Below are 288,358 nucleotides of genomic sequence, written 5' to 3' on the forward strand. Positions count from 1 at the left end.
TAAGTACCTAGTTCTTGGTGATCAGTAATATCTAAATAGTTTGGCTAAATTATGAAACTAAAATTTTAATTTTAGAAATATTTTTATAGAGAAATAAGTTTAGACAATGGCGCCTAAGAACCGATCAAGCAACGCCAGGGTAGTTCTCGATTTTTTTTTGTGTACATGTTACGCTAATTCTGAATACGTTGTTTTTTTTTTTCTAATCGATAGTTTACTCCTATAAAAATACACTATTATAAAAATGTATACAACCCTTAGGTGATGATTTTCCAAAATTGTCTCTCTTAGTTGCATTGCTTCAACATATAAGTTTTAATACAAAATTTTAAGTATACTGGGATTTTCAAAAATATCGGGCCTTCTATATAATTTTTTTTCCATGATTTCAATCTTTTAAAATATTTGACTAAATTATGAAATTATGAAATTGAGACTGAAATTAGGATTTTTTTATGACAAATATTATTAAATAAGCTGACGGTCCACATGTAGACATGGCCGACGTCTAAAGACATGAATAAAACCATGGAGATGGTAGAATACGCGATGGCGCCCATATTACTCGGCAAGGGATTTCCTTTCTAAAGAGTAAAATTTTACGCCTCTGTAAATTGCAATTTTAGTGTCATGTATTTTATTCATTAATAAATTCAAACTTTAATACACAGTGAATCTATGTACATATGGCGGACTTAACACCAGACGGTGTTCTCTATCAGTCAACCATTGGACAAACCGAGAAATAATTAGGCGATACATTATTGAATTGAAGAAATATAAAAAGTAATATAAAATAAATTCATATATTATAAATATATAATTAGACTAATATAAATAAGCACATAATATGTTAAATAAATAAATATATACATACATAATTTATTTATAAATAATTAAACATAATTATTAGATTATATTAAAATATTATAAATACATAAATATTACTATAACAACCAATTAAATGTATTAGAAGAGCAAATGAATCAATCTATGAACGGAGTAACCAACATTAATTCGCGAGAAACAAATAAAAGAGAATATATATATATATATATATATATATATATATATATATATATATATATATATATATATATATATATATATATATATATATATATATATATATATATATATATATATATATATATATATATATATCATATATGAAATATTTTTCATAAACATCATTATAAAATATACATAATAAAATAACAATGCATAGGTACGGAGAAGTATTACAAGTACAATACATTCGTACATATAACATGCACGGAACACGTACATACCTAATATAAAAAGTGGAAGACAACATTCCCGCCGAGTGCGGCAGCGACTGCACGCACATAATACATATTATATTTGTGTTATAAATTTCACGGGCCACGACAAGTGTTTGCGCAGCCAGGAATTTTTTGAGAGTACAATTCTAATACTTATCTCACCTACGCCTGATAAGTATACAGATGTGTAGGTATTTATCCTTTTTTTACTAATATCATGTTAGTTATCAATAAACTTGGCAAATAATTATATTTGCCAAGTTTATTGATAACTAACATGATAATCCAATTAATAAAGACATTTAAGTTTACGTATGAGTAGGTATACTAGCGATGCGCGAATCCAAATAATTTATTTATTCGAATAATTAGTAATAACTAATTTTATAATTCGCCTACTAAATTATTAATATACTAATTTCCGTATTCGTTTTATTTTACTAATTAGTAACTAATTATAACAAAGTCCTTTCTCTGCATGTGATTACTACTAAGTTCATTCCACAATATGTATCCATTACTACTAGATTACCAAAAAAACAACGCCACAAAATAATGAAATATCAGTTGTATAATACGTATAATACTTTTGCAATTTTCTATAAAAATGTACTTACTTTTTTGGAAACTTATATATTAGATATTATTAGTCGAATGATATTACTAGTCGTACGACATTAGTAGTCGGCTGACATTGAAATTAGTAATCGTATGAATAAAATTAGGAGTCGAAGATTTGAAAATTATTCGAATAATCTAAATGATTTGCAGTCGTATAATTAGTAGTCGAATTAGTGAAGTCACGCATCGCTAGAGTATACCCATCTATAGTAGAAACATTAAGCAAATCAATCGAATCGTTAAAATTCGTTTAGGCATTTTTTCCATGATGACGTAAGTTACAAACTTATTTGGAATTTGAGTTCTAGGTATTCTAGGTATTCTTTTTTATGTATTATTTTATTTATTTATTTAATACATAAAATGATACTGTTTGACATACCTATTTATTTCTAATAAACTATAAGGGGAATCCCCGTTTGGCTCGCACATAAGGAAGTCCATAATTACCGTATCGTAGTTTAGTTTAGATACCTATATTAGAATCTTTTTCAGTCCCGCAAATCCCTTATGTGCTGCTGTGCAGAATCATGAGGTCTGGCATGAATTTGCAGAATTAGATTTACTATTTTGGCCTTTTTAATAAATTACCGAGAAAGTCGACTGTTGGTCTTTTAAACAAAAGTTTCAAATTTGTTAATGATTTCGACTCAGGTTCCTCAGAGAAAGTAGTTCAGTTTCACGAATATATCGTATAAGCGTTGGATTTTATATTGTTAATATCCGCTCTCTCAATATGTGAACAAGAAGAGAAGATAATGATCCGTTTAAGTGAAGCTATGAGGAAATAGATAGCAATGTGTGATTAAAATTTTATATTATTTTAGTCCGTTTAGCACACCTTTTGTAAATTGGTATTGGATAAAACCCCCAATGATTTTAAAAAAGTCCACTCTCTCTAGGAAGATGTAAAAAATAAAAAATGCTCTGAGATATCGGTACCTAAAAAGTAGAATAATCACTGCTAAAAGCCAGCGAAACCACCCCCAACAACAATTAACCGTGGGAGCGTTCGCGGTGGTATTCACTAATGGAGCCTCCAAATCATCTTATTACATTCGTATTATTGTTAATATTTTTTGTATTATACAGGACAATGAGACTGACCGCGTTGCATAATGGTGCAGGGGACAGCTCTTGTGCAGTACGAGTATCTATTAGTGCGCTTTTTGCGACATCGGAATTTAGAGCAGAAGCGTACAAGAGATGGAATTATATCACATACCTATTTTTAGTTACAGTTAGATATCAAGGATTTCCATTATATATTATAGAAATAAAAAAATATATATGTAAATAAAAAACTTAAATGGTAGAGCCGTTTAAACTAGTTAGTCAATGGAAACTATAAAAATCTAATAGCCATAAAATTATAACGTTTTGTGATAGTTTTTCTATTAATATTTTTTCTTTCCATGATTTATTATAAAAAATATTGCATACCTATTACGCGTGCTCAATATTCTGTCTCTATGGCACTTATGTTGATGAAAAAGGCCCCTTGGGCGCCGGTGCCGCCTAGACATGGCACCAGGGTAAGGGCAGGCCCACATCAGGAATGCAAGTTCGCCAACTCTCACACGCCCAGGATGAGTTGATCTTTTTTAAAGGGCGCGTTTCTTGGAAGTATCTGCCGAGCGGTCGGAGGCTGGCGCTCGCCGACCATTGTGGCGCGCGGCTAGTTTTGATCTTATTGTTAATGGGACGCCAAGTTTTTTTAACGCTGCTTGGAAAAAAGGTATCATCGGACCCCAGCGGAAACGTTACGGACCCTTGTGAAGTAAAATGGATATACGTTCTACGAAGGAGGTGTTATTTTAATCGTAGGACGGCTTTGTTGTTCAGGAATGTAGATGGCCTGTCATAATTTTAATGGGCAGTTTCTCAGACGCTCTCTGATCCTGATGGCACACATGACCTGAATATTCAACAGGCCGTAGGTTCGCGGCTGTCTCCATAACATCCTACGAGTTCATGAAGACGTGTATTTATTGAATATATTTAGAAAAAAAAATCGATCATAATATCGAAATTGTAAAATTCTTCCTATAATATGCTATATAGACAGTTATTGTAAATTTATTGTTATATAGCTGTACTATACGCGTTATTATCTAAAGTAACTGTTTTTACTTTAACTTTTAAAATACAACAATAAGGATTCTCTCACAAATAAAATCCAGAATCCATGCATAGAAGCGTAAAAAAATATACATATGTAGATTACGTATACTACCTACCCGTACTATTGATTGATCTTTCTATTATTCTGAATAGATCTTCACATTGAGACGAAAATAAAAGCATAATTCAGTTCAAAGAACCACACACGATGTTCTTTTAATGATGAAATGAGATAACCGACAGAGTACAAGTACTTATTTACAATAAATATATTGGCCAATACATACGAGACCGAAACCAAATAATATAATTATTACTCGTTTTATTCACGAACCAAAAAGAAAATGATAAACAATTTTGAAAAATCTAGCATTGGCAAGGTATTTATTACATACACACGATAATGTTATAAAGCTTATATCACTTTAGCAATCATAAAGAGGCCGCAAATTGGTGCCTTTTTTACTCGAGTCCCTCCGGGCTTCCCATCTCGCTCTCTGGCAAAGCAAGTATAATGAGAGGTTGTTAAAATTATGAATGGAACATCTTCCAAAGCCATTCGTTGCCTGTGTGCGTAAGCCATTCTTGTTTAACGAACTAATGTTTGATGTCATTTAAAGTAGGAACAAACATATGTTTTAAGGCTAACACATTCTGTTCTTTAAGGAATGTACTTACATAAATAAGTATGTATTTCCAAATAAAAATCTTATAACCGTTATAAAATCACACGGTATAGGTATTTGTAGTTTGAAGGAATGACGAAAAAATATGTACGGACCATATGAAAAATTTACTAAAGTGTGAATAAGTATTAGTTGAAGAAGAGGCAATTATATTGCGCCGAATCTAAATGATAGAATAAATACAAATATGATGTGCTAACTTTTCAAACACCTATAATAGTGTGTAATATAATTTATTTCTCTACGTTACTATTTTATAGGTACTGCATTAATATATACTCCTATGTTGTACCAATCTAGGATAGTCGCCTGTGGGCACTAGATTAATATTTACTACGTACGCCTGAGGACTCTACAAGGTTTTTGTAATAGTATAATATAATATATCGCTTGTACTTTGTATTAGAGATGTCAGTGAAAAACGTATTAAGAATAAAAATGTAAAAGTAATAGGTAATCTAGTATAATAATCTGTGTATATTAATAAAATAATTAGTAATATTGATTGAAGACTTGTGGTGTTTCAATTTGACTTATCAGCTGTTTTATTTACGTGTTGATTAATACCTACCTAGGTATATTTTTTTTATTACACTGTATCCAGTACAAAATTTAGATTAATTTCACTTCAGAACAATACATACACATAGTTATTTAGACGTATTCCACCTCATAAATTTTTTTAGCAATATTAGTACGTTTTTTATTGCATGTTAGTCATACATTTTCGGAATACTTACGTGAGGCCAAACACCGCTATTTACTTCCATTACTATATTATACCTACCAATCCTTGGTTGTTTTCGTCAAAAGATACCCACACCTACTTTACCACTACTACTTCTGTATTAAGAATTGTATATATATATACATATCTGTCATATTTTTTTATACAACTTAGAATGGCAAACAAGCTGACGGCCCACCTGATGGAAAGTGGTGACCGTCGCAATATAGACATGAGCAGTACCATGTACATAACAGAGTATACTGTTTCGCCCATGATACCCCCCCATACGTTGCCATTTCTGAGGATTCAGGTGTTATTCCTCTGTACCCTGTAAATTCACACATATATATATAAGTAAAGAACATTATAATCAGTTCACATAGCATACTGATCTTGGACGTAAGCATACAATCATATCTAGAAGCCTATACTGACTATACCTATATCTTAGGTTTCATGATTTGAAAGAAGCAGCGTTTGTGTGAGTTCATTGTAAGAATTTAAAGGTCCAATTACTAGCGAGCCGCCATCCATTAACAACTTTATTTATAGTGAGATGAATAACTTGCGGCTTTTAATCAATCATGTGGGCTACCAGCCAACATCCGGTCCGGACGACAAATTGTCCAATGACTGCTGATCATTCCGCAATAAACCGAATGTTTTTATAGCCCTATCTAAAGTATTAATTTAAATATAAATACGTACTCGTATACTATTCTTTCAATTTCGTAATTCGTTATGATAGCATCGTAGTTATCTCAAATTGTGATGAAACTAATGTAAACAAGGATTATATTATATGTGACAATTGATGGATGGAGCTTCTCTTCACAATTTTATGGTCTGAATGTGAACTTAAATTATAAATCAACACACAGGATAGGCCTCGATAATCAAAATGTACTACATGACCAATCAAAACCCCACTAAGTTGATTGAATGTCAACTCATTTGTAAAGTGGGTTTTTATTTTGAATTATTTTGACACAAAAAAATTTGCGTTTGTCTTCTATAATTACAGGCAAAGTTTTATTTCGTGTTCTTAGTTTACAGGTTAGTTTCGAGAATATTTTACGTTTGGTTAGACAATAAAATATTTTTCTTAAAGTGCACTAGGTATAATTTGCAGTTTGTAAAAGATTTGTTTAAAAACCTTCGCTTTGTTTAAGAATTCTGCAGAAGAGATTTCCAGAGGTACAAATATATATGTAAATTCAGAAATTTCATTTTGCTATGGTAAGTGTTGTGTGTTTAAACTTATACCTACATGTTTAAATTTATACCTACTATTTCGACCAGTGTATTAATAATCAAGATAAATAGTAGCTTCTTCCCAAATGCTATGTTATGTACAGGTGTATTAAATTTCATGACGACTGGTTGAGCTATTAAGACGTCAAGAGCTAAAACAAACAAACACACTTTCACCTTTTTAATATTAGCAAGGAAGTAAAGATTATTTTTTAATATTATTTTCGTCTAGGCTTACCAAATGAAACACTCGAATGGATTGAATTTGTTTGATACGCCAAAAAATTATAAAATCACTTTAAGAACTTGATATGCGCTACATCCTCTAAGATTGCAAAGACATTGCGAATTCTTAGAAAAACAAGAACAATAAGGGCATTTAGCGTACTAAATGAGATGTGCAACTATCTTCTTTCACGTGGCGGCTAAATCCGCCCCGTTAAGCGGACTCGAGTAGCCAAAGGCGGCCGACCACCGCCGCTGCATGTACTCGCCCAAAAAACACCCCGAGATGTAACATAATATTTCCCAGGCAGCCTTTTATTTATTGGCTGAACAGCCAACAGTGTGCCGGCTGAGCGGACGGCGGCGCCGCGACAACTTTACTTCCCAGAATTGTACATCAACTCGCGTCTGCTCGAAGCCGTTACATCTATGAAAAAACAATATTTATGTCGATGAAAAAATACGGCTCGTAAGTTGTATTTATTCGAACACGGAGAGTTATGCGCTTTTTGTTTAGACCGTATTTGCAGGAATCCGCAGGTACCGCCTAGCGTGTAGAAATATTAATTTGTTAATTTGACGGTCAATGGGCGTTTCCGTGACTGTTCATTTAACATTCTTGGTCAGCATTACATATACGATCCTTTCTTAGGTTGCGGATGTATTCGTATTCCTAATGTTATTTGGTACTCAACAATCGTCATGCTGTGAGGGTTCTTACTAATTCAATTCTTAGTAATCAGAACGTAGCCAATTTATTAAAAATGCAACAAAAGATGAAAGAAATAGAAATGTAGCATTACCTATTGTGAATATGGAATTGAATGTATATTTTAATCAAGTTTTCTAAACACTTTAAACAGAGGGACACTTTGTACTAAAGTCGTTTGTTTGGACACCTCTGTCCCATTCGTGTTTCTACCGTGAAGTAGTTATGTTTGCACGGCTGTGTTTTGGTTTGAAGGGTTGGATTATGGTAGTGAATTTACAGGGTACAGAGGAATAACACCTGAGTCCTCAGGAATAGCAACGCATGGGGGGTATCATAGGAGAGACAGTACACTCTGTTATGTTCATGGTACTGGTTTATAGGCGACGGTTACCACTTTCCACCAGGTTGGACGTAAGCTTGTTTGCCATTCTAAGTTGCATAAAAAAAACTAAATTTATACAATTTGATTTATATATAATATCGTCGCTCAGTTATCTGTATTATACCTGCTTTTGAAACTGACCAAAGCAATGTCGTTATTACTAATTTTCCAATCAATTAATTTGAGCCTTACAAGAGCAGGTATGAGTTTTTCTTTAAATTCTTTAAAAAGATTGATCATTATACTGGGAAGAGCCAAGAAATTATTTACCTAAATTATCTACATATTATACTAACGCAGTATAGATTTTTTTTTTATAATTAGTAATTTTCGCAATTTAGTGAGTTAGTACGTCTTCACATTATTATGAAATTATACTGTTTAAGTTTTTACCCGCAACTTTATCTATTTGATCAAGTAATAATTACCCAAAATTTTGGCCGAGAATGTAGAAATCCTATATTCTATATCTTAGATTAATACAAAACATGTTTTAATCTGGGATATGGTCACACAATTCGAATACATTATACTCATATCATTGAAATTCTTCCACACATAACATTGTTAGTATCTAAATAAGTAACTGAAAGATACGGAAACGGTAACAGTATCAACACCAATTCCCTATTCTTATGGTATCGCCTTGTGTATCGGGCATCCAACTAAACAAGAAAGCGCCGCGTAAAGTCGCTCCATGAATGCACTTGACACCATAATAAATGGAAGTCTACGGACACAAAGGCGTATCGTAGGAATTTCGGCGCTTCCACTATGCCCGCGCCCCGCCAATTGTCACACCGCTCAACTAGTCATGCTTTTTAGGTTGATATTAATCTCTTTAACGCACAATATGCGGATTATTTTTTTTTTTTTACATCGAGATGATTGCTTTCTGAATTGAGTCGACAAATGCAAGTCAGTCAAGTTTGTAATATTAATAATTCTACAAAAAAAAAGACAATTAATCCCGATAATATGTATGTGAACAATATGTGACAAAAAAAAGTAAAAACAAGTCAACAAGCCTTAGATAAATAACTAGGTATAACAATAACCTCGAATTTCATGATTTTTCACTGTTTATAGTCGTGATACTATATTGTTGCCAACACCAGCCAACAATGTTTTAATTGTTAAATTGGCAATGCTTTGCATTAGATGTTGTGTGTACTGTTCGTTCAACCTCTAATAAAAATAATAACTGCATTATTGAAGAGTTTTAGTATCACCATCTAGCCCACCTAACTACCAACGATCAACTTCTATATTTTGCCCCTACATTTTATTACTTCGACATATTGTTAGCTATTTATAGAAATCCATTAACCATTATTACTATTTAGCCATTAAGATCTTTTCTTTGTAAAAGATAGCTCAGCTAGCTATGTTTCGCAAAGAAACGATCATACATGTACCTGACAAACACTACTTTTTTTTTCGGCAGTCGGGTAAAAATAATCAACAAAATGGGCAAACAAAATTAAAAAAGATATCGCGTAAGAGAGGAAGCTCAAGATAGTTTTTTACATCACTTAAAAATTTCTCTTATGCACTCTTCTTATACAAGTATGTAGCGATTTATCTATTATCTCAATGGAAACAGTGTAGAAAAACATACATTTTTATACAAAATTAATAAGATATCGTAACGATATTATCGTTACAGACCCACCATATGCATACTTATTTTTTTATTCCAAATATTGTTCATTCAATCGTTACGATAATACGAGTAATCACGTCATGTATCTGGGGTTTTAATATCTTTCATACTCATCTTTAAGCATCTAAATTATTCACTTCATTTTCTAAATTTCTTTGCTATATTTGAAATAAATGAATTAAGAAATTTAATTGTAATAAAGAAAATCTGCAATCCTATTAAAGTTAAGGTGTTTCGATGATAGGCTTATATAGGCTATACTAACAATTAAAAAAGAAAAACAAAATTCCCGACTCTTTTCAGCAGTAAAATAAATTTTACTAATTTTAGATAGCCTGCTCTAGTCTTTATCATAGCACCAATTTTTATTTAGTTCCAACAACTGTTTCCTTCACATGTTTGTTTGGCATGTTCGTTTTACATGCATAGCGTTCTCTGAAATATCTTTATGGTATTTATTACAAGACGTTGAAAATAAAATTACAGATTATACAAGTCTTCTTTATTATTTACAAATATGATTATCCTCATGTATATAATTATATACAGTACAGATTTAAAATCACTCAACTATGAATCACTGTCACTGCCCGAATAGTTTGCCAGAAGCGACAGACCCGTCGGTACCGGTGCCATTGGCGCTGATGTACCACCACTGCTCTCACTTTTACTGCTAGCAACCTCTGACTCTGTGACTGTTTGGATGTTATTAACTACAGTACTCTTCCCATCACTTACTGCTTCTGTTTTCTTAGTTCTAACAAGATTAGTTAATGGTTGCTTTGATAAAACTCCTATACTTCTGTTCCACGTCGCCTCTTTTTTTAATTCTGTCTTTTTAGGTGGAATTACTTCTATTTTTGAAGTTTTTGCTGGAGGTTCACCTTCATCTACATCCTCTATTATTTCTTCAGCGACTACTTTATTTGATGATGAATTATTAAATTTTATGGATCTGTAATAAAAGATAAAATTACATGCCAGTTATTTATACAACCAGTACACTTTTTGAATTAAATATATTAGACAGACTGTAGGTTTAAATTTAGAATATAGGAAACCATCGTGGACATGCAACTCAGCAAAAATTCTGCTCACTTAAACTTAATGCTTCATAGAGTACATAAGAACTTGAAATATAAAATGGTTTCTTTTTAGAATTTAGGCATCTACTAACAAAGATTTTTTTTTTTACAGAACTTACAAAGAAAAACAAAGGAATCATAGTATGCATATTATGTAGAAAAAAAATGCGTATGTCACTACAACACAAAAACAACGATTGTACCACCACTCACATTCACTTCTATGTTAGTTTTATTATGTTAGTTGAACACTCAACGGTGTACAAAAAAATATTTATGCTACCGCATGTTCGTTTGCCCCGTGTTATAAAAAAAAAATTAAAAATAAGTTACTGTTTTTCTTAAAACTTTTTTCTAAGATGTTTGTGTTCTTTTGTTATAATAACAATTCATAATATTTAATTAGATCCTTTACTAAAATCCTTCGTTTCAAACTCGCATATTTGCTAATAATAGTTTCTCAGTGATTTATTGCTACAAAATCACGTATGTAACTTTACTCAGAATCTCAAAAAATTATAAATTTCTAACCTGAGATAACCTTATTTTCTCATAAATTAGACCACAAAGGAATAGTTGTAATGCTCATTCGATAAAATATATATAAATGACTAAGATATTAAGCTTTTTCTTCCTTCTGTAAAATTGTAAAAACGCAGATATGCGGTATTTACAAACTGCTGTTCGACAGATTTGCACGCGTAACGACAATATATTTTTATTATCTTATTTAAAAATACCTTCCAACACACCATTCGACGGAGCTCGAACCCACATCTTACTGCTACCTGTGCTAAATGTGTTCCCAGTTACACTATGGAATAAATTCTATCAATTTGATAAAGCTTTAATCCCTTTTTTCAAATGTCACTATGATACTATCTGTTTTATATTACAAATAAAAAATAATATTTATAAAATGGAAAGGATACCTGATTTCTATCTATTCTGTTTTAACTAAAAGGGTATTTTAGTTTGCTCTGGATACAATCATAGCGCCATCTAGTGGCGAACACAACAAAGTAGATAGCATACAAACTTCCATGAAAGAATACATATAACTGCCAACTTTGACGGAAATTGATGAAATAGATCATTCGTCTCCCTTTGACTTAGTGCAACAATGAACTATGAGAATTGTCGATGATCCCAGGTTTACTCTGCGTGTTTTACCATTTGTACAATAGACTGTACTTAGAGGACTTGTTCGATATGATACCCACGGCCACTTTCTACCATCGAACAGCTCGCCATCGATAGGGAGTACAGACCCATACCCTAAAGCCTAGATGGTCGCATACAGCGCCGTTTCGAGATGTTTCCTCCCATGAACGCTCAGGCTATAGAATGATTAAGTTCATAAAACCTTAAGGTTTTTCTGAGAAACTACGAGGTATTGCAGATATTCATATCCTACGGTAACTGCTTACCATCAGGTGAGCCATACGCTTATTTGCCATCTCAGTGGCATAAAAAAACAATCATGATCCATTTTTAAACATAATTTACATATTGATTAGATAAATTACTTACTTTATAAACTCATCATCTTCTTTCTGTTCCCTCACTTTTCGCTCTTCGGCAGTCTCTGGTTGGTATTGTTTGAGCATGCTCTCATAGTCTACAGCGCGCTGCCGCCGGTTCAACTCCTTCAGTTCTTCCAAACTTTCTAAAAGCTCAATCTCTTGTCTTGACTGTTCTGTTCTATACTCTGTAAATATTTTTTAGAGAAATGTTAGAATTATTATTAGTCTTCATTCAGATTATTACAATTACATTTTAGCATTATAATATGTCGAATAATTCTCGGATGTTATTTATTTTTTTATTAGCAAAAGCCTCCTCCAACCAAAAGGTATATAATATAAATAATAGTACATAATCATATAAATATACTAAATAGACCAAAGTAAATCACACGTAATAAATATCAAGGCAAATTACAGTGATAGGTAATGAGATTTTACCTGCCTCTTGAACAAGGCAAGAGATTGTACTGACCTAAGGGAAGAGTATAGAGTTCTAGAGAAGAGTAGCTTGGATGGAGAAAGAATAGGAATAGAATTTGGAAAAATTAAACGAAGGGATCTTACACTGTGCAATGTACAACTCTGACAATCTACATGAAACTCAAAACACATCTTGAATTAATCAGGAATTGAAGCATAAAAGAGAATAAATAGTGTAAAGAAGAGATAGATATGCCAGTTCCTGCAAAGGTGAATTGAAAGCCACTTGAGTTGATTGCAGAATTCAGTGATGTGGTCATATTTGTGAAAAACATTGACTAAACGACTATCAAAATGTCATTTACATCTAAACATAAAAAAACCTTAAACAATGATAGGGAGAATAACAAACATTTATACACAATAGGAGCCACAGACAGCGCTCTATGTCGAGACTGTTTTGACGCCAAAGAAATGACTGTTCACGTGATCCTGTGGCCTATCAACATTTAGAAATCTTCGGAACAGTGAGGTTGCACTGTGAGGCCTGTGAAGATTCCAAGAAGTTTCTGTGCTTCTGGGCGGAGCTGGGCTGGCTGGCTGTACTAGCCATGACTCATATACATAATAGCTCAAATGAGAGGCTTAGCATAAAAAATAGAGTCCAATTTACTGGTTTTGTATGTCAGTAGATCTTTGACGAATCCATATTTGAAATTGCAAGAACGGAAGAGAAAGAAGTAGATATGGGCCTACTACCCTCATTCTAGAGCCCCTTCTAGCTAGCTCATCTGCGGCATTGTTACCATAAGATCACTATGCCCTCTTATACACTGAAGAATAACTCAGTTATTGGAAGATATCTTATCGAGTGAATGGTAGCATTCAATTATTAATTTGTTATTTGTCTTATTGTGTCATAGTGCTTTTAGTACCACTGCACTATCAGATAAGAAGCTAATGCCAATACCATTTATTCCTAGGTTATGTACAGCTGCAGCAGCCTCAGTTATTGCTACAAATTAGCATTGGAATATTGTTGTTCAAGTTTATTGATTTTCTCTAAAAATAATATCAGAAATGGCATAATCTAGAATAGAAAGTGATAGAGGATGTGCCAATGCAGTTTTAGTACCAAACTGGTAGAAAGTTTAGCAACTGATTGAAACTACCTATAGATGCAAATATTTATAAGCCATATTATCCAGAATATTTTTAAAATTACCTAATAATTTCATAGGGTTGTTTGCTTCCTCTTCCTTTTGCTCTTCTTCTTCCCGTTTCGCTTGTTCCTCAGCTAACTTTAATGCCATGAAGTTTCGGGTCGCCCCTGCCTCAATTTCATAGTCCGTATTTTTTGGATCTGTCTTGAAAGATATTTCTTGAAGACATCGAGTACACTGGAAATTTAAAATAATAGTTATAAGTATGTGTAGAATGTTATAACTTGAAAAGAATATATAAGACAGAATAAAAATCTCTAGACCAAATCTTTTAGGGGATAGGCAGGTATATATAAATATAAATGCAATCCCAAAACTTCAAATTGACCATATCTGGAAGAACAGTTGTGAACTGCTTTATTAGTTCTTTTTTTATTCAATTGTTTCGTTATTATTGTTTGTTTTATAAGAATTTTTATTTAAACAGTTAATGTAACCTATTAATGCTTTAACTATAGCTATTGAACTATAGTTGATACAACAATAAAATATTTGATTGTTTTATGGGATTAAATTTTATATTTATGATGATTATATATAGTCTTAGGTGGTTCTGTAATATATAATCGATGAAAGGCACATATTCACTTTATCAAATTATTAACAAAAATAAAATATCGAGCATCATGATTTACTTACTTTTATATAAAACCTGTAAATCCTTATGCCGAGATAATCCTCATTCTCAACATCTTCTTTCCTAGCATTAAATTTCTTTCCCTTGTAGATGTACTCACCGCAAGTAGCACAACGCATGTTGAATGGAGCCATTAAACGTACTGTGTATTGACGATTTTTCGCCAATTTCATACGAGGGATCTTCGAAGGATCGAAGTCCGGTGGATAGTATTTCTGGAATCAGACAAATTATACATGGCATTTAGCACTAAAAACAAGAATAAAAATTTTAAGATTTAAATTTAATGTTTACATCACTTAATACTCACATTTAACACTTTTCTTTCCGACATTTTAAACCAAAATTTATTATCAGAATCAAAGTGATAAAATAACAAACAGATACTATGAAAAATTGGATAAAAATAATACTTTAATGTAAAGAAAAATAAAATATCTGAAATTCTGTAGGATAACAGAAGAAAACACAGAGCAATTAGTACATTTTTTTTTTTTTTTTTAGTACGTTTGTTCCGTTTGGAACAGGCTAAGGTCGGAGACCATGCTGCCTAGTCTTCAAAAAGATAATTTGTCTGGAATTTTATTTTTCTAATGTCGCTTCAATTATTGTCATAATCTTCAATATTTCATTTGTCAAATCCGGTAAGTACATTTTCATAAATATCTTTTCTTGAGTTTTCTTAAACCAGTGGATTTATCAAATTAAAAATAAATAATTATAAAAAATCATTGTCTTGCAATTCAATAAAAGTATTCTTATAGCTCCTTGAATGTTGTAGTAATATAAGTGAAAATAGCTTTGAAACAAGAAGGAAATCTTAAGAGAAGCGGGATTGAGTGCGGGATATTTTCGGGTTTTTTGAAGATAATCCTAAGTTCGTCAAACATAATGTGTCTTTGAATGACAAATTCAGAGCAATCAAAAAAAAGGTGATGTAGAGATTGGGCTGTATTTGAGTTACACCATGTGCATGATGGGGAAGCGATCATGCCCATTCGGTGCAGGTGTTCGTTGAAAAGTCCGTGGCCGATTCGTAATCTACAAATATTGGTGTAAAATTTTCTGTTTGTGTCCTTTCCTTTGCAGAACCACGGTTTTCCAATACGCCAATTAATTTTGCGGTACCATTTGCCTTTAGTCTGTAATATTTGAGTCCAATGCTCCTCCCATTTAGTTGTAACGATTTTATGTATTCCAATACTACAATCTGAGTAACAAAGGGGTAAATCTTGAACACGAGCAGCACTTGAATTAATAATTTTAGCCAAAGTGTCTACTTGTTCATTCCCAAACACTCCAATATGTGAAGGGGTCCAGATGAAGATAATATCTTTTCCATATATAGTACAGAGATGATAATATTTATTACGAATTTCTTGAATTAAGTAGTTTGATGATGAAATGAATGTGTTATTTTTTAATGCCATAAGAACACTCATACTATCTGTAATTATAATCCATTTCGAATATAGTACCTGTTTTTCTATGTATTCTAATGCTAAAAATATAGCTTTTGCTTCTGCTGTGTAAATACTAGCCAAAGTTGAAATTTTATAACCGTGACCAAATCTATTTGACAAATCGTAAAAAGCCACTGAAGTGCTAAGTGCATTTTTGGAACCATCTGTATATATCTGCCTGTAGTCAATAAATTCTGATAAAGTCTCATACATATCGTGCTTTTCTTTTATGTCTTTACGTATAACAATTTTGATCTTACAGAACTTACTCTCATAAAGGCCATTATAACAAGGAAGTATCTTACTACTATAGATGTTATATTCATCTCGTAAATTCAAATCATTGACAATAGTTTTATTCAAAAACATAGAAATGGGGCAATTTAATAATTTGAGTATGAGTGGGTTATTGGAAACTGAAAAAACTTTGAAGAGAAATTTGAGTTTTAGGTATTCGAAACGAAGAAGGATAGGAGGCAAATTACATTCTACTTGCATTGAGATAATTGGAGAAGTATACATAGCACCTAAAATAAGTCTTAAATTCATATTTTGAATTTTTTCGAGTTTTTCTACTAATTTATGTTCTGAGGCATAACAAAAGAAAGCGTAATCAAAATTACTTCTAACAAGAGATTTGTAAAGTAAAAGGATAATTTTAGGATCAGCTCCCCAGTTACGACCAATTACAGATCTTATTATATTAGTGGCTCTTAAAGCACGATCTACTAAGCAATCAACGTATAGATCCCATTTTAAATTTTGATGAAAAATTACCCCCAGAAATTTAACGCTACAGTCTGTTGGAAGAGTTTGATTATTATATATAATATTCATTAATGGAACATATTTATGAACTTGATGAAAAACAACTACTTTACTTTTGGTTAAACTAATATCGAGGGAAAGAAGAGAAAAATATTTCTCAAGTCTTTTTAATGACTCATTTAACACTAATTGCATATCAATAATATTCTTTCCTTTTATATAAATTAATAAATCATCGGCAAATTGCAAGTTGTTCACACTGTTTCCTAAAATTGAATTAAGTTTATAGATATATAAAATATATAGTAGCGGGCTTAGAATACCACCTTGACATACTCCTTTAGAGCTTAACCTAGGTCCTATTAATTTACTATTTACTTTAACATACACTTCTCTATTACTAAGAAAATTATAAATCCATTCGATAAGTTTCATTGGAAGAAATGAGGATAAAATCGAAGATAGAACTGTTAAATTTACATTGTTAAAAGCTCCTACGACATCTAAAAAAACAGATAGAACATATTCATCGTTATTCAAAGCAGTATTAAGGTCGACATAGAAGTTCGCTAAACTTTCGCGCGCTGAATATCCACGGCGAAAACCAAATTGATTCGATGGTAATATACTATTACTTTCAATAAAGAACTCTAAACGCTGTTTAATTAATTGTTCGAATAATTTGCCTGCACAGGACGTCAATGTTATAGGTCTATAGGAGTCGAAATTTGTAGGATCTTTACCGGGTTTAATTACTGGAATCAAACAATCCATTTTCCATTCTGGTGGGATAATACAGTCCTTCCATAAATCGTTAAAAATTTGTAAGAGTTTAGTAAGGTTTATTTTATTCAGCAATCGAAACATATTGTATGTTAAGCGATCAAGGCCACTAGCTGTATCTTTTCTAGATTTTACTGCACTGGATATTTCATCAATTGAGAATGGGTCAGTGAGAAATTTTGGGCATGAATTAACAGAATTAAACTGTTTGTCATCAAAAGATGAGTGTACAAAATCAGGAGTATATTTGCGTAAAAAATCATTGACCCATGATATATCTTTAAAATGATTTTGACGATGTTTTGAATTTAGTTTTCTCATATTTTGCCAAACAGTGGAAATTGGTGTTAATCTATTAAATTTGGAACAAAATTCCTGCCACCCCTGTTGTCTTACTTGCTTAATTACTAACTTTTTAACAGCTTGAACTCTTTTAAAATTTATGTAATTATCGAGAGTTGGATTTTGTTTAAACCTAAGGTAAGCCGCTTTACTATCATTGACAGCTGTCGCACACCTGTTATTCCACCAAGGTACTGCAATATGTTTGTGCCTCTTTGAAGTATTTGCACCGCTATTTGATAAGTTCCTACGTGGAACGGAACGTTCCACAGCTGTCAAAATAATTTTACAGAACCTATTGTAATTGTTTAAGGGTTCATTGACATCATACTCGAAATCCAAAAGTAATTGATTAACAGTTTCAGAATAAAGATCCCAATTAACGAGACGTAGGTTTATACGATTTAACAAAAGTTTATTAACTTCATCTATAGGAGCATGTTGTTCACCTGACGGAGTTGATGAAGAGTTCTTTGTGTTTATTTTAGTAAAAGTCGGCAGGTGATAACTTCCTAACGGATCATCATGAACCGACCACTCGCATTTTAATGATATGGATGGGGATACCATAGTTAAATCAAGGCCATTGGGTCTCCAAATATGAGAGCCAACAGTAGTAACTTGCTTATCATTTAATAGTACCAAATTACATTCATCTAAACAATCAAGAATGTCTTTACCTCTTGTATTAGTGGAGGTACAACCCCACATAGTATGATGTGCATTTAAATCTCCAGATATGATAGTGGGTTTAGGAAGAGACTCCAAAAAGAACTTAAATTTGGCTTTAGTAAAACTAGGTGTACTATTGGTAGGACAGTAAATACTGGCAACTGAATACCAAGAATTATTAACTTCAATACTAATAGCTATAGTTTGCAAAGAATTGTCGAAAAAAGAGTGAAGTTTTTTATATCTAATACTATTATGTATAATAATCGCTACTCCATTGTGGTTATTACCACAATCATTTCGTTCTATACAATAATCTTTAATTTTTAATTTGTAATGTGGTTTTAGCCAAGTTTCTGAGATGAGAGCAATGTGAATATGATGTTCATTTAAAAATTGTGTAAAAATAAGTCGATTGCTCAGTAGGCTCTGAGTGTTCCACTGTATAATAGTTAATTGGTCTCGATTGAATTTTGTGAAATAGGTGTATTACCAAAAGTATCATATAACACATTCAAAACACTTTTAGTGTTAATAGATGTGTTCTTTGTGTTATGTAGTGAAATAAGTTTGATTATGCTTTCTATTAAAAGTGATAAACTCTTGTTATCAGAATTTAGAATTGAAATTAGGTCTACATTTTTTTTAGGTTTGTTACCCAGTTTAGGAAATATTTCAGTGCTAAGTATATCTCCAAAAGAAACAGGTCTGAATTTAGATCTATTTTCAGCAATTTTCTTTTGTTTAACAGGGCATTGCGGTGATACACTTGTGTGATTTCCATTGCAGTGTACACAAATAGCGTTTTCCATTCCAGTTGTACAAGTTTTATAATTATGCTCACCTTTGCAGATGCTGCAACGCTCAGAATTCTTACAGAATTTAGCTAAATGTCCATACCTCAAGCACCGGTAGCATTGTTTAACTGGTGGTATATATGGAGTGACATTGTGGCGCCAACCTCCAATATCCAGATATTCAGGTAATACAGATGCAGCAAAAGTAATTGTCACGGTTAGAGTTGGCTGTAACACATATCCATGAGTCAAGGTATTTTTTCTTAAAATTCTTTTAATAGCAATAATTTTCTTAGAACTCGATATCATAGTATATATTTTTTTATTAGATATATTTGTAGGTACATTTCTAATAACGCCTGTAACTTCTGTTGAAGAAGCAGGAATACTGGCCTTAAAATGGTAGTCATTTAAAAAAGTTTTATTATTTAAAAAAGCATTGGCTAAGTCTGGCTTTTGAAAGTATACTCCGATTTTGAATTTATTTATAGATCTAAGATAAGTTACCCCTTTATTAAATCGTTTTAAACAGGAGGAGAGTGAGAGCAAGTCTCTGGATCCAATGGTTTTCTGACTATCTGAGGATTCTACAAAGACAACAAATTCTGTCCCAGGGGATTCCTCGGGATATCTTCTAATATAATCTGTGACGTAGTAAGGTTTATACTTATCGGCCTTATCAATTTCAGATTCTGAGTCAGTAGAAGTATCTTCCGAATATATATCCTTGTCATTACAAGGTTCATGGTCTACATCACCTGAATCGTCATCTTTTTTTTTCCTTTTTCTACAACTGCGCTTCCCCATGAATGCTAATTATATTACTGTCGCTGAATTTAGTGAAAATATAATATTTTATTCAATAATAAGAATTGATAGAGATAGTTTTAATAAATTAATAAAAAAAAATTTAAAAAACCCGCTTGTTCTTATTTGAGTTTCCCGCCTTTTTTTTCGCAATTAGTACAAAGCAAACCTATGTATTTAAATCTGTCGACTTGACAAATTAATCTTCCATAGAGCAGTAATCAAAGTATTCTTTCTGTCACTGTCATGTTGTCGAATTTATATTGCAAACAAATAATTAGTCTTTAGCCTAAGATATTGGAAAAAAAGCATATATACAACACAAAAATCATACACTTCACTGTGTTTACAAGTTATTAATATATTAGAAAGATATAATCTTATCCGTTTCTGGAAGTCAAACCGTGATTTTTTCTTTCTTAGGCATTACAATTATAAAATCGAGAGTTTCTCTACCAACTTTTTTACAAAATATTTATTATTGTTTCAGGATATTGCGTTTAAATGTGTATTTACAGAATAATTACATGAAAAATGTGCAATTTTATCATTTATTTTCCTGATTTATGTTATATTCATGTACAGTACACTTAATTCCAACAAACTACATTCTTTTGAAACTAAATCCACTTGTAAATGTAAAAAATAATTTTATATACATTTTCGCAAAATCAGCTCCGAGCATATATTGTGAAAATTATTGTCCTGTTGTTATCTCGCTCTAACATATAGGTTACTACTTTTTATATTATCAATCTATATACTTCATAATCTAGTAGTAGTACTTTCAATTTATTCGCCATAGTCTAAGTAGGTTCATATTCTAAATCAAGCAAGACCGCACAGTTACTATTCTTAATCTAGAGGCGAGGGTGATAGCTACAAACGATTACCACACACTAGCAAAGTCAAAGCTAATATTTAAATAAAATTCAGATTGAGTTATTTTTTTATTTAAACAATTTTTTATTAAAACAGGCACAAAACAAATTTACTTTCAATTCTAATTATGAATTTTTGAAATCATTATCACTGTTCAGGTGCTTTAGAAAAAAAGGAATTTTCTGAAACAATAAAAAATTAAACGTTTATGATTAGTAAATTTTGTAATATATCTAATTAATATATATACCCAACCAGGTCGACCTCCTCGCGGTTCCCCCTGGAAACTATCATGGTTAATTCCTGATGAATTCATCATGATGTGCTAACTGGTCTGTTATCATTCTCATCTATCACCCTTCACTGGTGCTCCGCCGGCGTATCTCGTTAGCGCTGGCGGGGTTACCATACCATTTTCACTCATCAAAAAAAAATTAATATATATGTATAACAAATTGTTATAGAAATTTATCACGCTAGTTCCAGTACTGCGAAAACAATGTTTTAATATACAACAAATAGAGACATCAATAAATACACATACAATTGCATACAATTTGCAAACTAAATGGTCATCGCAGTCAATAAATATTTGTAACATCAGTGATCATCATTGACAATGGCCTGTTACCATTTTTTTTAAATAGATCATAATGGAATGGTACGGTCTATTTTAATATAACTTCATGAAAATTTTAACAAATTCCACAAATAAAAAATCAAAATAATAGATTGAATGTTTTCATTTGCTACTAATTTTATTTAAAAAGTCTTTCTGTGATAATGTTAACTTCTGTTGAAATAAAGTCTACCAGTGCCACCGGTAAACGCTAGCCGGGCACCAATGAGCGAAGACAGGTAAGGCGGACGAAAGTAGTTAAATTGGCCCATTGTGACGATTTCGTCTAATTCAAATATTATGAAAGTGTTTTTAGTGGTAAACAAGAAAAATGTAATATCAAAAATTGTAACACCTACTAACCGTTCTCGTCTATTACCACCCGCTGCGAGTTCATGTTCTAGCGCAGCAATTTTTTCTTCGTGTCGTGTACGCTGCGCCTGCGCTCGACGCTGTTGCTCCTCCAGCGCCAGCACAATCTTCTCGAGTCGGTGTATTTGCTGTTGCTTATTTTCTAAAGTAGTGAACAATTCCTGGATCTCATCTGCCTTTGCTGCTATCTGCTTGTTTACCTTTAAATGACAAGATAAATTTTGTAATATCTAATTATCTGGATAGATATGTAAATACTCTATAGATACTTAAATCAAACTTTAATGATTTTTTTTCTGATAGTATTAATAAATTGATTAGCATGTCATTTAATAAATAAATTCATTGGTTGGTCAAGAAAAAAAATACTAGACGCTCATTTAAAAAAGGAATTTTCGTTGTACATATTATATATAAGTAGGTGTATATTATGTATAAATAGGTGTAGAAAACATCGATACGGCTACGGCTACGACGTACCAATTTAAGATACTTTTTAATAATGTTAAGATATCATACAATATGGCCCATACAATTTAGACCTAATAGATTTAAAATAAAAAATAAATAAAATGAAAAAACTGTATCTCACTTCATCTACAATTTTCATACGATGTTCAAGATCTTGTTGTAAAGCGGCAAGTTCTCGGCTCTGCTCCGTTTCTTTGTTCTTTAACATGTTGATCAATTCTTCACGCACCTATATTACTTAGTTGTTATAATATGTCGGACATAAGTATATAGTACCTCGAGAAAAGAAAACTACATGGATATTAAGGAAATGCCATTTCGTTTTGAAGGATGAAAGCAATAAGGAAGGACCTTTATGACTCTTGCCTGGGCACGTGATGTCTTGTCTTGTTGCTCAAGTTGTTGTTCCTTTTGCATTAATATCTCTGATAACTCTTCATTACGATGTACTGTTTCAAGTAGTCCCATTCTGAGGTTCATGATCTGAAATATATTGTTAGTATCTACAATTATATATGTATATATTAAAAAGTGAAAATGTTTTAAACATTAGAATTCTTTTGTAAAATTAATTTTCCTCTGTGTATTGTCTGTTAGTCTATTTAGACTAAGAGACAACACACAAAGAAGACAAGACAAGAGAAAACAATGTTTTGCATGAGCAATGTAATTTAGATATAATAAGAAGCAACATTTTATAGAATCTACGATTATAAATATCAACCTCTTGCTGCAAATCTTCATAGCTGATACCGTTAGGTGCTTCTTGACAGTTGGCAACAGTGCGGTTGTATGCCTGTAGATCACGTACGTATTGCTCATATTGTATAACTTTCTGTTCACTACAATGACAAACAATATTATTTCTCCAACATTTTAACTCATAAATAATATGTTGAGATAGGGTATAATACTAACTTTAATTTAATATTTTTTGTTAATTCTCTAATTTGCATTTGCATCTTGCCTATAATTTCCTCTTTACTTAGGAGCTCAGCTGCTAGTTTTTGTTGCAATCCTACTTTGTTCTCAGATTCCTAAAAATAAATATAATTTTTTAGATATTTTACTGAACTTGCTATTATTTTGCGGAAATCCATGTCACTGGTTATTTGATTAGAAATATTTTATTTGGTTCCGCTACCATTAGTATGTGTGCGATTGCGAATGGAAAACTGTAGAACTTCTGGTATGAATAATAATAATAGTGGTCAATCTTCGAATGTTTGCACTAATTGTTACTTATACGAAAGAACCACTCCATCTTGTTCCTTTCGTGTTTCATACATATGTATAATACTTGGTGTATTACACAATCCAATATAAAACAATTTCAAAAGTATTTTTTGAGCAATCTATAGTATATCATTTCATTCCATGTAATTGCATAAACAATAATTTGAATTCGAATGTCATGGCAAGTACAAAATAAGCAAACTGTCATTCCAGACAAGTCTCTGTGGTTTTTGATATACCTGTTTGTTATTTTTGGTTTTATAGCGAAAATAAATAAATAAATACCTAATTTCATTCCCACCTCATAGTTTTCCACCAGCTTAAACCAATTGCGGGATGGGATTGCTATTCATATTTTATTAATTAAAAAATCCCATTTCTTGATATACTACATTTTTAAAATTCATTATATTTTATTTTTTAATTCAGAAACTCAATACCTATTGTATTTCTCATCTATTAGTTAATTTCATGTCTAAATTCTACACTCCAAGACTTACTGGCAAACTCTTAAAACTTCAAAGTGTAAATATATAAAGAGAAATATTATATAAAGATAGGTGTGTATTTTAATGAATAGTTTATTTTCATGAACCATTCAAGGGATTCTTACAGGCAGTTTGCAGAACACACTCAATCAACTACATTTTTTTGTTTAATAATATAGGACAATATATTAAAACTGAAGACACCAGGACCCCTAGTTCACTTCTTTAACATTTCAGCTCTATTTTGAATTCTTTTGTATATTTGTAAGAATATTTATTTTTCTAAGAGATATTGAAAACTATTTTAGTATATGTACTTAGTTATTTAAATCAGTCGATAAATTATTTGTATATTATATAAACGTAACATAGTCGTTTTAGATTTAATCACCTCAGTGATGAAGCATAAAAAGTGTCAGGTACATACGACTGAAAAAAATAAAGCATGTGGCGTTATTTTAGACAACATATTCAAAATTTTCAGTACTGCTATTTTATTATTATATTATTTTTTAGTAAATGCATATTTGATATTCTTACCGCTATTTTTGTGAGTGTTTCTAAAAAGTGAACTTTTTCTCGTTTACATGCAGTTACTTCCTCTTCTGTAATGCGTAATGTTTCTTTGGTAGCTTGTAAATCAGCCCATAAGTCCATCTCTCTTTCCGTTGGTAACTCTAGAACATAAAATTTTAATTGCTATTTACTTAAGGTTCACGTTAAATGTTTAGTATTTATGCATACTTTGAAGGAAGGAAACTATTGGTCCTATTACTAGCAATATACCTTGACAGTTTAATCTCCACACGAACCTCTCTGTAAATCATTATGGCTAATTAAAAATCATATTGCGCAAATTGATCCGGCCTAATCATCCTCGCCCATCTGCCCTCATTGGTACTCCATCAGCGTATGTATATCGATAAAACACAGGTGATGTGATCAATTGATTATTACCATTATTATAAAAAGTGTACCGCTCTTACTTATATATATATATATATATATATATATATATATATATATATATATATATATATATATATATATATATATATATATATATATATATATATATATATATATATATATATATATATATATATATATAGATTACCTGGATTTGGCCTACTTTTTTCAATTTCCACAATTTTGGCCTTTAATTCCTCGATTGTATTATTACTCTTAATTAATGAAGCTTCCGCAGCCTGTTTCAGTTCAGTTTCTTTCTGTATTATTTTTTTATGTTCTTCCAAGCTATTTTTTAATTCTTTTAATTGATTTGTTAAATCTTCTACAGCATTTTTGTGTTGGGCTGTCATTGTTTCGATTTGTTCTTTCAACTCTAATACCCTTAAGAAACAATATCATCTAATTAATAAACCAAAGCATAAACGAGAACTAACAATCAATATTTACTTTGTATATTTACATTGAACAAAAAGCATAATTAATTATTAAAATATTTATAACTTTTTCACAATATTCAGTGTATTTCGTTAAAATACTGTCAACATTATTTCAGATATTTAGATTAGTGAAAATCATTAATTAGTTTTAATAGCTAAAAGAGTTAATTTTTTTATAGTTAGGGATGAAAGATAATAAAATAGATCTCGTCCCATGTACTAGTTATGTCCATGTCAAAAGGAAGTGACGAATTTGGGTGGGTAGTGAATGTGAATTCATGTTATTTGTTACAATGGATGAACGACTGAGACTAAACTCACTCTGACTGAAGCGCATTACGTTGCTGAGCAATTTGACCGCTGGCTACTTCTCCGGTCTTTAAGGATTCTTTTAATTTTCTCGCGCGAGCTTCTAATTGTACTTCACGCTGTCGACTCTACATTTAGAATTCAATATTAGTTAAAGATGTAATTTTATATGACTTGAGTGGAATAGCAGAAAACTGATGATAAATCATAAGAAGAATATGTAAAGTGGAAACCAATAATGGTATAGTACAACCAAATATATGTGTAAAACGAAAGTAACTTTATACAAAGTTTTACTTGTAATATGTCTATCTATATCTAATATTTATCCGTATCACGTTTAAAATATTTTATTAATTATAAATATAATATACGAGGGCGGTCGCACGGAAACAACTTTGTACCATTAGCGCTCGCGTAAATAACTGTTATGGTGAGCGTATGGCTGACTATCTAGTTCCTCGACTTATTAACGAACTACCCACCGATGTACGGAATAATATTACTATTAGCAACATCAAGTGTAAATTAAAACGATACTTTTTGCATGATTTTAATACAAATTAAATAGTTTAAATGTATTTAGTATTACTGTAAACCTACGTGGTTTCTGAATGCTATTGTAACATAATTTCTGTAATTCTGTATTTTTGTGATAAAAAATAAAAAAAAAATATATAGAACATGAATAATAAAATACCTGATCCTCTAAAGTCTTCACCGTGCCGGTAAGACTAGAAATACTGGCTTCAGCCTCACGTAATTGCCGATCCATTTTTGTAATACGTATACGTGCTTGGCGAAGCTGTGATTCTGTGATGGAGAGCTTCTCTTTTGCCGCTGTTTTTGCAACCTTTTCGTCTTCTAATTCACGACGTATTTCCTAATAATTAAATTTACCGTTACGTGACGGAAATATTTGTACAACCAGTTGAAGTGAGCATATTAATATTATATATAAAGCAAAATATTAATAGAGATAGTAACCATGTTTGAAGATTTAAAAAATAAAACATTTTTAAAAACAAAATCTCAAAAAATCAATAATACACTTGATTATACAATATTATAATAATATGCAAACCTCGAGTTGTTTAGTAGTTTCTGTTTCAACATGAAGTTCACGCATTTCATTTACTATACTCGTCCGTGATTCGATATCTTGACGAAGCCGTGCTGTTTCCCGTACCAGTGACTCTCCAACAGCTAGAAGAGCACTCCGCTCGCGACATGCTCTCCTGTAAACATTATTAAATTCTAACGACCCGCAGATGAAGATATGCAAATCTATTCTTGTTTTCGACAATAAATTTTTACTTAAAATATTATAACTGTTACAATAATTTACTTTGAAATCTGCGTCACGGTATCCACAACATCGTCCGCACAAGACTTTAGTTCGCGTAATGCCTCACAGAGCTCTAGGCCTTGCGCGTTGTAGCGTGCAATACGCTCAATAGACTCGCCGCTTCCATTTTCCTATTTTGTCAGTGATATATAAATTATTATAATGATGACTACAAACATATTATCCAAATTATATCAAACAACGGTAAACTACAACATACATTTTTCTCGACCAATTCCTTAACCCAGTCTATAAGCTCTTGACGTGCTGTGAACGCCTGGAGACATAAATCGGCAAATTTAGCTGGTACGTTTGATGCTTTTGCATCTAATTCGGCAAGAGCACATTCATCTAAATAGAAATAGAAATATTATTCAATTTTAAAATTTATAGATTTAAACAATTAGATAATAGAATACTAATCACCAATAGAAGCGCTTGTGGTGATAAGTTCAGCAGCTCCATCTATAGTGCGCGAGGCAACAGCATCGCGGCATAATTGTGTAATCTCATCTGTCGCCCAATCCGCAACATTAAACACTACTAACTCCTGCTGATAAAGACTTTCTTCCTCGCCAGATACACCTTCCTGTGACATACGTTCTCGTAAACTACGTAGACTGTCGAAAACTTCTAGTACTTCTTGCTAAAACAAATTAAATAGACACTCAGTAGCCTAAACAGAAATTACAAATATGGATATAGTTTATAGTAACTACTATGGATTATATATGAACTACAAATATACCAAATAAGAGCTTACTTGTTTCAAATCTAATTCCTTTTTCATATGATGAAACTGTCGTTGTTTCATAAAATAAGCTGTTTTTAGATCTTCATCGTCCAAAAAAGAGCATGTTTGAATTTGCAAAACTGGTGTTAATCCTTTTGGAATTGGAGATGGGAGAGATGATGGGGTTTTGGGTCTATTAGGATTGGATAATTGTGGCGTATTAGGGCGGCTGACGGGAGTGCAGTGACGTGGTACAGAATGAGCAGGAGTAGTTGGTCGACTAGATGGGCGAGGAGTTTGAGGCCTGCTGGATTGTAAGCTCTTGGGTGTCTGCGGTCGACTTATTCCAGGTGTATGAGGTCGACTAGTAGCAATACAATCTAAGGGACACAAATAAGGTTGTATACATTATAATTCTGAAACTGCTATACGTATTTATAAATTTTTCCTGCTTATTTTGCATATATATATATATATATATATATATATATATATATATATATATATATATATATATATATATATATATATATATATATATATATATATATATATATATATATATATATATATATATGCACCTATTTCCATAATATTCCCGCCCTCAGACATTGCGACCGCAATGTAGATTAGCAAGACCATTCTCGAAGCTACAGTTATTCCATTCAGGCCCTTACGCAATGTCAATAAAAATTTACAAAAAAATACCAATTAACTTAAAAGGTGAGGATGATTCTAAAAAGTTTAAAATAGCTCTAAAAAAATATTTAATTACAAAAAGTTATTATACACTACAGGAATTTTTCAATGAAAAAATTTAATTGTATTTGTACCTATTTGTTTCAATGTAATAATGTTTTATTTATTTTATGTTAATCGACAATACATATATATAATGTAAAAATTTATTTATATACTTTATGAAATATTTTTTAATGTGATTGCTGTGCCCTTCCAGGGTTCATGTTGATTCTATACTTTTAATAACTTAAGACCTATATTGTTACAACTTGTAATAGCAATAAATGATTGAATTGAATTGAATTGAATACTTCAGTAATACCACAGTTTAAATAACAGTACTAAAATAATAATAGTAAAGTATGGATAGTATCTTCTGTCATTTGCGATTAGAACTCACCCCTTCTTAAATATGCATCAGCGCCCATATGTAATGGATGACTCTAGTCAACGCTTCAGTTGCCGCCAAAGTCAGAAAAGAATAGAAGATACAATATTTACGAGTAAAAAAATAAATAGCTAGTCGCAACTAGTTTTAATTTTTGTCGAATTCCAGAGGTATTTAAAATTGACTATCGTTGGGCTGCAAGCAACAATTAACTTAGAAAATACCCATCTATCATATCCCATTCTATATCGGGACCTACACGGCTAAAGTTCAATGTGATTCGACTTGACCAAGTAGCTGAACTACTTTTTATAATATAATAATAATAAAATCCAACCAACTATTTCACAATTCAAAACTAATAATATATGCGTTAACCTTTGGCAGGTACCGAACGAATATATGACACTTCGGTACATAACTGCAGAACTACAATAATTCGATATGTATATATAGTATTAACGTTAAGACAAAAATATAAAGTATAACTCACTTGATATTTGATGTAGATCTGTAATTTCATCAGAATTTGCTTCTTTTTGCTCTAATTCTGTAAAAATATTATTACTTTAATAGATATGACATCTTTTATGACAATAAAACGAAGGAATAATTAAATATTTTTACCACATGCATCGAGTTGATGATCCTTTTCTTTATTCTTATGACCATCGTGATTATCAGATACTTCTTCTATTATGACGTCAGAAGAGTTATCAATGATATATGTATCAGTATCTTCTTTAGATGGAACCTGCATATATTATACAGGGAAATGTATTAAACCGAATTAAGTACAATTACTATAGCCTATTAATTTTGTTTTGTCTCATACATCATAACTTACAGTAAATGTGTCAAAAGCCGGAGTTTCATCATCGAGATTTCTATTTATCTGCAAAAGATTACATATTCAATTTCACTGAATTGCATTATACCTGTATCTATTATTCTGTATTTTATAGATTGACTGAAATTAATTAAAATAATTTTTGCGAAATTTTCTTCTATATTCAATTCAATTTACCTTAATATCAGTCTTGGAATCAGATTTTTGAGTATTTCGCTGTACGGGACTTTTACCCTGTAAATTCAATGGCTGTCATTACATTTTTATAATACTAGGAATAATGATTATTATAGCACAACATATGGCCGCACCATCCTGGGCGAACACAGTGACAATTTGATTTATGCATACCAATCAACTGAAAAAAGATGTTCTCAATAGTTGACCACACTATGCCGATGTGCTAAGTATTTTTCATGCTATGTTTGAAAGATCCGAGATTATAGGACGAAGGAACGTACGGTTCACGTAAGAGTTTGTAAACATTATGTGTGCAGGGGTAGACTATCGTGTATATCGTGCACTCGCTGGACCATTCTCGTGGCACGATATTGGAAAAAGGAAAGTGTAATAAAGACAACGAAGTTCTCCTGAGCACTCCCCACGAATTTTTTAGCAAACTTACTATCTTTGTCATTTTCGACAATTCAGTGCGAGATGAGAAATTGTGATGTCGTACGCCCCCCTCTGAAGAAGACTACCGGATGAAGTCAAAATAATTAACGGAAACATATAATTCTTGTAATACATAGGCATGTTTAAAAGTGGACATAAGTTTTAAAAAATATTGAACTATTATATGAAAAACAAAATCAATCAATACATTAAATTGTTATTTCGAATAATGAGAGCCACACAATTACACTAATTGCCTTGTCTCCAAGCTTGAATACCCTCTGTTGTATTTTCTAAATTTGCCAGACCGAGAATCAATCTCAAGTCCTGATTTACGCAAAGTAACGTACCACCCACTACACCATGGAGTACCACTACACCGAATTTGGTTTTGGTTTATTATGTTAGGAATTACCTAATTAATAATAAACTTTCTTTATTTTCTTGACACCTTGGTTTTAGATTGAAAATTTAAATGCATGCGATAGATGTGCTTTTGCTCGGATCAATATTTAGTTACAAAACCGGACAATATCTAAAAATATCGTAGTAACCTTTAAGGAGTTTGGCGAAGGGGATGCCCTTGTAGGGGATTGTTTCTGGGAGAGTGGTTGGTTGAAGTTGCGGTTGGTTGCATTCCGGGCAGCGCGCGCAGCCGACGCGGCAGTCGGCCGGGGCGTCAAACGAGGGGCTGCATTATCTACAGATATCATTGCGATAATTGTACTCCGAATATATGTCAGGCATTATTAAAATAAACGTTTTTTATCTTACATAAGTACATTCATTATACCAAGATATGTATTTAAACTTAGATACATCTATATTATCAAGACGTCGTTTTTCTGTATCATATTATTCATATATACCAGCTGAGTGATTACTCACTAGGTGACCACACTCTTATTTATTATTAACTATTTCTTTTTTTACTTTTTACCGTAAATTAATAAATTATATATTTGCCTCCAAATTAGTTTTAACACTTAATGTATGTCTATAAAATACATTTTAATTGGAGAGAACTGGTGCCTAAGCTAGGTAGGAATGAACCAACCTGTGATACAAGTCACCAAGACAAGCCACAGTGGCTTACTCGAATTAGTAAAATAATATTGTTAATTACAAAGATACTTACAAGGTTTGTCCTTCTGCGCTTTTACCGTAGTCATTATGCTAATTGATCATCAAAGAGTTCTTATTGATAAATGTTACAGATGGTATAAAAGATGGTGAAAAAGAAAACGTTTGCAATTTTGATTTCGTATTTAATATTTGGTGCATTTGTAAGATAAGTCTAAATGAAATTCCAAATTCAAAGTTTTATATTATTTTTAATTTGTTTTATGACCATTCTAGTTGCCATTATTTTTATAGTAACTGATTAATTTTTTTAATGTCTATGCATGTAATTAATTAAGAAGTAAGCTATCAATTAGTTTTATAAATATATAATAGCAGATTAAATTATATCTGTATTTTTATCTGATTAAATTATGTCTGTATATATACAATTTAATAAAATCTCAGCGGTAACAGAATACTGGTTATTTATCTTCTTCAAATTATATCAACTGTCAAATAGGTATCCATGTGTAGAGTCTATCAAAGAATTCAATAGGTACTTAATTGAAATTTTGGTGAGTTTAATAAATTTGGACTTTGTGATGACTGAAAAGATTTAACCAATTACAATTTAACTTTACAGTTACATTTAATTAAATTACCAAATTTTTAAATTTTGAGTAATAAATAATGTCACTTACTGAACCTGGTGAACCAAGAATTCAAGGTACCCGAACCATATCTATAACATCTTAAAAGTTTGCTATAGAAGTAACACAACCAGTACTTTTTTCTTAATAATATAGTAAAGAGGTATGAATAATATACATATATATAAAGGCAGCCGTGTAGTCTCGACATAGAATGGGCCACTCCTTTCTTTCCCATAAGTGTCATAACAAGCGAATAAGGAAACTTGGTCAAAGGATAGGTAGTAGCATCCCTTTTAAATATCACCAAAGCTTAACTGCGATTGACAGTCTACCTGATAGCTACTAACAAAACCGCCAATAGAGGGAGGCCTGTGTTCAGCAGTGGACAGTTAACGACTGATATGATTATAAAGTATAGATAGATATATTCCTACTTTCTCCTTAATTTTTCCTAATTACTTACAGAGATTATTGATGCAGCACGAGCACCGACTAAATGTCGTATACCGCAAAGATTGCTCCCAAGAAGTGTCAAGGCCACTTTAAATAGGCCCAAATCGATCAATAACTCCGAATTGGTGGTATATATTTTTAGAATTATTTTGTACTGTTATGAAACTTAGGGACACTGTATAAAGTCGTATCCAAGGGTAATTCTTATTTTTGCTTCTATGTAGCTAAGCCTGCATTCTGTGTTCTGGTTTGAAGGGTAAGATTAGTGCAATTAAATTACTTCAGAGTATATCCTAACGCAAGATATACTTGTCGCATCACAAGTATGGGCTAAAGCAGTGTTTCCCAACCTTTTTTTGTGCCATGCCCCACTTGAACATTTCTAAAATTTTTATGCTCCGTACATACATACATACATAACATACATAATTTTTCCCGACAAAGTTTACTTGACGACTCTGATTGATTCAAATCAATGAAGAGAAATCGAAGTTAAAATGCGGTTATGCTTTGACGTGGATTGCTCTTTGTGTACGACTGACAATTTCATTAAACCAGGACTGAATACTTCTACGAAGTTAAATATTTATTCGCTACTTTCAGCAACATAGACCCAAGTCAGCAGGTCGAAATAAAGAGGAGCAAAATGGAAATAAAGAAATGCACTATATACGGTCAGCCCGCCCAAAAAGAGACAAATTGTTGCCTGCTCCTAAGGCAAGCCGAACCTCATGACTTGTACTGTTTTAAATTAAAAATTAATTTTCTAAACAATATATATTTTGTTACTCAGAGGCCTTCAATAATACCTAAAAGGACTAATGCTATATTGTTGCCGAATAAAGCCCTAAGACCATTAATAGTGGTGCCAGTGACACAGGTAAAGCATTTTATCATCTAGTAATTTACAAATCAAATTTTTCAAAACTACAATAGATATTTACAGGAATCTATACTCAGAATATTCTTGTACGCAGTCTCATTATGCATAATTGTGAATTGCTGCGTATCCTTACTAGTTCTTACTTTAAATGTGCTTGTTTATGTGTTTGTTACCTTATAAAGCCTATTTAAAAAAAATATTCAAGCATCCCGTCCTCGCTATTTAATAGTGGTGGCAGGATGCCTGCTCTATTGGACACATTGGGCACAGGATCTAAATTTGGTATAGTATATAAACCTTATACAGCCTTATCGGCTTAACCAATCACTATAAAACTTTCATACACATATTATATAGAACGGAGACGGATATAGGCTCAAATACCAATCAATAATAAAAAAAAAAAAAAAAAAAAACTACTAATTGTTATTTTTTCTTTCAGAAACAGCCGGGTAGATGTTCGTATATGAACAAAAATATCTCAGAACTCCCTGATCAGGTATTTATAATTTTTTTTATACGACTTAGAATGGCAAACAAGCTGACGGCCCACCTGATGGAAAGTGGTAATCGTCGCCTATAGACATGAGCAGTACCATGGACAAAACAGTATGCGTTGCCATTCCTGAGGACTCAGGTGTTATTCCTCTGTACCCTGTCAATTCACACCATATCCCACCCTTCAAACCGAATCACAATCATGCAAACACAACTGCTTCACGATAGAAACACGAATGGGACAGAGGCATCCTTTACCACCACCTATCATTTTTTCTTATCGGAATAAAAACTATCCTCTCAAATGGGTGCAAACAGTAGATACACAGTTAAAAAAGATTTGAAATCGGTTGTGCGATTCCGGAAGTTAGTGTGAACGAACATGTGTGAACGCAGGGTGGAGAACAGTCTGCAAAGGTAAATTAGAAGTAGATAATGTTTGATTTTTATTGCGTAGTAGTAACTCAAATAGCATGTTTAATGTGTATTAGAAATTTTATTATGCATATAAACATATTTGAATGAAATATAAACAATGTTGTTAAAATTAGGAAAGAATACAGAAAAGAGAGGAACTAGAACTACAACAAAGCGAAATGTTCAATACATCACATGCATTTGGAGATTTAACGGAGAGAGGTATGTATAATTTGTTATAATATTTGTACGAATATTTTTTTTACATTGTTCAATAAAAATTCCTTTAATTTAAAATATAGTCCATCAGTGTACCAAACATAATTTAAATTTGTTTAGTCGTTAAAACGTGATTAATTAACAAATACTGAAATTGTTTTATGTAAAAACCACCTATATATTTTATTACACTGATGGGTATGATTAATAATAATGATTCGTTATTAGTATTATCATAAGGGAACCACTTTACGAATTGTAACATTAAACATGCTAATTTAAAAAAAAAAATATATTATTCTGTAGAATCGATTACTTCACGAAGCGACAATGTAAAGCAGCTCAAAATAAGTTGGCAGGAAAAAAATGTTCAATTTGAGAAAATGAAGAATGATCTTAAAGATCGACAGGTATGAAATAATATTTTACAATAATACGAGGGCTACACTGAAAATTTTTAGAACTGGCTACTTGAAAGCAATATAATAAAAAAGAAATTGATAAAATTTTGAAAATGGAACTCTTTACGAATAATACTGAGTATATAATTTATTCGTGAAAAAAAGCGCGGGAAACGTTTAAAAAAGCGGGAGTGTTTTTTGATCTTCTTTAAATTAATTTTATATTTAATTATATAAGGATTAGTCTTTTTTATATATTGTGTATTAGATTGTATATTTAATTGTATATTTTGTAGTAATAGTGTTTGTTGCTGTAAATATTGGTAAGTAAATTACCTATATTAACATTATGGATCCACCTATAGACCCTGGGTGGACAACCCCCCAGGTGTCTGCAAATATAACTATTCCATTCAATAATAGTTTTGATATATTGGGTGAATCTAGTATGGACACAGATGGTTCTAGCGTTGCAAGTTCTAAACGTAAGCGAGTACGTGGTGAACGTCGCATTTGCAAACATTGCAATAAAAAACGAAGGAGGCACACCAAGGGTCTTGAATCTAAAATTAAAGATAGTGATTGTCAATGTATTGAAGATGAGAATCAAACTCAAGTATCAATACCAGTTGTAAACAATACCGAGTCTGTTAAACCTGCTTCTCCACCCAGTACTTTAAGCAGAACTTTGTACAATGCCGAGGATATAGCACCTTATGTCGTTCATGTACAAAAAAATGAAACACATCCTAATGATAACACTACATTACATCCTATTGCATTTGGTCGCTTTTTACACACTAATAAGATAAATAATATAGTGAATGGTAGCCTCAAAAGAATAGGAAGAAACCGTTTATCGCTTTCTTTCTCAAATTTTGAAAATGCAAATGCATTTTTAAATAATAGTAACTTAGAGACACATAATTTTAAGGCATTTATACCTTCTTTCCATGTAACCCGTATGGGAATTGTGAGGGGTATTCCTAAAGATTGGACAGAAGAGGAAGTAATCCAAAATATATCAGTACCGATAGGTTGTGGGAAAATTCTAAAAACCAGAAGAATAAAGAAAAAGACAATTAATGAAGGACAACCAAGTTTTATTAATACTGAAACCATTGTTATCACTTTTGATGGACAAATATTGCCAAAAAGAGTATTTATGTTTTACACATCATTAACTGTAGATTTGTACATTTACCCTACTATCCAATGCTATAACTGCTGTAGGTTCGGACATGTCAAGATGCAGTGTCGTTCAAATCCTCGGTGAGAGCAAAATCATACAGGTGATAAATGTGAAGTAGATGAGGAAAATGTTTCTTGTATCTTGTGTAATGGTTCTCATTCAGCAATTAGTAAAAAATGTCCTGAATATGCACGTCAGAAAGCCATTAAAGAAACAATGGCCCATAGTTGTGTTTCTTATGCTGAAGCATCAAAATTTCATCCTCCAACTTCTAAACTATATTCAGATGTATTAACATCATCATCTCCTTCCAATAAATCTCATTTTCAATCTTCTTTCCTTAAAGAGAAATCATCATTACCACATATACAATCATCATATAAAAAAACAGTTACACTTAAACCACGCTCTCCTCAAAAAATACAACAAGGATATGATCGTTCTGCCCATGAAGCCATAGTTAAGGAATATAATATTCCTGCTCCCTCTAATGGTTGTGCATTATCATCAAATAATATTGACAATAATCAATCCATCATTGATATTATTCTCATGCTTATTAAAGTGTTATCGCAATCAAAAATGATACAAACAACTTTACCACCGTCCAACGATGCCATGTACAATGTATTTTCTCAATTATTAACTTCTCACAATGGATTACAAAGTCCAAATAATTCAGTGGAACTGTCGTAGCATAACAAATAAGAAATCAGACTTATTTTATTTGATTAATAAATATAATCCTTTTATAATAGCTCTACAAGAGACTTGGTTAAAGCCAGGATATCCTTTTAGGATTTCAGGCTTTACAAGTCTCCGTGATGATAGAGCTGACGGATATGGCGGTGTTGCCATATTGGTCAAAAACTCCCTTCTTTTTTCTTCTTTTTCGCTTCCTGTATATAGCGGCATTAATGCAGCTGCTATAATTATAAATGGTATCTGTTTTGTTACTTTATATATTCCTGATCCTACATGCCAAATATATTCACAACTAGAACAATTATTTTCAATTTTACCTAAACCTTTTCTCGTAATGGGCGATTTTAATGCTCAGCACCAATCGTGGGGCAGTTCTACTTCTAATTTTTATGGTGGAAAACTCCTGACGATAATTGACACTTACAACTTATGTATTATTAACTCAGATGTACCGACACGTAGAACTGCACCGAATGAAGGGTTTAGTGCTCCTGATATTTCAATATGTTCTTCTGATTTAGCTTCTTCACTGTCGTGGTATCCTCATTCCTCTACCTTCGGAAGCGATCACTTTCCCCTCATTCTTTCTTTTCCAATTTCCATTCCCTCAAGTCGAAAGAGTGGTCCTCGACTTAAATATAATTTATCAAATGTAGACTGGAATATTTACAAACAATATTTAGATAATAAAATATCGGAGTTACCTATTGTTTATCATGGAAATGAACATCAATGTTGTAATGACTTGATAATTAATATGAAGGAGGTTGCTGATTTATTATTTCCTGTTAAAAATAGTGCTTCAGGGAAAATTCCCTCCCCACCTTGGTGGGACAATGATTGTACGGAAGCAATTAAAAATCGTAAAGAGGCTGAAAAAAATTATAATAATTACATGACATCAGAAAATTTTGAAATTTACACCGCAGTTTCACGTTCTACTCGAAAACTACTGAAAAAAAAGAAATTGGAAGGTTGGAGAAGATTTTGTTCTTCTATCTGTCCAGAAGTTAATTCATCAGTCGTTTGGAATAATATTAAAAGATTCAGATCTGCCTTTAGTGATCATACATCACGTTCTGCACTCGATTTAACTTTAGCAAATAAATTTTTAGATCGCCTTGCTCCTAGTTATGTGCCGGAATGCCTTTACAATATTTCTCTATCCGTCTCTGACGAATTATCCGAACTTGAGTCTCCTTTTACTCTTGTAGAACTTAAAGGTGTTCTAGCTTGTATTAAAGACTCTGCACCGGGAGAAGACGGTATACCGTATTCCTTTTTTAAAAATGCTAGCGATGCGACATTAATTTACTTTTTAAATATAATTAATTCCATAATTATTTCGGGAAATATACCTACTTCATGGAAGTCTCAGATTATTATACCATTTCTAAAGCCTCATAAACCACCTTCTGAACCATCTTCATACCGTCCTGTTGCACTTTCCTCTGTCTTACTAAAGCTAGCTGAACATTTAGTGAAGAACCGTCTAGAATGGTTTTTAGAAAGCAATAACTTACTATCCCCGAACCAGTTTGGTTTTAGGAAAGGTAAGAGCACCTTAGATAATGTGAGCATTCTTATTTCAGATATTCATATAGCTTTCTCACAAAATTTGTCAATCCTCTCAGCCTTTTTAGATATAAATTCTGCCTATGATAATGTAATAATTTCTATTTTAAAAACTAAATTACAAGCTTTAAATGTACCGGTAATGCTTTCTAATTTCATTATTAATATTTTATCAGAAAGAACAATACATATGGATCTAGATGAAGATACCAAATTATCTAGAACAGTATGGAAAGGCCTTCCACAAGGATCTGTTCTCAGTCCAATTTTATTCAACATATACACATACGATCTAGAATCATTCCTTGATAAATCCGTAAAAATTTTACAATATGCTGATGATCTTTTATTATATTTTATTGCGAAGTCCATAGAATCTGCTTCTGCCAAATTATCTGATTCATTAGTTTTGTTAAAAACGTGGTTAGATGCAAATGGTCTTAATCTTTCTGTAACCAAGAGTAGTGTAGTTTTGTTTTCAAGAATGAGATCACCGCAACAAATTAAGGTGCTTTATGATAACTCATACATTCCTATAAAGACTGAAATTAAATTTTTAGGTATCGTGCTAGATAATAAATTAACAGGTCTGTCCCACTGTAATTATATTTCCACGAAATGTGAGCGTAACCTCAACATTCTTAGGTGCCTTGCTGGAGTTTGGTGGGGAGCACATCCCGTTTCACTAAAACTTGCTTATAATGGTCTTATAAGGAGTGTCATTGATTATGGAACTTTTTTGTTAGCTCCAGGAAGTTCATTTGCTTTTAAGAAATTGGATTTAATTCAATCAAAGGCCTTGAGGATTATCTCTGGAGCAATGAAATCAAGTCCAATCAATGCTTTACAACTCGAAGTCGGTGATCCACCTTTGGTTTTAAGAAGGCAATATCTATCTGATCGCTTCTTTTTTCGTTGTTTACAATTATCTGATCATCCGCTTATTCAAAAGTTATCTCAACTACATATCTTTATTTCGTCTTCATCTTATTGGAAACATAAAAAACCTCCATGTTTAATACAAAGTTATGAAAAATATAAATCCATAGAATCTCCCACTTTTACATCGTCCTGTTTTCCCATTTATAAATGCTCATATCAATCTTTAGTTTTATCTCCTAATATTAAATATGATTTTGGGTTATCAAAAAATGATTCAGAATTGAATGCCAAATTTATGTTTATAACTGACATTGAATGGAATGAATGGCACTACATCTTTACTGATGCATCAAAACCAGACAATAGCGGTTGTGTAGGTGTGGGTGTGTTTCATTCACAATTTAATATCGTTCAAAAAATTAAACTTCCACCGGAATCTTCAGTTTTTACCGGGGAATGCTATGGTATTTTAAAAGCTGTAGAATATATACTTTTAATGAAATTACATAAGGCAATAGTTTTCACTGACTCTATGAGCTCTTTGCAAGCTCTAGCCAAATATCCGTTTAAATCAAAACCAGTTTATCCCATTATTTGTGACATAAGACAAAGTCTTTATCTTTGCATGTTGAGAGGGTATTCCGTTTCTTTTGCCTGGTTACCAGGACACAGTGGTATTAGCGGCAATGACAAAGCTGACCTGATTGCAAGAGAGGCTGTAACTTGTGGTGATATGTATCCGTATCATAATTACTGTAGTGACCTAGCTTGTCTCCCAAAAATATATTTAAGGTATGCCTGGAAGGAATATTGGGAAAAAACAAGTACAATAAAAGGAAGATTTTATCGCCTTATACAACCCGATATTCCTTTCAAACCATGGTTTTGTAAATTAAAGCTTGGAAAGACCGCAACAACTATTATAACTCGTATGCGTCTAGGTCACGTATGCACACCTTCTCATTTATACAAGCTTGGTATTTATTGTACAAAGTTCGTCGTGTAATTGCGGTGCTGAAGTGGCGGACTTGAATCATATATTCTTCTCATGTTCTAAATTTGACCACACCTCCCTTTTTAATCATCTCCGATCCATCCGTGTTCCATTCCCAACTTCTATTCTTACTCTACTTTTTTCCAATGATCCTATTATCTATAAAATACTATCTTCATATATATATGATAACAATATTAAGATTTAGTTATATTACATGAATACATTTATAGTTGCATCAATTGCTTTTCCTATATATTTATAAGTATATTCTCATATGTACAAGTATATCCTTCATATCCTATAAATATCCTAGACCTAATCCTTATCCTTTCTAAATTCGTTTGTGTTAGGTATTTTTATTACTATTATCGTTTCCCCGTTTTGTTCTTGGCAAAATACCCTAATATCGGGGTGAACGCCACAAAAGAAGAAAAAAAAAAAAAATTTATTCGTTTGTCATTTGTTTTACGATTTGGCGGCAAATTGAAAATAATAATAATAATGAAAAACTATCAAAATATACAGACTTAGCAATAGAGATAAAGAAGCAATGGAAAACGCACACCATCCACATAATACCCATAGTACTATCGTCTACAGGAATCGTACCCAAAAATCTTCACAAGCATTTAGATGTGTTACAAATTCCTACCTATACAATAGATTTGCTACAGAAAGCGGTCATCCTCAATACCTGCCGCATAGTCAGAAAATTTCTTTCCTCATCATTGTCATCATCCTCATATATAATTTAAAGTCAACCATTGCTTGGCTAAGGCCCGCATGGTTGAACATTTACCCCCATAAAAAGGGAGATGTTAAATACAATATATATTTAAACAATAATAATAATAATAATTTTTATTTCAGACTTTTTGGTCCATTAAATATTTATTAGTAACAATATTCTTAAAAACTAATGTTAGTAAATTTACATACACAATACACACACATACACACATACAATATATTAAGCAGTATACAGATAATACAAAATAATCTGTGGAACGTTATCATGAACTTAACACGAGAAAATTTTCGTGCGATAATTTTTTATGACTTTCGATGTCATCTAAGTCAACAAGAAAGTTATGATAGACTACGATTGACCTTTCACGATGAAGGCCCGTCTCGTGCCACTGTTTACAACTGGTTTAATGAGTTTAAACGTGGTCGCACTAATCTCACCGATGATGTGCGTGAGGGACGGCCTACGGCGACGACTGAAGATAACATCAGTGTTGTGCGGCGTATAATAGAGACTGACAAAAGAGTGACCTATCAGCAGATCCGGGCAAGCTTAGGGATTGGTACAAGTCAAGTGCAAAAAATCCTCCATGAACATTTGGCGGTCAGGAAGCTTTATGCCCGGTGGATACCTCATAATTTGACCGAGGCTCAAAAACTCCGTCGTGTTGATTGGTGTTGTGAAATGCATGAAAGATTTAACGGAGGTAACTCAAATTCTGTGTTTGACATAGTTACAGGAGACGAAAGCTAAATTTACTGTTATGATCCCGGAACTAAAAAACAGTCAGCTCAGTGGGTGTTTCCTTCCGAGGAGTTGCCAACTAAAGTGAAGAGAGGTCGAAGCGTGGGAAAAAAGATGGTGGTCTCGTTCTTTGGAAGGACAGGTCGCGACAATTGTTTTAGAGGATCGAAAAACTTTACTGCAGAGTGGTACAGTAACAATTGTTTACCACGTGTTTTAGAAAAAGTGCATGAGAAACGACCTCGCACTAGGATCCTCTTTCTCCATGACAATGCTTCGTCGCACATCGTTAGGCAAACGATCGATTATTTGGCGACCTCAGACGTAAAACTAGTGTGTCATTCGCCTTATAATCCCGATCTCGCACCTGGCGATTTTTATTTATACCAAAAAATAAAAGAAAAACTTCGAGGAAAATGTTTTATGGACTCCGAGGAAGCTGTGGCTTCGTTTCAGAAGGTCGTCGAAGAGCTCCCTAAGGAAGAGTGGTCAAAGTCCTTTTCTCAGTGGTTTTATCGGATGCAACGATGTATTAACGTGAATGGACACTATTTTGAAAAGATAAAATAAAAGTAAAATCTTGCTAATTTAATCAGTTTTTGATCTTCTAAGGACTTTCAGTTTAACCCTCGTAGGAACAGTAGGTATTTATTGAAATGATATTTAATAGTGGCAAAACTGCATCAAGTATACATAACATAAGCCACTGTGACAGCTACATCTATATTCCAAAAGTCAACTAGACCTTATTTTATTATTAATTAAGTAAATTATCCATAGTTTCCATTCGAAATTTTATCATATGTCACAAATGTGGACCTAAATCTACTTGCCGGTCATTATCTGTCTGATTATGATAATTATTTTCATATGACTCTCCTGGGAAGCTATAATCGTATTTATTTCTGTTATAAAAAAAATAATACGTATATTGTAAGCCTTTTAGTTTGAAACGTAGACTTGTTCATTATAAAATCTAATATTAAAATTTGTAGTAGTAATTTTTTTATACTCCATAAAAATTATATTAAAATAAAATATTTTTTTCGACCATAAGTATAAGCTATTTTGTTATTATCTTTACAGAGGTTAATAATGGAACTTTACGCTACGATGCGGTCAACCCAACAGAAAATGTCTGCATTGGGTCAAAAAGCTATCTTACCGTCCGCCGACGACTTAAAGATCATGAATGTTGCCAAATTGACGCCAGAACAACTCCTACAATTATGTGCCACCACAAAGCAACACGGGGACAAGTCTCAGCATGATGGTAAAAAAGTTTTATGTATATCATCATCATAACTATTAATATCCCACCGTTGGGTATGGGCTCTTTCTATGAATTAAACAGTTCTGTAACAATATCTTATACTTTCTAAACGACTTAATATAAGGTCTTATTTCATATTTCTTTTCTTATTTTTATATATTATTATGTATTTCTTATCTTCTGTTTTAATATATTTAATAAAAAAACTTAATAACATAAAATTATTTTCTTTCAGATTCTCGTATATTTCCTAAAAGTTGTTTAACTATTGATATGAATAAATTACTTAATATGCCATCAAAATTAATAACAACATGTGAACAAACTTTAGCTAAAAGAAAAGAAATAATTGATTGGTTTGAATCATTGAAAACTCTAGAGAAGGCAAGTGTTATTTGATTATTTATAGATACGTATTTTTAGTTTTGACAAAATATGCAAACTATACATATGTCGCCCATATAGTTATACTATATGGGCGACACAGTATACTCTGTTTTGTCCATGGTACTGTTTATGTCTATAGGCGACGGTTACTACTTTCCATCAAGTGGATCGTCAGCTTGTTTGCCATTCTAACTAGCATAATAACATAAATTAATAAGTTAACGACTCCAAGCAAAGCCCAGCTCTTGTACTGCTGTTAATTGTTCCAATATTATAATAATATATAGTATTTTTCAGGGCATAAGTATGCATAAACTATCGAAAAAAATAAACGAGTTTTATGCTGAAAATGAAATGCTTGCTTGTTCTCTTGATACAGTCAAAGCAGATATTTACACGGAATTGAATGAAATCATCGATTTTTTAAGGTACATATTCTTATTATTACAATATACTTGATTGATTTGGTCAGTTGAGTCGCAACAAAATACCTAAATGTATGAAGTAGTTTAATTTCAATGCCATATTGTTGTTATTATCAGAAAAGGTATCAACGAAACAATAGCACTTCAACTGCGTACAGAAGAATTAACATATGAATTGTCTGAACTGAATTCCCAGAACGTTGATCTCCGGAAACAAATTTACAACGCAGACCATCTGAAGTCACAAACCAATAGGGGCAAGATAGAGGTATCACTATTAGTATTTTACAAAAAAAAAGTAAATTTTATCGATTCTTTTATAATAGAACGAACTACGAGTAGTTAAGAGTAATGTAATAAACTGCCGTGTGGTCCCGGCATAAAATGGGCTACCCCTTCCTTTCCCATAAGTGTCATAAAAGGCAACTAAGGGAACTTAATTGTTGAAGGATAGGGGCAGCGTCCCTCTTATAACATCACCAAAAGCCTAACTGCGGTTGCCAATCTACCTGCCAAACGTGGCAACTACTGGCAAATCTCCCCCTTATGGGGATGGCTTATGTTCAACAGTGGACAGTTAAGGGTTGATGTTGACGAATGTAATAAAAAAATGAAATTCGGTTACGTTTAATTTCTTTACACAGTACATCTTACAGTTCATTACATATTCTTAGAATCGAACAATAATTTCTGTCTGTACCATCATAATTTATATCATATTTCCTGATTTTTTTATCTTCTTTGCAATGAACTGATAAAAAGGTCCTGGAACGAGTTACGGGCGCTGACCCTAAAACGCAATTGTATTCTTTAATTCCAATTCATTTGCATACCTTTTGTCTTATTCTTAACCAGCATCTATTAATTATAAAACATATAAAATCATAAAATCAAGAGTTTTTACCTATATATTGAGGTTTTTTCTGATGAAAATTGACTAAGCAACCTAGAATGAAGGATTTGTTATTTAAATCAACGAGAAAATGGCTCATGTACTTACTATTACAACATAATTTTAAACTCAAGTGGAACAAACTGGAGTAGATACCATGTTTTATCAGCATCAGTTACTCGAATTATGAGACACTTACCTAATTGGGCAGCAATGTTTATGATATTACTAATAGCTTTACTATTAGTTCATGTCTTTATTCGCATTACAAGGATTGATCAGGCTAAAAACATTTGTACATTAAATTTGTGCTAAAAAAAAACAAATAAAAAACTTACTTTTATATTACGATGCGTATTAAATATAAACACTACTATTAAATAAATACATAGTCTTTTGCAACCTAATGAAGACTTTTACATTATAACTTTAGCAACTTGAAAAAGACCTCAAAGAAGAAAAATGCAAGAAAATTATGATTAGAGATCGATTAACGCGCGCAGAAAGGCAAATTAAGATAGGAACCGAACGTGCGTCACAATTAGAGGCTGCATTGGAACAGGCTCGCACCCAAACATGGACACTAGAACGCTCTGTCCAACAGTTACAAGATCAAGTAATTTTCTAATCATTATGTATCTACTAGTTATTGCTAGAAATTTTATATTTGATGTTGCTATGATAACTACCTATTACACACACATCTAGCTAGTTGTGAGTTCAGTTATATATATTTTATCTTTTAGTCATTAAAAAGAAATGTAATTTTGAATACCATTATTGCAAATTATTGATACAAATAAGTACAATAATGTAAGATCGGTTTCATAAGGATGTAGTAACTAAACACAATATTACTTACATGACTACTTGCTCTAACCTAGTATATTTTAAAATCACAGAATCAAAAATTACAAATAGATTTCGACAAGGAACTCAATAAATTAACACAATCAATTAGAGAGAATACAGCCCATTTAGAGGAAATAGCTGATGCACGAGAAAAATTGCAAACAGAGTAAGTATTAGATCTTAATAGTTATTTTTATTCTATGTGATTCATCTAACAAATTAAAGTATAATTTTAAACCTTTAAATGACAAATAGGAAAGAGGATTTGGAGAAACGGCTCAAAGAAGAGTCTGAACATTACAATGAATCACTGAAAAGTATGAAACATGAAATAAATATGAATGGAGTTAAAGTTATCGAAACTGATAAGAAATATAAAGAAGAAATAGAAGAAAGAAAAAAATTACAAGAGAAACTTGAAACCTTACATGCACAGCTACTCGAGTCTGAATTACGAAATAATGAGTTAAATAATGAACTAAAAGATAAAGAAATTAAATTGGGTTAGTTTTGTTTAACACAGTAACAAATATTTTGTATTGTAGGAACTTTTGTATTGTTTATTGATTCATTTTTATAACTTTTGTTGTTAAAAAAAAAACATTATAATATAATGCGTGTTTCGTAAACACGCTTTATATTTTATTGTAAATACTACCGGTTTAACTTATGTGTTGTTTTTTTGTATTGTTTTATGTATTGTTTTTTTTTTTATTTTTGTCTATTTACTCATTCTTTTTATATAATTTGCTTTTTTAAGACATATACATGAATTATCAAACAGAATTGGAGAAGACTAAATGTGAACTAAGTGATGTTAATATTCAAGTAGAAAAGTATAAAAATCAGCTAACACAACAAAATGAAGCAATTAAAGAAGTAGAGGTAACATGATTTGGCAAAATTACTTTACATCTTATGCAAATAAAAGTCTTAAATTTAACTAAGTTTTTTTTATAATAGCATAATTTTGAAGAAAACTTGAAGCGTCATTTAAGTATTAAAGATGATTATATATCTGAACTGGACAAAAAACAATCTCTGTTAGAACAACAATTACAAGAAAGGTTGAGTGCATACAAAATTATATTTTTTTTATATTATTATTTTGGAATTACATTTTAATATGAATTAAAATTTTGTAGCGAGATGAAAATGTATTCATATGAAGAGCAACTTATGTTGCTAAAAGGACACATAGCACAGCTCAAAGCAGACTTCGGCGAATTCGAAAATCTTACTGAACTCAATGAAATGGTAAAATATTTGGATAACCTTTTTAAGTTTTTTCAGTAAAACTTTATCGTACTGAAATATTTTTTATACTTTAAAGAGTTACAAACTGATTCACCAGATAGAAAGGTTTCACTGCTGGAGAAAAATCATAGATATAGTGTCTTATACTAAAACAAACTAAAACATTATTCCACATATATACAACATCTGAAGGTGTTTTTTTTTTTTTTTCAATTGAATGGTTAATCCACCTACGCTAACGGTATACATTGGTGGGGCACCAGTGAGGGGTGATAGGTGAGAACAAAAAGGCCAGTTAGCTCATCGTGATGAATACACCAGGAATTTAGCACGATGGTTTCCAGGACGGACCACGTGGAGGTCGACTTTATAGGACATATTGCTAGCAATGGAACTGATAGTCCACATTACTAACAATCCCTTCCCCTCCCTCTGAAAAGTGTTATATCTTGTTATATTTTGACACTTGTGTCAAAAATTACACTGACTACCACAGTTTACAAACCGAAACAAGAATACATTGCCGCTATGCAGTAGCAGACAAGATGATAGTATCTACCTAGATGTTTTTCTAATAAGTTGTGTTATTTTATCGATAGCAGTTATTAACAAACTATCAAAACATTGGTGTTAAAGTGATGTGTCAGCTCTACATCATTATAATTTTAACACATAAGACTATACCCTCTACTCTATCACAATTTAATGTCATATTATGTACTTACAAAAGATAAATCAACAACGAAATAAGCTACTAGAAGTTACTCGTCAAAACGGAGAATTGGTGGAAGCGTTGCAGAACAAAGATACAGAATTAGAACGTCAGTTAGAAAATCTTACAGAACATGAGCAGCTTCTATACGATAGAGACAATGTTATAAAAATGTTATCCAAGAAAGATGATGAACAGACAAATATTATTAAATTGCTACGTAATAATTTGGAAATGAGAGTTCAAGCAGATACCGATGTAAGTTATTTTTAGATTAATACGTATATATACATAGAAAAATAAGTTAAATGGGAGTTGAACTCGCATGCTGAGGTACTTAAAATAATCCGTAAATAGGCGTCAGTTTTTTTTTAGATAAATAAAAATAAGATAGTTTGTTTTTGGAGTATTTTTCTTCTATTTTTCCTGCTTATACTTTTATAAATTAAAATTGCTTGAAAGTAAAAATATAAAAAAGCTTTTGTAGAATATGCAAGTTTTAAATAAAACCTCGCTAGTCGGCCCATTCTGTTTTATGTATGGGTTAACAATATTTAAAATAATTACAAATTATAAATCGACAATATTACGGAGGCAAAGTCGCACCATAAGAAATACTTAAAAATGAGAAAATACTAAGATAGTAGTATTTCTAGTATATATAAGATATAAGAAAGGTAATATAATATTTGTCGTTTATATACTTTAGAATCAGAATACGTTACCCTTTTGTTTTTTTTTACCCCTGAAAACTAAATTCCGAGTGCAATCCACATAACTTTTTATAAATAAAACTAAATTAAAATTTTTTTACTTATTAATTTCTAGCTCAACCAGCAAATTCTTGAAAAAAAGTCTCAAATAGAATCGCTTGTTAATAATTTAGAAGAAAATAAACATGAAATATCTCAATTAGAAACTATAATTTTAACTTTGAAAGATCAAAGACTAAATGATCAAGACAAAATAACGACACTTGAAAACAAAATTCGACAATATGAATCAATGCATCTGGAAACTAAACACGGCACAGAAATTCCGACTAATAATCTGGACGACTTAATTAAAATTCTTGAAAACGAATTAGGAATGCCTTTAGAATCTGAATTTAATGATGAAAAGCAAGAGTATCCAACAAATAGGAAATTTGGTGAAGATCATAAGCACGATAAACTTATCAATTTTGACTATTTGTATCATTCAAAATCAGAATCTGTACCAACAAAAATTGTAATGAGTAATTTTATTAAAAAAACTTATATACCAGCAAAAGATGAAGTATTCAAGAGCGATAATCTTGATCGCAAGAAAGCTATTGCAAATATAGATATGCAAAAGTGGGTTTCAGCACCTGATCCCAAAATCAACACGTTCGACACGATTCCTATTAATAAATCAAATTTCCCACGTTTAAGAGAGGTAACGCCAAGACATTATACCGATATTAATAATTCATCAAATTTGCGCTGTTTAGATTTTAATCATCTTCGAGAGGGCAAAAAATGTAAAATGTTTAAGTTGGCTGGTCATAGACTGTAAGTGTTCATGTCGCTTGTGCTATTTATTTGTATTTGTAAAAATTTACTTAATATTCTTGTTGGAAATTAAAGATATATATAACTTTAACTGTTTTTATTGACAATCATTTGTAATAATACTTTTTGTTGCTGTCACTTTCGTCTATTTATTCCAAAGAATGTCCTGAATCTGAAAAGATAAATAAAGAGATTAAGAAACTACTGTGATCCAATCAAAGTTTATTCTTAAAAAATTACTATATATAAGGATGACCGCTTTTTGGCACCCAGTTTTTCACGCCATGTGACTGAAAATTCCCATATAACAATTATCAAAAATATTGTGACGTCAATCAAAGTTTTGTTCATAGAAAGTTACTATAAATAAGGATGACCGTACAATGGCGTCCAGTTTTTCACTCCAAATGACTTAAAATTTCCCGTATAACATAAAATAATCATCAAAAATATTGTAACGTCATTACATACTACTACTAAATAGTAATTATTCGACACTTCCATTAATATATTTTATTTTGCTCAAAATCTTAGCAGTTTTATATGGGAATTACAGTGGCATATAATACCTATACGTGGTTGATGATTGTTGTTTGTGGTCATCCTATAAGATATATATAAATACCAAACTTGGATTCTTGCTCATAACCCAGTGCTCCATAGATGCTGAATGGCGCGCTCGTAGCATTTCTCGCTCAAGTATAGCTCGGCGCCATTCAAGTTGTGTACGCACACGTCCCTCACGCTCCAACTGTAAACTCTGCTCCAGCACCGCGCTCTCAAGTCTTAGTACTCGTGCTCTTTCAGCCCTTAACGCTGTCCATGTATCCGCCGAGGTGGCACACACAGACGACAATGAACGCGACACCTAAACCGATAAAAATACAATCAAAATAATACCAGATATTAATAAAATCTAAGATGATTTTAGAAGACTATAATTCTAAAATTTCTAAAAATGTCAGTAATTTGTAAAATAATTATTTATTTGGCTTTTCCAGAATATCGCACTGTATTTCTTAATATTATATTAGTTAGCGGAGGTAATTGAAAAAAAAAAATTAAATAGATTGTAATATATTATGCTGTTCACATTTGGTCATTTTTTATTTGACTTAATTTTGTATCAGTTTGAATTACAAAAACCGTGATTAACGCAAATGAATTCCTCACTACATTTTAATACATTTTAGATCAAAAATTGCAACACATTACGAATATTATAGGCGTTTCATATGCGTCGCGCGTAGATTCTGTGACATCTATAGAATGTGATTAGCATTTTTCTTCAGCTAGGCCATCCGCTTATCTGGCATGACTTGGAGTCATATTAAAAAATATATATTTTTTACTTTATATGAAATAATAATCGGTACCATAATATTTTTATTACACATTATTTACCTCTGCATGAGCAAACTGATCCAATGATGACGGTTCGTTATTCCCACCAAGAGCGGCTACGAGATCTCTACGTGCCCGTACCATTCGGGCGAATAGGTCAGCGGCTCGCTCGTGTCGTTCAAGCATTAGAGCTCTTGATGCGGCTGCCGTTACCAAAGCTGTTTTTTCACGTGAAAGTGTTTCCACTTGTATATGCAATGCCAATAACTGAAAGAAATTATGTCATCATCATCATTTTAGCCATTATCACTACTAGATATAGACCTCTCCCCTGTAAACTACGAAGCCATTCTAATCTTTCTACATTTAACGAATACATTTGAAATCTTTGCTCTATTTAATGGAGAACTACCACAACCTCGTTTTTCTCTTTTTCTTTCCGACATAAAAATAACTATATTGTAACTATATTTGTTTTTTCTTTCGTGTATATGTTGTTTTGTTCTATACAATATAGGACTTAGGGCGGATTCAACCAAACGAGAATAAATTTTATTCTTAAAGTGCTAGTTATTCAAGAATAAATTAATTGTATGTTTTACCATTTACAATTCTAAGAGTAACGATCTTATTTCTTCTTATTTGCGTGGTATAACAGAGATATTACAAGAATAGTAAAATAAAATGGCGTCCCAGGACCATATGATCTAAGATTCGTAAGCTGTCAAATGCGTGTGGTGATTTCTATACGTAGGTACAATTAAATACTGGTAATCTCGGTTTGGTTTTGATTTTCGTATAAAATAAATAAAATATTATATATAAAATATTATAGTGGGCCTCCACTAAACTTAACAATAACTCTCTCTCCGATTGTAGCTAATTTGAACTACGTTTTCGTTTATCTTCAGCCATTTTCTTGCAAAATATTTAGAAAAAGCATATTCTACAGAACAATGACTAACAAAATGCAACAAATGTATATATACCACGTTGTTGTCAGTTGACATTGACAAAATGACAGCAATTTTTTTTCATTCACTACAATACAACAAAAGTAAGTTGATATAAGTTTTTATGTCGTCTCCTTGTAAAACAAAGTTAATTTGTCGGGTATCATTTTCGATCACGAAAAGAGTTTAAGATCATGGAATAGACTATCGGCGGTATAATTATTCGTGTATAAATTAGTTTGGTCGAATCCACCTGTAGTGATGTAAATATACCTGCGTTTGCAGTTCTTGAAAAGGAATTTCTTTAGCATAACAGTCGTAATTTCGTAATCTCTTCACTTCCAGTCTTAATGATGCTAATTGATTCTCATATTGAGTCATACTTTGCTCCCTGTTGATAAAAAATATTTTAGTGAATATACTTATTTAACTTCGTAACTTTTCAATTCGGAGTCAACTCTGAACTTAATCTTTGAAAAGTAATTATACCTGTTCACTATGATAATATAAAATAATATATAGTATAAATAGTAAAATACAATGTACAAATTTTAACACAAAGAGCGTTGCAGAACGAGAACTCGGTATATATTCCTGCTCGGAACGAGCAGGAATATATATAGAGTGCTAAAATGGGACAGAGTATTATGTTATGTAAGCAAGTCGTCTATTTATTAGGCATTTTGAAAAAGAATATACATACTAGCAACCCGCTTCGGTTTTGCAGGATTTTTTAAAATACAATACAATAAATAAAATACATGCATGTTCAGCGAGTGCTGATAATGTAAACTTTCTGGTGGAGGGATTTTTTAAATTGTTTACGCATTTTTTAGTTTATTTATTGTAAACAAAAAATCAAATATTGTCACTATATAATATTAATTTAAATAAAAGAAAGTTTTATATTATAAAAAAACTACATACATTTGTTTTTCATTTTCTTTTTGTTCTTCAATAACTTGCTTTAGTTTTATTATTTTTTGCTCTCTATCTAATAACTCTGTTGCCATTTTATCTTGTATATTATCTGCTCCTTCGCGTTGCTATAAATAAAATATTGAGGTAGTAATTAAACAGATATCAAGAACCATAATTATTGCAATCTATCTATATGGTATATAGTATAAAGATTAATATGTAAGAATCTACTCAGAAATATCGGACTATTTTTGCTATTTTTTTTTTCAAATATTCATTGAAGTCTGAGAAAGGTGAAGAAGATGAAAAACTTAAAAATCTAATTTTTCTTTATCTCACAAACTGTTTCTAGCTACTAATTCAAACATTTCAATCGATATTGATGTCAAACACATCAATCAAAAACAAACTTAAGAGAATAACGTTTATCTACAACTAATTACTTTTTAAACTACTTACTGCAATCTGAGATAATGAATTTAGAAATGTATCTTTATCTGCTCGGCTTTGCCGTAATTCTTCCTCGGCACGAGATAGCGCTACCCTAGTAGCTTGTAACTCTTTCCAGATTTCAGTTTCTCTGTCTGATGGTTCATTTTCTACAAATATATATATACATATACATATATATATACATATATATATATATATATATATATATATAACATAATTTATATATTGTAATGTATACAAGCGTAGATAGTGATATTTAGTGTACTTACGGATATATTTCAGTAATAAGTATTATCTTACTTCTTATCTTACTAATATAATAAAATTATAAATAGACGATATCTGTACATGGGAGATATTTAAGGAAAATTAATATGAATAAAAGCTAAAACAATAATATTAAAAAAAAATTATCTGTTTGTTTCGGCGTTATGCAAAACTACTGCACAAAATTGAACAGTTTACAATTTTCTGTTCCTGTAAGTCTAACTAAAAACCCAGTGTACGTTTCATCTTAATTCGACATCTAAAAATTGTATAATTTTTTGGTTATCCTATTTTTGAAATTCATGCGCATCCTGTATGCGCATGAATTGTTGCATGAAATGATTTTTCTAATAAAAATTATAATATATAATTATTTAAACATTATAATTAGCAACCTTTTGAAGGCAAGTATTCAAGACAACGCCTGCGTTCCATGTCAACTAGTTTAACTGAACGTTCACGTAATGATTGTATTTGTTCCTCTAATTCCTTGACTCGTTCGCTCAATTCTACGACTCGAGCTTCTGCTGCAGCTCTGTTTTTTTCCTACAACCAATTTCAGCGTTCTAAATTTACAACAAATATTTGTTTGAAAGGCTGGATATAATAATATCTTAAATTAATTTAAATAATATTTGAGACAATAGCATGGCACCTGTTCTGCTACCTTCGCCTGAAGTGAGTCACCACGGGCACGTTGCTCAGCTTCTCGTATTTCGGCTGCACGTTCAGCCATCTCTGCTTGTTCACGTAACTCTTTCACTCTGGTGACATCAAAAAAATAAAATCGATTTCATCATCATGGTCATCAATTCAGTAAACATTGACTACGCTATAACAGACAACCGCAGCAGCATAGTAATAATGTTGTGTTATCTATATCACACTCGAAGTCGTTACTTCATCTCAAATCTAATTAAAATTTTTACAAATTAGAACAACACCACAAAAGCAACCACGTATCTATATGGTTATTTGTCATCAAAATGCAATTATTTGAAAGGTGAAAAAAAATAAAATCAAAAATTTTCATTTCCATGGATTCTATGAGAAAATTTTAACATGGTATAAGTGGGGGAAAGGGATTGTTAGTAATGGAGACTGAGAATCCCATTGCTAGCAATATACCCAACCAGGTCGACCTCCTCGCGGTTCTCCCTGGAAACTATCATGGTTAATTACTGATGAATTTATCATGATGGGCTAACTGACCTATTTTCATTGTCATCTGTCACCCTTCACTGGTGCTCCGCCAGCGTATCCCGTTAGCGCAGGCAGGGTTACCATACCATTTTCACCCATAAAAAAAAAACATGGTATAAGTTGACAACCCCTGAATAAGTCTCAAAAAAGTTTTTTTTCTATCGAGAAATTAAGATTAATTGTCGAATACCTTGTGACTTGTAATAGATTAAAAATAATTCATTAAGATTTTTCTACCTAAGTTCAAGAGCATCACGTTGGCGAGATAGTGCTTCAATTGTCATTTCCCCAGTTTTTGACACTTCAATTAATTTCTTTGATCTTGCGTCATAACTCGTCTCTCGATGACGATACTGCAAAAGAAAGTTGGCTTTAGTGAATGTCAACATTCAAAAACAAGACATGACATTGACGATGCAAACTCAATGATTGTCAACTCAAACATCTGAATGTTATTATATTCTTTCGTTCTTTACTAATATTTCTATAAAATTTATAGTATTTACATAACATAGTACATAACATAGTACAGGACTTATGTTATCTATTATAGGAGAAAATAATCAACATTCTATCGAACTGATTAACCTAACGCCAAAGGGGTTATTGTAGTTTATTTTTATAGGGGATATCATCCGAGTTATCGGATTGTAATGTAGAGTATCACAACTTCACTGTCTTCTGGGAATGTTCGAGTGCAAGTCTGTTTACGAGTTGCTCGAGGTCTTTGTGCTTGCGACACGCCGTCTCGAGCTCTGCGCTGGTTTCTTTTAATTGCCGCTCCAGAGTGGCGATCCTCGCTCGCGCTACTCGGAGCATACTTTCAGCAGCTGACACCACTTCTTTTAATGCTTCGCGGGCTGCACGCTCCTTAGACAACTCTTCAGACAAGGTCTAAAATATATATTTTACATATTTTTTAACTCATACGAGTACATATTATGAGTAATATGCACTCGTATGAGTTAATGTCTCAACATGCATTGAAAATCATAATATATATATATATATATATATATATATATATATATATATATATATATATATATATATATATATATATATATATATATATATATATATATATATATATATATATATATATATATATTTACACTTTTGTGTTAGGGTAAAATTGTAATCCATCACAATAAGTGATTACAAAAATATAGCTGCACTCATCTAGTTTATAAAAAATGCCTTAATCTAATTTATAAAAATCCCTTGTTAAATCATTACTAATCGTTCTCCTTTTACCTGATACGTAAGTGTAGCATTTAAAACTTCGGTTTCTTTACACTCCTCGTTCTCTTTTTTCGTAATTTCTTCTATTTTATTTTGTAGAATAAGATTTTCTTTTTGTAAACGATCTATCTTTTTCACCATAGTATCACGATCTATCCATGGAATCCTAAAGAACAATGTTTTTTGTCTCATAAAAAAATATTTTTAAAATTTAATTTGTTATTTTGTTAATAAATACAATCCTAAAATATATATTACTTAGCCAGCTCCAACGAGTAATTGATTTTAGCTTTTAGATTTTCTGCAAGCCCTGCTACCATACTGTGCAATTTTTCCGTATCGTGGTCAAATTCTGTATTCTTTGTTTTCCATTCCAAATTCTGCAAATTAACCGTTTTATGTTAATTTCATTTATATACAGGTTACTCGTAACATATTTCTCATAACATAGACACTAACAGTAAGGTAGGTAGAGCGATCATTGCGAAGCTTGCAACGTAAGAGGTTTAAAAGGTCAATACGACGCGCCATAATTTCAGCACCTACTCCAAGTACTTCGTCAGGAATACTATTTAACTGTGCATGTAATTGCTGCATTATTTGAGGTCCTGAATAAACAAATGTAATTATTAACTTAAACTTATTTAATGAGTAACTTTAGTAACTTTAATGATAGACTTGAATTATAAACAAGATAAAAGACAATAAGATAACAAAATTTTATTCATGTTAGTTTTTTTTTTTTATACTATGGCAATTAAACGAACAGTCTGCCAGCTAAAGAATAAAAACAGTCACTATATATAGTGTATATGGATATAGCGAGTTATCCATAGCCCTAATGTTTCATTGCTTATAGGGCCAAAAGAATTGTACTTTTTGATTCTATGTACTTCTGTAAAAATTATACTACATTTCTTATTTATCTGATAAAAAAAAATCAGGCAGTTTACATTTTTTGACAATGACATTTTCAAGCAGCTATCGAAAATGCAATAAAAAATTAAAAAGGTAGTATGAAATAGGTACAAAACATTTAAAAACTGATTAAAAGGAAACAATAACGAGATCATACCAAAAAGACCATTTATATCCGAGGTCAACGGCAGTTGAAGGTCGTCACGTACTAGCAGCAACAAATCGTGAGCTGGCCATCCGGTCACTGACAGCACCCGCACCTCGCCCAACGATTCTTCATTACTGGCACCAGCACGATACTCCATTTCTTTTAGAGATGCATAGTGCTCTAACAAAGCATTCTATAAAATGTATACAAATTCTCATAAATTTTATAGAAAAGTATTTGTAATATAAAAAAAAGGCAAGATGTAAAAAAGGCAATTTCTAATCATATTTTAGCATTTATTTCAGCCGTTAATTGTCCACTGCTGAACATTAGCCTTCCCCATTAGGGGAGTTTTGCCAATAGTTGCCACGCTTGGCATGCGGGTTGGCAACTGCAGTTAGATTTTACATATATTTCAAGAGGGACGCTGCTGCCCATCCCTCCACCATACGCTCCCTTAGTCGCCTCTTACAACACGGCGATATTTTAGCATATCAATACTAATAAAACTAATATATTAAAACTCTTTCAGTTTATTTGAAGACGCTGAACAGTCGAATTTGAAACATACTTTTTACATTTTGATAACTCATTTTTGAGGAAGGTTTTAGGCTATTTATTCGACATCATAAAGCGATCAGGGGTGAAATCTTCTAAATTCAATCATTCATCCAAATTTGACACATTAGGAATAAATACTTACGATTGCAAAAGAATCATCAAAATTTATGCAAAAATGGCAAAGATTTGTTTTAATACTATGCAATTGAGAACTTTATCTTCCTAAAGTTGTTTGATAAAAAAATTTATATAATTGTTATACCTGTTGTGACAAGACAGATTTCCGTAATTTGACGAACTCCCTTTTTTTAGTGGCCAAGATCCTCATCATTTTATTTAAGACACATTGAGGCAACACAGGTTCTTTGTCTAAAATTTAGAAAACTTCTAATTAGAACACATGCAGACAGAGACAACATCGGCATACAAAATGCATTTTATATAATGTTTTTTTCTCAAGAATTGGACTGCCTGCAATTCTTTATGATAAACTTACAACCAAATAAAATACAGTCAAATGCGTTATCCTTAAAGTTGTCCTAGAAGATGGAAAATTAAGTTATACAGGGATGGACGAGGTTATAATAATAGATAGCATTTAGTTCAGTTAGATACTTGGCTTTTAAGTAGGTAAGAGTACTAATACATATAATAATATAAAAAATACAAGTTCAAATCTTAAATGCGTTGAAATTTGTCAATAATCAATTATTTCTTTCGTATTTTAATATATTTTTCTATTCATTTAAAAAGATTGCTAGAAATTTTCGCGATAATTAAGGATTCGCAACATGACTCTGATGCCATTAGTGCTTTTACCATACTAGTCGTTTACTTGCATATAATTTTTACTTCTTCAGTAACAAAAAATCTAAAGGTGTTATGTGTTGTATTTTGTTTAATAATTGTCACATTTTACTCAAGAATTCATTGATTCAATATACTGTTTACCTTGTTCAGGATCTGGTTGAATATTGTGACATTTTTGTATATTTGTTGATCCGGGAGCAGAAGCTGGCGAGATTTTTTGTTTGTCCAAAAGTTTTCTCGGAGTTTCCTTTAAGTTTAAACCATTATGTTAAAATCCTTAACAAAATTTAGAAAGTAGAGTACTGTGGTATTTAATTATTTGTTACAAGTTACAATAACAGTTTGCAAATATAAATGAACCATTAAAAAGAAAACAATACAAAAATTTATCAATACGCAGTTTGCAACCTCACATTGTAAACATCATTTAACAGTAAGTTAGAAGTAAACGTTATAACATTTTTATAGATGTACATTACATTACTGATTACAGTTATGATCCAAACTTATTCTATCTCAAAACCATACAACGACCTCTTAAACCTAATAGTACTCTGATGAAAGATATCGAATTTTTTGCTAATTTTGTTATAAGACTCCGATGAATTGGATTATTTTGTGAGACATTGTTATTGGTAAATGAAATACTGAATAGCCGAGGGTGTCTAAAAGAGTGAATTTGAAGCACAGATGCTTTTATAGGATGATTGTTACACCTATGTATTACTATATATAAATACATTTACTATAAGTTCTAAAGGCTGATTTGCTATGTTTTAAAGATTATAAACATGTTTAATACTTACAAATAAGTTTTAATATAGGTAGTGTGCTTACCCGTGATGGTGACAAACTTTGACATCTCCTTTCTAAAGCAGCTTTATTTGGGTATATTGATCCCTGTTAATAAAAAACTCTCGATGTGAATAAATTGGAATAATATTCAATGATATACGACATATTCAAACGTTTTTAAAACAAAAGGCCAGTCAAAGGCAATAATTTTATTGCTTTTATTCACGCATACCAAACTGCCAAAAGCAGAAAATAAAAATAGGAATTCTTTTAATCCTTATGTTATCAAGATTCTCAGAAATCGATCTCATCGCTTGAAATTGTGCTTATTCATAAATACTTGTACAACTACTACTTATACTCTTTCGACTCTTTACTAAACTGGGGTTTTGCCAGTAGTTGCCACGCTTGGCAGATGGACGTACAACCGCAGTTAGGCTTTTGAGATGTTTTAAAAGAAAACCTGCTGCTCATCCCTCGCCCTCCCTTAGTCGACTCTAAAACACTTATAGAGAAAGGAATGGGTGGCCTATTCTACGCCTAAACCATGTGGGAAAAAAACTGCTTACTAGTTACAAATATTTATTTTATTTATTTATTCATTAGTACTCGTACATATCTATATGTGCACATGGCGGACTTAATGCTGAAATCATTACCTTCCAGTCGACCTAGGGAAGTGTCAGAATACTCGAATGCAGTAATAGGTACAAAATACTGTTTTCACATGACATACCTATATAATAAACAATCATGACAAGTTAAAGTTGTTAAAAACAAGTTGAGTGACGACATCTTAATATTACAAATTATAAATTTGAAAGTTTGTAAAGATATTAAGATGTTTGTTACTCGATGACGCTTAAAGAACTGAATGGATGTAAATAAAATTTAGAACACAGGTGGGTTTTATCTTAACATATAGAATAATTAATATACTAGTTTACACGGGCAAAGCCACGAGAAGCAGCTAGTTAGAAATACTGACTCGTCCATTAAACTTCTAGTAATTTGGTTATTTACATTCTAAACCCATGCTTTACAATTAAATTGCCAAATTACTAGAAGTTTAATGGAAGACTAAAGACTGTACTTTAGTTACCAACTGTATATTCTATTCCAGCTAAATAATATTACTTAAATACACGTATATAGTTAAATACAGGTATATGTAATAAACATACTCGAAGACGAGCACCAATTGGACTGATGGAGTGTCCTCGCTTGTTGCCAGGCGTATGTAGTCCCCGTTTCTTTATTCCCGTCTCCGTATCTATTACACATTATCTTTAATTGAATTATCAATATTTGCTTCGATGTACGAGTAAATATCGAACACATAATTCACAAACGTACTCATACTTACAATAGAGCTATTTAAATATATTTTTAACATAAAGAAATTCTTATAATTTAAGCTTAAAAGGGAAACTGTATGAAAGTCGTCTACATGAATACGTCTGTCTAGGGTTACCAACATTTTTTTAGTTGTTTATGGTATTTTTTCAAAATAAACCGTAAAACAATAAGACATGTAAATATTATGTAGGATTTTTTGGAAAGTTTTAAAAAAGATGATTGTATGTGTGTCACCTATTTGTTTCTATAAAACCATCTATAAAAAAAATCTATTACCTTCATTTATTTATTAAAAGACCTGACAAAATTATAAATAAATTTTGACTATAAATTTTCATTATCGATTTCTTTTATTACTTTCTTTCATTAATATAAATTATAATAATGATGACAATATTTGTATATAATATTTTAATAATATTTTTTAGATTGGTGAAATTGAGCGAAAAAGGCTTGTTAATAATATCTAATAAAAATATGGTGCAGTTAAAAAAAACCGTTAGACTATCAAATTTGGAAATATTTTTATCATCAAGATCATTACAGAAGGGCAAATTGAAGGTGACGATCGATTCGATAGGTACTGATAACATATTTATCTATAACAAACATGACAATAACTAGCTAAAATCCTTTGAGAACTGTTTGAAACTTTATAACATGTATTAAGGTATTGTTCCATAAAAAGTAAGTTACATCAAACGTAGTACAACTGAAAAAAAATTAACACGACAATAAATTTTATCAAATGTAAAAAAAGCATTATTATGAAATTATTATTTATCATTTATTTGTGTTATTATTATGCAGTACTTTTTTTAAAATTGGTTTAAATCTGATGAATGTATTGCGTAACACACAGCTAAAACTAATTCATTCTGTGCTAAGTTCTAATATTTTACAACACATAGAATTTATTTACCTCTACGCGGCGAAAGTGCTGGTTGTGCAGTTTTCAACATAATGTAGTATTTTTTGTAATTTTTATAATATTTTATTAAAAATACTAATAAAATTTTAATTTTAATCAACCTTGTCAGGTGTGAGACATTTTGATTCTAATGTCACATCAGATAATTTTCTGAAATATTTGTAGATGAAAGAAGTTTTCAACCTAATGAATGACAGCCTAAATATGTTTAAAAACTATAAGTGAGAAATCTCTTATCGCAGACACTATCCTTAATCTATAGGTACATTGTTTCAAACTATTTGTACAAATTCAAGTTCAATGTTTGTATGTTTGTTACTCAATGACGCTTAAACGTACAAACGGTTTTAAATTAAATTTAATATGTAAATAGACTACAATCTATGAAAAAAAAAACAAGTGCGAGTTAAACTCTCGTAAAGAGGGATCCGTACGTTGATCAGGTATCTATGTACGGTATAGTATTTAAATCTAACCCAAATTTGTTTGTAGTGACAAAAAAAATATGTGTGCAGTTGTAACGCCACTACTGCAAATGAAATCATACCCACAAATATGGAGAAATTTACTTCTTATATATTTTCCGATAGTTTATAGGTAAATTTTAGGCCTAGTAATTTAGTTGATAAGGAGAGCGGGATGGTCAATTATCACCTGTTTTCTTATATAATTTCATTATATATATATATGTCACACAATACCTACCAATACCTACCAATAGTACCTATACTAAATTTCGACTCAGTCCGTCTAGTAATTTCGGAGTGGATTGACTGTAACAAACAGGCCAATACACTGACACGCAGATGATTCTATAAAAATGCGTTTTTTCCTAATTATTATTCCTAAATAATGTTGCATGTTTTGATTGTCAATTTATTGTGTGTGTGTCAATTTATTAGCATAAATACATCAAATTTTTAAATTATTGCAAAACGGGTACATGCTACTAATTGTTCTAAGAACAATATTTTACTTAATTACTCAAATTATATAAAAAAATACAATACTACTAAAAATTAATAGCAGTAATTATCGATAACAAATTGATAAGATACTTTTAAGGTTAGTTTCAACAGACTTTTAGGGGATTAGATTACGTACATTTCACCCTTGACATAATTATTTAAAACAATTATATGATTTAAAGTAATCTGACAGACAATATAATTGATAATAAACGAGACAACGTAAAAAGTGCAATAGTAAAATTTATTATTATTTATTTATTATTATTACTACTCTAAGCACATCTTTATCATATTAGTCGTTAACTGTCCACATCAACATAACATAACATAAGCCTCTCCGTATTAAGAAGTTTTACCATTAGTTGTCCGCTTGAGGTAGATTGGTAACCTCAGTTAGGCTTTGGTGATGATTTTTAAAAAGACGCTGCTGACCACTCCTCGAATATTAAGTTCCCTTAGTCGCCTCTTATGATATCCACGGAAAAGAAAGGATTTTGGACCGGCTTAGAATGGGTCCCTTAGCTGGGTTATACCAAACAAAAAATGTATAGGTGTGGAATAAACATTCATTCACAGATGGTATAAGTCTAGATCTTTCCTGTTTCTGTTGTGATAAGATGCAAAATATGTATTGTGTTACCTACTTGTTGATTATTTTGGCTCTTTTATAGATAAACTCACATTCTATATGTAGTAGCTTCGACATACGCCAGAAACTCCATAAAAACCCTTATAGCTAGTAGTGAGGTGAGTAAATAGAGAATTGAATATCCTGAAATCGGAATATACAAGATATTATAATATACAAGATATAAGAAGTTTGTAAGCATACAAAACTTGTGCATCATAATCATGATGAAACTAATCGTCATACCCTATGAAATAAATATACCTGCATAAAGTATCCACTTAATAATTATAATCTCGATGGAATACCTTCTTACTTTTTTATGTTCTAATTTACATTCCTTAAAAATAAAATACATTTCTTTTTATACCACTGAGGTAGCAAACAAGCATACGGCCCACCTAATGGTAAGCGGTTACCGTAGCCTATGAACGCCTGCAATACCAGAGGTATTACGCGCGCGTTGCCGACCCTGAAGAAACCTCTTTACCCCCTTTTGAAGAACCCCATGCTGTAGTCTCTCGGGAAAACCTCGGCAGGGAGCTCATTCCATAACCTGAGTGTTCGTGGGAGAAAGCATCTCTGAAACCGCGTTGTACGCGACCATTTAGGCTGTAAGGTATGAGGGTGAACTCCCTGTCGATGGCGAGCCGTACGATGATAGAAAGTGGTCGTAGGCATCATATTGAATAATTCCTCTGAGCACAATCCGTTGTATAAGCGGTAGAACACGCAGAGTGAGGCAAAATCTCTCCTAAAACTTAAAGGTTCGATACCGCTTGCAAGCATGGGATCATCGACAATTCTCATAGCTCGTCGTTGCACTGAGTCGAAGGGTTCAAGCTGGTATCTAGGTGCTCCCGCCCATAAGTGACAGCAATACTCCATATGGGGCCGGATTTGCGATTTGTAAAGCATTAATCGCTGATCCGGCGTGAAGTAATGCTTCGCTCTATTGAGCACACCGAGTTTTTTGGATGCCAGCTTCACCTTATCTTCGAGGTGGCCACGGAACTGTACGTTACATTATAAAAAGGTACAACCAGATCAAAATATATACTCGTAATAATATCTTATTACTTTGTAGGTAAACCGTTTGCCCTTATAATCTATTGAAAAGACAATAGGTAAGTAAGTAAGTATGTACAGTCATTAGGTACATTATCACTCGAGTGTCTCAATATAAGAGTATAACATAATGACAGGATTATTAACACACTACTCCTTGTTTCAATAACACATTAGTTATCTGTGTCCTAAATACAAAAGCCGTACTTGAAATAATATCACTCGTTTAGAAGTTAAACAATCGGACGTCTTTTGCCCAATAATGCGTGAAATTTATGACTATATTTTATCTATAACAAATAGTTGTTATCTATATACATAATAATTGTGTTTACGTATAGTTATAAAGGTAACAAACAAAATGTATTGACATTAACTGTTAAGTAAAGCTCATTGAAATCAATCCTCTATCTCCGTAGATATGTCGACTGAGGAAACTAGAAATAGGTAATATATAGCAACATCTATGTATATATTGTACTCGAAATATTTATATATTAACCCAATAACGAATATATTAAATGGCAGTTATCTATACAAAAAAGACGCATTATGTACTCTCAGACTTGTCTTTACCTAAAGCTGAAAACTTTGCTCTTTATTCTTGGGTGGACATGACTCACTCAGCCCCCTTTTAAATACGTCTATGGTTATCCAATATATAGAACTTTATAATGATGAAGCCGATCGAAATTAATATATTAACAACATCAAAATGGGTGCTGACATTATTTCCGCCCTTTCTGGACATTTCAGAGGAACTCAATATATAAATTTCGAAGCAATGCTGATATTACCCGTGCTTATCTGAAATGACTAGGTACTTTTCAAGGACATCGTAAGAGAGTAGGCGAAAATGTGTGTTGATACGCGAGTGAAAAACTCGAAATAAAATACTAGCCAAATTCTCTGTCAGCACTTGACTAAAATACTTTTACTTATACTGTGCTAATATCTGCCTCTTATGGATAGAAAACTGAGCCTAGTAATGGAACATTCATAGGTCGTTAAATGACAGGAAGACGATTGATAAATTTTAATTTTATATTTAATTTTTGAGTACGGTTGCGGTGAGAATGTGAGACGCAGTATCTGGAAGAGGACTATGAAATTATAACGTTTTTGTTAATTAAAAATATTAATTGTAATACTATATATATACGGTACTTATTAAGTGAACCTTAATACTTACTTTCAATGTTTTTTTTATAACGTAATCTAAATTTAACGCTCATATTAATCGCTTACATCAAAAGTTTCCTAATATAATAATAATTATTATTTTTAGGAATAGCATCAGAACAAGAGCGTGCAATATTTACTTGTTTCGCTCTATAGCCACAAGTAATTCTTTTCGTCTCAGATAATAACCGTCCAAAAAACGCAACGCAATTGGTACAAAGTGGGAAGTTTCAACCTTAAATGCCGTGATGATTAGCCCCTTTATTTCTTATAAATATTGTTTCAAACAAGCACAGTACAGAATTATTAATTATTATAAAATAAGATTAAATAGATAAGAAGAAGATTGTATGTTAGGTGCTATTTTTAAGATAACTACTTAAATAATCTCATAAAATTTAACTAGAATTTAAAACGTTCTTATTTTACATGGGTTATATTTTTTCTTTACTATTTTTTGTTTTTATGCAACGATGCTAGTGATCAGATATATGATTTATATGGGAAGCAATTACCATAGTCAATGGATGTCTATGGTACCAACGTAATCACGTGCATATTATTTAACTTTGAAGAAAAATTTAACGGCCTTCTTTTTTAATTTTATGCTGTAAATAAATAAAAAACACTTTTAAAAACTAGGATTAGTTCTCATCCCTTAACCTAAACTTTTGTGGGATAAACTTCTCAGAAATGTATGCGATCTTTTAGGTTTTGCGCTATTAAATATATCGAGATTTTTGGATGCCAACTAGGCCGTATTATTTAGATTGCTTCTGAAGTGGACTTTGCTAGAGCTAAAAAAATCGTCATCTATAAAATGAGGCAATTATGAAACATTCAAGTTACGAATTTTATAATTAAAAACTTTGTCATAAACTATTGTAAATTACATTTCACAGTTGTTTTCTGATCAGACTCGCTTGAATACCATACCAAATTATTAAGGAATCCTTATTGTTTCCTAGTTCATTTAGACAGACACCTGACAAATAACATACAATTGCTACGAAACATATATACTTTTGTCATCTTATTCACCTGAAACAATAAAGTTGTTTATTATAATACGAGTATGTATCTATTTGAATAAAATTATAAATATTATGTTCAGTATTATTGCTTGTTTCTATAAAATATGAGTACTTATCTATCATGGATTTTTATATATTTACGTATTTATTTTTTATTTATTTAATCTAAATAACTTCATTGACCACAGGAAAATCATTTTATTTATCTGATTGCCTGATGTTGATGACGCGGTATGTAGAGAATAAAGTCAATATACTAACTTCTATCTATAAATACTGGTCGTCGTACTCCTCCGAAACGAGTCGACCAATTTTTATGAATTTTCCTATTTATATTTGAAAGGTTTGAGAATAAGTCTTAAATGATATTTCATATTGCTTAGTGATTAGGATACCCCTATTCAGAAAAAAAATTATATGACAGAACAACGTTTATCAGATTAGCTAGTCTCTACATAAATATCTACATGTATATAGTTCTGACATTCCACTTATTTACAAAACATTTCATATAATTATTTTTAAGAGGTCGAAATATTATTTCAAAAATATTATTTTAAGGTAATGCTTTAAAGTATTATTCGTTAGATGTTCGTTTTTCGTAATTTCCGTGATAATAACTACGAGTACATTAAGAGATAAGAGATCCATACTAATTTCCAAAATCAAACATGAACAAAATAGCTATTGGCATCGCTGCCTGAACTGTTTACAGTAAAAACACATGTACTTATACAAAATATGAGTGAAAACAAATGTTGATCAGGTACAAACACAGAGGCATTATATCTTTATTTTTAAATAAGTATAATTATTGTTAGTAAGTTTCCTATCTCAGCAAATTATTCAAACTTATAACGGTAGTTCGACTAAAGTTGTTATAAATAGTACTATTTGAAAGCTAGGGTGCTTGGAATAAAGAATTTATGTCACATAATTTGCAAGCATACGAAAATAGTTTACAGCCAACGACTCTATCTCTACTTGTTTTCATTTAGCCGCCGTCCGCAAATCAGCGAGTCGTAGGAGAAATGAAAGGTATTTCGGGACACTCATTCCGTAAATATCGACGTCTGACCATGACCCTGGTTATTATTTATCTAACGCCCTGACCTCAATTAAAATAAAGAATACCTACATCACTTGCAAACTTTTGTCATTCTTACGCTTTTGTCAAACTCATATTTCGTATTAAATTATGTAAATTAGAACGTTTACGGTCATAGAGTTTCACCGATGTTGATTAAGGAAAGTGTTTTTGAAATATAACATAAACCAAATACATAATTAATGAATAGTCTTTACTTATTTGTTAATTTTGATTTGATTAATAAAGTTATTCTGGTGACTATTTACAGCAAATTCCATGGTCATTAGTATGTGAATTAAATTACCATTGTTGACGTTACCAAGCTCACAGGCAATATCAAGCCCTTAAATTTAAAGCGAGACTTTCTTCTCCTTTGTGTGTTCTACTACTTGTATAACGGATTGTGCTCTGAGGAATTGTTTGAAGTTATGCACACAGCCACCTCTTATCATCTCATCGCTCGCAATCAACAAGGAATATATCCTCACACGCTAGAACCTAAATGATCGCGTACAGTGCGATTTCAGAGGAGTTTCCTCCTGTGAACGCACAAGCTGTGGAATGAGCTCCCTACGAGGTATTCCTTAGAGACTACAGTATGGGGTTTTTCAAAAATAATGTATTAAGGTTTCTTCAGGGTCAGAAACGAGCACATCCTGGTGTCGTAGGCATTTATAGGCTACAGTGACCGTATCAGTAGAGAGGCATTCTGAGACAATTGGTATTGAAACACAAAAATAAAAATTTTATTTTTGTGTCATAAATATTAAGTGGTGTTGCATAATTTAAATATAACTAATACATTACATGGTGACCAGGATATTGGACGGGGGAAGAAGATTAGTATCATTGATTCGTAGGTTTGCTTGCAGCGCCTCAGGCAAATATTTAGTGTTTCAAATATTATTATTTTACTCATATAAGATTATAAAAATGATTGTTAAAAATACTATGTAAAAGATTGTGCAGAATGAAATAATTTATTTTATCGTTTGATGCTGGCGATAATGTTGTGCGCCGTGATGTTCCGAAGATGTAGTAGTGGTTTGGTTCACGACCAACGCTAAACACTTCGTCAGTTCGCTTATCGGCTGAGAGGTTGTCGATAAGGCATCGTGCGCTCGCGCCGCGGGCCAGTGCCGCGGACGACGTCGACCCACCAACTCACCGTCATATGCGCTCCGACGCTCAAACTCTGTATTCGCACACGTTTTGTAACTATAAACAATATTATACAACTGCTATGAACCTAAACCGCGACAACCGGCTTGTGTTTTGTAAACTTCGGTGTTGTGACAAAGGTTGTTTTTACTTTAACTTGTGCTGTTGAAGAGAAGCAAAGAGGAACGCGAGTAAGTTAATAAAGAAAATTTATTGATTAGGTAGATATCATCGCAAAAATAGTAGTCAATCGTAGTGCGCGATTTCACTGAGCCACTGTAACAAAACAAAAATAACACAGGGCAGCGACCGACATTAGTCCAATAGTTTATTGACAAATCATAAGACATCATGAAGCTCGGATGTGGAAGAGAACACGACGGCATCTATAGCATCGAAACGCGCGTGCGGTGCACTCGGTCGGAGCAAACCTCAGTTTATTTACTCTGACCTTTCTAATTTCACTCACCTCGGTTACAATGTGATACCTACCTAATATAACAAACAAGAGAACTATAATCAATTAGATTTCTTTTAAATCTTGTTTTCTTTTTATATATATATTTATGTTATTAATGGATATGTTCGGATAAAATGGAAACGTTTATTTTTTTTAGTTCAGAAGTTTAATAAATTCCTGTCAACTGCTAATATTATATGTAGAAGTGAATTTGTTTGTTTGTCATCTCTTGTTGCTGTAACATCTCAACCAAATAGTCTTGAAATGTAACATTATAACACAGTATTTGGGATGGAGAATGATATAGCCTAGTTATTGTCTGGTTCAATATATCAATAATCCCGGTCACGTGCGTAAAATTATTTAGGTATAAATTAGTTTTTACACGCGACTTTATCCGTTAACTATATATATTTTTATATATAGGTGTAAATTAGATATTTCCATCCCATAACGAAATAATAAATAAAAAATTGTTAAAAAAGGGAAATTGGTTATTTTCTGTACCTCTTAGGTATACATATGAATATAAAATAATTCATTTCTAATATTACGATATCATTATTTTAATTTAACATCTTTTATCCTATATAGGAAATTGGCCTACTTAAAACCAATTAACCTACTTAAAAACCACAGGCGTATTTAAGAGGAAACTAAGTAGTGCCATGCCGTAAAATATCTAGAGCTTATCCCAGAAAACTGCAACAGATATGCACAAAGACACGTCTAAAAGTACATAATACAACTTTTTTTAAAGAGCCAGACCCCCCCCCCCCTTCTTAGAAATAATCTTAAATATGCCAATGTTAAAAAGTGGTGTAAGTTTTATCAAAATTTGTTGAGTATACCATGAGAACATATAGAACGTAAAGATTTTTATTTGCGTCATGCGGACCGTAAAGATTTTTTTAATTAGATTCACATGTTTATGAAAAAATCACTACCGTGTTAGTAACAGATATTTACATCGTGTCTTAAAGAACTAACCATGCTTTAAAATCAATTTTGATTACCAAACAGACGCAGTCGCGGGCACAGCTAGTCAAAAATAATAACATAACTGTTCCTAATTACATTTATTTAATATCACCAAATAATACCTCCACCTATTTACATGTTATGAGACAATAAATGAACATTTGAGTATTACGTAGTCCATGTAAAACAGATAAACTACCTACCTAATGACGTAAAACTTTTGATTTGATAAATAAATATAATGTCCTTATTTTCCATAATAACATCACGGAAAATATCAACATCGCTATTTAGTATTTTTTTATACATGCTCTACAAAGTAACATAATAAATTTTTAAATGGTTTATATGCATGCGTAAATATCTGCTGAATATAATATTATTTATATATATATAGCCTTATTTATCTTGTCGTAAATTGACTATATTATCATTATTTATCATAGATTATTTTAATAGAGTATATTAGATAGTTATTCTGTTCAATCGTTTGATTGTTTATTTTTGTTTAAATTCTATTATTTATTTATTTTATACTTTATTGTACATACTAGTAGTACATAAAAAATATGACAGAGGAAAGCGTATGCACAAAGGCGAGCTAAACTGTAAAAGAGTTCTCTTCCAACAAATCCAAAGTGGAAAGAAGCATCAATGTAGAGCGGTGTACAATATTGTGACAATTTTGGAACAAGAAGACTATTACATATATTCAGATCACATTAATTAAGAAGCGAAACATAATGAAGTAGCAGCAGTAGTAAACTTCAATAGAATTTAATAACAATATACATATATAATAAAATGTATTCGCAAATAAAACATATGTAAAGAATTGAAAGTCTTACCTTTTTTCATCAAGCATGTATGTTAACAATTCGTCTTATAACAACATTTGGTCATGGTCAAGATGATCATTGGATCCATAGACTTAGTATAACGTACTTCATAATCTAAGATCAGAGTGAAGTTATTACTTATATAAAAATTATTGTTGCAAATTGTACTCGCACTTAGATCATCACGTGTCCTAGTTTTTAGTTAAATATAATGCCTTCGCGACGAGAAGCATAATTTACTGAAAGTTTTCTACACAGAGCGCAGCCAAAAAAAAAAAACAGGTCATTGTAAAACTGTTTTGAAATGGTCTTCCTTTATTTTTAAATAGGTACATTTCTTGTAAGCAATAAATAAATAAACTGTGAAATCATACTAATTTATCATTATTCAAATTTTATTTTATCATGTTTTATTATCGTACAGGTTAGGACAACCGACTTATGTACATGAAAAATATCACGTGCGCTTTACCGATGCTTATCACTATAAAAAAACTATTAACCTTACTTATAGCCTGGAATCCAATACAACAAAATTGTACATATTGAATATAAAAAATTCATCATTATCAGAATTGTATGTTCAAATTACCATAAGTATTTTATGGCCATAAAATATTTTCTTTGCAGGATATTATTTAGTTGTATATTTTTTAAATAAATAGCTCTGTAATAGGTATATCTAACAAAAATTATGTTTTATATTAATACAGTATGGGCTATATACTATCTGTGCACCAAATTTCACTCAAATCTGTACATCTAGTTAAGTGTGGCTCAAACCTCTATATACATTCAAACAGCTTTACAAATCTTGACATCTTCCTTAATTCGATAGAAAGGATGTGACGGTTCGCCTATAGTACAATAGGTTTAATACCATAAGTACATAAAAGAAACAGGGGTTCCTATGGGTGACCGCTGCGAAAGCTGAGCTATTTAATATAAACAAACTTTAAAGTCAAGGTTCACAATAGCGTACAGAGAAGACGTTACCATATATGAAATATTGACACAGAAGGGAAACTCCTTTGATGTGTTTCCAAAGTGTAGTGGATGTCACAAGAAAATTAAATAAATTAAACAAAAATATATTATATTTTATATATAACCAAATTATAGTTTACCTTTTTATCATCAGGTGTAAAAAAGATACATACAACACAGTTTAATAAGGTTTATGAGAGCCTTTAAAGTTTTATAAATTCGATAATCAATTTAATATAAAATACCAAAATACGTTAACATATAATTAAATTGAATTTAAAGAAAAGTTCAGTTCGAATAATAGGCTAAATCTGATTATTGAAATATCTACCCTTCGGTGACATAATCGTTACGTTATTAGAGAAAGAATAGAAAAAAAAAGAGAAAAAAGAGAGACGGCAGATCGGCGGGCGCGCGGGGGTCGCTTTTTAGGAATTGCGCAATAAAAGAAAAAAAAGAAAGAAAAAAGGACGGCAAATGGCGCGGGAGTCGTGTTTTAGGGATTGCGCAATAAAATAAAAAAAATAACTGGGATATAGATCGAGGAGGGACTGGTTCGATGAAAGGGTTTGAGATCTTAGTGTATCACTATGATTAAGTGTGTGAAATTAATCAATAGAAGACTGGAGAATCCGGTGAGCTTGTTCCATTTATTACTACGTAGTTAGATTTTTGACTGTGATCACAGGCAAAGTCTATACTTAATATTTTTCCCAACAACTATTAAAATACGTATTTAGTCGAGTCCATATACCTTTAGGTAATGCGTATATCGTTAAATGCAATCACATTTGAACAAAGTTTACATCAATATAATTTACGTACTTACGTTATTCTACTCATATACAAAATCCAATTATATGGTCGTTTGATAGAACTTCATCAATTTGATTCAATGTTCTAATTGTCCAGTTTTGGAAAATACTTATTGAATCAACTATTGAACTATTACAATACTAACTAGTTTCATATCTAATTATTATAAAGTATTTATTTATTGAGAATAATAGACTAAAGTGACTATGGTCTGGTCTCATTGCTGGGGAAACAGCCATTGATGAGAGAGAGGGGTTATTGAGTGGCGACCCTGTAAATGCAAGTGCGGTGTGGGCTGCCTCCATTGTTTGGAGTGACTGTTTTATGTGTATTGTGGGGCCGTTCCTTGTGTCAGTCGGTGGAAATTGCCTGTGTTCAGTCGTGGGTTGGTGATGGTTGAGACGATGATGATGATGAAATATTTGTATTTATTACACTATTACAGTGTTGGTTTGGAATATCTGTTCATACTTAACGCTTCATGGTGAAGTGTTTTTATACCATTACTCGGTCGACCAGATTAATGATTCTTAGTCTATATTTGATTATCCATGACTACATGTGGGGATTTGTTTTACACCAGATGTACAAAGAAACAGCTTAACTGTTGCAAGTGATATTATGTGAATGTAATACTTTTAATACATTATTAATTGTGTTACTAGATAAATTCATGTGACTGTGGGGTGTTTATGGTAAACAAGCCTGTATTGTTTAAATAGATATTTTGTCTTGATTTATTATAAACTTTAATATTGATTTTGTTGTAGTAAGCAAGCTGATAATAACAATTCTGTGTGTATTATTGATTACTAATAATATTTAATTATGTTAATATTATAGGTGTGGATTTAATTCCTAATGGTAATAAAATTATCAAATGATTCTCTGTCAATAATTACTCTTAACTAGGTATGAGGTTCAGTATAAAATTGGTACTGTATGACACTTGTGAAGCTATGTATTTTACTCATATTTAGAAAGGAAGTTGTCCTGGCGATAAGTTTTGTATGTGTGTTGTTTGTTCATGTTATATTGACTAGACAAGTTCAGACAGGGTTAATATTAGTGAATATTTACTGGATTTATATTTAATATACATGTTTTGAATATTTTATGGGAATAGTATGGAGATATACAAGTAGTAAAATATAATATTAGTATTTTATAAATTTAATTATTGAGTTATATGTTTAAGTCGGACTGTATTCAAGGAGATATGAACCTATTAATATCAAGTTAGGACAATTACTTTAAATATTAATAAAGCAAACACTAACACTGATTATTCACTTCTTTAATAAATTTACATTAGAGGTTAGGAATCAAATAGATAGCATATTGGGAAAATCTTCACCACACATGTATTTGAGGAATGTTCTTGATAATTAGTACTGTATGTATATATTATTGCAAATACAATTGCAATAAGAATGTTAAACTTCTAATCTTCTGTTCATTCTTGAATTTGAAAGTAAGCTTGGCTACTGATATGAATATAAAACTGCAGCATTACTGGATACTATTAATTATTTCTGGTGTAAACCATGATTATTTATGTCACTGATAATGTAGTTGTATATTACGGTTGATATATGATGATTTTATATTTAATTATATTAAACAAATACAAATAAACAAACTTGCTAGTATTTGTTACGTTGACAGTTGTGATAGATAATCAAAATTCAATTCAATACATCAATACGTCATTCAATACGTCATTAATGTGACAGATGTCAAACAAAAGGAGATTATACACGTTATGATTCTATATCTAAGTCTATAGAAAATTTATATAATTTTCTGTTATTTTATATTAACTGTAGGGGAAATATTGGAATTATTTATATGAGAAATTTCACTTAAATGATATGATAATTATTTAAAGACCTAATTTCTTAGGGATTTAATCATGATGATTTAAACACTAAAACACTTGTTTATCTGAGAAATCCTCTTAGTAAATAGGTTTACTAAGACACTAAAAGGAAGTAGATATAGTATAACTATAGTACAGCTACAATAATTGTATGGGACTTACTGTCCTTTCTATACAAATATATATTTAATCTATATCTTTCACATTATAATTATGCAATATATTGCCTCTACTACTACAACATACACAAATAGGACTTATTGTCCTTCCTATATACCTATATATAATAATTGACCTGGCACTTTAATGTGTAATTTATCAGTACTTATGACAACAACCAATTAGGACTTATAGTCCTCTCTATAAAGCTACATAATTATTTAATCTGATTATTTCACAATGTGATTAATCAAACCTCTACAAATATTACAAAAGATCTCTATTACTCTCAACACAATAATAGCTTGTTGGACTTAGTGTCCTCAAACTTATAGAAAACCCAACTGGTTATTTCACGAGACGTTGTTAACTTGTGATTAATCAGTGTCTTTTAAAGGACTTATAATTCCTTTAGATATATCTCTCTGAATAAATAATTGGTTAATTCACAATGTGGTTAATCAACAATAATATTATATATAATTGACTGGACTTATAGTTCATTCAATAGCACTCATTACTTTTAGTAGCTCTCGACCTATGGGTTGGACTACTCGTTTTTAGGCTCCGGCCTAATCAACAGATTTAACTTGAACCTTGAGTATTCTTGGTATTAAGTAAATAATATTAAATTGACAATGCTATGTTATGATATAGCAATTATCAACATTATATGGCTTGGCCAATTCCAAGGTGTGGAAGGTATCCCCTATCACACAAATCTTCATCTCTATCGGACTGTCTTCACAGGTGATCTCTAATGTCACATTATAGGGCCGAAGGGTTATGTCCCAACAAAGTAAGTTCTGGTGTCTGGGTGATCTCGCTTCTTGGTCTGATCTCTTGTGGAGCCGAAGGGAAACCCCCATTGAGTAAGCTCATAACAGAGTGACGCTGGGAAACAGTTTCGTACTGTTAGTGGGTGATCTCTATGTCGCCATATAGGACTGAAAGGGTCATCGCCCATGAGTAAGCTCTCGTGTCGGAGTGATCCTGGGATTTCAGTTCCGATCCGTTTGCCTCTGGCAAACACTAATTTATACCGGAAGCATCGTGGGGCTGGTGGAGCCACTGTAATGTTGAAGTAAATGTACTTATGTTTGGTTTGGAACTGAGAATACTCATTCCCTTATTACCATCAGAGTGCATTAATAAATACCCTTCCCTACCTTTTAGGAGGAAGAGTTATAGATAGTTGGAAAGTCTTCCACTGGTCCGGGCGTGTGAGGGGCCCGACCGCTCCCCCATTTTTTTTTTTTATTATTACAGTTATTCTGTAATTTACTATTAAATTAATATATTATATTCTAACTTCCTAGTTACATGAATTATGAGTATAATTCATTAATTATTCTTAATCCTTAAATATTTATCAATCATCTTCATTATTTAACTCCTATCATATACCAATTAAAGAACCTTTTGGTTATTACACACACAACGGGTCCTACATTACTAGACGATCACACATTTATTTATCTGGCCAGATGATTAAGTGTTCTACTATAAGATCTGTTCAATATTAAGTGTTTATTATAAGGGTTTATATGATTCATAGGATGTTTGGGGTGTATAAGGTAATATAGGTATGGGCTATATTGAGGGTGTTAGGCCTTTCTTTAGGGTAGATTTTCATTATATTTTCATAGATTTCATTAGGTAAAGCCTTCGTAGGCTTTTCTTAGGCTTTGTAGGTTTTCCATGTGTAGGTTAGTTTAGAGGGTAGTTTTTATATAGGGGTACAGAAAGGGGGGGACCATCACAATTGGTGCCGTGACCAGGATATAATTGGTTCATGGCTATTTACAGATCAGATCAATAAGAACACTTGGTCACAATTGGAGCTTGTGACTTCAGGGATTGGTTATTAAAATATGAAGGAGTATAAAGTTAAACAGTAATATCTGCTAATAGTATAACTCAAAACCAACTTTGATGATTATGACTAAATAATTATACCGTCATAAATCTAGGATTTGGACCTAATTTCATGATTTCTATGTCTATAGGTAAATAGCCTATTTTACTGTTATCTCATGTTCTTAGGATTTAATTTATCAAATTCATTCAGTGGTTACCTATTGGAGTCAATTATACAACAAATTTACATGATTTGGTTTATATTTTATTTTACTCTATATCAATTGAGTAAATAATATCAAGTATTACACTAATAGGTACATAACAATAGTAGTGAGGATAGCTTACTAGGTTATAATCAGTTCACATTGATCTAATTTTATGCTATAGGACACATTTATTATTCTTTTGCTTCATTAATTCTCAATACTTACTGAACTATTAATTTAACATTATATAAATTTTATAAACAATAATTATGCTATAATGACTTATACATAAAATTTATTAAATTCTTTTTATTGTGAAAGAAATGATTTAAGATGAATTAATGACATTATTTATTTCTGAGGAAATTATTGACTTATATTTCATAAACTTTTATGATGCAGTGACATTGATTATATATAAAAAAAAAAAAAAAAAATTAAATAATTATGATTTGATTTTGATCATCCTAAGATGTTTAAATAGCTTATATAATGTTTTATAGGGGGTTTCAAATTGAAAGTTAGGCGTTTCATAAAATATCATTAAGGTTAGTTAGGGCCTTTAGTTACTTTATTTGATTACCTAAATTTGAAAATTTAATTAGGTGTTTTCATATTGTTAAATTTAATTCCAACAATTTATTAGGATGCTATTATAAATATTTTATTTAGTTCTCTTCACATAATTTCTTTATTTCACTTTACAATTATAGTTCAGATTTTATTTGATTATTTACTTATTTTGACTTAGACACTTTATTATAAAAAAAAAAAAAACCCTTATACTTATATCAGAGGGAGATTTTGTAGGTTATTTATACATGTACACTCTTTACATGCCTAAGCATTTTGCATACTTAGATGTGGCGCACACTTAGTTATTTAGTACTTTGTAGTTACACATAACACAAGACATCTGTATCTTTTGAAATATTAATTTATTGTACAAAATAAATTAATTGATGTATCTAATGTAGTGTTTGTAGTTATGTTAGGTTTGCTGTTGTGATCTTTTGGAGGAGGCGATGGGGGTGTCTATCTACCTATCTAATGGGGTTACATAATATTTTATTATATAAAACTTATTGATCATGTTATTTCTGAGAGTATTAAGAAATAGTCATTGGTAATTTAAGTATATTAAAGGAATTTCTTATAATAAGAGTTTTAAACTATGGGGGCCGTTTGTATTATTTTATGCAACATATTTATAGGAGTCTTAAAATTGGGGGGCCGTGCAAAATTTGTCAGACAGATAAGAGTTTTAAACTATGGGGCCGTTTGTATTATTTTATGCAACATATTTATAGGAGTCTTAAAATTGGGGGGCCGTGCAAAATTTGTCAGACAGGGGGGCCGGTGGTGATAAATTATTATTTATATAAGCTTTACTTCTATGATTAAAATTAATAAATAAAAATTAAATTTATTTGAATTTTGTTAGGGACTATTATATTTTTTATTCAATGAACACTAGGTTATTTCTTAGATGAAATATGTATTTGTTGTTACTTAGACGCTTCATAAAGTTTTATTCGTATTGTTTAAATTTGTTTTAACAAGTTTATTTGAACATCTTCATTTTAATATTTAATTAACTTGGGATTTTATCTAATCATTTATTTACACTTAGACAATTATTTTAGGATTTCTTTTTGCATTTATTACATTTTAATGCTTAAATTATTTCACTTCATTTCGCTTTAGGTTTTTACTTAGGCTCTTTCGCTTGTTGATATGTTATACTCATACATTTAAGCTTTTATTATGAGCTTCCATTTAGATGTTTTAACTCGTATCTTTTAAATAGATACTTTATCTAAATTTACTGATACAAATAACGTATCTATTAGGTTCTTTACTTGAAGCTCTTCACATATTTAGGTTTTATACATTTAGACTCCTCACATACTTAGGCTTTTCATACATTTAGGTTTTATAGACTCCTTTACACACATTTAGGTTTGTATTCATTTATGCTGTTTATGACATTGTAATTACATGCATTGAATTTATTACATATAAATAAACGAGTATAAAAATTTTAATTATAAAATTTAATGGATTCACTCTATCATTACAGCGTATGCAAATTAATTATAAATAATTATTTACAAATCTATTCATAAATAAATATTATGCTTAATTATTAATATATTGAGTAGAAATTTTAAGGCTATTCATACACATAACATTCAATAACACATAACTTCGGGTTTAAAGATCTTTTTAATACTTTTATTGTTTTGAGTCTTAAGAATGTCAGAGTGTTAGGCTAGTATTGATGAATCAATGAAAAATTTAAATGATGATCTTAAGCTCTGTAAAGGTAAATTATATACACATATGTGAAGTACAAATTTAGGGTTGGAAAAAAAAAATTGTAGCAATAAACTTATCTTGTTGTAATTATCAATCCGATAAACTCCTTGATAATTAGGGGGCCGGATGTGACGGTTCGCCTATAGTACAATAGGTTTAATACCATAAGTACATAAAAGAAACAGGGGTTCCTATGGGTGACCGCTGCGAAAGCTGAGCTATTTAATATAAACAAACTTTAAAGTCAAGGTTCACAATAGCGTACAGAGAAGACGTTACCATATATGAAATATTGACACAGAAGGGAAACTCCTTTGATGTGTTTCCAAAGTGTAGTGGATGTCACAAGAAAATTAAATAAATTAAACAAAAATATATTATATTTTATATATAACCAAATTATAGTTTACCTTTTTATCATCAGGTGTAAAAAAGATACATACAACACAGTTTAATAAGGTTTATGAGAGCCTTTAAAGTTTTATAAATTCGATAATCAATTTAATATAAAATACCAAAATACGTTAACATATAATTAAATTGAATTTAAAGAAAAGTTCAGTTCGAATAATAGGCTAAATCTGATTATTGAAATATCTACCCTTCGGTGACATAATCTATGACGTTATTAGAGAAAGTATAGAAAAAGAAAAAAAAAAGAGAAAAAAGAGAGACGGCAGATCGGCGGGCGCGCGGGGGTCGCTTTTTAGGAATTGCGCAATAAAAAAAAAAAAAAAAAAGAAAGAAAAAGGACGGCAAATGGCGCGGGAGTCGTGTTTTAGGGATTGCGCAATAAAATAAAAAAAATAACTGGGATATAGATCGAGGAGGGACTGGTTCGATGAAAGGGTTTGAGATCTTAGTGTATCACTATGATTAAGTGTGTGAAATTAATCAATAGAAGACTGGAGAATCCGGTGAGCTTGTTCCATTTATTACTACGTAGTTAGATTTTTGACTGTGATCACAGGCAAAGTCTATACTTAATATTTTTCCCAACAACTATTAAAATACGTATTTAGTCGAGTCCATATACCTTTAGGTAATGCGTATATCGTTAAATGCAATCACATTTGAACAAAGTTTACATCAATATAATTTACGTACTTACGTTATTCTACTCATATACAAAATCCAATTATATGGTCGTTTGATAGAACTTCATCAATTTGATTCAATGTTCTAATTGTCCAGTTTTGGAAAATACTTATTGAATCAACTATTGAACTATTACAATACTAACTAGTTTCATATCTAATTATTATAAAGTATTTATTTATTGAGAATAATAGACTAAAGTGACTATGGTCTGGTCTCATTGCTTGGGAAACAGCCATTGATGAGAGAGAGGGGTTATTGAGTGGCGACCCTGTAAATGCAAGTGCGGTGTGGGCTGCCTCCATTGTTTGGAGTGACTGTTTTATGTGTATTGTGGGGCCGTTCCTTGTGTCAGTCGGTGGAAATTGCCTGTGTTCAGTCGTGGGTTGGTGATGGTTGAGACGATGATGATGATGAAATATTTGTATTTATTACACTATTACAGTGTTGGTTTGGAATATCTGTTCATACTTAACGCTTCATGGTGAAGTGTTTTTATACCATTACTCGGTCGACCAGATTAATGATTCTTAGTCTATATTTGATTATCCATGACTACATGTGGGGATTTGTTTTACACCAGATGTACAAAGAAACAGCTTAACTGTTGCAAGTGATATTATGTGAATGTAATACTTTTAATACATTATTAATTGTGTTACTAGATAAATTCATGTGACTGTGGGGTGTTTATGGTAAACAAGCCTGTATTGTTTAAATAGATATTTTGTCTTGATTTATTATAAACTTTAATATTGATTTTGTTGTAGTAAGCAAGCTGATAATAACAATTCTGTGTGTATTATTGATTACTAATAATATTTAATTATGTTAATATTATAGGTGTGGATTTAATTCCTAATGGTAATAAAATTATCAAATGATTCTCTGTCAATAATTACTCTTAACTAGGTATGAGGTTCAGTATAAAATTGGTACTGTATGACACTTGTGAAGCTATGTATTTTACTCATATTTAGAAAGGAAGTTGTCCTGGCGATAAGTTTTGTATGTGTGTTGTTTGTTCATGTTATATTGACTAGACAAGTTCAGACAGGGTTAATATTAGTGAATATTTACTGGATTTATATTTAATATACATGTTTTGAATATTTTATGGGAATAGTATGGAGATATACAAGTAGTAAAATATAATATTAGTATTTTATAAATTTAATTATTGAGTTATATGTTTAAGTCGGACTGTATTCAAGGAGATATGAACCTATTAATATCAAGTTAGGACAATTACTTTAAATATTAATAAAGCAAACACTAACACTGATTATTCACTTCTTTAATAAATTTACATTAGAGGTTAGGAATCAAATAGATAGCATATTGGGAAAATCTTCACCACACATGTATTTGAGGAATGTTCTTGATAATTAGTACTGTATGTATATATTATTGCAAATACAATTGCAATAAGAATGTTAAACTTCTAATCTTCTGTTCATTCTTGAATTTGAAAGTAAGCTTGGCTACTGATATGAATATAAAACTGCAGCATTACTGGATACTATTAATTATTTCTGGTGTAAACCATGATTATTTATGTCACTGATAATGTAGTTGTATATTACGGTTGATATATGATGATTTTATATTTAATTATATTAAACAAATACAAATAAACAAACTTGCTAGTATTTGTTACGTTGACAGTTGTGATAGATAATCAAAATTCAATTCAATACATCAATACGTCATTCAATACGTCATTAATGTGACAGATGTCAAACAAAAGGAGATTATACACGTTATGATTCTATATCTAAGTCTATAGAAAATTTATATAATTTTCTGTTATTTTATATTAACTGTAGGGGAAATATTGGAATTATTTATATGAGAAATTTCACTTAAATGATATGATAATTATTTAAAGACCTAATTTCTTAGGGATTTAATCATGATGATTTAAACACTAAAACACTTGTTTATCTGAGAAATCCTCTTAGTAAATAGGTTTACTAAGACACTAAAAGGAAGTAGATATAGTATAACTATAGTACAGCTACAATAATTGTATGGGACTTACTGTCCTTTCTATACAAATATATATTTAATCTATATCTTTCACATTATAATTATGCAATATATTGCCTCTACTACTACAACATACACAAATAGGACTTATTGTCCTTCCTATATACCTATATATAATAATTGACCTGGCACTTTAATGTGTAATTTATCAGTACTTATGACAACAACCAATTAGGACTTATAGTCCTCTCTATAAAGCTACATAATTATTTAATCTGATTATTTCACAATGTGATTAATCAAACCTCTACAAATATTACAAAAGATCTCTATTACTCTCAACACAATAATAGCTTGTTGGACTTAGTGTCCTCAAACTTATAGAAAACCCAACTGGTTATTTCACGAGACGTTGTTAACTTGTGATTAATCAGTGTCTTTTAAAGGACTTATAGTTCCTTTAGATATATCTCTCTGAATAAATAATTGGTTAATTCACAATGTGGTTAATCAACAATAATATTATATATAATTGACTGGACTTATAGTTCATTCAATAGCACTCATTACTTTTAGTAGCTCTCGACCTATGGGTTGGACTACTCGTTTTTAGGCTCCGGCCTAATCAACAGATTTAACTTGAACCTTGAGTATTCTTGGTATTAAGTAAATAATATTAAATTGACAATGCTATGTTATGATATAGCAATTATCAACATTATATGGCTTGGCCAATTCCAAGGTGTGGAAGGTATCCCCTATCACACAAATCTTCATCTCTATCGGACTGTCTTCACAGGTGATCTCTAATGTCACATTATAGGGCCGAAGGGTTATGTCCCAACAAAGTAAGTTCTGGTGTCTGGGTGATCTCGCTTCTTGGTCTGATCTCTTGTGGAGCCGAAGGGAAACCCCCATTGAGTAAGCTCGTAACAGAGTGACGCTGGGAAACAGTTTCGTACTGTTAGTGGGTGATCTCTATGTCGCCATATAGGACTGAAAGGGTCATCGCCCATGAGTAAGCTCTCGTGTCGGAGTGATCCTGGGATTTCAGTTCAGATCCGTTTGCCTCTGGCAAACACTAATTTATACTGGAAGCATCGTGGGGCTGGTGGAGCCACTGTAATGTTGAAGTAAATGTACTTATGTTTGGTTTGGAACTGAGAATACTCATTCCCTTATTACCATCAGAGTGCATTAATAAATACCCTTCCCTACCTTTTAGGAGGAAGAGTTATAGATAGTTGGAAAGTCTTCCACTGGTCCGGGCGTGTGAGGGGCCCGACCGCTCCCCCATTTTTTTTTTTTTATTATTACAGTTATTCTGTAATTTACTATTAAATTAATATATTATATTCTAACTTCCTAGTTACATGAATTATGAGTATAATTCATTAATTATTCTTAATCCTTAAATATTTATCAATCATCTTCATTATTTAACTCCTATCATATACCAATTAAAGAACCTTTTGGTTATTACACACACAACGGGTCCTACATTACTAGACGATCACACATTTATTTATCTGGCCAGATGATTAAGTGTTCTACTATAAGATCTGTTCAATATTAAGTGTTTATTATAAGGGTTTATATGATTCATAGGATGTTTGGGGTGTATAAGGTAATATAGGTATGGGCTATATTGAGGGTGTTAGGCCTTTCTTTAGGGTAGATTTTCATTATATTTTCATAGATTTCATTAGGTAAAGCCTTCGTAGGCTTTTCTTAGGCTTTGTAGGTTTTCCATGTGTAGGTTAGTTTAGAGGGTAGTTTTTATATAGGGGTACAGAAAGGGGGGGACCATCACAAGGAGAAAGAACAAAAATATATTTCGTATCCTATACCCATACCAGAAATAATAATTATAACAATATACAGCTAAGTACCCCTCCTAAACCGATGTGGATCAGCTAGTTGAGCATAAATAAACATCAAATATTTCATCATATGCTTAAAATTTATGAATAAATAAAAAAAAATATACAGTTACTAATTTATACCCCTGACTGCGTTTGTATGAACGGGATGTGTTCATTAACCGAGATGAATAATATATTACAATAAATATATAAATATATATCTGAGCCTAAATTCTTCTCCGCTCCATACAATACATAATATCTTGTGTCACAACAGTTGGTTAAAGTGTTAAAGTGTCAAAATGTAACCAAAATACAAACTTATTTTCCCCTCTAAACTAATGTTATAAAGAAAAAAAAATTTGTTTTATTTGTAATGGATAAATTTAAAAATACTTAACCGATTTTCAATATCAATTTACTCGTAGGAAGTTCATTATCGAATAAAATGAGCTATATTTCATTTTCAAATAAGCTGTTTGAAGCCAGCGTGGGATGATAATTTATAATACTAGTAAGGATTATTAACAAATCTATAAAAAAATATATTCTAGCTTTTAGTTTTCGACATCTACCTACTGAAACTTAACAGAGGGAGACTTTGTACAAAAGTCGTTTGTTTGGGTACCTCTGTACCATTAATGTTTCAACCGTGAAGCAGTTGTGTTTGCATGATTGTGTTTCGGTTTGAAGTGTGGAATATCGCAGTGAAATTACAGGGTACAGGCTAACACCTTAGCTCTCAATAATGGCAACGCATGGGGGTATCATAGCCGATACAGTATACTTTATTATGCCTATGGTACTGATCATGTCTTTTGGCGACGGTTACCACTTTCCATCAAGTGAGACGTCAGCTTGTTTGTCATTCTAAGTTGCATAAAAAAACTTGACTAAAAACAAAAATAAAAAAAATATCAGTACAAATAAATTGAAATTGTATTTTAATTAAAAAAACACAAATAAACATAACAACCTTAAAACAAGACATGCTGTTCTTAAAAGAGCCTCTTGAATCTGAGCTCTGATATTTCAAATATTTTTATTTAATAGGGGGAAAAGGATTATTAATGAGGACTCTGGACTCACTGAAGCCACACTGCATATACCGATAGCGCGGGCTATGTGGCAATTTCATTATCATCTCATAAAAAATAAAATATTAACATCGACATAAACCGTACTATTATGCTTACCTATAATAACTGCACATTTTAAACACTTAATAGAGCACGAAGTTCTACAACAAAAATCAACCTAAACAGTTATTATAAAAAGGTCTGATTCGGACGTCGATTACCGTTATTTAATTCCATCAAAACATTCAACTTTAAAAAGTAATATCAAACCTCGACGTTCTTTCGCTGTAAAAAAATGTAAGATCTTATGTAGAGCCAAGTATGATATTTTATCTCTAATTGTCCATTAAACATATTTTTCGAAAGTTCCCCACTTTAAAATTATTCTATTATTTGAATTTCAAATAATGTTTTCTCATTATATTTTAACTGTCTTAGAAGAGTTTTACAAATCTTGCATTTGTTATTATGTATTTTTCTTCTATTAGGTGAATATCACGGTTGAAAGTTTTGATAACTTGTGAAAAAATTATATAAAAATTAACAGCTTGCCCTAGCTTCACTTCCATCCCATCTTGAGTCCCATAAATAATAAGTAACAGTAAATAATAAGTAACAGTAAAAAAAAAACAAGCAATTGTATTGCGTGTTTTTTTAAGATTCTACTTAGCGCATAAAACTAAACACTTTCGTCCCACAACTTCAAAAAATGCCTGTAATAAAATTTGCTTATGATCGATAAACTAACGAGGGACAATTTTCCAGAAATGCGGAAACGAGGGTTTCTTAGATTTATATTAAACACCTAAATTCAAAGTTATAAATTTTTAAATTTATAATTGACGAGTGAATATCCTTCAATTTTAAACTCATTTGTCTCAAAATTTTCAAAAGAAGGCAGGAAGGCTTTGTTTTTTTTTATTCTAGTGAATCTCATGGTAGATATATCAAATGCTCAAATTTAAAAAATTAATGATTGCCTTCGTCTGAAATTTTATTGAAGAAATTTTCTTGTTTAACAATCGAAAATAAGACTATAGACTAAGAGTGTCCACTGTTAGATGTTGCCTCCAATGTTCTATATATGTATATTTGCTACCGTTCCGTGACCTTTTAAAACGAATGAAAAGTAAATCAAGTTGCTGCCTCAAACTTGAGTGAAAAACGTTAAACTGCATAGAAAAAATGTACTTAGGTATTCATAAAAAGTATGGCATGAATCACGGTTAGTTGTTCTGTGAGATCAACGCAACCATGTTACGTTGTGTGATGGACGGTCGTTTCAATTTAAGCGCCGGAGACAACCTATTATAAGGTTGATCGTCATCTTCCTCGAATAAAGGTGACCTGTATACCTACACAAATCTACATAAACTATCAACATGGCCATCTCATTAATAATTTAAAATTAACGATCACGTTAATAGATGACTATAAATCCAAAACATTTTTATAACAAGTTTACAATTCATCCGGAACACGTTTTATTCTGTATCAAAATTAAATGTATGGTGTTAATTAACAAAACACAGTAATTAATCATTTTCTGTATTGAAAAAAAATCTTAATATCCTTGTGTGTTTGCTTCCTGAACACATAATAAGATCGTCAGAAAAACGAGTATAAAATAAAAAAAAATTGATTACAATACATTTAAAATTATTTATTGATGTCTAGGAGTTGCTATCAAAATGTAACAAAATTGTCACACATATAAATTAGTATATTATTCATTTACCTATTTGTTTACTTCATAAATTCCATAAACGCATCACCATATATGACCTTTGTGTGTGTACATTCATATGTACAAGCATTTAAAAAAAACTATATAATATACAGAACTGTTTATGATATATAAATAGCTAATTATTTGAAATAATTAAATTATCCTATTAATTTGTTACCTATTAAAGGTTTCGTTCCAATTTTAGTCTTTTACGCTTCAATAAAACGAACTATTAAGTAACAAGAAAAGGCTATAAAATATTAAAAATGATAGATATGTATACTACAACAACTTATCTTCTTACTAGACATAGACAGAATCGATCATATATTCATAGGTTTAAACTGGTGAAACAATCCCAACTGCAGTTGTAAGACTTAAACCCCAAAAACCATAGCACATATAATATTGGATTACCCAAGATTTGCAAAAAAAGTATATTATTGCGAATCAATCAATATTCTACATAAAAAAACCCTCAATTTTCTTTTATTTTACTATTTACCCCAGAAATAAAGTTCTGAAATCCCAAAATTGCAATTCTGCTTACAGTGCTATGAGCTGTCTCATCTAGACACTTGGAAAAACCAATCCAAAATTATCTTAGAGATAAGTACATTATAAATACTAGTTAGGTTCAAAAGTACTATTTAACATAATGTTTTATCTAATAAATAAAAAAAAAATAGATTTGGAAACAACGAAAGAAAGAAATATTCAAGTAAACTTAGATTTTAACATTTTTTAATTGTAATTTTTTCATTATTGGCCATTCGGAACGCAATTTCAGCCATGAAATTGAATAATGAAACTTAGCTATTGCTTTTTTTTGCAAAAAGTTTAACCGACAGTTTAAGTTTAACAGATCATAAATTAAGGGGTAAATCCTGAATTAACACTACTAATTAAAACTATTGCTAAAAAGTAATTTCTTGTTTCATGTTCCATTATTTAATATATTAGTAACATGCTTAATAAATTATTTTCCATCACAATCTAAAAGAACTCGCAAATTTTTCCAACATTAATTTTAATAAAATATACAGTTAGATGATTTAATTAATTTGGCATATATTAATTGGTATATTAAAAATATAAATACCTACAGCCCAGAGTTTATATAGTACTATATTTCATTTATATAATTTAGTGTATTTCTTATCACAGACTGCAATATAAAACCGAAACAATATAATTTGTTACGATTGTAACTTCAATTTTAAATACGTGTGGCAAATATTATAAATATACCTATTTGACCTATTTATTTTTATGTCTCTGAAATACTGCTTTGGTCTTGCATTTGTGTCTACAAACAGGTTTGATTGACCATATAGATATTGTTCCCAGAAGTCAACAGTGCAAACGGTTCAAGCTCGAGTAAACCAGTCGAGGCTCCCACACACGGCTCGCCTCCGATTCTGATAGCCGTTAGATGAGACCATAGAGTTAATCTTATCCTACTAATATTATAAATGTGAAAGTTTTTAAAGAAGTTTGTTACCCAATAATACTTAATTGACTATGTGGATTTGTATAAAATTTAGCATATAGATAGACCATGTTACATGTCATAAATTAACACATATTTTAAATGTCTAATTTTTATCACGGCGACGTGATCACTTGGGATAATATAAGTATTATGTATATCTATAATCGAAATAGATAATATTGCCAGTAAAATCTTTATACTCGTACATTTTATTAAAGCCGTACGATATAAAAGCTTTGCCATCTTTTTGCCGCAAAAAAAAATAATTCTTGTTGAACTATGAAAAGCCACTTATGATCTGTGTTATCATGAGAACATTAGGATTGATAACAATAACATTATTCATTTATTAGATGCATGCATAACATAAGAATCATATAAATCTCGTTTTACATAGATGCCTATTTAAATTTATACTAACTTTCAAAATAAACTAAAAACATCTCGACTTTATTCGGATTCATCAATAATAAACCTATTCTCTTCTATTCCGGTATAAAATTATTTCCTTATGATACTTAATGTAAAGGATAGTACCTGCGGCATAGGCCTTACTTTGTATATTTTTTAATAAATTTATTAGTTACATCTTATAGCAAAAACTTACTACAAAATAAATAGAAATTCCAATAAATGTGCAGTAAAGAAACTAATCTTCTCTAATTCAAATTGATTTGGCCGATATCTATTAATACAAACTTTAATTTATTGTGTTTTAATCTAACAGGTTTTTCTAGTGTTTGTCCCATTTAAAGCTCTTTGCATTGTTTTCGTGGATATTACAATACTCACTGTACCAATTCGTGTTAGAGTTTTATTGATTACTTTTTCTTGTTATCAGGTACACAAGAAGTAAACATGGCAATGAAAGAGTGGCTGCAATGGTTGCCGCCACCGCGTTCTCTGCTGGCGCTGCTGCTGGCAGTGGCTGGATTCAGCGGACGACTGTTCGCTTCACACTTCACACACTCGCCGACACTACTTGTCGACACTTGTCACTCACTCTGCAGACTAGTGGGACTGGTGACCACTCTATTAGCATATAAGGTAATTAAATAAAACTGTGATAAAAAATTTATTAAATGTCTCAACCCTCCGTTTACATAAATACAAATAATTTACTAATGTAATCTTTTGGAAGAATCAATAAAGAGAATCAGTTGACACAGAGTATACTGTTTTGATACCCTCCATGACATTTGATTCGGACTGGATAGATATCTTTTGGAAGAATCAATATCCGTCGGATAGATATCTAATCCGTCTGCAATGTCACCATCCTATGAATCCATTAAAATCATATCATAATATAATCAATGTAACAACTTAACTTGTATTACACTTTCGGGATTGCATTTGAGCATACTACCGGACATAGAACTTTAGAATACTCACTGACTCCCTGCGACGTATTTAAGGTTAGCATTCCATGTAGAAAATAAATGTACTGTGTTTGCCTGTACGAAATCACCATTAGGGAACTTTTCTTTCCCATCAATTGTCGATTTCACGACTACGATGTAGCTATATATGACCGGCCCATTGATATTTCAGTTTATTATTTTTCGGTCACTTTCAGTTTTTTTGCAGATATTTTTTCACTTAATTTAACGCTATCTTTAGATTTCTTACAGAGTACCTGCCTCCTGTTAGTAGGAGCATTGAAATATCACATGTCTGTCGCGCAAAAACTTATTAGTCATTTCCTCGTTCTATAATTTTATTATTATGTAAAAGATAACTAGGTAAAGATAAAAATATTAACTTTAGCTAGTTTACAATACTGAGAACACTAACTACCTATATTCATCTGAGCTAAGTATGCACGAGTTTTGTCAACATATGTTACTTATCAAAATTAAAACATAGACAACTTTCATAGATTAAAAACAATAACATAGGGTTCAAAACAAGTTTTTGTTCTAGAACGGTAATATTATTATAAAAAATGGCCTGAATGCGAATTACTTATAATTTTATTGCAATAGATAGCCATTATTTTAAAATAATTTATAAATGTTTCGTTTTATATATGCCTACTAAATATTATTATATAAGACGCAGTATGAGTTACTCTTATTTTTAATCAAATTCAAAGATATGACCTTCGCTGGTACTGTCTAAACTTATGTACAAGTATAAACCATATGGATACAGATCAATATAGACAAAGCAAATAAATTTAGTTTGTATAAAAAATAGACGTAAGTATCTAAACAACAATATGCTTCGATTTGATCAGAAAAGAAACTCCGAATTGATATTTATCTTTTGAGATTTTGTAGGCACGCAATGTACCTACATAAAGATTCACCATCTATTTAAATCTATGTCGAAAATATCAACGCTCATAAAATAATGGTCGTACAACAATAATATATTATCACGATTTCTTTTGTCTTAAACAGTATGAAAGAGCTGATGAAGTAGCAGGAAGGGAAGGTCGTCTCCGTAACACGTTCGGTTGGGCGCGTATCGAGGTGGTCGGCCGTTTGTCTGTCCACGTGCTGTTTGCGTCCTTCGCACTTGCGTTGGTAGTCAACGCGCTGCAACTTGGTGTACACTCGTCGCATGGACAGCCCCCGAGGTACCCGAAGGTTATCGTGGGCTGCGCGGTGATAGGGTTGCTGCTTCACGCTATCAACTATATGCTGCTCGCTGGTTAGTAGTTAGTACTCTGTATTTATGATAATTATATATTTTATCATTGCACCGCTCGCCACCGACAGGGCTCTCTCCTCAATTCATCCTCATACGATATTGTGCAAATTGCACAATGTTTTTAGTAAATGAGAAAAGATTAATAAAAAAATTATTCTATAACATCTACTTTATAAATAACATTTAGCTTTAACTATAAATGTAATAGGCGATTGTTTATGATATCAGTTACAAGCGTGAATGAGGTAAGTTGAAGTTATTTTCAAACAAACCATTCAAGTTTATGAACGTTTAACTGTGCGAAACAAAACATACCACTGCTCTGATTAATTAAGATTTTAGAACATTATGACAATGAATTCCTCTCTCATTTAAATAATGACAAAGCGACATCAAAGGAGGTTCTAATTTTACTTATTTGTATGTATTATGTCCTATATAAATGTTACGCTTATAGTACATTACTGCAGCGGCCAGTAACTGAGGCATTGATGGACGAACGTGCAAATGTGGGCCGAGACGTAGCCGAGCCACACATACGTGAGTCCATCAATGCCTAGTTGTGGCCAAGACCTGTATAGTACTTTTCTCAAACAATGCGCGGAAATCAAAAACACAATTTTACTTTTTAAGTTCAATGACGAACAACGAACAATAATAATTTTTCACGCGCCATAATGTTCCTTTGTTTTTTTTTTCAATAAATAGCTTTCTATTTGCAAGCCAATTCGAAATTTAAATAAAACATTTTATTAGTTATCTCCTTGGTAGCCATGTTTCAAAGTAAAAGTACTTTTTCTCAAACATGCTTGGAAATGTGAGCATTATTTTGACAATCTTCTTCGAGATAAATCAAAATTGCCGTACTGGTCATCTACATGCGGGCAGCGGCCGGCAAAAGTTGTATGAAAATCCATATCTGTCGTGTTTTGCGGCCAGATAAATTACTATGTAAACTCATATCCGTCCTGTAATTTAAAAATGGAACGACCTTTTTTCTTTGCCCTCTAAAGTCGTGTCGATTTTCCGACAAGAAAGGGAGCGAAAGGGGTGTTCTTCTCTAGAAATCTGTCCGATTCTAGAATAAGGGCATACGGGTATGGGACCCCGGCCTCCCAAGCCGCTGCAGTGTCCCGATCCTTTCCGCAATTGCAGTGTCCCCCCTTTCCTTTCCCACATAAGTCCCTTATTCCTCTCATTTACCAATTTCCTTTAAGCATTACCAACGTTCCCTTCCTTTTTTTTTTCAATCCTTTGTTGTTTGTTGGTGGTTTCCGCCACCTACGGTATCGAGATACCGTAGGTGGCGGAAACCACCAACAAATGCATTCCCAAAGAGGGTTGACGTCAGGCAGGCGGTCGATCATAAAACCAAGCCAAATCTTTTTGTAATATAGATAAAAAACATATTACGCCGACTTCATATAATAATTGGGATAAGGGTAGGAAGAAAAAGAAATGGGGGCGAAAGGAGCTACATGATGCTATTTTTTTTACTCAGCGTTAAGATTTTTATTTATATACATTACTAAAAAAGTAATGTAAAACTTGCCTGAAACACTGTTTAATGTATTTTAGGTCGTGAACTCAGTTACAGCCGACGACTTAGCATGACCGAAGGCGGAGGCGTCGTACTGAAGACAGGAACAGGGGAACCTATACTCGCACATGTGCCCACAGATATTGCCAGTGAGTATCATATAATATCTATGTTGGTATTTTATGTTACATACTGTAACATATTACTTTATTTATACTTGCTCGATATATGGCCACACGGTCCTGAGTGAAGCATGAAGACAAAACAGTAAATCGCAGCCACTTTGTTGTATAATTTAATATGTCTTAATGTTCTTTACTGATTGTCTACGAAATTATATATTTACTAAATTTCATCCAATGTTTTTACATAACATAGAAGTTTTTTTTTTTTTTGCATTCTTCAATTAAGATAAAAAATGATAAGATTTATTTATATTCAATACTTTTAACCCAATTACAATTATTTAATAATGCCAGTAATGTATGATGTATATCAAATGAGTATGCATATTTATACGTAATATTCACGTGACTTTAATATTAAACGTATACTTATTGGTTAAGTAACATAAATCTATTAAAATTAATTAATTCTATGTGTACTATAAATTTCAACACACCATCTAAATAATACACGAAATAATGTTTGGGTATATGTATCACATATTTTAAATAAACTGAGTAAATTAAAAAAAAAATATTCAGTACTTCACATTTATCTAAACAAAGTATAAATATATATAGTGTCAATACCCACGATAGCGGCCTCAAAAGTAACTTCCAGTTATGCCCAAGTCTATAATAATAATTACAATACTGATTTCTCTCTGCCTACCCCGCAAGAGACTTGCAATTGTTCAATTACATAATTACATACATAGTATGTATACTAAAAAGTTATCACAAGTATAGTGATTGGATAAGAAAACTTGTCGTTACCTTACTCATTCTCAGGATACTGTAACTTATGTTAATAGTAATGTTATTATGGCAACAAAGAACAAGTGAATAAAGTTTAGTTTTCTCTAATAGTGCGCATATCATTTATTTATGCGAAGAGGCTAATATCTAAATGGCGATATCTATACTTTCAATTAATATTAATAAAATAAATAAATATATTCACGACTATAGTCTCTAATATGGTTGTCAAACGTGAACGTCGACTGCAATTGTGGTGAATATAACACTCAATTTCATTCGCCGACTACTTATTATACGTTTGTATAATTAACATCAATATATATGCACTTAATTAATTGATATGATTCTGTACCAGGTAGCCTATTTGTAATCGGAGCTGGCCTCACATTGGAATGGGAGCCAGAAGCCGCACGCATCGCTGACCCCGCGATTTCGGCACTCGCTGCCATCATTCTCGTCATCTTAAACTACCCTTTCAGTAAGTGACCATAATTAATAACACAAAATATTATTACTTGAATAAAAAATGTTAGCAAAGGAATCAAGTGACTTCATTCCTATAAACATAACCTGTAGATCAACCATCACATGGTCCTTTCTAGGTAGGAACTATCACAATTGTTTAAAAAATAATGAAAGGTGAAAATAATATTATATGCCAACAAAAACGCGCAGCCGGCGCTTCAATTCCATTTTCATCCATTAAAACAGTATTATTTCTTATCTATATGTATAAAAAATAGTATTTATATCTATATGTAAACATATTTTTAATTTAATTGAACATGAAGCTAGCAGTGAATTTAAAACAAAAACATTTTCAACTAGTGTAAAATCAAAGTTTTGTGACTGGGCCACGTTTGGTATTTATAAGTCTAGGGCTAATCTTTACGAACTTTACGAAAAACGAAGCTATATATCCGATCCCTTATTTCATGAACATGTAAAATCTTATTCGAAAATATTTAAAAAGGTTTGTCATACAGCTAAGTCTCTCTATTTAGGTAAAATAATAACTAAATCTAAAGATAAAATAAAAGCCACTTGGAAAGTAATAAATAGCGAAACTGGAAAAGTTAATTTTCAAAATAGCAAAATAGCTTTAAATATTAATAACAAATTGGTAAATTCCGACACAGAGGTCGCGCATACATTCGAATCTTATTTTACTAATATTCCATTAATTACGACACAGGCTCTAAAATCTTCCCCTGCTGTAATTTTTCCAAATGTGCAATTTTTCCCTGCTTCTGCTGCTGAAACTTTACTAACAGACAATGTTAGCAAGTCATCAGCTGTATTTAACTTTAGACATACATCAACAGTAGAAATAATGAAAATATTTAAACAACTTAATAATAAAAAAACAGAGGATCTATGGGGTATATCTGTTAAAATACTGGATAGTATAATGGAAATTATTGCGCCCTCTCTTGCTTTTATTTTCAATAAATGTATAGATGAAGGTAAATTTCCTAATATAATGAAAATTAGTAAAATCATACCGCTTTTTAAATCTGGAGATAGGAGTGACCCAATAAATTATAGACCTATATCCATACTCCCAGCACTCAGTAAAATTTTTGAAAAAATAATCCTTATGCAACTTGTCAGTTATTTCAATTTAAATAATTTAATCCACAATAGTCAATTCGGTTTTTCCAAAGGTCGTTCAACTACAGACGCAGGTGCAGAGTTGCTTAGACACGTATTTGCTGCATGGGAAACTAAAATGGATGTGATAGGTGTTTTTTGTGACCTTTCTAAGGCTTTTGATTGCGTTGATCATAATACATTGCTAAAAAAACTTGCTTTTTATGGCGTCAAAGACAATGCTTTAAATTTAATAAAATCTTATCTATCTGATAGAATACAGAAAGTGAAGATTAGCAACGCTACGTCTGACGGGTCACTTGTGCAAATGGGTGTACCTCAAGGATCTATTCTCGGTCCATTTTTATTCCTAGTTTACATTAATGATCTCCCATATGCCATGCAGGATAGATGCGGCATAGTATTGTTTGCAGACGATACTTCATTGATTTTTAAAGTTAATAGAATGACTAATAATTATGACGATGTAAATAACTGGTTTACAACTAACAATCTTATGTTAAACGCTAAAAAAACAAAATGTGTTAATTTATCTCTATCTAAAAGTTTTAATACTAATTGCAATATTAAATTAAATGACGAATCTCTCGAATTTATAGAATCTACTGTCTTTCTAGGAATCACACTAGATAATAAAACACAATGGGGTGCACAAATTCAAAGCCTTGCAGCGAAACTAAGTTCAGCAGCTTTTGCCGTGCGTAAAGTTAGACAGTACACTGATACTGATACTGCTAGATTAGTCTATTTTAGTTATTTTCATAGTTTACTCTCTTATGGAATATTACTATGGGGAAAAGCGGCAGATATTAAGAATATATTCATATTACAAAAACGTGCCGTTCGAGCGATCTACTGTATGAAGAGTCGTGACTCATTAAGAGAGAAATTCAAAGAGGCAAATATTCTCACCGTTGCTTCTCAATTTATATATTCAAATATTCTATATGTTCATAAAAATCTTGACTTATTTCCAAAAACAGCAATATTCATAATATTAATACTAGATTTAAAGACAAACTTGCTGTCCCCAAGTATCGTTTAGAAAAAGTTAATAGGTCTTTTATGGGAATAGGTATAAAAATTTACAATAAGATACCAAAGGATATGTTGGAATTACCCTTAAATAAATTCAAAACATCTGTTAAATCATATTTACTGAGCAAAGCCTATTACTCACTAAACGATTACTTGAATGACGAGTGTGCATGGCAATAGTTGTTCATGCACTGAATTTTCATTTAATGTTAGACATAAACACCTATATAAATATACATTGTAAATAAACTGGCTTTAAAAAAAAAAGTAATTCAATTGAGTTTCTTGCCAGTTCTTCTCAATTGGATCTATATACCGAACTGGACGGTAGGGTAAATATAAAATTATAATGTAAAAATTTGACGTTCATAAGCGGCTAAAATGTCCTACATGAATAAATGATTTTTGAATTTTGAATTTTGAATTTTATAAATACTCATTGTTATACAAGTGTATATGTAGGAAGGTACAGGTATAGTGTATACCTTATACCTGTACCTTCCTCACAAATACAATATTTTTTTAACCAAAAGTTGTGTAATATACCATCAGGTGAGCCGCATGCTCGTTTGCCCCTGTGTTGTAACAAACAATTATATAATAATTTTTTTTACTATTATTCTAAACTGTCGATATTATCAAGATACTCAGATTTTGAAAAGCTAATTATTATTATAAGTATGATATATTTTAAATAATTGCATCTAGGTATAAATTTCGATATTACATTTCTTCTATTAGAATCTATAGAAATAATACCTGGTAATTTGTTTTTTATCTTTATTTTACGAGTTACTAGGGGAAAACAAATAGCATTGATGATTGATAGTATAGTAATAGTGATAATCATTGCTGGACAGTTATAATATACCTCATAATTTTAGGTGTATTTAGATAATAAGTAATAATATAATAACTTTACGTACGAACTATATAAGTGTATAATATAGATTACTTAAGTACATATATCCATAATAATCTATAAATTGATAAGGTAAATTTATTTGAGAACATTGTCCTTTAAAGTGTTCTGCTTGACAACAAAATTTTTTTGCGAAATAAAAATAATAACTAAATAGTGTATCATGCATACAGTTACATAGCTGATAGAAGCGTCGGCCTGGGGAGGAAAAATTATATTATCGACTGTCGAACTCACTTTAAGTTATTCACTTTTTAATTCACTTTTAGATGAACCTCTCAGCTATTAAATAAAGCTACAACCTCAATTGTTCGACAGGGATTTAATTAAGGGATACCCTTGGATTTAATCAAGACTATTCCTTGTGGACCGTCAAGACCTCCTATGGGTCTATAATCAGAAGATAATATAGGAAACACAACGTAGAAATTATAAGGTCTTTAGACTGTGATGAAATCTTTAAATCATGATGATAACACTTAATTTATTTTTTAATAATCTGTACAAATATAATTCTTTTTAAACATATTTCCTATGGATAGATATAATATATATATTTTTACTTCGACAGTGCGCTCCGCGGGGCTAATACTCTTGCAGACAGTTCCCGAAGGTCTAGGCGCTTGTGAGCTACGTACAGCAGCTCTCCAACTGCCTGGGGTGGTGGCCATTCATGAGCTTCACGTGTGGCAACTGCACCGCGACAAGGTCGTAGCTACCGCTCACGTCGCATACAGCTCGCATAAAGTAAGAATTGATTACCTATTTCTGATATAGCAAGAAGCTGTAAGTTTTATGTGTATGTTTGTGATTTAGTTTGAAATAATTTGGTTTATAGTAAGAACCATGGGTGTAATAATGTTGTCCGTGGTAGATTTCTTCTACATAGGCGACAGTTATCACTTTCCATCATATGAATTCACAGTATCTTTGTCATTATAAGTCAAAATATATGTATGCATAATAAACACCTAAATATGTTCAGCTTAAAGCTATAATTTTATCCAAATTGATTTATTTCAACGTATATCAACGAAAACAATTAAACACCCAAAATTACTATCAAATCAAGTATGTACGCAAATCAAATAAAGATGCATATGTACTATACTCACTTGTCTTAAAAAAGGGCTAGGGACTATATTTTACTAAATAATAATCTTAAATATTATGTCAATGTACGTAAGTGACCCTAAGTCACTTACGTACATTAACTTAATGTACGTAAGTGACTTAAGGTCCGTCATTTCGACTATAGGTTTTTATGTGTGTATTACGCTAAATCTTCATTTATTCTGCAATAATTTTGACTATTATTTTTGCATTTTTGAATAAAAAAAAAAAGAAAATATTTGCGTCTATTATGTCGCAATGTAAAATCATTTAAACAATGCATATGTAACGATTGAACCGTTTATAAATCTAGCCTCGTATCTGTTTCTAATACTAAATGAGTGTTTCAAAATAACACGCATACTCGTACATCAACAACGTAGTGACGACGTTCAATTAAAAATATTAATCAATACAAAAACTGTCTAAACTGTTGCTAAAAAATTTGGTTATACGTATATAAAAAATATTTGTTGTCTTCCACAGGATTTCCAACAGAGTTCGCCATTAGTATGTAAGCTCTTCAAGAATCATGGCATCAATCTAGTCACTTTACAACCAGAATTCGCACTGGATGCCATTACAGGTAAAACGAGTTACTTCTTATTTTCTTTATATCTAACCTGAAGAAAAATAACAATTAAATAAATATACTTACAGTTGATCATAGTCGCAAATTAACTAACTACCTATTGGTTACTAGTTACAATTTTTTATCATGCTCTGCATCTCAGAGATGCTCAATTTTTATTAAGAATTAAGTGTTGCTCGTAGAGTTGCACTATGCCATGTTTCTCTTTTAAGTTAAAATGTTCTAAAATCCTTTCATAGACAATGCTTACGTTATAAATTAAACCTACATTCCAAATTGCAGCTTTTCAGACTTAGTAGTTTTGTCTGTATATTGATAGTCAGAACAAACGATTTTATAAGTAAAAATAAAGCTATAGATATAAATACGGCTTAATTCAATCTTAATGTTTATAAAACTTTTGGCCTGATCATACTGATTAGGTATTTATTATTAAATATATAAGCCTATCTCTGCTTACCTCCCGATTCATACTTATAAACGTACATCATGAATATTACTTTTTTTATAATTATGGATGATAATTGAATGGTAACGGCTGGTGGAACACTAGTGAGAGATGGTAGGTAAGAATTAATAGGAAGGTCAGTTATCCCATCGCGATGAATACACCTGGAATTCAGCACATATTGTCATTGAGTTGCGATGTAACGATTAGATAATCATAGATACTTCAAATTGATACGTTATTTATTATAATACTTTCAAAATAATTTCGACAGGTACAGAAGAAGATAAGAAAGCTTACTTGGAGTTCGCAAACCAGGCATGTGGGAGCCCTTGTGCCAAAGAGTGCACGGCGCGCCGTTGCTGCGAACCACCGCGTAAACTGTCCGTCACCCGCATATAAACTACCTATAGATATTCCACCTTTATGTGTTCTTCGCTTTGGATAATGTACCATAAAGTGCTCGAAATACTCGATGTTGACTCCATTATCTTGATATCCAAAATCGTCTCCCATTTATGGTTTTTTGTATATAAGCTTTTTGTTGTACGTATACATAAATTCATCACTATATGTATCTACAATGTATTTGTATAAAAAAAATAATTACAGTTCAGGGTAAGATAAAAAAAAAATATATAGGTAAAGCTTTCAACTTTCTTAATAAAAAAAATAAGTTCAAGAAAGCTAGCAAGAATGCTTAAGAGGTATTTTTAAAAATTGGTACAAATTTCTTTTTAGATTACGTAGTTATTATTAAAGATGATTACAGCATCTATTACTAGAGATAGATACAACCAAAGATACTAATGTTCGGGTACCGCAACAGTTTTCTAATCCAGCCTGATAACAACAAAGGCAGTAACAAGTGAAAGTGCAATGAATAAAGCATGGTTCGCGTTGCCTCATTATGTCACTTGACTGCACCTCACAATCACGTGGCAGTAAGAGTATGACATCGTAACGATGTGACATTGACGAGGATCCATTGTTGAAATTAAAGACATATTGTTGTAGACAAGCTGATATTTAAACGCTAGAGAAATCCATTGCATATTTTAAAAGAACTAGCATTTTTGTATGTTCCAATAGTATTGTGGGCGTACAGCATTGTCAAATAAGTGCATTTATTTTTCACCAATTATATGGTTTGTCTGTTTTAACTTACCTACCGTGAAGATCATTCGTAAATCATTGTTTTACGATAATTCGTGATTGTTGTTAAAATGTTTGTCAATGACCATTGATACAATTTTTGTAACACGAATATTTACATTTATGCATCCTTTCCAAGACAGCAATATATAGTGCTGATCAGTAACATACTCAAGTTTATTTACTAGGTAAAAAAAATATCGCTAGAGGAAAAATATTATAAAACATAAATATTTTGAATTCAACTAATATTTGTAATATTTTTTTCTATCATATGAGAATCAAACCATACGAGTATTTAGCAAACGGATGCTTTTATAGATATGTTTTTGATAGCATACTCATTATAAAAAATAAAGACGACAAACTTATCTAGTTCTAAGAATAGCTACTTACTTTGTTCAATCAACAATCTTAATTCCAGGTAATACGATATTTTGCTTTTTGTATTAGATAAAACTACATTGAGTACATTTCTCGATACATTTAAATAACAGCGAAATCGTGTTAGATCAAGGCTGAAGATTAGGTGAATGCACCTGCACTATATGCCCATCTCTTATGACTTTCTTATGACGATTGGATAAGTAATCCCGATATTATATTATTTGTTCACGGCATAATAACCCGGTAATATTAATATTTTATACTGTAGTTTAGATTTTATGTGGTATACAAAGCGACTGTGATGTTCCTAGACAGTATTAGGTGTTAGAGGACAGCTAGGTATGCGATTATTCATTTATTATAAGTTAATAACTAATGACAAATATGTAAGAAAGTATAAAATAAGTGTTATTGATACAAAGTTATGTTAATGTTAATAAATGTAATTAATAAATGTAACTTAAATAAAGTATTTAAATAATAATCTAAATACACATTTTTTCTTTAATACCTTTACATATATACAAGTATATTTTTATCTGTGCGCCATATTTCTATGTTCCACGTTGCGTTTTTGATTGATTTTTTATGTTATTGAAGCCTATAAATCAACAGAATAAAAACCAATGTTTATGCATGTTCTGCGATCTCTCACTAATGCCTCGTTGTCCCACAACACACTTTACATCTTTTTTACTTACTTTACATCTTAGCATAAATATTTGTATCTACCACTTACACTGGGTATTCTAATCTGGAGATACAGAACTCGATGGTACTCCTGTATCAATCTGCTCTGAATATCTCGAATGTATGTATTTAGTTCTAACGGTAGAAGAGGACTTAAAAGAAATTGATTGATTGTGTGAAACAATATGGCCAGACACGAATGCATAATAAAATGAATGAAATATAAACACATATATAAACGCTGACCTCATAAATGATATAGGTTAAAGGTGGGGGTTTACCATGAAATGAAATTCTGAATTTTTAGACTCAATTTCGTGTTTTCGTTCATATCGAAATCAACCCAATAAATGGAGTTTACTATCATAAAAGTCCAAAGGAAAGATATTCTAACATTTTTAATATCTTTGAACGGTATATATTATATAATTTTAAGATCAAATTTGCATTTAATTCAGCCCGAAATTTCGAAAACATTTCATGATAGGTCCTCTGATTTCTGAAAATCATATTAAAACAAACACGACAGCGAAAAAAAGTTTAAGTATTATTATGTTTTATTTGAGACACCAACTACATTATGTAAGTGTATATACTGTTAAATATTAATTTTATTAACGGCTTCACAAGCTAATCACTATTAACGTTAATTATTGTCTAATTGTTAAAAGAGACAAATATCTTGAGATCAAATTGCACATAATTATATCCATTTAATTTCATATACCTCTCATACTAAGCTCTCACATTAATTCGGCAACTGGAAGCGCCATGGTAATATAGAAGAAATTTGTTTTATTTTTAGAGAACCTACAAAATGAAGTAACACATTATGTTTCAGAAAGTTAGACCTATTATATATCTATTTCTTGATTGAACTGCTATAACATTAATCATCTTCATAATTCATGTGAGCAGATGTGGAGACGTCGGCGGTGAAGTTAGGTTTTTGACAGTGAGCGGGACGGCACGAGCGACTCTTCACTGTTTTACGACACGCTTTTCCATTTCCTGAAGCCTGGCGCTGGAAACCACACCAATTGACCATTGATATTTATACACCTTTTTTTTTATAATGACAATTATTTATCGAGGGCATTTAGGGATAATCTTATAAAAATGAAAACAGAGGTCACTCATTTCTAATTTTTTTTTAATTATATTTTTTTCGGTGTTTTTGTTAATTTACAAATTTTTCTGCTACTTCTGCATCTAAATACCTCTGTTTTACTGGAAAACGTACATAAAAAAATTAAAACTACTGAAAAGATACTTACGATGCTTAGACAGCATCTACGATTAGCATATTATTATTTTAACCCAGCACTGAGTAAAACGGATTAACTATTATGTATTACATAATTTCCATAATCTGTGGTATACGCAAAGTAAGTGATGCTTTTACTCGTTACAGATATAAGTCTTTCTATTGTATATTACTCTGCATTCTCGTTTAGCTAAAAATGCCTTCAACCTTTCTCTCTACATTATTTTACTGAAGAATACAGCGTTACATTGAAACGAAAAAGTGTCTTTTTTAAACAAACCCACAACATTATCGACTTTTTATTATATGACCATGAGTATACATATTGTACATATGGGCCTTTAATGATAATAATTTGATTAAAGGAATAGAGATATCTAATACATAAAGATATTTCTACTTAACAATTACTCGTAAACTGTTCTAAGTTCCTCTGTGCCACAACCTTAGCACCTATAAGTAGTGTTTAAATCTGGCCCAGCATGCGTTGCATGACTGCACTAATGTATACTGAACTCACCGAAACCAATCGATAGTTGAGTTTGACAGCGAAGTCACACTCCCCGATACAGTCGCTCCAGCCGAGCCACGGGCCCATCTCGCAATTCACGTCCTCTACTTCATGAATAATCGAAAATAAAACATCACATGGAAAATAATACAAAATATTACAAAATGAAGACAGTTAAAAAACTCATCTAAAATATAATCATGCATCAAAATAAATTTTAATGTAATTATATAATAATTCAGACAGGATATAGTTTTCTTTAAGAAGTTAAAAACAGATAATAAGTGTGTGCATATTTAGATACTTATTTGCCAGTAAACATATAGTACATCAATAGATAATAACATGCTATTATCACGAACCTTCTATGGTGGGTACATCGTTCTGTATCACTTCGTTATCGTCACTCGATGGTGTTTTATTCTTCTTTGTGGTCGACTCGATGTGAGAGCTCGCAGCTGTTGGTAAAAATTTTATATACATAGTTGTACGTATAATGAAATTTTGTTTACATTTAAGCATAAGAGAATCTAATGGACTTTCGCCATCTTATTTTATTTTTACATCTTCAGTATTCCGAGAACGTAGTTAATATTTTACTTAATCTTTATAATTATGTTAGTGTCTTTATAATATTCTATCCAACTATTTTTAAGGTTATATTATTATTTAATCTACATTATTTTTTGTATTATTTTTTTTTATTATCACTTTTACACTAAAAAGTGATAACAAAAAAAATAATACATTAAATTTTCCCTCACACTGCAAGTCGTAATAAAAAATATAGATATCATGTAATGATGTCATAATTAGTAGAACTAATTATAAGGGTCGATTCCTCTTAACAATCACATGAACCAGACTAACCAATTTGCTTATTGACATGCAAATTCATTAAAAGCAACTTAAAAATATAATATATACTGTACAATATATATAATATGTTTTAATTCCAGATAGTAATAATCAGAGACATTTTGTTAACTGTTAACAAGCATTAGGAAGGTGGATACGTAGAGGAAAGTACAGTCGATTGCCATTTAATATCACAGTGTCAACTTATATTGCACCAGTAGCCAAAAATTTAATTCGTTAAGGGTATTCACAAGCACTGGATCGATAATATCCTTTATATTAAAAAACAACATTTCTTTATTGGATAGTTGATTGCTTACAAACTGTCTTGTGATTACTGTTTGTGTGACTATTAGTATAGTATTATGTAATCTATGGTTAGTCCTAACGTAACCGATAACAGACTATTAAACAGTACAGTTGGTGTAGTGATACGTACTAGTACTGCTAGAGGATTTGGTAACATTCACGCAGACTTGCAAGCAGTGATCTCTGGTGCGGAAGTTGTTGGCATTGCCCCCACAGCCGCTGTACCCGAACGGTTCGCATATCAAACGCTCAATGTCGTAAAACCAGCGCTCGTCGTAGCCGCGACACGGGCCCACCGACAGCGGCAAATGGCATACTTCTTTATACAAAAAAAATACAATTGAAAGATAAATTAGACATTATTATCAGGAACTGAGGACGTTTTTACAGTTGACCAACAAATAAATTAAATAACAGATCATTACTACTGAGTACTTACACTCATTCAATGTTTATTCAATAAATACAATAATAAAAAAAGTCATTGACAAGAAATAATAACACTAATCGATTGGGAATTACTGGGAACTGCAACATCATTGCTAACTACTATCTAGCGGCGACCTTAGGGGGTGGCGTACAGGGCAATCACCCGGGGCCTCGCTCTTGTAGGGGCCTCGTGTAGAAACCCAAGCAAATTTTAAACAACCAGTGAGTGGGATTTTGTCTAATGGCAAGTTGCAAAAACTCCCCGATTTAAGCATTTTAATCATGAATGAACAAAATTACCAATACTAAAATATACAAGTAAAAAAAACCTGTAAAAAGAAATGTAAAATAAATGTCTTATTCTATTATTATATATAATATTGTTATTCAAGATAGGTCTAATTATTCTTTTAATATTTTATAAACTGTTGTACTAAATACTAAATAATCATACCGGAAGAAACAGCGGGCGGACTACAAGATATGTCGTCTCCATCACAGAGCGCTTCCTGCTGTGTCAACGTGTACTGACATCGTTCTAAATGTTCTTGGACAAGTTTCTCTACCTCGGGATCTTCGACAGTCACATTTTCAGCCGGAATATCCTTTTGAAAGAGAGATATATCGTAAGACATAGTCTCAATGCCTATCTCTTACAAGTCAGAGATGAGAACTCACGTTCTTAATGTCTATCCCATAAAGAGCTTCCTTTGAATATAATCACTTGATTCTATTGGATATACTTACGATATTCTGCAAGGCGGCGAAGGTGCGGTGCCAAGCAGCAAGTAATGTGCGCGTGAGGTGCGGTTGCAAACGCGGCGGCATCAGATACAAACGCGTGCGCAGCCGCCGCCCGCGGCCGCAGCGTGCCGAGCATGGCGACCACTCGCTCCATGGCGACACGCGGCATTCACCGCGCGACTCGTCCTTCGGCGAAAACCGGATTTGTTTACGTTATTTTCAATATTTATATTCCAAAATTAACTACTTGAATTAGTGAGAGATGATAAGTCAATTAAACAATGCTCCAGTACGAATCGAATCTAAACTAAACATCAATATTTTTACATCTATGTCCAACAGAGCTTCAGTTTACACAAGTAACAGTAGATACTCCACTGTCACTCTTTGAAAGTAACTAATTTTAATCTGTTCTTCAATATATAACTCGAATCACAGATTAAATAAAGATAAAAGACCAAGAAGCATCAGTCCAAATTACTGGACAGTCCAGGTAGTAAATGAGAAAAGACGGTGGATTCTTCACTGCTTCTTTTCGTCTATCCACATTGGACAGACAATGAAGCAGTGAAGTATCTGGTCTGAATTACGGTCCTCATGAAGAAAAAAATAAATATAGAGAACTTCAAATAATTACTAATAACTGATCATTTTTTTTCGCTTAGAATTAAAAATCAATTAAATTATCCTATAAAAATTATAATAGTATACTAACTTATATATATTTGTCACGGCGGAAATTTATGGTATATTAATATGTAATAAATTATTTATTATTATTATTTTAGAGATAAGGCCGCTCATTGTTTTCTCATTGTGATAATTTTTTGCAATTGTTTGTATCTGTAATACGTTTACTACTGTAATCTTTTAGAGGAAACAATAAAGAGTACCTATCTATTTATTAAAAGAAAGCTACAAAATGTTATTCTTACCCTGAAAAACCAATCGAGAATAGATGAATTGGCATACGCTCCAGTTGGTCTACAAAAGGTAAATGACATTATATTTATTATTATGAAAAAAAGTATAGGTACTACTACGAAAGAGTGATCGCAATAAAACTTTCTAAAATTGACACAATAAATGTGTTTTCATAATTACATCGCAAAACCAGTTTATTACACACGTAGTTGTGATTATAATCTATACCTGATGAATTAAGATCTAGATCTTTTTATACTGTACTATCAGAAAAGAAAAAAGCTACATTTCAGTTCTGTACACGTATCTATTAAAGACATAACTTATTAGGTAGTTGTACTTACTTATCGCAAGGTCCAGCTTCGCAAGGTATAGCCTGGCTCATAACTGTAGAGGCACGGAAGCCGACATGGCAGCGTTTGTGCGCGCGCGGCAACAAATAGTGACGGGTGCGGGCGCGCACGCCGCAGCCTTCGCACGGCGACCACGCCGACCACGCCGACACTGCACATGGACCCGTCGACTCCGCCGGGTCTGGCTCGTAATCCGACACAGCCCTGAAAAACACAACTATTCTTACCATGATTTTATTATTAAAAAAAAAATAACTAAAATTTATAAAGCGACATCAAAATAGCGGCTCTTCATGTCTCCTGAGGTTGACTTATCTAATAATTGTGGTGTCAGCTTTTAACTGAATATCTTTATCTTCTGATTTTCAACAAACTTCAAAAAAAGAAAATATTCTTAATTCAGTTGTATTTTTTTATGTTTGTTACCTCAGAACTATGTCATTTATAAACCGATTTGGAAAATTCTTTTATATCGAAAAAGATATATTTTCAAATTAGTTCCATGGAAATTGTATCAAAGTTAGTCATCTTGGTTTTTGAATCAAAATAATTGGCTTTTTTACATTTGAAGCTGTTTTTTGTAGAGTAAAATCTACTAAGAAATAAACTATTAAAATACGAATCAAATGTTACTGCTGTCATTCATTATACTATTATAAAGTAACTTGTCTGGCTAATGCCTAGCTTTGTTTAATCTATGGTCTTTGCGCGAAAATATGATTAAGTGGACTATATGTACGACAAGGTTTATAAAGTAATTCAATACGAAAATGCAATAACGACGAACTGTTACAAAAGTCACTATCTAGATTCAAACAATAGTCAAATGAGTTATCCTTTTATTTGCGAAAATTCCTCTGACTATAACATACCTACTCAGTTTACTTATTATGTTAAAGTTACCTGAAATTACGTCGTAAATGTCATAAGTATTAAGTGTTATAATCTTGATAATTCCTATAGTTATTTGAATCTTGAAGTGTCCTTTTAACGACAAACCAGCTAACTAGTTGCGTAATATATATCGACAATAACAGAGGTATTAAATTCTCTTTATGGTTCAAGATTATGGAGCTAAATTCGTTGCCTTTTAATTATTTAAAAACGACAACGATACATTTTTATACTTCTATTTGAAAGAGCAGACACCGATAACCCTTTTTTCTTTCTACCTCCAATTATTGATTTATTGCCACATACGAAAATAAAATGTTCTTATTGACTTTTAAGAGTATTGCCATGCAATTATTACGTTTAAAGTAAACAGTCTTAATTCGGAATTACCTAAATTTAATAATATCTAATAGTATTAACCATATCTAGTTATATCAGTGCCCCTATTCCTGTCTATATTTTGCGCTATAAACACCTTTAATCTTCAGTATGTCATAAAGGTTATATTTTATAATATACTAAACTGGTCTGACTTCTGAGATTACCTACTAATAAAAATATTTATTAAAAAATTGCCTGCAATGCATCCTAGGTCCGTTACAGCGTTTGTAGTCGGTGAGTTGCACGCGGCATGCGTCTGCATAAGCACGTGCGGGCCATACGTAATGGCGCTGACGCGAGGCACGGCCCACGCCGCACGTGACGCTACATGCGCCCCACGCGCCCCACGCATGCGTGCTGCATGCGCCACCACCCGCAGGCGACTCCTGTCCGTGCTCACTGCCTAATTCTGTCATTATTATTGACATTATACGAGTACAATATGAAGTTTTTTTAAAATATAACATGTTGAAATCCATTATATCAATAAACCTCAACCATTTTTCCCGTGAAATAAAATTGGAATATAAATTATTTTTCAACCTTTCATATAAACCACGCAATTACCTACATGAAATGTTTAAAAATTATTTTCAACTGTGTTTCTTTAGGGAAAGTTGTTCAATATTTTCAAACTAACCGGCAGCGTCACAGCTTTTCTCATAAAGCCGGAGTCGAGTAAGACGTAACCTGGCAAAGGGCCGCATTTCATTAGTACTGCTGAAAAATGGTGAGCGCACATCACGTGGCCAGTCTGGCCTGAGTGCTCGTACCGGTGCAGCGGGAACTGTAGGCTGGCGACGTGACTGAATAAGAAAATTAAATCACATAAAATTGAGTATACAGTAAGCAATTTGAAGCCTAACTTAAACAGGCAATAAATATTCTCTCAAATATCAGTCGAATTCTCATATAAAAAAGCTTTTAACATTTAATAAGACGTACTTGAAATGAGTTTAATATGGGAAATATTTCTAAGATTTTATTTTTATATAATTAATAAAAAATGAATTAATATAATTTATTATTTCTTATTTAATAAGAGGAATATCAAAAAGAAGAAACTATATTAGTCATTTCATGTTTCTAATTGATTTAAAATAAGCAATTGGTAAGCAAGAATGACTATTATACTTTACTACAACGGGAACATTCGAGAAATGTTTCTAAGTACCTCATTAGGGATTATAGTCGTCAACATATTTATCTATACAACTATATCTCTTTCATATTTAAGTACCTACATGCTTAATGGAAAATTAATAAATAATTAGTGCCTTTTATTGTTGCATCCTCTTTCTATTTATTGAATTGTTCAATAAAAATGCAATTAAACATTTTAATGCAATCAGAATACAATTCTATGACATTATGAATAATTACGTACCATATAAGTAAGTCCGCTATCAGTGCCCGCATCATAAGGATATAGGGGAAGAGTAGCAGAAGTGCTCCAGGTACAATTAGAATTGCAGAGTTCTAATGCTGATACACCAACTATCCAGTCGGGTGATGGAGCTAATTTTGATGCCAGGGAAATTAAATGGTGTTTAGCGTCCACACGAAATACTGCGAAGGTATTAGGGCTGCCACCACTGGCCACTTGTTGCCAGGATATACCTCGAGCTTTGATTATCGTTCTTATGTGATCGCTCTGCAAAAATATCGTTTGGTCAATAACTTTGAGACAAATGAAATTAATATAAAGTTTACCATATTTTAATCGTGATCCAATATAAACTATAATACCCTGTATGCAGTTTTTTCAATAGAGAATTTGATACGTATTAATAAAATTTTCAGATCTGATCAAAAATATCTGATATATTATTTATCCTTATTAATATTATTAATGTGAAAGTGAGTTAATTTTTTTTTTTTTTTTTGTTTATTTATTACCTATTAGTGCTTTTTTAACCAATCACTTTGAAATTTGATATACTGTATATTATCTTTAACAAAATAGTCGTAAAATAATTACATTAAAATACATTATACCTATAGATACATAAAATGTCCATACCAAAATATTATATATTCTTATTTTAACAGATTATTTAACATAAATACATATATTTAATATTTATTATTAATAATTTTTCTTCCTTTTTCCCTTCTTTTTTTTTCTACTTCATGACGATAGTTAAGGGGTCAGACTTTACTGGGTGATGTAATCTTGCTACGCTAATAGCACTGTCATCGGCATCAAACAGGTCTTTTACAATGTAACAATTAGTACTTAGTAGTAATATCGTTTGAAGTGTATGACTTCGAGTTAAGTCGTTGCTCTATTTCCATTTCCCCATTTCCCTTATACATATACTCGTATTCTATAAATGGCAGTACTTTGATATACACTTGCAATAGCATTTGTCGTTCGTCCACGTCCCTAAAATATTTTATACGATTTCCAATACCTACATACAATATATTGATTACGATCAACAATCCGCACATCGACGTATAACATATTTTATATTATAAGTTCCATATTCCAGTATAATCTTCATTCTATATTTAATATTTCTCACCTCTGCTTTCAATTCTTTCTCTAATGCAGTGGTGACTCCATCATCAGCTAATCTCCGCAGTCCGCTGCTAGCCACTCTACCTTCCTGCCACACTCTGTACTGCCCAGTATGTGAGGCACCGATCATATCTCCGAAATGGGCGTGAGCACTCTCAGGTGGAAAGTCTCGTGGATGTGTGTTACGAGACCACAGACCTTCAAATACTACCTGTGGTACACGTCAATTATCTATGTATATTTAGTTATAGTATAAAATATTTTATAAAACCAGTTATACTATAAATTTTTATATGAAGTGATTCTTAAGAGACAATGCGTACGTAAAAATAAGTACAGAAGTTATATAATGATGTGACATACTTATGTGTTTAATAGTATTGTAGAAGAATATTTTATAACATTTGATCTAAACAGCAGATAGGCAAAACTTTAAAATAAGTAATATAAATACTCCTATGAGTAATTATACTGCTTATTTATATATATATATATATATATATATATATATATATATATATATATATATATATATATATATATATATATATATATATATATATATATATATATATATATATATATATATATATATATATATATATAAATTAATTATATACATATATATATAAGTATATTAAGACTATTTTTAATATACTTAAATACCCGGCAATCTCAGACAAAGTACCTATACATGACTTCGTCGGTGTTGTAACATATGAGCTTAGATTATAAAGTCTTAGGTACTACGTTTATGTATACAAGTATGTGAAGTCAACTAGTCAAGTAACATAGTCATTATTGAATCAAGTTACTGTATGTTATCAATATCTATAAGTTGTAATAACGTTTTATTGAACTTACATTAAACTTTGTTAATACTGATTTGTGATAAAAATTACAGTAAACGTATCTTACTTCATATTTAGCCTCGTCACAAGCACAACAAGGCTCTACGATAGGTGGCTGTCGCGAAAAGCTCGCGGGCGCCGTGGGTGCGGGACATATCTTGCGAGCCAGTACTGCCCAAGATCCCGAACCAACAGCTGGAGTCGCATGGGCACACAACAGTATGCAAGAGTTTGTTGCATTTGACGGTGAACTCCATATTACCTAAAATCAAAAATATCTAACATACGTAAATATATTTGGAACAACTGTGAAAATTCATATTGTTAAAAACTAGAATCAATTTCTTTATAATCGTCGAAGGGATTTAACTAGACATGAAAATACCTATAAAGTATACATATAATCCTTTAATTTTAGTTGTCCAGATACAACATCACGTCCTGATAAATACTTAAGTGACTAAACAAAAGGCTAATTATTATTATCAATTACCGACATCTCACAAATAAATACAAATGTATATAATTACGCATAAATATATATATATATATTTTTTAATGGATGATAATGGAATGGTAACCTCGCCTGCGCTATCGGTATATGCTGGCGGGGCACCAGTGAGGGATGATAGGTGAGGATGAAGCAGGTCAATTATCCCACCGTGACGAATCTAACAATAAATCGCTCATGATGGTTTCTAGGGGAATCACGAGGAGGTCGACCTGACAGGCTATACAGCTAGCAATGGGGCTATTAGTCCCCATTCCTATCAATTTCTTCTCCCCGCCCATGTTGATAGGTAACATGTCAATTTTGTCAACATTGATGTTGTTTTGCGAAATTGTAAATTATTCTTCAATTAAATTAATATTAGTGACTTTCTTAATACGAAATAAATACTGTTGCCAAGTATCAGATTTACTGGTTGATCTACACTTATCTTTCGCAAGTAGCTACCGAATCAACACCGCACCGAAACAACCGCGTGGAGGTCGACCTGATGGGGTACCCATCATATCCTTTACTAACAACCCCCCCCCCCCCCCCGCATAAATATATTGAGATGTAAGTACAAAAAATTGTCGTAAAAAAACCGTAAAATACATAAATAACAAAGAATATATGGATACCTATTGCCAATAGTAAATACATGTTATAGTGGCCACCTAGCCATAGGATTACTATGAGAGTATAATAAAATATACATACGAGTATCTAGTGAAGCCACTTAGATTAAAAAGAAATATCTTTAAAATATTGGACGACCTTGGTGGTGTAGATGTGTAACATATTGATTTACTGAGTTTTTAGAGGAAGGGAATGTTACTAATATGATCTAATGGCCTCATTGCTAACAATATATTTTATCGAGTTGACCTACACGCAATCCTTCTGGAAACCAACTTGATTCAGTCCCGGAGAATTCGTTACAGTAGGCCAACTGAACTGATTTCGTTCTCATCTATCATCACTCACTGATGCTCTGCCAATAAATACCGATAGCACGGGCTGTTTTACCGTCTCATTTTCACCCATTAAACAAGACGACTTATATAGCAAAACACTACATTTAAAGTATCTCTATCAGTTGTATTTGTCTAGAACTTACGCATAATACAAGCTCTTATATTTTGGGACTACTTAGACAGCGCTTTGTGACCTATTCATATCTTTTTATATTAATATTTGTCATACTATAACAAACCTGTATCTCAGTCTTAGGATGTGCAGTAGCATTATTGACTGCTGGCCTACACACTTCATGTTGCTTAGTCTGGGCATCATACGATTGGAAACCACCCAACGGTAAATTCAGAGACTTGTTAGGGTTATCTTCATCACTCGTCTCGGTTTTTACAAACTCGTCAATCTCCACCCATATAGTGAATCCTATAAATGGTGTTGGACCTTGTCCGCTATCTAAGCCTTGCAATGAAACTAAAATTAAAAGCAATTTAAGTTATTAAGTACCGATAAAAAAATAACTTTTTAATAGACATTTTGATTCTAAATAGGTTTAAATTTCCTCAGATGAATTAATTATTTATTAAAATTTGAGAGAAGCTTATATATATGTATTTACTATATATAAGCTTTTTGAAAATTCCTGCAATTACGCAGATAATGTAAATTATAGATTCATCCTAATAGTACGGACAGATTAATGAACCACCTTCTTTTTATCTGAGATTAAACTTATGAGCATATTTTACTTTAAAATTTTCACCTGTGTATAGCTCTCCAGGTAAAAACAAATCTGGTTCGCCAGAAATTCCAATTCGATAATGTGAATCAGCGGGCTGCGCGTGCGCTGGCGCTCGCTCACACTGCTGAACAGGATTACTGGTGACAGTTACAACGTTCACTATCCCCACTGCGATGAGGAGTAACATAGTACCTGATAGACAATATTACTATTTTAAATTACCTCTTAGTGAAAACTAATAAAAAATCATAAATTAGGTGAAAATAAAATTAAGAGCATTCCATAATTACAAAATCACTACATAGTATATAATAATGTCGCGTCCTGTCTGTTTGTCCCTATGCATGCTTAGATCTTTAAAACTACGCAACGAATTTTGATGCGTTTTTTTTTTAATAGAGTGATTCAAGTGGAAGGTTTATATGTATAATAAATGCATAATATAATAGACAAACACTGATAATTTTAGAGGTTTCTAATGTGATGTAATGTAATTTGCACCCTTGTAAAGCCGGGACGGATCGATTGAAGATATATAAAAAAAGATTCGTAGCTTCGAATCACCAACAGGTATTCAATCTTAGATCGCTTAATCAAACCACGAAATTCTAAACCGATTCTATGATATAAAACATGGTTAATAGATTTCTTAATCATAACTACTATATCACAATGAAAAAATGGAATGTATGTAGGTATAATTTCGTCTCATCATGAACACTTCCGTGTAAATACAAGCAAACAGCATTTCGTACAGCTCTTCGGGAAATTTTTTTTGCAACATAAAATAGCAAACAAGCTGACGGCCCGCCTGATGGAAAATGATAACCGTCACCTATAGACATGAACAGCATCATGGTATCCTTTATGCATTGCTATTCTTTAAGACTAAAAGTTATGCCTATGAACTTTAATAAAAGTTGGTTAAATTGTCAAATTTCTGTTCCTCAAAAAAAGTCAATTTCAATTGTAGCCAGATTTTGATTTCTAATGTACTGAGCCGATTTTGATCATTTTTTATGGGTTTAATCTGTAAGCATATTCTTTCAGATAAAAAAATATTTTTTAAATCGATTTAGAACTGACAGAGTTATGAGGTAATAAACATAAAAAAACAATTCAACCGAATTGAGAACCACCTTCTTTTTGAAATTGGTTGAAAACTAATTAATATTTAAAAGTAATTAAGTTAAAATAATTAGTAATTAAGTTAAAAAAGTAACAAAATAATCAAAACTGGGTAAAATGCATGTATGGCATTAAATAAAATACAAATAAAAAAAAACTACTTCATGTACCTATATTTAAAAAATGAAATACAAAATATTATTAAGCCATCTAATTGCAATATGAAATACAAAATACAGTATTTAAACTATTTTTATTTAAAATATAAATTACTAAATACAGTCCGGTACTACCTAATATAAATAGAATTGAACTAATCCAGCCCAGCCTAAAATTCAGTAAAAAAAAAATTTGCCCACTTCTTGATAGAAATTATAGAGCTTACAAATACATCGTATAACACATAATTAACATTTGTCACCGTATAAAGTCATATAGATTTGTAATAAATACGTTTTTAATATAGTTAAAACATATTTTGAACGTAATACCTATAAACATATACATGTATGTATTACATAGACCTAGGTACATAATCAAGAAAAATCCTTTTCACACGAATAATGCTCCTAGCATATAGTGGACTATATTTTACTTTAGCTCGATATTCCAATCAGATTATAAAACTAAAATATTTATCAAGGTATATTATTCTCTACATTATTCTGTTAAATTAATTGAATGCTCTAGCACAGATTTAATAATACCACAAGCTCGATAGCGTAGACAATTTATGAACTGATTGGCAATTTATAAACAAAGGAAAGTCACTGACCTATATTCAGGTCACCGGCAAATGTTATTTGTAAACCAGATATATCAATTTATATCCACGAGATTTATATCTTCTCTGTTAAATTAATAGATCAACATTAAATTTCATAAAAAAAAATCATGAATTTCCATAAGCCGGTGACAAGTATGTGGCAGGCGCCCGCCCTACGCGTTCGAAAGCTACGCGGGCCTCTATAGAACTAAGCGAGACAGGAGTTTTTGATTTTCCACGTCCCTGTAAAATATTGTTAACGCGCTCAATACTTTAATTTACCTATGGAGACAAAATTTTGACGATTCGAATTTAATTAATTTTCATTAATAATTTACTTCTCACTTATAGACATATACAAATTAGGTAACAATAATGCAAATAAAAAGAAAATTACAGATGATGTTAAAATCATACTCGTATATAGGTAACGGGATAACAGGAATTTAAAGTTCTTTTATGTTCGTCGTTTCCCAGATTTGTTTCGACTTCATCCGGAAGTCTTCTGCAAGGTAAAAATAACGATGTTAGATCAAATAATTGCAATATTTTTTAATTAAATATTTCAACTAAAACACCAATGAAGTCACATATAACGTAAATAATTAATAAGTGCAACAGTTGTGATGCGAGCCATAAGCACCAGAATTTATTAACGTCACATCACGCGCCATCCTCAAAAAGGACAAAGGGAGGAACGTTGGAAAAATAGGAAATAATATTAATAAATTCCAAAGACTTACAGAACCTTTTGTAATTTTTATTATAGAAAATCATTGATTATAGTACAATAAATTAATAATTACAAACTACTAAAGTACTTAAACTACAAAAGTAGGACAAATATGTATTTCAATAATCTGTAATGCGTAAATAGAAAGTGAAATTACCAAATTGTGACAGGTAATAGAGTAGGTGCACATGTTTGTAAAACAAAGATGTGTTTTCTTTGTAAGCGTGCTTAACTTGCACATATTGAGACAACTTTGGTGTATACTCCGAAGAGGCAGATCAAGAAAATACAAAAAAATTAAGAATCTTTTAATATCGCTTAAAGCATTCTTTATATAAAAACCAAACGACGTTAACAGAACGATATTATATAACATAATGATCAAAAATTACTTTATTACTCGTATTTATTAGTTTTTCTTTCTGTATCCTTTTATTTCGGATTATCACACCTCTTCTATTTCAATATATATAATAAATAACGATATTTTCACAATACTTACAATGTTTAATTTGAAATAAAGAAAAAAATAAAAATTTAACGATTGCCATAGTTTGGGATGTAATAAAAATGCCGTGGTGAAAAAATAAGAATTGCGTATTATGCTAGTGATCAATATTGCACAATAATTTATTTAATAACAAAACATTAAAGAAACAAATAAGACGTGCGGCTAATCACACCACTTCACATGTGTAAAATATGGCACGCTTCCAATTATGTATTCTGTATCATTTTCGAAGATGTATTTTATAACATGAAAATAACAATTTAATATTTTCACATTATAATACAATATATTTTAATAAAAGCATTGAATAATTTTATGACTTAGTGGGCGGTTAATAATATCTACCTTATTTATATAAAAAGATCTACACATTTCAAAATAATCATTTCACAAGTAAATAAGACGTGATCACGGAAACTATTAAATTAAACTATTAGATAGTAAACTATTAAATTAATAAGTCTCTTCTATTTTAAGACAGCCCAATTATTAAAATTCATAGTCATTAAGCTATATTTTAAATTCTTACCTCCTACAAACTCGTTTTAACACTTGCAAACTGAGAATTTAGCAAAAAAGAAAGAGACAAAACAATTCAATAGCTAAAATAGGTTTATGAGAGATTTGACGTTTTTATGAATAAGGTGTTCAACGTTTTCTGAACCACCACCTTCTTCAACAACGCTCCGTTGTTACATATTGTAAAAATATAACACCTCCATTTGTCGCTGCATCTGCTATAGAAGGTCATTAATATTTAAAAATGTATAGATTCATTTCACATGTACTACATACTACGTATATTTTGTATTTAAATACATACTTATACAATCTAATGTAGAGCTTGATTATTAACATATAAATATTATGACTTAAGCGTTAATTATTTGAATAATTAAAATACTTATCAAATTATATATTATCACATTTTTTATTAAAAAATTAAACGTATTGATATTTTTGAAAAAAGAAAATTGGCACACAATACATTTGATGTTATAACATTTATTTATATATAATGAAACATACGCGAGATAAGTATTAATTTCGAAGATCTTATTTTATAATTTTAATTGTAAAATACCACTAATCACCATCACTGAATTTAAACATTGAAAGCCCCTGGGCGAAACTATTGGCAAAACTACTGCTACTATATAAATTGAAAGAGGTCGACACACCTAATAGATCTAGAATAGAAATATTTTTAAACCTATGTACTCGTATGTACAAAAATATAATATTTAGGTTCGCTATACCTAAATATTATTTTTTTTTTCAAAAAGTGCCATGGACATAACAAAATATACTGTATCTTCCATAATACTCTTCATGATTCTATAAATAAACAAATAGATAAATACAACGTATATTCAAGTTAGCGAGTCGAAACGAAACGAAAAAATTGGTTTATTAAAGATCAAGCAAAAAATGCATTACATCAACAAGGCATAGAATTATGTTTTTTGTAAGACTTAGTCTTACAAAGTATCGCCAAATGCTTCTTCTACTTGACCCACCTCCATTCTATTCAAATGCTCTCCAAAAGTTTTATTAATACTACAATTAATTTAATAAAAAAGCAATAACCGTAATATTCTATTGTATAAATATAATAGACTTAATAAAAAGAAAATAATGAATTAAAATCACATGAATATGACAGATAATAATATCGTAAAACTACAATTTAATATATAATGATATAAAAGTAATGCACAGGATAGACTTTTCCTCGGGTAAAGAAGTACGAATTTAAGAAAATTGTAATGTTTAAGTAATATTATACTGAATCTATTTTAATTATTTCGATTGTAAATCAGAATATTTTATTCCTGGTAAATTATCCTTAATTTTAAGCAAAAATTGGCGTCAATTTATGATTGTGGTCTATTTGGTGGCTGCTCCCTGAGCTCTAGTACATGATCGACAGCCTGTGGTCGCCCGTCCGGACCAATTCGTGCTGGCTTCATTACACCGTCGGAGACCATTTTATCAAACAGATTTACTAGTTTCATAGCCTCATATTCTTTCTGAAAAAAAAAAAATAAGTCTATACTTTTACCGTATGCAAGCGAACCATATTGTGCATACTTGACTGATTTTATATGTACACCTATCCCCCGATTTACACGGTATTTGTTTTACACGTTTTCGCTTTTACACGGTTTTCCAAATAAGTTTTTTTTTTTTTGTTTTTATCGCACTCTACTAAATGCTACTGTGTTTGAACACGTGCGCTGTGTACACATATCACGGGGAATCCCGACCTTATGTGCTGACTTGCTGCACATGCACACTGTGTCTGTATTTCTTTGCATAAAATTAAAGTTTTATCTACGGAAAATTGTATTTGAGTGAAAGTTTCACAGTGTCAGAAAGATTTAATTTTTCATATTCGTAAATTACAAGTGAGTGCATAATTAAGATTTTTATAAATTTACATAAATTAAAAAAAATTATAGGCTTATAATGTCGAAAGAAGTTAAATGTTATTTCTTTAGAAACTAAAATCGAAATTTTGGATCGCTTAGGAAAGGGAGATAGAGTAGTAGATGTTGCAAAATCATATAACATGAACGAAGCTACAATAAGAACTATTAGAACAAATGAAAATTTTTATTTTTATTTCTGTGTACACCTAAAAATATTGAAAAAAATCACAACTGTTAAATAGCAAAATTATGCATTTTCTGCAAGCTTTTCGATTTACACGGTTTTGACTTGAAAATTTTTAATTTTCGATTTACACGTTTTTCTCAGGAACGTATCTACCGTGTAAATCGGGGGATAGGTGTATATAATATTAAACTTGAAATGGATTTCTATATAAACCGATATATCGATTAAACGCGCTGGTTGACGAATGACTTAATTACGCGAGTTTAGAATTAATTTAGACTCCTTTAGTAAATTAGTAAAAAAAAAAAATTAAAATAACTTTATATTTTGTTTAGACACATTTAGCTGTTACATTACTTGCCACTCGACTAAATTTCTAGTCAGAACTAGAAGTTAGTCAACTGTGGTTTCTTTATTGCGACCGCAATAATCGTAATTCTAATTATATAAGGCGTCTCACGTAAGCAGAGCCACTTTGAGAAGATTAATTACAGTTGTATTTATTACACCAAATATGTAATCGTATCTCACTGTGGTTTTATTATTAGTTACATGGTATTTGCTATGTTATCAAATTATTTATAAGCCATAATACTTTATAGGTTATCTGCTCTGGCTTCGCAGGAGTACATATTTCTAAACTAATAATTATAAAAAAGAAATAAAAAGACAAAAAGCTAGTTAAGCTTATACCCATGACTTTGTCCGCGTAACAGGTATATGTTCACTAACCGGCACAAAAAATATTCTTCTCCATCCATATAATACGTGTATAGCAAATTTCATAGTGAAAAACCTTTAATGAGCTATAACGTAACACACAAACTCACTTTCACATTTATAATATTAGTAAGAATAATTGCCTAGTCTTCAATCTAGGATACCCTGTGTTATGAGCATACACGCGACGAACATTTACAGCACAACCTAGAACATACAGATCCGATATAATTCAGAAAAGTTCAGGGAACCGAACATCATCTACGCAATGCAACCACTATAATCAAATTGTCCTAAATATATATTTATTAAATAGGCTTATAAATATATATAAATATCTCTCATGAGACCAGATAAGGATTTGTTGATTAAAGTCCGAGATAACAGTTATAAAATTCCGACAGGTCGAAACTACGGAACCAGGTGTAGTTTAGTTATTATAAGAACAACTTAACAAATCAATTACCTGCTCATCTGACATTCCTTCAAATGGATCTATGCGCGGAGGCCTTGTGCAGCCCACAACAGGATCGATGTGAGGCTGCGCCTCCAAATATTCCTCAGTGTCGGAGTCGTCGCTACTCGAAGAGTACTGCGCCCCGCGCCCTCCACTCAGCAACCCCTTTTGGGCGAGATGACCCGCCGCATTACCGAATCCAGTGTATTTGACCATGCGTCCCACTAGTAAATATATTAAATAATAACATGTTTATATCAAAATAAATAAAACAGCATTATTCATTATTAAATAATTGAGGACATGAATGGATGAAGATGGTTTGTCACATATTCCGATTTTTGCTATTCTATGTTATGTGCACAGTAACATATACTTGATTACTATAACTTATATTTATTAGTATGCACATTACAGCTCCATATTAAAGGTATATCATATTTAAAATCATCATATCAGCCGTCTGTCTCTCCCTTGGGGGAATTTGCCATTAGTTGCCACACTAAGTGTGGCAGGCGGGTTGGCAATCGCAAATAGGCTTAAGAGGGACGCTGCTATCCATCCCTCGACCATTAAATTCTTAGTCGCCTCTAACAATTTTGTCTATAAAAATTTATTCTGGCAATATACAAAATAATAAATTTTATTAAAATAATATTAACTATTGTGTTTTATCTTACTTCGCATAATTAATAAATTATCCGGATCATAAACATAAACTACCTCTTTATTCAAATAACAATGCATGAAATTAACAAATCTGCACATTAAAAAGATGTTTGTAATATCTGTCAGTTTAGTATATTTAATAAATTATCAAGTGAGAAAAAACAAATTATGGATGCCAGTGTTTTGAGGTCTGGCCCTCCAATTCTGTATTATATATTTATTAACTAGCCGTTTACCGCGGCGTTGCCCGCTTCTAACTATGTAGTTCCCATTGGAACCCTTCATGAATCCGGTATTATATTGTTATATAAGACCGGAATGATATATATACTTAAATGATAATTACATACCTAGTACCTTCATAAAGTTTCAGCCAAGTCAACTGATCGGTTATTTTATACCATTTTATATGTAATTGTTTAGATTGATATAACTTTTTTTATTTATGAACCGATTGAAATAAAACAAATACTAAATGTTTAGTGAAAACCGCATGCAAATCGGTTAAGCCGTTTCTGAGGTTAGCGTGCACAAACGTACAAACAGACAAAAATTCTAATAACCATTGTTTTGGATTCTATTGCGTTCATAAAATCCGCCTATAGTAGTTTTTCTTATATATGTTCCTATGTACAGACAGCGATCAGTTACGATTGTATTACATGTGTTGATAGTGTAGATAAAATCTTATGGTGTAGAAAATATGTATTACCATAATTATATTTTTGATGCGATTTTTATAAGGCATATTAGCAAAATCAGTGAATAACCTTAGCATGTCTTTTTACAAAATTTAGACAAATGGCACATTAGGCAATTGTACACTGATCATCCGCAATGGAACATCGATAAAATTTGCTAATATAGATCACACTACGCGAAAGTTATAATGCGCCAAATTCGGCGATTTGTTTTACGAATTTAAAAATTGTTTGTTTTACGCACTAATATGGATCAAAGGAGCATGTGCAACGCCGTCTTCAAATGTATGATGTGCAGAGATATATAATTGTAAGGGCAATGAGTAGAGAGAAAGCTCTGTTGACATAACAAAAAAATAAATACAAATTTGTTTGGTTGCCAATAGCATTACATGCCAAGGTTTCTTCCTAATAGTATTAAGTATAGAAAAACGGATTATACTTGTAATAACTAAAACAAACTGCTTCTTTGATATTGAAAACTCACCTTTCTCCTTGCACAGGACAAATAAAAATTCGGCCACTAAGTCTCGAACTGAGGTGACGGGAGTAGTAAGAAGCCTGCATAACTGATTGCGGAGCGTGCTCCCTTTTTCTGGAGGACGCGAGACGTCGCGCAGCGGTGGCAGTACCACCTGTCGCAAGTACTTGCGCTGCGCTCGACAACTACGCGCACTCTTTACCATTACCGTCAATATAGGAGACAAGGTCTCATACTGATTTTTAGTATTCTGAAAGTGTGGAACTGTATTTAACAATTTATATTAAAACCAAAACTTGTAACTAATAAATGTTATTTTGCAATCATTTTTGACCAATTAAGTTTTGATTGCAGAATGTACTATAGAAAAGTAATACACATAGTAATAAATTCTTTTATATTAATAAAATAGATTTTCATGTAATATATTGAAAACAATACCGTTGTGTTTGACAATTTATTTTGTAACAGATGTATGAGAGACTGTAAAGCATCCATATTCCTTCCCTCATAATTATATTGGCACACTTCACCAGTATTTAATTGTGGAGTAAGATGGGGATAGAACACCAGAGGTACACTGTAATACAATATATTCTTATAAATAAAATAGGTTAATATAAGTAAATATTAAGTAAATAATGAGGAAAATAATATTTTTACCTTGTGAGCAAGTTAGCAATGTTACTTTTTAACTCCACTAGTTTATTCTCATTAGAAGTCTCGACTTGCAATAATGTAGTAAGGACAGGCATCAACTTTAAGAACATGACTTCTTCAATTTCATTAGTTGGCTCCTCTGAACCTGAATGAATGATCAAATTGAATTGAGCCTTCAGTATCTCACAAATAATAGACTGCTGGTGATCCTAAAAGAAAACTTTTTTTACATAACAATACAATTTAATCATAAGAATTTACATTTTAAATTTACATTGACTTACTTGTAATATGCAATGTGTTCTTTCCATGTCACTACCAGCTGTAGCTTTTAATTCCTGTAAATTCGGTGAAGCCTCTAATATGATTTCATTCAAGCAACTTATTAAATAATCCATGCCATGTAATTCATCTTTAATTTTTGTTTTAATATCATGTCTCAAGGCTGTTAATATAAAAAGTAACTTCATATCAAATAACATGATATCATCTTTGAATGGTATGTCCCTATAAATACGTAATCTAGCAACCAAAACTTGGGCAATATTTGTATGAGCACACAAAGCCCGAGCTACCTCACTGTTGAAAGCCAGATTGCAAAGACACTTTAAGGCTTCAACTGTAACCTCCTTTTGAGCTAAATCTATAGGTACTACAGATTCCAGTCCTGGTGACATAACATTATAGAAGCCAGCCCTTTCTATTAGAACTGCAATCCACTTCTCACATAGTAAAGTTTCTAGTTCTGCTTTATCTCGACTGAAAATATAATACAGCAATAATCATTAATAAAAGCTTTTAAACAATAGAGGTTATACAATTAAGTATATAATTTGATTAGCATTATTAATGGTAACAGTAACTTATGCATACTTGTGATCTAAAATTAGTATGTTTATAATACCTCAGAATCCTTATAGTGGCGAGGCATAGTGCATGGACAGTCGCCGAGGCGTCATTTTGAAGATGTTGGAATAAAGCTGTCCATAACAGCACACGTCTGTTATTCTCACACAATAATGGAAACGTAAAAACATTTTCATTCTAAAAAAAAAATTATAAACAATAATAACAATGTTGCTGTATTAAATTTATAATACAGTAAAATATAATATTATATAAAGTAAAATATAATATATACTGACACTTTTCAAAAACTGCTGTAAAATTTGGATTATTTCATCAGTATTATTACTGGTACACAAAATTGATATTTCATCTTCATTCATTGTAAATTTTAGTATAGTTATTAATTACTGAAAAGTTATAACTGTCCAAAATATTACTATATGTTTTGTTTATCCAGTTAAATCAATCGACAGCTTCAACGTAAAAAATTTCTGATCCTTTGACAATAACATAGATTGTTTTCAGGTGATGTATATAAATTGGAAGATTATAATGAAACTACAATGATGTTCGTTCGTCGTTTGCTTCCGATACTCGTAAATAGAGAAACAAGATCAATTTAATAAAAAGAAGTTTTTTTATTTCAACAACAAACAATTGTCAATATCAGATCATGACATAACAGTGACGCATGTCGTAATTCCTATACTTTGCGAATGTCAATGTCAATTAGTTTTAATTGTTGGGCCTAAACAAAGACCTAAATTGTATTTCTAAAACCTGTTCAATTATATGAAAATACACTGCAGATTATTGATAATCAGTCAGTGCAATTGCAATTAGCTAATCATGTAAACTCATCTTCTGACCTTTGTTTCAACCATAGGCATATTTATGAGGGCAAATACATTTTTAAGGGAGAGACTTCTCGGAAAAGTAATTTATTTATTATTTAATAGGAAATAATCTTTAATACACCAATGTTTTTAACGCGAAAAGACACTATTCTGAATTTATGTTTTTTAACAATTTTTGTTTCAGATTCAGATTCTTTATTTGCATTAAACATCGTTACATTCGTTATTTAGTTGTATATGCTTTGAGATTAATGTTTCACTAAAATACTAGTATACAAATTTTATTAAAATATCATAATTTCTATTTCACCACCGATTCAATAATTAATGTCATTTATTTGTAAAACGACGCATCACTGTATAAAACAAACGAAGTATTTAGGTTAGTTAAAAAACAGTATTACACATATTGCCTATCGAAATTAGAACATGAGTCTACGCAACCACCTAGAAGTATTAGTTTAATAAAATAATTAAATATTTTTTGTAGAACAATTTATAATATACCTCTATCCTCGATATCAAAAGATATCATAAATATTTAACTACTTTATAATTTAAATTTTTCAAATTCACTAAACCAGCATTGATAATACATAACTTTTTTTTATTTAAAGTGATGTGGTCTGTATCAAAATTATAATCGTTAGACATATTCTCTCTAATCTGTGATTACAATGTCAAACAAGCAAGTCAATCAGCTGTGTCAATCTAGTAACCAGTTTAGTGATCCCGATGCATTGTAATCGATTTTAGTTTACGATTTTCTTGTGTCCTGTAATTATTTTATATTTCTATACTAAATATTCAAACAATGGCCACTGCGGCTTTGAAAGGCCAATTCGCCACAAAAATCATACGTAAGTTTTGTTCACACATGAAAAATATTTATTAAACTCTTACATAATATTATTATAACCACAAACGGCCAAAATATTTTTGATAATATTCTAATACCTAATTACTGAAATAGGTAGTAACGCAAAACACATTGTACTGTTAAAAAAAAATACATTTTATCCCTCTATATTCACCAAAATTTCAGCCAAAAATGCTTCGATGAGCATTGTGTACATCAAGTCTGCGCAATATAGTTCTGATGGGAGGCCTAACTTAGCTGCTTACAAACGAGGTACTGGCGGACGTAGCAGTTTTAATGGCATAGTAGCCACGGTATTCGGTTGTACCGGATTTGTGGGTCGCTATGTTTGCAACAAGCTGGGCAAGATTGGCACTCAGGTGATAATATTTATATACTTTGTTTCTCAAATACAAAGGATTATTAAAAATTGTTCTGTAGAACGAAACATATTTTAACATTATATTTCAAATTCTTACCAAAGATAGATTGTACAAAGTTGGGTACCTGTATTCTATTTGTATTTCTGGTATGAAGGCTATGTTTTGGTTTGAAGGATGGAATATGGCATGGATTGAAGCATAACACCTTAGTTCTCAAGAATAATAATGAGAAATTATAGGCATCACAGTGTTTTTTGTAAAGCCTATAGTACTTTTAATGTCTACATTGACTGTTACCACTTTTTATTGAGTAAGCTAATAGATTGTTTATCAATCCATGTTCTATAAAAAGTCATAAATAATAATAATTTGTAATACACAATTATATTTTCCTTATTCATTACATTATTAAATATTCTTCTCAGATGATTCTACCATATAGGGGTGACTTCTATGATGCCCAAAGGCTTAAAGTCGCTGGAGACTTGGGGCAAGTTCTCTTTACACCTTTTGATATCCGAGATGAGGAGTCTATTGCAAAGGCAGTCCGTTATTCCAATGTGGTTATTAACTTGATTGGAAGAGATTATGAAACTAAAAACTTTAAATATATGGATGTTCATGTTGATGGACCTCGGCGAATTGCTAGGTAGGTAAATTAGTATTGGAATAAGACATCTCAGACAAACTTATCTATTCTGGAATTTAAATAGAAATATATTTATATTTTATATACTTATTCATTAATCTGTATAATATATTATAATTTTTTAAAGTTTGTGATTTTTATAAACTCTAATATATGTGTTTATATTATGAAAAAGAATAGGCTTCAAATAACCAAAGTAACTTGATTTAATAAAACATCATAAGAAAATAATTACAAAGATTATTACATTGAAATTATATATTTTATCATATTATTGTTAAAAATTTTGTAAGCTATATGTTTATGAAATTTAATTAATTATTATAATTACTACCTCAACTTAAAAATAGGTTATGTTATTAAATCTATGTCATGGTCTACAGCAAATTATTTTTTATGCCATTGAGTTGACAAGCATATGGCCCACCTTATAGTAAGTGGTTACCATAGCCTATGAATACCTGCAATACCTTAAAAAACTCTTTACCCTTTTATTAGGAACCACATACTATACTCTTGGAAAAACCTGGACAGAGAGCTCATTCCATAATTTGAGTATTTGTGGAGGAAACCACACTGTATACAACTATTTAAGCTCTAATATATGTAGGTTAATTCCTTTTTGGTGGAGAATGGTAAAAAGTGACATGTTACACAATTCCTCTGAGCACAGTCCATTGCACAAATAATAGAACTTGCAGAATGAGGCAAAATCTTTTCAAAGACTTAAGGGTTTGATACTGCTTGTAAGCCTGGAATTATCAACAATTCTCACAACTCATTGTTGTACCGAGTTGAAGGATTTAAGCTAGTGTCTAAGTGGTCCTACCCATAAATGACAGCAATACTCCATGAAAGGTCGGATTTACTACTTATAGAGCAATAATTGTTGATTCGATATGAAATATTTCTTCACTCTATTAAGCACAGTAAGTTTTTTGGATGGCAACTTCAAGTTATCTTTGCAAGCTTGCGTCTTAGCGATCCTCTCTCATCTGACTATACTGAATATAGAATAAAATAATTTAATATTATTTACTGCAAAACATCAACTTCAATCATGACAAAATTAAAATGGTCTGACATGATAAATAAACAAAAAGAAAAATATCACAGACTCCCAAAAATATGTTTTCATTATGTACCTCCTTTACATACATTTTAATTTTTAACTATTTTTTTACAATGCATGTAGTTCTTTCTACTTTATGCAACTTATATTTTCAGAATCTGCCGAGAAATGGGAGTAGAGAGATTCATTCACCTGTCTTATCTTAACGCTGAGGAAAATCCAACACCTTTGGTACTGAAAAAACCATCCTTATACAAAATTAGCAAATACCTTGGAGAATGCGCTGTAAGAGAGGAATTCCCCACAGCCACCATCTTGCGTGCCTCTGATATTTATGGCTCTGAGGACCGCTTTATAAGGTATCTAAATAAATTTCCTTGCTCTTCTAACACACTGATTGATGACTAATTTACTGTTTTTATTAATATTCTCTCTATATCAGTCTGGACATGGATATGCCTGTCTTTTCTTTACATCTTGCTTCTACTTATTTTCAGTATATTTATAATATGAATCAATTTAATTTCTAAACTGAGAAACTTTGTATGTATTTGCATTTTATAGTAAATTTTTAAAAACTGTATACATGATATGAATAAAATAATTAATCTTTCTTATTAATATATTTTTTTTCCATATTTGTATATGAATAATTATTTATAAAATCACAACTGCAGGAGTTTCGCATCTGGATGGCGAATTCACGGTCAGCTCATGCCTCTGTACAAAAATGGATTGGAGACAGTCAAACAACCTGTGTTTGTATCAGATGTAGCTCAAGGCATTGTTAATGCTATTCGTGACCTAGATACCAGATGCCAGGTCTATCAAGCCGTTGGGTCAGTATAGCTACAGTAGTACTTATCTAACTAAAAGTAACTATCTATTTTTACATACAATTATTTATTATATATATAGGTATTTGTCTGTATGTATGTAGTAGTACAAATCACCCTCTGTAATACGCCTTAAATGCATTATTATAAAAATTGGTATTAACTAACAACATGTAGAGGATTTTTTCATAAACATCATATTATTTACCTTAAATCTACTAAATAAAAAATCTGGAGGCGACATATCATTTGCAACTTTATCTCCATTTAAGTTATTTTATTGTACATTGAGTTTTAAGTATAAATTTTATAAACAAGAACTTAAGAAGCTTTACTATTTAATAGTTAATTGTAATTCCAATTCTACAGTTTGAATTACAAAAAAATATATTTACTACTATTCGTGATAATAAAATTATAACTAAACAATATAAGCCAAAGCAATTTTTAAAATAGCTGTTTTGTGATATTTCTAGCATACTTAGCAAATTTTTGCAAAACAAATTATCAACAAACTTTATGACCCTTTAAAATTGATTACACTAATTTATAATATAAAAATGAATCGCTGAATGTGTTGCTAAGAGCAAATCTCGAGAACATCTGAACCGATTTCGCTAATTCTTTTTTAGAATATTCCTTGAAGTACTAAGATGGTTATTACGGAGAGAAAATTTTAAAAAATTGCCTGTAAAAGTCTAAAAACACTTTTCTATACTCTCATACAAACGATTCGTAATAATACTTAAAAGTAAATTTGAACTTTAATACCATACCATAAAACTCAAGTGTTAGTGGAGAGGTTCCGGGAAGGCAAACAATTGAGTGACGTGGCACGGCGTTTTATAATTTTTATTTTTTGACATAATGTAATTGTTGACTTTTTAACTTTCTTCTTTTTTTATCATACTAGCTGACCTGGCATCCCGAGTAGCAGTATAAGTATTAAAAAAAATAAAGAATCGACTGTTAGGCAGTACGAAATTCGCGGGGATAGCAAGTACTAGATAATAATTCATATTGATGCGTTTGTATTTCTCATTTCAGGCCAAAAAGGTATCTATTGGCTGACTTAGTAGACTGGTTCTACAAGCTTATGCGTAAAGATGAAAAATGGGGTTATATGCGGTATGATATGAAATATGACCCAATTTTCCCTCTAAAGGTGGCGCTGGTGAATATGATTTCACCTGCATATCCTTTCGGCAACCTGCATTGGGAATCTATTGAGAAGGTAAGGTTAAGGGCTTTTTTCATGTTGCATTTGAAAAATCCAAGATTGAAATGAAAGATCATTCCACAATGAAAGCTTCCATGGCTAACTTCACAATTTCAGGTCAATGACACTTAGGTTTGACAAGTGCTATAGGCATTTATAGCCTATTAGTATACCAAAATACTATTGTACTCATAGTTTAAAGGTAGTTTATAAGTGATTTAGATTACTGTACTTATACTGTTACTTGAAAATGGAATGGTTACTTGACCTATGCCATCGATATATTACAGGACCTCAGTAAGGGAGTATTTTCCCAAAAAATTGCAATGACCGTTTGCTTGTATGTATAATTTGAAGATCTAATAGTTTTTAAATACTACTAGACATATTACACAGGGCCATGTAGTTTCAAACTCAGCTTTTCATGCTTGCTAAACGACTCATACACATATTGCACATAGAATAAAATGATTGCATTTGTGTTTATTGAAAATTATTATTATACATATACTACACAGCGTCATCTAGTCGCAAACTTAGACATGCAACAATGCTCAGATTTAATAACAAAATGTATATACGTTTATAGGAAGCGACTACTGACAAAGTGGAACCCGGCCTGCCGACACTGGAGGATCTAGGTGTAAATTTAACACAAATAGAGGACCAAGCACCGTGGGAGCTAAAACCTTTCCGCGCCTATCAATACTATATTGATCAAATTGGTGAATTTGCCAAACCAGACCCCCCTAAGGTTTACAACTGCTAAATATTTTGTGTATAACTTGTAATTCTAAATATATGTGAAATTGGTCTGGTTAATATGAATACTGTTTATTACTCCATCAAATCACATTCAATTAAAAAAAAATACTAAGTTATACCTACATGTAGTTGTGTAGATATGTCAAATAAATTATTTTCATTGTTATAACTTTTATTTAATTTAAACCTATGTAAGCATTTAATCATATTATAGTTTTTATATGATAACAAAAATTCTAAAAAAATAGTTTTGATACATGATATATTCACAAATATCATCCATTTATTTGTTGCCTCAGTAATAGAAAGAAAAATAGGAGGAGAAACCATGTGGAGTTCTATCCCCACTACTAATTTCTTTAACATATAAATATGGTTTTATATTTCATCTCTAACATTTAGTGAGATAAATAAAATACATTACATTACATTATTATATTTATTAAAACATTTTTAAGGAGCTGGCCTGCCCCTTCCAAAACCACCTCTCTGTAACAAGAAATTACTTGATATAGATTTTAACGAAAAGACCAGTACATCTAACTGGACAATGGTTTTTTTTCATAAAATTATCATTATTTGAATATGAAACCACTAACACGAAAACAAATTTTACAAAACAGCAAAGGAAATACAATTGGTTAAGCACAGAGCACTATAAAACAATGTACAGTACAGATGTAATTTGAGGTAATGGAACAATGCAAGGAACAACTAAAAATTTGGGATGTCTTGCTCTAAATTTTTCTATCAGACACATGAATTATATATTTTATATAAAAGAATATAGGCCAATTGAGAACTTCTTTTGTGTAAAAGACGTTTATACGAAATATACAATGATAAGGACAATTTAATTAACAGTGTGTACACATAAATGAAATTTTTATTATTTATGTGCAATTGTACAACAACAAACAGTAAATTGGATTTATAACCATAAATAGGCAAAAAAAGGCTATAGTACTCTAAGCTTATTATTCATTTCTTAAATAATAGATTAAACAACTTACGAATTCAAGGTCAGCGGAGCCAGGTCCGACATCAGCCTTCTTGTCATGTCCAGCAGGTGCTGGGGCAGTAGGTGCACGTCTGTACGCTGAACGGTCCTCTGCCGAACGTGCCGGCGCTTCCGAGCGACCTACGGCACCACGTCGCACTGTTTCTGTTCGCACTGATCGTTTCAGTGTTGCTGGCACAATTTCAGGGGGTAAGTGGAGGAAAATACGAAGGTATTCAATACCTTCATTTGTAAGGTACCTGAAAAATAAGTAACCTTACATATCTACAAAAAAGCTTTATAATTAATAATTGTATGGTTAATTTTTTAAAGAATGTGTAGTTAATAACTGGCCCATAACATGTATTGTTTATACCATAGTATGCAAATCTATTGCTGAATATGTTTCCCTCTAGGGGGGTTTTGCGAGTAGTTACCACACTTGGCAGTTGGATGGGCAACCACAGTTAGGCTTTGGAGATGTTTTAAGAGAGATGCTGCTGCCCATCCCTTGTCATCCTTTAGTCTTCCCTTTCTACACACATGGGAAAGGAAAGGGTAGCCTATTCTTTGCTGGGACCACACAGACTGTAAACAATATTAAAGTGAAATTTTTGACTACGCACTAAAAAATAACAAATATTAAAATCATAGAACATTCAAATAAAGTAAAATTGCCATCCGACCAAGGCATGGTGAGAACTATGTTGTAAATTATAAGTAAAACAATAATAAGTAGAAATTGCACAATAAATATTTAGAGGAAATTCTATAACAATTGGAAAGATTAAACATTCACATTTTCACATATGCTTTTTGTAACAAACTCGAATCTATAATTTTGAAAAGCCTACAGAACAAAGTGAAAAAAAAAATTTATAACATTAAGTGAAGAAACCAGAAATCTTAAAAAAGATGCTAATCATCTAACAATAATATATAAAGAAATATATAAACATTAACAGCAATGGGCCAGATATATAGTAAGCCATAAAGATAACTGAAAACATAATAACACAATCATGCAAGATGGAAAGGACTATGTGGCCAAATAAAAACTTTGAGAGAAAACTGAATCACAACAAACACAGGATAGATACAAGTGGAACAAACTGTAAGAGGCCTATACCCAAGAAGGGGTTCCTAGCCAACTAAATAAGAAAAGTAAATTAAAAAACAACTTTTTCATACTAACACAAGTACTAACATTAAATATTACAGTAATTTACTAACACAACACTCAATATGTATTGTAAGTTTTTTTTTTAAAGGAGTATGCAGAAAGTTGCCATTACATTAAAAACTTATTTGTATATTTCATTGTATATCTAATAATATTTTTACTATATTAGCTATTATGTGTTCACTGTTGAACATAAGCCTTACTCATAAGGGAGCTTTTGTCAGTAGTTGGCAGAAGGGTTGACAGGTTTATGCAGAAAGGTTTATGCTTTGGTGATGTTTTAAGAGGGACACTATTGCCCATTCCTTGACCATTAATACAAGCCATTGTAGAATGTAGTTAAAAAATTACCATAATAAAATTTTAAGGATGTTGTGTATACAAGTAACTTTAAAGTAATTGCCTTTATGATAATAAATCAGGCTCTTAGCTCCTTATTATGTATGGCTTGTTTGTTATCTCATGATTCAGGTGATTAACATGAAAGTTATACAAGTTACATGGACAAAGACATGAAAAAACCTAGTAAACTTTACCAATTATAATAGAAGTGATTTATATAGAAGTTAATCAAAACCAATACTTGTAAATAGCAAACACTCATGACGATGACAGATCTATCTCCCATTACATATCATTGCAAGAATTTACTTAAACAAAAAACAGAAAATAAGATGGTCAGTGCTTTTAATACACTTTTTTAATTAAAAATAATAATTACCAGTAGAAATGTCTCCATGCAAATTGTTCTTTGACATAACCTCTGGATTTTAGAGACTGCATAGCTTTGATGACTTGGAGGTTAGGTATCTTCTCCAAGTCTGGGTGTTTGGGTGCATGGTAATCTTTTTTTGCTACCATAACCCCCTCTTTAAAAAGGTATTCATAAATAGCAACACGATTCTGTTTTGGCATCAACATCTTGTGCCACTTGCTGAAAAACAAAGCGAATTATTTACACGCAGATTATTACACTTATATTCACTTAAGAATAATTTGGACACAAAATAAAATTACAATATAAATTAATAACTACTGCAGATTTTTAACAACACACAAAATAGTATAAAATACATAGGATTTTCAAAATAAAATAAGATTTTTAAAGAAATATACCTTTGGGCTACTTCAACAATGTAAAAGAGGTTTATATAGAAATTTGACAATGACAGTTCCAGTCAGTGTTGCCAGATAAAATGTATCGAAATACACTAAAAATTGGACTCCAGGAACCCTTAAATGGACTAAATTGAACTCTACGCCAAGAGTTCCGTATATAGATATGAAATAAAGTAGTGTTGTATTTCTTATACGAAAATAATAATAAAAAATCGTTTTTAAATCGCTTAATAACCTATAAAAATCGGTTTGAGTACAATAAAAAAGAAAAAAAATCATATTATCACTAGAACTGAAAGGCTTGAAAAATTGAATTCCCTAGCAAAGAAAATAAAAATATTCTTCTATATCTTCGTCCAATATTACCTAAAACTATTTGAAGTTTCAAGCAGATATAACTAGTAATTTCTGAAACACAACTGGAACAGACAGTTGCACGGGCTAATAAAGTCATAATATACCTCTGGATTTCAGATACACATACTGTTCAATTAGCTCCTTGTTACCTATCATACACACACTCTTACACCTATGGCTGCATATAATTATGATCTATACTTTTATATATTGTATTATGAAGGTTATACATTTTTTTTCTTTCCTTTTTTCTGATTAAAATAAATTATTTAAATAGAAAGTTCTTTGCTCAAAACCTTCCTGTATTACTCTTACATTTCATACTATTTCTTCGCACAGTGCTGCAATTGCTTAATGGCCAAATATTGACATTTTAATGACAAATTGGTGGGATAGGTGTGATTAGAAATGAAGACTAGTGGCACCATTGCTAGCAATATAACATGTCAGCTGACTTCCATACGAACTCCTAAAACTTATTTTTTATTGTATGTTTTGTTACGATAAGCCAATCAACCTGCTTTCATCTCCAGGTAGCCGGCTAATGTATAATTGCGGACAAGAGCTACCATCCTATCGTCATTGATTAAAAAATAACAAATTAGACCATCATCATATCAGCCGCTAACAGTCCACTTCTGAACATAGGCCTCCCCTAAAAGTGGAAAGTTATTGTCAATAGCCACTCTGTGCAGATAGGTAAGCAACTGCAATTAAGCTTTGATGTTTTAAAAGGGACACTGCTACCCATCCCTCGACCATTAAATTTTTTTCATCTTCTCTTACAACCAAAATAAAAGCATAGAATGAGTGGCCCACTCTATGGCGAGACCATTTAAATTAGATAAATTTGCTAATATTGTTAAAAAATCCCGCTATATATTACTTATATAAAATTATATAGTTTATAAGTAAAGTAATCATAATAGTATTTAAATAAATAATAAATGTTCCTCTGTATTAGTTTGTACGGAACCCTAAAAAGATTAAGGTACATAAAAATGTAGTTAAGAATATATTTATTCTTGTAAGATGAAACTTCACTTATAACAAATTTAAAGTTATGCCACAATAACAATACATCATGTACTGTTATTTTTTTTATAACACAGGGGACAAACGAGCATGCGGCTCACCTGATATTAAGTGACTATCACCGCCCATGATCACTCACAACACCAAACACATTGCAATACCAGCTTATTAAAAAGGAATATGCTCTATTCTTGAAGGTTATGATGTCGTTTCGATTCAGAAATACTGCTGCTCTAAATTGATTCCAAGAATGATTATACTTGGAAGAAAGTGCCTTGAAAAACGTACGATAGAAAACCGCGACATATCCAGATGGTTGGGATAAAACTTTAGTTTGCGGCGAGTTGTACGGTGATATAAAACAGCAGCAGGTAAAAATCCGAACAATTCCTCAGAGCACTCCTCATGATAAATTCGATACAAGATGCACAGACATCACCGAATTTTTTTTGGAGTTAGCTAAAATGACGACTTGTCAGTAATCGTAATTTTCGATCGCTTTGACAACCTTCAAAATAACCTAAAAGGCAAAAATGCCTAATCTGGCAATACTGGTTTGTGTTATCTTCTTTAAATATAGTTTCTCTAATCTGTGGTCTGTATAATCTGACTCTGGACATAGTCTCTGTAATCTGTGATTACTTTCTGTATTATAGACTTTACGTGATTATGAATTATAAATTTTAAATTAGTCTTGTAAAAAAAAAAGTTAATTATAAGTTTAATAATTTTTTTTATTAAGGATATAAAAAAATATAACCATATAAAATGGATTTCCAAAACCGTCCCGGCGGTAAAACTGGTGGAGGAGGCGTAGCGTCTTGGTCTGAAAGCAACAGAGATCGACGCGAAAGGCTTCGTCAGCTCGCCTTGGAAACGATTGATTTAAATAAAGATCCTTATTTTATGAAAAACCATTTAGGTATATATACCAATAAACCAATTCATGTGATATGTTTTACATAAATAATCTTAATTTTCTATAGAGTATGCTTAATGAAATTATAACCAATAAGCTAATAGCTATATATTAATCATAATTAGTAATTTCTCTCTGCCGTCTCTCGATATAGGTAATGTTTCATCTTTGCTTACATTGAATTTAAAATGACAAAGATCTTGATTGATTTTCAGGGTCTTATGAATGTAAGTTGTGCTTAACTTTACATAACAACGAGGGTAGCTACTTGGCTCATACTCAAGGGAAAAAGCACCAGGCAAATTTAGCTAGACGAGCAGCTAAGGAAGCGAAAGAAGCACCACAATTATTGGCACCGGAGAAACCGAGAATAGAACCAAAAAAGTTTGTTAAAATTGGAAGGCCAGGTTACAGAGTTACTAAACAAAAAGATCCAGAGAATGCACAACAGAGTTTATTATTTCAAGTTGACTATCCAGGTAACAATACCAATAGTAATTTATTCTATCAAAATAGTTATGTACATATGTACCTTTTTTTTTAAACCTCGAAACAACAAATAAGCTGTGGGCTACCTGATGGAAAGTGATAACTGTTACCTATACACATGAACATATTGGTATACACTGTGATATACCTAGGCTTATGCCACCATACCTTATGATTTCACTGCCTTTTCCCACTCTTGAAATGAAATTGCTGTATAAGTACAGATGCTTCTCACTATTCATATCAATTGTCTAGCATAGTATGCCTCAAAAACTACACTCTAAATCTTAAAAATAATACATACTCCACTGGAGAAACACAAGTAGAACAGAAACCCAAACTTGTACTGTCTCCCTTTGACTTGCCTTTGAATTGGGCTATAGAAAATTTTGCTTACTTAATTACATCAAGGAGATTTTATTTACAAATAATGTGCAATGAATGTTAAAATACCTATAACTTTTAACCATGATTTCATTTTTCAGAAATTGCTGAAGGAGTGCAACCTAGACATCGTTTCATGTCAGCTTATGAACAAAAGATAGAGCCTCCAGACCGTAGGTGGCAATATTTGTTATTTGCTGCTGAGCCATATGAGACCATTGCATTCAAGGTACCCAGTAGAGAGGTAGAAAAACATGACTCTAAGTTCTGGACTCACTGGAATAAGGACACAAAGCAGTTCTTTTTGCAATTTGCTTTCAAAATGGAGCCTCTGCGTATGCCACCACCACCACCAAAAATGTGGGAAAATCATGGCATGCGTTTACCACCACCTCCCGGCGCACCAATGATGGGTGTACCACCACCACCACCATTGTTACCAGTACCCCCACCTCCCCCTTCAATGTAATCATAATTGCTAACTATAAATAAAATTTAATACATATTATTCATTTTAATTCTGATTTTTTTTATTTAGTTAATCTATTATTAGTAACTATTTTTACATAAGCAACCATTTTTTAAAGTATAATAGGCATGATAGATATATTTTATATACTAGGAATTACATATATATTTATAATATATGGAACCATATATGGTATATAGAACTGGACCTATTTCTGAGAACTGCCATTTTCGGTACCAGCCTAAGTAGTGATCCCAGAAAGTGGAAAGCATCCAATTATACTCCTTAAAACATGTAACTAAGAGTTTAGTTACATGTTTTAAGGAGTGGATGTGACTGTGGATGGTTTTTTTTTGTCCTTAAGATTAGTAAAAATATTAAATTCAAAATAGGTAGTTCTTATTGGAATGTGAGGCATCAGTAGGAGATGATAGGCAAAAATGAAAGCAGATTAGTTGATTTATCGCTATGAATTCATTAGAAATTAACCACAATGGTTTCCAGGGGAAACCGCATGGATGTCGACCTGAAATTCCTAGCAATGCGGCTATTAAACCCCATTACTAACAATACCTTTCAACCAATCCAAATAGGTGATTCTTTTAATGAATGATAATGAAATGGTAATCCCCGCCTGCACTGACGGTATACACCAGGGGGGGGGACCAGTAAGGTGAGGATGAAAAATCGAAGAATCTTTTCCCCCTGGTTGGGTATATTTTTTTTAATGGATGATAATGGAATAGTAACCCCACCTGCGCTAACGGTATACACCAGCGGGGCACCAGTGAGTGATGATTAGGTGAGGAAGCAGGTCAGTTAGCCCATCGTGACGAATTTAACAAGAATTGTTTACGATGGTTTCTAGGAAGAACCACATGGAAATCGACCTAATAAGGTAAATTGCTAGAAATGGGGCTGTCAAACTCCATTGTTAACAATACCTTTCCCCCCGGTTGAGTATATTGCTAGCAATGGGGCTCTGTCTCCATTACTAACAATTCCTTCCCATTCACATATGTGAATAGGTAACTAGGTCTGACAGACCCATTACTAAAAATATACCCTATCAGGTCGACCTCCACGCGGTTCCCCTGGAAACCATCGTGGTTAATTCTTGTGGAATTTGTCACGATGGGCTAACTGATTTACTTTCATTTTTACCTCTTATATTTCACTGGTGTTCCGCTAGTGTATACTGATAGCGTAGTCAAGGTTATCATTACATTATCATCCAAAAAGAAAAATAGTGTCTGCATTAAGTACTCAAACAGTAATTAATGAGAAGTAAGTGTTGCTAGACTAACTATGGGGGGGGGGAGGCTAGATCTAATATATTTTTGCAATCCACTTCCATATAGTTGACTTTTGAACATAATACTAGTATAATATTATATGATCTGTGATAATAGTAATTATATGACTTAATTCAGCATTCTACATTTTATTAATGACCAAATGATAGGTAGTAAACTTTTTAAATTTATCATTGACAGTTTACGCCAAGTAGGGATAATGATTCTATCCAAAGGAATTTGTTCTTTATATTAATTCGAATCAGTTTCTGATATTTCGCTTCACATAAAATCGAATTTATTTTGTAGTGTTTTTATTTTTTTAGTTTGTTTGTTTGTATTTTAATTCAATTACATAAAACAAAACGAGCACTTTAATAATCGATATCATGTCATTTTAATTAATTTACATTTGTTTAGGTACATTTAAGTAATTTTAAATGTCATAGTTCTTATCAATACAGAAAAAATATAATCTTGATTTTTTGTGACTAAATATCGATATGCTGGATCGATTGATTAAATTCATCATTCTTCTCAGTTTGCATACCTTATGCCAAGTTGGCAACACTGAAAAGGTCATTTTCGCGCGCGATTCTTCATGACAAACAAAACCGTTAAAGTCTGTTAATTTCTTTATTACTTTTTTTAAATAGTGTTTCTTATATATGCTTTTATTTTTATTGTGAAAGATTTTAATAAAAATTATATTATACACATATTTAAATCATGTTTTCAAAAGCAAAACGTTTTGAAGCACCTGGTAAGTCTATTTTATGATATAATCATTATTGTATAGTTTTGTATACAGGTATTTTGATATTACAAAATTCCAATTATTTATTTATTTTAATAATTCTAATTATTTATTTACACTTTTCTAACAATGGTAGGTACTTATCTAATGTAATTAAATATAACATTAAATTTACCAACTATTTAAATTAAGTATTTTAAGTTTATATTTTAAATATTCATTTATAACATTGAAAATTTATAAATTGTTTTATATATTCTTTATTGCACAATAAAATTTGTACAAATAGTGAGCTTAATGCCATATACCAATTTCTACCAGTTAACCATTATATATATATGAACATTATATCCTCATATTATCTATGTATCATTAAGTGCAATAGTGTGAATTAAAATTATATAACTATTTAAGTACTTAGATACACTTTCAATTTAAGTATTTGGTTTTTTAACTAGAATCTCGTTTTTAGTCCTACATAAAGGCCAGTCAATAGCGAATGGACAAAAGAAGCAGGAAAATGAAAAACACAAACCAGTTAAAACTCCTATTTCGACAGAGTCAACAGGCAAATCCAAAAAGAACTATGCAAAATCTGTTGATGCCCAGTCTCAATGTAGCTCAGTCCAAAGTGTTAAATCTTTTATCACTGTAAGTATTTTTATAAAAATATCTGTGTATGGAATTCCATACAATTGTATGTATTCATAGTAGGTAGATGCTACTGAATCAAATCTTCTTCCATAATTAATTAAATAATATAAAGTGATTTATGAAGCTATCTATTAGGCACATCCTTATTTAAAAGTGTATGCAAATGAAAACATATTTTCTTTATTGCAGTTGTAAATGATATAGATAAGACAGTTATAAATATTATGAACAAGGGTGATCTTATCTCTGAAATCTCCAGCCAACCCAATAGTGACTAAGGAAGCTCATTACATGGGTGCATAGTTAGCCTTCTACCTATAGATACTTACTGTTAAATTGTATTTATGCTTATTGTTAATTAATACTTAATAGTTATAATTATCTAGTTAATAAAGTTTTTTCTGTCTTGTGACTTATATTCTTTATATACTTAATTACATTATTGATGTGGTTATAGATAAATTTATATTGTCATGTGTGGGAAATTATTTAAAATAATAATATTCCTTTCAATATCAGTCTTGATTTCTTTAATATTTCTTCATTATATATTTTGTTTATCCTTTTTATGAATCATAATAGAAAGATCAAAGTTTTGTATTTAATTAGAATACAAAATTAACTATGTATAGAATGTTTAGCATATTTTTTTTACATTACAGCCAAAGCCAATAAAATCAACAGTCTCAGTATTCAGTAATGTTAAGAAACCTTTTGGGTCTTCTACTAAAAGTAACTGCAATAAGAAAGATTTAAAACTAAAAACACAAGATGAGATTATTAAGTCACAGGAGGTAGAAATCAGGTATGATTATCATTAGTCATTTATCACTTAGATATTCCCATATAGTAATCTATGGGAACTCATTTATTATGGTCTCACCTTGAAGTTCGTTTAATGGTAATATTAATAAATTTTATTATGTTAATCCAAGATATTTTTTGGTGTTCTGTTTACCAAATTTTCAATATCAAATTTAATTCATCCACAAGTCGAAACACTCCAACTGTTATTAAAATTTAACTTCTACTTACAATTATTTTATTTCTTCTTAAAATAAGTTTATGAGAATTGTTGATGATCCCAAGCAGTATTGAACCCTTAACTCTTAGGAGAGATTATGCCTCACTCTGCATGTTCTACCGCTTGTACAACGGATTGTGCTCAAAGGAATTATTCAATATGATGCCTATGGCCATCATTTTTATCATCGTACGGCTCGCCATCGAAAGGGAGTTCACCCTCATACCCTACAGCCTAAATGGTCGCCTACAATGCGGTTTTAAAGATATTTTCTCCCACGAACACTCAGGTTATAAAAGGAATTAGCTCCCTGCCGAGGTTTTCCCAAGAAACTACATCATGGGCTTCTTCAAAAGGGGGGTAAAGAGGTTTCTTCAGGATCAACGCGCGCTCTGGTACTGTAGGCGTTCATAGGCTACGGTAACCACTTACCATTAGGTGGGCCGTATGCTTGTTTGCCACCTCAGTGATATAAAAAAATATATAAGTTCATATATATCTATACTTAGACTTGTCTTTGTGGAGTGTCGCATGCAATCTGGGGTGGTTTCTTGAAAAAAAAAATTATGTTAGCTAGTAGAAAATAAGTATGCAATCAGAGTTATTTATTACGAAATTAAAATAGAATTATTTACTTTTATATATAAAAATCTTACTTTAATTTTAACATATTTTATGTACAGGAACAAAGATGGCACTATATCAGAATATAATAAACAAATTGAAGATTTAAAAAATAAAATTTGTAACCTTCAAAAGCAAACCAAAGAACTTTTAAAACACACCAAAGTTTGTGATAATTTGAATGTACAGTTTTCTCAGATAGCTTTAAATGAAGAAATTATACCAACAAATGGAAAAAGTGAGCTTGTTGCAACTGATTATGATATTGTAATTAATAATTTAAAGCAGAAAATATATGAATTGGAACTTCAGTGTGACAGATTAGATCTAGAAGTTAGTAGTAAGCAAGTAGAATTATCATCTCTTGAAGAAATTATTGCTATTAGAGATAGTTTGTGTAAAGATTTGCAAGAAAAATTAACTTGTGTGGAAACTTCTTTAGAAGAGACTCGTCACAGACTTGAAATGGTGAAAGGCCATCATGCTCTAGCTTTGGAAGCTAATGAAAGTATTAGAAGAGAATATAAAGCTGAACTTGAGGCTTTAAAGTCTAAAGCAGAAGAAGAAAAACAATCAATCATAAGTAAAAGTAAAATAGATCAGGAAAGTATTAAAGTAAAATATAATGAATTGATTGAATCCATTAAAAATCAATTACTAAAAGAAAAAGATGAAGCAGTGTATGAACTTCAGCAGCAATTATCCACAAATGACTGTGAAATGAAAGCAAAACTTGAACAAGTCAATGAAGCTACACATGAAAAGCTAAGATTGTGTGAGATTCAATTTGAAGAACGTACTAGAAATATACAAGAAGAGTGGGCACATCAGAAATCTAAAGTTCAGTATTTGGAAAAAGAAATCAAAGACTTAAAGTACAGTTTAAATCTTGCTGAAGACCGTAGTGTAATATTACAGAGAGAAATCAACAACCTGAAAAATGAGAATGAATTGTTAAAAATTGATAAATTAAATGCAATGAAAGAAGTTGATTTAATTAAGGAAGACTCTAAGAAGAAAGTTATGAATTTCGAAAATGAAATAAATAAACTAACAGTGGAAGTTGATAGAGCAGCTAAAGAGAAAAATAAGTATGAAATGTCTTTGTCAGTCACAAGAGATATAGTACAAGTTTTAACCATGCGTTTAAGAGATACTGATAATGAATTAGAACATTTAGAAGGCAAAGTTCAGTCACTATCAAACTCAAAGGAATTACTTGATAATGAACTTGCTAAATACAAAAATACGCTCAACAACACTATTTTAGAATGTAATGAATACAAAGAGGCACTTGTTAACATATTGAAATCCAAAGCTGCACTTGCTAAAGAACATAATCGTATAATGGAACACAATGTATCTTTAATAGAAAGTTTGCAAAATGTTGAAATAGAAGCTTATAGGGAACTTGGCTCTATAAAAAATGAACTTATAGAGGATGTGGAAATGTTAAAAAAAGAATCAAATACTCAAATTCAAATGCTTCGTGATGAGGTAAATTAAACTTCTGTAATTATGATAAATATTAATTACTCAGAAGTCCCTATTATAATTTTTTACTGTAGTTAATAGCTAACAAGAGCTATTTTTTAAAATATCTCAAATACTTCAGCTTATTGAAATATAAAACATTTTATATTTCAATAAACTGACTATAGGGTTATATAAACACAATCTGTTCATATTAATATACTGCACTGTTTGTATGCCTATTTTTTCCATTAACTGCTAATAACTAAATATAAATGTGCATATTAAAGGTGGAGAAGAAAAGAGTATTATGTAAACTAGCGCAAGAGCACGCAGACCAGGCCACAACAGCCGCTGAACAATCCCGCTCCTTGCTGGCACAAGCTGCCGCCGAAATTACCCGGCTTGAAAGTGAAAACCAACGCTATCAACAACAGGTATCATAAATCACTTAATATGTACAGTTATAAGGCATTGTTTAATGCTCTATTATTATGCATATATTTGTGCATCTGCACACACTGCCAATGACATTTTTATTCGACACTTGCTGTTCCCCCGCGTTTATCAATGCATAAAGTATCCTATGTGCTTAATTAGGATATAACCTTTGTGTATGAAATTCAATTGAAACCCATTTAATATTTTTTTCGTGAAAGAGTAAAAATATCCATCTATCCTTACAAATTTTTGCATTATATTATTGGATTAACCTTTGAAGTGGTTTGAGTATCTCTACGATTTTCTTAGAGTAACAATTTATTAGGCTCAGTACTTCTATCTAATTAATTAATCGTGACAATTTAACATTAGTCTTGTCTTTATTAGATTCAAGATCAACAATCACTAGTAGTCGAGTTATCTCTGCTACGCCAGGAAAATGAAGAACTGACAATAAGTGTGGCAAAACAGTCTTCAATAATTGATAAAATGAAGAAAGAAATGGAACAAATGGAACTACCAAAACCGAAATCGCCATCAGTAATAAGAAAGCCACATAAAGTGGGCAAAGAAAATTTACAGTCTGTTCTCTCGCCACTGAGAGAACGTAATCATTAATCTGGATTTCCTTTCGCAAAGGCTAATCTTATAAATCGATCAAATTAATTTTCACTGTTATAATACCTAATATTTTACAATTGGTATTTTTAACGTTTTTCATGGTTTTTATATATAAGCATTGTTTATAATTTATTACTTTGATGTTATTGACAACTAATTTAGTAAAGGGTGATCATTGTGTATGAAAAATAAAATCGTTCTTGAAATATTTTTTATATTTTTTTGAAATCTACTATTTGTTTAACTTATAATTTTACGTAAATCTTTAAATACATATGTAAATAGTTTAATATATTTAACTAAAAAGGCCTTTAAAAATATTCATTGAACTGTAGTCTTATTGAGTTCAGTATTTATACCTCTATTGTATATATTTGAGTTTTGAAAAAGCTAATAGTTTTTCAATGTTTTTTTAATGAGTGAGAGTAGAATAGTAACCCCACCTGCGCTATCGGTATACCCTGGCAGGCCACCAGTAAAATAGATGGTAGGTGACGATGAAGATACATCAGTCGGCACATCGTGAAGAATTCGACAAGAATTAACCACGATGGTTTCCAAGGGAACTCTATGGAGAAGAAAGGTATGTGTAAAAGTAATACGAGTAGGAAGTTGAATACTACTGTTGAAAACTGCGATAATTGCGATGCAAATGCGGCTAAACTATTACATATTTGTAAGGACGACAAGATAAAGAAAATACCTATTATGTCTTCAACATCCATTTTACTAAATTTAGAATAGAATCTACAGAATGCATTAAATTTTTAATAGTAAAAAAGTGTAAGTGGCCAGTACGTGCAAAAGTAAAAAGAGTTCAATTTTCACATATTAAATCTGCAACATCTACTAAATCTAAAAGTAAATGGATGAAAATCTAAATGAAATTAAGTTTTTTTTATTTTAATGGATAAAAATGGATTGACAACCTCGTCTACGCTAGCGGGGCCCAGTGAAGGATGATAAGTTAGGATGAAACAAATCAGTTGGCTATTGGTGATAAATTCATCAAAAATTTTTCCTTGAAAACACTCTTCCCTGAAAACAATGGTTTCCAGGGAAAAGTGCGTAGAGGTCGACCTGCTAGGGTATATTACTAGTAATGGGCCTGTAAGATCTTATTACTAACGATCTCTTTTCCCCACTAGTATACGTTTTTTAATGGTTGATGATGGAATGGTAACCTTGCCTGCGCTATCGGGATACGCTGGCGGGGCAACAGTGAGAGATGATACGTGAGGATGAAAAGGCAGGACAGTTAGCCTATAGTGACAAATTCCACTAGAATTGACCACGATGATTTCCAGAGGGAACCACGTGGAGGTCGACCTGATAGGATATATGGCTAACAATGGGTCAATTAGAATCCATTACTAACAATCCCCTTCCTCCCAAGTATACGGTTAGGTTTTACCTTAATACGAGTATATACCCAGTCATATAGAAAGTCAAGATGTATGCAATTCTTTAACAAGCAAATAAATTTAGAATTCATTGTCTTATTGGCCCTGGTGTGTAAATATCGATTTCTAATATGACATCCTCCAAATTCTATTTTTCATACAAGCACTTTTAAGTAATTTAATCTGGTCACAGTTCAGCGAGGCTCTTAATTAGGATTGTATATCCTATAAACAGTAATTTGTCATTAGATACCTAGTTTACTTATGAGGTATATACCTAATACAATATTAAACACCAAATATCAGTCTCACATTTATTTATTTAAATCAATTTACAAAACGATGCAAAGCTATATCTAGTAGTGCAATAACTTAAAATACATAAAGCATTTTTGGCAAGACAGTGTGAACACATTATATTAAACATACATTTTATATAAAAAAAAGATTTTATATCATTGTAATGATTGATGTAACATTTACAAAAATATAAGCTCGACAACCCATCCCCTTTTAATATTTAGGCCGCTTAAGAAGGTATTGTGACGCAGTAACTATTCAGTTTAATTGGGGATGAATCGACTTTGGAAATTTGGATCAAATCCAAAAATAACAAAAAAATACAAAATTTAAATGGATATTATTCCTCTATTGAATAAAGAAGCCCGGAAGAATGAGACAAGCTTGAACCTATTTTTTTACAATTTATTTTGTAAACTCAGAATTACCGCAAGAAAAACTGTCGTCATGACCTGTCTTGTCTTTAACCAATATAATTTTTTCTAACATGCACTATACATTGAAATATGCAAGTTTTAACATTAATGTGTCCACATTTAACATTTAATTAATACAAATGACAAAACTATTCTTACTTTCTATAAATATTAGAAATAGTTTACACAAACATCACTTTTTGACAAGTAATCAGACTTAAAATAATCACAATTAACTTGAGATACGGACATTGATTTACAACTACAAATCCTTACATAACTATGAGAATCTTTAAGAATGGAAATTTTTCTTACTTATTGGACTAAAATAATGTTTTTATTAAACACTTATCAGACGTACAAAAGGATAATTATTACAGTTATAAATGCAGGTAATATAATTTCAACTGAGGTCCCTTACAACCACGTACCATAATACAAATCAAAATACTAGAGTACTTAACTACAATCTTTTTTGAGTTTTTGGTAACATTTTGCTATTTTATTTAGGTATAATTCAGTCTTTAATAATTTTCCAAATAATTTTCTTACTTTTTACTAATGTAGAATGTGCGGTAAAAATATATAAAATACCATGAAATAAGTATCCAAAATCTTTAAGTATTCAGTCTTTACAAAAGTAAATTTATTTATGGCCCACAAAAAAAAAATATTAACAACTAAAGAAAAAAAATATAAATATAGACCGCTTTTGGTAATAAGGTTGTCTTAATGGACTTATAAGCAGTATAATGCAAAATAAATGTAGTATAAAGGTACTCAATTAATACAAATTCTAACCTTAGAGACTAAATTATATGTATCATTGGTATGATATGCATTTGTGAAAAAAAAAGCAAATACACAAAGTGAAGACATGACTGTGCAAAACAACAACAAAACAATTATATTTACTGTATAATAAGTACACTACACTATCAACTATTATGAAATCCAATTTATTGCCTACACTGTTTACAAAATAGTAATTATATCAATTTTTATTTAAATCGATTTGATTATATATTTTTAAGTAACATTGTATGTAATAAATTGGTAAGTAAAAGAATAACGATACACTGAAAAAATCACAAATTAATACTTATAAATTAGTATGTCGGACAAAAGTTTGAGCAAATCAATATAAACTACTTAGCATATAACACAAACCCTGTCAAGCTGATTTAGTAAAGCAAAATGTAATCATTGTTACTTTAAGACGCCAGCATAGATTTGTAAGCTACACATGAATATACATACACCTAATACTGACTCACTTTAATCTACATGTGCATACCTTGGCACAATATCTTCATGAATTAATAAATCGCAAACAGGAAGTCCATGAAGTGGGAGCAAATCTTGCGCTACAGCAATTAAGCCAGTTTCAGGGCCACTTAACCTGCCATGCCATACATAATAATAAAATAGTTGTTGCATTGCTGCCATAAACCGCCGCTGTTCAGGGCCCTCAGAATCAAATGTACCAAGAATGGCTTCCACATCAGAATTAATGCCAGCTAATCGAGAGCCAACTGCACCTCCACCTGCACCTTCACCCATAACCACATACATAGGTGCAGAAAGACGCATTCGAGCCAAGCTCACAAGGGGGCATAGGGTACGGATAGAAGATATTAATCCAACTAGACCTTCATATGTTTTATTGAAGTGCTTGAAGATAGACAATGTCAAATTCTTTTCACCTATGATACTAGCATTTACCATTTTTTCGACTATTTCTGTAGTCCAATTCAAATGTTTGTTTCGTAAGAGTTTTGAGTGGTCTGAATGTTGTGTTGTTCCAAATATCATTGGCCTAAATACTTTATCTTTACCAGATTCTTTGGCTTCTTTTTGAGCATCCCAACTTTCATAGGCATGAAGTCTTAGCAATTCGCCATCTAGTACTAGCCAGGAATGTTTGAATTCATCAGCAACTGGTAATATACCGCCATTACCACCCAACCAAATATCTGGAGTGTCTGACAAGATATCCATTGCAGAAATATTGCGTAAACAATCAATATCGTTACACTTGCTTATTTGTTTAAACTGGTCATTATTTTTATGAGCTTGCTCCAAGGGTTCGCCAGGAAAGATGACTGAAGGCGAAGATAACCATACTCTAGAGTACAATTTATGAGCATTTGTAACAGTAGTCAAAGCTGCAGTCAGAGTGGCTCCAGCTCTATGGCCCAATAAAGTGACAGATTCTGGATCTCCACCAAAATGTTTTATATTATACTTGATCCATTGTAATGCAACCAACAAATCACTAATTGCATAGTTTCCTGAAGTCTCGGGGTATTTAGACTTTGATATAATATCCAATGCCAAGAAGCCAAATGGACCCAGTCTAAAGTTTGGCTTTACAAATACTACTTCTTTGGTACGCGCATATAATGCAGAAGGCTGCGCAGGACTTATGCCACCAGCTAATGTATTAGCTCCAATCAATACAACAACAGGTAATTGAGAATCGTAACGAACGTGAGGTGTGACTACATCTAGAGTCAAGCAATCTTCCTCTCCAGTGATATTGCCATTCTCTAGAAATTGTATGCAAAGTGGTCCACGTTCATGTGCTTCTCGGGTACCATTCCAACACATGGTGATATTATTCAGAGGTTGGGCATATGTGAATCTTTTTTGCTTAATTGGTGGTACAGCATAGGGGATATTGTAGAACTTATAAACACCTTCATCAAGAGTTCTGAAATAAAATTTTATTGAATTTTATTTCAGTAAATAAAAGTGCAGGTATATCATGAAATGAATTACTTAAATAAACATTGTCTATTTGTAATAAAGAAACATTTGGAGCATGCCTATAAGAAGGCAGTTTGTAAAGTTGCATAATGTGACAATCATCTCTATATCATCTATACTACTGTACACTTATCCTCTTATTCATAAAAATGTCATATTCTCATAAAACTATTTTAGTTATTGAACTGTCTCTTTCTTTATAATTAAATTTACAATTTGAAAAAGTAACAACACTATAATAATTAATTTGTAAAAGATTTAATTTTTTATGAATAAGGGTAATAATAAATTAGCTCTGACAGTAAATAATACAATAGCACTCACCCTTCTACTGGTCCACATGTAGTAAGAGTGGTCATATAGCGTCCAAGCCGCAATGGACGCTCTGTTGGAGGACCAGCTTGTGCTCCAATAATGATACCTATGATGGCAGCTAACAGCACTAGCAGTACTAATGCACATACCACTATATCATCTGTAAAAATTATAAACATAATATACAACTTTTTTTATAAATACACTGTTTTTCTTTCAACTAGCATATTATTTGTACTTTTGGACAGTATTTGTTATACAAACAACAGAATATGAAAGGCAAAGCTGATGGATGTAAAAAATAGGTAGACTACTACTGAAAATACAGCCCATTAATAAAATGTTTCACTTTTAAAATATTTCTAATAAAAGATTTTTTTATTTAGTATCTTTGATTTGTAATTATTTAATATGTAGTTCCACAAAATAAAAAAATGTTAGATGGGTGTTCTGTTTGTTATCTTAAAATTTAGGAAGAATGATTGAAATATGCCAAAGTTTTTTTTTTCAGAATCTACTGAGATTTTGGAGTCAAAGCATGTCACTATCAGGATACATCATCAGTTTGTTTGTTGTTGTTTTTAATTATGCCAAAGATTTGTAATCAACTTACTTAGACAATCAGTTGTCTGTTTTGTTTCAATACAATAAAATATTGGTAATTTGAGTTAAGAACTAAGGGTAGAACAACTGTTATAAAGATAAACATTCAAAAGGTTACTTTATGTATAAAATTTGTAAAAAAAAATTACCAATAATAAATTTTTTCTGGCGAATTCGTTCTTTCAGTGGGAGTTTAGTTGCAACTTTTCCTTCCTCAGTCTCCTAAAACATTATTGTCATTTATTATTTAAATGTCACAAAAATATTATCATATATACAAGTAATACCACAATTATACTATAGAAACCAATTTAATCAGTGCTGTAAAGTTTGCCTTATTTTCCTAAGGACTAAGAATGGTCACACTTTATATTTTTGATGAACTTAATATCGACTATATTTGTCATATCATGGATCTAAACAGTAAATAAAAATATACATGTACAAAAATTTATCAGAAAAACAATATATATAGTATATATAAAATAGTGCATTGTTTTCTATCTTTTGCAGTCAGAATAATATTACTAAAATTATATAAATGAACATATGTAATTTTATATATGTGATTTATATATATAAACATACTAGCATCATCATATCAGTCTTTAAATGAACATAATCCTCCTCCTTGGGGGGGTTTTGCCAGTAGTTACCACACTTGGCAGACAGATTGGCAATTGACCAGAGGGAGACTTTGTACAAAAGTCGATTGCTTGGGTACCTCTGTCCCATTCGTGTTTCAACCGTGAAGCAGTTGTGTTTGCATGACTGTGTTTCGGTTTGAAGGGTGGGATATGGCGTGAATTTACAGGGTACAGAGGAATAACACCTGAGTCCTCAGGAATGGCAACGCATGGGGGGTATCATGGGTGAAACAGTATAGTCTGCTATGTCCATGGTACTGCTCATGTCTATAGGCGACGGTTACCACTTTCCATCAGGTGGGCCGTCAGCTTGTTTGTCATTCTAAGTTGCATAAAAAAAAAAAAAAAAAAAAAAAAAAAGTTAGGCTTTTAAGAGGTATGCTGCTACCCATCCCTCACTTTCCCTTTGTTGTCTCTTATGACACCAATGGGAAAGTAAGGGGTGGCCTATCTATGCTGGGACTACATGGCAAAACTATAAACATATAATAAAAAATATAAGCATACTATAAAATATCATAAACATGCATGATAGATAATCTCCTAAATTTTCCACTAAAATTATGATAATATTATATTCTTACAGTGTAAATAATATAGATTTATGTACAGAAACAACACACTTACAGCCATATCTAATTTAACATTTTCCATTCCATCATTTGGTGTATCAAGTTTATCTTCTAATGTTTCCATAGAAGCAAGAGTAGCTTCAGCATTTGGCATGTTTCTTTGGAATACCTTTGGATATTTGACATTAAAAAAGCTTCTTTTGTTTTCTACATTTCCATCTAAAATAAACATAATATAATAAAAATCTTTTCTCTACAATTATATTTTAAAACAGGTGTTATTATACTGATATTCCAATTTATTAGAGGAGATGGAACTACAAAAGCTAATATTGTATTGTACTTTTCAATGTTTGTACAAACGTCTTGCAGCAGAAAGAGGGAACTTTTTTTACAAGAAGTCAAGCGGTTTTTATGATTTATAATAAAATCATAAAACTAGATCAAAGACAAAGAAGCACAAGTACTATGCCCAGTTAGAAGTATAACAAAATTTGCAAAGAAACATACCACTGTCATTATTTGGTTTATGTAAAAACTGTGTAAATGGACAAGTGTGAAGAAACTGCAGCCGATTACGTTTTGGTTTAGAGATATCATCAGTCTTTTCATTTTCATTGTCTTTTTCAAGGCCAGATTCTTCTTCCTGTTTAAATAAGACATAGATATTTATAACTTATTTTAAGTAAAAATAAGCTTTAAAGCCGTATGAAGGACAAATATGAGCATTGTTACCTTCGGTTTTTCTTTGTCCAAATTTTTTGTGAAGAATCCAGGCATTTTAATAGCTCCTATGGGAATAAACTTTGGTTTCACTTCTCTACCTTGCTCCGTAACATCACCTGATAGGGCAGCTTTTACGGGACCTTCGGCGTCCACATTAAGTTCGGCACTTGCGTCCATTTTTTCATTGTCAGATTTCAACATTATTTCCTTTTCTTCAGCTTCAATTTGCTTTTTATCCGGCGTTCCCTTTTCATCCTCATTCTCCAACTTATTTATATCCATTGTACTCATGGTCTAATTAAATAAAAAATGCATTACAAAAGGTTTAGGTTCATTGATTGTATTCATTCAAAAGAACGGACTGCCTTACGATTCAAAAGATCATATATATATTAAAAAAACTACAATACTTACAAAAATTTAATATATCTGTGTATGTAATATAATGAAGTAATATATTTTTATCTTGTCTTTAACCGTGAATAAGTAAAATAATTATTTAATGAAGATGCTGAAAACCGGGAACAAACGCCATACCGGCTTCGGTCGATTCGATGTTTGTGTAAAAAAAAAAATGTGAGGATTTAAGACTAAGGACTTGTCTATGGTTCTGTGTTACTATAACATATTGTATAGATGGGCTCGTTTTTTTATTTAATGACTCGAGTAGAAATGATTAGTAACTTGAGTTGAATTTCGTGTTGATTCGGTAGCTACTTGCGAAAGATACGTGTAGATCAACCAGTAAATTTGATACTTGGCAACAGTATTTATTTCGTATTAAGAAAGTCGCTAATATTAATTTAATTAAAGAATAATTTACAATTTCGCAAAACAACATCAATGTTGACAAAATTGACATGTTACCTATCAACATGGGCGGGGAGAAATTGATAGGAATGGGGACTAGTAGCCCTATTGCTAGCAGTATAGCCTGTCAAGTCGACCTCCTCGTGATTCCCCTAGAAACCATCATTAATGATTTATTGTTAGATTCGTCACGGTGGGATAATTGACCTGCTTCATCCTCACCTATCATCCCTCACTGGTACTCTGCCAGCGTATACCGATAGCGCAGGCGGGGTTACCATTCCATTATTACCCTTTATAAAACATATTAACATAGCAATAAATTCTCAGTTAAAAAAAGAATTATGTATTAAAATCAGCTTACAATTTATTACAATAAAACAAAATTAAGGTTAATCTTAGGGGTTAACTTTAATTTTGCAAGGGAAATCTTTGGATTAACCCACTTTTTTTTTAAATTAATATAAATCTCTTTGCCAATTTAATCAGAAAAAAGATGATTTATTATAACAGAAAAAAAAAATAACTTTAATCAACAAACTTCATAAGTAAGTAACTATTAACATTTAGGAACAAATTTATGAAAAATTGTATCTACATACTTCATATATTATATCCTTAAATTTACTTACTACTAATTTGTTGACATATTTTTTGTTTCTCCCATTGACTGCCATAAAGAATGGTTCTGAACTACCTACATCTATTGATACACTGCGTTTGTTCGTAAGAGGTCGCCACTCACACCCACACACTCATTTAGAACTTTTCTTCTCCATCAGTTATTCGTTCTCATACCTCGAGTATGTGACTAGCCCACTGACACTTCACTTGCCTATCCTCCGGGCTATGTTGGTGACTTTGGTTCTTTGGCGAATATTCTCATTTTGAATTTTGTCACACAAAGAAACTCAGAACATTGCTTGCTGAGCAATTTGAAGTTTTTGCATATGGGCAAGTATTTGTGTAGGACTACGTTCCATAAGTTATCATTGACAACACACATTGGTTAAGGACCCTTGTCTTCAAAATTTGAGGTATTCTGAAAGAGATATGGCGTAGTTTTCCGAACGCTGCCCAGCTGAGTTTCATTCATCGGTTGACCTCTCGGTCGAAATTGGACTTACCGCAACTTTGAGTGTAGTATTCTTAAACATGACCGGTATAGGTGTAATATAGATATTAGACATAATTTTATTCTTGTCCATGTTCAACTTAAGACCTATCTGTTGAGAAGGACAATTGAGGCATACTATAGTCCTTCACGGATTCCGCTATGATTACTATATCATCGTCAAATTGAAGGTGACTGATGTATTCGCTATTGATGTTTGTACCATATCTTTTCCAGTCCAGAAGTTTGAAAATATCCTCCAATGCAGCTGAATATTGTTTAGGGAATATGAATATGGATGGATTTCGTACTCTGGTTCTGTACTCGGATGGACATGGTGGTCTTACTGTACATATACTTCAATACTTTGATATACCATACCTATAGTCAATCTGGCTTTCAAGTGCAATAAAAAAAAAATATAAATTACATAGATAAGACAGTTACAATATTGTGAGCAAGAGTGGATTTATCGTTGAAATACATCTTTTCCAACCAACTCAATACAATGAGAAAGCATGTAGCTAGCGGGCAGCTTAATTGTATGAGTGCTATACGAACGTCATCAATACTAATATATAAGGTACAAATAAACAGCTAAGTAAAATTTGAAGAAGTTCAATAATATTTATTGTTACTATTAATACATGTGTCATACATTAATGTAGGTGGTTAAATGCAAACAACGCGTATTTTCCATAAAAATGCAGCGCGCGATTTTTCTAGCATGCGGAAACTGTCCAGCTATTCTTAAGAACAAGGAATTACATAGAAGGAATAATAAAAACTAAATCATATGGTTGCCTCCTTTCTTATGCAGATATAATTAGTAAAAAGAGGATGAAAGCTACGCTATCAGTTGTTATTTTTCTGAATTTATAGCAAGATAGTGTATAGAAAATATTCATCTATTTTTAATGGGTGAAGATGTAATGGTACCCTCGCCCGCGCTATCGGTATATGCTGGCGGGGTACCAGAGAAAGGTGACAGGTAAGGATGAAGGAAGGTTAGTTGGCCCATAGTGACCAATTGAACAAGAATTAACCACTATGGTTTCCAGGGAGAACCGCATGGAAGTAGACCTGATAGGGTGTAGTGCTAAGAATGGGGCTGTTAAATCTCATTACTAACAATCACTTTTCCGTTTTTTTGTGAAGGGGTGAGGTCATTTTAGTATTGTTTAGTTTAGTTTTAGTACTGTTACTTATACTATAGTTAAAGAGAGTAAAAGAGTTATTATTAAAAACTTACACTTGTAAAAAAAATCATAAAAATCTTGATGGTCTAGAAGATATCATATTGTCAGATCTCTTGATGGTCGAGCATTTGATCACTGAACAATAAACAGATTTTCGATTTACGAGTTTCAAGACTGTATCAGTCTGAGTAATTTTTATGGATTTTTATATAAAAAAATAAGTTCGGCCAATTTAGGTTCATTTTAGCAAAATTGGGCCAAATTTAGTCAAACTGATGTTGCATAAGGCAAACAATTTAGGTAAAATAAAATAACAATTTATGATAACAACGACTATAATAATAATATTATAATTAAACAATTAATGCTTTTCTAATGCTTTAACCAATAAATCATTGATGTGTGTTATCAAATTTCTAGGATCCACTATAAGTCCAGCAGTAACCATGGCATTAGAGAATAATTGTTGCGCCACCATGTTAGCCAATTCTTTGTCATCAGAGATTAGTTTGTGTAACTTTATAATTATCGGATGCCTGAAATAGAAGATTAAATTAGTAATCTAATATTTATTTTTAAGGGCATTATTTACGACATATTATTTAAAACTGTAATGGTATATAGTCCAACAAAAAATGATTAATTTGATAAAATCTTGAATTGTCTACAACTTAAAACTGTTACAAAAGTATATATTGTGCCAAACTATCATCTTATACCTTCTTATCTGTTAGTAAATTATTTTAACTTAACTAGAGAGAGTGTATAAGGGGTATTTTAAAAGTTATGGTAATAATATATCCTCTCTCAATAATGTAATCTCATATACTATATGGGAAACTGATAATATTATATCTTTAAATACATTCCAACACATACCAACTTAATGTAAAAACTTGTAGAAATAAATAATCGTTTTATTATTATTGTTATTTAGATTAATTAATAAATAATGATTTTATATGTTGTTTTATTTTTTTTTTATACCTGGCATTAATTTCAAGCTGAGGCCTCAATAGAGCATATCGATTTTCTTCACTTAGATTTTGAGCTTGTGTTCTTATAAAATGTCGGGCGGCTGCCATTTCAGGTACAATGATGACACACGGGTGAGAGTCCAGTTTCTGCGTAGTGCGCACTTCAAATACTTTACCCGTTAAGTTGGATTTCAAAAATGTGATTATTTCATTGACTTGTGTCTGCTGAAGAGTATCACTACCTATAAAATAGTAAGAATAAATTAATATTTGAATCCAACATACGAGACAAGCTTATCGTTATCTCGGGTTGGATAAGTTATGTTTCTTGATGACGTTTACTGTGACTAGAAAGTTAGATAGAAATTTAAATGAATACAAATGGTTTTGTTGAAAGAGACAACAACAGACTCACAATGTGAACATAATGTCTTATGATTTACTCACAACGACGTAAATTAATACTAAAATTTCTCTACCGTCCACCACTGTGTGATTATGATAGTCATGATCATTGCATTTATTTATGTTGAATTTACTCTTGTTTTAAATTCAGGGATATCTCCTTGAATTTAAAACATAAGTTGACGTAATTACAATACGTCAGGATCATTATTTTTTTATTTAAGAATACCTATGACTGAATCAGGTGTATCTGTTGATTCCTTCTGCATATCATTTTCGACAGAAACTAATGATCTGCCGCCAAATTCTTTCAACTCAAGAAGGACTAGTTCGTCATACATTTCGTAACAGAACAAAACTTCAAGGTCCCTTTTCTTGAGTGACTCGTAATATGGCGATGATTGAGCCAATTCTCGACTGGAAAAAAAGTATATAAGATTTTACATTATACCTAGCCATTAGTAGAGCCCATGGGACGCCAAGAGGCAATGAATAAACAAACGTTTATAATTATAATAACAAGGATTATCATCTAATAAATATTATAAATCTATAACAAACAAAAAGTCCAATTTTTTGTTTGGAAGTTGAAAGGAAAAAATAGAGGTTTACGAATGATAAAACAATATACATATGCATTACTAGCCGTTTCCCGTGGCGTTGCCTACTTCTATGTAGTTCCCGTATATCATTCTTATTGGAACTCTTCATGAATCCGGTCTTATATAGTATTATATACTTGAATGATAATTACATACTTTTATAAAGTTTCAACTAATTCAACTGACCAGTTATTTTATAACATTTTATAGATAGATAGATACTGTTTATTGTTTCCTCCGAAAGATTACAATAGTAAACTTATTATAAATATAAACAATTAAAATTTATTAATTAATTAATACAATTACAAATTATATGTGATTCTTTAGATTGATATAACTTTATTTATGAACAGATTGAAATAAAACAAACACTAAATATTAAGTGAAGTAAACCGAAACGCATTAGTGAAAAACGCGTTCAAATCGGTTAAGCCGTTTCTGAGATTAGCATGCACAAACGTACAGACAAACAGAAAAAAATTCTAAAAATTATTGTTTTGGGTTCTATTGCGCTTATAAAGCCCCCCTCATAATAGCTCTTCGTATATATCTTCCACGTACAGACAGCGACCAGTTACGATTTTATTATATGTATTGATTGGTTATAAGTTTAATTCAAAATATACTTACCTAGGGGCAGCTAGATAATAAATAGATTTTTGATCATCTTTCTGACGTTTGCTATAGTCTAGCAGAGAGGTTCGAACGCCATTTTCAAGTTTTGATGATTCAAACCTAAGTAACTTTGCAATTTCTTCCTGAAATTGAAAGAATTAAATTATTAGTATCTTTCCATATTTTAAACAAGAAATATGTACTGAGCTTGTAGCAAAGATCCAAAAACAACAAAATATTTCAAGTCTCCCATATTACCTTCTATACTTTTATATGTGTGAAAATATTTCAATGAGATTGAATACCATAAAAAAAAGTTGTTAACGATTCGATTTCATGCTGTATATATAAATATCAGAAGTATTGGCACACTCAAATATTGCTTTATTGCAGTTTATTTGCTACCCTGCACTTCTATAATTTTAGATTAATAGTACAGGATATATTTTGCTTTTAAGCAAATCATAATTAGCTAGATATAAAAATATTTAGATTGTTTATTTGTCACTTATATCACCATAAAAGGGTATCGAGTGAGTATTAGTTACTACATTATGTGCTTGTAATTTACCTTTTCAAGTGGGCTTTGGCTAGTAACAATACCCTCTTTCAAAAATATAGAATAATCTCTATAGAATGTGTCATATCCGACAGGATCTTTTTGTGACATCTCAACCATAAACTTAAGGAATCGGTTAGTAAGGACTGTCCTTAGTTTCCTGCAATACGAACATTTGTGGCATTAATTAAATCCATATAAGTATATGGAAAAACGTGTCCTATTTTAATATACTTACGTTATCAACGCACTGTTTTGCAATAATTCTCTACTAAGATTTAAAGGAATGTCTTCTGAATCAACAACACCTAAAAAAATAAATTTACATCATAATTATGTTATAAAAAATACCTTAATAAAAGGTAAGCGCTCAGAGTAGAGCTAAAAGTATTAACACTTTGCTGACCGGCTACGAGTTAACGCGTCTTTTTACATCTAAACGTTGTTGACTGGTGACGAGTAAACTTGACATTACACTAGCGTGTAAGTGCGTCCTCCTACCACGACAGGCAAGACAGTTTGGACTATAAAGCGTTCATGACCAAAAAATGACTTTCCTTTATATTTAGGGTTTTATCACAATTTTAGTTCAATTCCAAAGTTTTCACCATGACGGAATTCCTAGTCAGGAGTGTTAATTATGAATTTAAATATTATAAACATGCTTTTTTAGTTAATTTTAAACTTTTGCATTTATTACATATTACTAATAATATATTTTTTCAGATAATATTAAATTTAGATACACTATGGTCCTTACAATATCGGTGCATCGATATGTTAACGACAAAAATAGGCTACCATTACAATTGAACAAAATATTACCTTTTACAAATCGCAACCATTTTGGCAAAATATTCTCTGCTTTGCTTTTGATTAAAATTTTTCTAGAGTATAAAGCTACACCAACATCAGAATCACGAGATAATTCAAATAGTCCAGGCTTTCCTTCGGGTACGTATAATATAGATCTAATGCTGAGTGGAGCATCTGTTTTATAGTGCAGTGTGAATCTTGGCTTATCATATGAATTGCTAATAAATTTATAGAATTCTGTGTGCTGCTCTTGAGTGACTTCCTTGGGTTCCATTAGCCATAGTGGCTGTAAGGTAACATTTATTTAATTTAATAATTTAAAATATGATTTGACACATCTATTTATTTTAAAAACTTACCTTGCTGGTTACTATTTGAATCACAGATTGTTTTCTTCAGTTAATTATTTGATATAGTAATATTTTATGTATTATTTATGTATAAATATATATTTGTTAAAATTTTTGTGTATGTTTATATTAGTCTAATCATCATCATCATTGCAGCCATTATCCGTCCATTGCTGGACATAAGCCTCTCCCATAGACTGCCATGAAGAACGGTCCTGAGCCACCTGCATCCACTGACTCTTTGCAACGCATTTCAGGTCATCACTCCATTAGTCTAATATATATTTATAATATATGAATATTTTAAGTATTACTTTATGCTTTTTCATCAATCATAAATGCATCGCCTACTTATTTCTCTGTTTCCCTAATAGTTGATTGGTAGAGAACACCGTTCGGTATTACGTCCACCAAATGTACATAAATTAAAACTGTGCATTAAAGTTTTAATAAATAATTAAATATTTGGCCTATTTTGAAATTTATAAGTTTTGTGAATTAAAATTATTAAATACCAGTGATCCGGCCAGGATTCACACAGGTAAATAGAATTCTAGAAAATAATATATAACCTATATTACACGCGATAATGTTGCTTTCTGTAAGTACAATAATTTTTTAAATCAGTTGAGTAGTTTTGAGTTTGTCTATTACAAACGAACAAACAAACCTTTCCTCTATATAATATTAGTATAGATTGAGTCTTGTGGTTATAAATTGTGTGATTACATCCCCAATACCGAACTAATTTTGATAATTATTTTCGTAATCGGTACAGTTTATTCCTATGCGGTCCCTTATTAATTTTGTGATGATAGAAGGTGCTTTTGCTTTTTTTTTACAGAGCGAAAACTGCTTGTTGCAATATCAGTTAGTATTGATTAAGATTTCCGACCAACATATTGCTGTGCTCTAAACTATTTTTAATTTAAGCAAATAAACGGTTTTAATTTATGAAAACAAAAATATTAATATTTATATTATATTGATGTTTTGGCCAAAATAAAACTACCAAATGTATCAAAGCATAATTCAAATATTTGTTTTAAGCAATTAATAATATTTTTTTATTGTTACCTTGATAGAGTTGACTTGCTCATTATTTAGAAAGATAAGACTGCCTATGAAATTGCTGTATTTCTTTATTATATCTGTTAAAATAAACAATATTAATAAGCTATATAGTCCATTTAAATCAAATTAATAAAGTACTTTAAAAATGAAAAATATGAAGATCATAGATTTTCTTGTTTTATTATTTATATATGATAGTCTTCATCAATAAACATCAAGAAATGCTAAATATCTTTTGAATATATACTACTGAAGTGTAATGTTGGTACATGTGACTATACTATATAGAAATTAGAACTGCTTTTTAGCATTTAGAAACAAAAACATAAAAGATCATGAATTATAAAAAATTATATGCTATCAACATATGATCACTCAACTTACTTTTTACTGTATCATCATCGGCAAACTCCCTGCAATCTGTTTTTAGATATACTACAATTTTTGTTCCGACAGGGACACCATCAGCTTCTTGGATTTCATACATTCCTGACCTGGACAATTAATGTAATACTTGTATTATACATATTTAGTTTCTTTAAAAATATATAATATGTTGGCACTATTATTATTTTATTAGATGTTCTGATATTCTATGGTTATATTTAAGGTTTAATTATCTTACAGGACACCAAGTTTACTCTAGTACATATCATCCAAGGCTGATTGTTTATTTTCATAATAAATTATTATATTAATATTATTATTATATTAATAAATAATTCTTATTTAACAATTATTTATTTATTATATATACTAGGTATATATTTCATTCATTATTTAATGAATGAAACATAATTGTCTAATAAAAATGTAAAATCTTAAATAGATTAAACAAAATAAGAACTTTACCCATCTGACAGCCATCTGTAGCCTGGAGATCCTGATTTACTGCTTCTAGTATACACTTCAATTTTTTCAGCAACCATGAAAGCAGAATAAAAACCTACTCCAAATTGGCCTATTATTGAGCTGGCCTGTTCTGCACCTTGCTTTTTAATCTCTTCAATAAATGACTTAGAACCAGAACGGGCAATAGTGCCCAAATTTTGAGTAAGTTCCTCTTTTGTCATACCAATACCAGAATCCTAAAAATAGAAAAAAAAGGATACAATAATAAATTATCAATTACAACCACAAAGGTAGTAGTAGCATTATTTTTAATTTAGCCATATCCTATCAGCACGAATTCAGTTAAAAGTATGTATATGTTCATCATTCAGCCTATGTTTATATAGCAAAATTAATTCAAATCTGCATATAAGTAATTGAAAAACAAACATATAAATCTAAAATTGAATAAAAAATAAATAGATCTCTAAAAACTTTCACATTTATATTATTGGTTGACAATATAATATATATAGTATAGATAAATATACACCTGGAATGTAATAGTTCTATTCTGTTTGTCTGTTGTTAGCTTGATCTCCAGAGGTCTGTCTGTTTCCACCAATTGAGGAGAATCCGCTGCTGCACTTACACTTAAATAACGAAACTTTTCCAGAGCATCACTGGCATTTGAGATCAGTTCTCTTATGAATACCTGAAACATTTATCACAATATTTTAAAACATGTGTAAGCTTGTAACTGATCCTCTGTTTCAAATACTTTGCAATCTCTTAAATGTATACACATCCAGATGTCTATAGTAAATTTTTATAGTATTTTTTTCCTGACTATTAACAGATGAGTTCTAACATAATCAAAACATGGATAGTTTTAGTGCACTAAGTTTTAATCATTATACTATTGTATTACAGTGCAATCTTAATATAATGAATTGCAGGGGAACAAGTAAATATTCGTTATATCAAGTAATTCGTTAAACTGAGGTTTGTTATTATGAAGGTAGGTTCATACATTCAAAATCCAACAATGTGATTATGGAAGCCTAATCTTTATTTTGTTCATCTTGATTAGAAAAAAAGTCATAAACTGTTGTATCTTTACCACCAGTAAGAGTTATCACATCCAAAGGGCAATCCAATTTCAAGATGGATTTGACTACATCATGGCAAATTTATTAGCAAATTTTTTCCACTTAGTATTTTCGTCAAACTAAATAATGATGTTTCGTTATTCTGCATCTGATAAGGAACACCTTTTACGTTTCTGAGGTATTGCAATTAGAATCTTTAATAATAGTGATGAGCAAGACTGTTTACATTACTTCTCATCAAACAACAACATTGATTGTATTACAAAAAAAACATATCAAAACCTGTCGAGACTGAATCACATACTATGAGTTCAAGGGTCTTATTGGAATGTTATTTAATAGTTTTGAATTAACAAAATTGGTTAATAAGAAATATTTACACTTTTTTTTTGATGATTGAAAATTCATTATGAAGAGGTTGTTCACAAAAACTCTTCGCAATGTAAAGGTATATACTACATTGACTGTTATGGACAATTCAAGGGGATTACAAAAAATTCGTTGAATCCAGAGGAAGTCATTTTATAATGAAGTCATTTTATAAAAATGACTTTTTTTATATTAAGGTTGCACTGTATTATCAAATTTAAAACTATTATTTGAAAGAAAGTTGTAGGTAATAATAACAAAAAAAAAGAAAAGTTTACTTCTTTATCTGAATATAATGATCTGGCTACAATATCCAGTAACATCCGTGTTTCAGCTTGGAATTCTCTCTTCTCTGAACCACCTTTTAGTGTATCTGTTTGCTTTTGTTCTGTTGCTGTGCTGAAGCTTCTATATTTTGTAAACAATAAAGAGTTATCTGAAATAAAAACATATTTATTGAGTTCTATACTTTTCTAACTAGATTTCTTTCAATCATACGTATTATATTATCAGCTTGGGGGGAAATAAAAATAATTCCAGTTTTGTGGTTTTGGGATAGTGACAGATTAGTATTTGTTTCTTAGATTTTTAATTAAGTTAGTTGTAGAAATGGAAATCTCTGAGTTAGTTTTTGGGGATTGAGTCTTCCTTGTTTCCATATAAAAAAATTATGTGAAATTTATACAATCAAATTTATTTGTACTTCTGAAATTTTGAATAATCTGTTTTATTTTATATATATGAGCAATTATTTGCACCCATATTATATGTGTAGCTTTAGAAGAAGGAAAAGCAAGAAAATATACCAGTTCTAGATGGCATATAAAGACGAAACATATAATATCAGATTTTAAGTCAGACCTTCAGGTATATAACTGTCAAAACGGCATGTAATTTAGTGTAATAGTTTTTAGGAAGAAACACACAGAGACAGACAAATTTTCTAAAAGTTATTATTTTAGCATTTATTTATTTATATACTTTTGTACATTCACTTATACTATAAATATTAGATTACAACAAAAATGTACACAGGCGGACTTATCCCCTAAAGGATTTTTTTCCAGTCAATCTTGAGAAATCGAAAGGAGAAAGTGTCTATAGTGTTTTTATTGTTCTTATTAAGATATTTATCAAATCCTCTTAAATATTTTCCATGTACAGACATCTTTTAGTTACAGTTTTACTATATTATAATATTTAGTTTCTTAACATATCAGCATGATACTGTTTCTTAATAATCGATTTATCAAATGACTAAAAGGAGTCAAATTAACCAAAAGTAATTTTAATAAAAACTTCTCCCCCAGATCTCTAAATCCATAACTATTAGGTATTATATTTTCGATTAACGAGTTTCTGTTTGTTATATTCATGAACAATAAAATATTTATATCTCACCGGGTTCAAATCTTGCATAAATATTACCGACAGTTAAATGTCTCGATTCTTTACAGCGTAAAGCTAATGATCGTGTAGTAAAAACCACAAGCCTAAATTTCGTACGTACAGCTAACATGGTTCACTTTGGGATACAAAAATAATTATTATATATATTTGAATTGAATAAAGATAAAACAATTTTGACTATTTCAAAAAAATTTTTTTTTGTTTTATAATAATATAACCTATAAAGTACAAAAAGAAGCTTTTTCAGACTTTTTTTTTCATTTATTGTGACTAGTGATGGGATTCGAGTTGCTTTTCACTCGAGTGACTCGAGTAGTTTTTATATTACTTGCACTCGAGTTAAATTTATGACGACTCGAGTTTCGAGTGACTCGTGTCGACTCGAATTACGAGTGACTCGAGTTGACTCGTACCACTCGAGTGGTTTATACCGAGCCGAGTGAGAAATTCAAATTGTGACAAGTTTACCCGCGGTAGCAAGAAACTTTTAAGAGAGAAAATTCTTCCTGATGCTTATCATGCCGCACGCACTATAATTGTAGATATTCTACATTTAGTTGAATATACGGCTGCTACAACAGATTTATGGACTTCTGACAATAATAAAGCATACCTAACTATTACAATACTTATAATTCAAAACTTTTTTCGCAAATTATTACTACTAGAGAGGTTACGGAGAAACATTCTTCTATTATTTTAGCAAGTGTGCTAAAGTCGATATTATCGAAGCCGTTTGGTAGGGAAAAAATTGATCAATTCATTTTTTTAAAGTAGTTATTACACCAATTTCAGTTAAATTTGTTATCTCATTAAAAATACATTATTTCTGTTTTTTTTTTTGTTAAGTTTCATTTAAGTTAATTTTAAAACACGTATATTATTACATAAATTGTGTAAGAACATAATAAAATTGTTCATATTTGGATCTCATGAAAGTTCCTTGTTAGAATAAATTAAATTGGATTAGAACTTATTAGTAGTAGATTATAATATTTTAATTTGACTGATAGTTGATATAAGAGGCTTCTTGATTATGTATGACAGGTTTAGTTTGAAGGAAAAATCTATTTTTTACATTTTGTTTAGATTTTTTTTTTTGAGAAAATGAATACACATTTTCTATGTAAAATTAATACTGTTTTATTCGTTTTAAAATTTTGGTCACGCGAGTTTTATATTCCGAGTGACTCGAGTCAATAAAAATCACTCGAGTTTTATCTTCACTCGAGTGGCATTCGAGTGAGTAACTTATCAGTACCGAGTGACTCGAGTGAAAAAAAATCACTCGAGTCCCATCACTAATTGTGACTTTGGCGTTTTTAAAGAGTATAACGAAAGAATAAATGTCTATATAGTAGAAATTAAACAAGGATAGCGAGGTAAAATAGTAGCAACGTATTTTATTTAGTTTGTGGTTAGTAGGTAGGACAGTACACCGAAACCCACAGATAGAGCAGATAAGTATTACAACTATTTTGTGTTTCTACGTTAAACTAAGTCAATGGATAATTAATTGTCAGCTAAAGATTTTGGGTGTCAGCATTGGCATTACCATATTTATGAATATTCGTCCATTGTAGATCATACTAATATACGTAATAAAATTTTAAATAGATTTGAGATATTTAAGAAACGTCTGTGTATTTGTTCTGACAGCCCGAAAACTACTAATTAGGTGTAGTTTTGACAGTAGAAGATTTAATTTAAAATTTAAACTGATGTTTTATACCACGATATGCCCTCTACAAATGGTCTATTCATACCATATACTAATGATGCGAGATTTTAATAATCCGACTACTAAATATTCGACTAAGCAATTCATTCGAATTATAGGTAGATTTTCAGATTGTTCAACTACTAATTTTATTCATTCGACTATTAATTTCAATCGTCTACAAATTTCATGCATTGTACGTTTCTACTAATGGCAAATAATTCATAAGAAGTAGTCTATGTACGAGTCGATATGAACATAGCCGACATTAGGCCATCGCTTGGAATGTTCTTTTTTTTCGTTAATTTTTTTGAATTTTTTTTTTTGTTAATGGTTTCTTTTGATATTAATGAAAGTAAATTTGTAGTAATTCATTATTCTGTATATTTTAAATAAAAGGAGTCGCCAAATGCTAAGTTTTTGGTTGTCAATTATTTTATTTATTATCTCCTACTGTTAAGGTGGTGGATACAGGGAAAGAATTTTCTTTTTCTAGTAGTTAAATCGTATTCGTAATTAGTAAAAACATTCGAATACGAAAATTAAGTATATTATTAATTTAATAGTCGAATTATAAAATTAGTATTTTTCGAATGATAAAAATATTACTAATTTTTCGAATGATAAAATCGTTCGATTTGCGCATCGCTTCTATACATCAATTAGATATTAATTATTTTAATTTTTAAAACCACATGGAGGAAGTTGCGTGCAAAAGCTATTTATTTAGATTTTAAATATGATTTTAGTTTATTAATTACATAAATAATTACATGTTGGCTTTTCCATGACACAATTTCATTAAAAAAATTTTTTTTAATTTTTTTAATAACTAATAAATAGGAAATACGTTTTTGTACAAAATCTTGCGTATGTATTTGACTTATAAAATTTATGACAATTGATAACTAAAACAGTTTTCTAACATTTAATGGCATCACGGCAAATAAACTCTTCTTTAACTTTTTTTTTACGATTTAGTAGCAAAAGATAGAACTAAATCTAACTACATCATTATGGTTACTTTACAATTCTAAATCGCTCAGTAGGGGTGGCATCAACAATCAATAGTTTGCTGCTTTTAGGTATTATCAAAAATTATATTTAATAATTTAATATGTATAATTGGTAGGTTGTTAGAATGATTTGATTAAAACGCACAGACATTTATTTTTATTACGTTAATAGTTGAAATTTGTTTTCAAAATTGGCAATACTCCTTTATAGTTTTTTGAGTCACCGTCAATCAAACCAACCCGTCAAAGGCGTCAAATCAACCCAAGCAAGCGAGAAAGCGTCCGTCAGTTCGTGTTTTGGGTATCTCCATAGTTTCTAACAAAAATCTAAAATGTTAAATGACGGTTAATTTATTCTAAGTTCTATATAAAACTTTTAAATTAAATGTATTATGAAATTATTTTCCGTGAATTTTACAGTTTTATGAATCCTATGTAATTTCACGAATTTTGTGATGTACTTTGTAAGTTGTTCAAAACATTGGCGTGTTTATCGATAAAAAAAAACCTTTTTCCCTGTAATTGACTTGATAGTGTTGTGAAACTGAAATTGTATTGTTACATTTTATTTTGGAAAGGACAAACGGATTGTTTACATAAGTTAAATAAGTGTGAAAGTATCTACTGTAAACTGTCGGAGACACCATGAGTGTTGTGTTCAGAGCATTCAGGACGAGTTGCAATTATTTTATAATAGTGTTACTATCGCATTTGCGTTGCAGTACTTGAATATTCGTGTTGCGGTGGTATAGACACTAGTGCAAGATGAGAAAGCTTAGGTAAAGTGTGAAATCAACAACCGTGGAGCATCTGGTGGGAGGCGGTGGTGCGGGCGGCTTGCTGCCCGGCGCCTCGCCCGCCCAACATCCCTCTAATATGCTCCAGCCCATGGAGGAAATGATAATTCCTCCAAAACGTCAAGCTGTTGTGGATCGTCTACGGTGAGTTATTTCCTAGCATTTTCATTGCAATACTTCCAATATTTTAAGTTTTGGTAACTGTTTTAAGTATACTTACGAATTCCCTATACATTGCAACTACTGATCATCTTATTTTATAGCGCTAAGTTGTAAAGAACAACAGGTCATCTTAAATTCTTCAGTATCATAGAAAAAAATACATTTGTATGATTATATTCCCATATCGAGTCGACAGTGATGTAATGAACATTTTTTACTTTATAAACAACCTAAAAGACTATTAATATTTAATAAAGAAAAAGTTTCTCAATTCAGTTGTATTTTTTATGTTTATGCAATGTCTTTGTCAATTTCTATAATTTGTTTATCTACTAAATTTACTGTTGTGGTCTTAAGATTTTTACAAAACATTATTTTTAAATAACTTGTGCTGAAATTACAAATACAATTATTTTTTCCATATTTTACCTTGATTATACTGAAAATATAACTTCACTTTATATGTAAGTTCTCGTTTAAAACTAGAAGTATTATTAAGTGAGTAAGTGGTAACATTTTACCAGATATCCATATATTATTGGAACTGGAAAACCCCAATAACAAGTTGTAGCCCTATACTGATTATAGGTATTTTTAGGTTTCTTTTAAAATAGTAGATATGACATTTTTGATTGAATTAAAAAAAGTTATATTAATCAATATCTCAATATCTTTGTAGTTTGATGATTTTATTTATATTGTACTAGTTTTTTACCAACAGGTAAAGTAACAACTTCATATGGGTGGTTTTTAAAATTAGGAAAACCAATTAAAAGGTCCATTTCTAAATTGTCTAACAAGATAAAACATATATTAGTTTTTAACTTAGACATTTAGGAACACAACTGTGAAAACTGAATCAAGTTTAATAGTTTTTGCATAATGCCGGAATAGACATACAGGCAGGCAAATTTTTAAAAAATCATTCTTTTGGCTTCTATTGTTATTAAGGCTACCCACACTCATTTTTCTTAAATATATTTCATGTACGGTCATAATCTGGTTACAATTTTATTATATTAGTAAGATATCAAAGATTGTCTCAAATTGAATTTAAAAAATATTTTCTTTAATGTAAAAAGGAGAATGATTGATTTTGAACTGCAAACTGATTTTGTTGAAACTTGTCACACATGTGTAATTTTGATAGTACTGCAACTTAACAGAGACATGGAATTTGTATTTGATGGTGGAGAAAGAAGACAATTGAGGGAACACATAAATACTTTTATAGTAAACTATTTCATAAATCTTGATGAGAAGGGTAAGCAATCTGAAGTTGTAATATGCTGGTCACATAGTTTGAAAAACCAGCAACTGATGGGAAAGAATAGTTTTTAAGTGATGACCTCATATGGGCAAATGTAGTGTTGGATGACCCCACACTAGATGGAGTGATGACTTCAAATGCATTGTAGGAAGTCAAAATAGATAATGAGATAATGATAATGAGAATTTTATACCTAGCTGGTATGTATTTAAAATAATCAAAGATCTAGATAGAAATTAGTACATTTTATAATATATACAAAATATTAATAAGTGGTTTTCTATATTTGAATCCCATAGGTCCATATGAGTTTCAGAATGAACTTACAGACTTGTTTGTTAAAGATAACGCTAATTGCTTGCCTTGCAAAGCCAGTTTCTCAACTGGAGATATATTGGTCCCTTCTAGTTTTTTTTTTTCATTTAAGAGTTTCCTCTTGTCGGTGCAACCAATCCATGCATCTTCCTCCAGCCAGCTCTATCCCAGGTCATATCCTTTATCTCCCTATACGACATGACACCTAGTGTTTCCTTTATCTGTCCCATGTAGTTAATCCTCGGTCATCCTCTTCCTCTTTTGCCCTCTATCTTTCCTTCTACTATGCTCTTAAAAAAATCTTTATGTCGTATAAGGTGGCCCAGCATTTTGCCTCTTCTACTCTTTATTATTCACCTTCTAGTTTATTGGTCATTAATAATCATATTCCTTGGCTTTTGTAAGTGAGAGTAAAATTTTAAGTTTCTACATAAACACATTGCATCTAGCTTCAAGTTACTATTGGGGTCTCAAAATTTATTGTTTAACAATTTTTCCAGAGAAATTGTCTTTGAAAAATGTTTATGTAAAGAGCTAACTTTAAAGGAAGTGTTCCAACACTTCCTTAGAAGCCTGCTAACGATTTCGATATCACTCTGCTTAGTTTGCTATTTAATATATAAGTAGGTAATAAAATCCAATATGATATTGATATTTAATATATGAATAAGTAATAGATCTAACACTAAAAATCGGCCTAATGCCATGTTTACAGTTTCGGTGCACCCGTAGAGTGCAGTTAGTGAAATTATGTCGGAATCTATGTGCAGTATACGACGCGCTAAAACTAACGGTATCGCGCGAGCGGGCGGTTTACAAACGTTAGGCATCGTTTTATTTTCATTGTTGTTTAAATAAAATATCTATACTATAAAAATATTGTAATGATTTTCAAGTAACAAAAGACATATTAGCCATTTTTTAGAATTTATGTTTATGGTTATTGCCAAACGGCAAACTAACGTTCGTTTGTTGATAGTCACGAGAAAGTGGCTGAATGCATTCCATCGTAATTTTATAATTGAGGAGTAGTTGTTAATTCAAAAGAAAATACGGTGTATATTTTATCAGAATTGGTCAAGCGAATCTTTAGAAACTGCTCGACCCCTCTATTCTATGAAGTCGCGTGAAACCTAGGTCTTTATCAATTGTATTACCATATCTACAAAAAGTTCCCTAGATGGTGTTTATTTGTCTATCATTATACTATTATAATACATAGTTATGTTTGTTATGATATGTTCATGGTATTGCTCATTTCTATAGGCGACGGTTACCACTGTCCATCAGGTGGGCCGTCAGCTTGTTTGCCATTCTAAATTGCATAAAAAAAATTGTAATTATCAGATTACGTTTTTAAAAATTCCTTTTTTTTTAATTGGTTCAGAATAATAATGTACATATGTACGTACTACATACATATTATAATAATTTTAAAAAATGGAAACAGATTTCACATTTTTATAAATTAGTAATTCAGTATGGTCACAGATGAATAAATTACATAAATAGGATCAAACTATTTTTTTTAAGTATTGATAAATGACGAGATGAATCGTAGCCACCTTGTAACGACTCGTTTTGTTGATTCTCACATTGTAAATACTGCGAGAAGTAATTTTTGCTTCGTAAAAAAAGGCATCCGTCAAAAAATTAAGAAACTACACCTTATCGATTAAACCATATCGATTGCAAATGAATTGTAAAAAATTAATTCAAAACAAATTAAGTCTGAAAACGGTCCAAGTGTGGTGTGTATGATCTATGTTTAATAAATTTATGTTTCTGTGACTACCATCCTACTCTATCTCTCAATCCTGGCTCCCATTGGTAATTCAATAATTCATAGTAACTATTAAACAAAGATTTCCATTGTTGTATAAATCTCTTGCACTTGACGGGAATTTAAAGTATTTGAAGAGGTTTCACTTACACTTAAATGATCGAATATCTCACGAATTGCCTCGTCAATGTAAATAAACACAAATTCTTTTAAGTCAATAGAAAGATTTATATATGTAATACTGATACCACAGAATATATAATAGTACTTAAAAATAGTAATGCCGTGTCACTAGCTTTAAATTTGTGAACTCTGCACTTGTGCACGTCTCGTGTAACATACCCGAAATAAGGTGGGTGGTGTGGTGAACCTAACCTTAATCACCAACTATTTTTTCATTTGAGTATTGGGTTTTAAAGAACGAGAACGGTGTGATTTTGATCATCGTTGGAATACTATCAATATTAATCATCAATTATTAGCTCAAATTAGGTTACATCAGCCGTTAACTCTCCGTTGTTGAACATAAGCCTTCCCTATAAGGGGAGTATTGCCAGTATTTGCCACGCTTGACAAGTGGCTTACCAAACGCAGTTAGCCATTTAGTGATGTTTTAAGAGGAACGCTCCTGTTCAACCCTCTACCATTAAGTTTCCTTAGTCGCTTCTTACGACACTCACAAGAAAGTAATGGGTGATCTATTCTATGCCAGCACCACAATGCGAATTAGGTTTACGAGCTGGTTAATTAGGTATAATGTTAGTGCAGCGGTCGAGCATTAAAAATTGGCTCAGTCAGCTAGAACAAAACTTCTATCCCTCCTGAAGACACCTTCTTTGATTTAAAACATTGAACCATGAAAACTATTACCTTAATCCCTTATAAATATCTACATAAAATACTTAGAAATCTCGAGTATGTACACTGTAGCATGCCTATAACTTAGAAGTTTCATTTCCTAACTGAACTGGCGATCAATATTGCTAACGTAACTTGAGGGACGATCCCCTTTACTAATGGGATCATTTGTAGGGATACACCCTGATCGCTGTGACCTTGTTCATTTCGTAGCACTAGTAAGTAATAATTATGTTATTTAGTATTTTAGTTTTATTATATAGCCAGAACAACTAAATACTTAACGAGCAGAAAATGACATGCTTATAGCCTCACTAATGTTATAAAAATAAAAGTGAGTTTGTTTGTTACGTTTTTTCTCATTTCGACTTAAGTAATTGTCTTACAAAGTTGTATATAACATAATATTTAGGATAGAGAAGGACATACCTAATTTTTATATCTGTTAATCAATATTCTCAATTTCGTTCACGCGGACGAAGTTACGGGTAAAAGCTATTATTAATAAATAGCTATAATAGAATTGTGCCATTCCACCTCCTTCTCCCTAGAAATTATTCTTTAACAAAATGTGACGATAGCTTCTTCCCATGCTTCCACACACATTGCTAAACATAGCTTTTACCATGGCTAGTAACGACTTAATAGTCACCCCCAAAATAATGCTACATAATTCCGCGCGTAATCCAGTTGGGTTCATCAAGTGTATTTCCAGCGTAGCCTCGGTCCTTGTTTTATTGGAAATCAGACAGCACATGCTGTTCAAAAGTTAATCTGATAGTTTCTGGCGTAGTTAAAGTTGATACGCCTACTTTAAATTCCTTTTTGCTTCGATGACTAGTTACTGTTAGAAAGGTGATAATGGAATCTGAAGATGTTAATACTAAAAAAAATTTTTTTTTTAATATTAACATCTATTCAACTACCCTAGTTGAATACGAGGTCTGTCCGGAAAGTTCGTATAAAAGTGTTCTGGAATGCGAGAAAGAGGAGTGGGGAGGCCAGGTAAGCGCAGGACCCCTTCCTTATGTCCCTAACAATGCTTCAGTTCTGGTCTGACCGCCGTGCGGTGCGAACTGGCTTGTCACGCCATCTGTGAAGTTACCTCTTAACGAAACCCCGTCGGCATGGAGCCCGCTTCCGTTGAAGAGCAGCGCGTCGTAATCAAGTTTCTCTCGAAACTCGGCAAGAATGGCCGTGAAATTTTTGCCGATCTCAGAACAGTTTATGGGGATGATGCTGTGAAGGAACCAACCGTCCACAAGTGGCTAAAAAGATTCAGAGAGGGCCGAGAAAGCATCAAGAATTCGTCCCTCCAGGCCAGACAGTTGATGGAAAATTCTACGTCGATGTGCTCAGACGCCTCAAAGCTCGTGTGGCACGAGTTCGTCCAGAATTGGCGCGAGAGGGGCGTTGGATTCTTCACCACGACAATGCCCCTGCCCACACCTCTCTTGTTGTCCGTGAGTTTTTGAGTAAAAATTCCATTACGGTGACCGAACACCCCCCCTATTCGCCGGATTTGGCCCCGTGTGACTTCTTCTTGTTCCCAAAAACCAAATTGGTACTTCGGGGGCGGCATTTGGGGGACATAAATGAGATAAAAAAAGCTACGACGGGGCAGCTGAGAAACCTACAACCAGAGGACTTTCAAGGAGCCTTCTCACAGTGGAAACGGCGTTGGCACAAGTGCATTATGTCACAGGGGGAGTACTTTGAAGGGGATAAAATTGATTTACCTGAATAATTGTAAAATAAAATTTTTAAAAAACTTTTATACGTACTTTCCGGACAAACCTCGTATGTATATCAAACAGGCGCGGCGTGCTTACATGGGATGATTTATAAAATAATATTTAAAAGCAACCAATAATAACATTTTATAAAATTTAACTGTCAAGTTATTGTAGTTTTTCAAGAAGTCTTTATAAGTTTTAATGTTAGCTGTTTTAACTATGTTTAGGAGAAAGCAGTTAAATGTAGAATAATAATGTCGTAGTTTTCATCAACTTGGTATGAGTACCTTATATATAGCATAAAAACCGGTAAGTGCGGTGCTAATCTTGCACAATAATTTACCGTTTCGTGTAAGTAGGTAGTATATTTAAATCTACAAAATCTGAGTTTGTTGGATGTGGAGAATATAATTTTATTTATTATAATTTAATCTAATTGTCTTCATAATCTAATCTTTTGTTTGTAAACATTTTTAACCAGATAATTTGTAAACATGTAGAGTACTAATGCATAGGAAAAATTTTGCTATCTAAATTAAAGTTTAGTTAAAATTTCTATATTTAAAAATTATAGTTACCTACTCCCAAAATCCACACATACGAAATCACGGGTTGAATCTAGTTTTTCACAATGTTAAGTAAAGTACACTACATTCATATAAGTAATAGGTTTTTTAGCGGATCATTGTAAATATAGCATAAATTACAATTAATTGAAATTTGTGTAATTATTATTGCAATTTAATACATTTTTTTTTAAATTTTGAATAAAAAAGACTCCATCTGAATTTCCTATAGCAATCTATTACTCATAATATAGTACCTGCGGCTCTAGTTTGAAAATGTAGTGATTTTTCAACGTGTATATATATATATATATATATATATATATATATATATATATATATATATATATATATATATATATATATATATATATATATATATATATATATATATATATATATATATATTAAAAACAAATTATATTGCTGTATTTTTTCGCGATGAAACAGATCTACAAGAAAATCAAATATTTCACAGGTAAGATTGAATAATTTAGGTTTGACATCATAAATTATTTAAAAACCATGTCATCTTTATAAATTTAATTTTTGTTTATATTCCGAAAGTGGCAAATAAGCATATAGCTCGTCTGATGATAAACGGTCACTGTAGCCTATGGTCGCCTGTCTGCTGACTTACACTAGGTCACGTACACGTTGCCGACCCTGAAGAAACGGTAATAAATCCCTTTTTGAAGAATACCATACTGTAATCTGTAGGGAAAACCTCGACCGGGAATTAATTCCAATATTATTTAATAATTAGTAATCGTCGCGAATAAAGAGGAAAATTTTTTATACGTTCGCTTACCCAATGACGTCAACCTATTTCATAATGCATAGTAGTTCTATAGCATCTTTTTACAGAATTTCTAAAGGTTTTTATTCCCATTACATAAAAAAAAAGTTACGTGAACCTCCATTTCAATTGGGTAAAAATATTACTTAAATATACTATAAATATATAGTATATATGAATACTAGGCACTAATACTAATATGTAAGTATCTGTATAGGTCATTGTGTTCGTCATTTATGATGAGTAATGATCTCTTTATTTATAGTGTCGTGTGTGACTCGATAGAAGGCGATCTATTATTGCCATGTTCTGTTCCTTAGCCAAAATAGCGTGGCTGTACACCTGTTTGAGTAGCGCATCTTATAGGGCGTTGGTGAGTGATCATGATTGGAAGGAATCCGATTTAGTTTGTAAATAGATATGATCTAAGGGTGTAGCGATGTCAGCGACATAGCGTGACACACAATCGGGACTTATCGAAGGCGTTGTTTGCGTTACGCGACAACTGGCTGGTCAATGAACTAAACAAAAACACCTACGAGTTTACAGCGCATTGAGCGCAGCGCGTGTCGCATCCTACCGTGGCCGGGCCCTTGGTCACCTTAGATCAAGAAATGCATAATTTTCATCTTTAAAATTGACTTATCTTTTTTTTTTTTTAATAATAATAGAGACTATTTCATTTATGGTACTAAAATGTTATGTGTATATTGTACTGCATCGAGAACGTACTTACTGAAGTTTTACAATGTTTTTATTATTTATCACTTTTAAAAATCACAATTATTTTATTTAAATCTAAATTTAATTTTTTTAATTTAAATTTTATACTTCGGTAGGTTGTGCAATGTGTTGATAACGCTTATAATATTAAGGAATTTTAAATATCCACAAGTATTATTTAACTACCAGATTCTATTAATGTACTTTATTCTTGTGTAATTTGTTTCTGGAAATTCCCACGTGAAGGATAGATAAGGGGTTCGTGCTTTCGAAGCCGCGACAAACAGCTAGTGTAGTACTAGTTGGGAATTATATGAATATAAGATAACCAATGTAATGTAGGACACTAGCCGAACTTAAATCCGTAGGAGTGGCAAGCAAAGCCGCTAACATGGGGTCGGGCGGCAACACAGTTTTTGTGATGACTATGATGTTATTCATGTCTATATATGTATATATACTACTATTTTCTATTAGATATCCATCAGCCATAATCTTGTTATTTATTTACAATAATCGTCTTCGTTTTTTTCTTCTTCAGACTTCGTAATCACACAGTATCGCATTCTCTTTTATAATTATCGTCTTCTTTGAGATTAAGCTTTCTCGTGTCGTACAGTTGCCGTATCTGGTATTTTTCGCAATTTTGGGTAAAAATAATATTGCACAATTTTGGAGAAATAACATTCTTGGAGAAAAAGTTGAAGAAATTTGGGTTATTTTAATTGACAGTATATACAAATAAAGGTAACAAAACAAAGGGTAAGAGAAGCGAAGGCTAGGGAGACTTCTTTTTTTCATCATTCAATTTGTTATATGGCAAAATGTAGTGAAAACGGACACAAGTTTGCGATTGTGTAAAAGTGAACGAAATTGTATCAATGTAGATAAAAAATTTTACATTTGGGCAAAAATAAAAAAAAAGAGCTTCTCGGTGTTTTTAAATCATCGTCAGCCAGGTGGTACCCATGTTTGGCATATTCTTTCTTTGTTTCATCCCTAGAGAGGCATTTTCATTTTGTATGCTATGGTCTATAAAGTAAAAATATTAAATAAAAAGCAGCATATATTATAAAAAAATGCAATCATCATCATCATCGTCATAACAGCCCTTAATGGTCTACTGCTGAACATAAGCTAGGGAGGCTTGGGTAGTTTTGTCAGTAGTTACAATGCTTGGCAGGCAGATTGACAACTGCAGTTAGGCTTTAGAAATGTTTTAAGAGGGACACTGCTGCCTATACCTCGCTTTTTCTTAGTCGCCTCTTACAACACCCATTGGAAAGGAAGGGGTGGCCTATTCTATGCCGGGACCACATGGCCAAAAAAAATTCAATAGTACAAAATAAATAATATTATGATATTTGTGAGGTACCTGTGCGATTTGTTTATTTTTATACTACTGGGAATAACAAACAAGCTGACGGTTGTTATCTCGCGAAATATTGACATACTTTATGAGATCTAGGCAAATACATTTGAAATATTATTTAATAATAAGTATTGATAATTCTGTGTAAAATATAATAATTATTCACATGCCAAAAAATTACTACTTCTTGTAATGATGATAGAACTTTAATCGCAGAAATTATGATTCTGTGACATATTTGACGAAATTAAAGGTTGTGTTTCAGCGATTGATTTCCGCAGTGTATCGCTGTTGCAATCCTAAAATTGTTACTATACTTAGTTTTCATTACCATTTTATTTTAGAAAGTGGGTATTTGTAGATTGTTCAGAATAAGTATCGGTTACCGGGTGTATAAAGGTATAATGTTATATTAAGTTGCCAACCGCATTTGAATTTTATTTACAATGGTGAAATATTTTTTTCGTAAGTGAATTTTTCGAAGCCGATAAGCTTTATCAGTAGCTACCATATCTGTGACGTACATACTCAGAATAATTTTATTAGTAGGTATAGATTAATCTTTACATCGTAAACTATTTCCTAGTTAAAGAACCGCGTAGGGTTTTTATTTCAATAATTATATGTTACATAACTTATATAATGTAGCACATGCTAGCAAATACAAGAATAGAGTCTCCTAACTTATTACTTTATCCATTCCCAGTACTTCTGACAAATATAGTTAGTAATGATTAGTAAACAGTATTCTATTACACTCCTCCACATCCAGTCATAAGGTCCACTGTTAAGCATTGTGATGTTTTCGACTAAATTTGGAGTTATTTATTGAAGTTTTTAGCAGATAGCCGTAGGATATTTTTATATTCAATTAGTATTCACTTTATTGTAGTTCTGTCATTTGATCTTCGCTACTGCAATTATTTCTTTTATTTTCCCAATGACTATTAGTTTCTCGATTTGCCAGATTGTCGAAGTGTTCCTGGACGATGTGTCCACAGTACTATATTATAACAGTCTTTGTAAGCAGTCTTTGGTCTTCTTTTAACTTCTTGAGGATTTTTTTCTTCTAGCATGCGCCTCCATCATCATTGGCACAACAGCACCGGTCTATGCTACCGGTCTGCTAATTTTATGGCCGGTGATTTTGCGTGATCTAGGGGATAGGAAAGACGAATGTTGACTTTTGAGTATGCTACGATTATTTAATATTTTTTTTCCTATTTGGGTCATCACTAGTTTTACATAATATATCTTACTAGCTGCATCATGCGGATTAGCACACGTTCATCAGAGAGTGAAGTATCTGCGTCTTAGGGTAAAAAGTTACGTACTAAATGAGGATAATATATTATAACCTATCCATTCATTCGTGTTTCAACCGTGAAGCAGTTGTGTTTGCATGGCTGTGTTTCGGTTTGAAGGATGGGATATGGCGTGAAGATACTGGGTACAGAGGAATAACACCTGAGTCCTCAGGAATGGCAACGCATGGGGGGTATCATGGGCGAAACAGTATACTCTATTATGTCCATGGTACTGCTCATGTCTATAGGCGACGGTTACCACTTTCCATCAGGTGGGTCGTCAGCTTGTTTGTCATTCTAAGTTGTATAAAAAAAAAATGTACCAAATTTAATTTAAATCCATTTAAGCTGTTTAAACATGAATAAATAACAAACACAAACATCTTTACTAACTGTCACATATATAACATTAGTAGGAAATGTCATGACTATTCTCCTCTCGTGTGTATTTGGCGTAACTTATATGTAACAAAAATTTAAAATGAGAAGTTATATGTACACTTATCTTATTTTTAAACGTTCGATTATAGAATGTAAGAACATACCATATAGATCATTGTTTTTTGGTGGCAGTCACCGTCATCATGTTTATTAATTATTTGTGTAGTCACGTGCTCTTTTGTAATAGTTATAGGAACTATTTTTGCGTGTACTTGAATACGTGTGTGTATGTAAGTAGGACTGCGTAGTTTACCGTAATTGCTTTGGATTTTTGCTATCAGTTTAATGTTCCCAGTTTGGGTAATATTTAAAGAATGTTGATGTTTAAATTATACCACTAGAACGTATTTTTAAAAAGCATTTAATCGTAATCCCTCATGAATTTGCCTTCAATTAACAGTTTCATTGAAAAACGCAGAGCATTAAAAATATTGTTACAAATGTAATAATGTCAAATTCTACACATTAATCTGTACGTTGCTACCAATCTATAGAAAACAATCATGAAATAAATTAATTTCATAGGTGTTCCTAAAATTATAAATTTCTGATTCTTTTTTTATAGAGATATACTTTTTTTATAGAGATATACTTTTTTTATAGAGTAGGCAGAAAATCCCACGGATGTAACACCGTAATGAAAAATTGTGCAAGAAGAATATAATTATGATAAATGATTATGAAAATTTAACGTATTCACCGTTGTTATTTTGCTACGGAATCCTAAAATGAACGGTCACCACTGTAATGAATATTTTCCTATTCTGGTGAGGTAGTTGACTATAACGACCAAAACAATGAATCTTCGTTCTTTATCTACTTCTTCAATTTTTTTTAGTTCGGAAAGTGATCTATGTTGACCATCAGGATTCCACGACAACCTAAAGGATCAATGCCGTCTACAATATATTTTATCACTAATTTTCAAACACCATTCAGATATTTAAAAAGAAACATACAATCAAGTATTTATACACTTTAATATCTACCGCAACTTCGTATTCATTGTTTTGAGAATTGGGAAAACTATTAAAATAAACTACTTCCAGATGGCATATCAGGATGAAACATACACAAAATTTTAAGTTAGACCTACAACTATGGTAACTAAATCCAATTTGATGCAGTAGTTTTTGTATGATACCGGCACATGTCGAACACAAACAGACAGATAATATTTCTAAAAAACATACACACATTACTTTGACCTTTATTGGTTTTATTAAGATTCTCATATCAATTATTCTTAAATATCTGCCGTGTACAGATATCGGTAAATTGAAATTTTATTATATTAAAAAAATCATGGTAAAAAATATTCGTATTACATATAATTACTAGATCTTGAGTTCCTACAATGTATTCGACTCTCGTATCAATATCACTAAGCATATACTTTTGCGGTCTGTCGTAGAGAAAGCGGACTATAGAGCTCAGGTAGTGCATAATTAGCCTTGGATGGCGTAGGCAGTACAGGCTGATGTTCGCACTTGTTTAAAGTACCACTGCACTTGTAGTTCTAGTGAAAAGTGTAATAATTAGTTCCCTAATTATAATTGCATGTCCCAGATGAAACAGAATACATCACTCAAACATACTTAGTAGGTATATTTAGACAATACGAGTACATAGAGTATGGATTAAATGGATGACGCAACTGCATGTACTTTGTATTATAATTTCTTACCCTAAATAAGGATCTTTCCTAACTTACGGCAACGACATTACTAGTAACTTCAATTTAAAATTTTTGAGCTTCTACATGGTATTGTTATTGAAAAAAGTATCAACGATAAAAATAGCATTTGGTATTGCTTTTAAAAGTGTTTGGTGCATAAGGTGGCATGTTAGCATTTAAATCATAAACATAGATGGCATAGCTAATTCGTTTATCTATCTCAATTTATATATATATATATATATATATATATATATATATATATATATATACATATACAACACATAATAGTAAGTGCATAGTATTATTATGTATTATTAGTTAAAAGGTGAGATATTATATGAAGACTGGTGTCAATACTAAACTGTTTGCCTTAATGTTACAAAAGCTATTTCTTGAAAGTAAATACTTAACCTTCTGTATTAAAATGCTTTTAATAACACCGTTTGTAAAGTTTTATTCAATTTTTTTAAGCTTGAATTTAATGTAGTAACCTCAGAATTGAAATTTGACTTGAGTAAATAAAACTACAGAGTCTAATTAGGCCCAAATACATGCAGTTGCAGCATCTATTTATATCCATACCTGTGGTATCAATATATAACATTTGTATAGTTTAATAGTGGTGATACTTTATAGTAGTGATGATTTAGTTTAAATATAGATATTTTATTTATTTATTTATTCATTAAAAATAATTATAACTAATTATAGCAAAAGCCAAATCAATGTTATAAATCTAGTGTGCTAACAAAAATACTCGGGTCGTAGATCTTTACTTATGTTTGAGCATCATCCAAACATATACTGTATATTTAACAAGTAAGTACATAAGCACCTAATCAACATAAGGTATGTTAGTGAGTAGGCAGTAATATTATGTAGATAATAGCAATTGATATATACCTCTACAGTCACTGATATAACTATCGGAATGCCGAGTGATGTTCGTAGTTCGTATACTACTGAGTACTAGTACACAGTATTATGTAATAACACAGTTGTTAATATACCAGACTGATTCCGTTACCTAACTGCTGCTATAACAACTAAGTAATTGTTATGTATATAGGTGAATCGAATTGCATTTGCTGGGCTGCATATTTGAATCCTATGTTCATCCCATTACGTTTACGCACCAGGAAAATAATTACGCATTTAGGTTGATATAGCTGAATTACGAGTCAATTCATCACTAATTGACAAATTGGTATCCTCATTAAAACAAGTATATTGCGAATTATTTCAGCATATTATCGACTTTGTCAAGCGTAAATATTGTAGATAGGAGGCGAACGTAGTTAAATTAGTATTCGCATAGATAAAATCATTATAATAGGCAAACAATCTCGTTTCTTTCTTGCTCACTCAATCGTATCAAGAATAAAATGAAATAGTAACGAAATGTTGTCTTTTAATTTTTCATCGACTTATGACCGACACAGCGTTAAACAATGCAATCGGTTTGCGTAATCTTTATTTCCCTTTCATGATATTTTTTGATAATGTAATTATTTTAACTGTCTTCTTAACTTCCACACGTGTGGATCTTTTGCTTAATCTTATTTAAATTTCATTCTCACCTTTGAAAGAACTGAAAATTTTATTCTTCTACATCCACAGTTACGGTTGTACATCGTCTATTAATCAATTAAAACACCAACGAATTCATATCAAGATTTTTATTTGCTTAATAAATAAGACCTTATCATTTTTCTTTACACCAATTTTGTAACGATTGTAAACGCTTGTAAAAGATTGTAAAATTATAAAATTGTTATAGTACAAATAAGAGAATAAATGTTGTGGATTGCATAAAGATTTATTAAATTATCAAATACATCTTGCTTCGCATCATCAACATGTGAATAAAATCTATTAATTGCAAAGGAAATTATCAAAATAGATTTAGAAATGGCTGAGATATGGCGTAACGTTCACACAATAAGAGGTTATGTTCACAAAAAAAAAACGGGTTTTATTTGTGACAAAACCAGTTATTTTGATTTAAAAACTAAACTACTATACCGATTTTGATAAAATTTCTACGGGACCACTCTGTAAATATATCCTTTTAGGTAGGAAAAGAATTTTCTGAATCAGTTTATAGTTAACTGACGGGCATAAATGATAAAATAACATAAAAAAATACAACCAAATTGAGAACCTCCTTTTTGAAGTCAGTTGAAATCATAACTCATTTTATGTTGGTCTTCATGATCGCGCATTGAAGGATTCCAAGTACAAGTTGTCATCAACCTTGAGTACATGTATTTCATCGCCAGTTAACGATACTCTTGAATAAATGAAAAGCTGTAGTAATGATTTTTTTATGTAGCAGACAGTGTTCGCATTAACATTTGCTCAAGGTGACCGCGCTCAAGTGTTGCGGCTGACTGAACATCGGTTGAAACGTTGTTTGTTGTATCTACCTGTGACTTCGAATTGTTTTAGATTGCTATGCACTGTATTGTTCCGTTCATAATTTTTAAATTAGTTTTAATATTATAATCGTTTTGTTGCATATGCACCTGCACCTCACTATACTTTAGCGTATACTAAGTGAATTAATGCTAGAGTAATACGTAGAGATACCATAAAAAGTGTTTATGGAAAGTTGAAAAAAATGCTACTAGACAATAGTGAAGGTTGCGCATTATTTATCAGACAGTCAGTGTAAGGGCTGAGATATTGTAAAGATATTTTTTAAAGTAAAATATACCTTACTACGTAAAGATACTAAAGTAGAGCAATTTGAATAATTGCGGCTTAAACAGCTGACCAAGGACAACATATAACAACAATATTGATAGTCTAAGTATGCCCGAAAAAAGTAATTTGATGGTAACTCAATTCGCAATATGAATATTGTATATATTGTTACAGACGCAGAATTGAAACGTATAGAAGAAGGCAATCAGAATGCGTACCCAGATTTGACCAGTCCTTCACGGGCGCGTGTGAGCAACAGAATCTGGAGACTAGCGCATTGCAGAAACGTTTCCTGGAGGGTAAAGCCAAGCGTCAAGCGAAGAAAAGTGAACGTAAACCCGAGCTGCCGGCAATCAGCGGAGTTCATAGCAGTGTTCATGTGGTGAGTTAATATGAATACTACTTCTTTATTGAGTTCAGAAGTTTGCTTCAACAAAACTGATGTGTAATTCTCGACTACTCTTTAATTTTATCAGTTGTTGTATTGTCGTGGTTTCTATGAGTCATGCCTTAGTCAGCTATGTCCATGCAATAATTTTAAATATTTATCTTATAATCATCCAATAATATCGTATTTGGTTTTACAATTGAACGCAAGTTTGTCGTTTATTGTTACAATAGTATAATATCTACTTACATTTTAATTAAGAAATGTATCACTTTTTATTTTTGGTTAGAATTTACAAATATCATGTATCGCAAGTTTTATAAAAATGGTTATGGATTAATTTTAAACTTATTATGTAATCACCATAACTGAGTAGCTCTACAAGCAAAACATTTAAATAATACTAAATACATAATAAATACTAATTCATTAGGTTTAGTAGTATCAACGTTTTTGCCTTTTACTTTTTTTTAATACATATTGTTCCAATAGATTTATTCCGGCTTTTAAGGTGAAAGCGTGTTGAGTGTGGCAAAGCAAGTAATACGCGCTGGATATGATCGTAGTAGGTAGAGCAGAAAGTGTCTTTGTACAGCGCATAACGCCAGTCGCCTCGACGTGCATTGATCAAACACTCGACTTAGCAGATGACCTTGTCTGTCGATCCCACTTCCACCCGAGTAGTTATTTACATTTAGATGATCGGATTTGTTCGAAATAAACCATAATTGCAATCTAATAAAACGAATTAAATCGTTCATTAAAGTTGTATTAGTTAATAAGTAGACTAAATACGTCTAAATTATGTCTTATCTTTTGACCTGTTTCTCATTTTGCATAAAACGACCACCTGTACAGTAGAAGCCGTTAAGTTTTAATCCTCCGCTAAATGAAAACACGACGACAACTATTCTGCTCCATACACCAACAACCAGTCGCCGAGTGTTTACTTAATTTTTTTAACTATGAAATCTTAAGCATCAATACATAGTGTGTCTTGTAAGGTGTTTTTCAGCGAACCCTTTTATATTTTATTATCTTGTTTAGTCACAGATAGAAAAAGAGACGCCGCCACAGGTTGATTTTTACCTTTATCTAAATTAAACAAGATAAAACTACCAGTACCTATACATATAATCCTATTTGACAGAAGTGCTTCAATTTATACGAAAGTGTAAGGGGAAATCGTAACAAAACTGGCCAAAAGTGAGGTTAATTATGTAAAATTAAAAATCCACTTAATTAAGTCAATTTTTAATTTTACATTTAATGTTAAATTTAATGTTTATTTTGTGATAGATGGGGTAACATTACCAAGCGTATGAATTATCTAGCAGACGGTTATTCTGTTTTTTTTTGTCAGCCCAGATAATAAATACATTATGAAAAACTTATACAGACACTAAATCCTATTTAGAGATTTTTTTTGTTAAAATATTGTGGGATAAAACTATCATATGTTTATTTAGAGCATGAAAAAATCTAGATCCTTATTATGGTTTGCGGGTTTATTTAATCTTTCAAATATAGGTATTAAATTTAAAAGGATTTATTTTATATAGTTGTTTATTGTAATTAGTATTGTTTTCATATTGTATCGTTATTCTTTTTAAATATTAGCAGTAAATTTATAATATAATAATATCACTAGGTGTTTATTTTTCTAAAAGAGTTTGCTTTAGAAATATCAATAAACAAATAGATCTTCTTTCAATTCGTTTCAAAGCTAAATGACTATTAAAGCTAATGATATTTACATATACTTTAATTACTAGGACTTCCTAGTAGCTAAAGGAATTAAATAATTATTGTTCTAAACTATGATGAGGAATTTTAAAAAATTGTATTATGCTTAGATTTAAAATAGGGTTGAGTTTTTAACATCAGAAAAATGATAATCAAACAGTGTCCATTTTTGGTTTATGGGTTAATCTTAGCAAAAAGTGGATAATCTAATATTACTTTATAACAACGCAGATAAAATTATATTTCTTAGTACCATGTTGTGAATCGACCAGTGCCGAGTACGTTAATTGAAGCTATAAAGTTGTGACTTTTTCGGTTCGGTTCAGGATAAGAAAGTTAATGCAATGTCTGATATGAGGCACTTATGAACACTTTACACACTATGAACGTTTTAGTCCTCAGAAATATTTTTAAGTTAGTCTGTGCGCCCTTCTACTTTCGCATTGTATATGTTGTTTCGTTATTCATCCGACAATTTTTTTCATATGACCAAACCAATGTAACAAATTCTTTCTCATTTTTACACCGACTTGCTTTAATTCAACTCTTTTATACATGATACTATATTTCGTATATGAGTAACAGTTTACTTCGCAAATTTTGCGCAGTGTTCGCATTTCCAACGCATTTATTTTATATATCATCATCATTATATCAACCTTTAACTGTTCAGTGCTGAACATAGCTTCCTTCTTAAGGGGGTTTTTCCAGTAGTTGCTACGCTTAGCAGATGGATTGAAAACTGGCAGGCTCAGGCTTTGGAGATGTTTTAAGACGGACGCTACTGCCCATTTCTCGCCATCCCTAAATCGCCACTTACGTCACGCTCAGGAAGGGAAGGGGTGATCTATTCACCTATTATAGTATATATATATATATATATATGTACTACTTTGATGACAACAAGTATACGGGGTTACCGTTACCTATGGACGCTTGTAACATTAGGAATGTCACGCGTAAGCTACTGACCCTTAAGAAATTTTAATATGCCCGTTTTGAAAACCTCCATGATGTAGTCTCTACGGAAAAGCCTCGGCAGGAAGATTATTCCACAACCTGAGTGTTCGCAGGAGAAAGTTCCTCTGAAACCGCACTGTGAGTGATAATTGTGGTCTAAGATATGAGGATGGATTTCCTGCCGATGGCGAGCTGTGTAATGGTGAAAGGTGGCTGTAGGCATCACATCGAAAAGTCCTTCAGAACATAATCCGTTGTACAAGCGGTAGAAGATACAAAGAGCCTGTTAACATATAATTTATATTGTTAATGTATAATATATCTTAGTATGTTAAAATAATTACGTCACAGCTTTTTCATCACCACTTCCCTTCATACGCTTTCTGTTTTTACCTAATGGTTAGCTCGCATTAAACTCGTCACTTGTACATTTTTTTTTATTTTGTAATAAAGAATAAATAAAATAAAATTTACAAAATCGACATAACATAACATAACAACAATCAATATATTCATCCATTACTTTCTATATAAATATGTATATCTTTTAACTATTTCTTTCTCTTTGTCTCTCTCTCTCTTTTTCTCTGTCAGTCGATATATTTCTTGTTTATAAACAACGCTTCCAGGTTAACTAAACTAATGGCTACTCAAGTGGTCGCCAGTTTCTACCATTCTGGATATCTGTAAGTCTATCTATCTCTCTCTCTCTCTGTATGTGTTTCTAAGATATCTGGATAAATAGATATTACAGGTATTAAATAGTTACTTGACGTCATCAAAAATTCTATAGATATCTAAACAAGAGACGCTGATACCGCTTAGTAATAATATAACAATTTTTCCTGGTACTCCTATTTTTATTCTATTGTTATAATAAATTTTGTGTGAATTTTGTTCATACACTTGCATAGATAAGTACTTATCTAGTTGATATTCATATATTTTTAGAATATATCCTTAGAACCTTGGCCGGAACTATTTGTTCTCGCGCGTAATTATTGAGTACTGTAGTCACAAGTTGTAAGAAAACATCCTTGTTTTATATCACGTGTTTGCTTGATATACATAATCGTTATTGCTCGTAGTACATTGTTATATTTACGACGGAATTTGTTGACTTGTTGACAAATTATTCAAACAATATGTTTTTAATGAAATTCTTGTTAGCGTTTACTCCCATGTTGGTGTCATACTCATTTTGTCATATTTTTTTTATAGTTAATATAGAATTCTTTTTTACGAATGATAATAATAATAATGTTTGTTGTTTGTACCTACATATTTATTGATTTTCAATGAACGGAAGTGACTTAAATTGTTAAGTATATTATTGGGAGATTTATAAGATTTTCAAACAATAGTTTCGCGAGTAGTTTACATTGATCTGAAAAGTGTTTAAAATGTAATTTGCAATTAATTAATGTATTAATGCAATTACTATTCCACACGTTGTGCGTACGCGCCACGTTGTCGGTACACCGGATGCAGGTCGACTTCAATTGACTTGACCCTCTGGCACCGCACGCCGCTGGTATCCCGTGCCTCATGCTCGCTACAGATTACAGCCCGCACGCGACATTTATATTGTTATTTACTACTGTTCTATAACTATTGTTTAATGTGAAGAGATAAAGTTAACAAGTTTCGTAGTAATCGAGAGCAGTTTTAATTTGGACTCCTTTAAAGTGATTTTTACTTCTTTAACTATCTTTTCTTGTTTTTTTATCTAAATTCTATTCAACTTTACATTATATATTTAACTATACAAAACAGCGTTGAGTATAAGGGGTCAAAAGTCTGTACATTTAATTATTTTTGCAAAAATTAGTTGGAGAGGCTAGAAATACAAAATGGAATACAAAACAGGCATGTTTGGACTTTATATTTGTCTGATAAAATTATATAATAAAGTGAATAATTCTAATTATTCAGATATATATTTTTTTATTATTAATTACTCAATTAACCCAATAAATACTGAGGGGAACAAAATTGCAGGCATGATTGCTTAAGTGAGTAAGTATAATTTTTTATAATAATGGAATAAATTCGCTACACATTCCTGCCACTGTAGCTCCTGTATTACCTGGAACTATAATATTTTTGTATTTCCAAAACCTAAACATATGGAATATTATTATGTTACATACATATACAAGATACATTCAAAAAAATTTCATATTTCTAGTTTCGGATCGATATACAGAGTAGGTAGTCACCCGAATTGTTGTTCATTGGTTAAGAAATTTCTCTTTTTTAAACTAACCATATGGTTTTTTTTATTACTTACTAGAATATAATTTACTTTAGTACCAACAGTAATAAAACATCATAAACGACATTTGGTATTCTGAAGTTTTAGCTATTGAACAATCGATGAATATGAATACAATATATTATAATGGAGGTAAATTGTAGACTCAAGTACAAACAAGGAGATCTGCAGGACGTTGAGATTATCAATAGAGAATTTCGCACGTCTACAGTATTTTCATTATATTTGTACTGTTTACTCGTGTTTAACTATTATGATTTTAATTACGATAATAGTATACTAAAAATGCGGTAAGTAGATGAGACCAGGGCTAGGGCTGGTTAAGAGATTGTGCAAACTGCGCAAGTTTCACAACAAACGCCTCGCATTGTCTCGCGCCGCTCACCGCGACGACCTCCGTGCGCCCGCGTTGTTTTCTGACGTATTTTATAACTATAGTACTTACATACAATCGTTGATTACATAGACAGAATGTAATTAATTAATGTATGTAATTTTACAAAATAATCTCGCAGATTTTTTAACTTGTAAGATTTTAATTTACGTAATTCGCATAACTCACCTCTATTTCAATAATTTATTCTGCTGCCTGTAAATAGTTTACATTCTGTTAAAGAGTGAAATGTGACTGGGTACTTAGGTAAATTTTTGGGTACTGTGGTAGGGTAAAGATGTTTACACACGAATGATCTAATTAGAAGTTAACAAATATTGAATTTAATCTCATATTCTATCAGTTTGTCAAAGAATTCTGTAGTTTTTCCAAATAACTAATGAAGATATTTTAAATTTATTTCATTATTTGTAGCAATTTCTCTTACAGAAAATAAAATGAAAGTGGAAAACGTTGGTAAATAAGTCTCATAAGAGTTTTCTCTCGTGAACGAGATTTTTCCTAGAGACTACAGGACGGTTTTTTAAAAATGGTGTATTAAGGTTTCTTTAGTCGACACCCTTAGTGACGTGACTCCATCCTAGTGTTGCAGGAGTCTATAGGCTACAGTGACTGTTTACCATCAGACGGACTATATGCTTGTTTGTCACTTTTGTGCAATAAAAAAATAAATGCTCATGTTCACGAGTTAAGTTGCTCGCATATTTTGATAAATAACATTAATTAAGAAATGTCGTCGTCTATTATCGTTAAATATCAAAGAAATATCATCTTCAAATAATATTCTGGCAATTTTTATACTTATCAAAAACGAGGTTATAGATATAAACAATAAAAGAGAATAAAAACGAACCAAGTTAGACCTTGAAATCTATAGACAAGAGATCGGTAAGGGCCAGTATTGAACTATTTTTTACGATTAATTAATATATTGTATCTACGTTACGTATTCATATCAAAAAATATGCAACCTTTAACTATTTGTAATTACTCGTGTACACCAACGACTTGTACAATGTGCTGATTTGCAAGGCGCTATCGAATCACAATCATCTTGCAACATATCATCCCATGATTTACTAACGAGAAAATTTATCAGAGTTAAATTAAGATTATATCTATATCAATCGGAATTGGAAAATACTACGATGTTAAAATACCAGAATTTTAGTCATGTTTGCTCACAGCGTACATACCGAGTCTGACGTCTGTTTTGACTTACTTGTACATAGACCATGAATGTTACATATTTACTGACGTGACAGTGTTTTTCTTTTGTTTGTCATAATTCATTTACGTATAAATGTTGTTATATTAATATTGTTAAATTTTATAAGCTGTATGATGTATAAGTAATAAGTAGGTATTTTTCTTAGATTAATAATATTATTTTTAAAACTTACATTCATTTTTTAACGATGGCTATATACGTGCTCATGGAAGTTTTATGAATTTTTTGTGTTTGTAGTTTTCGACGAAGAAGTCTTACCGATGAATTCGAAACAATTGTCGGAAACCCAAAACACAGCAAGTTTATAAAATTCTCAAGATAGACTGGAAGAAGTCCCTTTAAGGAATAAGTCCACCTGTGTATATTTTTGTTATAACCTAATATCTATAAGTGAAAGTACAAAAGCATATAAATAAGTGAATAATTAAAATTGCCGTCGTGTAATGTATACATAGATTAAGAATATAGAATTATATATAGTAATCTCAAGTCTTTTCTATCGAAATTATTGTAATTTTGCTAGCAAATTATTAAATTAATAAAAAATGCAGTGGGAATTTTACAAATGTAGAATAATCTTAGTCTTATGTAAATATATAATACATAATCATAGTCTTGAGATTATTTCAGAATTAATAAATACATATATAGAATAGATATAATAGATTACGTCAAGTTTAAACAAATACTATGGTTGACTTAGGCTTTGGTTGGATAGATTACCGGAATATTGTACCTAATTTAATATCTACGTACCCAATTTTTTTTTTACGATAATGGAATGGTAATTCCGCCTGCGCTAACAGTATTCGCTGGCGGGATTTCAATAAGAAATTTAAAGGCAGGTCAGTTAGCCCATCGTGATGAATATATCTGGAATTTAGAATAATAGTACGTAGGGGTCTCCCTCTGGAGACCACGTGAAGGTTGACCTTACAGGGTATACTGCTATAAATAGGACTGGTAGTCGGCGTTTCTAAAAATTTTGCTTTGGTTTCTGTCACAATATGTGCTTTATTATGGGCATGGGTTGTTTTCACAAAACAAATGTTCGTTCTTAGCATTCATAATTCGGCTTTCTTAGATACTACGAGTATTTTATATATAAATTATTTTTTGCGTCTTCCCCTGCGTGAATTTGTTAAAATCCACATTATGTTTATATACATTTATATATATTTAAACTTTTTCCGTGGTTTCGGCTCTACCCTGATCAGTCAGTTTCTGCTTTTTGGATAATATCTGATAAATTATCTAAAATACTATAGTATTTAGTATTGAAGATCACGAATGAGAATTCCATCTGGAATCCATAGATAGGTAAAGATCCGGTTCAAAGTGCAAATCTAACAGTAACATCCTCGTTATACATTAATGGATTTGACTAATTACGTTTATTTCGAATGTGATAAGGAACATAATTGGAAATGATGAGGGCATGAAAATATTCTATTATTTGTTGTTTGGCGACGTGACGGCGCTATGTAATACATGATAGAAGTCTAAAAGACTCGATATTGGATTAAAATTATACTAGCTTTTACCGGCGACTTCGTCCACGTGACCGGGATATATTTACTGGCGGGATAACAAGTAGCCTATATCCTTCTCCGTCTCATATAGTACGTGTATACTAATTTAATAAATTTAATAGTGATTGGTTAAGCCGTTAGGTGCTATAAGGTATTATAATAAACAAACTCACTTTTATATTTATAATATTAGTAAGGATTTAATCACTTCATTAATAGCGTTTTTGACTTTTGTTTACCAAACTGTGGCAGCGTTGCAATTATTTGTCAATTTTCGAAAACAGTTGTATAATTTTCAATATTTTTGATGGTGTAATAATAGGTATCACAGGTCGCTCATTATATGTTGTGATATCTATGGTGTTGTTTATACCTACCCTATTTAAAGCAAATAAATTTATTATTATTATTATTATTAAAGATGACGGATTCCACTTATCATCAGGTGGGCTATCACCTGTTAGCTTATTTGCAAAGCATTTGAAAACTCACTTACATATTTTATTACACGAAGTTAAAATTGTTGTGTGGTCACAGCATAGAATAAGCCACCTCATTCTTTCCTGTGGGTGTCGTAAGAAACGACTAAGGAAACTTAATAGTCGAGGGACGGACAGCAGCATCTATCCAAAACATCTTCAAGGCCTAACTGCTGTTGCCAATCCGCCTGTCAAGCGTGGCAACACCCAACAATAGAGGGGGGCCTATATTCAGTACTGGACAATTAACGGTTGATTTGATTATAATATATGTATTACAATAGTTCCATACAATCGACTTTTCTGTTACACATTGCTTAATATTTATAAATGATATGCCTTAATTATGGCCGTATACTTTCTTGTTTACCAACATAGTTATAATATAATATATTTACTTATTAATTATCAAATATTTTTTTTGTGTAACATGTTTAAATTAGCGTTAAGTTTCTGATGAGAACTATAATTTGTTTTTTGTTGTTGCAGCAACAAAAGTTTGGATGCGGTGATTACGAGCCACCAGCTAAACTGCAGTGCGTCGGTGGCGGGGGCGGCGCAGGCGAGGCACTAACTAAGTTCTCTGTAGAAATAGTGCAACAGTTGGAGTTTACAACTTCCGCTGCAGACTCGCACCCACAACAGATCTCCACCAACGTCACAGTGAAAGCGCTAGCTAATGCTGTCAAGACTTCCAGTTCACCTCCACCGCAGCAACCTCCACCCAGAGTGCCTACGCCTCTGGACTGCGAACGTGAATGTAAGGCAGAATGCAAGTCCGAAGTAGCGGACGATGAATTTGTTGGCCTCGATGAATGTGCGGCGGCCCTGGAACGCGACGCGGCCTCCGCCTTCCCCGTCTTAGCCGATCTTATTGGTGAAGAAGACGGTGAAGATGCCTTCGAAGATCTCATTACAGAGATATCAGGCTATTCGGAATTTATGAAGGATTTCGATCTCGATGGCAGCAAACTCAATGGCAATGGTATGGGCCTGGAACCGTCAGAAGGCGAGCCTGCTCCGCGGCCGTATGGTGGTGGCGAGATGTCACCTGCCGCACAAACGCTCAAACATATGGCTGAGCAGCACCAACAAGCAGCGGGTGGTGACTGGGCTCGTTACCGAGGCTATGGTGGCTATCGCCCACGACCGGCGCCGCCGCCCATCGACCACTTACACATGTCACAGCAGCAGCAGTTGCATCTAACGCAACCACACCATAATCTCCAGGTATGTTTTTAACATTAAAATAAATTACTAAATCAGTATTATATTATTATTAGTAGTAGGTTATTAGACTATTTGGATTTTTTATATCGAAGTCGAAATATCATGCAATTTTTTGAAAACTGTGGTTAACAAAATCTTATATATTTTAGATCCTTTTGTATATTAGAACTCGTTTGTATATTCCCGCGAAATGCGTACGTATAAGTTCCCGCCATTTCTAATCTTGGTTTTTAAATGCTACATGAATAAAAAGTGTTTTCTTCTAGAAAAATGTAACCTAAGTCATTATCGATTTCTTAGCACATCATAAAATTTACTCGATAAATTACGTTTAGTAATTGGAATTCTTCTTTATTGGGTAATTCGTGACGCGAAAGGACATAAAAAAACATGGGAGTCTGTTGTAGTATCGACCGGGGCAGTGTGCGCGCGCTGCCCGCCCACCGAGAGTCTACTATGAAGGGTTTCGAGGCGAATGCGATACGACATTGTGCGCCATCTTTCTCTAGAATTCCTATAAGATAGAGACAGACTATGTATCACTCTCGATAAAAATTTTGTAGATGTTTAATAGTATGTGGTAGTAGCAATCCTATCTAACAATATAAACTACCGTTGTCATAGTATGTAGTCTTAGATGCACAATGCAGATACAGTTGATGCGAATGATTTATAATTTATCAAGAGACTAATACGTACAATGAATGAGCTAATATGATCAGCATAACAAGTTAAGATAATGAGCCACTGGCTCAAGGACTTGTCGATGAGATATGCACAAATGAAACGATATACCGATATCAAATCTAATGAATATTTTTATTATCCTCGGTATATAGATTAAAACTAATAAAATAAATGTTATTTAATTACTAATAAACTGGATACTCACATAGTTTGTATTAAATTGCAAAAGAAGGCATTGTAATTTGCTAATAAAAGTAAATTAATACAAATTCGATAATGTCTTTGAGTCTACAGCATTTTTAACAATTCATAAAGAATCTTTAATCATGAAAATGGCATACAAAGGACTCACGAATACATTACACTAATCAACTTTTTTATTGGATATAATTTTGGAGCATTCACAATAGGAGCGAGCACATTACGTTTGCAGACGTTTCCTATTTTCTCTACCTCAGTACTATTAGTTTGATCCAAAAATGTAATATATAGATAATGGTAGGCAGGCATGTTGCTTTACGTAAATGAGCTCCAAGACTTAATTCTTTGTTGTGCCAATTTAATTAAAGAACTTTTTATTATACATTCGCTCGGGTTTGTGTATTGTATGTTGTTCTCTGAGATGTTCGTTGTTTTTAATAATAAAAGGTAACTAAGCTTGAGAACCAAACGGAGCAAACCGCTATTGGTGTAATTGTATGGGAAAAGTATGTAAATTATATGCGTAATCTTAGTAACTTGTGACAAAAAAAAATTTGATTATTCATTCCAAATTAATTCCTATAGTGAAGTATTTGACTAATAAGTATATGTGTACTTATTCCATGATAATGTAAAATATTTTTCAAATATGTATTTTTGTGTTGAAAGCACCTCGTTCGTATTTTCTTTTGATAATCTATCTACATATATGAAAGAGAATGCTGATTATCCATATATCAACGTACAAATGAACCTGCACATGCACATGAGTACTTTATATAGCGTTGATGAACAATAAACAAGGAATTTTGAAAATTTCACACCTTAGAGGGTAAGATGGGGTTGAAAGTTTGTATAGAATTTCGTTAATTTAGAATTTAGACTCGTGAAATGTTAGATTTAGGCTCTTGTTACAAAACAATAATTGATGTTTATTGGCTTTTGAAGAATACACTCCTAAAGGATTAAAGAAGTGGAAGAAATTTAAAAATTTGTCCTTAATATTTAACGAATTGGTTTAATTTTATATACTTATTCTTTTAGTTTAAATCCACCATAATATATATTTATAAGGATTTAGAGTTAGAATCTGTCTCATACTCCTGGTTTAGTGATAACTAACCCTCAGACAAAATATCTTTTTTTTTATACAACCTAGAATGCAAACAAGCTGACGGCCTACCTGATGGGAAGTAGTAGCCGTCGCCTATAGACATGGGCAGTACCATGGACATAACATAGTATACTGTTTCGCCCCTGATACCCTCCATGCGTGGCCATTCCTGAGGACTCAATTGTTATTCTTTTTTACAATCTATCTTTTTTATCTCTCTTTTGAAAAGTAAATGTACTGATATTGAAATTGGTGTTATACACGAATTCTTGTAGTCATTTGATGGAACACACCTTGCTGCCTTTATATAATATAGGTCTCTAAAGCTGCAGGATTCTTTTAACTTAAATTGTGACTATGTTTGTTCTCTCTTGAATATTGTAATACGATAGTTTAAATTATTTAACGAAATATTCCACACGATATGATTTAAGCGTCGATTACTAGTTATGTTATAGTTTATTTAAACACGTGAGTACTCTCCGTTTTGCGGGCCCACATGTGTCGTACGTACATACCACATGTCTGAATTTATCAAAACTGCCTAACAAGGGCACCTCCAATGACGTGCTACTTATTGAAACAGTAACCGATATACCGTCCAAAAGTACGTATACAATAGTTTGGGAATATTAAATTCATATCAGGCTACCATTAGGTTGCTGTCTCAATGTATCACAATCGAATAATTATTATTACGAATTAGAATTAATTAGATGGTTTCGCCATAGTGGAATTCAAAAACAATTCCAATGTGTATTTAAAAAACAATTGCAAATTATAGGATTCATATTGCGTATCTGCATTCGAGAAACTGATGCATTTCATTTAGGAAATAGAATAGAGAAAAGTTTTTTTTTATTTCTGTCTAGCGAGTTACAAAGTTTGAGATGTTTACGGTGACCTGTTTGAAATGAATATTTAGTTTCCGACTAGGATTTAAAAAAAATTATTGGCGAATCTTCATTATACTCCTTAAGCTATTTTTATATCTTGTATTCTTCTTCTTTGAGTTCCGCTCCTATCGGAGGTTGGACAACATAGGAGTAATTTTAATTTTTGAAGCTGCCGCTCTGAATACTGTGGTGGTACTACATTCAAACTACCTTAGGTAGGTTCTTCAACAAGGAGTGCCGCCTCATCTCGACATTTTTTATATTAAGTAGAATATAAAAATGATTTTTTTTTTTCATTTCATAAATTTTATATATATTCTTTAAAATAATATAAAACTTGTAAATTACATTGTTAATGTTGTGAACAGGGTTGACTTATCTTTGACAGAGATCTCTTCCAGTCAACCCACTACAGTTGGAAAGCATGTCGTTAGCGGGCAGCTAAAGTGCTATGACTATTAATATTTTTAACCATTAATATTTTATAATCTGACGTATGGAGCAGAAAGGTTGGTTACTCCTGTAGAATTTCCTTATACTCTTATAATTTTACTAAGCACTAAGAAGTAATTCCCCTACATTCTTACACTATGGGGAAATTAATTCTAAAGTACTATAAGTGTTGCATAAATTCTCAGAAGCACCTCAAAGGTGGTCAATATTTTCAAGAACATGATTCATGTTATTCTTCGAATTAAAAGCCAATACCATACGGCATTTTTTATTATGTTTGTTTGCTATGAGACTAAATTGTATTACATCGTTCTCGGTCTCGGTGACATGAGAGTAGTTGATGCAGGGTGATACGTACGATGACATTAGGAGTGTGTACGTATAGAATAAAAAGTGTGTTAGCTCCCGGGCTTCCTGTATCAGGACCACGTGTCCCTTTCACCCGCCCGACGCCGACGGCTCGACGCCCGCCTGTGTTGAGCTGACTCGACGCTGCAGTAATTAAACTCTTCTCCTATACGTGCATAATATAAAAACATAGTATACTATATACTTGAAATGAGAATAAATATCTACTGCTTATCTCGATATTTGTAAGTCATCTAAGAATATTAACTTTACATTATATATATATATATATATATATATATATATATATATATATATATATATATATATATATATATATATATATATATTTATACAACTTAAAATGGCAAACAAGTATACTACTTATTATTGTTATTATTACTACACTATGTTATATATCTAAATTATTAACAAAATTTTATTATCAACAAGTTACGTAAACGTTGTTATTATCTAGACAAATTTTTGTGCCTCGAAGCAAGTTTTTTTATTATTCTGTTCAGGTCTTACTTTGTATTGCCATGGAATATATTCACTACGATTTAATTAACATGTTCACATTTTTTATACATTGTGCTCGAATTTGAAGCGTTATTTTCAAAAATCATAATGTTTATATTATAAGACAGTATTAGTTTATGAACCACCATGAGTCTTACTATTCGACTTAAATTATTGACTTTATAATAATGATATCGTTTTACAATTTTAGTTTGGAGATTTTAGAATATTACACCTGAGAATTGATCCTATTACTTTTATGTGCTAGTAGTATTTCAGTTGAATAAATATTTATTCTATCAAAAATCAATTCTTGTTACGAGAAATGTATCAAGTTTTATTTCTAATATAATTTACCTTTGACACTAGCAATCGTAATGCAAAGATGGGCGTTTATGACGTCAGTACGTGGGAAGCGCTATTTTTATCCATTTTCAAGGGACGAACGAACGTCGAGCTTTGTAAGTGCTACGTTTTTGATCCCCGGATAGTAAACTGAACCTTCGATTTCTCATTTTGAACTCCATACGACATAGCAATTCTCAATTAATGAATAGGTGATAAGAGCTTATGGTCCATTCTCTATCTACCCTTAACTTAACCCTATGCCGTAACATAATTTCTCTACATTTATTTCAGTTGTAAGAAAATCCTAATCAATTGTTTTGTTATTTAACGCGTTAAACGAAATGGATTTTTTAAAACAACAATGAAAATTAAATTGGGTTAGGTTGCGATAATGTGTAATTTTCAATATCCTGTTTGGCCACAATAAATATTGTTATTTAACTTTTATATTATAAAATGACAACATAAAAAATTGCTATGTGGATTTACTTTTATGTTATTAAACTAGGTTTCTTAACATAATCTATTTCTAGCAACATACTTATTATCTATGTCCCGTTGTTGTGAGATCATTGACATGCAATGCAGCTCGTAGAACGATGTGTTAGCCAAGTACAGCTTTCATCAATAACAACTCCACAGCTCCGTTACTTCTATGAAAATTCATTCTTTGTGCTTAAATGTTTTTCTAAATTATAGCTTTATTTTATACGGACCGTTATTTTTGTCATAGTCTTCCATATTGCGCCACGTACCTACAATAGTGAGTACAACATCCTTGGATTGTTTGAGAATCCGATATGCGACCAGATAACAGTGGTCCCGTTAGTCCGTCTGGCTTTACAATGCGGCTTAGCGGCTTCGGCACGCATATTACACCCGTATTGACAGAGAACAACAAAAATCGCGGGTGCACCGGACGGGAGGCGGTGCTGTGTTCGGAACAGGTTTGTCGCTTCGGGAGTTGCATGCGCTCGCATCTCTGGCAGCTGTCATCGGCGATACGATTCATCAAAAGTGTTGAGCCATAGTGATGATGATTAGAGATCTTATGTCTAAGAAGCATTATGAGCAGCTTATTTGATTTGATTAAAGCTGGGCCACAATTTTATGTTTTGCTACCTTACATCAAGACTGAATTGAGCACATCATTGAATATTGTATGTGTATGAAATCCTTAATAGGTACCCTGGTACGTTTGCAAACCTATGCGCTTTGGTAGTTTAAATTAATCAAGATTTTTAGATTTGTAATATCGAATACAGTTCAAAGTCGCAGTTATGTTTTATTCGATTATATTAAAAAAAAACACATATAATTACTTTTTTATTGATTACATTTTTCGTTTATACGAAAAAGCGTTTAATACTTGTTTCTTAATAAAAGCGAAAGTGTTTGTAAAGCAATTACAATTTATCTCATATTTGTTATATTCATGCATTGTTATTTTCGACAGTTGTATGGCACATGAGAACACAAAAGTATTCAAATTAAGTAGGTATGTTTTAATTACTGGATGTGCGAAACAGGTTTTTCGTCTAACAGGTATTTGTGAGTCTAATGAAATAATGATCGTTTCATTTATTACCTATGTGTTAAAACTTCTAGCTACTTTTGAATACAATGGAATCATCAAGCAATGGCTTAAATTAAAATATGATTCCAATATTTCACTTTTGTACCCTACTACGTTTAGATCTGTTGTACACGAGATATACGAGTTGTTGTTGTAAATTAGATACTAGCTGTATCCTAAGGCTTTACCGGCTTATTTAACATCAACGTGGTCATTTTATATTCCCTGTCAACATTATTTAAATAATTATCGCAAGAACGTTACGTTACGTTACGCGCGGCCCACTGTATTATGAAAGTGAGTGAGAAATAGGCATGATGAAAGAGATGCAGAGGTGAGAACTGGAGTTTCCCAGTCCGGTAGTTCAGTTTTTGCTTCCTTTTTATTTCATATTTAGCATTTTACAGATTCCGAATCGTATCTGGCTGGAAACTATTTTATAAATGTTCTAAACATAATTTTTTTAAATTTAGTTTAGAACTATCATTGAAATTAAAAATTCTCAATATTAGTTTTATACATACTATTTGTAGTAGAGTACTAGCTATTGCCTAGGCAATCCCATTATCTTTTATGCCCGAAAATATTTTAAGAAATCCCTTTTTAGTGTTCATTTATACAGGAGAAATAGAAATCATTAGCATATTGGTTTACCACTGAAACTGAAGAAATTTCCAAAAGAGACATAAGTCGTATAACAACAAAATGTTGTGACCTTTCTATACTAATTTGACGCCTAGGTTGGTGCTGTTTTAGTATTGTTTCTTTGGAAAAATGTTTAGTTTCACCGGTAGAACATTTTCTTAAATGATTCAAAATTCATCCTGAATAAAAACGTCTGTGTAAAATCAAATGACTCGAAAATTTAACGGTTAAGTTTCTACTGCCCTCCTGAATGCGTCCATACAAGGCCTTTATCTCCTATGTTGGGAACCTTCGGTTAAGACAAATCGCTGTGTCGTCTCTAAAGTGATAGTTTTAAATTTATAGCTTAATGAAACTGAACGGTGTGGACTGCCGTTCGGTGAGCGTGGACTGTAGGGGCGTTGGTTCAGGCTGGAGTGAAACACAGGGATTACTATTCTGAAGCCTCCGGTACCGTCTGAAGAGAGTATTTTTTCTTCTTGTCCTATTTCTTCTCGAGTGTAGTGCGTCGCTGCCCGGAAGCGAATGCCGCTCGACGAGAGGCGGCCTATCTTTATACCCGCCCGCTCGCACGATAACGTTTTCAACTCGCGATAGCGATCTGTGCGAGCGGGACGGGGCGAAAATGAACGAGACGCGTGTCTCTTCAGATCGGTACTCTATAGCGTCTATTTATTTATTTTATTTCAATTTACAATGTCTTAATTCTATTTATTATTACAATTTCTATTCGTAGGTAATAACGACAACACGCAAAGGAATACTTTATTTAACTTACACTATCTTAAATCTATGTAAATCTATATAAAATAACAGAATACAGAAACGATTAACTAGGGACTTAACAACTATAAATTACGATATATACAAATAATGTCGCGAACAGAAACTATTCTATAGTATGGTCCATTAGGAATTGAATATAAAGGCAGTTTTGACGCGAATCTACTAATAGTTTTTATCGGTTCTTAGAATAAGTTTCTTTGTGACATCAAATTGAAATATTAGTTTTAGAGAATGATGCTTCAAAATTGATTTCATTTTATGCGTTAGCCAGTATTGGAATTTGTATATTTACGTGGCGTGTACATGTTTGTTAGGTGTCAGCTGCGCAGCACATGCAGGTGAGCGGCGCGGGGGGCGGCGGCGGGCACGTGTCGGTGGCAGCGCAGCAGGGCATGTATGCTAGCTTCCAGCACCAGGGGACGCCCTCGCCGCAACATCATCAAGGTAAACATCGGTAGCGCACCACACTGTGCTAAGTAGGCATTTAGTCAGGGCACGATATCCGCATTCGTACACGTAGATGAATATTTTATTCTTGCAGTATTTGCATTTAGGTTAATTTATTTTAAATTATATAAATCAGGTATATGTATTCCCTTTAAGATGGTCATTGTACCAAATTTTTATACCTTTGTATTAAATTTTAAAATGCAACATAATATGTTCTATGATGTCCTTGATAGTTCATAATAAAGATCATCACTAATCGAAGAGGCAGGCTGTCACCTTGTTTGCTTTATATACATATATTAACATCAGTTACCTTTACTAAATACGTAAAAGAATGTAGTACCTTAATCGAAATTTCGTGACGTGTTTGTAGGATTACACAATTTAAAAACAATTATAATTCCACAAATACAGGTTTTAATATGTGGGTATAATATTATGTAAGTTTCTCTAAGATTGGATTATAAGAGTTGCAATGAATTGCGAAACGCCACTGAGGTAATCGATAAGTAAATCTTATCGTCGCAAATAAACAAAAATTATACAATACGTGAAATATACCATATTTCACTTATGAATGTAAAACATAAAAATAAACTATTACAAATCGGATGTTTGTCGCAACATTGTTGTATCTACGATGCTTTTTCTAGGAATGTTTTCATTAGGTATAAACATATATTATAATAATAGCAAAAAATTTTTTTTAATAGTATAAATAAATGTTGATAGAGATGAATATAGTATTAATATAGGTGTCTATGTATACGATATATCTAATTTGTGGCAAATATATTATCGTTTATATTTGGTCTGTAATTAATTGTATGCTTAATACTAATGTTGCAATTTCTGTTTTAGTAGGAATCGGACTAATGGAGTGTGGTAGATACACACTCCATTAGTCCATATATATAATTAGGTATATAAAATGTAATGAAAAGGGAAATTAAAATAATAATTGGAATCTAGTGACAATATTAATGAAACGTCATTCTCAAAGGGTCATATCATGGGACTCTCTCTCATAGGAGGAGAACATTAATCTACTATTACTATGCAGGCCAGATAGCATGCTATTTGGTTTTATTACAAATTTTCCTCCTCTTTATGTATTTATTCCCTTTTTTCTATCTTACAACATCCTGGAAAGGAAAAAAACTATTGACATTGCATCTTTATCTATCACCGCATAGGTCACTATTTTACATAAGCTGTAGCTGTATATGCTATAATTGAAAAGTAACATACACGACAAAAGACAAGGTTCCTGTGAAGAGATCAAAATATAGTTGATTATTTTCATATTTTGCAGGTAGCGGGTGTGAATCGTACTCAATGTCACAGTCACAGAGTATAAACTTTTCCCAAGGAATGCGTACTCGGCCAGCGGGGACCGCGCAACAGCCCACCGCGCCCGGCCCAGGCCCGCCGCAACCACTTGGTAATCCATCATTATGTTGTATTAGAACAGATAGGGGATTTTTAGCGCAGAGGATAAAATTCTTGTCCTGCCACGGAGTCATGCACGTTTTGTAGAGGCATCTTTGTTCTATTTAAGTTAAAATATACGCCGTAAATTGCTCCTCGTCTGTGCGTATTTTACGCTTTTTCCCATGAAGTTACTTTATTGTCATTTCAGTCAACATTAAATGTGTAAAATATTTTTTGAAATAGCAAAAACTATTGAATAATACAACAGATGATACATAGTGTAGGTATATATATATGAAAATAATAATTGTTTTTACATTAATTGTAGGCGTAGCAGCGGCGGGTTTATCTCGTGAACAACAAGCGAAGATGCTTCAACAACAGCAACAGCAAATGCTACGAGCTCAACAACAGCAGATGCGACCGCCGCCGCCTGAGTACAAGGCCCGGTTTGTGGGCGGCGCCGCGGGCGGTTCGGTGGGCGGTGTGGGCGCTGTGGGGGTCGGCGTGGGTCCCAGACGAGCCGCCGCCGCCGCGCCGCGACCCTTCCCGCCACACGCGCGCCAGTACTCGCCCGAGTGGCGTCACGTCCTTATGCAGCAACAAGCCGCAGCCCGGCAGCAATTTCCTCATCATCACCAAGGTACCTTGGTGTACTACTGTACAATAATTATACATGATTCAAGTCTTATCCTCACTGGCAACCAAATCCTGGCAAACGATTCTATTTCATCATCAACATTTCTCTGGTAGAATGAATCAATCTATTTATCAGCTATTCATATTATTTCGGCTTTTCATTGTCCAATGCTGAATGTAGGGTTTTTTTCCATAAATACCATAAAGAATAACTCTAGGGCATCTCTAGGATGATACATAATAGTTCTGTCATAATTCAAAAGTTAATAATCATGTTACAATTTGCTATAAGTATCATACAAATTATGTTAAAAAGATATGTTACTGGAAATCGACAATCAACAAATAAAACCGGAAATACTGAAACTGATAAAAAAATCACATCTAACTAATGCGCCGTTCAGTGTGTTCCTTTTTTTATTCCAAATGTTTAAATAAATAATATTTATACTAAATACCTACCTTATAATTATGATTGACTATCAAAGATGATTACAAACTTTAGTGTAATAAGATTATAATGGAGGATAATTTAGATACATTTTCTCATATAGGTTTCGGTATGGGCGCCATGGGTGGTGGTGGGATGACGCAGCAACAACAAATGCAGTTACAGCAAGTTCGTTTACAACAGCAGCAATTGATGCAACATCAACAACAGAGGTGAGGAATATTATAGAATTTTACTGAGGAAAGTCGATTTATGTATCTTATAGTCTGGAAGTTTTTCAAGGCTAGAAGTGAACGGGCTTTGAGTTTGTGTGCACCATCTTAGTTCACGTCAGTATTTAACATAAGGTGAGATTGTGGTCAAATCAGCTCGAATTTCATGACAAAAAAAAATGCTTTGCCGTTTTTATCAACTCGCAGTCTCTTAATTAATTACATATATATTTTAATGACTTACGTAAATATTTTTATTTTTTGCAGGACTTCCAGTCAACAGCAGTCTCCAATGTCACATTTAATTATGCAACAAAATCAAATGATGAATGTTCAAGGACAGGTAAGTTATCTTCTTCAATCGATACTATTACTTTTTATAATGTGAATGCAAAAATATAAAAAAAAAGATGAACTAAAATGGCCCTAGGTTCATCGTGTATTAATTATGAATTAATTTAGAATATTAATGTGTTGTTTATTTCACAGATGCCAAATATCAATATGAGTCAATCGCAGAACATGTCAATGCAACAGGGCGGTATCACAGGCATGGGGAATACACATCAAAGCAGCCCCATGCAAAATGGGCCTATGCAGGGACAGGCCGGACCAATGCACACGCAAAGCAGTCCTATGCAACAACAGAACTCCATGATACCACAGAATGGACCCATGCAGACCCAGAATGGTCAGCACTCATTCCCTTCCCTCCATAATACGTCTTCCTTTACGGGACAAACTGCCGAATTCAACTTGGACTTCCTTGACAACATGCCTTCCACGGACGCCAGCAACCTCACCGCACAGGAATTACTGAATTCCCTTGATAATTCCTTTTTGAATGGCATACTTTAAATATGTTAGAAGTGAAAAAAAAATCTAATAATTTGATCTATTTATAGTCAATTCGTATTAGGTATCCTTTTGGATATGTTTATATTCTGAAAAGATTTAAAACATTCAAAAAGAACACGACCAATCTATAACAAGTATGACCAAAGTTTTCAAACAGGAATTTAACATCAGAGTTTAATGTGGGTTAAAGATATTATGTGTTAAGCTAAATAAACTTCCGACGTCTTTTAGCACTGTCGAATACATTGTTTTATAGAATATTTATTGTGAAAATATCCATTTCATAGTATTTATACTTACGATTGTTAATATTTCTTTTGTAAATATTTTATTGTAATTTTAAGACGTTTGTTTAATATAATGATATCGTAACATCAGAACAGTCAAGAGTATTCCCACGCGATTGAAATGGAATATTTCAATATGCCGACAGTAGGTTAATGCATTTTTATTACAGATATTACGGTAGTGGTAAGAAGTGAAGCACAAACAACATTATAATCCACTATTTTAATAATATTTTATTCACAAACAGTTTAATTTTACACAATATGGTGTAGCTATTGGGGGCAATAGTTTAATATAATATAAAAATGAGTTACTTATTATTTATTTCTTTCCTCTGGCCGTCCTTTAATATTTTATGTGTTAACTTTCAGTAAAAAACATAAAGTTACATATAAAATTTACTTTCCGCCTGGCAGCGGCCAATTTTTTTATTATTACATTATTCTATTATAGTGCAAATATAAATTTTATGATTTATTGTATTATCATTCCTGTACCTAAGATAAATAGTAGATTATACTGTGATGTCGGTCTCAATGGTCAATAGGTTAAATAGAATCAATTATTAAAATAGATTATTGTTATTGTTAAGGATCTCATGTATCACTTAGGATGAGGTTTCGAAGATTCTGGAATTGTAGGACGTTGGTTTTTTATTTCATCAACGAATTATGGTTTTAATGCCAATGTTTATTATCTACATTATACAGATATTTTATTGTAATTGTGGACTTTTTGACAATGATGTATTATGTTGTGAGACACCTTAGAGATTCCTTTACAATATAATTCAAAATAAAGACAGTCAATTATAATAATTATATTATAGTCATGTGATACAATATATTGTTTATTTCGGACTTAACCATGATATGTTATTATAAACAAATCAAGGCAACATAAAATTACGTGGCAGCTGAAATTTGTCAATGTTATAAAACTAAAAGTGAGTATACAAAATGATAAATTTGCCAATTTTTCACTGATTATAACGTTATTATTATTTATTACCTGTCTTTTATGTTGTTTTGAAAAAAATCCATCTTATTGAATTGTAAAGGAAACTTTTGAGAAATTTAATTTTAATTATATGAAGAAAAAAGTTAAAATGTAAATAAAATATAGGACACGATTCTGATGCCATGTCTACTCAGACGGGGGACGGTGTTTGAGGGTACTTTTAATATTCGTTGTAATGGAACTGTTGAGTCGCATGCTCGTTTGCCCCCTGTGTTGTAAAAAAAATTGTTTAAATAACATTCATATCACACACGAGGTACTAGAAATTCTCTATTGTAAAAAAAAAAAAACTAATGAAAAGCACCCCAAGAACTGTCCCTTGTCTGAACAGTCCATTAAATATCCAATTATATACCGCGCTTTATAGCGTAGTTCGGGTGACAACTGAGATTTTGGTAGTTTTCTAGCAAAAGAAAAAAATATTCGTGAAATTTTTAGAGTAGAATTAGAGGAGAGTAGTTTAACTATAGCCATTTAGGGGACTCTATTGTCTATTTCGATTAACATTGAGGACGACTGTTACGTCACTAGGGTCATCTTTTTTAGAATTTAATATTATGTTTGGGTAGTCTGGAAGTTTAAAATTATGTTTTGAAATAGTTTAAAATTTCGTAATTTTAGAAGTTGTTATGTATATTTTTTCATGCTTGGCATATTATTTTAGTAAAAAAATGTTTTTTTATTACATTAATAAAGTAAAAATTTATTTTTTTTATTAATGTAAAAAAAAATTAAACCTTATTTTTAATTACCTTTTTAAAAATATTATTGTTTGTGTTACGAAAAATTTATTAGAATACTTATGCCAAGTATAAAAAAAAATTACCCACTATACTTTTTTAAGTAAAAAAATATAATAAACTATCAAATAATGACCTAATTGGTCATATTCATACATAAAAATTAATTTCTAATAATCGCATAGTCGGACATTCATTCGATGCGGTACATTCGATATGTAATGTCATTGACCGATTGCCGACAGGGCGTGCACGCAACGAGCGAGAGCCCCATCCATGTGTCCTTAGTTTCCAGAGATATTATAACAGCGTACACGTTACGTTGCGCCCATACTGATTCGACACATATGAGCTGCACTTGGTATCCGCTATATGAAGATAAACTACTCTTCTTTACTCTGCTAGAAGTCAATATAATTATGGATTCTTGCTCACGATCAAATGTTTTGTTGAGTCCTTAAGTTACGTTTTAGTATTTTTTTCTCATATAAGAACCTATCTGTCACCCACTTTATGTTATAATGCGCAGAATATAGTATCGGATCTCTAAACATAACCAATATCTTATTGAATGGCTCAGAATCGTCGTAATGAAATGGGATTCCACTTTCCTGAAAATCAGATAAAAACCAATTGTGAACGAATGTAACATTCCAGAGCCATTGTTAACAATGTTTTAACTTTAGGACCAATTTTTGATCATTCTTTTGAAATAATATTGCATATTGAAATTTGCAGTTTTATTTACTTAATATTTTACACATATATTTTATTTACTTTATATTTTACAAAACGAAAAACTAAACATAAATAAAATCTTTAGTAAAATCTAAATTTTATTAAAATTTTTACTGTGCAGTGTGCAATTAATCCTAAAGAGATGAATATAGACAAATATCTTGCAACGGTTCTAAACATGTCAGATGTTCAAAATTTAATATTTGGAATCATTATTTTTTTAATATAAGCTATAGACGACAAAGTCTGTTACTTTTTACGATTTATGGATGCCAATATTTATTTTAAATCATCATGTGGCTTATAAGATTCTTATAATTGAGTAGATTTTAATGTACAATGTCTTTGTATATTAATATTTTTAAAATGCTTAAACTACACCATGCATTAAATATCTGGATATTCATATAAATTCGAAAAACATTCCCATTTTTCCTTCAGCATTAATTTAATGAGATTTCAAACATAAACTTATTTTTGAACACATTGACAAATAATAACGGAGTAAATACTTTAGAGAACAATTAAATATAACAACTAAGCAGTCTTTGAGTATAATAACTTTCTTCGACGATGAAAATGTTCAATCAAATTATAGCGAACATTTCATTATGCGACCAGTTTATTACAGTCTGGGTTTCATAAAAAGCTTTATTCCCAGCCTTTATACAAACCAAAGATCATAACTATAATTGTTTTAAAACTTAATTTGATATGGCACATCAGTTTTTTTTGTAAGTAATAGATTCTTCTAAGAATAGTATGATGAGGTAAGATTTTTATCATTTATGATATACTTATCACGATTTTTACCACATAATTGAGTCTGCTTGATGTTTGTATAAATAGTCTGAGAATTTTTCCAGTTTCCTCTCTAAAGAATTTATCTCCGCTGCTAATTCTCATACCATCTCATTGGGCTTGTTATGGAAGATCCTTGGGTTTCTTACGCGTGGGCTATAGAAGTTGTTTGGCTGGATATACTTTGCCGTTATGGGTTCTTCGTGCAAACTGCCCATTTTGCTTTCGTAAATATTTTCATTTCTCTTGTTGTCCATAGATTTCATTACAAATGAACGAATATTTTGTCTCCGTTTCCTAAGGCGGATACATGAGAATACTGTGCTTAGTAATATACCGAGTTTGAAGACAGCTACTACAAAAAGGCCCAGCATGAAAATAAGATATTGTTCCTGATACCACTCTTCAAGTCTATCGAGACACCCCTGAAAACATAATTTTAATGGTGGATTAGTAATACATAATTTTAAATTATCGATTTTTTCATATACAACATCATATTTGCATTTGTGTATGTGTACTTTGAAGTCAAATAGACATCCGCCCTTATTTAAATAGAGACAGGTATGTTGCTAGTAAGAACAGGCGCCTAACGTGAAAATAAATAATTTATTTACTTATTTTTAAAAGTTACATCAACAGTGTAAATACAGACATTAATTTTAATTGATATACAGGTCTTGCATCTTGCATTTATACCAATTACAGATATACACAACAATTTCTTAAGTCATCGATTACATATTAACAAAACTGACACCAACAATATATTATTAGATGGACATTTTAGTCAGAGTTGTCTGTTCCGCCTTTATCTACTACTAAGCAGCTAAGCAGTTTAAGGAATACATAAGTTATGATAGTGAAATTATTATTATTTATGAGTAGTGACTGTGTCTTAAATAAAATCTTGTCACAATGATTCACATCACGCAAACGTGCACAACATGTAATGGCCACTTATTATCAGGAGACCTTATGTTAAATTGTTACCCTCGTAAGCAATTAAATATACATACCGGAAGATACCTAAATTGTGGATTGGGTTGTATTTCTTGACAGCGTGACTGGTTCACCGGTGCTGGGTTAAGATAAGAGACACTGTTTTCGTACTGCACGCAGCAAGTGAGCGGTACCGACATGCCGCGAGGGCCCAACCGTCGCAGTTGCCAGACTGACATGTCGTAGTTACGGGCACTAGTCATGCCGCAACATCCCAACTGGAACAAAAGTCGATTTGGAATTATTGAACAATAGCTTTTTCTCGTGGATACTGGAAATTTCCGTTAAATATGACTGCAATCCCAATAAGAGACCTGTCGACTTTTGTCTGTCAAAAAATACATTTTAAATTTTTGTGTTCGTCATTTATTTATGACGGCGTGTGTAATACTCGACTTACCTTCGAATAGTTTTTTGAGCATTTTTATTTAGCATTATATTTAGCATTTTTTTAAAATACCATTAAGGTGCATTTGTCCGCCTGATAGTAACTGGTTACTTGAGCCTGCAGTATTAGGAGAATGTTGCTATCTCTGAAGAAACGCTGTTATCCCTTTTTTAAGCAACCTCATGCTGTAGTATCATCACAGTTCGTAGAAAATTATAAGAACATTATGTATATTATATGATATATATGTACACAATTTTAACTAATAACTTTTTTTAAATAGAAATATACTATTATAATTAGGTACGAGTAACATACTTCTGTTTGGGCGAGGTCAACGGCGGCCGTGAAGTGTTCGTAGTCGGGCAGTGCATAGTACGACTGTAACGCGCCCACAGCGCCGCCTCGGCTGCTCTGGAGTCCCAGGCAGCGCGGCCAGATTGCCACTAGGACTCCACTAGCGCACTCGCATAACAATAATGTTAACACTATTAGGAAGTACTGAAAAAAAAAAAACAAATATACTAATATATCTCAATACAAAAATACAAGGGAAAGATGTAATATTATAGCGAGCATTCAAATTATTAAAAACTAGCTGTTTCCTGCGACTTTGCTTGCGTGTCATCAGTTCATTCAAAAACCATTTAGCCGTTTGAGCGTGTAGTCAGCAATTTGTCTACTACTATTGTTGTAGTAAACGTAACACCCGATTTATCAATGTCTACCAGCATAATTAAGAGATAATGAATTATGGTAAAAAATAAATCAACTATATAAAATAGCAAATTTTTAACCTTTTTTTATATAAACGAGTATAATACTAATAGGTATGTATATTAGAACTATATTAGGTATTTTTGAAATATTTATCCATTTTTACAATGACTTCTTTCTCCATTGCACGCTATATTACTCGAAATGAAAGATATAAATTTTCTTAATGGCCTCTACCCAAAAGGTGTATGGAAGAGATTGCGTTGTAATAAGATCACCTTTTGCTTTACTTCACCTTAATAATTTACTAACTTCTTAGTAACTGATGCAATAAAATTAAATAATTTGATTTTAAACAAGCTTTTTGATCGCTACTTCGTACGTGTTGTTATCAAGGTAGGAAATCAATTAGATAGACCAATTCTAGATGGCCTATCAAGGTAAAACATACATACAACTGTTTTTCTTAAATCTTCCATGTACAGATATTATCGTATCAACCTTTAACTGTCCATTGCTAAACATAAGTCCTCCCCTTATGGGGGTTTGCCAGTAGTTGTCATGCTTGGCAGGCGGATTGGCAACCGCAGTGAGGCTTTAAAGACTGTTTAAGAGGGATGTTGATGCCTAGCCCTCACCCTTCCTTATTCGCCTCTTACGACATCCACGGGAAAGGAAGGGGTGGCCTATTCTATGTTGGGAGTACATGGCTATGTACGGATATTGTTCAATTACAATTTTATTGTTTAGTTTAGTTTATATGCTTACCAGTGTTAGTATGATGTATCCCGGTAAATAAGTAGCCCAACATCCCAAAGCAGCGGTCGCACATACGATGAGCCCGGCTGCTAAAAGGCCCAAAGCTAGGTAATAGAAGGGTGGCTGATCAAAGTCGCCCTCGGGTGTTGCCAACAAACGGGAGAGAAGAATCCTCTGTGAGTCACATAGCAGCAGAAATCCGCATATCACTTCAGCAAAACCGCATGCCTATAAGTATTGTTGTGTACACAGTAAGGAAACAGCGTTAGAAAATTATCTACGTATGTTGGAATGGAAACAAAAGGAACTTTTCAAAGGAGAGTTGGTCAAGGAGGGTAGTATTTTGATTCAACCTATCTACAACAGTACTATCTATATCTGTCAGTATTCATATCCATGCCAGTCGTTATGCAGGCGTTAATGGGACTATGGACATGAGTACAGCTGTGGTGGGGGAAGGGATAGTTAGTAATGAGGATAAAACAGCTCCATTGCTAGCTTAGCAGGTCCAACTCTACGCGGTTTCCCTGGAAACTATCATGGTTAATTCTTATGGAATTAATCACGTTGGGCTAATTGATCTGCTTTCGTCGGGGACAAAAAGGGATTGTCAGTAATGAGCACTAGTAACCCCATTGCAAACATTAAACTGTATTAGGTCTACTTCTTGCGGTTTCCCCTGGAAACTGGATTGTTGAATTTGTTACGATGGGCCAACTGTTTCACCTTCACCTATTATCTCTCACAGGTGCCCCGTCAGCGTATACAAATAGTGCAGGCGGAGGTAATCCATTATCACTCATTAAAAAAATGGCTACAGCTGTGATTAGCGTAGCGAGTTATTATTTAATACCACAAGTCGGGCCGCATGCATCTCATACTTTTATTAAAAAAAAAAAAAATTTAAAATATCAAATAATATATACTTATCATCTGTAACTATAAACAGATATCACTATTCACTGACACAGAATGCACCATGAAACAAAAACTTTGTGATACAAATCGACCGGTGTTATTTCAAATAGCAATAATGTATGATGTACTTACGAAAAATATGGTATTGAAAAATCCAAAAAGAGCTTTGGCGCTCGCAAAATTGGTACACTTCATTGTCGACAATACAAATAGTCTATGTAATATTGCGTCACGTGTGCAATGTTTGGATTTTTATTGAAAAATGTGTATAAACAACAACGCGGAAAGCGGCGTGACCACCACGCGACTATTGCAAGCACATGAATATGCCATCGTACACTGAATAGATTCGCCGGTTTTGGGGAGATGCGCTCCGTTGAGCAGGTGGGGTGACTAATAATTAAGGCAGTTTTGTTTAAAATTAATGCATGAGTTACTCCAACATACGAACGTGTGAATGTGGGAGATCGGTTTTATTTCGACCGTCAACTATATAATAAATAAGTACTTAAGAATAGCTACCTCGTAATTATTACAAACTCACGTAGGAAGAGAAATATTAGAAAATTACTATACAATTTTAGATGGAATATTTATTCAATAACAATTTAATATAATATGTATTACTTATACATATAAATAGGTATATACACCTACTTAATATAGATTTATAACATTTAAAAATCAATATCTTTTTTCTTGAATCCTCCGCAAGTGAGTGGTGTTGCAGTAATGTCATCTTGTTCTCTTTCACTTGTTTCTTGTAGTTCTGTACAAAGACAATTGAAATTTTTAATAAACTTTTCATAAATTATAAAAGTACAATTTTAAATTTTCATATATGTAAGCAAATTACTATTACTTATTTTATTAAGCTATCCCGATACTGTCCCTGTTTGTCCTAAAGAAATTAGGAGTAAAAATATAAATAGATTGTAAAGCTTATCTTTTCTTCCATTTATCGCAATCTTTATCATATTTATTCTATTTCTCAAATTATCTATTTTAAGAAGGTCGGTTTATATTGTCCCGGGATAGTTTTAGAACCCTCTGAACACTATTGCCACTATCGAGTATAGATTACTGTATATACTTTCTTACCTGGAGGCAAATGCAACTTTTCTATGATGAACTTTTTTCTTTTCAGTTTGAATGCGAGATCCAGACTCGGCGGTATAAAAGGCACTAATGAGAAGGGTGTTGATAATTTTGTAATATGAAATAGGCCATGGTAATCCTTATAAACAGGGTTTGTCTCACGACTTGATCCAGCAAAAGATTCAATTTTCACCGCATTGTCCACCGAATAAATTATTCTTTTCATTACATGTTCATCCTGAGGAAATAAAATTAGTACTTGAAAGATATGTATATTACCAATAAAATTAATCAATCATCAGCCTACTGTTCTCGTAGCTTAGCCCTTATGAATTTCATTAATAGATACAATAATAAACTCGTAAATAAAATAGATGCCAAGCCAAAGCGTGGCAACTATTGACAAAACCCCCAAGAGGGGGAAAGGGATTATTAGTAATGGAGAGGTTAGTCCCCATTGCTATCAATATACCCTATCAGGTCATTCCACGCGGTTCCTCCTGAAAACCATCGTGACTAATTTATCGTTGAATTCGTCACGATAGGCTGACCTGCCTTTTCATCTTCACCAATCATCCCTTACTGGTGCCCTGCCAGTGTATACCAACAACATAGGCAGGGTCATCATTCCATTGTCATCCATTAGGCCTCCAAGGGGAGGCCATATTCAGCAGTGGACAGTTAAGGGCTAACGGGCTAAGTTAAGTATTCATGGAATATATTGTAAAAAATCCATATCGATTACGTATATCAGATAATATTCTACCCATAAATAGCTAAATATTTTCCCCAATACATAAATTAATAGGTAAATAACAAATATTTAAACTTCCAGATTACTATGCGTGTATTTAGCCGTCATGTTGGTACGGGAGGCTAAAAATGTTTTCGTCGTTTTTTGACATCTTTTTATTGAGAAAAACTTATTTACTGGATGAATATGATGAAACAAAATGACCTTTTCATTAAAAAAATAATATTACTACTAGTAATTTATTTGACATATTTAGGTGATTCTTGTTGACCCTCACGATAAACTACACACATCAATTCTAAATTCTAAACATACTATGTTCTAAAAACTTGTTTTAAACGAGGCACTTCGCCACATTCTAACTCGCGCTGGTATATTGTTGAACAAAAACGGAATTATTATAAGAATATAGTTATGTTTAAATAAATAAACATACAATATTATTATAATTCTATATATGTATTACGGAAATCTTATGAAACTATTTGAACAAACTTACATCAAACAAATGTGAAGGTATCGTTATAAATGCTACAGCATTTGTGTCCCGGAGCATTACTCTAAGGCAGTAGATGAACTTTATCAATTCATGCCCATATCTAATTCCGACTTCACTCTCGTCACAGTCCATTGCCATCCAAATAGGTGATCCCAGAGATTGTATGCCAATTCGAAGCATATTTTTGTTGTTTTTACTGGCACTCTGGTATTCTTCTTGGGATATAGTATTATTTATTTCACTTAACAGGTTGCTAAATAGATTATTCTGGAAACCTAAAATATACAAAGGTAGATTCCAATTTGGTAACTAGTAGCTACAAAAACATCACTTGAAAAGGATAGTACTCCAAAAAACACAGAATATAGAGGTATAGCACCATAGTCTTAAAAAATGTAAAAATGTATGAGATATCATGGGCATCACAGTATATTTTGTTTGTTTATAGGACAGTTACTATTATCTGATAAGCCGTTTAATGTTGGCTATTCTAAATTTCAAAAAATAAAATAAAATGAAACAACTTTTCATAAAAACATGCATCATCTTGAAAATGTTAACATTTTTCAAAATGAATCAATTACATAATTTTTTTGTAAGTAGCGTATACTATATGCATAAATGCAACTTACACGTCTAGTGTATTCAATTTTCTTTATTTTTTGGTAAATAAAAAAAAATTAAAGCGGACATTCACACTTTCAATAGGCAAAGGATATTAGTTCATTGGATTCATATATTAGGATGTTATTTTTCAATCTAAATCGGGTTTAGTTTCAAAATAGTATCAAACAAATTGAACAAAACCATAGACAACAACTTACTGATTTCTGTTGTGAAGCGGTGTTTTTAGAGGTGTTATTTTTTTTAATTTATGCTCATTTTTTAATAATGTCTATATATGCGAATAATGGGAATATTTTTTAACATATATATGTATATATACACACACATTGTGGGGTGCCCAGAGAAGCACTGCTAGTTGTAGCAATACTGTGATGTCTATGTTGTAGATTGTCTGTATATTGATTACAATATTTCTGATTATTCAATATATAATGTAAATGTAATTACCATTTATATTTTGTCCATCAACATTAGGATTACAATATCTGATATTACTATTTGAAATTGTATCAGCATCTATGTGCTTGCTCAGGTCAAAATGATGTCCAAATGTTGTGTTACTGCCGAAAGATGACTCCACTTGACTCAGTCCCTCATATCTCCAAGCTATTTTCATCTTATCTATTCCTTGAGATGCTGCACGTACTTCATCATCTGGGGGTGCTAGGCATGGTTGTGGTAATTCATGGACCTATAAAAGAAATTTACAATAAACTTATGTACATTTAATATCTTTTAAAAAAGAAATTATTATTAAATATCTAACTATATTTTGATAAAATTAAATTTTCAACATAATATCACAGTGTAAGAAGTCTTCATACAGTGATTTATCATCCATAGAAATATGTTCACATGTCACTTTCGTCGGAAGGGTTGTCACATTTATTTTTATCCAATTTTCAATTTGAATATATCTGTTTTTACATATTCAATATGAATATTGTTTGTGAATCACTTTATGTTGCGAATTTAAAAGTTGACACGTTTTTAATTTTTGCAAAGAAAATTTTTAATATAGAAATATTTTATTCAATCTGACAATAAACATAGATTACAAAAATTAAATTAAATGTTTATTATCAATTAAAATCTAATCATCACATCACATTGGCTCAAACATAGTAAAATTTAGCCAAATCTGACCAAATTGAACCATAGTTGGCCAAACTGTACTAAACTCCAAAACACTTAGCCAAACTTCACTGAAGTTAACTGAAATTTACTAATCTTGACTGAACTTGACTGGACGTAATACAAAATGGCCATTATTGATCAGATTAATTAAATTTGGTTTACTTGGTCATATTTGATTAAATTTGGCCTGTTTAATTAAGTTTAGTCAAATTAGGCCAAGTTTAGCCACATTTTGTCCAATCTGACTAAAATTGTTTATATTTTTTTTAATGAGAGATAATGGAATGGTAACTCCATCTGTGCTATCGGTATATGCTGGCAGGACACTAGTGAGGCTTGAAAGATGATGATAAAAGCAGGACTGGTACAGACATGGACATGGACAGGATTCATGACCATGATAAATTCCACAAGAATTAACAGATATAGTCTCCAGGGGGATATGTGGAGGGTAACAATGTAAGATACCCTATCAGGTCGACCTGATATCTTAACTTGCATTAGATAAATATAACTTTATATTGTGATTCTTAACCACTAGACATCCTGGATCCAAAAGTACACAATAATCACAATTCAGTTTATACAAATTAGCAGTGACACTAGTGCATTTTAATAATAATCAAAAGTAATAGTTAGGGGTAATATTAAATGTAAATATTACTTACAATGTCTTTGGGGTTTTCATCAGCAGATGCTATTAATAAATCATGTTTGCATATAACACCTTCAGCAAGGAAATATTTCATAAGAACTCTGCTATAATTACCCAATACATCCTCCTCTGAAAAATATTGATGAAAAATTATAAGTTTCTTACTACAAAGTTAATTTTTAACAATTATTAATAAGTTTATTACTAACCAACTGCAAATATACTGCCTGAAGGCAAACCTCCACCTAAAAAAAAAACAATTATTAACAGTTGTATATTTTACATATTTCTAGAAAATTTGGGGAGGGAAAGGGATTGTTAGTAATGAGGTCTAATAGCCCCATTGTTAGCAATATACCCTCTCAGGTCGACCTCCATGCAGTTCCCCCTGTAAACCATGGTGGATCAACTGATCTGCTTTCATTCTTATGCTGCATTCATTCTCACCTATCATCTTCCACTGGTGCCTCGTCAGTGTATACCGATAGCATGGACGGGGTATTATCCATTTTCACCCATTAAAAAAAAAGAACATTGATTGAAAACAAAATTGTGAAAAAGTCTTTGTTTGTTACTTTTTGGTGCATAAGGGCTTGATCAATCATGAAATTTATATAAATTTTGACTTTTTATAAAAGTGAATCAGGGGTCATCTATTAATGTATAACAGCAGATATAACTTATTAAATAAAATTTTAGACAAGCTCTTAATCTATTTATTGTTCAGATAATGTCATTGTTAACAATTATTAAATATTATAATAGTGAATGTGTTCGTCTGTAAAAGACTTTTACATAAGGTAAAATTATTTTTGTGTTATTGATTAAGTAGCATGTAAAATGTAAAAGTCGTAGGTGTACTTCATTAAATAAATAAATAAAATAATGTATGTAAATGTATTGGTCTTTAATATTGTATTTATTAAGCAGATACATCATTATTATACTTTTATAAATGTGGTTTTTCTAAATTGTACGCAACTGTTCTACTGTACAATAGGTACCTAAGAGTAAAATTCACGTGGTTTCTAGACAAAGAAAGGCTGGCAGTGCCCTAAGATTTATAGTGGCAGAGAATACTTTACCAATAACACAATCTAGTGATGGAATTCCTGTAGAGATGAAAGGTAGGTTATTTTTTAATTTAGTTCCGTTTATACAAACACGGAGGTCATTAACTTTATGAAAACTACTCATTGTGTAAATTGTTTTGTTAATAAATTACTAATTTTATCTTTGCATTGCAGAAATTATTATTTGTATATAAAATACATAAAAAAGAAAACAATTCTATTAAAATTTACAATTGGTCTCAGCATTTAGTTAATATTAACGAAATTGGAAAATAAGTCTATGCAACCATCTAAATGTATCAACAAATTGATACAAAAATAAAGGAATTTTTATAGTGTTACACAGTCGTATTTAAACAATTTATAATATGCTGTTGTCCAAAAATATTGATATCGGTAGGTATCATAAAAGATCAAATTTTTTATGAAGTTTCCATTTGCATGATGAATTGATTGCATATGAATGAACTGATTGCATAGAATTTATATAAACATCTTTTATTCGAAGTGACGTGGCCCATTCAAATAAAAGTTTTTTTTTATAACTGGCAAACGGCTTGTGTTGTCCTTTATGCCACTAACAAGTAGTAAACGAGACGGGATATTAAGGATTTTGTTATTAGTGACAGAATTCGATTTTATTATGAGAAATAAAGGAACTTAAGCAGTCTTTCGACTTAGGCATGAATCGCTTTTGTGCAGTATTGAAATTCTACTTATATTGACTTTTAATTATGCCAAATAAATTGTTTTTGAAAAAAATATTATCATTGTTATAATGATTTATTTACTTATCAATACTATATTTATTATATAAAGAAAAGTCCTGAGAAAAAGGGCTGGAAACGTAAAGATTGACAGTACAGTTTTTCTATTTTATTATTTTTTATATTATAATATATCAAATAAATTGCAATTAGCATCTACTGTTATTATATTTTTGTATATATTGAATAATAGTAGCAGTAAACTACGTAAGTTTTTAATTATATTTATCCTTAATATATGGACTCCTCGAAGGATCTCGGGGCATGGTCTCCGAGGTCGTTCTTCTCGTCGCTTGTCTATGTCTATACATATAATAAAACTGTAGAGATCAAACAAATTTTTTGTTTGCGTGTTTGTCTATTTATACGGGCTAATCTCCAAAACTGTTGGATCGATTGAAATGAAATTTTATGTGGTGGTAATAACAAATAACACGCGATAGGCGACACATATGATTTATGAACTTAAACTTGAGTTGATACATTCGATAACGGTTGATATTAGAAAAACTTTTTAACTCGCACCATAGGTGACACTGTTACATACAAAAAAAAATAAGATATTGCTTTATAATAATATATCTAACATAATAATGACTACACAAAAGTTCGTTGAATAAGAAAATAAAGAATTAAAACAACAAAATCGAATCGTCTAATAGTTAGATTCTAACTAATATGTTGCTCTTCATACTCTTCAACTCTTCATACAAATAACTGAATAGCCAAATATCGTACTATTTAGTCAGCTATTATAATATAAATAGCCGGATAGGTAAGTTTTGAAAATGTTGGCTAGTTTTTCTTCTTTCTTTGCATTTATCTTGATTTTAGGATATTTCTTTATGATAAATAGAGCACGTGTTATTATGAAGATATTTAGGAAAAATTAGATAACGAATTCACCAAAGAAAAATAGTCAAAATTTTATTTAGATATAGAATGACGTCTATCGCAAGTGTAACTAGCCAGTAATAGAAAGGTAACCATAGTTTCATCTACATATGTTGGTATCCCATAAAGTCTACCATATTTTTTCCAAAAACGACATAGGGAAAAGACAGTAATAGTAAAAATATTTATCTCACGCAAATTTAGAAAGAATAAGCATTAAATTTAGAATATCTTTAGAATTTATCAATTACAACGTACATTAAAAGTTAGCACTCTTATATTGATGAAACTAGAAATTAATCTATGCAACCACATAGTAGTATCAATATAAATGAATATAAATGTTGCACAACTATTAAGAATGTACTTCTGTACATTTTTTGTTCATTCATGATATATACACATATTTCAAAAGCGATAGTCATCTGTTATTTATTTTTTTAATTAAAAAAACCTTTAAAGATAGGTATAGCTATTTATAACATTAAATTTTCAAATTCAATGAATTGGTTGCATCGATTTCATATGAATGACTTTTTGTTTGTAGTGACGTCGATCTATCTTTCTTTGTCACTGCTGATATGACACGGTTTTATGTTTTTGTTGGTTTGCCACATTAGTGAATTAGTATTTTAATTTCCAGTATAAACTATTTAATTACGAAGATAATTGAAACGGATATTTGTTTACAATGCAGGGTCCAGCTGTCTTTATGGATATATCGCTTGAGGATCAAGTAAGTTTCTTGAACATAACCTAATATCAAATATTGTGTATTGTGAAACCTACTTACTGTACTATGAAAATTTAAAAATTTACATATAAAAATGGGTAATATGATACCCTTATTATGATTCTTTTTATTTGTTGAAGTAGTATTCTATTTCTTGTATTTGTACATCACCATGTTTCTATCAATAAAAGTACATACATACATGCTCATCTGTTTTCCTAAAAGGTTATTAATACCAATACCTATAATCAGTAACAGGAAAAATTCTCATTAAAAATTTAATATTTTAGGCGCAAGAACTCCGAAAGTATTTTAAAAGCCTAGGAGCTGAGATTTCCGAGGAGAAGTCTCCAAAAGGTATAGAGGATGATTTACACAAGATTGTTGGTGTATGTGATGTATGTTTTAAAGAACCAAATGAATCAGAAATCGAAGCTATTCTCAATAGCATTGTTTCCATAATGGTGTCTGTAAGTATCCTTGTTTACATATATTAATAAATTAATTAAGTTTGTTTAAATATATTAAATAATTTAAAAAATAGTCATGTTGACTTTTATCCAAAAAGTAAGCATTCTCTACTATTTTCATCTTGGTGTATATCTTATATAAGTAAGAATATTTTCTATGTATATATATTTATTTGAGTATCTGAAAATTTTAGTATGTGTATATCCCAATTAATACTAGGAAAGAATGCTTTTAGCATTGGTTCAGCCTTGTACACATATCTTGTACTAAAGAATAAATAAGTAACTAGTTTTTACATGATGGGGTATATTTGTAGACTGGAATAAAAAGTAGCCTAGGCTTACCACCCCAAATATTAAATGTTTACCCAGTTTCATAATAATTGGTTGAGTTATGATACTCCAAGAGGTAACAAATAAACTTACACATGTACCTTAATATAATAAAATTATAACTAGACAATTTCTGTATATATGAAGATACTGAAGAAAAATTGATAAGAAGAGAATTATTAAGAATAAGAATTATTAAAGCTGAAAAATAATTTTTAAAAATTTTGTCTTTCTGTCTGTATGTTTGTTCCATCATCCAGCTAAAATTACTGCATAAAATTTGAGGTGCTTTTAATAGTTATGTTTTTGGGGGTCTTACTTAAATTTTAATACATGTTTTATTTTGATATGCCAGTAACAAAAGGTTTATTTTCTTGGCTTTCTTCCAATTTGTGAAAATATTTCTAAAATATTACATATATTTTGTGCAGGCAAAAACCTAGTTTTTAATATTATTATGGTTGCATGTTTACAGTATTCAAGTATAATAGCTTCTCATTTCTGTGTTTGTAATTATTATTTTTTTATTTCCAGATACCTTTGGAAAGAGGGGAGAATCTTATCTTAGCTTTTAGTCAAAGGCTTACAAAAGCTCCTGGTCCTAAACTAGGAATGGTGTCATTGCAATCGTGAGTTTTAATACATAAACATTTAACTTTATAATAGGATTTTAAAAATCAATAAATAATATAGTTTCAAAGAAAATTAATATATAAATTAGTATGAAATTAAGTAATAAGTGTATTTTTTATTTAATTATACAATAATTACTTAATTGGAATACCTTTATAAAAATAATCTTGAATTTATTTATAACTTCCTGGTAATTATGAAAAAATTAAAGCTAACTTTAAAAAATGTGGAGTACAGACCTATAATACTGACAGCTAGAATACAGAATCAGGCAGGTTTATTCTCTAAAAGAAGAACACTAATATGAAAAATTGTGCATTCAAATAGAGTGGTGCAAATAAAAGGGCACTAAAGAATGTTTCTATGTATTTTATTTTTAAAACTTATATTAATTTTTTTCTAGCTATTTAGCACATTTGTAATAAAACAAAAGTTGGGTGTGAAGTGGAAGAATGATTTTTCTATGTTGTGCTGATGTAATGTTATTATGATTAAAGTCATTACAGTGTAAAGAAGACATATTAATATAGGGTCCAAAATGAGTAAATTAAATAAAGTATATGTGATCGCAGCTTTCATTTTTGAATGTTTTTATCAATAATTCAATTCCTTGAACTATCAACTCAGTAATTGAAAAATTATATATATAATATTTTGCTATAAGATTAAGGTTTCTTCCTTTGGGGTAGGCAGAGACTACAGAACACTCCAGCATCAGTCTTATAATTTTTCTCTTTCTACCTTAATATTCCTACAATATCTTATTACTCATTCCAGGTTGTGGCGTTTGTACAACAATTTGGAGGAAAATTCTCCACTCCGTTACCATGTGTACTACCATGTGATTGAGCTGGCAGCCCGTGTGGGCTCAGTGAGAGAAGTGTTTACAGGAGTTGATCAATTGAGGAAAGAGTTTGCTACCTGCCCACCATCAAATGAACAGATGCAGAAGTTGTACAGATTGCTTCATCAAGTACTAAAAGACCAAAACAGGTTTGTTGCTTTTTGTATATATGTAATTGATTAATTTTGTTTCAATTGTTAATTTCTTAACTATATCTGTAAGCCTAGTTTAGGAGTTTAAATTGTAAAAACTATCTTAATGTTAGTGTTGCATGTGAATAAATTTTTAACTCTAGAAAATAATAATAGAATTGAACATTCCTGATTGAAAAATATGTATGTTTATTAGTAAATTTATCATCATTATAGCAGTAGTTAACTTTTCATTGCTGAACATAAGCCTTCCCCATAAAAGTGAGGTTTTATCAGTAGTACACTTGGCAGGTGGGTTGGTGATTATTGTTAGGCTTTTGTGATGTTTTAAGAGAGATGCTGTTGCCTATCACTCGCCCATTAAGTTCTCTTAGTCATCTCTTATGACACCCACTGGAAAGGAAGGGGTGATCCATTCTATGTTAGGATCATTTTTTTTTTTTTTATACAACTTAGAATGGCAAACAAGCTGACGGCCCACCTCATGGAAAGTGGTAACCGTCGCCTATAAACATAAGCAGTACCATGGACATAACAGAATATACTGTTTCGCCCATGATACCCCCCATGTGTTGCCATTCCTGAGGACTCAGGTGTTATTCCTCTGTACCCAGTAAATTCACGCCATATCCCACCCTTCAAACCGAAACACAGCCATGCAAACACAACTGCTTCACGGTTGAAACACGAATGAGACAGAGGTACCCAAGCAATTGACTTTTGTACAAAGTCTCCCTCTGGTATCATATAGTATCATATAGATCATATAGATCATATAGATCATATAGTATACTACTACTCTTTTTCTTTTTCTCAATGTCCTCTACCCAAAGGTTGTCTGGAAGAGATTGCTTAGCGATAAGGCGGCCTTTTGTATCACTTCTCATTCATATTTACTGTATTTGTTATTTCTATTTTTACTTGGTGCAATAAAGTGTAAATAAATAAATAAAAATAAATATACTTGTAAATGAAATATCTTGAATTTGTTGATTATTTTCTATATATCTATTAAACACAATAATATAAATAGTGTTTATTTCATTCTAGTGAACTAGCAGCAAAGGTGATGATTGAGCTGTTAGGGACATATACTGATGAGAATGCTTCATATGCCAGAGAGGATGCCATTAAGTGTATAGTTACTGCACTTGCTGATCCCAACACATACCTGTTGGACCCTCTGCTATCACTCAAGCCTGTCAGATTTCTTGAGGGAGAGCTTATTCATGATCTTCTTAACATCTTTGTATCGGAAAAATTGTCAAGTTATCAAACCTTTTATAAAAATCATAAGGAATTTGTACATTCACAAGGTATGAAAATATCAGTTTATTTCTTCTATTGCTAAATGTGATGAAATTCATATATTTTAAATGTGATTGAATATCATACATCCACGGAATTGATAATCAGTCCCTATTGATTTGAACAGCACCATGAACACATGGAATACAGAACACTGAGAATAGACTTTGACACCCATGGTACCTTTCATGTGTTGCATTTCTTGAGGACTATGTTGTTATACTGTACCCTGTAATTTCACAGCCATATCCCATTCTTAAAAGCGAAACAGCCATGCAAGCACAGCTGATTCATTGTAGAAATATGAGTTGTGCAAAAGTAGCCAAATAAAAGACTTTTTTAAAAGTTTGTTTCTAGTAATAATGCCTTTTATAATTGTACATTTGATTCCAATTATTTATTTATATATTTTTTTATGTATGCAATACTTTATTATAGTATTTAAAAAATGGCATTAAAGAATACCAGTACTTGAGATAAAGGATAAATAAAATATAATAGTTTGTATACTTTCTAAAAAAGGAACCAAGAATTATCATAAAAGTACTTGAAGCAATGGGAAATAAGGGCATTAGTACTTCATTTCCTATTTATTTGTGAGGAGCTTGGTGTAAATATACAGTTGGATTGAACAACAATTTATATTGCTTTATAAATAATATTTCAGGATTAAATCACGAGCAGAATATTAAAAAAATGAGAATACTGTCCTTTATGCAGATGGCTGAATCAAACCCTGAAATTTCTTTTGATGAAATAATTTCGGAACTTCAAATCGAAGAAAAAGATGTGGAAGCATTTATAATTGAAGGTGAATAAATAAATAGTTTATTAAATTATGATATGAAGTAATAGTTTGCAGTGTTTTTTAAGGTGAACGGTCCTTAAAAAAACACTGCAAAAATTTAAGGACTTTGGTCCACTGAGGATTCAACACCCACAAAATTCAATTTCTGTGGGTACTTGCTACAAACCTGTTTCTGATTTGTTTGGAAATTGCATAATGTGATTCAAGTCAATAAATAATTTTTTGAAAATTTCTACAATAAAAGTAATTTAAGTATGTCTATCATTTGTCTAGTACCCATAATACAAGGTGTGCTTTGTTTTGGACTAAATGCTGGTGTGTAATATGTCCAGTGGCATTAATTGTCATATCATATCAGCCATTATTTGTCCACTGTTGAACATAGGCCTCCTCCATAAAGGGAGTTTTGTTAGTAGATGCTTTACTTGGTAGGCGAGTTAGTAAATGCAGTTTGGCTTTTTAGAGACATTTTAAGAGAGATGCTGCTGCCTCCTCCATTATGTCCCTCATTATGTTACTCGACCATTATGTTCTCTTAGTCTTTTTTACTATATCTACGAAATAGGAAGAGGTGGCCCAGACGGCATTATTTATTATTATTTATTCTATGATACACAGTGTTGAAAACGCGGCTGGTTCGCGCTAGAATGGATCAAGCGGCGCGGACTGTGCGAGTGGCGAGCACGATGCACCGCACGTTCGGTCGCGCGCAGTGGCTGGCGCTGCGCACCGTGCTGCAAGCCTGGCGCGCTAACGTCCAGCAGGCGCACGAGGCCATGAAGTCCGTCGCCACCGCGCAGCTCGAGTACGCCAACCAACAACCGAAAGCCTAGTGCTCCTACTGGCACCATTGAACACTGAACCATCACGTTCGTGTCCGTTGGTATCGTGTAATTTATTAGTCACAAACCGGACTCCATCAACATAGTTGTGACTATATCTATAATAATATACGTGTACTAAAAATTGTGTTTTATTTTATTAATACTGGTCTTTAAACATTTTTCAATTTTAACTAAGTTTTAAATCAATATATGCATAATCTGAAAATAAAATAAAATCGATGTATTGACATAGTCGAAGTACTAAGCATCTGCCTTCTAGACAAGGAATGAATGAATCTATCGAAGAATTGCTTGAGTCAGCGTCTATGAATTGCGTCAATCACACAAACATAATATTGTAGTCGATATATCTATCGAGATTTAACTCGTAGATTGCTCTTGGTAAGTCTGGTTGTTAAATAGAAGTGAACAAGGTTCGATGGCAAATTCAAAAAATAACTGTAGGTTTATTGTACAACTATCTACTACTAACTGAATGTAAAATTACAAAAATCATTTAAAATATTACAACAATTTAAATTTTGTAGCATTTTGTTTTCTTTTTTCATCATTGAAATTCGCTATCATGATTGTATTTAGATTCATAAAAAAAAAGTAGTACCTACCACAGAGTAGTTACGGTCTTATAATTGTGTGGTATTGTAAAAGAACATTTACTGTAAAGATACAGTAGGATTTGTTGAAAGCAGAATTATGAACCAAATCATCCTCTTTCTATCAAATTTCTCTGTTTTGACAGATGTACCGTGTCTATTATATTATTACATGAAATTTATGAGTAATAACAAATTTAGATAGATATGGAATATGAATATGAAAACGGATGTCTAAGAAATATATTCCGTTCATTTGTATGTGTAACACTCACTTTGTTGCTCGGGCTGCAGGTGTATGCATATTTTTGGGGACCGTCACAAGATGTTCTTGAAGGAGATTTTTCCGATATACGATATGTCGTGATGCAACTCACCCAGGGCCTAACTGAGGTAATTACAAATTTTATAAAAGATACAAAGAGCAAATTAATCTGTATGCATTATTATTAAGTTACCTAGATATTTATTTTAAATATCTCTATCGCTATCTTCAAATTCCTCATGGTATAGCAAAAAAGATTCCTGCTTCACCGCCCACATATAACTCGTCTATTCGTCGTATACGGATAATGGGTAAATAAATATAAACACTTGTATCATCTTTTGAAAAAAGTAAACCGATTCAAAAATCTTTTCCTAACCAAAAGGTCGGGAACAAGTCTTTGGGTTTTTCCCGTAAACAGTATTAAAAAGTAAGTAGGTAATGTACTGATGTATTGAAGGTGAATCGTAAGCACGAGCGTCTCCAAGGCGAAATGGAGCAGATATCATCCGCCCTGCCAGCAGTGGCGGCCGCGGCAGATCGAGCCAAGGACGCGTTACAGCCGTCTTTACGTCGTAGTAGTCGAAATAACGTCAATATACAGGACTATGACAGACAGGTAGAGATCTATTTCGAAATGTAAAAAAAGGTATAAAACTAACTCTTGGTTACATACAATCATTTATCTACATTTTTCTTTGAGATAGGTAAAGACTATTTTTAATTTGCCAAGTGCTTATCTTGTATTTGGGTATCTTACTCATGTTTCTGCTGTCAAGCATCTATTACGCTGATAGGTTTCAGTTTAACTGGTGAGATATGGCAGTGACGTCTTGGCTACGAAGGAATAAGACAAAGTGCCACGGCATGAATATCAAGATATTCTGCCCAAGATCGAGTTTATGGCTTATAGAGGACGGTGACCTATTTCATAAGCTTGATTACCGTTGCATATATGTTCTTGTTATATAGTTCGCTATACCTACATATACGCATTACAAGTATATTGTGCAGTAAAGAATAAATAATTTTCAGAGTAAAATACTCTAGTATATGATATTTGTTTCTTTTATCATAAAAAGTCTGCAGGTTCAGATATAGTAATGCACAAGGAATGCCGCGGGCGGCATAGTATATTCGTGATGTCTATGGAGTCGTTCGTGTATATATAGGTGATGGTAATCCTACTTTCCATTAGGTGGACTATCAGATTTTTTGCCATTTCCACTATACCTATATAGAATATAAAAATAAATTCTTCGGGAACGTCATCAATCTTTTCGACCTTACATTGTACTTTTCTATACGGTTTGCTTATAAGTATCGTTGATTATTCTTTTTTTTTAGAATTTATATACTTAGGAGGCCCAAATAACCAATTATTATAATTAAATTGTACTGTCACAAAATTACTACACTTTTTATAAATCACATTTTTTTATCTGTCAAAAAATTATAGATGGTGGATTATGCGCTCGAATCCGCCGGAGCTCGGATTTTAGATACGGGAGATACATTGGAACATGTTATATACGAGTCCCCAGTAAGCTGGGCTCTTCACACTCTTGTAGGCATAGTGTGTAGTGAATGTCTTGGCGCCCGAGCTATACTCCGCCCGGAATCCTTGCCCGGAGAGTGCTGGGCGTTCAAAGGATCTCGAGGTGAAGTTACTATTCGGCTGTTGGGCACTGTACGACTAACAGGGATTAGCGTTGAACATATACCACCTCACATAGCTCCTACAAGGTAAAAAACATTTTATTCCGTTTTATTATTCGCAATTTGTATTATCTACGCGGCTTTACTTACATAAATTACGATAAATTTATTTATTTTTTTTTTAAACTAGAATGGCAAACAAGCAGTCGACCCACCAGATAAAAAGTGGTAACTGTCGCCTATACACATGACATGGATATAACAAAGTATATCTACTGTTTCGTTCAAGATATCCCCTAGCATTGCCATTCCTGTACTTTGTAAATTCACTGTCATATCCCACCCTTCAAACCAAAACAAAGCCATGCAAACACAATTGCGTCATGGTCGAAACACGAATGGGATAGAGGTAGCCAAGCAAACGACTTTTGTACAAAGATTCCCTCTAGTAATATAATAATATGTATAGTAATCTAGGCTATCTGTTGACCAGATTGTATTCAAATTCCTTTAGCCGTTGATTGAGTAAAAACCATCCAAACATCCAAATAAACAACGATAATGTAAAGATATTATAACATAGGATTACCTAAAAAGAGATGTACAATATGAAGTACCAAGAGCAAATTTTTTCGTAATAAAGTAGATATAATGCAGATATTGAGGTATCTACGTAGATAGTTATATATACAATTTATCACCTTTCACAGAATCTTGAATTATCATGGTTTAATTTGTGGGCAACCCGTAGTCTTTGAGTACTAGGAAAAGTATTTAACTTTGAAAAACTCTTAGATAAGGACGTGTTTAGAAAACCAAATTTGCCTTCATTGAGTATCTCAGTAAGGATTGATAGAGTACTTGAAAGAGAGTTTCCTCTTCAGAACGAAACTAATCTATGCCTATACTTATTTATTTAGGTTTAATTAACAAGTGATCTTAAAAATACTTTTTACTGTACTAATGAAAAATCTTTTGATGATCTGATTGATCATTAAATTACAATTTATTTACATTAAAATGAAAAAAATATGTTCTCAACTAGGTACAATTCCCAAATCTAACGTGGCTAGGCTCCTGTCTATACCGCTGTCACTGGGATTATTTTGGTTTATTATAGGTGTTTTCCATTACTGGATTGTTAATCGGAAATTGATATATTGAATTTTGTGTTATCTAGATTCGAACTCACGATAAAGATCGTGAGTTCGAAGCACCTGTAAGACGGGGTAATATATTACTAGGCTACAACCCACTCTTGTATGTACCTAAGTATGTAATAGAGAATCTATTACCTTTTATATTAAAATTAGTTCTAATGTGCTAAGAAAATGGATATTAATCGTAAATATTATTGATTTTTATTTTGAATTATTACGTCCATATCATGTTTATATGTAGGTATAATAGATAATACTTATAATCTACAGAGAAATATCATCTGCTCCGCGCCTATTTCAAATCGAGGGTTTGGAGTTTCGAAAAGATCCGTTTCCACATGATTTCGGCAGTTTCGAGTACGACAAAGAGGGTAAACCAATCCAGTACTTCCAGGTAATGCATCCCTCCCTGAAGGGCTATAGTATAGTGCGATTACGTGTATTGAGTAATTGGGGGCATCCTGTTTACACTTGCGTATATCGTATTAGAGTACACGGAGATTTGGTGACACGCAGTTCCGTAACAGAGGACTATGATTTACGTATTGAAAATGAATAATTTTAACAAGTTTAATTAAAATATACGATGCAATATTAGGAGCAGTGTTTTATTTAAATTTATCTTATTTGGAGTGAGTGTGTTTTACTGCATTTTTAAAGTTTTTAAACATGTTCTGTCAGGTAAATATTGTATATTGTGTAATCGTGTTTCAAAGGCACAATTCCATGCTAGTGGTTAGTGAAGTTTTAATAATAGGTAAGTTACGTGGTTTATCTATATTATTTAAGCAAATTTGAACATACTGTTGTATTAGTCGGCAGAGTAGAGGTAGAGAAACCCCTTCTGCATAAAAAATATTAACGAGCTTTTCGTCCGATATCTATTACTTTTAAGCCATTATTGCCAGGTGCCCGGTTAGTTTATTGTGTTTTTGCACAAAACGAGAGAAAGCCAAAACCAACAGTAGATGTTAATCTGGGTGTCCGGCAGCCGAATGCTATAAAATACTTGCATTGTATAGTGGACAAAGCGACAAAGCACATAAATTAACATGAGCAAAGTGATCATGAGCCCCTGCCGCGTCCGACTTGTATTAATGGGTTGACCGAACTAACCCTGCCTCTTTGTGCACAAACTGTTTGATGCTAGAAATAAATGACTTAGGTATCCATATTATAAAAACTGTTCAAACGCAAGTTATATTTATATGAAAGTTTATCTTAATATAAATAGATACGATTAGGAATCTTGCCTACACTTTTATCAGCTTTTGTTAGAATATACCTGATATTTATAAAAAAAAAAAATTTCTAATCTAATCGTTACTAAAAACGTTAAATCTTTACAGTTTTTACACAATATTAGGTACTTAGTTTTTTAATAGGTGATAAAGAAATGGAAACCTCGCCTGCGCTAACCGTATATACACGCTGGTGGGGTACCAGTGAGAAATGATGAATTCGGATGAAAAGACATGAATTCACCTGGATTTAAATATGATGGTTTCCAGGTGGGACCGCTAAGAAGTTGATCTGACCTGGATGTATTTTTTGCAATTACTAACAACCCCTTCCCCCTATTAAGTACCTAGTAGCACGAGTATGTATAGATGTAAAACATAGGAGGTCAGTCTTCATTGACTGAGAATCCCATTGCGAGCAATATACCCAACCAGGTCGACCTTCTTGCGGTTCTCCCTGGAAATTATCATGGATAATTCCTGATGAATTCATCATGATAGGCTAACTGGTCTGTTTTCATTCTCATCTATCACCCTTCATTGGTGCTTCGCCAGCGTATCCCGTTAGCGCAGGCGGTGTTACCATACCATTTTCACCTATCAAAAAAAAAAAAGACATACTTACGTAATATATAAAGCGATACGTAAAAATAATATGTGTAATACCAAAGTATAGCTAATATTGGATAGAGATTTATTTGATACAGCATGGAATTCCGTTATTCGGCTATAAATCTTGAATTCCTAATAGGAAAATAAAAGCTGCTATTGCACGTATGCAACCCAATAATGTTAATACCTAACATCATAAGACATAAATCATCAGATAGGACATAATTATATATTGTGTTAAGCTCGTTTATACCGAAGTCTAGGCATAGGAACTCAATTTTTTGAAACAATTAAACTATGTTAAATATTTCTTAATGATTATTTAAAAAAAGTGGTTTTATATTCTTTGCGCTTTTAGATTTCAGACTACATTAATAAGAATTAGAATAATTTATTTGCTCGAAATGTGGTACAAAGGTCTTAAATGGTAACTGAGCTACATTTCGCCTTATCTAAAGGCATGCAAATTTTATCTTAGCACATGTTAAGTAAAAATTTATCAATTATGTATGTCCAAATAAATATTCTAAATACAAATTAATTGTTACATTGAATTAGTTAATTATGTTAACATTTAAAAATAGTCGTTATTATAGTTATAAAGCATTAAAATTGTACATGTCATATCATTAATATTATTACATAAAGTGCATTCTTAGTCTAATCTACCATTCAGACTTACAAATAAATTCAGATTTGCAAAAATAATATCAAACTACATGCGCTTATTTTGATATATGTTACTGTAACATTCAAAAATATGATAATAACTGGAAATAAAATCTATAAATACAAACTGGACTACGTGAATAAATGTAGATGGAATGTGCATTTTTTATTGGGTGATAATCGAATGGTTTCCTGTCCGCGCTATCGGTATACGTTGACGGGGCTCCAGTAAGTGATAATAGATGAGAATGAAAGTTGTTCAGTTGACACATAGTGATGAACTCAACAAGAATTAACTACGATGACTTCCAGGGGGAACTACGTGGAGGTCGACCTAATACAGTATATTGCTGGCAATGGGGCTTTCAGACCCCTTTACTAACAGTCCCTTTATTAGGTCTGGTACAGTCAAGCAAGAAGTTGAACTTTATTTTTAACCGACTTTAAAAGGAGGAGGTTCTATATTCCATTGTACCTATAACTTTTTTTATATATGTTCACTGACTTTTACCTCAATTGTGGACCTATTTTTGAAATTCATTTTTAAACACACCAAATACTTACCTTAAGACTTAGGAAAAATCGGGTATAATAGGTGTTCTAGTGTGATTTATTAGTTATCCATATACCAGGTTATATTCACCAGTAGTTTCCTTTATATCACTGACAAGCATAAAATTTAGCTGATTACATTATATTAGTCACAATGCTACCATGTTAACATCATTAAAGTGACATAGGTACCTACATACTGCAATCAAAACTATACTTACACAATGTGATTTTTTCCAAGTCCATCTGAAGGGTCCTTTTCATTTGACAAATAGAAGTCGTAAAGGGTGAAAGCATTTCTCCATGAAATGTATCCTTTTGTACTGCCACCGCCCACGTGTAACTACTCAATATTAATGATGTGATCTTAGTTCAAACGTCTCTCGCAGTCTTTGTCCGACTTGTATTAATGACCAGCATTTTATGTCCAGATTAGTTTGTTCGTGTTATATAATATGTAAAAGTTAACAGCGTAATTAACCGTGAATAAGTTAGCTACGGCACCGCAGCTGAGGTTTATATATTTACCTATAACAGAGTGGACGACTATAACAAAATGGAATTAAACTTTGCTTTCGGACAGTTTATGAACATAGTATTTCATGATGTCTTTATTTAAGACAAAATTAATGTTAGTTTTTAGTAGTCTTCAAAAACGTTTACTATTAAATATCTATGAATGCAGAAAGTTTATAGAGTTATGAAGGGAATAAATTATGCATATATAATATAATAGTAATTATAATGTATATAATTGTTATTATATATATGTTAATAGCGCAATAGGGTTTCTATATCATTTTATATTCTATATTAATATCTGTCTACTGTATGTCTCAAAAACGCTACTTTAAACAGCGGGAAACTTATAATTAAAAAAAGTGTGTGTCGACGAAGAATTTGTAAATATTATTTTTTAATAATTTATGTTTACTTTTAGCTTTTTTTATATAAAAAAAGTAAAAGTAAAGATAAATTAGCATAAACTTATCTATTAGGTATTATTATTTGTAAGATTCACTAAGCCAGAATTACGGTAAGATTATTTGCTACATAATTTTTTTTATATATCAAATTTCTTTTAATATTCTATTTTTAAATCGTCGCCAGTTTATTGTAAAGAAGATTCGCCGCAGTTTCGCAAATGAGATAAAAAATAGGATGTCATACTTACGAGCACGCACAATTCATAGCCGCCAAAATATTTGAGTCATATTAATATAATAAATATTTGTGGTCTGCCGCCCGTGAAAGGCTTGCTGGTAAAGGATTACTGGTAATAGTTTCACGGTTGAATGTGCCTCTATATTGGCGGCTCGGCTCTCTCTCGTTGTCCACGGAGCGTACGGTGAGCTTCCGCTATGCGTGTCCCGACTCAAAAGCTGTAGCGATTGACGAATATATTTTATTTTAATTTTATTTATTTTTATTAGGTTACTGAAGATATTTTATACGATATACTATAATTAGTAAATAATATAATTAATAATAATATTAAGTATCAGGTGCGTAATTGTAATAATTAATAAAGTAATAAGTTTATTTGACAGTAACACCATCTAGAAGAATTTTCGTCAATAGAATTATCCAGTAAAAAAATTTAACCTAATAGAACAAAATTAGGGATATGATTTACTGGACCGATTTTGATAAAATGTGCCTACAATAGCTATATGATAATTATCTTAATATAAGTTGCGTTGTTGAAATTCAGTATGTTTGTATCCTAGTGTAGAAACATAACAAATATTTGTCAAAGTTCAACATTTCTAATTGACTTTAACAAAAAACAGCAGTAGATAATTGTAAGACTTTGTAAGATATTTTAAGACATTGTAAGAAATTGTAAGACATCCATAACTATAAGAGTAGATACAGATAAATTCTTATTGCAAAAAAGAAACGTTTGATTCTGACAAGGATGTTAATAGTTTTATTCCTGTTGTATATTATGGAAACAGTTTATTTGATGAATTATTTATCTATGCATTCTTCAATTAGGTATATATCTATTATGAAGTAGTACTATTGTGATAAAACGTATTATATAATATTGAAAGTGATGTGTTGACATGGCTATAACTTAGGACAAAGCATATCCGTTAGTAACCTATATGCGTAGGTGTCGTTAAGGGATTCGTTTTAAATAGCCTCTAAAGGTATTGTTTGGCAGACAAGCTTTGTCCCAACATATCAGAAATGCTCTCGTACTCGCTCCAGTGGTTTTGCTTAATGTCGTCCTCAGGAAATGCGATTTTAACAACGTAAATATTGGAATTACAAGTCATCTCGATTCACTTCATTGCCTTCAGGCAAAAGGGTGTTGTCATCGCTCACCCTTTCATCTTTTACTGTTTCATACAACAAACAACCATATGTAAAGAAACATTTCTTTTGTATAGTTTTTGTACAAATTCGTAGACATGTATTATTTAATCCTAATAGCTTTAAATTACGGCAAAGTACGACTAGGATATAACTCTATTGATATGGCCCATTTATTCGTTCTAATTTGTTTTTGTTTATTTTTACTAATTTAATTTATTAAGATGAATATCGTTTCCTTAGAGAAAATACCTTAAACTTACATTTACTAAATAATATGTATTATTTATTTTGTACCATTATATGCATCCTCGTGTGTATGAGTTCGTATGGACACAATACCACTCGAAACGTCAAGATTAACATTATATCTACCTATGTATTACATTAAAGCCATACGGTATTAGTATCTGTATAGATTTTGCTCCTATAGATATGAAATCGAGTAATAAATAAGTGCCAATTTGGAATTTTTGAATTAGATACCAAAAACGCATTTGGTATCTGATTCAAAAAATGATTGAAAAATTGATGCTCTAGAACTGTGATGCAAATGCTATGTAAATTTTGGATTGGCTACCGAACCAAAGTTTACATTCTTAAAGAACTGAAAATAATAGTAGATTATCGTTAAATGCACAAATGTGAATTTTTAAGTGCTTTGGTATTCGAAGTGTAAATTAATTGTATAGAGTTTTGAATTGTCTAAGGTTCAGCAAATGTCAAAGTTCTTGAGGATCTAGATCGTAAGCAGAATTTATAAATGAATTAATTTGTTACTTGGCAATATCTTGTATTAATTCATAATTACATACTTAGAACGAATAATTTAGAAGTACTTAAAAGAAAAAGAACTGTTGATAAAAAAAAAGATTAATGATATAACATAAAAAGCCTAGAATATTTTACATCCACCGTCGCTTTGATTATTTATCGATACATTTCCAAATATGCATCTGCAAATAAAAACTATGGCGAGATGTAACTCATTATGTGACTGGCGAAGGGTTCGCGGCAGGTACGTCCGTATGGCGCGATCAGCCCTTCATAATTTAGAAAAAGAGCCATTTATTAAACTAGAGCCCTTAGTAATTATTGGTAGTCCATTCCAACATATTCGCTACCTGCCGACAATTTGCCATTCGGCCCTTTGTCTGGCGGCGCGCGGCGTGGCGCCCTAAAGGGTTCTAATTTTAAATGCAGCGTGTAACTATTCTACTCTTTATTCGTAAATTTCTCTTTCGCGGTGGTTAACTCGCTGGACGCAATATGGCGCAGTTTTTTTATGTGACAGCCAAGGGCGAGCAATTAAGTGGATACAACATTAGCTTTGTTGAGTTTTTGCGGTTAATTCACAATTAAATTTGTATAGTCGCATATTATTGTTAAAGTTCAAGTATTATGCTTGATATTATATTTACATATAAATTAAATTTCATTTAGATTTACATTGAGTTTGTTAATAAATTTTACCTGTCTCACTATTATTGTGTAATTAAGTACAAAATACTCATAATTAGATAGTCTAGTATCTCATCATTAATTATTTATTCTATGTTTTAAGTTATGACATATCCTTTCCGTTCACCAAATTTCATTATATGTATATTTTCGAATGAGAAACAAATATCTATACCTCTTCGTAAACATTCGCATTCATAATAGTAGTAGAATTGTATTAGTGCCTACTCATTTAAAGTCCTTATAAAGGCCACATTATCTTTAAAAGTTCTCATATGTAATAAAATAATATGAAATTACACGGTTGAGTCGAGTTAGCGTGCGTAAACAGTGGCGCGGCGTCCATCTCGCCAGTTTGTCTGCAAACAGTAAACACGGCTCAAATGAATATAGAGAACAGATAGAGTATGTTTGCGGCTGCATATCACGTTACAACAACAAATAACCATGTTTTATTTGTACAGCATCGTCAATCAGACGGTCACAGAACGCGGCGCCCCCGCCTCTACCTAATGTGATGCAGTTGCTATAGCGACGTTGCAGCCGCCCTACGCGCGGCATGATACGATAGACCATAAAGAACAAAAAAAGAAAACTCACTCGACATCACCCCGGTTCCTGTCGACGTGAACGTCCGAGAGTTCCCTTCTTTCAAACATAATTTATGGTCTCGGGGAAATAAACATAAAAAATAGAAAAGGAAAAACGACAGCACGCACGATAAAAAGCTCGTCGTAAAAGTGCGAGCGGTGCGGGGCGCCCCGGGCCGTAACATGCGTCGCGTCGCGTCACCCGCGGGCGGTAACCCTTCCGTTGCCCGCCCTCAGCCGCCCGGCCCTCACACCCATCACGGTAAAGGGTTAGGGCGACTAACCCTCGCTCCGCACCTCGCAACGCTATGTACAGACTATGTAGACATGTTTTTAAATATAAATGTTCTGATGAAGTCATGGCATTACTGAAGTGATTTAGTTTTTATTAAGTTATGAGTGTATCTAAGTGTTGTAGGTATTTAGGATAGGATGTACCTATGATATGAGTATTTGACTATTTATCCATTAGGTACATTAGAATGTCCCGGATTTACATTAGATAATTATCTTACAATAGAACGAGCACAAGGTCATATAAAGTTCGATATCCCTCAAATAGTGGATCTCTAGAATCAACGTTTAGTAAGGATTTTAGTTTGCTAAAAAGCAAAATTGCACATGGTCACACACCGTAATCATACTGCGACATAAAAAGCTAAATCCCAGGAGAGGTATCGGTAAGGTAGGGGCCGATATTCGAATAGTTGGTGTTGATGGCGTGGCGGTCGCGGAGGCTCCACGAAATGAGAGTTTGATGTAAATGCGGTCCCTGGGCAGTCGTGCAACTCACGCGGTGGCGGCGGCGGTGGCTGGCGACCCCGCGTGGCGCGGCGAGGCGGCGATCCGTCTCGAGTCGCCGGTCGCCGCGCCCCCTCGCATCCTGCCCTGCATCACCCGCGCCCTCCACACACTAAAGAACCACATACAAATACGTAGTTAAGTTTGGACTTTTCTCTAGAGAGTGGGCCTGTCGATATGTGCAAAAAATCTTCGATAATCTCTTTTGCTCGCACCCTAACGAACAGATCGTTAGGAAATACATATTTCTTATGGCTGATATAGGAATTTGGTACTAGAACTTTCATGTAGAAATTCACAGCACCATTACCTAAATAGGTATGGACCAAAATAAATGGATTAAATGGTCCATCGACTTTAACTCGTAAATTGTATGTCATTAAAGCTCCTTGTATAATTCAATGAACTCTTTCATTATTCCTACTAATCCACATAACAGTTTATATATATTTTATTCCTAAATCATGCTTTTGTTGATACAGTTTAATTCGATCTCTATTAGGAGATTTTTCGAGCACTAAAATCTTCTAATTAATTTACGTAATCTTACAAAAGGTAATAAAATATTAACTACTATCTTATTTTTCAGAGTGAAATATAATAACGCATACATTGTTATTTGCAAGTGTTTTCTTTATTGTTGGAGATATACAAGAGCTTAAAATTTTATAATCACTCTGTGTAATTCATAAGAAACAAGCACTGTTATTTTGAATTCTTTACTTATAAATATGATTTTTTTTTATTATTTGATCAATAATTATTGTTTGTTACTTTTTGGCACTTCAACAAAATTTGACATATACGTGGTATTTGGTATAGAGAAGGCGTATGCGTAGGTTACTATTTATTCCGGTCACTCGAACGAAGTCTCGGACGTAGAGTCAGGTAAAAATATAAATATATATAATATCGTCTACATGCACAATAATATAGGTCTTCAATAGCCTTACATCAAAACTGTGTACTAAAAAGTATTATCGATATCGACAAGAGGTCAAACAGTATTTATACCATACATGGTACAGTAGATTGGTGCTGGCTACTTCGATGGATGATTTTTTACTTTGTTTCCACGTTTCCACCCACCGTCCGCCGCCCGCCGCCGCTGCTTTTTGGCAATCTTATTTATTGCCGATATCCAGACCGGCCCAAGGAAAACTCGCATCATGTTAATTTCCTGTGCGACCTCTATCACACTGTATTTGTTGGGGAGGCTGTGAGCCGATCAATATACGCATTAAAATATTAATAACGGCACCAATAACTTGATCGAGTTCTCTCTAGAATATCTTGTTATGTATATGATTTTTATTAGTGCAAATATCTGGTAAATTGTAAAATAAATTGAGTTGTGACCATTTTGTATTGATATGGCACACGCACAAAAGGAAAAATTGTACTTAATTTTTATGTATTTTATTTTAATAATTTCTTTTATCTCGTTTTTTATATCTGTTATAATTTGTGTACTGTAAGTAATGCAAATAAATTATCTATCTATCTATATCTAGTATTCCAATGCGAATGCCAACCAAATATTTAAAAGTATACTTGCAATTGAATAATAATAATCAATTAAAAATATAAATAAACAAATAATACTTATTTGCTATAGATATATAAAAATCTACAGTAAATAAGTATTTGTTTATTTGAACAATCTTAATGAATGGAATAAGTATATTACATAGATATTTTAATACCAGTAGCCCTCGTGGGTAGTTATTCTTTATGCTGTTTTTGTCGTTTGAGGGTCGATATTAATAACGTCTGTTTTATACGAAGGGCTCTTTCCAGGGGCACTACAGTTATTTAAATTCCCGTTTTTCTAACAAATTTACATTATATTCCACATAAGACGAGATATCAAGGTACAACAGGGGAAGGATGTCATGTCCCTTCTTATGTTGTAAATTGGGGGTCACACAAAAACCGTTGAGCCCTTACCGAACCCATAACGTCCAGTCCAGAGAAAAAAAAACACGTCTTACCTTCTCTTTTTTTGTATCTTTGATGTCCATGCGACGCGAATTCGATTTTTTGCACATTGCATCGACCGCTAGTAACCGGTGTACTGGATAGTTCAAATTTTTGTAAAAAATGTAAAATTACGAGGGGACGATTATAAACACATGCGCGAGCGCGTCAAATCTTCAGCCGGCGCGCGCTCATCGTTCAGGGACGCATTATGGCTTTTTTAAACCGACAGTAGCACGGGGAAGCGAGTTTTTTAAAAATAAATTCACTTTTTAAGTCGAAAACATGTCCCCGCAGTCGAGTTCAATTGTTGCGTGTCGGATGAGCACGAGTTCGATTTTATGTTCGGCAGGGATTTTTTATTGCGTGGTGTGTGCCACGCGGTGAGCGAGGATAGGGGACTGATAGATAGGCATCGTCTTCCAATCGACAAGTCTTCACGCACAAACTCTTTACCCTGCTTTTGTAGGTACAATACAGCTTTTTGTCACACAACACGCCGCGGGCGCGAGGAACTATCAAGTAGACATTGAGTCACTTTTTACTACAGCAAGGGTTGTTATCGACGAATAACCATTCATGTTTATATAGAAGCTTAACGTCAATGTTGATCGTCATTCGAGATATAATACTAAAAATAAATAATGTGGAGTTGTGTCGTTTGCTTACAAATTACCCTTTTCTTTTACCCAATTATACTTGATCATCATAAAAAGTTGTATTTTTGGTTTTATACGTATTTATGTTCTCTTTCTAGGTAATGTCTAACTATATGTTGTTTTAAAATAAAAACATCTTTATTGTTTATCACCGGTAACCGGCGAGCGTGTATGAAAAGATTGATGAATGTGGAAGAAGCGAAAGAGGTTTGTTTGAATCGAAGCGTTTGGCGTTTCATTGTTTCTGCCTACCCCAATGAGAGACAGGCATAACAGATATGTTTCTATGTATGCACATCTTTATTGCATATTAAAATAGAAATTTAATATTAAAAATAAATAAAATCAAAATAATGACATTAGATACACTTATAAGCAAATATTTAAATACATTTAAATCTTGAGGAATTTGGAAGATTATTAATCATTATAAATAACATACAGAACACAGACTTTACACATTTAATTTGGGTTTAAAAAAATTACTCTCTGTTCAAGAGGGTATGTTTTCTTAGTATACGTTAAATTATGTATAAGCGCCTATATTTAATAGAAGAATAACAATGATGTTATGAAAGTTACATGTCACAACATACATAAGTATATCCATGTAGAGACGTATCTACGGCAAAAGCGCACGAAGCTTAGCGGAGGGCGACACCGAAAGAGGTGAACAAGTCACAACTACTTTTTACTCCCTTCGCGGGGAGGGTCGGCCGTCCCTCCCTAGCGTGGCGCACACATTCGCACGCGCCCTCCAAAGATGAAAGTTTCGTGGGGTTAAAGGACCAACACACAGACGCGTGAGACAACAAACGGCGTAGTTACCTAACTTTAATTGTGTCTTTTCAATCGATACTTTCTCATCTGGTCACAAAGAGAATTAAAAGCTCTACGAATAAATTTACCGATTTTGAAGTACACAATTCTTTGTCAAACAGCAGTTTTTTTTGGTCAAATTACAATTACCTTATAGTTACTATTCTTTATTATCACATAACACAAAAAGAATATTATTTTTGTTGTTAATTTTATCAGTATAATCTATAAAAAAAAAAACATTTCTATATTTTCTATATACAGAAATGTCATTATTTTATTTTCACTAACTAACCTGTATATCAAATTTTATTTAAATCGGTTTTGTTATTTAAGCTTGATTGAGTAGTAGACATACAAACATTTACAAATTTTCACATTTGTAATATTACTGGACGGATAATGGCTGAGAAGATAATGATAAATATTATTAGGTAATGTAACTTTTTTTTTATACAACTTACAATGGCAAGTTGACGGCCCACCTGATGGAAAGTAGTTACCGTCGCCTATAGACATGAGCAGTACCATGGACATAACAGAGTATACTGTTTCGCCCATGCATTGCCATTCCTGAGGACTCAGGTGTTATTCCTCTGTACCCAGTAAATTCACGCCATATCCCACCCTTCAAACCGAAATACAGCCATGCAACCACAACTGCTTCACGGTTGAAACACGAATGGGACAGAGGTACCCAAGCAGTCGACTTTTGTCTTTACAAAGTCTCCATCTGGTTAAAGGCCGATTATTTATGTTCAATTTTGAATCAATCAAGAAAAGAACATATTCCTTTTTAAAAGGCCGGCAGCACACCTGCAATGCCGTTGGTGTTGTGGGTGATCATGGGCGGCGGTAGTCACTTACCATCAGGTGACCCGGATGCTCGTTTGCCCACACAGGGTGTTGTAAAAAAAAAATCTATATAATGAAAATGAACTGTGTATAAGTATGTAGTATATACTTACAGACGGTAGGTAAGAAGATCCTTCTCGAAATGCGTGCGTATAAATATTTCTTGCCAATTCACTATTCTGTGATCTCAACGATGGACGAATAAATAAATAAGCAATACTTATTGAGGTGGTTATAAGTATGTCTTTAAGCTATTTAAGTTCCGTTCGTCGTTCAATATAATATCCAATTTCAAATAAATTCATAAAATTATTGATTAAAAAATCATCCTTAAAATTATTATAAATTTTAAATTGAGTTTGTTTGTTTCTTTGTTAATTACTAACACCTTGAATACTTAACCATTAAAAAATTTGGTACACATACTATTTGGGATGGAAACGAAAGGTTTCTTTTTATTCCGGTCATGTACGCAAAGTCACGGTTATTAAGGAATATTTTATAGTAACAAACTACTAAGGTAAAATTAGTTAAAGTCAAAGAAATCAGAACGAAATTAGGACATATAATCTGCATATATTTGTTTAGTTTAATTAACGTTTAGGAAATATAAAATTTGTAAATACAATCTTTTGTCGCCGACGTTGGTTTATATTGGAGTTAATATTCTCCAAAATATTGTTTTTTACAGATTTTTTAAAATATGCACATAAGATTGAATATATTATGTGTGTAGGACAATAATAACGCAATAAGACTACCTAGAGAGAATTCAAATATTAAAGTGTAGCAGTTTTTCCTTAATATTTTTAGTAGTATAATAAGTACCTACAATTCATCAAATTATTTTAAATAGTTCATAAGTTTTAGGTACATTTCCGAGGTAAAATGTATATATAATAATATAACATATAAGAACAGATTTGCAATAGTGTTCGTTCTCATACGATAGTCGAAAGTAAACGACACAGGGTGAGCAGCTTAATAAATAAAAATAATTCATACCCACACAAGGAAAGGCCCAATGTTTATGTGTAGTGTTATCACATACGGGCATGTGGACGCGTCCCCATGCATCCCGTCCGTAGTCCGGCCACCCTTCGTCCCTTTCTGCAAAAAGCGGACAATTGCATCCTCGTCCGTTACTTTGCATAATCAATAGCACCATCCACTATTGTAAGGAATACTACTGCTGGGGTGAAGTAAATAAAAGAATAAAAATAAAAAATGCTAAACGTTAAATATACTGTCCGTTGTAATATTATTATTGTTTATAAATATCACGATATTAAGGCACTAATCTCAATACTGTTTATGAGCAATTTAAATACTACTTTTTAATTTTTTGTATGTTCCACAAAAATAAAGCCTTCTATTGTGACAAAAATGGTTGTCCATCAAGACAACGTAGAAATGTTCATCTGCTTTATACTCTCTAGTCTAATTTATACGTTCCAAACTCGCCTGAATATCCTAAGTCTAAATTTAAATTTCACGGAGACGTCAGTAACCGATGTCTTCGATCTAATAGAAATTTCCTACTCCATGTTCCTGTCCACTACACTGGTTTTATTTAAACAATTCTTTTCAAACATTCATGTTCTTTTTATCAAGCACTAGAATCGGAATGTTTTAGACGTTTTGACATTAGATCTAGTGCTCTAAACAAATCGACATTCGCATAAACTGCGTTCTTTTTATATTAAAATGTATAGATGTAAAATATATATGTATATATTTAGACGTTTTGTTATTTATATATGTCTATTATGCTGTTATTATATCTGACCTTGCATGGTTTTTATTTTCTGGTTTTTGACGATCATGTGTGTTAAGATTGCCATTTATATTATCTAGGTGTATTAAAGTTGAATAAATAAATAGCTAAAATTTATATGACACTAACATAGAGTAAATACTATTGATTGCAAAAATATAATAAAGTTGATTCGCAATTGGTGAAGATATTGGGTATTTTGTGTTTAATATACAATTGGAAAAAATTGAAATCTCTTTAAAATCATAAAATAATTTTAATTAAATTTCAAGTTAAACTATTATAAAAATATATCCAATATACTGACGTAATAATATAATTTATAAAAAAAAAATATTCAAAATTTGGTTTCACAAAACATGCGATCAATTGTAAAAACAAACAAAATACAGTTTAATTCAGAAACTTTATCTTTTTTAAATCGCATAGTAAATATTGCATTCATTTACTAGATAAAAGCAAAATGGTTGCTGCCTTCCGTTACAGTTGTTAGTGGGTGTATAAATTTTATCTGGAAACATTCGAAAATAAGGACTCGTCTATTAAAAAAAAAACTCCGTAATACCTTAGTAAATAGTTAAATAAAAGACAAAGTCTCTGATTTATTTTTCTCATTGTATAAATTACATTTAAAATGCAGTGACAGAGCGTTGCTTTGTCGTTGAATGAACATTTTTATTCTACTTAATGGCAGTGACGATTAATTTTGTGCTAAATGTGTTGAAATAGGCAGTTACACTGAATAAATCAATAATTTATGAATTACTTGTACCTGTGTTCAACACATTAAATGAGATCTCTTCTTGGAAACATGATTGGATGTTCTGATATTGTTTAAAACTTTTTATATTTACAATTCTATCACATCTATTTCAATTTTATCTTAGATCTGATTGATCACGTAAAGAATAGATCATTTGTTTAATGTTAAAAAATCGAGGGGAAGGGAACTGTTAGTAATGGAGTTTAACAGCCCCATTGCTAACTATATACTATATCAGGTCGACCTCCACACGGTTCCTCCTTGAAACCACTGTGGTTAATTCTTGTGGATGTTTTCACGATTGCGCAGGCAAGGATACCATTTCATTTGCCCACATTAAAAAAAATATATACGATCAGGTTATTGTTAATAAATAAATTTAGATCTGAATGACAAGGTGACAATATATAGCTCAAATATTCCAATAAGAAAATTTTTATTTTACACAATAGTTTTTAATGTGAAAATCTTTTACAACTAATGTAAAGGAAGACTTCATGCAAAAGTGGTCTACATGGGTACCTGGGAAGTACTACTACATACTGGGATCTACATGATATCTACATGGGAATTTTAGGATATGGAGGCAAACACCATGGTATATATTGTAAGTGAAATGTTTGTACTCTGTTACTATACAGGACTAACACAAAATTTGATATTCATCGAAAACAAAAAAAAAAAAACTACAAAAACAACGAATGTATATTAATGTTATAAATCAATATAATATTAAATAATATATATATATATATATATATATATATATATATATATATATATATATATATATATATATATATATATATATATATATATATAAATTATAAGTATTATTTATATTATTCAACTAGTTATTATCTATGTATATATTGAATATATAATTATTACATTTAGGCACAGATAATATAGATATAGGTGACATATATATATAATATACGTAGGTTATCTTAAAGTAGGAAACATTTCATGTATGATGTGAAATAGCCGTTTAGGAAATTAAATAATGGGAAGTTATAAGAAATGTAAGTCTTGCGAATAGTCAAAGTACTGCCAAAAATTTTTAGGTTTTTTGCTTATAAAATTTTTACTAAAAATGTTTACTATATATTTTTTTGTACTCATAATTAAAATCTTTTTATATTCTCTCTATAATATTCACCTATCTTTTATAATATTAGTTTAGATTGTATTATTGTCAAATTCTTAAGTAAAATAATATAATTGATAGATTAGTACATTTTTACTACATTTTTATATTTTATACTATCAAAACGATAATTATTTATTGTATGGCAATGAAGTAATGTGTACTATGTACTAAGTATATTAAGCTTGTATTCAATATTGTATGTAGGGTTGTCACCTTTTTATTTTGCAATTAAAGTACATTGGTTATTATAGGTAAGAACAAAAATACATAGCATCAAAATAAAGTACAATTTATTTTTCTTTATTATAATGCTTAAAAATATAAATTTATTACTTTTTATAGTTTGTATCAAATTTGTATCTCTACTAAACAATTGCACAGCTTCCGTATAGTCTATATTTAAATTTACGTAAAGAAGTAATTCAATTTTTATCAAATTCAGAGATGCACTGTTTCTTTCGTCTCGCCATTTGCTATTCATCACAGAAAAAACCCTTTCTGTGAATGCTGACGTGACGGGAATTGAGAATAAAAATAAAATAGATTCATACAAGTTTAAAAAATTATCGTCACTCTTAAATACTTGCTGCCATTTCTGTGCAGTTGACACTTCTGCAAAACCCTTAAAGTACATATTTATTATAAAGTTATATTAAGTTATTATAATAAAGCGTCTTCTCCATAAAGATCATCCATATCTACATTAAGTTTATGCAGATTTAAATTTTCAATTATGTTAACAATATTATCAAATTTTACATTGCTTTTTAAATCGATTTTACTAAGTGTAAATAACCAGTTTGTGTTATTAAAATTTAATCATTTATTTAGGTCCTCTAGAGCTTTGTCAATAAATAATTAAAGAATTCTTGTGAATTTAACTGGTCAAATCATGCGAAATAGAGTATTTTCGTATACTTTATTATTCTTATAAAGTATAGAGTACAATTACCTAAAATAACGTACAATACTTTATTTTAAAGTGCGGGTGGCAACCCTAATTGTACGGTTGTTGTGGACATGCGTGGTATTAATAATTATTTTAATTCAGCAACTGTCAATTAAAAAAAGAGCCGTATATCTTTCATATAGTCGAATAGAATATCTATTCGTCTATATGAAATGTGTAATTAAACAAGCTTTTAAATAAAAAAAAAAAAAATTGTCGAACATAGAACCGACTGACTTTAAAAAAGAAGGAGCTTCTTTTTTGAAGTCAGTTAAAAATGTTTTGATCTCGGTATAGATATTTGTATGTGTAGGTTACAGAAAATGACAATTAGAAAAGTTTCTAACTACAATAACTACAGTAATTCATAAGTCAATTAATATTCAATAACTGATAGCTTCTTCGAGAACATAAATCTAGAGCAATAGAGATCAAGTCTAGGGTTTCATTCCAATTATTTATAGAACCTTAAAACTAAAATAATAATTTATTTCTGTTATTGTTTATTCCTATTTGGTATAAAGCTCCATTACTCATAGTAGCCTAAAAGTAAATAAAAGCTATAGCTATTGATTTATACTTTAATTAAATAGCAAAATATACATATGTAACTAGGAAGTTTTTAAGATATCATATTGATCATTAGGTATTACTGAGTTATGACATCGAGTATTGTTCCATTTAAACCGATTCAAAGTTCTTTAAAAATACGGAAATCATTGGGCGAAATATTTAGTTTTGTCATCGATTACGCAAACTGTTTCAAGGGTGCGTTGCGTTCGTTCATGGTGAAAAAATATGAGAGCTTATATAAAAACTGATGCAGCTGTCAGGCCGGCACACATGCGAATTGTAGCGGATACGACGCAGGGGAGAAATGACGTATGTGGCGGACCGCCGGTTCTGGCTTGCAATCTTCTATGCGCCGCTCGTGAGCTCACGTGATGTAGGGTCACCCTTACGTATATAGCGCAGCGGAGCGGGAAGGGTTCTGAGTTCAATCCGTGAGCTGGGAAGGGTTCGCACGGACGCCCGCCGACGCGCAAGCGCACGCGAACTTGCAAAAAACTCGAACAATGCACACAACATCGCTGTTTTTGTTGTTAATACAGCAGATTGTTCGTAAATTTCCTTTCTTTGCAAAAAATGTAATATCATCAACTCGTTCACGCCCGGCTTTTCAAAGGGAACTTTTTGAAGAGGGAACAGAAAATTGTTAAAAACTGGTAAAAAGTGGGTCAGAAAGGGGTGCTTTGAAACTAGTAATCACTACCTCGCGTCTATCGATTGCCGTTATTATGTGAAAAAATCCTTTTTTTGAAATCGACAGTTGTGAATTAGAATCCTTTATTATAACGGATAAAATAATAACCGAAACTATTCACAAGGAAATCAGGAAAGGGTCCGACTGCTTTGAATTGCAATGAACATATTTTAGATATAAGTACCAAGCCTTAAGATTCAAAACCTAGTTTATTTATTTATTTTAACAATTTACTTAAAATACGTGTAGATACTATTTTTGTAAATAAGTACATAATTTAGCTAATGTTGGATAGCCTAGATTATATAAAGTTAGATAGTACTATTTATATGATAATATTTAAAATATTTGCACTTAAAATTCCATTGTACAATAAATTTTAATAAGTTTATGAAAGGTTCATTAAGAATTTTATATTATATTTAATGAATACTTGAGAACTGCTATAGTTATATAAAGATATATAAACTATACTGACTTATGTACATTTTGGTCATACATAAAGTAATAAAAGAAAAAAGAAACGAAGAAGAAGTAAAAATCTATCTACGCCGTTATATAAAATAAAAAATGAGTAGTTTTTGAGACTCAATTATAAGCAATACAAAATAATTGTTAGTGGGATCGTTCAGGAAATATATAAAATGAATATAAGAAATGGGGCTAAATAGAAAAGATTTTCGTCAACAATTAAAATTCAGTAATAAGTTTACTTTTTATATAAATTGAGTAAAAAAAAACAAGTCTCAATCATTTCGAGATTAGTTTCGCGGACAGCTCCACTATTCATCCCTTTATCAGGTTTACAATCGGCCGCAATAAAAGGGTACCAGTTGATTGTCAGTAGGTAGCTTTTTATACTTTTTTATTTATTGTCATTGAACAATTTATGGCCTCTTCCCTTAAAAAACTGTAGACAAACCATATTAGGATAATGGTCCTTGAAACCGCTAATAAAGGGGTTCGGATTTTTAAATGTGACAAGTTTTCAATTCGTAGCTGTGGTTACATAATACTTAAAGAACTCATTAGTTCTTAAGAAGATTTTTAAGAAGTAGTAACCAGTAAACATTACAGTCACAAGAAGCCACTGTTAAAATTTGCAAATGTTTGACAGTTTATGGCCAAAATATTTATTTCTTACTATCGTCATTATAGTTGAATTTAATGTCCCAAAGATTAAAACATACTTTTATCATACATCTGTCGCAAACTCGAAAAAGTTATTTCATTGGTAGTCGCGTATATTAGATTTTCGGTGACTTCATAATTATTATTTCATGATGTAACCAAGACGCAGACAAATGGGATCTTCTTCTAACCTTCCTAGCTAATTTTGGGGATATAAAACTTAATGTTTTAATTTTTATATCTTACGACTTTACTATAGAGAATTGAATCATCGCCAATATTAACATTAAATGAAAAATGTATCGAGATAATTTTACCCTTTTACCTGTTATGTGCAATTACACGATGTTTACACGCGTATTATAGCTATACAACTCTTCCCCAACCCTTCTATTATGAGTTTTTTTACACTCCTGCGCAGCACTTGTGCACCGGACGCGATGTTAATGGAGCTATGAACGCGCTGTCAAGTGTTAAGGTAATGATCTTTATATGTAATGCTTTTCAGTATCAACAAGAAGCGATATTTTGTGGAGGACATCATTAAATTAAATTGATAAATATTGTAATTTGTATTTCAGTTACACTAATGAAATATTTATTTTATTGATAGCTATGTGTTAATCCGCTTGCCGAGCGTGGCAACTACTGGCAAAACTCCCCTTCTGGGGAAGGCTTATGCTCAGCAGAGGATAGTTAAGGGCTGATATGATGATAATGTGTTAATCTATGATATGGTACATCTGATAATTGAATAATAATAAAATTTCTTATTTGAAAGGGAATCTTATTAAATATTTCCTTTTATTTACCGCATTCTTTAGATAAAAAGAAAAAAAAATTCTCCTCAGTAGGTAAAAGTAATTTCTACAATAATTCCCTATATCCGTTATAGGGTATCAGGTGTGAGTCCAATTTCACTTTTTAAGCTAATTTCATTACCAACCCTTTTTTCCTACGACACGCGCAGCCCAAAAGGGATTACTGTATAAAAATAGATATTAATAACGCATATGAATATGTTAAAGGGTGTGTTTTTTATAGTGGATATAAAAAATATCTGATAACTATGACAGTTGAGGCACCAAAACAACTTTCTATGGATACGGTTTGTTTTTTATAAACTAACACCTGTCGAATTTAGATATGGGATTATTGAATTTTTAAGGGCGACATATTGTGTTATATTTAAAAGGAATATTTATTACAATTTAGACTTAAAAAATTAAAATTTTTAGATATTACTTTATAATGTGTATTTTTATGTACTGTCATGCAAATTTACTATGCAACAAAATATACAAAATAAAAAAAAATATATATATACTGATGATAAAATAGAAAATTCACTGACTATAAAAAATCCTTTTTGATGCCAATATCAATAGGTGAAATCAATATTCTACTATGGATAATTTATAAAAAATAAATAATTATGATGTAAAAATTAAAGCACTAAAGTAAATTAATTAAATTTTTCATAATTATGTGATACAAATTTATATTTTAGTATTATTTCAATATCTCTTACCGGTATTAAAATAAATCCTCAAATAATTAAATACTACTTTGCAATATTAATTTTTATAACAAAATATCATGATCACTTTAGTTATTATTCGTCCACTGCTGGACATAAGCCTCCCCATAACAAAATATACTTTTGATAAATTCAGCCATTTAAATATTCCTAATGTGTAACACATATCTAGGTCCTTTTATTATTTATATTATGATATTTAATAGTGGTAACTGTCGCATATAATTAAGAACAGCACCATGGACATCACAGATATATGTTTTATTATAATAATAATAGATATATTAAATAAAAAAAATAAAATAGAAAACAACAAATTTGAAGCGACGCGGCAGATGCAAAAACTGGGGATGGTTATCGATTACCGTATGATCCAATTAATCGATATGGAAACAATCGGCTCTTCGAACCTTAACGGCACACAAATAGCTCTATCAGTATCCCAAAGTATTAGGGTTATACGATATCTAAAGTTTTTTTTTCCTAAGACGCGTCTACCCCTTTTTTAATCGGATTTCTTGGGCGCGTGTGCCCCGTTTTTTACGTATCCCAATAAAAAATTAAATCCACCTTATTGCAGCCGTTGCGGGGTCACCTTTTTTAAGTTTCCGTCTAACCGCGGTAGGTGAATGTATTAATTAGATCGTTCTCTTCCCCGTACCTCTAGGGCGTAATAATTGTGAATGTTCATTTATAACTTTGTTAGCATAATTTAACAGAGGCCGGTGTGTAGATAATATCGTTGCATCGAAATGCATTCGTGAGGGCTCTACATTCATTATTTTTAGAGTGATCGTTCACCGAAGCCTAACTAATGACGTTGCATGAGAATTACCTTATTCATTTCATTTTAAAAATACTTTTATGTATTAAACGACGTTACGAACTAGTGTATCTATAATAACAACGCAACATAATATAAAATATACATTTTTGTTACAAATTAGTTGCAAATTTAATTACGTAGGTACATGAACGTATATTGATATTGCGTACAACCAATAAGATTTGTTAATTACATTTAACTCTAATTACAGATCTCTATCAGATTAGTATAATCTGTACGTTGTAGCATGGCTCGGATGACAAATGACATTTAAGCAGTTTTACTATAATACGATGATCTCTGTGGCGCAGTGATGGGCATGTTACTTTGGTTAAATTAGGTCTCAGGTTCGATTCCCGATCGGCCGTCTGTATTTGTATCTGTATCCTAGTTTAAGAACCAGGCAATTGGTAATTGTGCGTGTGTTAATAAAAATAGAACTGTATATAATTCTTGGAATTAAATTTAATTTTATATGTTATTAGTTAACATTACCAATTATTTTTATTATCAAATGTTTGGATGAAATAATTAAGATTGTGTTCTACAAAAAAGTCTTTAATTGTGACAGAACCAGTTATTTTGAGTTAAAACAACTGCTGAACCGATTTTGATAAATATTTCTATCGTTTAATCATTTTATTTTTTTTTACAACATAACTCCGTCATTATGTGGCAACACACAGAAAAAATACAACTAACTTCTTCCTTCTGAAGTCGGTTAAAAATTATTAAGTTTTGGTTTAGTATTTTTTATGATTCTAGTTACCTATTACCCATATCATGCTATAATGTATGAAGCATATAAGGTGTTTATGCTTTTGTAATATAAGAACAGAGTTTATTTTGAATAAAAACGTCGTATTACGTGAATGCCCATGATTTCTACTATCTCCATCGTCTCTATAATAATTTCTTTTTGTACTTGGAATGTTTAGTAAACAATTTTGCATATCGTTTTTCGATTGTTTTTATTTAAGAAGAACAAAAGTTGATGGTCCACCTGATAGAAAGCTCATCGCATGTAGACATTATATGAAATTCCTGAGGACTGATGTGTTTTTTCTCTGTACCCCGTAATATTATATCAATGCTATACCTTTCAAATCGAAATCCAATGTAGGTGTAAATTCTAATAATTTGTTTGTTGTAAGTTTATTGTTATAATTGATTATATGCTCCTCTTATAGTATATATTAATAATGATATAAATATTAAATAAGAGCCAGAGCAGAGCAGTTCTTATTCTGAGATCTGAGTTACGTAAAAGGTAGACTTGAAGCCAAGCAAAAGACATATCTATTAAGGTAGAACTCCTATGTATTCTTTTGTCTATGGCTTTACGATTCTGAATATGACAACGACACGGTATAAAAAAAAAAGTTAAAACATAACGAATAGGTATAAAATATTCTGTATGTAATTCTTCAAGATTGGAAAGTATGTGAGCGTAACGGAAATTCGCTCCACGAAATGGATCACCGTCAAGAAAAACCCGTGGAATGTCATTAATATTCAAAACGTAACTAGGAGGGATTATAAAATAATAGCAGTAATTTGGGCCGGCACGCGTCCTTAGCGTCGCCGCCGCCGCGCGCCGCCCGGCTCAGCCCGCCCGATCTCGCTGGAATTTCTTGATAAGATATGCATGGAAATATGTCTTCTTTATTACATTTTTTCAAGTGACTCTATTTCAGATTATTACTTGTATACCCATATTTGACCCTTGTACTTTTATCGATGTTTAATATTTTTTATACATCAACTGTACAAATAATGTGCATATTTATGATAATCTTTATTTAGGTATATCTACAATACATAAGTAGTATATACATTGCCAACATACATTAAAAACGAAATATAGTATTTGTATCAATTATAAACATGCACAACATTGTATATATTCATTGTAATAATATATAGACAGTGAAAAAGAGCTTTACAACAAAATTACATATAAAATTTTGAGCAGACTCAAATCAATATTTTTAGACTTAATAATAATTAAATCTTTTTTGTACTAATGTAATTAGATATTACTGTAACTAGATAATATCTATACTTATATGGGAGACATTTAAAAAAGTATATGAGGAATCTTCGGAAGAGTATCTATCACTGTTATTAAAAGCCATAACAATATTTTTAGAAATTTTGTCTGTCTGTATATTTCTTCCGGTATCATACAAAAACTACTGCACCAAATTCAATGCGGTTGTCATCTAAATGAACTAGTTAATGATTTAGGTATATAATATGAATTTCTATAGAGATAAAGGATTTGAGTACCTCTAATGTTACATTATGTATTTTAAAAATGAAATAAAACCTAAAAAAATTGATAGCTATGTTAGTTTCTTAATAACTATGGGTGTTTTTTAGTCAAGGGTAACCCTATCATTAAATTCGATTATGGAAGTCATTTTTTCGGCGAAAGGATGTCAACTGCGGCAATTAGGTAGCTTGTAATTATAGCTTGTTAGTTTTCCCTTCATTTTCGAGCATTATAGCGGGCCGGACGAGTAATGTAAATTAATTTCGGCCTCATTTCCTAATTTGACTTTTTAAAAATAATTATATGGAGTGATATTTTTTCCGAATTATGTTTTAGATTTTTTATTGAGACTTGTGTTATAGTTAAACTAGATTTAGTATGATTGTGTATTTTAGTAAATATTAGTATATCGTATGGGACTCATGGAAGTGAATAAATACAAAATACCAGGATCAGTTAACAATGAATTTCTTAATTGGCTAAGCGAAGCAAAGCATGAAAAAAAGAAACAAATATTATTGTTTATTCCTGCTGAATGCCAATTTGTTACTTCCCCGTATTTGAATATGACAAAATGCATTGCAACACTAATAAAAGTTAAGAATAGTGGGCGTCATAAAAAAGTCTTTGAAAATGGAGCAATAGTCAAATATTGCATTCGTTCAATGCTTACGACAACTGCACTTGCGAAATATTGTGCTACATTTTTTGTAATATTTTTAACTAATTATAAAATAGCAGATTTTTAGAAAAAATACATTACTTTAGAAAAAATCATAAAACATGTTTTTTATTTCATTCATTTATTTATTTCTCATAAATAATTATTTTACGTATGTTCCGACGACTTTATTCGCTTAAGTACGATACCATTTACATGTAAATTTTGCGGAATTTTGCGTACGGAGATAAATAAATGTATTTTGGAGTTCTGACTCTTATTATATTATAACTATCTTCAATCTAGTTAGTTGGTAGGAACAGAAGGTATTTTATTTATTATTATTATACGAATTATCTATTTCACATTTATTTTATTATGTATATTTAATCTTTATAAGAAGAGTTCAGTGAGTAGTAGTTTTTGTTATTAAAAAAAAATTGCAATAGTGTTCTTTTTGCCAATCCTTGGAATAAAAAAGTTATAAAGTTATTGCTGTTAAAATGTAAAAAAGAACTAGAGTAATAAACCAATAAGGAAACGGTACGGTTTCGTCAATAGACAATGACCTGTGGCCGAAAGTGTACAGTATATAGCAATAAAATATTACAAGTTTTCGTACACAAATAAATTACTGAGAAGTCCTGAAGCAGGCCAGGCATACCTCAATATAAAATTTGCTGCAATTTTTTATAGACGAGAACATTTCTGTTTTAAATTTTGTGTTTTGACATAATTTATTGCCGTATCAAATTATGCGTATTATAATGGTTTGGGCAAAATGGGAATTTGAATTGTCTTTTGCATATATATAAAAATAACTTTTTTTTTTATAGAAAACGATCTAGGGATCATGAAGAAGCACCAATCAACGATAAAACATCCATTCAATTGACCTATCTGATGAACTCGCGAGGATTTATCTACAATCATTTCCAAGGTGGGACCACGTAGAGGTTTATTTGACACGCTAGGGTCCCCATTACTAATAGTCTTTTTCCTCCTCTTTGCGTGACGTTTCTATAAATAATGTAAATGTAAATACATAGTACAGTACTATATAGTTTCATGAAAACGTTATGATAGTAGATATAATCTTTAACATATGAACAATAAATAAGCTAGATTGCGTAATGGATGATACAATTTTAAGAATTCTGTTTTAGTCATTAGGTTATGGAATCCGTATAATTGGTAACGTGAAATATTTTCCAAACCAAATCTAATAAAGCTAATCGAGCAAGTTAACATGAATTCCGATATTTAGATGAGTAATCATATACTCTATACCTATCTACAATATTGTGGAAACGGAACGAATATGATTATTGTGTTTAGCTTATGACTTTTTATCAAGAAACCACTAAAATTACTATAATAAACTTATAAACATAGAAGCTTGTTATCTGCAAGAGAGTAGTCCGTAGCTGTAGGCATTCGGGATAGGCTGATCAATCATGGAGCCTACCCCTTCTATCCCGCCCAGTGTCGGCCGGCTGGCGAAAACAAACGGTTGCCAGGCAACGCGCGGAGGCGGCAGCCGGGGGCGCCCACACACGCCCGGCTACCGCATCGCATCACTGAACCCCACACACGACTGGGACATACGAGTGCGAGTCTGCGACGAGGTGCGACATCGACGAAATTCATACACCCAACTATCTGTAAAAAGCTTTATATTTTTTTAAAATTTACCATATATAAAAGTACCTACAGGTATATTTTTCGAATATGAAATCATTAATCTTAATATAGTTATTTCCTCTTCTGGGAAAATATCTGTACCCAACAATGAGATTATATAGCCTTGTTAAGTATATCAAATTGGATGGTTACTAAAATCATACATAAGATGTAAATGAATTGTTTTACAACATTAAATATTTTTAAAATGATTTAATTATAATAACAGTTTTTATATCATTTATCTGTAAATGTTTAGATATACATAATATTGGGTTAATTTATACACACACCAGTCTTTTTATCGTAATTAAAATAGAAAAAAATATCTTGTAATTTTTAGCCCACGATGACAAATAGATATCAATTAATTTTAAGTCTATCCTTTACTTATTGTAATGTAACTAAATGGCTAAAAGACTAATGAGAAATACTCATACTTCCAAAATAAGTCGTTATATTTGTAGGTATAATTGGAAAAAGAAGAAAAGCGAGGTCCTGGCACGGAGCGCGCGGTGATCCATCATCCCTCCGCTGACCGCTGCCCCCACACTACCCCCTCTTACTTTTCACTTTCTCTACATATTTTAAGGAGAATAAAACTTTCCCTTAGCCCCCATCGCTTTTATTTTCTCGCCAGAGTTGTAATAGACTCGTGGCCACAGTTTGTCCGCTAGAAGACATTTTAGACACTTTCTGATTCTTAGTTGTCTCGTTATCGCTCACAATGACGACATCACTTCCAGTGTTGGACAGAACTAATGCAAATTTCTTTTATCTTAAAGATCGTAATTCTACTGGGAGTCAACTTTCCGACAGTCGCTCGCAACCTCTTGTTTTATCTTTTATCTAAATGAAATCCCGTTTAACTTTTAATAGTATTTAATGATATCAAGTTATATTAGCAGAAATTATACATCCTCTATAATAAATGTCAAATTTTTAAATCCGGTATAACATATTATTCGATTATTCGTATGAGGTTTAAAATTTCAGGTTCAGTAATAATTACAAAGGCAGTTTATTATCAATAATCATAAATTCTTTGTAGATAGACAACATAGTAACCAAACCAAAATTATTGAAAACGGCGGAGGTTCATACATCATGTTCAAATGTACTTGGTGAAATGTGGTCATGTCAAATATTACGTCTACTGTACAATATTGTGTGTATTATATAATACATATGTATAAAAATTATTTAAGTATCTGATTCCATTAGTTGTTTAGAATAGAATACGTAGTATATTATGGTGTGTTTAGTTTTGAGTTAGATAGCATCGTCTAATTTAGATAATTCTTTTAAGACGGTAGAATGTATACATTATATAGCAGCATCTCGACTCGCACTGAATATAAATTTAAATATAAAAAATACTTATAAAATAGCAGAACTTTGATATTTGTAATTTAATTAATTAAACATTCATTTTCGCTACCTGTGATTGGTAGATACATTGTTGGTAGAGATTGGTATCAGGGTACATTCGCGACTTAAAATACTGAGACTTTAAAAAATAAATTTATTAGCTAGCTGTATCCCTCGGTTTTACTCGCTCGCATTAGTATGAAGTATTCTATGTGTTAAGTTAGGATATACTTATTTTTGTACTAAATTTGTCTATACAAACTTTCTTATTTATAATATTAGTAAGATTGGAAGAATGTTATGTGATCATTCTATTCACATAAGCATCTCAAATTAGGTACCTACCTATCATTACGTGATTTTATTAAATGTCTTTATCATTTCAATTGTTCCCAGATTTACGTTTATAGTTTTTACATAATATTTCATATAAAATATAATAATCTATATATATATGCATAACGGAAATTTTATAAACTTGCCATGTTTGTCATTTCCGACAATGGTTTTGACTTCATTCGGAAGTCTTCTTCAGGGAGTGAACGGCGTTTTGCGTTACAGCGTCACGACTCACACTGCATAAAATAAGTAAGTTCCGTTATATACATATATAGACATCATTAAAAAATTCACGTAAGTTTTAAAAATAAAATAAATGTGTAGAGAAATCTGTGAAAAAAGTAATTATTGGAAATGTTTTAAAATTTCAAATAGGTTCACGGTCAGTGTGGTACGGTACTGGCAGCATCGCAGTGTCTATAATAAATGAACAGGCGCGGGGGAAGCTGACCAATGGCAGCCCCTCCCTCAATCAATATGATGGACTCGGTCGCGAGGGGACGATCGCTCACTGATTTTTTCCCTCGCTGACAGCGCTTGGGAGGACACGTTTTTGCGCCCTCTGTGCACTATACACGAGAAGGGAGAAAGCAATTAATAAGTGCGCTCGGTGACCGGTGTAGCTGTGCTGCGTCACGCGTACTCTCCTCGGGCGACTCCACTGTATAGACGGGTGCCAGCCGCCGTCATCGTGCCAATTAAATAATACATAACAATACATATTTTATATATAAATATTTAATAAAAAAAAAAAAAAAGATTTAAATTGTCGTCACATTTAAGTGATCCATTAGCTAACAATAAAAACATTTCTGAATATACTTCGCAAAATTCTTATTCATAAAAAGTAATTAAAAAGCAATTAGTCTTGATTGCTTAAAATTCATACTTAGGTACTTTTAGTTAAAGTAAGGCAACTCTCGAAAACATCTCGCAGTTTCAAACATCGAAATCTTAATCTAAGTTTAAAATTTCTTCGAGAATCGGCAAATTTTGCACTAAGTCATTAAAGTATAAAACTTCGGTCATTTCGCCGGCGTTGCTTAAAAGCCTTTTTAGGCGGAGAAAAGTAATCTTTCATTAGGGGGGGAGGAGCTAAAACGGAAGTTCTCTTTGAAAGGAAAATTACACGTCGGATGTGCCTGCGTGCCGTTCAGGGGAGATGGATTTTAATTACGTCAAACAAAGTTGTGAGAGCGCAAAAGTTGGCACGGGGCTTGATGGCGGCGCGGCGCCGCGGCGTACGGCGGTCACTACTATATTACTCGCTCACTACACGCTCTCTCATTGTAACAATCGATCGCTTATTTCGTTATATCTTACAACTCACTAATGATGTCGCACACTTTATGTTACAGTGTATCATTTACTTACGCGTGCTCGTTACCAACTTGTATATTAACACTCTCACAATGAAAACTCATTTTCCTCTGAATCGAAAAACTATACCTACCGAGTTTCGAGAGTAAGTTATGTACAGCTTTATGATTCAGTATATTAGACATAATAAAAAATATTTTAATGTTGGAGACATTGAAATATTTTTTAATATTACTTGAGTTTTATTACTTGAATTTTCTTTGTTACTTTAAAATGATTACGTTAAAATTTTAATAGTAGCATAATTGAAAATATTAAAATTTACAATATTAAATACAACTAGTACCTTAAGAAGGTACTAGTTGTATGTAATATATAACAAAATAATACACGTGTATGTAATCATCCGTGAAGGATAAGCAAGCTGAAGTTGCAACGGACTGGTCACATAGCTCGAAGTATCGACAACTGATGACGAAGAAATAATAATAATTCTTTATTTGGACCAATGGTTCTCGAGTGGTGGCGACCCCGTATGGGCAAACGCAGTGTAGGACAAGGGAGTTAGTGGATGCAGGTGGTGTAGGACTGTTTCTTATGGCAATCTTTGGGAAAGGGCTATATAGGATGGGGTTTACGATAAGGATAGGAGACAGATAACAGCTTATATGACGATGATGATGATATAATCTAACTGTCCGTCGTTTTGTTGCTATTTTTATATTTACATTTTCAATGTTATATTTTAAATAGAGTTCGAAAATAATAAATATCATGTTTATAATAAATATAAAAAATCCGATTTTTTATATATATCCGATATATATCAGATATATATCCCGGCTAAGAAAAAGAAACGAATTTCATTCTGTAAGGGGATTACACGCTTAAAAATGTGAAAGGAATTTGTAAAATAAGTATCAAATTATTACTACATTTATTATTTAAAAAAAAACTTAACAAGTAACAGAAGAATTACTTAGTGTTTATTTGAGAAATATTTTTAGTGAACAATTAAAAAAAAACAAGTTCCTATTATTATAATAATAATCTTCGTTTCTTTGTGAGATAAATCAACAAATTTTAATAATAATTTGTAATTATAAAAGTAATCATTCAGCGTCAGGCCTTAAGCATAGATCTACGAGTGGGACATCATCATCTGGCTTCCAGTCTCAGTCAACCTCTGTTTCTTCTATGATATCCTCATTGACATTCACACTGGGATTCTAAATCCAGTCTATATTGTATGAAGGAGCCGCAGTTGTACTATGGATGCTCCTTGCAGACTGGTTGATAGTCTTGAAGATATAAACCAATTTATGGGTTTTTTGGGTTCCTAATCGATTACGAATCTTTGATTGAACCAGGCCGAAGGTAGAGAAAATTCTTTCAAGACCTGCCGTTGACGCTACTGCTGACAGCAATTGTTCACAAAGTGACTGAAATGCTTCTTTGCCATACCAGTTGAGCCAACGCGGATCGTTTATGTTCATATCTAGGTGCTTCCACTATTCCAATTGTGAGGTCTGTTTAACAAATTGTGACCCAAACAAATATTTGGGAAACATTGACGATTGTGTCATTATTGCCGTTGCAGTAGGCATATGATCGGGCTGTATTTCACTAAAAGCTTTGTCTTTTTGATCGTTGGTCAGATGTTTATCCAGAAACCGGTGGTCCAATATATTGGCCAAGTAATGAACAGACCCTAATGCCATATCACGTCTGCGCTGGAATAAATTTTTAACTTTTGGTATTTCATTTTCAAAGTTCTTTTCAAGCCTGTGTCATATTTCTACTGCCACGGATATTGTTGTTCCATCCCTTTTGGCCTTGTCTAAGGCTCTAGCAATTGGGTCCAAACGTGACAGCAGTTGAATTGCTTTGTTCGTTAATTGTGTGTCATTTACGATTTTGCTTGTGTCGTTATTAATTTCATTCTTATTTTGGTATATTTGCACCAGTATTTCACGATTGTCAAGATAAGACCGAATACAATCTCTCGTGGTATTGCATCTGACGGTAATGGGCATCACCAACTTTTTACCACCAGCAACCTTGTACCTGTTTACAGGCAGATGTTTATTCCGAAAATATTTCACTACCTTAATTATATTTCCAGAAAGGCCTTTGGTTTCTACGTCTTGTGCTAGAAGATTTAACATATGCGCATAGCAACCATATTGAATTATGTCTTCGTTATCTTTACATAGCTCATGTCTTATTTTCGTAAAGTTAGCGGCATTGTCGGTAACGAACAAACATTAACTTTAAAGTTTTTGTTACTGTTAGAGATAGCATTCGTGCTAACTTCCTTCAAATAATCCGCAGTATGAGGGTGGGCTGACGTATCGATAGTACCAACTAATATTGATTGCCCTTCAGGTGTCGTGAGGCTACAGCAAACTATAGGCCAGAAAGTAATACCTACTTGTTACTACTACTGTAACAGGCAGTTTACACTAACTCCAATTCACTTTACGTCTCACGTAAATAATAAATTGAGAATTTAAAAGAAATCGTAAGCACTAAAATATTACGTCTTAATTGACCGAAGTGAAAAACAATAATGAGTCAACGTTTGCAAATCTTTTGATTGTCACGCTTGCAGGAATTCCCTAGAAAGTGATAATTATTAACGCTAGGAGCACCATGGAATCCCCATATTTTTATTACTTCGTAATATAAACCTTATATGATATGAAGTTAGTGTTTGAATTTCAATAAAGAGCCAGCCGTACTGGTAAGTTAAAGGGGATTTCCCCAACTTTAAATGAGGTTGCCATTTTGGGAAACAATCTAAATTATTCTGAATTGTAGTTTTTCGCTACGTATTGCCAGGGTAAACATTAATCTTCAAAATTTTTAGTTCAGACGACAGGAAAAAATCAATTGATATATATATATATCGTGATATATATCATGATATACATATATCCGCTGATATATATCGGCGAACCCTGACTTTAAAGCAATATTATAGATGAGTTTATATGTTTTAATAATTTCGGTTGTTAATTGTTATATCCATTTGATCAAATTTAATTAATAATGCTATGGGTATATAACATCGAGTATCAACGGCTGTAAAGCGCCACTAACTATAAACGATGGCAAGCCGAATGGGCTAAAAGGTGCAATAAATCGGGGCACTCCCGCGATGCCCACGCCGCGCTATGGAAATGTATTGCGAGCTGGCGTTAATCAGAGTTCAGTCGCCATTAATTTGATTAGGGTTAGTGGGCGCGGGACTATCAATCCAACACATTACCATGTCCAGTTTGCACCGGAATGGTAGGGCTACGCCTTTCAAGTGTTGCTCGCTGATAAGATTATTTTTATAGTACAATGACAAAGCTTGTTGGTTTGAACATTAAGATAGCTTTTAAGCTTTTCCGCTTTTATGGAGAATTTTTGATTTTATTTTGTTATTGCAAATATCTTTCTGAATTTATATCTTTTAAATAAATATAGAGTATACTTACTTTCTGTTTGACTGTAAGTCGTATTTATAACTTATGAATAAAATATGTTAAAATATATTAATAATACATAAGTATATATATATATATATATATTGAAATTATATAAGTGTTCTGGAATGCGAGAAAGAGGAGTTTTTTATGTCCCTAACAATGCTTCAGTTCTTTCTGCGAACTGGCTTGTCACGTCGGCATGGAGCCCGCTTCCGTTGAAGAGCAGCGCGTCGTAATCAAGTTTCTCTTCGGCAAGAATTGTGCCGATCTCAGAACAGTAAAATCCCAAAGCAAAGAGTGGAAGACATCCGGGGAACCACGAACAAAAAAATCAAGAAAATCCCGCTCAAATGTCAAGACAATGTTGATTGTTTTTTTCGACGGGGGATTGTTCAAGAATTCGTCCCTCAGACAGTTGATGGAAAATTCTACGTCGATGTGGCCTCAAAGCTCGTGTGGCACGTTCGTCCAGAATTGGCGCGAGAGGGGCGTTGGATTCTTCACCACGACAATGCCCCTGCCCACACCTCTCTTGTTGTCCGTGAGTTTTTGAGTAAAAATTCCATTACGGTGACCGAACACCCCCCCTATTCGCCGGATTTGGCCCCGTGTGACTTCTTCTTGTTCCCAAAAACCAAATTGGTACTTCGGGGGCGGCATTTGGGGGACATAAATGAGATAAAAAAATATACGACGGGGCAGCTGAGAAACCTACAACCAGAGGACTTTCAAGGAGCCTTCTCACAGTGGAAACGGCGTTGGCACAAGTGCATTATGTCACAGGGGGAGTACTTTGAAGGGGATAAAATTGATTTACCTGAATAATTGTAAAATAAAATTTTTAAAAAACTTTTATACGTACTTTCCGGACAAACCTCGTAGTTATATTGAAATTATATAAGTAATTTTTTAGATTTTCTCACAGCCCTTGGTTCTTGTAAAACATAATTTCGACCGATTCGTGTTGAGCACTTTTAGGTCAATTAGGCAGTGGTCCACGCCCCGCGAGCGAGCCACTGTCCGCCACTAATCAGTGGGCACGCCAAACTTTATGCCGTGTTAATTTGACTAATGCGTCTCGGATTACACCGTGATAAACTGGCCTGTCGGGCCCGACACGGGCATAAACCGGCGAATGTATCCATCATTCATTTATGCTTAATTTGGTTTGTTTACGCGAAAGAAAACATAACACATACGGCAAGTGTAACGAGAATATCCTTAGATGTTTTATGTTGCTTCGTGTTTATATAAAAGAAAATATGGCACATATGTACATACCAGCTAATCCAAGCTTTAATGTAAGATGATGTTTTTCATTCTTTGGAGGGGCCAGTGATATGCTCAATGTATCATAAATTTGTCTGTGAAACTGATCTGAATTGCTTATGAAACAGAAGTGTAGAAAAAAATAAGTAAATTATTTCCAAAAAATTTACTTGAAATTTATACATATAAATATAAAAAGACCATAACTTGCATTAACAAATTAGAAGAAGTTGCGAATTTCAATTTATGTCTAATACAGGGGTTAGACAACAGATATAGCGGTCTGTATTTTAAGATCGAATTTAATTAAAAGCCTGATATTTTTTTTATATTAAATCCAACATGTCAGACACCATGCACACCACGGACATACGCTTTTGAAATCTATTCATTTGGTATCTAATTTATTATCTTAGCAAAATGTATTAGATAGGTGTTGACAGCGATCCAATATAGAATCATATATCAGTATACCAACTGTCCTTCATTTAAATTGACAAATTAACGCCAGCAGGGTACGAGTAATTTATGAGCAGTAAATTGATGTACCGAGTGTGGCGTAGTGAATATATTTTACAAAGGACATCCGTATTTATCGCGAGAGTATATCTGTGGAACAGAGGTGTCGTGTCCAAAGGCAATTAGGTCGCGCTACTTAACCAATTAGATGTGAAACAATCGCCCCCATCGTGTCGTGACCACCGCGTGAATACGCCCCTATCACAGAACACAACTCGCGCTTTTTGTACACCACTTTACGATATTTTAAAAGGCACCTCATTATCGTCTCGATTATTTACAAAAAAAAAAGGAAAACTCCGCAGTAATTCGTCCACAATCATAGGGGACAATTTTATGTTTCCCATAACCGATGTGTTATTGTTGTTTTGTGAACTACATGACGTGTCGTTCCTACATTACTTATTTAACGTATTGTTAATGTTGTTACGTTGTTACTGAAGACTTTCGATAGCAGTTTACTTCAATTTAGTAACTTCGAACAAATTAAAATAATTTGATGGAACATCCTTTTCATAATCACATGGATATTCTCTGTAAAGTAATGTAATACACGTGTGCCAAACACTATTAATAAGACTATTTATTGTACTGGGTATGTTTGTGTGTAGATAAGTCATGGTTGTTTCCGTCTTAAAAATTGTATTAAATATTTTTAAAGGTTATGTCAGCAATTTACAATATACAAAAATGTATATTATGAAAATTTTATAAATATTCCTTAACAAGTTATATTAAACGGGATATCAATTCGTCAACGGTACACGGTCGCCAACAGCGGTTTAATGTGATAATTTGTAAATATATAATGTTCACCATTGTAAATGTACATGTAAGCGCTTAAGTTTTATATTTATTTTATTTCTATACTAGCTGTATCTCACGGCTTCACCCACGTGAGTCAGTATATAAAGTATATAGTGTGATTTGTAAGGATATAGCCTATCCGTGCACCAAATTTAATTTTAATTCGTTTAGTAGCTTTTTCATAAAAGATTAACATACATCTATTCACCCAAACATTCTCACAAACGTTCGCATTTATAATAGTAGCAGGACTTTAAAAATATATATATTAAAATTGATACCATACATACAAACGAGTAGTTGCCTAAAATATATAATTAAAAGTTTATTAATGAATATCGTAACATTTACACGAACACAATTGATTATAATTATTCCTTGTAACTATAAGTGTAAGTGGTACAGGTTAGTACGATTCTCCTGGATAGATAAGTACAACGATTTATTTATTTTTGTTGACAACTAGTATAGTATGTAGAATAAGTTGCTGTGTTTTAATTTGAACGGTGATATAGATGATGAAATTGTATAAATATATAATTTTTTAACGTATTCTAATGTCTGTTTAATTGTATAAAATTATATAATCAACTATTTCAAAAAACCAGAGCAGAGCGTTCTTTCCAAGTAGCACCATTCCACAAGTTTTATGACGAAAGAGCTACCTCAATCATACGTAGAGATTTTGTAATGGAAATAGATTCGATTAGTATCTAATAAAACAACATCTGAAGACGAAGACATTAACTTACGTATTAGAATTACTGGATATAATCGTATACTTTTAAACATCATAATGAAGGCATCGATAAAAGAAAACATTTTTGTGAAACATTGTACTTACTAAAATACAGACAGTTGTCTTCAATTGAACTAGAAGAGGGTGACTGCACTAAATTTATTTGTGGTGGACGGGACGTATGCGGGACCATTTTATCTTTGACCACCATTTATTTGACAGTCGTCCAGTATTGCATCGGGTGCATTATATCGAATCCTTGCTGCGTTGCCGTGGTTATACGATGAGTGGGTGTGGCGGCACGTTAGACCAAATGGCTCGCTGTTTTTCTGATACATTTATGTTGAAGGGAGTGCAACCAACGCATACAATATAACTAATTTAAAATTTGTTACGTTCTGTCGTTTATAATATAGAAAAATACATGGATTAGGTATATAATATTTTTAAATATATAAAAATAAATTGAATAAAAAATTCGAATAATATAATAAAGTAAATAAATAAGTTATTATATTAATTTTATTATTATTTAAAACTTACGTTTAATTTATTGTTATGAATATTAAACTAGTTCGAATTGAATTAAAGTATTTAACTTCTAATTGGTTTAATATTCAATAAATGTAAAATAATACTTATAAGTAGTAGATATTATTTTATATTTCTTGAAATAGAATTATAATATAGCATAATTTACAATCTTTATAGAATTGAAAAACATATACAAAGTCAATTGGGTCTTATAGTCAGTAGTGTCCTATAGTGCTTTGTTCCTTTAGTCGACTTTTGCTAAATACACAATTAGATGCTAAGATTAGATGCTATTAATTTTTTGCAATGCAGAATCATACTTTTTCGGTTTACACTGATTAACTGTAATAATTTAGTTATGATTTATGCTATAATTTATTTTTTATTTAATTTTGTATTAAGAACAATAAATGTATAAAGAGAGAATATAGATACTTATTATTTATAGAAAAAAAATTAATATTTTTATATGAATAATACATCTTTATATGTATAAATCACTTTTAAGTAAGAAATGTAAGTATACATTCACCATGTTACTGAAAAACTAAATCTAAAAGTCCGCCATACTTTTGATTTGCATAATTAATATTACAGAATCCGTTTCTTATTATTAGTGAACCCCGCCTTTTTTCGGATTGGTTGAGTTAACCCTTCCACAACGAAAGGGTTATTATTAGACCCCTACTAGCAGCGCTCGCGCCGCGCCTCATCGTTTTTTTATGTTTTTTACTCCTACCGCTTATTTATTTTCTTACACACACTACGCGTTTTGATTGGATGAAAGAGTTAACCGTCTAAATAAATCTGACGCATCATCAAAACAGGCGCCACATAGGCGGTACCCTTTCGAGAGTGAAAGGGTTGGGTTAATTGTTGGAGTAGGTACTTTTTTAGGTGAGTGTTATTATTATTGGGGGTCATATTTTAATGATATAGGAATAGTAAAGGGATATAAATCTAATGGTTTTATTACATTCTTGTCTCTATTTTAACGTAGAAAAGAAGTTACAAGAAAGTTAAATAAATAAATTTAAAAATAAAGGAAAATCACAAAATATTTATTAATTAAATTAGTTTAAATTGATTTTGCGCTTGAAAAAACAATATTTTTTTAAATAATAATTCTCATTTATATTCGTCATTTAAAAATGGTATTTACAATAAATTATAATATTCCACGTTAAATTTTTCTTTTAAAATTAATATTTTTTTATGGACTTACTCAAGCTCTTTAACAAAAGAATGTATATTACCTTAGTTAATCGTATATATTTTTTCTTCTAATGGTTAATAATGGAAAGGTAATCCTGCCTGCGCTATTGGTACACACATTGGTGGGACCAGTGAGAGATGTTTGGTGAGGATGAAAAGACAGGTTAGTTAGTACATTGTGACGAATTCAACGATAAATAAGTCACGATAATTTCCAGGGGGAACCGCGTGGAGGTCGACCTGATAGGGTATATTGACAATAGGAACTAACTTCTCTATTAATAACAAACCCTTTCCCCACAGATCCGTATATTATATTATTATATATATTATAAAGCATAGCCAGTAGGTATGTTCTATGATGTCTAAAAACTATTTATGTTTTCAGATGATGATTACTGCTTTCTTTCGGATGAAAGAGTATTAATACTAATTTAATTTGATATGAAATTGAAGTATGTTTCTTTGAAAACTACAATGGATATTATGTTTATGCGTGCATGTCGAATGTATATGATATTGCACAATGTATTTGAGTGTTATCCTTTAATCTGATGACTTTTAAAATTAACTTTTGTTGCTTTAGGTTTGTGCGACGATAATAAAGCGAAGAACGCGTTTGTTGGCGTGACTGTAGTGACGATGCGGGGATTATAGGGCGACACCTTGCTCGTTTAATTTACGGTTTAAAGGCTTGTCAACGCGGTCATAATGCTGTTTTATACATCTATATCTCGCAGGATTAGTCCTGTGTCATTAAAGCAATGGTATTGCGAGGTAAAGACCTCACATTTGGTATTAGATACACGATATCATTTATTAACCTTCAACTAGGATTGTATTCCAGCGTATAGGTACCGATAGCGTAGATGGTTTTTTTTATACTAGGACTGTATTATATTTTATTTGTATATCTATTACAAATAAATAGTTTTACTAAAAAATTTTGTTGATCAAGTTTTCCATATGTTATTAGTATTATATTATATACGTATAATATTTTCAAGTTTATTTTTATGTATTCATCATCATCATAATACATTTTTTTCCAATAGAAGTGTGGATTGTATTTATATCAATAGATATAAATACAATCTATTGATATATATACTTACTTACCAGAGGGAGACTTTGGGTGGAGTATGGCAGTGAATTTACAGGGTTAGAGGAATAACACCCGAGTTCTCAGGAATGGCAACGCACGGGGGGGTATTATGGGCGAAACAGTATTCTGTTATGTCCATGGTACTGCTCATGTCTATAGGTGACGGTTACCACTTTTTATCATTTGGGTCATAAGCTTGTTTGCCATTCTAAGTTGCATAAAAAAAACATATCTAGTTTTACAAAAAAAAAATTATCATGGTTTATATATTACTACGATATTATTATTATTATATACGTATATTTTTTATTACGTAATTAAAATTCAATAAACTGCTTAATTGAATCCAGATTAATATTAATGTTAAATAGATATTGGTATGATATCGTATAGCAGTTAGTATTATATTTCTATGAGGTAAACACCAAATAAATCGACACACCACTTATTGCTTTTGAAGTTAATAACTAAGATGGTGTACCACAAAAAATACCGACTGCAAATGTGGCAAAGCCAGTTATTTTAATTTAAACACTAATTTGCTAAACCGATGTTGATAAATATTCCAAATCATTTTACAACTGACATAGTTATGAGGAAACAAACAAAAAAGAAAATACAACTGAGTTGAGAATCTCCTTCATTTTGAAGTTAGTTTTAAACTATAAAGGCGCCGAGGCAAATTATCTTGCCAAATCTAAAAGACCGTACGTGCAATGCATCCAGTCCCAAACAACCCTAATATTTTAAACTTCTGTATGGTGTATATCTAACATATTTTGCGGCGGCTCCATAAATTATCTATTAGTAGAACATCACTTGACGTTTCCACAAAAGGCTAATGTTAACTTTTGTGCAACCCGAGCGATTGGGACACGGACAAAGGTTGTCGATGCAAACGCGTAGGTAGAAAAGGCAGAACCCTTCCTCACCTGCATTCCCACGATAGCCTCGCTCATGTAGAAAGTGCAATGTATTGCACGTATTGAAAAAAGTTTGCGCAAACAAAATTTGCTGTCAAACATTGAAATTTTTCTCAAAAGGGATCGACAGGATGATTTGAATAAAGGCATAAGGTTGCGTGGGAATGTAACCTAAGGTGAAACATTGACGATAGATTGATAGGTGAACTTTCTTATTTTTTTTTTTGATTGTAGACCAGGCTACACCTGTAGATTTTTATAAATGTTACATCCTTCAAGTACTAAATCAAAAGGAAACTAATATTTTTAATTTCTAATTAATGTGTAAAGCATTTTTTTTTTTGGAATTATTCATTTATATAAACGAGTAAGTAATAATAGCTTAGATGTACACTAAACTATAGTGTAATAGGCACAAGCATTGATTATTTTCTTAACAATCTTTTAATAAATTACATAAATAGATGAGTTTATTAAAAAATATTACCTGTGTTATTTAGGTAAGAAGATAGTCAGTATATGAAAAGATGAGATTAAATTCAAGCCTTGCACAAAACACGGATTCTTCTTCGAATTGATTTTAGATAAAGATCAGAACATATTGAACAGAATAGACACTGATAAACTGTGTAATATGAGATTAAATGCAACGAATATTTCAATCTTTAAAAATAATCGATCGATGTCCTGAAAAAATAAATTAGTTTATTTATTCTTGATATATGTTTTTGTATGGTATTTATTATATAAATGTATTATATTTATTATATTATTACATGTTTAATTACGATGTATATGAAATACAGTACATAAAGGACAATTATATATTTACTAATGAAAAATCGATACGGATATAACATCATCACCATATAATCACTCTAGTCACTGTCACTGTAGTCCACTGCTGGACATAAGCTTCCTCCAAGGTACAGACAAGGATCTAACATATGTATATATAACTGTTTAAATAAGTTATTCTGTTGTCATAACAAACAAACATTTCTTTCAATAATGATGTATCCAATGTCCTTTGTTCGATGTCTTTGTCATTTACTTTTGGGATATAAAATAATAATAGCATGGATTTTGTATTATAAATGCAAATAATGCATTCGATCTTTCATAAAAGGGCGAATTCCCACGTGGTGCGGCTTTAAATTCGGCTATAAGATCAGTGCGGCAATCAGTGGCGCATCTGATACATACACAAAAACCTCAAGGGAAGGTCACTAAATGATGCCAAGTGAAACTGGGCTAGTCTCGAATTGCATGGACCCTTTCACTCTCGACGTATACCTGCGCTTTTTACTCTATTCCCGGAATCGCCATTCGGGACGGGAATGTTTACAGTGATTCTCAAACTTTATGATAGTTAATTGATAAACATATTATTGAATAACTTAAAACTTACTATTGTTTTATTAGTGCGTACCTGATTCACTTAGATATATATATATACGTATATATCTAAATGTAACTTTAACGTTAAAGATAACCTTTGAATACCTCTACTATCCATAGGTTATATCTATTAAAAATATTGCTTTCAGTAATAAGGTGCCCATGTTTTACTCACAACAATTGTCTGTATATGCGAGACTTATTTTTATTACTAATATATGTGGTGTTTATAAAGTATATTCTCGCTCTCTCTATCTTTAAATACAGTACAATTTGATGAGATGTGCATATTAATTTAGAATATTTATTTTTCATATTTAAAATTTGATTAAATAAGAATTATTGTTGTGTTATAATGAATAAATGTATAAAAATCTATAAAGAGAGAATATGTAGTTCCATTTTATTTTTATAAAAGCTTTTTTTTTTTTTTGTAAACAAAGTAAAGATTGAGATTCACCGGTCGTTGCACCGATGGGCCATAATATTTCGCAAATTCTTCTTTTACTAAAGGACCTTAAAATAAATCAAATGTATATGGGATAGTCACAAAAAAGCGGGTTAATTACTATTTGGAGCGCTTCCATGAAAGGATGGATAATTTTTAAATGTGTTACCATCGATATGGTTGAATGGGACACAAGATTGTAGGTATGAAATATGATACGTTTCATAAAGTTTTAATTTTGCTTATTGTTAAGAATGTGTATAACATACCTATACATATATATATATATATATATATATATATATATATATATATATATATATATATATATATATATATATATATATATATACAATAGCATAAGTAGGCAAAATCTAAAATGTTGAAATTTTCCATGAAATTATTTTGATAATGCCCATTAAGTGTATATATTTTACTGCTGAAAGTTAAAAAAGTGTTTAAATAAAACAAACAAATCAATTTATCTGTTTGTCCATTTATCTGTAGTTTTTTACTAGTAAATGTAGGATGATTTGTGTAAGTGTTATTTTAGTTATTTATACCTTAATATCAAACCTACCTATATGACATTCTTTATAGTAATAATAAGTTACCTTAGCATATCTAAAAGAAGTATAGGAGGCTTGCTCGTTCCCAGAAGTGGGATGTTAATAACAATTGTGTATTATGATGATATGATATTATAGAACCACGCTGATTGTATATCCCGAGTGTTTTGCAATATTAATTGGGGTATGTTTTATATATTATAATGTTAATTATATTTTTATTCTTAGAAATAGCTCTTATACAAACGTATCAATTAATAAATATACATAGATAGTAAAAGATTTATATTTTTTTCAACATTATCAAATACATATTATATCAGGTATACAAGAGGTATATTTGTATATGTAAACTGTCTATGTTTATTTACTAAGATTTTGTTGGTGTATAACTATATATAATTACATACTATATCCAAAACCTCACAAACTTTAATAAAAATTATTATTCAAATGGATCTTTTGCAAGCAAATTCGAATCTCGCTTTTATTGTATTCAGGTAAAAAAAGTTTTTTTTTTTGTATTACTGCGTGAACACTATTCGCTGACTTGCATAAAATGCATCGTAATATTAAGAGAATACGTTCCACATTTAGATTTACGTATTGAGAAGCTTACGCGTTAGATATTGTAATGAAAATCGATATCTGAGTTTCGATCATTTATAACTCGCATGTGACGGGCAAACAAAACGCAGAGAATGATAGAAAAAGTGGCGGAATGCGAAACGGGAAGAGTGGAAATGAAGTATTATTGTAACACTTGCACTTTCAACGAGACCTTCGTGGCTCAAATTGCGGTGGCTCCGGTTTCTAATGTAAGTAGGTAGTGATTCTTATACACATTAGCGTTGAGTGTTGTTCGTTTGAGGTTATAACGTTAAAGAATTGGTTCATTAAAACATAACAAACCACAAAATTGTTTATGTGTTTTTTAATAAAGTTCATTTTATATACTTACTTACCTATATATTTCTACTTGTGGCCTTTACAAAATATTTTTAACTTTTTATCTTTTCATGAATATAAATGAAAAGATAAAAAAAAAGCTTATAATAAACTTTGTATATATATTAGCAATGAAGTAATATGTCCTACGTAATATATACAGAACTCAGTGTATATTAAGGAGATTACATTATATATATATATATATTCTGGTAATAATTTGTATCGCAGATAATAAAAGTCTAGTTGCAAATATACGCTACCGCCGTAGTTTACAATATTCCTATTGTCAATATTTGAATGTATAATAATTGATGTTTGATTTCGAGTGGATTAATCGTTCGTAACTATATACATCTTAAATTGCAACTGAAATGAGGCTGCTTAAGATCTCCGGCTTGAAAACTGTTTGTCGGAACTCATGTAGTAAGTTCATACAATAGTAAGTGAACGGGTGATTTCGCACTCGAGTGGTTTTACTAACGCAAGCAGTCATTGCTCCAATGCACTGTGAGACCGCAGAAAATTGGACGCAGTAATAAAAACCACTTGAAATATTCACAACTTGATGCAGATATTTCATTTTGATACAGCACAATAAACTAAAATTTAATTGTATTACGTTAATCATAAGTACCAATATTGTTTACTAAATTTGTGGAATATTACGCAACTCGTCTAATACTTAATGCTTATTTTTAGGTTTAGTAATTTAATATTAATTTTAAATATCTATACCATATATTTCATAAACTAGCCGCAAACATATATTCTATTTTTTTACACTTAATAATAAGCGGTTTTTAAATTTAGTTATTTAAAAATGGATAAAAAGTAATAGTTGCCATAACATATATTAAATCAATAAAAAACAGTTTTATATTAGACAGTTTTTTGTTTATTTTATACGCTTTTATTTCAATAAAAATGTCGATACTATCTATAGATATATCGGTTATTATTATTTTTCCAAAATCATATATTGTCGATTGTTGCACCTTCTAGACAATAGATGGTGTAAAAAATAAATAATATGTTATAAGATATAATTTTAATGGAAATAAAATAAAGTATAAGCAAACAAAGTCACGGGCAAAGTTAGTATAGTATGTAAGGCGTGTGCTTAGGTTGCAAGTGCAAACAATGACAAGACGTCTGGCGCATATACGAGCACCGCACGCGAAGACTTTCGCTCGCCTGCACTCGAGAGCCAACACACGTGCAGATTATGCCGTTCAAAGGATTTTTTACAATAAAACATATGCCGCTTTTTGCTTAACCCACTTTAGACTCGATTATAACCTTCTTACCTACATTTGCACCGCTCTTTGTGCAAGTGAAGCCGCCGGAATGGTTTCATGTATTCGAAAACCATACAGGAACACCGCCTTTTTTATTTAATCAAAGTAATATTACTAATTTGCAAATGTAAATAATCTTTCCTAATATACGAGTATAATAGTTTTATTAAAGTCTCGACCAGAATAGAATTATTATTCAATTAACTTTTAGCCGCGACTTCGTCCGCGTGACCGCGATGTGTTTACTGACCGGGAGAAAAGTAGCCTATATCCTGCTTCATCTGATATAATGTGTATCTTTAAATAATTTTTAAAAATTTTAATTACTTTTTCTTGTTATTTGTAAATAAATATTTAGGTTTATCTATTTATTAAAAAGAATGATGTGTATATTAAATTTGATAGTTGTGCGAGAATATGTTTAAATTAACTATATGTACGACAAGGTTTAAAAATAAAAAGTTCCCTAAAGCATGGTAAAATTACGTGAGATTACCTCGTAAACGTTATTATAGGTATTAGGGGTCTCGATTTTGAATTCTCTTATAGATGTTTGAATCTTGAAGTGTCCTTTTAGCGACAATACAACTATTTCCGTAATTTATATTGATGTTAACAACAATATAAAATTCCGATATGCACGATCGTGGAATTAAATTATTCACTTTTTAAATATTTAAAAAATTACAACGATAAAAACTATTATATTTCTGTTTTAAAAACAGATACCAACAAACTTTTCTTTCTACCTCTATTTTTTTGTGTAATACAATTGACCGACCGAAAAGAAGATATAGGAGCAATCCTTAAGTACATTCTCACAGATATAAAATAATTCAAATCGTTTTTGAAATGAATTTTTTTACTAAATATTGGTGATTGCCAGTGGCACAAGTTAAAATTATTTACAATTGTTCAGCTATATTTATCATTGCATAGGTGGTGTAAATGTTATTTTTGTAAATGCAACTATTATTAATATGGGGACTACCAGTCCCATTAGAATTATACACCCTATTAGGTCGACCGGCACGCAGTTCCTTCTGGAAACCGTAGTGGTTTGTTCCTGGCCAATTCTTTATGATTGGCCAACTGACATGAATTCATTCTTATCTATCATCCCTTACTGGTATCCTGCCAGTGTACAGTATAGACTAAAGGCGCAGGCTGGGTTATCATTCCATTATCATTTTGTCCACAGATATCTTTTGACGTCTGAGAGACAGAATTTTTTTTATACAACTTAGAATGGCAAACAAGCTGACAGTCCACCTGATGGAAAGTGATAACCGTCGCCTATAGACATGAGCAGTACCATGGACATAACAGAGTACACTGTTTCGCCCATGATACCCCCCATGCGTTGCCATTCCTGAGGACTCAGGTGTTATTCCTCTGTACTCAGTAAATTCACGCCATATATATATATATATGAAGGGTGGACGTTCAAACCGACACAGCCATGCAAACACAACTGCTTCACTGTTGAAACACGAATGGGACAGAGGTACCCAAGCAATCCGACTTTTGTACAAAGTCTCCCTCTGCTATAATATAAAACAGATACATTATCTGAACTTTTATTATTATTCGAAGTATATCTATGCAATTTTTGTTACGCGCTAACCAGTTATTCTACTCGTAAACCGTTTTAATTAGTACATTTGAAAGTAAAGACTGAACGAGATAGACGTTTATGTAAAAAATAATACACTTCCACGATAAATTCTATATCTTAGTTGGTTCAACACAACTACATCTTTATAGAGTAGTATAAATGTTTAGATATTGATTATATACTATCTGTATATGGAAAAAATCGTTGATTTCATAAACACACTTGGTAGATTTTTACTGAGCAGTGCCGTGAAATCGGCAGACCGAACGGAATCAAGAGTGCGTACAAAAAATGTGAAGTAGTGTGAGAAATGGTTTTTGTTTATGATTACATTTCCAACATCCATCTATGGGTGAGTTGAGCGGCGAGATGTCTCGCATATGGATGCTACGAAGGCCTTGCGGAATATCACACTCATTTTTGTGCAATAATATCAGGGCTGTCGCTGACGATTGATTTTGTTGGACCTATTTATTAGTTCCTGTACCGATGTCTATGCGATTACTTGTTTGAGTATATACTCATACATACACTTTCTTAAAATCTTTTACATTTTCTAGAATAAAAACATCTCAAATATTGCAAAAAATAACCAGCAAACTATAATTTTATTGAGTGGTATTAATAATTACTTTATTTATTTTTATTTTCTATTTTTTTTTTCAATAAAAAAGAATCTATTAATAAAAACGTCTTTAAACTTTTTGTTTATATTTGATTCATTAAACACCTTGTCATGTCGACCTTCACGCTGTTCCCTCTTGGAAACAATTGTAGTTACTTATTGAAGAAATCGTCATGATGGGCAAATTGACCTGTTTCCATCCTCACCTACCTTCACTGACTAGTACCTTACCAGCGTATATTACATAGTACACTACTATGCTACGCTATGCTACGCACTACCTAGCCGTTGAAAATATGGCCTACCATGAAATGTTTTCTGAAATTTCAGAGCCAAATGAAACACAAATTTAATGTTAAAATTACATAATACATGCCGCTTAGAAATATTAAAAATGTTAAAATATTGTTCCTTTGGACTTTTATGATAGGATGTATGATGAACGAAATGTTAAACTCCATTTATTGGTCCGATTTTGGTATAAACAGGAACACGAAATTGAGTCTGAAATTTCGGAATTTCATTTCATTGTAGACCCGCAGTATGCCTTTGTCATCCATTATAAAATCTTTATCCGACTGAATTGTCATTTGCCTTAATAGAATACTAAAATTATCGAGTTAATTGCTATTAAATATAATTATCATATCATATCTGTCCATTACTAAACATAGTCCTCTCACGCCCCCCCCCCCCCTTACCCGTATAGAAGAGGGTTTACCAGTAGTTGCCACGCTTGTCAGGCAGACTAGCAACCGCAGGCTTTGGTGTTGTTTTAAGAAGGATGCTGCTGAATAAAATAATAAAATGATGCTGATTAAATATAATATTTTGTCCTAATATTATATCAGCCCTGAGTATGTTTGCAAGAGATCCCACGGTTGCTGTAACCGGAGCCGGGTGTCCGCTGCTTCCGTCCGGCTTTTAGCGCCGTCTCATCGGTCACCACTAACCCCTCCCCCCTCGTCCCGCTTGTACATATTCATCTTGCTACTATCGGTAGATAGAATGCCAGGGTGTATATATACTTAGCGTTTATATACTATAACTTATTACATGTTTATATAATATTATGTAGTGACACTATAAGTCGCGTCTCTACATAATTACTAATAGATACTGTACGGATATATGATTTTTACAGACATAGAACAGAGTTACACGACCGAAGATTTTTTTTTTATTTCATCAAAATACCAGTAGTACATCTATTATATTCTAATATATATATTTTTAAAGGTTACATGTGACATGTGACTTCTCTGAGTAGCTACCATCATACATTTTCTATGGTAATCTGTTGAACGGATACTACACAATACATATTATAGAAGAAACATTTAATTACCAAGGATGGATCATATCACAAAAGAATATAATGGTATTCCCTGTTATAATATTACATTAGTAGTCTAGTCATAGTTAAGTATCATCATCAGAAGCATCAGCTTTGAAATTTAATAACGAATAATAACTGCATTTTATAGCAATGATCATTGTTTTCAGTCTTCATGGTTAAAAGTTATTTATACAATTTCCGCGTAAAAAATAATGATACTAAATTTTTTTTATGCAACTTAGAATGGCAAACATGCTGACAGTCTACCTGATGAAATGTGGTAACCATCGCCTATAGGCATGAATAATATCATGGGTGTATACCATGAGTATACTGTGTCGCCCATGATAAACTTCATGCTTTACCATTCCTGAGGACAAAGGTGTTATGCCTCTGTATCCTGTAATTTCATTGTCATTTCTCAACCTTCAGACCGAACGCAGTCATGCAAATACATTTGCTTTCTGTAGAAACACGAATGGGACGAAGGTACCCATGCTAACGCCTTTTATACAAAATCTCCCTCCGATAATATAATGTAAGATACAATATATTTTAAAGATGAAAGTATGACTATTTTATGAACAAGTATATATTTGGATGGACGTAAAATCATCACGCGTACATTGTTAAACGTGTTTGAACTTAAGATGCAATCTTGAAACTCCGCAGGGATGCGACATAGGTTTTTCTAGTTTTTGTTTTGGATACCTACTGATTATTTTATGGCCGTTATTTTTTTTTGTGATATTACAATACCTATAAGCATCATCAATCAGCTATGTATTTTAGTAATGGTATTCGACGCTAAAACAACCCGAACCTCCGAAATTGAAATCAGGAATGGATAGAAATGCGCTATTGGTATACGCTGAGAGGACCAGTGAAGGGTGATAGGCGAGGGTAAAATCAGCTCCTTTTTTAAATGGATGATGATATATATAATACATTTATGATTTATTTGTATCACTTACATTACATATTCAAGGCACTTTCTCCCACGCACAACCACTCTTTGGAATCAACTAGCAGCAGTATTTCCGAACCGATATGACAACATAACCTTCAAGAAAACCTCCTTTTTAAAAGGCCGGCAGCACACCTGCAATGCCGTTGGTGTTGTGGGTGATCATGGGCGGCGGTAGTCACTTATCATCAGGTGAGCCGCATGCTCGTTTGTCCCCTGTGTTGTAAAAAAAAATAACAACAGACAGATAGATATACAAAAAATACTAACAACAAAAAAAAAATATTAAAAGATAACCCCGACCACGGGGGGAAAGGGATTGTTAGCAATGGAGTTTGACAGCCCCATTGCTAGCAATATACCTTATTAGGTCGACCTCCACGTGGTTTCCCCTGGAAACCATCGTGAACAATTCTTGTTGAATTCGTCACGATGGGCTAACTGACCTACTTCATCCTCACCTATTATTCTTCACTGGTGCCCCGCCGGTGTATACCGATAGCGCGGGTGGGGTTACCATACCATTTTCACCCATAAAAAAAAACCCCCACCACGACAACGGTATATGCTGGCCGGGCACCAGTAAGTGATGATAGGTGAATGAATGAAAAGCCAGGTCAATTACCTCATCGTAAAGAATTCGCTTGAGTACGATGATTTCTAAGGTGAACCATGAGGAGTTCGATCTGGCAGAGTATATTGCTAGCAATAGGGCTACTAATTCCCAATTACTGATCCCTGTCCCCGTGAAGTCAGGGTTGAGCTGTAACAATATAAAATACATCTAGGAAAACATGTGTAAAACTTTCATAGGCAACCTACTTAATAGGTGTTAGATAAAGGAAAATCATGAGAGGCGTCCAGGTCGGTGGCAGCGCAGCGGCGGGCGCCTCCCGGGGTCATTAATATTAATTAGGCTCGGTGGTGCTGCCGCTCAGGCTCAATGCGCGGCTCTTTGCTTCTGACTCGCTGCGAAAATTAATTACTCGCAATCTTTATGTTCCAATTATAAAGGCCTTCGCAACAAATTAAATCTGTCCGGAGCAGGCATCTTTTGAGAGAGGTTTCACTCTCTTTGTGGGCTTGATAAATGTTCCTTTGCAAAAATTCTTTGAATTCAGCGAAAATGTTGATATTTGAGTTAATACGCTAATTTATGAGTCAGTTTCTATGCGAATTTTATATTCTATAAAATAATAATTGGTTGACTGTGAAATAAAATTGTGACTTAATAGCTTCCATAAAGTAACTACACAAAAGGTGCCGTAACTACTGCGCAAATTCGTTACTGTTGAAATGGGAATGTTTAAGGTACGTTGGTGTGTACTTAATTGCATGTTATTTGCGATTCGTGGTTGTTGAATATAAAAGCGAAATCGATTCTTATATTCCAGCTTTTGCATAAGCATACACGACTTCCGCATTTGAGGAGCAAAAACGAAATCTCGTAGAAAAAACTACCATAAGTTTCCCTTTCATCGAGAGGCAAAATATTTAACGGCCGTAACCGGATATCTTGGCGTCGCTCTTGGAAACAAAGAAAAAACCACCAACATGTTATTACGCGAAACCAACATTTAATAAGCTCATTTTTTATTTTGCATTGGTTTTGGTTATCCATTAATTCGTTCAATGTGCAAAAAATATTTGGGTTTACCAACGCCTATACTATATTTGAATAGTTGGATGGCGCACTCATTGTTGTGGGAAGATGCGGAAATAGGATATTTTCTTTCGAAGAAATATAATATTCGGCGGCTTTATGTTGACCCAATATAAAAGTTTCAATGCTGCCTATAATGAAATTGTACAATTTAGCATGCATCTATGGAATACAAATACATAATGGTATAAATGTTGTAAACCACAATTTAGGTAGGTAGCAATGAGAAATTTTTAACATATAATTGATGGCAAATATTTTAGATAATAAGTTTAATTCGAATAAACAATATTTCTATAGTTAAACTGAATTAAACAAAATCTATATAGTGGATACTGTAAATATTTTAATACTTGATGTGGCGGGATCGTCAGACCAGTTATTGATGAAGTACAATATTCAATTAACAATAATCAATTGACTGACAAAATTGGAGGATTCCATATAGTATAATGCGAATTAACAGAAAAATAAATCATATTATATAGTGATACTATTCTCTTACTGCATGTTAAGTATTTAATACAAAGGAAACATGGTATATACTTATCAAATAAATATTCGGCTTTACGGATGGTTGACCTTTAAGAAAACATCTACAGAACTATAGCAACATTACTTATATCAGGAACACAAGTATAAATAAAAGTTAATTTGCAATCTTCTGTAAATGAAAATTCAATCCCATGCAGGTAAATCGAATCTAATCTTCAGTTTTCGTTTATGCTCATTTTTTTTTAGTATTTAGATACTTACGAACATACATGTTCCGGATATACATAGATACAAAAAGAGTTATACATTAATTATACGTTTGTTCTTATTTTCCGGTAACAATACGAGTACATGAATTCGTGTGTATTCGTATAATGTGACTTTATTCTCACTATAAACGAGAAAAAATATATTAAATGGAATAAAGTAAGGAATATTTTTTTACTTGTGTGTACTTGTACAGGTACCCAGGCATATCTAAGTATTTTACTATTTAACCGTCCACCGTCTAACTGAATATATTTTGTATAAAAATATAGCATTGATGTTTTGAGTAACGTGCGCCCACACAACGTAAATTTGTATTAAATGCTCTTTTTGCAACAAACGTTTTCTAAAGTTTCGGTTTAATGTCACTTTGAACAGGATACAGTATTATTAAAAACCCCAAAGTTTCGAGATGTCAATTTTACGCTTAGTATTGTACGTATTGCGTTTTTTCCATAAATTCCTATTTTATAATATTATTTGGATTCTATACCTTTTGTTATATGAATGTATTCTTCTTTCTTAATATTTTCTCGACAATATTGTTTTTACCTAGTTTTAGTAATTACCTAGGGATTCGGTTTTTAGGTCTATCTCAAACATATTATACCAAATGTGGCAAACTAGCTGACAGTCTACTTGAATTTTTTCCTTCGTCTCACAGGCAAGGACATATTTACGAGATCATACCCATCTCAATACTGCCTGGTGTTCACCCAGAATGTGAGCAGAAGCTTCTAGTTTTATGCAAAGAGAGTACATATACCCATTTTTTAAAGGGCCGGGCTTTTTTTTAGAATTAACCTTTAATATGCCAATGCTCACAGGTTTACATATCATTAGCAAAAAACATGATCAATTTCCTGTCGACAACTGACCATACACAAGTATATCTATTGGGATGTGATCTCCCGTTGCTATAGCTACGTAAGATTAATGAATTTTGAATTAGATACGTCCGAATTGAATTGAAATTGCACTTTAGAATCGGAAGTGTGGCGAGTCTTCTGAATAGTGCAATTTGTGATAGATTATTGCAACTAGCGCAAAAAAGTGCGCCGTCCGCGAACTGTCCCACAGCTGGTGCCATTATCGAAATGATAGTTCAGTAATCCGATAAAGATTTTTTTATGTCTGTACTATTTTTATTGCAGTTCAAAATAAGAATTATAATAGATGGTATAGAATTCATTGAAGAATGTATTTAAATAATATGTACCAAACTATTTCTAACTAATAATTGTAATAATCTAATTCTTCATTCAACTAATTATGTATAATTTCTTTTTTATTTAAGGGTGGACAGAGGAGCCCCAATGTTTTATGCTAATAAATTAGGTTGTCGTTAAAAATAAATACGCTGCTCTAAAAATTTAATTTATTTCATTTGCTAGCTACAGTCCAAGCCGACAAACGATTGAAATAAAAATCTACATTCTCGCTTGACATAGGAATGCCGTTGTTTCAATAAAGTTTAATCATATCTTTTGTTATAATGTCACATGTCGTATGTCACTTAAGTATGGATCTTGGTACAATACAGAATCTTATCATTTATCGATTCTGAGAAAACCTTTGAAGAAATTGCAAATAGAACCGTCGATAACAGTTGATTGTACAATGATTTGTGTACGAAATTCGACGTCAAGTCAGAAGAGGGTTTGTTCGAAGTAAGAGGTTACGCAAGGGCTGTTCTGTAGATTGCGTCAAAGGTGTTGTCAGAGGCAGAAGGCGAGGGCTACAAAGGTCGGCTGGCCGGCCGTCCGAACGCCTAGCGCCGCACCGCCCGCCACTCACGCCGCGTCAACATATCGGAAAGGATTTGCTGTGTCCAGCAGTTTAACTCGTGTCCATAATGATACTAAAAAAGTGATAGCAAAATGAATTTATTATATTCCATTTTTCGTATTGATTTCACAAACGGAAAAATGGAAATGTGCCGTTCGAGGTATTGTAATAGTAGACTCATAGAATAATCACTGTTCTGAGTATGTGACATTCAGTAGGAAACTTATATTGCTAAATCAAAGATTTGCCTATTATATGTCAATTAGTTAAAGAAATTGAAACATACTCATGGTCATTTATATAAAAAAAATATGTAATTATTGTAATAATTGTAGTATGTATCTAATTAGTAAGTATATAGGATATATGTTATTTCAGTTGTTACTTTATTCGTTTAGTTCTCCCACAATAGTAATCACAATAATATTTTCTAATTTCTGTACATGAAAAAATTTTAACTCGTAATCTCAATCAGAATAAGTGAATATACTTACAAAATTTTGGCAGTTTATGACCGTCATATTAATTATTATATCATATCCCACAGTTAAGATGTCACCATTTATTAAAATGCATCCAACCGTTTAGGCTTAGGTTATAGTAACACATACACATATACTCTAAAATTAGATCCATTAAAGATATAATACTGGTATGGCGTTAGTGTTCTTTGATAATTTATTTTCTTAAAAAATAAAAAGTATAGATTTGTATTGTATTTTGATTTAAGTTCTGTACTTAAATCAAAATACATCTAAAGTACTTAGATGAGCAGTGTGCTCCCGGCATAGAATGAGCCATCCCTAAAAGGTGACTAAGGAAATTAAATGGTCGAGAGATGGGCAGTAGCGTCCCTCTTAATCATCACTTAAGCCTAACTGCGGTTGGCTAACACTTAACCTGCCTACCAAGCTTGGCAACTACTGGCAAAACCCCAATCATGGGAGAAGTCTATGTTCAGCAGGGGGCAGTTAACAGCTGATATGATGATGATGATGATGACATCTAAGTACTAACGCGATGGCGTGGTACACAAAGTGTAATAAAATTATTATACTTGTTGTAATGTCACAGAACTGTGACCACGACCTTAGCGCCGCAGGGTGCAAATTGGTTCTACACGAGTGAAAAAATAGATCCTTTACTGTTACTTGTCAAAATCAAAATACGTTTCATAAAAATAGAGAGCAAGAAGGTGATATGGCATAACTTGACGTCATTTGTAACACAAAGTAACAACAAAATATGTCATTGGTCGTATCTATTTTAGTTATATGAAATATTAGTGTAATAAAAAACAGACGCTCGAATTATCTGAAGAAGAAATCACTTAAAAATAGAATTATAATTTTATTAACAATGCGTATACATGTTATATTTAATATCTTTTATGCGAGGACACACCTGGACGTAGGTAACTTATTTGTTGTTCGATGTCCACGGGTCAAAAAATACTCTATAGATGTCGTCCTATAAGTTCCCGTCATATAATCGATCTAAAGGTCATTTTTTATTGTTATTTTTTCCGATAAAAAATCGGCATGTGCTCGACAAATTATGTATTTGGTTGCATCACAATGGCGCCCAGGGCGCGCAACGGCGCTGCGGTACGGCGGCATGGCGGTGTAGCACGAGTGGATGTTAGTATATATTTAAAAAAATGGAATATGTTAAACAAGTCACCTATTGTGTGGCATTTTGTCAACATACAACAGGGATAATACAAAAAAAAAGAGGTGTATCAGTTAAATTTGCCCACATTCACTAAACTAGTGAAGGAAAATTGAAAAGTGCATTTTCATATGAGAAGATTTTACATTTTGTTACACAGCAATAAACAGATATGCTTGTTAGACATAAATTTTATTATTTTAAGTTATGAATGATATTTTGATGAGAAATAAAGTAGGTTATTCTTATAGTACTATAGAAATGTATCGGTATTAACTTTGATATTACCTAATAATTATCTCAAATTATTAAACAGACTTAGTCAAAAAACATTTTATATTAATTCTAATAAATTAAAAATGTAAATATTTAATTTATTTGCATAAGTTATTGTAGTGTTTAATAAATTATCGTATGAATATCCGTTATAGGGATAAACTGAAACAAAATAGGATGCGGAAAAAATTGTTTTGTATTACATATTTATCAGTTTCATTCATAATCAATAAGATTAGATAAGGGACTAGGAGACGTCCCTTGTTTGCATTATACAAAGAGACCAACACGTTAAACTTACCTATCTTTCGTTTGCACAGGGCCGTACAAAAAATGTAATATGTCGATGTTATTTTTGAATTTGTGCAAGACGTTTGACAGCGGACGAGACGAGTCGCGGAGTTGGACAATAGATGACAGCTCCAGTGAGCCTGGAAGGAGTGACACAAAGACCGCTAGACGTTTGAAAGACGTTATGAATGGGGATAGAAAGAAGGAGTGATCGAGCTGCCCCGTTGCCTCGCCGCTCGCCCGCCGCCTTCGCCGCGCCGGACCAAGCTCGACACTGATATAATACGCGATCACATTAATTCTTTGTGAAGAAGAAAAAGTGGAATAGATGTATGCCTTACAATATATTTTATAACTGAATACATATGACAAATATTTCAATACTAATTTTATCCCGTAGCTTACCAGCGCCAATTTATTTTGTATGATGTATAGACTTGGTCCATCCACGTATCAAAATTCGTTTCAATCAGTCATTAGTTTGATTAATTAATTTGAATTAAACTTTATATAAGCATATTTGCGAAATGTTACATTATTACTAAACTCATTTACCTATGTGACTGTATTTCATTTGATTATTACCGAACAATTCAAAGGTTAAACTTAAGTAGATTGTGATGTTTTTGCATTCATATTAAGATAATACAAAACGTTCCGTTGTATTTTAATTTTCCTATGTAGATAAAATTAATTTATGAAGTAATTGCCATATTCTGTGTAAAATGAAATATTTAGTTTATGGGTATATAAACATATAACTGGTCATAATGTTCTCTTGGGGAAAACATAAATCCAGTTTTAGCGTTGAAATAAAAAGAGGAGTTCTGTAAGTGGGATAGTGTAGGATATAATTCACATTTATGCGGAGCGGCCGCCGACGGTGCGTATCGAGTCGCCGGAATAGTTCGTAAGGACAATTCTTTCCCGGAGAAAAAGGGAATTATTCATCACACCCGGAAGGGGAGAGTCCGTGACGCAAGCATAGAATGGCCATTTGCTACGTAACGAATGGCGTAACTACCGCTCATTTTCTGTTCAATATACTACCATATTTCTATCACGGTAGAGTTTATTTCTTACTGTACTTTTAGATACGTTAAACATTTTAATCAATTCTAAGGGTCCAGTTGACTGTTGCCAGTTGCAGAATCAAAAGTTTAAACGGCCGTTGAGAACAAAGGGCGTTCGGACAGGGCTACGCGGCTAGGGATAAATATTCAATGCGAATCCTTTGGAGGCGATATTTTATACTTTATTCTCCTTCAATTGTCGCCAGTTCTCACCTGCTCGATGTAGCGGAACGATGGACACATAAAATCAGAAGAATTTTATATGAAAGTACATCGTTACTGATGTCACTTTAAATAGACGTAACGATTTCAAGTGAAAATTTATTTTTTTATATAACATCATTTTGTTATATTAAAATATGTTAGAAATTACTATAAACTATATACTTACGTTCTTCTTGTTAACAAATAAAAAAAAAAAACAGGTATTCGTTACAAATATTTATTTTATTTTAAAAACGTTATACGAATGTGGTAATTGCACTATTCATTCGGTTGGCATTCATCTAATTGTTGCATCGTCAGTTAATTACAAGTATTGCAATTTTTAACAAAGATGATTTAATTAGTGCTAATGTCATTTTAAACGGATTATAGAGACGTCAATCTACATAAACTAGTTTGTAATCAATCACAAGATTGTTATAAACGTTATTATTGATTCTTGATCAACCGCCCTTCCCTTACAATAAAGCAAAACCAGATTTTGTGCCAAGTTTACTCAAAATTTACATTAAAATTACACACAAATAAAAAAAACTAGCTGAAGCGCAAGTTCATTGTGCTTGTGTACGATTGATTTGTAACGGCCAAATGCGTGATTATGAAATATTCACAATTTTTATGATTTTGGCCGGCGCTAACGCACATCTGTCGTTCACATGGAAGGGACGTAGATCTGTTGTACAAAATAATTAGCTACTACGGGTTTAGCAACTCAAAGAATATAAAATATTTGCCTAGAAGAGCATTAAATATACCTACTTATTATTTAATACTAGCTATATCTCGCAGCTTGGTCCACGTGAATACTGATATGTAACGGATGGGTACTCTTAACCTCTAAATTACTTTAAAAGTATAGTCTTTATTGACATTTCGTATTTTTTTTTCAAAAGTATTTTATGGATTAATCTGTGACATTATTTATTTGTGTATAAATTTTAAATTTTATTGTAATCTAATCAGTCAGTTGAGCGTGATTAAGTATAGAGCGAGAAACATTAAAATATCATTATTAAAT

The 288,358-nt window shown here is 31.7% G+C and overlaps 18 protein-coding genes and 4 long non-coding RNA genes across 31 annotated transcripts; 9 read left to right on the forward strand and 13 right to left on the reverse strand.

Moving 5' to 3' along the window:
• Positions 1-1,343: 1,343 nt before the first annotated feature.
• LOC128200863 (uncharacterized) lies at positions 1,344-5,193 on the forward strand. The gene is made up of 2 exons (XR_008252929.1): positions 1,344-1,473; positions 3,000-5,193. It is a non-coding gene; the product is annotated as an uncharacterized LOC128200863 (long non-coding RNA).
• Positions 5,194-10,173: 4,980 nt separating this feature from the next.
• Positions 10,174-15,062, reverse strand: LOC113523484 (splicing factor YJU2). The gene is made up of 5 exons (XM_052895669.1): positions 14,891-15,062; positions 14,583-14,795; positions 13,946-14,120; positions 12,305-12,482; positions 10,174-10,641 (listed from the first exon to the last, which is right to left on the reverse strand). Exons 1-5 carry the CDS (start codon positions 14,912-14,914, stop codon positions 10,257-10,259), a joined length of 975 nt encoding a protein of 324 aa, XP_052751629.1. The 5' UTR covers positions 14,915-15,062; the 3' UTR covers positions 10,174-10,256.
• A 6,081-nt stretch (positions 15,063-21,143) lies between these two features.
• LOC113523483 (uncharacterized) lies at positions 21,144-31,941 on the reverse strand. Of its 6 annotated transcripts, none has more exons than XM_052895696.1 (21): positions 31,812-31,941; positions 31,228-31,373; positions 30,236-30,292; positions 30,056-30,103; positions 29,836-29,962; positions 29,702-29,758; positions 28,110-28,459; positions 27,773-27,992; positions 27,567-27,673; positions 27,347-27,477; positions 27,083-27,236; positions 26,699-26,881; positions 26,011-26,126; positions 25,398-25,633; positions 24,821-24,957; positions 23,475-23,593; positions 23,281-23,398; positions 22,908-23,039; positions 22,678-22,785; positions 22,077-22,285; positions 21,144-21,276 (listed from the first exon to the last, which is right to left on the reverse strand). In XM_052895696.1, the coding sequence occupies exons 1-21, from the start codon at positions 31,843-31,845 to the stop codon at positions 21,258-21,260; spliced, it is 2,808 nt and encodes a 935-aa protein (XP_052751656.1). In that variant the 5' UTR covers positions 31,846-31,941; the 3' UTR covers positions 21,144-21,257. The 6 variants fall into 6 exon arrangements, with proteins under 6 accessions (XP_052751656.1, XP_052751655.1, XP_031763483.2 ...); XM_052895695.1 differs by having other exon boundaries at positions 25,413-25,633; positions 27,567-27,697; XM_031907623.2 differs by having other exon boundaries at positions 22,923-23,039; positions 27,567-27,697.
• A 334-nt stretch (positions 31,942-32,275) lies between these two features.
• LOC113510488 (myosin heavy chain, striated muscle-like) lies at positions 32,276-49,529 on the forward strand. The gene is given in 19 exon segments (XM_052895577.1): positions 32,276-32,465; positions 32,857-32,972; positions 33,448-33,568; positions 33,570-33,724; positions 34,170-34,226; positions 34,777-34,864; positions 35,168-35,271; positions 43,192-43,378; positions 43,614-43,762; positions 44,063-44,193; positions 44,308-44,458; positions 45,516-45,698; positions 45,985-46,100; positions 46,190-46,437; positions 46,695-46,819; positions 46,898-47,001; positions 47,080-47,191; positions 47,922-48,161; positions 48,732-49,529. Coding segments are annotated over 19 exon segments (3,135 nt in total). The 5' UTR covers positions 32,276-32,428; the 3' UTR covers positions 49,443-49,529.
• Positions 36,670-37,577, reverse strand: LOC128200854 (uncharacterized). Its single transcript, XR_008252918.1, has 2 exons — positions 37,048-37,577; positions 36,670-36,793 (listed from the first exon to the last, which is right to left on the reverse strand). It is a non-coding gene; the product is annotated as an uncharacterized LOC128200854 (long non-coding RNA).
• On the reverse strand, positions 49,530-61,464 carry LOC113523492 (rho-associated protein kinase 2-like). The gene is made up of 19 exons (XM_052895578.1): positions 61,338-61,464; positions 60,241-60,329; positions 59,099-59,161; positions 58,403-58,508; positions 57,714-57,820; positions 56,900-57,083; positions 56,284-56,432; positions 56,083-56,204; positions 55,837-55,990; positions 55,255-55,473; positions 54,817-54,932; positions 54,032-54,140; positions 53,772-53,922; positions 53,116-53,255; positions 52,663-52,781; positions 52,009-52,126; positions 50,843-51,049; positions 50,064-50,306; positions 49,530-49,610 (listed from the first exon to the last, which is right to left on the reverse strand). The coding sequence occupies exons 1-19, from the start codon at positions 61,375-61,377 to the stop codon at positions 49,584-49,586; spliced, it is 2,463 nt and encodes an 820-aa protein (XP_052751538.1). The 5' UTR covers positions 61,378-61,464; the 3' UTR covers positions 49,530-49,583.
• Positions 61,465-68,411: 6,947 nt separating this feature from the next.
• LOC113523410 (zinc transporter 1) lies at positions 68,412-101,139 on the forward strand. The gene is made up of 8 exons (XM_026909371.3): positions 68,412-68,671; positions 89,095-89,300; positions 90,662-90,914; positions 92,493-92,603; positions 93,736-93,858; positions 97,526-97,701; positions 98,554-98,653; positions 99,382-101,139. The coding sequence occupies exons 2-8, from the start codon at positions 89,112-89,114 to the stop codon at positions 99,507-99,509; spliced, it is 1,080 nt and encodes a 359-aa protein (XP_026765172.1). The 5' UTR covers positions 68,412-68,671; positions 89,095-89,111; the 3' UTR covers positions 99,510-101,139.
• A 748-nt stretch (positions 101,140-101,887) lies between these two features.
• On the reverse strand, positions 101,888-115,974 carry LOC113523493 (spondin-1-like). Of its 4 annotated transcripts, none has more exons than XM_052895634.1 (16): positions 115,498-115,974; positions 113,616-113,786; positions 113,094-113,326; positions 111,455-111,649; positions 110,541-110,747; positions 109,397-109,663; positions 108,650-108,815; positions 108,205-108,412; positions 106,726-106,938; positions 106,393-106,441; positions 105,461-105,643; positions 105,168-105,318; positions 104,415-104,603; positions 103,480-103,575; positions 103,127-103,224; positions 101,888-102,363 (listed from the first exon to the last, which is right to left on the reverse strand). In XM_052895634.1, the coding sequence occupies exons 2-16, from the start codon at positions 113,779-113,781 to the stop codon at positions 102,229-102,231; spliced, it is 2,556 nt and encodes an 851-aa protein (XP_052751594.1). In that variant the 5' UTR covers positions 113,782-113,786; positions 115,498-115,974; the 3' UTR covers positions 101,888-102,228. The 4 variants fall into 4 exon arrangements, with proteins under 4 accessions (XP_052751594.1, XP_052751593.1, XP_052751592.1 ...); XM_052895633.1 differs by having other exon boundaries at positions 103,127-103,221; positions 108,205-108,418; XM_052895632.1 differs by having other exon boundaries at positions 108,205-108,418; positions 115,498-115,973.
• Positions 115,975-116,232: 258 nt separating this feature from the next.
• On the reverse strand, positions 116,233-124,580 carry LOC113523406 (synembryn-A). Of its 2 annotated transcripts, XR_008252928.1 has the most exons (9): positions 124,188-124,580; positions 123,947-124,086; positions 123,327-123,801; positions 123,046-123,251; positions 122,824-122,962; positions 122,389-122,632; positions 120,541-120,755; positions 120,185-120,281; positions 118,639-118,765 (listed from the first exon to the last, which is right to left on the reverse strand). XR_008252928.1 is itself a non-coding variant. In XM_026909369.3 (8 exons), exons 1-8 carry the CDS (start codon positions 124,269-124,271, stop codon positions 118,610-118,612), a joined length of 1,659 nt encoding a protein of 552 aa, XP_026765170.1. In that variant the 5' UTR covers positions 124,272-124,578; the 3' UTR covers positions 116,233-118,609. The 2 variants fall into 2 exon arrangements, 1 of the variants encoding a protein (XP_026765170.1); XM_026909369.3 differs by lacking the exon at positions 120,185-120,281 and having other exon boundaries at positions 116,233-118,765; positions 124,188-124,578.
• An 860-nt stretch (positions 124,581-125,440) lies between these two features.
• On the forward strand, positions 125,441-130,700 carry LOC113509172 (NADH dehydrogenase [ubiquinone] 1 alpha subcomplex subunit 9, mitochondrial). The gene is made up of 7 exons (XM_026892491.3): positions 125,441-125,608; positions 125,794-125,987; positions 126,416-126,639; positions 127,867-128,070; positions 128,389-128,550; positions 129,595-129,781; positions 130,356-130,700. Exons 1-7 carry the CDS (start codon positions 125,563-125,565, stop codon positions 130,533-130,535), a joined length of 1,197 nt encoding a protein of 398 aa, XP_026748292.1. The 5' UTR covers positions 125,441-125,562; the 3' UTR covers positions 130,536-130,700.
• A 256-nt stretch (positions 130,701-130,956) lies between these two features.
• Positions 130,957-133,984, reverse strand: LOC113509173 (40S ribosomal protein S10). The gene is made up of 4 exons (XM_026892492.3): positions 133,831-133,984; positions 133,436-133,648; positions 131,545-131,791; positions 130,957-131,020 (listed from the first exon to the last, which is right to left on the reverse strand). The coding sequence occupies exons 2-4, from the start codon at positions 133,633-133,635 to the stop codon at positions 130,985-130,987; spliced, it is 483 nt and encodes a 160-aa protein (XP_026748293.1). The 5' UTR covers positions 133,636-133,648; positions 133,831-133,984; the 3' UTR covers positions 130,957-130,984.
• A 1,854-nt stretch (positions 133,985-135,838) lies between these two features.
• On the forward strand, positions 135,839-137,535 carry LOC113523625 (splicing factor 3A subunit 2). Its single transcript, XM_026909625.3, has 3 exons — positions 135,839-136,147; positions 136,360-136,623; positions 137,119-137,535. Exons 1-3 carry the CDS (start codon positions 135,994-135,996, stop codon positions 137,484-137,486), a joined length of 786 nt encoding a protein of 261 aa, XP_026765426.1. The 5' UTR covers positions 135,839-135,993; the 3' UTR covers positions 137,487-137,535.
• Positions 137,536-139,231: 1,696 nt separating this feature from the next.
• LOC113523542 (repetitive organellar protein-like) lies at positions 139,232-144,583 on the forward strand. The gene is made up of 6 exons (XM_026909528.3): positions 139,232-139,544; positions 140,011-140,189; positions 140,855-140,997; positions 141,900-143,337; positions 143,604-143,750; positions 144,142-144,583. Exons 1-6 carry the CDS (start codon positions 139,511-139,513, stop codon positions 144,370-144,372), a joined length of 2,172 nt encoding a protein of 723 aa, XP_026765329.2. The 5' UTR covers positions 139,232-139,510; the 3' UTR covers positions 144,373-144,583.
• A 1,497-nt stretch (positions 144,584-146,080) lies between these two features.
• On the reverse strand, positions 146,081-152,714 carry LOC113509090 (neurotactin). The gene is made up of 7 exons (XM_026892373.3): positions 152,544-152,714; positions 152,139-152,423; positions 151,914-152,049; positions 151,459-151,622; positions 150,334-150,406; positions 149,591-149,741; positions 146,081-149,210 (listed from the first exon to the last, which is right to left on the reverse strand). Exons 2-7 carry the CDS (start codon positions 152,418-152,420, stop codon positions 147,773-147,775), a joined length of 2,244 nt encoding a protein of 747 aa, XP_026748174.2. The 5' UTR covers positions 152,421-152,423; positions 152,544-152,714; the 3' UTR covers positions 146,081-147,772.
• A 2,855-nt stretch (positions 152,715-155,569) lies between these two features.
• Positions 155,570-164,642, reverse strand: LOC113523303 (heat shock protein 75 kDa, mitochondrial). Its single transcript, XM_026909213.3, has 13 exons — positions 164,367-164,642; positions 163,244-163,401; positions 162,038-162,199; positions 161,506-161,741; positions 161,038-161,147; positions 160,657-160,730; positions 159,239-159,515; positions 158,652-158,721; positions 158,426-158,573; positions 157,870-157,997; positions 156,864-157,051; positions 156,240-156,471; positions 155,570-155,788 (listed from the first exon to the last, which is right to left on the reverse strand). Exons 1-13 carry the CDS (start codon positions 164,482-164,484, stop codon positions 155,614-155,616), a joined length of 2,076 nt encoding a protein of 691 aa, XP_026765014.2. The 5' UTR covers positions 164,485-164,642; the 3' UTR covers positions 155,570-155,613.
• Positions 164,643-165,673: 1,031 nt separating this feature from the next.
• Positions 165,674-166,387, reverse strand: LOC128200859 (uncharacterized). Its single transcript, XR_008252923.1, has 2 exons — positions 166,180-166,387; positions 165,674-166,118 (listed from the first exon to the last, which is right to left on the reverse strand). It is a non-coding gene; the product is annotated as an uncharacterized LOC128200859 (long non-coding RNA).
• A 956-nt stretch (positions 166,388-167,343) lies between these two features.
• Positions 167,344-208,267, forward strand: LOC113523360 (neurogenic protein mastermind-like). The gene is made up of 9 exons (XM_026909300.3): positions 167,344-168,052; positions 183,805-184,012; positions 193,128-193,868; positions 201,759-201,888; positions 203,210-203,338; positions 203,657-203,971; positions 204,522-204,630; positions 204,898-204,973; positions 205,120-208,267. The coding sequence occupies exons 1-9, from the start codon at positions 167,988-167,990 to the stop codon at positions 205,486-205,488; spliced, it is 2,142 nt and encodes a 713-aa protein (XP_026765101.2). The 5' UTR covers positions 167,344-167,987; the 3' UTR covers positions 205,489-208,267.
• Positions 197,461-199,366, reverse strand: LOC128200853 (uncharacterized). Its single transcript, XR_008252917.1, has 2 exons — positions 198,979-199,366; positions 197,461-197,733 (listed from the first exon to the last, which is right to left on the reverse strand). It is a non-coding gene; the product is annotated as an uncharacterized LOC128200853 (long non-coding RNA).
• Positions 208,268-208,938: 671 nt separating the features above from the next.
• LOC113523494 (CD151 antigen) lies at positions 208,939-213,327 on the reverse strand. Its single transcript, XM_026909477.3, has 5 exons — positions 212,992-213,327; positions 211,951-212,169; positions 210,784-210,966; positions 210,095-210,295; positions 208,939-209,500 (listed from the first exon to the last, which is right to left on the reverse strand). The coding sequence occupies exons 1-5, from the start codon at positions 213,052-213,054 to the stop codon at positions 209,177-209,179; spliced, it is 990 nt and encodes a 329-aa protein (XP_026765278.2). The 5' UTR covers positions 213,055-213,327; the 3' UTR covers positions 208,939-209,176.
• A 107-nt stretch (positions 213,328-213,434) lies between these two features.
• Positions 213,435-218,954, reverse strand: LOC113523435 (elongator complex protein 4). The gene is made up of 7 exons (XM_026909414.3): positions 218,715-218,954; positions 217,839-217,874; positions 217,643-217,758; positions 216,285-216,528; positions 215,211-215,485; positions 213,961-214,195; positions 213,435-213,628 (listed from the first exon to the last, which is right to left on the reverse strand). Exons 1-7 carry the CDS (start codon positions 218,824-218,826, stop codon positions 213,537-213,539), a joined length of 1,110 nt encoding a protein of 369 aa, XP_026765215.1. The 5' UTR covers positions 218,827-218,954; the 3' UTR covers positions 213,435-213,536.
• A 1,965-nt stretch (positions 218,955-220,919) lies between these two features.
• LOC113523397 (eukaryotic translation initiation factor 3 subunit M) lies at positions 220,920-226,610 on the forward strand. The gene is made up of 7 exons (XM_026909355.3): positions 220,920-221,099; positions 221,387-221,566; positions 222,434-222,528; positions 223,310-223,525; positions 224,579-224,844; positions 225,504-225,647; positions 226,263-226,610. The coding sequence occupies exons 1-7, from the start codon at positions 221,055-221,057 to the stop codon at positions 226,475-226,477; spliced, it is 1,161 nt and encodes a 386-aa protein (XP_026765156.1). The 5' UTR covers positions 220,920-221,054; the 3' UTR covers positions 226,478-226,610.
• Positions 226,611-226,743: 133 nt separating this feature from the next.
• LOC113509165 (SUN domain-containing protein 2-like) lies at positions 226,744-230,729 on the forward strand. The gene is made up of 4 exons (XM_026892482.3): positions 226,744-227,475; positions 227,808-227,966; positions 228,807-229,093; positions 230,437-230,729. The coding sequence occupies exons 1-4, from the start codon at positions 227,290-227,292 to the stop codon at positions 230,723-230,725; spliced, it is 921 nt and encodes a 306-aa protein (XP_026748283.2). The 5' UTR covers positions 226,744-227,289; the 3' UTR covers positions 230,726-230,729.
• Positions 230,730-288,358: the final 57,629 nt, after the last annotated feature.

The sequence above is a fragment of the Galleria mellonella genome, unplaced genomic scaffold (assembly GCF_026898425.1).
Source record: "Galleria mellonella isolate WM207_F2 unplaced genomic scaffold, CSIRO_AGI_GalMel_v1 utg300, whole genome shotgun sequence".
Taxonomy (NCBI): domain Eukaryota; kingdom Metazoa; phylum Arthropoda; class Insecta; order Lepidoptera; family Pyralidae; genus Galleria; species Galleria mellonella.

What these genes read in the sequence shown, in the direction of transcription:
- LOC113523484 (XM_052895669.1), bottom strand. Translation starts at nt 14,914, where the DNA reads ATGTCGGAAAGAAAAGTGTTAAAT. An exon ending in CGGAAAGAAAAGTGTTAAAT is followed by an intron (nt 14,796 to 14,890) that starts GTGAGTATTAAG and finishes GTCTGATTCCAG; the next exon opens with AAATACTATCCACCGGACTT. An exon ending in GAAGATGATGAGTTTATAAA is followed by an intron (nt 10,642 to 12,304) that starts GTAAGTAATTTA and finishes CTTTTATTACAG; the next exon opens with ATCCATAAAATTTAATAATT.
- LOC113523483 (XM_052895694.1), bottom strand. Translation starts at nt 31,845, where the DNA reads ATGACTACGGTAAAAGCGCAGAAGGACAAACCTT. An exon ending in CTTCGCCAAACTCCTTAAAG is followed by an intron (nt 30,293 to 31,227) that starts GTTACTACGATA and finishes TTGAATTTACAG; the next exon opens with GGTAAAAGTCCCGTACAGCG. An exon ending in CGTAATGCGCTTCAGTCAGA is followed by an intron (nt 25,634 to 26,010) that starts GTGAGTTTAGTC and finishes TTGTTTCTTAAG; the next exon opens with GGTATTAGAGTTGAAAGAAC.
- LOC113523492 (XM_052895578.1), bottom strand. Translation starts at nt 61,377, where the DNA reads ATGTTGAAAACTGCACAACCAGCACTTTCGCCGCGTAGAG. An exon ending in TACTCGTTGGAGCTGGCTAA is followed by an intron (nt 55,991 to 56,082) that starts GTAATATATATT and finishes ATTGTTCTTTAG; the next exon opens with GATTCCATGGATAGATCGTG. An exon ending in ATCAGTTTGCTCATGCAGAG is followed by an intron (nt 50,307 to 50,842) that starts GTAAATAATGTG and finishes TTATCGGTTTAG; the next exon opens with GTGTCGCGTTCATTGTCGTC.
- LOC113523410 (XM_026909371.3), top strand. Translation starts at nt 89,112, where the DNA reads ATGGCAATGAAAGAGTGGCTGCAATGGTTGCCGCCACCGCGTTCTCTG. An exon ending in CAACTATATGCTGCTCGCTG is followed by an intron (nt 90,915 to 92,492) that starts GTTAGTAGTTAG and finishes AATGTATTTTAG; the next exon opens with GTCGTGAACTCAGTTACAGC. An exon ending in CATCTTAAACTACCCTTTCA is followed by an intron (nt 93,859 to 97,525) that starts GTAAGTGACCAT and finishes TTACTTCGACAG; the next exon opens with TGCGCTCCGCGGGGCTAATA.
- LOC113523493 (XM_052895632.1), bottom strand. Translation starts at nt 113,781, where the DNA reads ATGTTACTCCTCATCGCAGTGGGGATAGTGAACGTTGTAACTGTCACC. An exon ending in GGACCTAGGATGCATTGCAG is followed by an intron (nt 106,939 to 108,204) that starts GCAATTTTTTAA and finishes TGTGTTTTTCAG; the next exon opens with GGCTGTGTCGGATTACGAGC. An exon ending in TCGCCGCCTTGCAGAATATC is followed by an intron (nt 105,319 to 105,460) that starts GTAAGTATATCC and finishes CTCTTTCAAAAG; the next exon opens with GATATTCCGGCTGAAAATGT.
- LOC113523406 (XM_026909369.3), bottom strand. Translation starts at nt 124,271, where the DNA reads ATGAATGAAGATGAAATATCAATTTTGTGTACCAGTAATAATACTGAT. An exon ending in GAACACATTGCATATTACAA is followed by an intron (nt 123,252 to 123,326) that starts GTAAGTCAATGT and finishes GTTTTCTTTTAG; the next exon opens with GATCACCAGCAGTCTATTAT. An exon ending in TGTCCTGTGCAAGGAGAAAG is followed by an intron (nt 120,756 to 122,388) that starts GTGAGTTTTCAA and finishes TATATTTACTAG; the next exon opens with TGGGACGCATGGTCAAATAC.
- LOC113509172 (XM_026892491.3), top strand. Translation starts at nt 125,563, where the DNA reads ATGGCCACTGCGGCTTTGAAAGGCCAATTCGCCACAAAAATCATAC. An exon ending in GGACCTCGGCGAATTGCTAG is followed by an intron (nt 126,640 to 127,866) that starts GTAGGTAAATTA and finishes TTATATTTTCAG; the next exon opens with AATCTGCCGAGAAATGGGAG. An exon ending in TCTGAGGACCGCTTTATAAG is followed by an intron (nt 128,071 to 128,388) that starts GTATCTAAATAA and finishes TCACAACTGCAG; the next exon opens with GAGTTTCGCATCTGGATGGC.
- LOC113509173 (XM_026892492.3), bottom strand. Translation starts at nt 133,635, where the DNA reads ATGTTGATGCCAAAACAGAATCGTGTTGCTATTTATGAATACCTTTTT. An exon ending in GCATGGAGACATTTCTACTG is followed by an intron (nt 131,792 to 133,435) that starts GTAATTATTATT and finishes CTTATTTTTCAG; the next exon opens with GTACCTTACAAATGAAGGTA. An exon ending in GCTCCGCTGACCTTGAATTC is followed by an intron (nt 131,021 to 131,544) that starts GTAAGTTGTTTA and finishes TTCTTGTTACAG; the next exon opens with AGAGGTGGTTTTGGAAGGGG.
- LOC113523625 (XM_026909625.3), top strand. Translation starts at nt 135,994, where the DNA reads ATGGATTTCCAAAACCGTCCCGGCGGTAAAACTGGTGGAGGAGGCGTA. An exon ending in TTTTATGAAAAACCATTTAG is followed by an intron (nt 136,148 to 136,359) that starts GTATATATACCA and finishes ATTGATTTTCAG; the next exon opens with GGTCTTATGAATGTAAGTTG. An exon ending in ATTTCAAGTTGACTATCCAG is followed by an intron (nt 136,624 to 137,118) that starts GTAACAATACCA and finishes TTCATTTTTCAG; the next exon opens with AAATTGCTGAAGGAGTGCAA.
- LOC113523542 (XM_026909528.3), top strand. Translation starts at nt 139,511, where the DNA reads ATGTTTTCAAAAGCAAAACGTTTTGAAGCACCTG. An exon ending in AAAACGTTTTGAAGCACCTG is followed by an intron (nt 139,545 to 140,010) that starts GTAAGTCTATTT and finishes TCTCGTTTTTAG; the next exon opens with TCCTACATAAAGGCCAGTCA. An exon ending in ACCAACGCTATCAACAACAG is followed by an intron (nt 143,751 to 144,141) that starts GTATCATAAATC and finishes TGTCTTTATTAG; the next exon opens with ATTCAAGATCAACAATCACT.
- LOC113509090 (XM_026892373.3), bottom strand. Translation starts at nt 152,420, where the DNA reads ATGAGTACAATGGATATAAATAAGTTGGAGAATGAGGATGAAAAGGGA. An exon ending in TAAACCAAATAATGACAGTG is followed by an intron (nt 151,623 to 151,913) that starts GTATGTTTCTTT and finishes TGTTTATTTTAG; the next exon opens with ATGGAAATGTAGAAAACAAA. An exon ending in ACATGTGGACCAGTAGAAGG is followed by an intron (nt 149,211 to 149,590) that starts GTGAGTGCTATT and finishes ATTTTATTTCAG; the next exon opens with AACTCTTGATGAAGGTGTTT.
- LOC113523303 (XM_026909213.3), bottom strand. Translation starts at nt 164,484, where the DNA reads ATGTTAGCTGTACGTACGAAATTTAGGCTTGTGGTTTTTACTACACGA. An exon ending in CATTATATTCAGATAAAGAA is followed by an intron (nt 162,200 to 163,243) that starts GTAAACTTTTCT and finishes TAAATGTTTCAG; the next exon opens with GTATTCATAAGAGAACTGAT. An exon ending in CAGCTTGAAATTAATGCCAG is followed by an intron (nt 155,789 to 156,239) that starts GTATAAAAAAAA and finishes CTTCTATTTCAG; the next exon opens with GCATCCGATAATTATAAAGT.
- LOC113523360 (XM_026909300.3), top strand. Translation starts at nt 167,988, where the DNA reads ATGCTCCAGCCCATGGAGGAAATGATAATTCCTCCAAAACGTCAAGCT. An exon ending in AACCACACCATAATCTCCAG is followed by an intron (nt 193,869 to 201,758) that starts GTATGTTTTTAA and finishes CATGTTTGTTAG; the next exon opens with GTGTCAGCTGCGCAGCACAT. An exon ending in ATGCAACATCAACAACAGAG is followed by an intron (nt 204,631 to 204,897) that starts GTGAGGAATATT and finishes TATTTTTTGCAG; the next exon opens with GACTTCCAGTCAACAGCAGT.
- LOC113523494 (XM_026909477.3), bottom strand. Translation starts at nt 213,054, where the DNA reads ATGAAGTGTACCAATTTTGCGAGCGCCAAAGCTCTTTTTGGATTTTTC. An exon ending in GATACATCATACTAACACTG is followed by an intron (nt 210,967 to 211,950) that starts GTAAGCATATAA and finishes TTTTTTTTTCAG; the next exon opens with TACTTCCTAATAGTGTTAAC. An exon ending in TTGACCTCGCCCAAACAGAA is followed by an intron (nt 210,296 to 210,783) that starts GTATGTTACTCG and finishes CTTTTGTTCCAG; the next exon opens with TTGGGATGTTGCGGCATGAC.
- LOC113523435 (XM_026909414.3), bottom strand. Translation starts at nt 218,826, where the DNA reads ATGAGTAGTTTTCATAAAGTTAATGACCTCCGTGTTTGTATAAACGGA. An exon ending in AGGCAGTATATTTGCAGTTG is followed by an intron (nt 217,759 to 217,838) that starts GTTAGTAATAAA and finishes AATATTTTTCAG; the next exon opens with AGGAGGATGTATTGGGTAAT. An exon ending in TGATGGACAAAATATAAATG is followed by an intron (nt 215,486 to 216,284) that starts GTAATTACATTT and finishes TGTATATTTTAG; the next exon opens with GTTTCCAGAATAATCTATTT.
- LOC113523397 (XM_026909355.3), top strand. Translation starts at nt 221,055, where the DNA reads ATGCAGGGTCCAGCTGTCTTTATGGATATATCGCTTGAGGATCAA. An exon ending in ATATATCGCTTGAGGATCAA is followed by an intron (nt 221,100 to 221,386) that starts GTAAGTTTCTTG and finishes TTAATATTTTAG; the next exon opens with GCGCAAGAACTCCGAAAGTA. An exon ending in GTACTAAAAGACCAAAACAG is followed by an intron (nt 223,526 to 224,578) that starts GTTTGTTGCTTT and finishes ATTTCATTCTAG; the next exon opens with TGAACTAGCAGCAAAGGTGA.
- LOC113509165 (XM_026892482.3), top strand. Translation starts at nt 227,290, where the DNA reads ATGGAATATGAATATGAAAACGGATGTCTAAGAAATATATTCCGTTCA. An exon ending in TACAGGACTATGACAGACAG is followed by an intron (nt 227,967 to 228,806) that starts GTAGAGATCTAT and finishes AAAAAATTATAG; the next exon opens with ATGGTGGATTATGCGCTCGA. An exon ending in CCTCACATAGCTCCTACAAG is followed by an intron (nt 229,094 to 230,436) that starts GTAAAAAACATT and finishes TATAATCTACAG; the next exon opens with AGAAATATCATCTGCTCCGC.